We start from the raw sequence: 275,733 nt of genomic DNA on the forward strand, positions 1-275,733 counted from the left end.
TACCACATCTGGGAGGCTGGCAACCCATCTCCACAGAGTATTGCCCTTGGTTTGTTGAGCCAGTAGGCTAAAAGATTTACCCAAGGCAAATGCCAAAAGGCGGGATAAAATAAAGAAAGCACTTGCAAAAGGCATCACTGAGATGACACGAAAGAAAGAAATATGCAGAAATCAAAAACAAGACAAAAGTAGTGAGTTTGGGAGAGGAATACCAAAGCCAGCTCTCTTTGAGTTTCTGCCCAAACCTGGAAACCTTGAACTTTTAAAAGCTTTTTTTTTGGACTTCTGGCCAAGATGAAGGCATAGGTGGAAACACTGTGTCTCTTCGCACAACCAAGTTTAAAGACAACAAAGTTTTAGTAACAAAAACGCAACCAAAACACAGAAAACTGAACTGTACTTAAGTCCAACAACAACAAACCATTCATCCAGACCAGTAAGAGGGGCAGAGTCAGCGGCTGGTGGAGAGGGGTCATGCAGAAAAAAGCACCGGACCAGACTGACCCAGGCACGAAGGCAGCCATTGGCAGATCCCAGGTGTGGGGTGGCAATGGGCAGACCCAGTGAGGGTGCAAGGCAGCTGGCTGACTGTGGTCACACATTCGAGTGCAGATAAACCAGGTGAAGGAGTGAGCAGTGAGACAGACTGCGCAGGCTATGGCCCCAGCGATGGGAATTAAAGTCTAAAAGCACCAATTGGAAAAACTCTTGGAGTCAAGGTGCCGGAAGAAGCTCCCAGGCTCACATAGAGTTTGTTGGAGAGACCCCACAGGCTCCTGGAGGGTGCACAGGCCCACACACCGGGGAAGCAGCACCAGAAGGGTCCAATTTGCTTGTGGGAAGCAGCAGAGGGGATTTGAGAGACAGCAGAACAAACACCATTGCTCCTCTCTGGCCCCGCCCCCACATACAGCATCACAACCCAGCAACTGGGTCGACATGCCCTGGTGAACACCTAAGGCTCTGCAGCTCATATGGAACAGGCGCAAACAGTCCAAAACATTATGGCTCAAACACAAGAACAAATCAAAGGCCCAGAGCCAATACTTTTAAGCAACCAAGAGCTAACCAACCTATCAGATGTACAGTTCAAAATACTGGTGATCAGGATGCTCACAGAACTGGTTCATTTTAGTCACAAATTAGAGGAACAAATGAAAGCTAAACTAATTGAAATGAAGGGAAATGCACAGGAAACCAATAGTGATGGAAAGGAAACTGGGACTCAAATCAATGGAATAGACCAGAAGGAAGATAAAAATGACCAAACAGAAAAGAATGAAGAAACAAGAATTCAAAAAAATGAGGAGAGGCTTAGGAACCTCCAGGACATCTTTAAACGTTCCAAAATCCGAATTATAGGGGTACCAGAAGGAGAAGAGGAGCAGCAACAAGTGGAAAACTTATTTAAACAAATAATAGAGGAGCTCTTCCCCAATCTGGAAGGAAATAGACTTCCAGGAAATCCAGGAAGCTCAGAGAGTCCCAAAGAAGTTGGACCCAAGGAGGAACACACCAAGGAACATCATAATTACATTAGCCAAGATTAAAATGAAGGAGAGAATCCTAGAAGTAGTGAGAGATAAGGGGACAGTCACTTACAAAGGAGTCCCCATCAGACTGTCAGCTGATTTCTCAAAGAGACCTTGCAGGCAAGGAGGGACTGGAAAGAAGTATTCCAAGTCATGAAATCCAAAGAGCTACATCCAAGATTGCTCTATCCCACAAAGCTTTTATTTAGAATGGAAGGGCAGATAAAGTGCTTCTCAGATAAGGTCATGTTCAAGGAGTTCATCATCACCAAGCCCTTATTATATGAAATGCTAAAGGGACTTAATCTAAGAAAAAGAAGAGACAAAATACAAATAGTGAAAGGACAGCAAACACGCAGTTACTAACAACCACACCTAAAACAAAAGCAAACCAAGAGGACAGCTAGATCAGGAGTGGAACCATAGAAATGAAGATCACATGGAGGGTTAGCAACAGGGGAGTGGGAGGAGGAGAAGGGGAGAGAAGGTACAGAGAATAAGTAGCATAGATGGTAGGTAGAAAATAGATAGGGGGGAAGGCAAGAATAGTGGGGGAAATATAGAATCTAAAGAACTTGTGACACATGGACATAAACTAAAGCAGGGGGAATGGTGGGGGAAGGGGTGTGGAGGGAAATGGGGGGGGATGGGATAACTGTAATGGCATAATCAATAAAATATATTAAAAAGAAAAAAAATGAAAGCTTTTTTTTGGATAGTAGAGGACTGGGGATAAAACCTTGGGCCCACACAAAACTGGAAGTCTTACAGGAGACTCCCACATAGAGCTGGCCTCCCAAAGAACTTAACCTTCAATTAGGTGAGTAAAACAGGATGTTCTACGCCAGGAGACACCCCGGATTTGATCTTGATGCAGTGGTGGGAAATCTCACTGGAGAATTTGTAACACCAACCTGGCCCTCATATGGCTTTTTGCATGAATTTATATCACTTTTACCCCAAAACGTGAAAGAGGTGAATTTTCAATAAAGGGCCGCAAAATGTTTGTGTCATCAACTGGGATAAGCAAATGCAAATCTTTTCTGGAAAACGCAATCTCCACCCAGGTCTCAAAGAAAGAATTCGTATAAAGATGTAAAAGTTCCAAGGAACGTAAGTTCACATAAAAACGCACACTGGCACACTGTACTTCTGCACCCCTTCTCTCTCTCACACACAGAAATAAAGCTGAGTGAGAGCTGGCAAAAACAATAGGCAGTAAAATTGGATCTGTAAAGATAGTCAGACACAGAATAGAAAATAAGCATGCTTGGTACAATAAAGAAATAAGAGCTTGTGAGCAAGGAATGAGAAATTTTAAAAAATCAAGCAGGTTGAAGACAAGTTGAATGGAACTTTTAGAAATAAAAAACTGCTTTATGCAGAAGGAGTATGAGGTCAAGTGGAGGAAGATCTGAGATGCAAGAAGACATGGTGAGCAAAGAAACTGAAAAGTATGTTGGGTAAATCTAAATAAATGTTGACTACATATAACAATAATAATGATGTCTAATTTGTGAGAAGCAAGATACAAGTCAAATACTGGTCAGAATACAATATAAATTGGTATGGGGTGAAAATGGTAGTTAAAATGTTTTAAGCTTCTTGCACTGTTTGGGTGGAACATCAAGAAATTAAGCCAGCATGTGACAATGTCTAGGGTAACCTCTAAAAATAGGCATAGAGATCATTACTTCCAAAGGAGCAGAAATAAGGGGTGGGGAAGGAATAAGGGAAAGAAGAAAATAAAAAAAGAACATTAATCCAAAAGACGCCAAGAAAGTGGGGGAGGGGAGAGAAGTTAGAGACACAGAAGGCACAGAATAAGATGGTGGAAAGAAATCAAAGGAAGAGCGAGCACAGTCCTAGATCCTCTGTGCCCCCCAAACCAACAGGACTTTGTCCACAATCTAAAGGGACTGGTGTTGATTTCAGACTGATATTAAGAATGAAACACGAGCACAATGACCTTTGAGAATAAAAGGCTTTATTCCACAAAAACAACTTGAGCTTTTGAAGACCTATGTTTCACAAACGAACTTTCATAAGGCAATTTCTAGGAGCACCCTTAAGATGACTAAATTTAGAACATGTTTTTATTCTTGTAAGCTTTGGCCTCTGACTGGACCTGGAGAGCTGCATCATTTGTTATTTCTTCTTTCGCACCCGTCCTACCATTCCTTTCCTCCTTTGTCTGTATTTCGAAGGACCTGCTTTTTTAGGGCTACAGCTAGGACACCGTATTCTAGAAATAAATCAGAAAGCACAGGACCTAGAGACTTAATATAGAAAATGACACATTTTAGAAAAGGAATATGAGACCTGTAATGCTCTGCTTCTACAGGATGCCACACAGCTTCCTAAAACGTCCTTTTAAGATTCTGCAGTCGGTCCTTCACTTAGGCCTGTCCTGTTTGTTTTCTTCTCCTACGTGCTACTCTCCTTCCTTTGTTCTATAACGATTCCCCGTAGGTTCTCAGCGTTTTGCTGTTGTTCGTTATTTCCTTTTCCTTCATGGCTCATCCTCAAGTGAGGCTAGACCTTCATGTCAACTGACAGGACACAGGGATGCCTCTCAAGTTTGCTCTCGGATGAGGGTCATATCCCTTCTCAGAGAGAAAACTGGGGGGCAAGGTGATGTGCCTGGTCTTCAGTCCACTTCTCAGCTAACACTATTTGCCAATCCAGGCTTTGCCACTTATTAGCTGTGTGACATTGGGTGAGTTGCTTAGCCTCTCTGTTCCTCAGTTTTCTTATCTGTAAACCAAAAATAATAAATATATCAACTTCACAGTTTCTTGGGAGGACTAAATGAAATAAAGCCCTCGGCACCGTGCACTGCCTATCAAAAACACAAACGTCAACTATCATCATTGTTACTACTGCTCTGTGGCTGCTGTTACTGCTGCCAGTGCTATCAGTACCACCAATCCTGCAGTGCGATGGCACCCTTCGGACAGGGCACGCTGCTCTGCCGGCGCGGCCTGGGCACGGAAATGCACTCTGCTGTGCCCGAGAGAACTCCTCTTCCCAGAACACAACCCGCCACCACCCGGCTCTCCCTCCCCCCCACCATTCACACAGCTTCTTCTTCAGCCAATTTTTAAGGACCTGCCACATCAGAATGTTCCAGTAAAACGGGTCTCCTGTAGGGCAGCACCCAAGTTATACAGCACTGGGGGGGCCAGGTTATTATTGTGACTTTGCTCCCTGTGTGCTATGTGCATGTGACTCCTTTTCCACCACGGGGTTTTTAATGGGGCATTGGAAGGGCCTGCACCAAGGCCTGTTAGCTGGATGCCAAGCCATTTTGCACCAGAAATCTGGTTCCTTCTTTTAAACTGGGAGCGCCGAGTGAGGGAATAAGCCTGGTGCTTGTGAGGACCGCACACCCACCAGGCGAAGAGGACCTTTGCCATCCATGCCTTTTTGGTAATGAAGGGAAATCCCTCAGTCTGACATGCAGTGAGACCCTGAGCCTCCCGAGTTGGCTCGGGGAGTTCTGAAGTCCCATTTTCACACACATTTAGATAAGCCTGAAGGTCTGAGGCTAAATTATCCCCTTAGGAGTGCTAAGACCAAATCCAAAGATGGTCAAGGAAAACTGCTGAGACAATACCTTTATTACATTTCCAGGAAAATTCAGAACATTTCTGAGAAGAACCGTGTACTGAAACCCACAATATTACCTTTGGACTAAGGTTTGTGTTTAACCTTTAACGACTGAATGTCAATAGTGTGTAAATACCTGGTTTCTTCATTAACACTTTTTCAGCCTTTATACTAAGGCAGGCCAAAAGAGGCATAAATAATAAAAATAAATAAATGAATAGTTCATAAAGATTTTGTGGTTGAAGGTCACATGCCCTTGGATCCAGCGGTGCCCCTCCAAGTCCTGCGTTCCTCTAGGGTGGGGATGTTTGCAGGCACCAGGGGTGTCAGGGCCGTGAATAAGTCAGAGGGCGTCTGTGAAGTCAGCACTGGAAACATTTAGTTACATCGGTAACTAAAGGAAGAACAGTAACACAGACTCTGTGTTGCAGTCTCTGTGTACATGTGCTCCTGAAATGCATCCCGACCAATTTAAAGGACCAATTTAAAGTGTCAAATTAAAAATGGTTCGACCAACAATGGTTCAAGAGCTTTTAATGCATGAGCAAAACAAACTCTAATATCGGTTGTATGACTAGTACGTTGGCAGGGAGAGACAGCCTTAGCCAATGGAAAGAGGTACTTTCCATTTTTAATGGTATTATTCACAACTCAGGTATAGTCAGCAAAGTCATCATCTCATTTCACTTTAAAATGGGTAATGTCTTCTACCTCCTACTAATAAAAATTGAATAAGATCTCATGCACAGACCAATTATTTTTTACTGTATCTACTTCTTTTTCACTAAATGTAAAAAGAAACATTAAATATTGATTCATCTCATTAAGACATGCAAGTCAGTACAATTAAACTTTTATGCTGAATAATTATCAAATTTTATAATTTTGATATAAAATTGATATAAATTTCCATTTCTAACATGTATTTATGTTATAAATAGTAGTGTATTGATAATAACTGTAATGATAACTAAATCCAGAAGCACTTTATAAAGTTATATATGTTTTTATAGTAACGTAAAATAGTAAAAGGAAGAATTAAAAACAAAAAAGACTTGTAAACAGGATTTTGAACCATAGATAAATAAGAGGAGGGTAGCCCAGAAACAGGGATGTGTGTATGGGAAGACTATGAACAGGCTGGAAAAGACAACCCTGAAAGGGCTTGTTTTCCAGGCCATGGGGGCTAGATTTCCACCCTTTGTGAAGGGCAGTGAATGATATCCTGGTTAATTGAGAAGATGCTCTCAGTGTGCATTTCCCTTCTATTTGTCACATTACTATAATAAACAAACAAATAAAAGAGACCTATAAAGACTACAACCATATAAATATCTTAAAGTAACAGCTGTATTTTTAAATATCCATAATTTATAATATATTGGTTATCTTCACAACACCCTTTGCAACTATTTACTTTATGGTGAAATGTTTTAGATGTCAACCTAAAACACTGCAAGGAGTGCAGAAAGGTTTCTTTTCCGGGTCCATTGGCAAAAATATTGACTTACATGCTGGAGGAAGCAAGTGACTACGTCCTTACCTAATGACTTAGGAAATACGGCAGTGAATGCCTCCCCCACTCACCCCACTTGTTCTCACTAACCTCAGTTCCCTTCTGAGTGCTGTGTACCCGTGGGGAAAACAAAAAAGATTCTAGTTTTGAGATCCTATGAAATCCCAGCTTAAACCTCAACCATTTTAAAAGTCCAGTAACAGAAGTTCAGTAATAGAGAATAGAAACTCGGCTGCCCTGGCTTTTGAGAAATTCTGCTTTAAATGCACGAAAACAAGAAGTCACTTAAGTCTTGGCAGTAATCTTAATTCCTTATACATTTAAGGTTCCAGATAAAAATGTATGACTGTAAACTTTATTTACTCTAAGAAGATAGAAGTTACTTCTTTAGATTAATGCGTTAGGCCATGTCAAACTCACTTGGAAGAAAGGTGGGTATTATGGACAATGGTGCACAATGCAAAGCTAGATGTTCATATTTTTCAGAAAACAAATATATTTCCTGTGTTAAATCTTATGGCACCCTCTATTTCAAAATGTTTCAATATTCTAAATTATATCTCTGTCTAATTTGGGGATTTAAGTTATTATTTAATGAGAAAAATTCATAGTAATGACAGATAACCATACAAGCTAAATATCAGTAGTAAGTTAATAAAAGGTACTCAAAACATTTTTAGTGACAAACGAATCGATTCCTTTAATAATTTTCTGAATCCAAAAAGTTTAAAGAATGTGGCCACCCTGTGGTATCTATCATGAGATGAGCTGATTTAATGCTCATAGGCGAATAAGCATAATGCCTCATTGTGTTAAAGATTTGAAACTGAGAAGCTGAATCAAATTCTCATTCAATTGCTGTTGGTTCCACATTTAAAAAAAAATAAATCAATCTAGGTGTAATACTATAGTTTTATATAAGTAATTAAGAACTACTTTTAGGGGAACTAATGGTACTCTAATATTTCCTTTATAACTCTAATAAGTTATCTAATTTTCTAAGTTTCGTGGGACTCAGACAAATCAGCATGATCGAATTTTCTCTAGGGAGTCATTTACCCAAAGATATACCTTTATGAGATGAAAAGTTAAGATTATTCAATGAGGTGCTAATGATTGAAATGGATTTAAAAAATAACAAATCAATTCTTTGCAAGTTCAGAACCTTGGGTGGTAATATCAGATATTCATGAATATTAATTGAATATAGATTTCCTTGAATGCACTGGTTTCCTGGAGACCTGCAGATTCACAATCAACAGGTGAAGAGACAGAACCTGAGAGCATCAGAAGCGGAGGCACTAAGTGGGTCTATGTGAGGGGGCGGGGCTGGGCTCAGCACCACCGTCTCAGTTAGGCGTCAGCAAGGCTACTTCTGTTCAACACCAATGCATAGCTCTTACCGGTGAAACGTGCCAGGGCCAGTGGCACTACTGTGAGCAGTGATGCGCGTACTTTAATCTATAAGCAAATCACCCATGGATCTTATTAAAATCAGATTTTATTTACCAGGTTTGGGTGTGAGGCCTGATATTCTGCATTTCTAACAAGCTCCTAGGAGACACCGATCCTGCTGGACCACTCTGAGTAGCAAAAATTCAGAGCACTGATACTGTTGTTCTTCCAGTCTTGAAATGAGACACAAGACCAAGGGTTGGAAGCCCAGGCTCTCTCATCAAGTCTACTGTTAAGCAGCTATAAGAAGGGAAAATTACCCTCTAAGAGACCTATTATTGCTCGCAAAATTACAGGTGTTATGTTAGGTCCCTTCAGAACTATATAGGATTCCTTTTTTTTCAGTCTTAGGTGTTATCTTCTATATTTTCCCTCATAAACGGTTCACCAAAATCAGAAAGTTTTATTGCATTGTATTACTCCCAAAGGTCACACTTGTGTTTTGTGTTCTTTGAGCTAAGATCATAGCTATTTTTATGTCACTTTCCACATTCTTTCTCCATAATTTTTAAAACACTATTCAGATTTGTATTTTTGTTTGACTTTAAGGAGACTTCTTATGAATACTGAGTCTGTAGGATTAATTATTTGTTGCCTGAATGAAAACGTTGTTCTTCTTATTTTGCATTTTTCGGAGAAGCTGTAATATTCTTAAATAGAGGATGACCCTTAATTGGAGCCAATCTCAGACACTGCACCCTTGCAAAAGGCAATGGCTGGTAATGGTCTCGAACTGCATTCAACAAGGAACAAATTCTATCCTTTCTCTAAACAGAATTTGAGTCAGCTGCTTCCTGTTTATTCCCATTATCAACACTTTTATTCAGAATTTAATTAACTCTTCTCTGGACTACTGTTCAAATCTACCAACCGATGCTTCTACTCCAGCTTTCAACTCTATATTATTTCAGTACATTCCTGCCCAATCCGAACTTCAACAAAGTGCATGCCACTTCGGGCCAAAGCCTACACTGGGCCCTTATTCAACACCCTTATGCTATAGGGTCCTACCTTCTCCAGTTTCCTGCTCCTTCCCATAACCAAGTGTTTTCTACACTTTCCATATCCATGACTCCGTTTATACAGCTCCTCTCCCTGGTATACCTTCTTCTATGAAACCTTGCTCCACTTTTCAAGACCTATTATAAATTCCAATTCTTGCTTAAAGTGTTCCTTGACCCTTCCAGCAAGAAGATGAACCCATGTAACACCCTGCTTCTGATTCTCTTCTCTACTCAACACTGACTTCCCATATTATAATTTCTCCATATCCTTCTTCACTGCCATCTACTACACAATTCTTAGGCACCTGTAATATGTTTTAATTATCTCAGTAGCTCTCACAGCGCTTTTTAATTTTCCATGTCTGTTGAAGAAGTGAGTGAATGGATAGTGTAGCTTCAGTATGAGTCTACAGGTTAAATGTTTAGCAAGTACAGAAATTTAAAATTTATTTATCAGTCTTATCTAGTATTTATTTGGGGAAAAATACTTAATCTCTGTGATCTAGTATTCTTTCTATATACATGTATTTTAGGGGCAGTTAGAGAGATCTAGGAAAAATTCCTTTACTCACTGAATGAATAATGCACTGTGCTGTAGAGTGCTGGGAAAGAGAGAAATATTTTGACTTTCTGGATCATGTAAATATTGTCATAGAATAAGTATGTTTCAGATTCAACTACTGTGCTGTTAAGAAAATTTTATATGTGAGTTCAGAATATACGAACATGATATATTCATACCTAATATTCTAATGATTAAACACAATTACATTGGCTTTATGATTTATTACTATGCAGTGTTAATATTTCAAAAGGAAAAGTAGAATTTCTTCCTTAAGATAACATAGACGCCACTTGAGGAATTATCCTGTTATTGTCTCTTGTGATACGGGGACTACTAAAAGTGTCCTGTGCAAGGTACAGTGTATGATCACTATTTTCTTAAAACATGAAAGCAGAAAGGTTTTACAAATCCATAATCGTTAAGTCATTATAGGATCTGTGAACCTTGAGCACACACCGAACTGACTTCCTGTGCCCCACAGGACAGAGCAAGACGACTAGGAGCTCTCGGCTGCGGTGCATTAACCTCTTTATGAGGATACTAGGTTGTCTTACCGGGGCAATAGTGTGATAATCATAAGAACTTTAAAACTGAACCTTGAGAAAACTTGTGCCATAATCAAAGAAATTAGCTATAATTTAACTGTAATATTACAAGAACTTTTGGGACTAATGGAACATTAAAAGATCATCTTAGTCTGTGATGGTTGCCAGAGGGGAGGGGGTGGGGGGCTCAGTGAAAAAGGTAAAGGGATTAAAAAAGTAGAAACTGATGGTTATAAAATAGTCATGAGCATGTAAAGTACAGCATAGGGAATATAGCTGATAATATTGTAATTATTACTTATGGTGCCTGGTGAGTACTGGAAATTTTGGAGGGATCACTTTGTAAAGTATAGGATTGTCTAACCACTGTGTTGCACACTGGAAACTAATATAAAATAATATTGAAAGTAACCCTGTAACTGAAAAATAAAATTTAAGTCATGAAAAGCTACTTGCAAAGTGAAAAAATAAAAGAGTAGATAGTGGTGGGTATGGGAACCTATGAATCTGAATATGGTTTTACGTCTTCTGAGCAGCAAGCTAATCATTCACTGGCTTTGCCCCAAAGGTGTAAACTACTGGACTTTCTTTCCAATCTTGGCGTATCGTTTTATTTACTGCCCAAAGACTTCCGATTTCTTCCACCCACTGCTCTTCAGAGTGGCACTAGTGCTTGGTAATGACTGGAAAATAGAATTGCAGGACATACAGAGCCTTCACAACTCTGTCTTAGTAAACCACTTTAAATTGAACTGTGTAAAAAACAATGGAATTAACAAAAAAGACATTTCAGAGTATTGAAAAGTACAAAAACAATCTTAGTCTGACATAATTTTTAAGATTAATGTCTCTTCCAGTCAATTCCATTGCCTGAAAAAATAACTTTAAAGCAGTTCTAACTATAAATATAGTAAGTCTATGTTCAAGACCTTAAAAAATTGCTTGAGAAATCTATTAAATATAGGACTCTGCCATCTTTGTCCACCGATATTAGTTTAAGAAGAAAAACAAATAGAGTTATAATTTTCTAAGAATTCTCTAAGAAATATTTTCTATGACATTCTTTGCTTTTGAACTATAAATCCTCCCAGTGAAGCCACTGAAAACATGTGTCTATAGAGAAATTAAAACTACTAGACTTAATACCCATTATATGTATTCAAGAACTTTATTTTGCCATAATCACTACTTTCTTAACATTGCTGATACTGTTTCATGCCAGGAGTTTGTTTATCATGATGAGAAAATCAAGGAAAATTCAAATGTGTTCTTAACTCCCAGGTTACTTACTCTAACGCTCTTCCCTTTAAGTGTCTTTTTAAAAAAGATATACACACAGATTAGACTGTACCATTCAAATCGTCTAGGTTGAAATACAGGTAAATCTTGTCTCTCTGTTTATCTATAGAATTACGTCTCTGATATACTCGTGAAATACAACACAGTCTTACTGCAATCACGACTGTATTCTCTGAATGATTATTCACATAATTACTCATGGTGAAAGCAAGAGAGTAACAACAAACAAACCAAGGGTTCACACTGATACTTGTTACATCACTTTAGAAAAGCTTTTGTGGAACCTCCTTTACAAATTTAAATATGTTAAAAATTTAGGAAAAATGTATCCTTATGGTTCCCGAAAAGAGAGCTATGATTGCAAATTGGAAAATCCTGTATAATTGGATAACAAAGACTGTTGTCCCAAATATTCTCTTATGCCTTTGCTAAAGCTTTCACCAGCTTTTGTCTTCTCCCTCATGTGATGAAAAGTTATAATTTAAACATACAAACACCAGATCAGAAACACTGAGGTTTAGTGCAGTGGTCTCCAGAATTGGCATGATTACTGCTCACATTATACAAGGTAATTTTAAAGGTATATTAATATTTACTATTTTAATAGATACACATTTATTTTAAGCATATTAAGGAAAAATATAACTAGAAAATCAACCTCATTATTTTAAAGATATTCTTCCTTGGGTTTCTTTTTGATATAACTTTAAGTTAAAAATCTGAATGCAACTTCCAGTCAAGACGGAGGCATAGGTAGACTTGCTTTGCCTCTTCGTGCAACCACAGAGATAATTACAACTAAACCTCAAAACAAATGACACCCAGAGCTATCAGAAAATTGAACTGTATGGAAGTCCAGCAACCAAGGGTTTAAAGTAGCCATATTCATCCAGACAGGTAAGGGGGCAGAGATGCAAGACGGGTGAAGAGGCGAGGAGAGTAGGTGAGGCACAGCAGCAGCAGCAACGGTGGAATGGGTGGTCCCGCTTTCACGTGTGGTCGATAAAAACCAAGAGGGACACCTTGGGAGTGAGCGATCCCAGCCCCAGGCCAGACAGCACAGCACAGGTTTCCAGTACCAGGAAGATAAGTCCCCACAAATTCTGGCTGTAAAAACCAGTGGGGGATGGAGCAGTGGAAGAAACTGCCAGATTTTCTGGAGACTCCACTTAAAGGGCCCTCATGGTTTTAGAACATACACAAATCCATCCACTCTGGGAATCAGCCCCTGGGCAACAGCTGGAAGGGTGCCAGTTGCATACTGGGAGTTGGGTGAAGTGACTGGAAATGAGGGGAATGCTGGGCAAACCCCCAGAAGCCAGGCAGCAGCACTGTCCCCTCTCCGAGCCCTCCTGCCACAGAGAACCACAAAGTGGTGAAGTGGGTTGCCACACCCTGGCAATTACCTAAGGCTCCACCACAGTTTACAAGTGCTCTTTCTACATAGGCCACACTACTAAGACAGGGAGTCAAAGCAGCTCTACCTAAAACATGGAAACAAACACAGGGAGGCTGCTGAATTGAGGATACAAAGAAATATGGCCCAAATAAAGAAACATAACAAAACCCCAGAAAAAGAACTAAACAAAATGGAGACAACCAACCTATAAGATGCAGAGTTCGAGAACATTAATGCTCAGGATGCTCAAAGAACTCACTGAGAACATAAAAAATATAAAGGGAGAAAGTTATAATAAGTGAAATAAAGAAAAAAATCTACAGGGAACCAATAGTAAAGGAGAAGAAGCTGGGATTCAAATCAATAATTTGGAACATAAAGTAGAAACAAGCATTCAACCAGACCAACAAGAAAGAAATAAGAATTTTTTTAAAAAGTAGGATAGTATAAGAGGCCTTTGGGACATCTCCAAATGTACTAATATCCAAATCATAGGGGTGCCAGAAGGAGAAGAGGGAAAGCGAGAAACAGAAAACTTATTTGAAAAAATGATGAAACAAAACTTCCCTAATCTGGCAAAGGAAACAGACATACAAGTCCAGGAAGCACAGAGTGTCCCAAACAAGTTGAACCCAAAGAGCACCACACTGAGACATATCATAATTATATTACCCTAGATTAAAGATAGGAAGAGAATCTTAAAAGCAGCAAGAGAAAAGGACATAGTTATCTACAAAAGAGTTCCCAGGACACTATCAGCTGATTTCTCAAAAGAAACCTTGCAGGCAAGAAGGGGCTGGGAAGAAGTATTCCAAGTCATGAAAGGCAAGGACCTACATCCAAGATTGCTTTATCCAGCAAAGCTTTCATTTAGAATGGAAGGGCAGATAAAGTGCTTCCCACATAAGGTCAAGTTAAAGGATTTTGTCATCTCCAAGCCCTTATTATATGAAATGTTGGAGGGACTTATCTAAGAAAAGAATGTGATCAAAAACTGTGATCATTAAAGTAACCACAAACTCACAACTATCAACAACTGAACCTAAAAAACAAAAACAAAAACAAAAAAGAGCTAAGCAAACAACTAGAACAGGAAGGGAACCACAGAAATGGAGATCACACGAAGTGCCATCAGTAGGAAGGGGGAGGGAGGAGAATGGGGGAAAATGTACAGGAAGTAAGAAGCATAAACAGTAAGTACAAAATAGACAGGGGGAGGTTAGAAACAGTATGGGAAATGAAGAAGCCATAGAATTTATATGTATGAACCATGCACATGAACTAAGGTGGGAGAATGATGGTGGGAGGAGGAGTACAGGGCAGAAGGGAATAAAAGGGAGAAAAAAATAGGACAACTGTCCTATTAGCATAGGAAAAGAGCATAATCAATAAAATATATTTTAAAAAACTATGAACATTAAAATTATAATAAATTCACAACTCTCAATAACTGAATCTAAAAAAAAAACCAACAACAAAGCATACAACCAGAACAAGAAAAGACTTACAGATATGGAGATCATTTGGAGGGTTATCAGTGGAAAGGGGAAGGCAGTGAATGGGGGAAAAGATACAGGGAATAAGAAGCATAAATGGTAGGTACAAAAACAGACAGGGGTAGGTTAAGAATAGTATGGAAAATGGACAAGCCCCAGAAGTTATATGCATGACCCATGGACATGAACTAAGGTGGGGGGATTGCTGGAAGGAAGGTGGGTACTGGGTGGTGGAGGGGGAAGGGGGAAAACTTGGCTCAACTGTAATAGCATAATCAATAAAGTATATTTTAAAAATGAGAATGCATTTAAAGAAACTAGTAGGTAAATTTAGTGTAGGTGCTTCTGACAAAAGTCATGATGGAAGCTGGGGAAAGTGAGGTGGAAATATTCGGATCAAGTAACCGTGGTTCTAGCTCTGTCCCTGACAAGCAGACCTCTTTGGGATATTCCTGATTGTAAAGAGGTTGTTAAGGTGACCTCTAAGGTCTACCCCAGCACCATTATTCTATGATGTTATGTTCTCTTGTCAAATGCCATTATAAAGAACACCAATCTCTATAAAACAAAAATAAGCATTTTAAGCCTTAACATAATATGTGCTCACTTATACTAGTCAGGAAAAAGAGTGGATCTAATGTAGAATTTTTCTGAGGTTAAAATTAAAAAAATCTACTACTGGTCGATTTTTCTTAGTAACTTTAGATTTTTTGCCTAGGGGAGGGATTTCTAGTACATTTGGATTCTCTTCTCAATATGATCGCTCAGTAACAGAGAGTTTTACCTGCCATATTTCACATGTCTTATGTCATTCTAACTGGGGAGAAAGAAACCTAGATGTCCATGATGCAGTCAGATGAAGGGTTAAGTAAAGCCAGTCTTAGAAGAAAAATGCACTTCTCTTAGATGGAGAAAAAGATAGATGAACACTAGCTTAAGAGAAAGAGATATTTTTAGAAACAGGTAGAGCCTGAAACTTCACGATAACTCAAAATAGCTTGTCTGGTTTCTGGGTTTAATGTTTCACACTGGAATTAGGAAACATGTTAAGCCGTTGCCCATTTTCAGGCCTAACAAAGTTGGAACCCCAAATCAGGGCTATGTGTCTCTATTACACTCTTGAATTAGTTCCTTTCTCAATGGCTTGAGAATACAAGTTCAAGTCAAAACCTAACTCTGAGTGCCAACAAGATTCAACGTAGAAAGCCTCTATGGGGTAATATTTTCAGGGCCAGGTTTTCAGCTTTCTAACATAATCTCTACAGTTTGAAAAGTGAACTACCCATTCCCTGAATTGGAGTCGCTGGTCTCTGTTTGTTAGAAGAGGCCCAGGGAAGAGTGCCTTCCTGAAGGTCACCTACCATTCCTTCTGACCTCGCCTAAAAGGAGATTAGATTGACCAACTAGACTGTGAGGTGGAGAGGGGTGATGCTGCGGATGGTGGTGGTGGTGGTGACAAACTCTGTGAAAATTTGAACTAAGCCTGCTGGAAATTATCTAATTAAAGACTAATGTACTTTTATTGTCTATTTGGAATACTAATTACATCTCTTTAACCTATTCAGCTTAACAAACCAATGAAAAAACATCAACAAAACCATTATAATCTTTTTTTTGTGGAGATACCTCTGCTTGTTAAAAAATATAGAAAAGATGCCATGGGTGAAAAATTTTACCTATGATCTCTGAAGGGGTATATTTATAGAGCATATCTAAACACATAATCCATAAATACAGAAAGTGGAATCCCAATAATTCCATTATTTGTTGCAATTTGAAAGGCCTCTTGAAAATGCGGCTTCCCAATTTTCTAGCTTTTTGAACTCTTTTGTTAAGAATATCTGTAGACATCACATTCGTGATCTGTGATACTAATTTGATTTCTGTCATCCTCAGTTACAGCGAGTCTCCCGCACTCTGGGAACAACCAGGCATGCCATGTGGATATGCTCCAGACTTTGGACCAATCACTGATGATTCAGTTTCCACAGAAGGGCAGCCAGTCTTTGCCTGGTCTTACTTACTGAAGATGCCTGGCCCCTGGGAGGATGTGGCTGGAGGACAGTGGGCAAACCTGAGCTGTTGGCCCTCTTGGGCTGAGTTGATGGTGGAGAAAAGGTGGGTTTTGGCACTCCGTGCAGGCTGGGGATTCTGATTCCTTTTTCCGAGTTCAGTCTCGAAGTGCTTCTCTCTCCCTGATTACTGACTGTGGCAGCAGAGGAGGTTAGGCTGCCCTGGCTGGGGAAACACGGTGACAATGGTAAACTTCCACTGTGCTTCCTGAGCTCCAGGAGCTGTTCTCTGGCTTGACTCAAAGCCTCTGTCAATTCAAAGCGTTCTTCACACTCTCTGCGCACTGTTTCCTGAAGAAAAGTGTTCTGAAATGAGAAAAGGGGTGGGGGAAGCACCCCTCGCTTTAACAGTGGATAGTTCTTGGCAATGTAAATTGAGAACTGAACTGGAAATCAGACGTCTGTGTTCTTTGACTTTGTAGCTACTCTACCACACGGGACAGAAAAGTCTAAAAACACAAATGATTTGTAAAACTGGGGAGGACAAGAGAACATCTGATTCAACCTTTGCAGTTTGCAGACGAGGAACCAAGAGCTAAGGTCACTCAGATGGTAGTCATGGGGCTGGGGCTGGAACCCTGAATTCCTAACTCCCACTTCAGTGGGGTCTCAACTTCTCCGTGCCTTGTGTCTGACACTGTGTCCTAGACACTGTGTCCCACATATGTGATGTCTAAGAGTTAGTATCTATAGTGTGCCTGAATATCTTATTTTATAATGAGGGTAAGCTGCAATACATAAGACAAACAGGTAAAAGTGCTGAATTTTAAGACTGAAAGAATAAAATATATCAGCTATGGCATTTAAACAATAAAATCAGTTACTTTGTATGATACCTTCTCAGTAGAACTTAAATGTATTCATCATTTTTTATTCTGTAAGATATATATCAAAATAAAAAACAGCATTTCTTGCTTTTAACTCCATCCAGCGATCATTTATCAAGCTACTAGAAGCTATAGTAGGTGCAGTTCCTCTCCTCAAGAAGTTTGAAGCCTCCTAATTGAGGGCAGAGTTGTTTTTTATGTCTCCAAGAGAATTTGGAGCCGAGGATGGAAGCTGTGGGGTGCAAGTCAAGGAGGAACTTTTCAACAGCTTGAGCTCTCCAGACAATATTCTGAAAGGCTGCATAACACTTGACTGGGAAGTAACAGAGTAAGTCTAAATTTCAAATGTGTGACTGGACTAGAGATCATTAAGGCCCCTTCAAATTCTGAGACTACATTTCTAGCTGAAGAGTTACCCATCTTTCATCTAGGCAATTCATCAAAATTACCTCAAGGTCCATGGTAAGAATTAGGTCTTGGATCTGCCTAATGTCCTGAATAATGTTTGTGGATGGTCAAAAAAGAGTCTGAAAAGTAATAATTCAAAGTGGCATCTGAATAAGTAAACACAGTTAAAATGATGGGGCAGAAGTATCTTTGCATAAAAATGAACTTCCATCAGGTTAACCTGTTTGTACAAACACTAAGACACGCCCAGGTCTAACTCTCAAGTGGAAGGCATCCTACAAAGGGTTCACTGAGTAATCCTCTGTCACTGGGACGAAGAAACAAAGCAGCAGGGAAAGTAGCATCTTCCTGCATTTGAGTTTCTTGTGATTATGGTCAGAACTCCCTTCAATTCCAAATTTAGTAATCAATATTGAGGAATGTGGAGGAATTCCAGATTAACATTTGCACACTCCTTTTCTATAAAATCAGTGGCATGTCTGGGTCACACAAAGCCACATTGTTTACATATAATATTAATATACATAGATGATTCATATTCATGTATTTCTTTTAAAATCATGAGGGTTAATCACTTGCTTGTAGTTAATTTCTTTTTATTCTTTTTTTTTGAGAAACAAGAGAACAAGGATTGTGTTTGTGGCTTTATCATCTGGATCTCATGAACTTTAACTGAAATACTTGTTTAAAAAGCAAGGGAAGGAGCGTTAGAGAAGAAGATCAATAAGCTGCTACACTGGTTGTCATCTCGTTTCCTATTCCTAACAACTATATTTGATGAAGACAATAAAGCTCAGACTGGTTATGTAACTTGCCTCAAGTAACCCAGCTGTAAAGGTCCTGTCTGCTTCCAAGCTGCCTATGCCTAAATTAACTGTCAAATTAATTATATTAAGCATGTATGAGCCATTTTGATCCAGGACACTGAAGCAATAAAAAACAGTAAGACATTTAATTTGGTTTTGCCTAAGTTTTCTAAACTTAATATACAAACTTTCTTCTAAAAGGAAAAAATATTCATGCACTGTGTTTCCTGTCTACTAGGAGAGTAAGCTGCCCAAATGTGAAGTGATTAGATTTACAAGGGATTCAATAAATTAGTATAAGTTCGATTAAGAAAGCTACGAGAGACTTCCGGCCAAGATGGAGGCATAGGTAGATATACTTTGCTTCCTTGCATAACAAAGAGAAGGACAACAACAAATTAAAAACAAAAAAATAGAACTGCCAGAAAATTGAACTGTATGGAAGTCCAACAACCACGGAGTTAAAGAAGAAACACTCATCTAAACCAGTAGGCAGGGTGGAGACAGGCAGCGGGGCAGAAAGAACTCCAGGCAAGGAAGCAGCAGGAGGATAAGGGTGGGTGAGGCAGCAGCTGGCAGAGCAGATGGTCCCACATGTGCATGTGGATAAACCAGGAGGAACAACTAAGGAGAAAGATACACCACACAACACAGGGTTCCAGCATGGGGAAATAGAGTCTAAAAACTTCTGACTGAAAAAACATGTGGGGATTGAGGCAGTGGGAGAAACTCCCAGCCTCACTGGAGAGTTTCTTGGAGAGAACCACAGTGTCTTAGAATATACACAAACCCACCCACCTGGGAATCAGCACCAGAAGGGCCCAATTTGCTTGTGGGTAGCAAAGGAAGTGACCGAAAGCTAGCCAAGAGCTCAGCAAGTGGCATTGTTCCTTCTCTGACCCCTTCCCCACATACAGCACCACAATGCAGCAACATGTGGTTACCCTGCCCTGGAAAAAAGCTGAGGCCCCACCCCTTACTACGTAACAAGTGCACTGAGACAAAAAAATATATGGCCCAAATGAAAAAACAGATCAAAGCTCCAGAAAAGGTACAACTAAGCCATGAAGACATAGCCATCATATCAGATGCAGAGTTCAAAACACTGGTAATCAGGATGCTCACAGAAATGGTTGAGTATGGTTGTAAAATAGAGGAAAAAGTGAAATCTATGAAGAGTGAAATAAAAGAAAATGTACAGGGCACCAACAGTGACAGGAAGGAAGCAGGGTCTCAAATCAATGATTTGGAGCAGAAGGAAGAAATAAACATTCAACTAGAACAGAATGAAAAAACAAAAATTCAAAAAAATGAGGAGAGGTTTAGGAACCTCTAGAACAACTTTAAGTGCTCCAACATCCCAATCATAGGGTGCCAGAAGGAGAGGAAGAAGAGCAAGAAATAGAAAACTTATTTGAAAAGATAACGAAGGAGAGCTTCCCCAATGTGGCAAAGGAAATAAACTTCCAGGGAGCCCAGAAAGCTCACAGAGTCTCAAAGAATTTGGACCCAAGGAAGTACATACCAAGGCACATCATAATTACATTACCCTAGATTAAAGATAGGAAGAGAATATTAAAAGCATCAAGAGAAAAGAAGACTGTTACCTACAAAGAAGTTCCTAGGAGACTATCAGCTTATTTCTCAAAAGAAACTTTGCAGGCAAGAAGGGGCTGGGAAGAAGTATTCCAAGTCATGAAAGGCAAGGACCCACATCCAAGATTACTTTATCCAGCAAAGCTTTCATTTAGAATGGAAGGGCAGATAAAGTGCCTCCCACATAAGGTCAAGTTAAAGGATTTTGTCATCTCCAAGCCCTTATTATATGAAATGTTAAAGGGACTTATCTAAGAAAAAGAAGAAGATCAAAAACACAAGCTGTAAAATGATAACAAATTCACAACTATCAACAACTGAACCTAAAAAAACAAACCAAAAATGAGCTTAGAAACAACTAGAACAGGAATAGAATCACAGAAATGGAGATCATATGGAGGGTTATCAGTGGGGAGGGGAGGGGAAGGATGGGGGAAGAAGTACAGGGAATAAGAAGCATAAACAGTAAGTACAAAGGAGACAAGGGGAGGTTAAAAATAGTGTGGGAAATGGAGAAGCCATAGAATTTATATGTATGAATCATGGACATGAACTAAGGTGGGGAAATGATGGTGGGAGGAGGAGTACAGGGCAGAAGGGAATAAAAGGAAAAAAATAGGACAATTGTAATAGCATAATCAATAAAATATATTAAAAAATAAAGCTATGAGAAAGAGTTAACAAAGAACATGTATAAAGGACCCATGGATATGTATAGTCAAAGAACGTGTATAAAGGACCCATGGACACAGACAAAAGGATGGGGATTGACTGAGAGAATGGGGTTGGGTTGGGAAGGGCAGGGGAGAACAACAAGGGAAATATTAGGAAAACTGTAACTAAACAACAATTTTTTTAAAAAATGAAAAAATTGAGTTAAAGATGACAGCTAACTTGATTTTGCCCCCAACTTGGACACTTGGCTGATCATCTGAAAAATAAACTGAACATTCACCAGAATCTTAGCTGATTTGAAGTTTGGAAGCCAAGGAGTACAAAAGGTGCTTTGCAACAGGCAGTAAGAAGATTTTTTAGGTTGAAGGGGAAATACCCCATGCATGGTGCCTGCAGCCATGGAGAGCCTGGTCAGAGATCAAAGCTTTGTGGCTTCCTACCCTCACAGGGCAGGGAACTCTAGACCTGGGCTGGGAGTGACTTGGGTACACAAAGTTCGGTAGATCCAGGCTACACACACACAGCAAGCAGTGTACCCATAGCTGCAGCAGCAAATGCCAATCAGGAGAGTACCAGAGAGAGGGAGGGATTCTATCTGCACCCGCGCCAGACAGAGACAGGCCATGGCCAGCTATGACTGTCAGAGATTGCTGGCTTTTTGGAGAGGTGTTGTGCATGGAAAACTGGACAATAACTAAGTGCTACAGCAGGAGTGCCCAGAGGGACTTTTTTTAAAAGGGGAGCTGAGGCATGCTGGGCAGGAACCTCAGTTGCCCTGCCAGCAAGGGGAGAGGATGGAGGGTGCAGTTTGTTCCCACTCAGTGCAGCTGGCCAGAGAGATCAGAAAGGTGCACAACAAGGAGACTTCTTAGCACCCCGCTCCCGCCCCGGCCCTGGCACAGCTGGCAGGGCAGAAGGTGTGCAGAGTAGAAAGTTCAGGACTCTGTCTGCTTCAAGGGTAAAGGGCTGGGAACTAAAGGGTGGGAGTTAAGCACCTGAGGTTCTTTACAGCCAGACAGAACCCCCTACCCTGGTAGAGATTGAACCTCTGGGAAAGGAAGGTTGCACCCAGCCCCCACCTCCTGCAGGATCAAAAGCACCATCAACAGGGAAGATCGGCAAAACGGGCAGGTCAGGCTCAAGAACTCCGTGCAGGGTGCATGTCTACAAAAGAAAGACAGAAAGAAGAATGCCTAAAGAAGCCATTTTGAACTTCCCTCAGGGAGAAAAAATACACTGGTTCCTAGAGTCCTGTTTCACCTGGGCCAGCAAAGCAGGGAGATCGGAAATCAGTGCCGAAAGAGGGAATCAGAGCCCCACTCAGTCTCAGCTTACACACAGAGCTGACGTGAACACCAAGCAGGAAAGAGCTCTTACACAGATTGGCCCCTCCCTTGAAATGGCAGCTGATTCATCATAAGTTATATATTCTTGGAAATAAGCTGGGACAGACCGAGATGGGTGGTGTAGGGGCAGGGGGAACACAACCACAACTTTCCCAGAAGACTGAACAGTGCTTCCCAGGGGATACTCAGGGGTCCCACCCTCCCGATCACAACAGAAGCTCCCTCCAGAGGCAGGTGAAGGTGGTACAGGAGTTGCTACTGGAACATGGACGACCCAACCTTGGACGTTGAACTGATAAAAACCAGAGAAGAAGAGAAGGATCCAGAAGAGAAGTCAGAAGGCAAACACAAAACTACTGAGACAAATCACCTCATTCTTCTTCAGAATTTGCATTTTTTCTTCATTTCACATCACCTTTTAATAATTCTTCTTTTTAAAAATTTTTTATTATTTTTATTATTTTAAATTTATTTTCATTGTTGTTCAAGTATAGTTTTCAGTCTAATATTTCTTCTTTTGCTTCCATTGCGTTCCAACTAATTCACTATTCTTTGTCCTTTATTTATTATGCTTTTTATTAGATTTTATATTATTGTTATTTTAATATTTTATTTAATTTTTTTTTAGAGAGAGGAGAAGGGAGGGAGAAAGAGAGGGAGAGAAACATCAATGTGTGGTTGCCTCTCACCGTGGCCCCCACTGGGGACCTGGCCCGCAACCCAGGCATGTGCCCTGACTGGGAATCAAACCAGCGACCCCTTGCTTCACAGGCCAGGGCTCAGTCCACTGAGCTACACCATTCAGGGCTTATTTTTTATTTTATTGTTATTTCAAATCTCACATTGTACCCTTCTCCTGTCTTACTCCATTTTGCCTTCTTCTTGTCCTTTCTTATTTACATTGTAAATTTTATTTTCCCCCACACTACTCCTTGTTCCTATTCCTTACTTTTACTATTTCTCTTCCCACTATCTTCTTAAAAGCATTCTTCCTTCCTGTAGTCAGGTTATATTCTTTTGTCCCTTCTTATAATATTCTTATTTCCTTTCCACTTTTATAAATCGTGGCTTATTTCGTGTGGATATTACAGTTATTGCTGTTCTTCAATTATATTTGTATTTGTTCACTATTTTTTAAATTTCAAATCTCATAGGTTACTCTCTCCTGTTTTACTCCATTTCATCTTCTTCCTGCTATTACCTATTTGAGTTTGGAATTTTATTTTTTTCCCTTTCTGACCTGGATTCTATTCCTTACTTTTATTATTTTTTCTCCCCTTATACTCTTAAAATCATTTCTCTTTACTATAGACAGCTCATGTTTTCTTTTCCCTGTTGTATAATATCCTTATTCTCTTTCCACTTTTATTCCTCTCTGCTCAGCTGCCATTTTTACTGACCCTGTTGTGGTTTTGTTCCCTCTGGTTCACTACCTTTTTAATTTTATTTCAAACCATATGTTATATACGCTTCCCTTTTCTTACACCATTTTGCCATCACCCTTCCTTGTTTTACTTACGTTTTTAATATTATTTTATCCCTTTCTTTGCCTTGTTTTTATTCCTTACTCTTATTATTTCTCCTCCTTCCCCCTCAAAATCATTTTTATCTCCTTTAGTCATCTCATGTTCCCTTCTTCCAACCTGATAATATTCTTAATCTCTCTCTATCTTTATTAATCCTTGCTCCATTGCTGTTAATATTGCTGATTTCGCAGGGGGACATTTTTGCTGGCATGGGTTTGGTATTCTGGGTGGTACTGCTTTGTTAACCAGCACCTGTGCTGAAATTTACTAAAATTAAATTCACATCTCAAAGGAAAGAACTAGTGCTCTACAGAAAACATGCATAAAGCCGATCACTTAAAAGCTATTTCAGGCAAGTGACACTTCACAAAAGGAGGAAGTAAAAAGGTGATATGAACCAAAGATGTCCCCATAGCAGGTATAATGAAAGTAAAGTGTCCGCCAATTCCACATTGAACCTTGGAAGGGCTGCTGACCATCTTGGTCTGGGGCCACTGCTCTGGAACTCACCCTTCTCAAAGGCTATTAGCTTTCAGAAAAAAAAAGGATGAATTCTCTTTCTTAAATTATTTCCCAAAGTGGAAGGACCTTGGAACTGAAAGCAGGGTCCAACGTTAGGACTTTTATTTTTGTCTGATCTGCAAACACTATGAAAACTCAGGTTAATCCCATAACACCTGCATGTCCTTTAAAATTGAGATTATAATTCAGTTTTGTTCAAGAAGCAGTTCAAATATTATCATTTATCCAATTATGGAGTAAAAAAAAATGGAAACAGAACACATCAAGTGCAGGGGGTTGCTATTTCAGGAGTGGAGCGTGTGTGACAGGCATGACCAGGACACTCATGGGTATGGCCAGAATCAGTAAGACACATTAGTGGAAAATTCCATCATATGTGGAAAAGAATCATTCACTCGTGGCTAGACTGCATTCAGCAATTTAGACAAAATGTTTGTCTTTTTTAGTTGCCTTTTTGGAAGGTTGTATTGTCACAGAATTTTAATGTGTTTTTATTGAACAACATGGGAAAATGCGTAAAATGAAATATGCTCAGTAAGCTTGAAAATCATGGACAAGCATGAGAATAATCAGTGAAGCCATAGTGTTCTCAATGTTTTAATCAAAGTTATCACTGGGCATATTTTAGTGTGGTAAAATAGTATCACTGGATTGCAATGAAACTAAGTCAAGAAGAAAAGGGGGGCATGAGGAAGGTGAGCAAGGAGCATCAGGGTTTCCCAGGCAGAGAGGGCAGTGAGTGCAAACACCTGGCAGTGAGGGAGGGGGGCTCATCTTGAGACGACACGTGGCTTAGAATGGCTCAAGTGCAGAGTACACAGGGGAGGTGAGAACAGGACTGAGGCAGGGAGGGGTGAGCAGGGTCAGATCGAGGATGGCTTTGGTAACATGCTAATACTAGAGTTCTAACTTAATTCTGAGGGCCATATGGAGTCATCAAAAGGTTGATTTGAAGCAGAGGGCTGGCGTGGGCCAATTTAGATGCTTTTGCCAGCTCTGTGGGAAATGGCATTGACTGGGGCAAGATGGGAGGAAGGGAGGATGGTAAGAGGCCAAAATTCTTAGGGAGAAGGTTTCTATCCTGAGTGGCCCTTGGTTAGGCTGACCAAGGGGAGGGAGACTTAGTGTCCCTGTGTGCTTAAGCTATGTGGATTGGTGGAGAGCATTCTCGATACGTTTGTCTACATTTTCAGATGAAGGTTACTTTGAGTGGGCTTAAAAATACGGCTCAATTATACTCCCACTGGGTAAGTAAATGTCAAAATAAAAATATAAAGTGCCTCACCATCTGTTTGAAATTTTTAATATGGCCAATTTTCTCCACTCTTTAAAATGTAAGGGTGGTTTATTTTTATGTTTGTTTTCATTTTCATCCATAGAGACAGCTGGATTGCTTTCAACAGTGGAAGAAGCAAGAGAAAGCTTTGCTGGGTAACTTGACGATTCTAAAGGTGAGAATCTTGTTTGTGATTGAAATCAGCTATATTTGGCATAATTTTTTTGGGGGGGATATACTAGGAGAGCAAGTCCTCACGAAAGAATAAGCACAGATGGGTGCCTCTGTGCTGTATACCCAGAGAGGTCTCAACCAGTCAGATTACAGTTTCCTAAACAACCCAAACTAGACACATTCGAGGGCGACAGGATGGTCAGCCAGCTGGGTGGGGAGGTGCGGTGGAAGGAAACTGTGGACAAGGTGTGGACACCAGAAGGATGAGTCCAAACTTCCACTTAAGGCTTCTGCTCAACTAATCTGATCAGCCCAAAACACTGTAGAAAAATAGTGGAAATTGCCCTTGGAAGTCTGAATAGATTTCCGGGAAAGAAGTACAAAGGATGTCAGGCAACTTTTTCTTAAAACTGTATTTATATGCTCGTGAACACAAAGAACACTGTGAAATGACAGCAGACACACAGAGGTAGGGACCCGGAAACCATCCTCGGGCCGCGCTCTCTCAAAAGCAGAGTTTTGGAAGGGGGAGAGGAGGAGCCAGCCCATGAAGACATGGAGTTCGTGATTTACCTTCCCAAGTCAATAATCGAACTCTCATTAAGATTTAATTAGTACTAATGAAACAACGAAACCCATTTCTCCATGCTTTTTCTCCTTCTGACAATTTTCTGGCATCTGTGCTGTGTCAGGACAGACTGTCTCCAATATGTAAAAGACCGTCTTGCCTGGATCTCTCTCTCTGGCTGGAGACTCAGTCTGAGCCTCATACCCCAAGGCTAAGGTTCTCAGATCTGTCAGTTCAACCATCCTCCCTGCTAACCAACCCTAGAAATTGTTCCTGCCCCTAAAAGCTTCCCTGACATCCCCCTGCTCCCTGCAGAGCCAGAGACACGAGAATCTCCATTTGTCCCATACTCTATGGAGGAGGCTCAGATTCCAATTTTCTTTGGTCCCAAAGTTGAGAACCACTAATTTGTTAATTTACTAACTGCTGCTTTGGTTTCTCAGAAATGGAATTACCAGAGAAATACATGTCATTTTCTCCATATCAGTTAAGCATGCAAATGCAGTAAATGCATAGCCTAAAACTAAGCAAATCCCTCTTGCAAAAAAGCTATTTGTGTTTGCAACTGCCACGAATTCCTGAAATTTAATCTCAGCATTTACATAAGTTGATCTTTGCCAGGTTTGGAAACTTTCCTACAGAATTTTGTTTTCCTTCTTTTTCAAAAGAATATACTTTACATTTTGAAACTATTCAAAAACCCCAAGCAGTTTTAAAGTCATCCATGACCCCTAAATTTTGGAAAGTGTGTATGAAGTGAAACCTGACAGTGGTGCCCCCTGTGCGTAGTTGGGAAAACTCCTCTCTCACTTTTTCCTGTCACCTCCTCGTGTCTGTACCCCTACAGAGAAACACATGCACTCTATTTTCTTGATTTTTAAACAAGAACAGAGCCAAGAAGTCAAGAGATGGCCAGGTGAAACAACAAAACTAGCTGTTGGGAAGACAGCAAATGCACATCTATAATCCTTTAGCCACAATTTTGATATCCAAAAAGCTCTGCAAAGTAACATTCGTGTAACTCATATCATTTAGTGCCGTTGATAAAATCTGACTGGACTGATACTCTTTCTTTATTTCACTTAGTGAGGCCACTCCTACGCTTCACTCAGAAATCCTAATGCAGCTGCCTGGAGGGGGCTGCCCTCGATCTCTGGGGCTATGTGCTTTACTAACTTTCTAAAATTCAGTATGATTTGAATGGCAAAAGCCATCTGAAGCCAAAGTTTTTGTAGACAGGACTGTGGCCCTGTATAAGGCTCATGCTCCCTTTTAAAAATACTTTCTTTCTCTAGGGTCCTTGCTAGTATTCTCCTCCAATTTCCTCCTACCTCAACAGATGTTCCTTCTCTGTCACCATTGCTGACTTCTCCTTCTTCTTCCAGCCTCGAAAAGTCGGAATGCCTGTTCCCAACTCTTTTCTCTACTGTTTCATTCCCTGGGTGATCTCATTCAGTCCCAAGGCTTAAATATGAGCTACATATTTAAGCTCATGGATGTCTCCAAAATCAGCGTCTCCATTAAGCCTTTCCCTACCCATTCAACACCTAAGTTTGGATATGTAATAGGCATATTAACATTAACATGTTCCAAATCAAATTCTTGATATTCCCCCCACTTCTATTCCTTTACTAGTGTTTCCGGTTTCCGTAAATGGCAGTGTGACTCAGTTTCTGAGATTCCAAACTTTGGAGTTATCCTTGACTCTTCTTATGCTTTTCCCTCATCCAACCCATCAGCAATTTCCATCTCTTCCTTGGAAATGTATTCCAAATCTGGCCACTCTCTCCTGCTTCACCACTATGACCATCAGTGTTTTTCTAGACCTTTTCAAGAGTCTTGTAATAGGTCTCCGTATCTTCATTTTTGCCCTCCCTCAACCCATTTTCCACCCAGCAATCAGCTGTACTCTAAAAATAAGTTAAATCATGTCACTCCCTCGTTCAGAATTCCCAAGTGGCTTTTTATCACACTTAGAGAACAATACAAAATCTTTACCACAGCCTACAAAGGCTTTTGTGAACTAACCCCTCCAAGTTTGCTTTCTACGTCTGTCCTTGCTCACTAAGCTCCAGCAACACCTCCTAACTTTTGTATGATTTCTCCAAAGATCCCAGGATGTTCCTTGCCACGGGGCCTTTGCACTTCTTATTCCCTCTGCCAGGAATGTTCTTTCTCTCACTTCAGTTCTGCTTGAATATTACCCCCTTAAAGAGTCCTTTGGCCACACCATGTAATATAGCACCTCTCCTTCAGAAAGTATCCATTTACCCTGCTTTATTCACCCTGTGGGCATCTATTTTATTAAAAAAACTGTTTGCATGTTAAATGAATGTATATACACATGCAATGGGAGCACAGATATATAAGTAAGCTTGTGTCTGGGATTTTGTGGGTTCATGGAGAAATGATCCTTTTATTCGGACTTAAAGAATAAACAGAAGTATGCCAGGCACATGTTATTAAAGTTTAAGCTAGAATCTGCTTTGTCTTTATTCTTTTATTTCTCATAATCTTAAAAAGATCTCAAAGTTTGTAGTTTGTTGTTTTTACTTATAATTTCCAGGTTTTTCTTTTTTAACTTCGCTCTTTATCCTTTTCTTTGCCACCCTCCCTATTGGGTTTTCATTTTATAATTTACTCCTTTCCATTATTTTATTAAATATTTATTTATTTTTAGAAAGAGGGGAAAGGAAGGAGAAAGAGAGACAATGAACCATCAATGTGTGGTTGCCTCTTGCATGTCCCCTAACGAGGGACCTGGCCCACAACTCAGGCATGTGCCCTGACTGGGAATTGAACTGATGACCCTTTGGTTCACAGGCCTGCACTAAATCCACAGAGCTACATCAGCCAGGGCTCCTTTCCATTAATTTAAATTATCTCTTAAAATTAATGTACTATAGTAAACATAGTTAAAATTAAAACAATGCTACCAAATTATCATGAAAAAAGCACTCCTTCACACTTCCAATCCCGCCTCCCAGAAACAACCATTTTCAAGTTTTTAAGCAGTGTCTTCTAATATTTTTCTCTGAATTCCTAAATAATATCATGTCATAGCTATCTCATGATTTTTAATGTTGAAGTCATTACCTACTGACTTCATAGAACAGAAGATGAAGATTTAGCTTCCTATTGAAATTCCCAACAGACATTTCTCCTTCCTCATGAGATATTTTTCCTGCCTCATTATATTTCTATCACAATTTTGAGTTAAATACATGCGTATATTTTTCTTTCTATGATTATATGTACAAATATTATGTACACCTGGGCTATGTAGTGTACTGTGATTACATTTTCTGTCTTGCTCAGGTTCCTTCCAGAGTTAATCACTGTCTCACTATTTAGCTGCTTAGTTGTCTAGATACTGATTACTAATTTTTCGCCAATACCACTAACAGGAGCTTTGAATATGTGTTTAACATGTCCAGGCACTCCCTCTAATCTATCATCCTCTCTTTGTTCTTGGTGATATACTTCTTTTTAAAAAATACTTTATTGTTAATGCTATTACAGTTGTCCCCATTTTTCCTCCTCTGCAGCCCTCCATCCAGCCCAACTGCCACTCCCAGTCAAACCCCACTCTGTTGCCCATGATGGGTCACTCATACATGTTCTTTGACTAGTCCCTGCACCTTCTTTCAGCTAGTCCTCTCCTCCTTCCTCCTCTCATGCACATGTCAGTCTGTTCTTTGTTTCTGTGCCTCTGACTCCATTTTGCTCGTTAGTTTATTTTGTTAATTAAATTCAAGTTATAGGTGAGATCGCATGGTATTTGTCTTTCACTAACTGGCTTATTTCACTTAGCATAATAGTCTCCAGTTCCATCCACGCTGTTGCAAAAGGTAAGATTTCCTTCTTTTTCACTGCTGCTTAGTATTCCACTGGGTAAATGTACCACAGGTTTTTTTATCCACTCATCTACTGATGTACACTTAAGCTGTTTCCAAATCTTGGTTATTGAAGATAATTCTGCTATGAATGTAGGGTGCATATATTCTTTTGAATTTGTGTTTCAGGGATTCTTAGGTGAAATTCCCAGAAGTGGGATCACTGGATCAGAAGGCAGCTTCATTTTTAATTTTTTGAGGAAACTCCATACTGAATTCCACAGTGGTTGTACCAGTCTGCATTCTCACTAACAGTGCACTAAGGTTCCCTTTTCTCCACATTCTCACCAGCATTTGTTGTTTGTTGATTTATTAATGATGGCCATTTTGACAGATGTGAAGTGATCTCTCATTGTGGTTTTAATGTGCATCTCTCTCATGGCTAGTGACACTGAGCATCCTTTCATATGTCCACGGGCCATCTATATGTCCTCCTTGGAGAAGTATCTATTCAGGTCCTTTGCCCATTTTTTAATTGGATTGTTTTTCTTCCTGGTGTTGAGTCATATAAGTTCTCTATAAATTCTGGAAATTAAACTCTTATCTGATATATCATTGGCAAATATGTTCTCCCATACAGTGGGTTCCCTTTTCATTTTGATGATGGTTTCTTTAGCTGTGCAGAAGACTGAATTTGATGTAGTCCCATTTGTTTTTTCCTTTATTTCCCTTGCCCCAGGAGATACATCCACAAAAACAGTGTTATGCAAGATATCTGAAATTTTACTGCCTATGTTTTCCTCAAGGACTTTTATGATATTGGGACTTATATTTAAGTCATTTATCTGTTTTGAATTTATTCTGGTGTATATTGTAAATTGATGGTCTAGTTTAATTTTTTTGCACATACCAGTCCAGTTTTCCCAACACCATTTATTGAAGAGATTGTTTTTACTCCATTGACCACGAAAGTGTGGGTTTATTGTGGGTTCTCTATTCTTTTCCATTAATCTATGTGTCCGTTGTTATGCCAGTACCAGACTGTTTAGATTACAGTGGCCTTGTAGTATAGTTTGAAATCAGGTACTGTGATCCATCCAAATGTGTTCTTCTTTCTCAAGATTGCCAAAGCTATTCAGGGTCTTTTTCAGTTCCCTATAAATTTTTGGAATATTTGTGTTACATCTGTGAACTATGTCATTGGCATTTTAATAGAAATTGTGTTAAATCTAAAGATTGCTTTGGGTTGTATGGACATTTTAATGATGTTAATTCTTCCAATTCATGAACATGGTGTATACTTTCACTTGTTTGTATTTTCCTCTGTTTCTTTCTTCATCATCCTATACTTTTCTGAATACAGGTCCTTTACCCATTTGGTTAAATTTAATCCTAGGTACCTTATTTTTTGTTGTAATAGTAAATGGCATTGTTTTCTTAGTTTCTCTTTCCGATAGTTCATTTTTGGTGTATAAAAATTTCATTGATTTCTAAGTATTGATTTTGTATCCCACTACTCTGCTAAATTCATTAGGTCAGCAACTCTAGGTCTCGTCGTTTTTTTGGTGGAGTCTATAGGGCTTTCTCTGTACAATGTCATGTTGTCTGCAAATAATAAGTTTTACTTTCTCCTTTCCAATTTGGATGCCTTTATTTCTTCTTTTTGTCTGATTGCCATGGCTAGGACCTCCAGTACTATGTAGAATGAGAGTGGTGAAAGTGGATATCTCTGTCTTGTTCCTGATCAAAAGAGAAACACTTTTAGTTTTTGCCCATTAAGTATAATGTTGGCTGTAGAGTTTTTGTATATAGCCTTTATTATGTTGAGGCATGATCCCTCTATTCCCACTTTACTGAGAGTTTTTATCATAAATGGGTACTTGATTTTACCAAATGCTTTTTCTGCATCTATTAATATGATCGTGTGATTTTTATCTTTCATTTTGCTTATCTGATATATCATATTTATTGTTTTATAATATTGTACCAACCTTGATCCCCTTGGAGAAATCTCACTTGATCATGATGTATGATCTTTTTAATGTATTGCTGGTCCACAACTAGGGGCCTGGCCCACAACTTAGGTTACAATTAGCTAATAGTTTGTTGAGGATTTTAGCATCTATGTTCATCAGGGGTACTGGCCTATAATTTTCTTTCTTTGCTGTGTCTTTATCTGCTTTTGGAATTAGGATAATACTGGCCTCATAAAAAGAGCTTGGAAGTCTTCCCTTTTCTTGAATTTCTGGGACTATATTGAGAAGAATACACATTAGTTCTTCTTTGAATAATTGATAAGATTTGCTTATGAAGCCATCTGGTCCAGGACTTTGTTTGCTGGGAGTTTTTTGATTAGTGCTTCAATTTCACTGGTTGTTATTGGTCTACTCAGGTTTTCTGCTTCTTCCTGATTCAGTTTTGGAAGACTGTATGTTTCTAGAAATTTATCCATTTTGCCCAGGTTGTATAATATCTTGGCATATAGCTGTTCATAGCATTTCCTTATAATCCTTTGTATTGCTGTGGTATCAGTTGTTACTTCTCGTCTTTCACTTTTTATTTGATTTATTTGGGTCCTCTCTTTTTTTTTCTTGATGAGTTTGGTTAAAGTTTCATCAATTTTGTTTATCTTTTCAAAGAACCAGCTCCTGGATTCATTGATCTTTTGGATTTTTTTAGTCATTATGTCATTTATTTCTGCTCTGATCTTGATTTTTTCCTTCCTTCTACTCTGGGCTTTATTTGTTGTTTTCCTAATTCTTTTAGGTGCAGGGTTAGATTGTTTATTTGAGATTTTTCTGTCTCCCTGATGTAGACCTGTAATTCTCTGAACTTCCCTCTTGGGACTGTGTTTGCTGTGTCCTGTAGGTTTTGGGTTGTTGTGTGTTCGTTTTTCTTTTGTTTCCAGGTACTTTTTGCTTTCTTCCTTGATCCTGTTGATAACTCATTCACTATTTAACAACATGCTATTTAGCCTCCATGTACTTAAATGTTTTTGAGACTTTTATTGAGGCCAATTTCTAGTTTCACGACATTGTGATCTGCAAAAATGCTTGATATGATTTCAATTTTCTTGAATTTGTTAAAGCTTGTTTTTCTCCTAACATGTGGTCTATCTTTGGGAATGATGTATATGCACTTGAGAAGAATGTGTATTCTGCTGCTTCAGGATAAAATGTTCTTAAATATCAGTTAAATCTATTTGGTGTTGTGTGTTATTTATGGTTGCTGTTTCCTTGTTGGTTTTTGTCTGATCTTTCCATTGGTGACAGTGGGGTGTTAAAACCCCCTGCAACGACTATATTACTGTTGTTCTCTTCCTTAAAGTCCACCAAGATTTTCTTTATGTATTTAGGTGCTCCTATATTTGGTGCATATATGTTCATAAGAGTTATATCCTCTTTCTGGATAGATCCCTTTAGTATTCTGTAGTGACCTTCTTTGTCTCTTCTTATGATCTTCATTTTGCAGTTTATTTTGTCAGATGTAATTTTGCTACCCCAGCTTTTTTTTCCACTGGAAGCATACTTCTAAAAGCCCTCATTTTTCTGCTGAACCTCGCCCGGTTGTTCTCTAAATCTGTTGCACTGCTATAATCCTTGGACTTCTTCCTGCCATGGGCCTGGGGATTCCCTCCACCTCTCTCCTGTGTTGGAATTGTTTCCTGATTTCGATCTCTTCTCCTTTCTTAGTTCACCCTCATTGTGGTGTCATATATCCTCTACCAGCTCCTCAGTGAGCCTGCAAGGGAAGAGTCATTTCTGAGAACTCTAATGTCGGAAAATATCCTTACTTGACCCTTGCACTTGACCATTTGGCAGGACATGGAATTCTGGGTTGCAAATAATTTTCCTTCAGAATTTGGAAACCATTATCTTCTAGTTTCTCCTGCTGTTGTTAAGAATTCTGATGTCATTGATTACTATTCCTTTTCAGGTGACTTTTTTTGTTCGTTTCTGGAAGCTTTTAAATAATTACGTTTATCCTTAAGGTACTGACATTTCATGCTGAAGTGCTTTGATGTGTTTGTTTTGCCATCCATTATGCTGGGTAGGCCCTTTCAAAATAGAACTACATGTCCCTTCAGCAGTTGGAAATATTTTTGAATTAGAGCCTGGGTAGTGTCCTCCCTTCCATTATCTGTTCTCTCCTTCTGGAAGTCTGATTTAGTGGGATATTATATATCCTGGCTTGATCCTCTAATTTTCTTTTCTCCTCTTCATCTCTTTGCTTTTTCTTCTACATTCTGGGAGATGTTTTCAGCTTAATCTTCTACCCCAAATACTAATTTTTTTGCTTCAGCTCTTATATTTTAATACTCATGGTTGTTCTTTTTCATAGCCTCCTGTTCATGTCTCATCTATGCAATATCTTCTCTTTTCTCATAAAGATATTAATTGTGCTCTTTTTGAAGTTCATTTTTGCTTCCCACATTGTTTTGTATCTGTTTCTTCTAAGTTCTTTTTTTTTCTTTTTAAAGATTTTATTTATTTATTTTTAGAGAGGAGAGGGAAGGGAGAGAGGGGGGGAGAGAAATATCAAAGTGTGGTTGCCTCTTCAGCCCCCCTACTGGGGACCTGGCCTGCAACCCAGGCATGTGCTCTGACTGGGAATCAAACCTGCGACCCTTTGATTTGTAGGCCAGCATTCAATCCACTGAACCACACCAGCCAGGGCAAAGTTCTTTTGTTCTTATTTGTTCAATCCTGGCTTCTCTCTTTATATTAGAGGTGATTCTAATGTTTGGTGATTCTTGTCTTTTCAAAGCTCCCAAATGTTACTAGAAGTTCTGTGTGCATTTGTAAGGGTTTATTGACTAGTATACTTCTCAGTGGGTAGACTAGACAGGGATTTCATTGGGAGACCCCAATCATTACTATACAAAATTCTTTTTTTAAAATTTCCTGGATATTAATATATATGGTAAGCCTGGTTGTCTGTTCTGGGAAGTGACTGAGTGAAGTGGACTAGATGGTCTCCCCCTTTAATATACATACTTTCATTCTAGCCTTATCCCATACTCTGCTGATGTGTATCCTCAGGTCCAACACCGCTCACATTTTGTTCTTCTAGAGTATAAATCTTTGATATCCTGCCAGGATACTGGGTGGGGGCAGCTTGGGGTTTAAGGAGGGTATCTGAGCATCTATCTGATGCCTTTACAAACATTCAAACATCCCAGTTTTCAAACCCACTCCTCTCTCCCTCTTTCAGAGGTATCTGGTGTCTCTAGTTCCTGAGCCTTTCCAGTGTCAAGGCACATAACTGCGTCTGTTCCTTGTAGGGCTTCACCCCACTGCCCCATCCCCAGCGGCGCTAGGTTTCACCGTCCGATAGTCTGCCGATTGCCTCTCACCCCTACGTTGCTTTCCATTTTCCAACATGTAGTTGACGTCTCGTTCATCTAGTGACAATGCCTCTCGTTTTCTTTTCCTTACAAATTCATTCACTCTTTATTAATTGACTGTCATTATAGTGTTTTGGGATGAAGTAGAGATAAACTTATGTATTCAATTCTTCCTGTTTAACAAAAGTATTCCTTTCTATTTTTTAATATCTTTTATTTTTATTAGGTGGCCTATAGGAACTGGTAGAATTTAAAACTTCTGCCCCTTTGTTTTCTTTATCTATAGTCTTTGGACAACAAAAACATTGAGTTCTCTGTACTGGTTTTCCTTTGGTAGTTACACATGAATTGTTTTTGTGTATTCTTTTTTTAATTTGCTGCATTCTTTCTCTGAATGACAAGGAGGCCCACAGCGGCAGGGCCATGCTGTCCTGACAGGACTCACATGGAGCCAGTAGGGAGACAAAGGGGCTGCAAAAAGTATGCGATCTGTTTTAACCTGGTTTTCAATGATAATGTCCTATTCTCTAACACACTATGTTTCTTTTCTGACTTCCCTCTTTTTTTCCTAATGCTGTAATTTTTGTGTGTGTGTCTGCTCTGTCTGAGGAGTTTTCAGGGGGCCCCCTTTTCACATTTACATTTCCCATACAGTTTTATTTTCCATTTTCTCTCTTATTGACCTGTGCCTTTTGTTGCTTCACCTCTGACCCGCGTTTCTGTGGCTGCTCCCCAAGAACCCCCACTCCACACAGGCAGGCCCATTTTGCCCCTTAGAGGCCAGGACCTTCCTCCCGTCCTTGAGAACTTTCCTCACACAATAAAAAACAAAGTCCACCCATTCTCTGCTCTCTTGAACAAGAGCTGGACTTTCCTCTCCTTAATTAGCTTTCTTATTAATTTATCTTCATTCTAATGTGAATTTGTTCTCCACTTAAATGTGGCTTTTCTTCTCCAGAACCTGAGAAATTTCAAGTGTCTTGAATGCACAGTCAAAACAGTAGTGCTTTTCACTTTGAATGCTGCAAACTCTATTCTTTCTGACCTGTAACTCCTATGCTTTTATGGGCTCATTTCCTACTTTTATAAGAAATTCTGGACTTTGGCAAGCTTAACCAGAGAAGAAGCCTTAATTATTTACTCCTACCATTTAGTTATAATTATTTAACTTCTAATGGAAAATCTAGCCAACCCTCCCCTCTCTTCACCCCAGCAAAAGGCAATCTGCCCCCTGGCATATCCTTGGGTAACTTTCCCTGGGAGGTGATCCCTTCCTACTCCCCATTGAGGATCCATAATCATTCGTATACCATCTTGGTGTCCTGTATCTTTCAAAAGCCTACTTCAGAGAAGTAAAAATGTCATCTTTATGTGGCTTCCTTTTAGAACCAATGAGCAGGAAGAGCTCCAAATGAAGCTTCCTTTGCCTGAAAATGACATTCGCTCTTCACTTTGTCTGGTTTTGCTTGCCAAAATTACCTCCAGAGGCCCTGAGATTGACAGTCCTAAAATGGCTCTGTATCCCTACCCTCTTGCTATTCACACTCATGTGCAATCCCTCACTTTGACTGTGGGCTGGGCTTATTGACTCACTTACGACGAGTAGAATACAGCGGAAGCAATGGGATGTCACCTCCAAGATGAGATTGCAAAAAGACTGTGGCTTCTATTTTGGGCTCTCTTTTTCGCGCTCTCATTCTTGCTTATTTGCCTGCTCTGAGGGAAACCAGCTGCCATGTGGTGGGCTGTTCTGTGGAGAGGTCCACGCTGTAAGGAACCGAGGAAGGCTGCTGACCTCCAGCAAGGTGCTGAGGCTTTCTGAGCCCAAGAGCCCGTGAGGAAGTAAATCCTGCTAGCAACCACAGAGTGAGCCTGGAAGCCAATGCTCCCAGCTGAGCCTTTGGATAAGACCACAGCCCCTGACAACCTGACACCAACGTCATGAAAGGCCCTGAGCCAGAAGCACCCACCTAAGCCACATTCAGATCCTTGACCCACGGAAATGATGAGAAAATAAATGTTTGCTGTTTGAAGCCACTGAATTTGAGGACAATTTATTGTGCAACAATATAAAACGAATACAGGCCCTTAAGGCCAATTTTTTAGCTTCTGTCTATGCTTTACATATTACAGGTTTCTGTTTAGGTCATTCTTTCCTCTCCATGTCAATGTAATTACTCATAAAAAAACTTTCTTTAAATTCTTCTTTGAAAACAGCGAATGGCATTTGTCAGTTATAGTTATATCTAGTGCCCAGCACAGTGCCTGGTACCTGCATAGATGCTCAGCATACATTTTCAGAAGTTGACCCTTCTGTCTTTTTCTACATGTCCTAGTTTATAAGTTACTCCTCACTTCCCATATTGTCATTTCTCGGGGGATTTAAAAGTTAGAAAACCTGCTGGTCTCACTGCCTTGACCTTTCTCTCCTTTAACCTCTTGTCCCCCCTGTAGAACATCAATGCTGCTACCTCTCTCGAAGCAAAACTGCATCACCTCTGTCCTCAGGGCCTCTGCAGCGCAGGTGCGCTGTTCCCTCCCACTCTGTCCCGCACTGACCAGGCAGCTCCCTTACCAGGGACGCTGTGCTCCAGCAGGAGACACTCGGTCATCCGACCCCCTAACCATCTGGTTACTTATTGTTACTTTAAAGTAAAAAATAGATAAATAAATGAGGCCTAAGATAAACAGATGAGTGCTAAGCCTGGGGTCATTGTGAAACTTGGAGCCACTGTAACTCAGGTTTCCTGAAAGAGGAAACGTGGCTGTCATGGAGATGCAGCTTTGAGTCTCGGCCCCGCCTGCTGAGGGGCCTCCTGGAAGGTATTCAGCCTTCCAGAGTCAGTTCCTCGCCTGTAACATGGAAGTCATTTCTACTTTACAGGGTTGTTAAAGCATTGCTGTTGGTCCAGTATGCTGTCCGTTCCCACTTTAACTTAATTTATAACTCCTTTGCATTAATAGGTTCACCTCATAATTATAATGCCGGCATACACTTTTTATTCTGCTTGATAATTTAAATATGGCAAGAACAGGGTATATTTAATTATTAACAGCCAATGTTATGACTAGCACTTCCTTTTTATATCTTTATTAAAATGCCCATAAAATCAACAAAAGATAACTTGTCATTAACATTCAGAATCTTCCTCGATTTGCCTTTATTTGCTCTTCTCTCATGAATGAGATCAAATATTCCTATGTGACATAACTCAGGTGACCACAGAGCAGATTAATTGCTCTACTGTCTTAGTTCAAGTTGCTATAACAAAGTACTGTCGACTGGGTGGCTCAAACAACAAACCAAATTTATTTCTCCCAGACCCAGAGTCCAGGAAATCCATGGTCAAGTCACAAGCACATTGGATGTCTGATGCAGGCCTGCTTCCTGATGCAGGGACACCCTCCCTCTCTGTCCTGAGGTGGCAGAAAGGCTGAGGGGAGCTCTCGAGGACCCCTTTTATAAGGGCACTAAGCCCGTTCTTGAGGGCTCTGCCTTCAGGATTAAATACCTCCCAGAGTCCCCACCTGACTTAAATACCTGCCAAAGTCCCTACGTCTAAATGCCATCACACTGGGGATTCGGCTTCAGGATTTCTTAGAGGCCACACACTCAGCCTGTAGCACCCACCACTTCCACACTGCTTAGCAGTTTGGAGATAAGGCTTTGTTAGAAAGAAATTTTAAATCAAAATATGTCTACTCCAGTTCAAATAAAAACATTGCTAAAATAACCACAAGTATATAAGAAAGAAGACCAACACCTGTAAAGTACCTTATAAATTTAGGTTGACGGAAAGATAAATCCCTAAAGAAAAATGACATTTAAGATATATTGTCCAAATATTATTTGAACTAAAGCAGCAAGTCCTCTAAAAGTTTTTTGGCAAAGATGTCCAAAAAAGCAAGACATATGAAGACTACTAGTCTCAGAGGTTCCAAGAGGTCGTTTGCAACACAGCAGACCTGGGTGTTGAGAAAACCTTGGAGATTACGCAGCTCAGTGCATTCATCTCACAGAAAAGGAAGCCAGGCCCAGAAAGGTTAAGTGACCGGCTCGTTAAAGACAAAACCAGGATATGATCCCAGGCCCTTGACTAACAGCCCAGAGCTTTCTGCATGACACCAAGCTGCCTTTCGTGTTCTCACTCGCGTGTTTTCTGAAAGAGCATCTGCAGCGGTGCCACCTCTCACTGCAGCGGTGCCGCCAGGCCTCCTACCTCTTCCTGGGACTGCTCGAACTGCTGCCTCAGCTGGGTTTGCGCCAGCAGGACCCTTTCCAGTTCATCTGACTTCTGTTTCATTTCCTTCCTCAAGTCCTCTGAAACAAAATCACTATTGTCAATTTCCTTCTTCAAGCGAGATTCAAATTCTGCAACCAAATTTTTAAGGTTTTCAATTTCCTTCTCCTTTGACTCAGATTCTTCAGTATATTGGACATGGGATTCATGCAGTTTTGTTTCAAGAGTGGCTACTTCCAGCCTTAAATCTCTAGTAGCGCCTGCGATTAGGTCAGATATCTGTAAGATAAATCTTGTATTAGTTTTTAGGCAATGTCCCTAGGTAAGCACAGAGTTCTCATGGTTTTAAAAGGCTTATTCCAAATAATCAGTGTACTCTGCTGATCAGATGAAAACAAATCCTATGACATACGTAGGCCTCCAAATTTTTTTTTTAAAGTTAAGAACAAAATTTTTGTTTTCACCACCTTAAACGGAATTGCACTCATCACTTCAGTGTCCTTGGAAATATATAAATCTCGGCAACTGGGTTAAGTCACCAAGAATAGCTCGAGCTGTGATGTGGTGCCTGTCTGGACTCACTACAGGGTAGCTTTGTGAGTTAAAATGCCTGATGCTTGGGATGCACATAGAGGAACACAGCAATTATATTTTACTCATACCATAGCCATAAATTTTCCTTTGATAATTTTTCTTTCTTGTACATAATGACTGGAGGTACCTCAGGTACTATACCTTATAGAGCAGTGTGCCCGACAGAACTTTCTGGGATGATAGAAGTATTATTCTGGGATGCCCAGTACAGTATGGACACAATAGGCATCACATGTGGCTACTGACAGTGGTACGCTGGTGCGTGTTTCACAACTGACTCACACACTCACACACAAGCTAGGTCTGTGTCTGATCTCTGCAGCGTAAATACTCTCACCACAACCAATTCCAAGCTAGCGAGGTGACACCAGTGATCGCTGGGAAGGGACGTGCACAACAGGCCCTTGCTTGCCAGTACGGGCTAATGAGCATTTGAAACATGGCTAATGTGACTGAGGAACTGAATGTTTAATTTGATTTCATTTTAATTAATTGCAATTTAAGTAGCTACATGTGGCTACAACATTAGACAGTGCAGTTGTAGATGATAACAGAATTCTTTAAAATATACTGCTTTTCAAGGCGGTCCCTTTCAATAAAGAGTAGAGAGAATAACTTGGGGAAGCTTTTCCTCATAGTAATAAAAGTCTTTAGAAGGGAAAATGCTTTTTTCTCTCTTCTTAAAAAACAAAAAAAAGCAGGAAGAACAAAGCTGCTTCTGATAAAACATATCCTTATTATTTATGCTACAAATATTGTCATGTAACAAATGTTAGCATAGCAAGAAACCAACCCATGGAGAATGTGGAAAACATTCAGAGACCAAAGTTCTACGTATTTTGTGAACTATTACTTAAGAATTAAATATCCAAAATTTGTTCCAAATGTTAAATTTATATTAAGAATAACTTTTATAAGAAATCTATCTACTACACTTAGTAATTATACAAATTAAATTCAGATTCCATTATCTTCAATTAATCCAGGAAGGAAGAGGTCTGCACAGTAGTGCCCACCACCCTGGGGAGACGTGACGCTGAATAGAGCAGGTTATCCTCGGGAGAGGAGGCTCACACAGCCACGAGTATGTTTGGATTTTTAAAAAAGGGAGTCAACATTTAAAAATCAAGAGTTTACTTATGAAACCTAGACTTATGACTTCCCTTGAAAAGCTGTGACCCCTGGCAAGTTGGGGCTTGCCTTTTGGCAGTCCCCTGCAGATGGAGCCCTGAGACATCCAGGGCCCTGGGACAGCAGTTCTGAGGTGAGGGGTGGACAGGAGAACATGCCAAGAGGAGCCAGGGGTGGTATGGGGGGCGGGGTCAAGAGAGAACCTGCTCAGGATGGGCGGGGCCTGGGGTGAGTCCAGGTTCCTGGTTCCTCCATGTGTTCCATTGTCTCAACAGGATTTCACTTATATTATACAACAGGAATTGAAAGATAGAATTATTAAGAATTTCAAAACAGCATTTTCAGAGTATTAAGCTCAAAATATATAGCCCTTCTGAGTGCAGGGCCCTGTGATAACTGCATTTGCCACACGCTCATGTAGCTGGCCTGCCTCGTGCTCACAGCGAGCTGTTGGAAATGCTGGACCATGTCCCCGGTACACCAAAGCAGAGGCCAGTAAGTCCCATTTGATACTTAATTTACACAGACTGTTAATGATTTTATTCAAAAATAGGGGTTTCCCCATTGCACCTTGGTTAGTACACACACTACACATACACATACATATACAAACACATGCGTATTATCACACTCAGGCCTTATAAAAACAGGGGGACCTTAATAAAATCTTATGTTTCAGACCCAATTTTTCAGAAATTAGGGAGGCAGTTACATTTAAAAAATGTTTTTAAAGGCGGGGCAACTGTAATTGAACAATAATAAAAATAAATAACTACAATAGAAAAGAAGCAAAACTATTTAGAATTAAAAATATCTTTACAGAAGATAGGCTTTAGTTGTTGGAAAGTTTTTGATTATATAAAACACCTCATTATCTTTTGATGTTGCCTATTTTATGTGTTGGACTACCTAGTCATGCTAGTTATTAGTTACATAATTTATGTTGTTTTAAAAATGTTTATTTTTATTAAAAATTCTATACACAGCTGGGTTTCATGCTTGTATAGCTAATATCAGTTATTCACTCTGGAGAATATGCAAACCGTTCTTCCCATGAGGCTAAGCCCAAGGCACAGCAACCAGAGTTGTAAGTACTGTCGTGTTCTTAGGCGGAATAACCAACGGATGTAACTTCAAACCCATTACATGATATTGATAATTATAACGACAGACCTTCATTTGTAGCTCCTCTCGCTCTTTCTTATACTTTTGGATTATTTCTTGGTGTTTTTCCTTTTCAATATCAAGTTCCAGTTTAGCTTCTTCTTTACAGAGAAGAGCTTGCTCCTCAAATTCAAGTAAATGTTGGGCTCTTTCCTTGGTGAGCTCAGCTTCAATCTAGAAAATAGGATTTAACTGAAAATCAGTAAATTAAAGTTATTTTCAGATTCTAATATTTTAAAAAATTGTAATAGTAATTTAAAAATTAATCTAATTTTATATTTTTTAATTCTAATATAATTTTAAAATTCTAATATATTTATTTTTAATTTGACTGAGAACTTAGACCAGAAATATTGACCTTGGGTCAAATATTTCAAGATCTTCTAAGACCTTCTAAGACCTGAAAAATGAGTAGAGACTTTCGGATATTTTAACAGTTCTGAGAAATACTAAAAGCTTTGTCTTCTGTAAACTCAGTCCTTGCCAGCAACCCCCCCCCCCCAAAAAGACTTTGAGGTCCTTAGACTAAGTTCTGCTGAGAGCTCAAAGGGGATACAAAGATGGTCCTTTCTTGATGGATACCATAGGAAGTGTTGGAGCTACAGATGATCATTTTAATGTGATTGAGGCCAGAAAGTTGATCAAGGAAAAGTTGGTCAAAGGTATCATGTGGATGCCTATATCCATATTTTGACTCAGACAGAATCACAGTGCTGGCAGGGCCCTTAGAAATCCCTTAGCTCAATTTCTCAAGCTTCCATGAATTGTGGAAGGAATGAACAAAGACTTTGGATTTAGATGGAGTAGAATTTAAATCCTGGTTCTGACACTTTCTACTTGTGTGATGTTAAATTGTGATCATGACTTCTACTGCTGGGGTTATAACTAGTTCCCTTGGGGGTCCTTATGCCGGTTAAATGGGACGAAACATCCGTGTAAAGCTGTAGCATGAGCAGGGATTCAGTAGTCACCAGAGAGGACTTCTACACTCTGACCCTCAGTCTCCACCATGGATCTCCACCAAATGATTGTCTGCTCTGTGAGTCCATACCACCAGAAACCGTAACGCACCCCTTCCCCAGCAGGTGTTTCCATTTTCAGGCAGCACTAAGCACTAGGCAGTTTTTCCTTTAGCTGGGCCAACGTCTTTCTCCCTGTGGTTTTAAACCAGTGGTTTTGGCTCTGCCTACTGGAGCGAGAGAGAAAGTCCTGGAGTCCTTCAGACCTGAGAGTTCTTCTAGTGAGATTAGAGAAGGGGTTCCAGTGACAGGCTGGCTCTAGATTTACACTGTGCCATGACCGAAAATTCTAACAGGGAGGTAATGCCAGACAACTTGGGTGAAAAACTGTCAAACCTGACTTAGTGTGACTGTGGTTGATGTCACTATAAGAAGGGGGAAAACGTCAATCCAAATTTCTCAAGAAAACACTGAAACCAGGAAACAAGGAAACAGTCAGTTTGCTAAGAAGGTTTGTGGGAAGCCCTTCAAATTTAATAAAATGCAGACAGAAGACCAGCTCCAATGTGGAGTTACCGGGGTTAGTGGGTTTATCTGGAGCATTTGCCCAAAGGCAAAACAATTATATTTATACTCAACACAAGAAGTTGTTTTGCCTCTCTCAAAATAAATTTCTGGATTGTTTTGGGGAAAGGATGCCAATGATCAATTACAAACATGATAGAATTGTTCAGATGTGTCAGATGTGTTGGTATTGGACTTCTGAGGACAAGAAAAGCCTTAGAGACACTCAGAAAAAAGGACAGATATTCTTCTGAATTCCAGGTACTTACATCCACCTGCCTCCTGGTAGCAATACAGGAACTTCACAGGTTTCTCAAATAAAGGGCCTGAGCCAGAAACCATAATACAACCCTATTTCCCTCTGTTCCTCCTCACCTCAGGACACAGAACCACCAGCCATCTAGTTATGCAAGTCAGTAATTGGGGTGCCATCTCTTATTCCCCTCTCTTCTTACCCTCCACACCTTATCTAGCATCAAATCCTATTCATTTTTCCTCTAAAAGATGCCTTACATCTGGCCATTTCTCTGTATTTGCACTCCACTGCCCTAGTTCTGACCACCATCACTTCTTGACTGGCCTCCTTAATTCTATGCTGCCTGTCTCCAATCCATGATACACACAGCAGAGTGTTCTTTACAAAATATAAGCTGAATGCTCTCATTCCTGCTTAGTGGTTCCTCAGTGCATGAGTGTCAAGTCAATAGTCCTCTACATGATCTTCTATCTACAGGGCCACCACTAGCTCACATGAAACCTTTGTGTGAATCAACAAAGCACCCCTTCCTTAGACAAATTCAGCCCCATGCCAGGCACAGTACTTGGTGAGCAGAGCACAGGCTGGATTCCACTCCTGTTTTCTCCCTTGGCCTGTGCTACTGTGCAGGTCTGTGGCAGCTCTGGACTTCAACCTGACTTTCACCACGTGCCCCCTTTGATCACTGTGCTCCAGCCACACTGGGATAGGTAAGTCAACAACACAAGAAAGAAGGACATCAAATGCAAAACATTTAGACAGATTGCAAGGAATAATTTTAAAAAGTAAATGGCCCACAAGAAACCTTAAAAAAACTTCAACCAAATAACATTTTTAGAAGCTCAAAAAGATGTGTTCTGAGTTATTAAAATATTAATTGTTCAAACATTTTTTGTATGGTTAATTGATAGAGCCAAATACTTATCTTAGGACAAAAAGGCATCATCAAAATATGTACTAATTTCTCCAATTAAGAAGGCACACAAATTAGGTAGGCCAGGGCAAATTGTAAATTAAAGACAGAAGGATTTTAGAAGGACTTTTTAAAAAAGTTCTTTTAATTTATTACGGGGCAGAGGCCATTTTGAACATCCATAGAGCACCTTGATAAAGATGAAACAAAGAGGAAACATTCAGGGGAGGAAGGGGCACGGCTGACTGCTTGAATGGGTAGAATGTTCTGGTCGACTGGAATCGGGAAGCCAGGAGAACTTCTTACCCTTGAACTATTCCTTGAAATGAACTATTGTAGGTAGAGAAATAGGTGGAAGGCGGGAAAGTAAAAGCACTGTAAATAGAGGAGAGAAGAGTGATTTACTATTTACTGGTTTGCATTTTAATTCGTACAACCTGAGAAAGAGAAGCAAAATGATGAGCTTCAGGTGGCATTTCTAACACTTAGGGAAGCTGCAATGAGATGCCGAGAACCCCCTCTACGTGCTGACACTGCAGCAGAGAGAGAGGACCCTGCTGGTTCCTCCACGATCTGAATATCTTGAACAAAATGATGAACCCACAAACACAATGGTTTGCCCAAGCCAGTACATTATTTATCATGAGAAGATGGATTCATGCCAATGTCATGTTTATGTCTTTTTCACATGTTGACAGGAGCTGTTTATTTATTTAAAATATCTTAGATGGCAGGACTTCTGTTTATGTCAAATAAATGATGATGCATATAGAAAATATGAACTGCTTTATCCAATAACTAATGCTAATTCTGACAATCATGAGGAAATTCTGATTTTTAAATAAAGAATAACATAAGAGCTCAAGAGTTACACGAAGTAAAATTACTTATCTGTGTACACATTCTAGGTTTAATTCTTTTCACTCTTTATTCATCCATATTCTCCTCTAGCTTAAACTCCGTCTCCTTGGTGAATGCCTCCTGATGCTTCCAGAGCATTCTTAGAATGTTAATTTCTTTAAGTCCATTTTTATTTAAAGTTGAGCTGCATAATTAGTGTTTTATAATATGTGTCTAATTCTGATGTGCAAAGTAATGTCTTTTTATTAATTATTTTTCAGGTGAGATCTTTCTGGTTGATTTGAATATCACTTTCTAACTTTCCATGGAGTTAAATATTACATTATAACATAATCCCTGTCACTTGATGATCCCTTTAAAACCAAGAGCAATTTAGATGTCAAAGTAGAAATAAAAGCATTTGTTAAAATTTGATGTACACATATGATTTTAAAAATAAATTATGCTATTTTCCAAATAAAAACAAATACTGGTAGAAAACTAATATTTAGGATTATTTCTGAATTACTGAATAAATATATTATAAAAGTAGGTGATTATTTCAATACACAGAATTTCTAGTAAAAATAGCTAAGGAATCAAGAATATATATTGAAGTCCTCCCAAGAGCTGTGTAAACTTAGGACCAAAAGAGAGAAAGTTCACTGTGTACATCTGAGTATACAAGCTATGAAATATGGTGTGGGACATATTTCATTCATTAACTCACTTAATTCTTACAACCCTGGGGAAAAATACAATAATTATTATGCCCACTGTGTAGAAAGTAGTAGTCTTAGAGAGGTTAAGTACTTCCACCAAGATCGTAGAGTTAATATGAGGTGGAGAGGGTACACACACTCAGTGTTTCTGGTAGATCCATAACTCAGGGCGTTTAGTTTTTCCATGTAGCCTGTCTTCTCATACTTGCACATGGAATAGTGATTAAGGGCAAGGATTAGGTATTCACTTAGTTTCAAAATATTTGGAGCTTCTGGTCATGATTGTGGAGTAGATAAATGTAGTACTTACATCCTCCCACAACCACATCAAAATACCAACCAAACCACAGAACAACCATCACTCAGAACTGCCTGAAATCTAGCTGAACAGAGGTCCTACAACTAAGGATTTAAAGAAAAAGGCACACTGAGACTGGTAGGAGGAGTATGGATGTGAAATGGGCTTCTTCTACATTGATGTGGTGAATAAAAATTGAGAGGGATATCTCAGCTGCAGAGGTCCCCTCTGAGGAGCAAGGGGTCCCAGGCCCCTACCAGGCTCCCCATCTCAGGGTTCCAATGCCATGAAGAGAAGTCCCTATAACTTCTGGCTCAAAAAACCAGCAGGGATTGTGGATGAATGAAACAGAATGTGGTTGGAGTCACAGGCATTCCTCTTAAAGCACCCACTCTCAGACTTACTTGGACTCACTTGCTCTGAGCTCCAGCATTGGGGCATTAGCTCAAAAGGCACCAGGGACATATAGGGAGAGACTAAATTGTTTGGCATCAGGCTGAGAGCTGGAGGATGGCTTTCTCCCAGACAGAAGTGCTGGCAGAAGCTACTGTTCCTTTTCTGAGCCCTCCCTCCGACAAAGCTAGCAGGCAGGTGTCATATCTGAGTATCCACCAACCTAACACAGTTTGCCTCACCCTTATGATTTCCTGAGACCTTGCCCCACCAGGTCATGGGCTTACCCAAGCTGTTCTCTGTGGCTTTTTCATACAATGGCCTTTCTTGGCTTGTGCTTCACATTTTTCTAAAATCTCTCAAACATGAAGCCTCTGTCCTTGGTGTGCCTCATATCTCTTCTAAGTGGCCCTAGGCTTGGCACTAGTGACAGCCAAACTTGCTCACAACTTGGTCTCTCCTGGGTACCCCAAGCCCAGCACAAGTAGCAGCCATCTTCAGACTGCTTTGTAGCTCATGCTGGGTGAACTCAGGCAGACACAGGTGACAGCTTACCTTGGCCTGCACCTCCTTGGAGACCCCAGAGCCAGTACACCCAGTGGACAGCTTCAGAACATGTCAAAGTACCATTCAACAACCTCCACAGTGACACACTCAAGAGGTATACTCAGCAGCCACCAGAGACCTGCTTAAGTAAGTCATACTCTGTGGGGTGGCCCCTGCACAGCTGCTCCTCCACAGTAGACACAGCCAGTACTGACAGCAGATCAGCCTGGGTATCAGTTCCTCCCACTGTTGTGCCAACAGCAACCAAGGCTCAACTGCAACTGGAGAGTGTACACCATCCATAAGTGGGTGTGGGAAGCACACCAGGAGTGCCCAGCTTGGGTGATCAGGGAGGGAGGGTGTGCCATAGGACCCTACAGAACACCTACTATATAAGGCCACTTCTACCAAGCCCAAGAGACATAGTAACTCTAACTAACATAGGCAAACAAACACAAGGAGGCTGAAAAACGAGGAGGCAAAGAAACATGTCCTAAATGAAAGAACAGAACAAAACTCCAGAAAAAACTAAACAAAATCAAGACAGAGGCACAGGCGAACACAGCTTGCCTCCTCACATAACCACATCAAAATTACAATTAAACTGTAAGATCACTATCACTCAGAACTGTCAGAAATCAAGTTGAATGGAAATCTGGCAAAAATGGGATTAAAGAAACCACATCCATCCAGACTCATAGGAGGGGAAGACAGACATGTAGAATGGGCTGGTCCCATATCCACCGCAGGTGGATAAAAATCTGGGAGGGATGTCTTGGGAGCAAGGGGCCACAGCCCCACACCGGCCCCTCCAGCCCCATGTTCCAGTGCCAGGAAGGTAAGTCCCCACAACTTCTGGCTGTAAAAACCAGTGTGGACTGAGTTGGTGGAAGAAACTTCTAGAGTCCCAAGCAGTTCCTCTAAAAGGACCACACATGGACATAGAGTCAGTCCCTTTGAGCTCCAGCATTGGGGTAGCAGCTTGAAAGGTACCAGTGGCATACAGGGAGGAAACAGTGTCTGGCATCAAGGCAAGAGCTGGGAGACAGCTTTCTCCCAGACAGAAAGGTGGGTAGAGGCATTGTCCCTTTTCTGAACCCCCCACAAAGCCACAGAGCCAGCAGGCTGGTGCTGTATCTAAAAGCCCATCAGTCTGGATAACGCTATTTTTCCCATCCTTAAGATCCCCCGAGGCTCTATCCCACTCAACTCACAGGTCTAACCAAGCTGTTAATGGTGGCTTTTCAATATGAATGGCTGATCTTGGCTCATGCTTCCCAACTTCCTAAAGCTTCTCAAACAAGCAACAGCCAACCTAGTGAGCCCCCAGCCCCTGTACCTCTTGCTAAGTGGCCCCAGGCCTCGCACTAAAAGCAGCCAGCCTAGGTTCACAGCTTGGTTTCTCCTAGAAACCTCTAAGCCCAGCACAAGTAGCAGCCATCTGTGGATTTCTTTAGAGCTCATGCAGGGTGGCCCCAAGCAAACACAGGTGGTGGCTGACCAAGGCCTTCACCACCTGGGAAACCCCAGGGCCTACACACTCAGTAGACAAGTACAGACCATGTTGGAGCACCACCATTATGCCCCTACACAGCTGATCCTTCACGAAGGGTGGAGGTCAGTGGTCAGTGGTCAGAGATAGTTTTTGCAGCTTACTGGCCTGGGTAAATCCTTCACATTGATCTTCCAACAGCAACTGGGGCTCAACTATAAGAGGACAGTGTACTCAGCCCACACGGAGGGCATACCTTGAGTATGCAGCTTGGGTGACAGGGGAGGCTGTGCCATTGAAGCCTACAGGACACCTATTACATTAGGCCACACTACCAAGCCAGGGAGTCATAGCAGCTCTACACAATACATAGAAACAAATACAAGAAGGCTGCCAAAACAAGGAGACAAAAGAAACCTGGCCCAAATGAAAGAACAGACCAAAACTCCAGAAAAAGAACTAAACAAAACAGAGGTAAGCAATCTAACAGATACAGAGTTCAAAACAGTGGTTGTGAGGATGCTCAAGGAACTTAGTGAGGACTTCGACAGCATAAAAAAGATCCAGTCGGAAACTAAGGATACACTAATTGAAATAAAGAACAATTTACAGGGAAACAATGGTAGAGTGGATGAAGCTGATAATCAAATCAATGATTTGGAACAAAAAAAATCAAAACAAGCAAACATCCAATCAGAACAACAACAAGAAAAAAAGAATACAAAAAAAGGAGAACAGTATAAGCAGCCTCTGGAACAACTTCAAGAAGTCCAACATTTGTATCATAGGGGTGCCAGAAGGAGAAGAGAAAGAGCAAAAAATTGAAAATCTGTTTGAAAAAATAATGAAATAAAACTTTCCTAATGTGGTGAAGGAGATTGGCATGCAAGTCCAGGAAGCACAGAGAGTCCCAAACAAGATGGATATAAAGAAGCCCACTCCAGGACACATCATCATTAAAATGTCAAATGTTAAAGACAGAGAGAATCTTAAAAGCAGCAAGAGAAAAGAAGTTAATTACCTACAGGGGAGTTCCCATAAGACTGTCAGCTGATTTCTCAAAAGAAACTTTGCAGGCTAAAAGGGACTGGCAAGAAATATTAAAGACATGAAAAGTGGAGATCTACAGCCCAGATTGTTCTACCCAGCAAAGGTATCATTTAGAATTGAAGGGCAGATAAAGAACTTCCCAGACAAGAAAAAACTAAAGGAGTTTATCACCACCAAACCATTATCATATGAAATGTTAAAGGGATATATTAAAAAAAAAGAAGATCAAAGCTATGAACAATAAAATGGCAATAAATACATATCTCTCAACAATCGAATCTAAAATACAAACTAAGCAAACAAGAAGAACAGAGACAGAATCATGGATACAGAAAGCATTTTGATGGATGCCAGATGGGTGGAGGGTATAGAAGAATGGCCCAGGAGGTGAGGGGATTAAGTACAAATAGGTAGTTACAGAATAGCCATCGAGGCGTTAAGTATAGTACTGGAAAAAAAGAGTTGCCAAAGAACTTACATGCATGACCCATGGACATAATCAATGGTGTGAGGATTGCCTGAGGTGTGTGGGGGTGTTGGGTGGAGGAGCACAAAGGGGGAAAATTGGGACAACTGTAATAGCATAACAAATAAAATATAATTAAAAGTAGAAAACTAAACAAAATAAAAGTAATCCACATATAATTACATTTATAGTATGTATTGAAAAAATCTGCATATAAGTAGATTTATGTAATTCAAACTCATGTTCAAGGGTCAACTGTATTCTTATTTCTTTGCTATGAAATCTACTTTCTCTTGTAGTAATATAGTAACTCTGGCTTTCCTTTTATTTGTGTGAGCATCTCTTTTTCCATCTTTTACTTTTAACTTACCTGTTTAAACATTTCTTTATATGCAAGTGCATTTCTTATAGGCCACATAGAATCTCACAATGTCACCCAACATTACACTCTCTGTCTTTTAATGGGGATATTTAGATCAGGCTTGTCAAAATAAGGTCCACAGGCTAAATTCAGCCATGCCCATTCATGAGTCTATAGCTGCTTGTAAGCTACAGTGGCAGAGTTGAGTGCTTGTAACAGAGACCGTATGTTCCACAAACCAAAAATATTTACTAACTGAGCATCTACAGAAAATTTTGTTGGCCCTGGGTTTAGAACACTTACATTTAATTTGATTATGGATATGACTGGCTTTTAAGTCAGCTTACTACATGTTTTCTATTTGGCCCATCTCATCATTTTCCCATTTTTCTTTTTCTGTCTTCTTTTGGGTTGAGTATTTTCTAATTCAATCTCATTTCCTTTGCTGGTTTATTAACTATAACTTTTTCTTTAATTTTTGGATTTGCTTTAGTGTTTGTAAACCATATTATTAAATTAATGTAGTCTATCTTCTAGTAATACATTACTTCATGTATTGTATAAGACTCACAATAGTTTACTTTCATGTCTCCCTTCCCAGTGCTATTGCTGTCATATATTTGGTTTCTATGTCATAAATCTCATAATATTTTTGTTTCAATAGTTCATTATATTTTAAGATATATCAATTCTAAACAGCATGTATTTATCCACATTGCTACTTACCATGTCTGGTGTTCTATATTCCTTTGTATAGATCCATATTTTCATCTGCTATAATTTTCCTCCTGACTAAAGAACTTCTTTTAATATTTCTTACAATATATGTGTGTGCTGGAGATACACATTTCAGCTTTTAAAATTTCTGAACAAGTTTTCATTTCACTCTCACATTTGGAAGATATTTTCACTTTGTGCACAATACCAGACCAGCAGCTCACCCGCCACCCCAACATTCTTTCAGTATTCTCAGTCCCACTGTCTCTCTGGTGCATTGTTTCTGATGAAAATGTGCTGGCTCATTTATTTTTGTTCCTCTCTATATGCATTTTATTCTCTGCTTGCTTTAAAGATTTAATTCTCATCACTATTTCTGAATAATTGGATTATAATGCTTCTTGGTGGGTTTAAGGTTTGTTGAGATTTTTATATGTGTGGGTTTATAGTTTTCATTAAAATTTTTTCATTTATTATTTCTTCCAAAATGTTCCTGTCCCCTCTTCTCTCTCCTGTCCTTCCATGATTCCAATTACACATATACTAGTCTGTTTGAATTTGTCTCACAGCTCAGTGATGCTCTTTGTTTGTTTTGAGTTTTTTTACTATTTTGTCATTTGAATAGTTTCTATTGGTGTGTCTTCAAGTTCACCATCTTTTCCTTTGAAATGTCTAATCTGTTATTAATTTCACCCAGTGTACTTTTTCTCTCAGACATTATAGTTTTCATCTTTAGAATTTCAGATTAGATCTTTCTTTATCTTTCTTTATATCTTCTATATATCCATTTAACATTGTCATTTATTTTCTCTAGTTTTTAGACATACGGAATACAATTATCATAATTGTTTTAATGTTTTTGTCTGCTAATTCTAACATCTGTGCCATTCTGAGTCAATTTTTATTCACTGATTTTTTTCTTCTCATTATGAGTCCCATTTTCCTGTTTCTTTCCGTGCATGGCAATTTTTTATTGGATGCCAGATATTGTGATTTTTACCTTGTTGTATGTCAAATAATTCTGTATTCTCATGAATATTTTTGAACTCTGTTTTAGGATGCAGTTAGGTTTCTTGGAATCAGCTAGATACTTTTAGGTCTTCCTTTAAAAATCTGTTAAGCAGGACCAACTCAGCATTTAATCTGGAGCTAATTATTCCCCACTGCTGATGCACATGCATTCTGAGAACTCTACTCAGTTCCCTGTGAATTATAGGTTTTCACACTGGCTGGTGGGAACAGGTACCATTATTGACATTGTACAGCATTTGCTGCTCTTATTTCTAATCCTTCAGATGAGTCTTTCCCTGGCTTGGGGTAATTTCCTCACATATTTGCACTAATCATACCTGTATTTATTGGGAACCTTTGTAGATCTTTAGTGTTCTTTCTCTGTACAGGCGTCTTATGAGAAAACTATCCTATAAATTCTAGCCACCTTGATCTTTGCGGACTTGCAGCAAGGTCTTCTCAACTCAGATAATCTGCCAAAATCCTGGACACTCACTCCCTGCACCATGGCCTTACATTTCTCTTAAGGCACTAAGTTAGGGTTATCACAAAGCTCATCTTGTTTATCTCCATATCCCAGAACCACTGCCCTCCATTGCCTGATGCCCAATGCCTTACAATTCTTGTTTTCTTTTTTTATTTAGTTGTTTTAGGGGTGTAAATCTGTTCTATTGCTCCATCTGAGCCAAATGCAGAGGTCTGGATTTTGTATTTTGCTATCTCTCTTCTCTCTTTCTCTCAGGTTTGTATCAGTTCTCACTTCCTAGCTATACAACTTTGGCAATTACCCAACTGCTCTGAGCCTTACCTTTTCTGTGTGCAAGTGGGAATAATAATGTTACAATGATTAAAATTATAGTTATGGAAAGCATTCAAAGCAAGACCTGGATACAGTAAATATTCTAATAATATTTTATTATCTAGGCTATATTTTTATTATCTAGATTAAGGATTTAAATCAGAAGATCTTTGCAAGCTATTTCAGGTGTAAAATTTTGTGATTAATTCAGTTTTGAAAATCACACAACATAATTTAAAAAATTAAAGCATGTCATACATTTATGCATAAATAAAAATTAATATTTTATATATGACAACTTCATCCCTACCTAATATTTTATTACTCTTACTAATTTTATTCAGTTTTAAATTTTATTAATAGTACATTAAAATGCACTAGAACTGAATAGATCATTGTAAAAAAAAATTTGAGTGGTTTTTTTTTTTTTTTTTTGCCTTTCTTCCATGCTGGAATTGACTATTTCTTAAAGTAAAATTTCACCCCTGCATTTTCACTATCAATCCAATTGCTCAAGTCAGGAAGTAAGATTTTGTTTAACTATTAATTTTTAAAAGATCTATGTATTATTTAATATGAGGTCCGTAATGCCATTATAAAAAGTTCATAAATGTGATATCTTAGTGATAACCTAAGAAAATACTTGGTGGAACTTCTTTTATGGCATGACAAAGTGATAGTCAGTGAGTGACTCACCTATTGTAAGCCTTCTGGCTATAGGAGATTTTTTAATTACAGAATTTTTACTGAATAGTAACACCATTGTGCATTTGGAACCAATTTTAAATGTTCAGTGTGCACATTAATTTCCTTTCTTCACATCAAAGCAATGCTTCAAATAAACAAAAATTCATGACAATTAGTAAACATGCAGTTATTTAAAAATGTGCCATCCTTGTTGCATAGCAACTATTGATTTTATTATGTGCTTTTCACATACTCTAAAATAATTAGGCGTAGGCATAAATTGCTATCTACTTTCTTGAATGTTAAAAGCATTTAAGTTATGAAGTTTATTCTAATAAACTTCTAGTATGTGTACTATATATTTATAAAGAGAACATTTCATTCCTACACAAAGGCACGGTGACCCAGGAAAGAGATGACAATGTCATATTAGCTATTCTTCTTTCTCATGGGAGAACTTTTATGGAACTGTTTATTCATAGTTTCAATAGCTAATACAACCAAGACATAATTATCATATCTTGGCTTTACTGGTCTAGATGTTGATTTACAGCTAAACTAAGTGATAAGATTTATTAACAAGAAGTCATGCCTTCTCAACAAAATAAAATATCCATTTACATTCTAGAAAACTATACCTGCCAAAATACACCTGTGATATAGTTCTATTAGAAAGATAACATGGTCTTAGTAAGAACTTAAAAGAATCCTATGTAGGTTTATTTTCATCATCAAATTAATTTATCATAAAGCACGAACATAATGCTCTTGTATGATCAGATGCCCACACTAACTAGGTCTACTCACTGTGTCAGCACCTCAGGGACAGGGCGCAAGGAGCAGCAGTACTAGAGTGGGCTGTGAAAGCAGAGCGTTCTCCAGTAGCTTGTACCTGGAGTCCCTCATGGGGTGCGGCTGAGAAATGAGGAACTTCTACATAAGCAAAGGCAGGAAAGTTCACTCTGTCACTCTAGGGGGAGCTAAGAATTTTGAGGGAAGGGAAGTATCTGTAAATCTCTACTCACATTACTTTCATCAGTGAAATTTCTGAGCCAAAGATGGGACATTTATACTATCTCTTCAAATAAACTGCCAAACTGCTTTCTAAACGGTGGTAATTTCCTGTCCCTTAAAGGGTGAGTACGAAAGATGATCTCAGTAGGCCTCCCACACAGTGCAAAAACCACTCTACCAATTGGAAGTGTGAAAAACAATCTCTCATTGTTTTAATTTGCATTTTTTGGATTGTTAGTTCGACATCTTTTTGTATTTTTCAACATGGATTGGTAAAGATGGGGGAAGTGAGTAAGACAGATTAGCCAATCGCAAACACTGAGACTAATACAAATTTGAAAGAATTAAAGCAGTGTGAGCTTTGGAGAAGAAGGAGGACAAGAAAAAGACCATGTGGCAAAATAAGACAAAATAAGAATGAGACACTCAGAGCAACTTTGGTTCCTATTCTCCGATGTAACTGTTGCCCATATGAAACTGTTGTTGTAGTGATCATTTCTGCCACAGACTAGAAGTGCTCTCTCCGAGGGACAAGGGGAAAAGAGCTGATTTACAGTGGACGGGTACAAGTGAGTATGGCCACCTGTGTGAAGACTGGAAATGAAAGTGACACATTTACAATTGACCTGAGCCAGCAATAATACCTAAAAGATTTCAATCTGGTGGATGGCCGAGTGGGAGATTCCAGGAGATGTCGGTTTGCAAGTGCTGGTTGCTTGAGGTTACAGGTTGCCATCACCAGAGAGAACAAGCCGATAATAACCAAACCGCGGGTCAAGACTCCAGTCAAGCAATCTGAACTTCAGTAGCCAGCTCTAGTTTTGGATGCAAATTAAAATCACACTCAGAAAACCAAGGCAGAGGTTAGTGCTAGGAATAGGTGCCAGTCGGGTAAGAAAGAGGGTTCAGAAGGCTTCAGTGTGTCGTGTGGGACCAGGCCCTGGGACCAATCACGGAGCATCCGAAGTTTATGACAGGGAGATAACATTTTTAAAAATGTTACGTACTTGTGTTTTTTTAAATTAACAAAGTAATACACATTCATTGTTGAAACTCTTAAAAACAGAGCTCAAAGACAAAAATCAATGCAATTTTTAATACTCTAAGAACAAATATTTTCTTTGGAAATAGTGAGCTAAGTATTTATTTGGTTCACATTTCCCAAAGTTCATAATTTTGCCATCTTCCGTTCTCTTGTGCCACCTTCTTAAAAGCAGTGAAATTGTTAGAATGAAGTAATATTACCCTGCTTGTAAAGATGTAGTCAAATGCAAAGTCTGCCAATTATGGGGGGAAAAGTAAGCATTTAAAAGTAAAAATTATGGTTTTACATGAGAACTAAGGGCTATCTTAATCTTACAAGATTTCAAGTGGGATTCTTACCTTTTTATTCCCATTATGTTATCTAATAAATTGAAAAAGCCATATATCATAATTATTTTTGGTCTAGGAAATTCCAGAAGGAACCAAATGTGTGCATAGAGGCAAAGCAATCTATTTGTAATAGTCTTCTGGCAAACAGACAGAACTTTTAAGAAGCAAATAAGACACACGCTGATGAAAGCTACATTACCATTACCTTCTCTCTCCAGTTAGCATCATCCAGCAGCTTCTGTCTAAGGGTTTCCTGCAGCTGCTCAATGCTTTTCTGATGGGAAATCAGCATCAATTCCCTGAAAACCATAAACCCGACAAATGAGTCAAGACTCACCCCTAACACTCTTACCAAGATGCACACATTGGCTCAGAGAATATAATTTCACAACTTAGTCTGTTTATTCCCTTAAGCAATATATATACTGCTACTGGATATGATTTTAACTGTTAGCAGTAATTTACAAACACTTCATATAAGGTAAGTATTTTCTCAGGCTTAAGTTCTGTGTAATAAGTAGTGCCATTTTTGCATGAAATAGTAACAATATATATGGAATCACAAATACAATAAAATGCTATACATTGTGGTTCTAAAGTTTATGACTAAATTGTAACACTAGACAATATTTTGGTTTTTTTAAAAGGAAAATATATTGGGATATGCCATGAAATCAACATGTTTGTGGTTTCTGCCATATTTATTTGTCTTTTACTTTTCTCAAATACCAGTAGGAACAAACCAAAGGAGAGGGTAATGTCTGAGATGTGGTCTGGTATAATAAAAAAATATCAGAAAATTGAAAACACACAAACCACTTTAATATTTTAATGCGTACAAACAGATCTTAAAGCTTAGTTTGTGATCCTCCTGGTGGAGGCCATGTGGGTGATTCACGAGAACTTTTCATCGGGCACTGAAATTAAACCTGTAACTATCACAAGTGGTGGCAAAGGCAGGCTTGTTGGTCAGGGCTCCTTCCCTTGTCTGTAATCTCCGCAAGCCTTCTTGTGTGTGTAGGCGGGTTTTCTATACTGCTTATTCCTCTTCTATGCCCTTTGTTTTGTCACCAACCTCTTCATGTGCTCTGACCCCTTTTCTCAAATTCATGACTCTCATTTATAATCGCTGTTGGAAATCTCTAGTGATCCATCAACACCAAAGATTTCGCACTCAAAAAAATTATTGGAATTTTTCAAGATCAGCAAGATCTTGAAATTCTTGAATTTCAAGAAAAATTGAATTTCAAGATCTTGAATTTTTCAAATTCATCAAGATCACATTTTCTGTGATCTTGCCTTTCCTTCTGACTTCTGAAACCCTGTAACAGTCAGAATCTTAGCTTGAAATCTCGGAGTCATCTCCATCTCTTCCTCCTTGTTGTACTATAGCAAAACTTCTGGAATACAGCTGGAGCAGAATGGATAAATAAATAACAGTATACTTTAGAATAAAATATAGATGAAGAAATGAATGATTCTCAGCCACATGCATTATGGACAAATCTCAGAAACATATCCTGAGCACAAAGAAAAAAATCACTGAGTAATATACATGATTTTATTTCCATAAAGATAAGATATATAGAAATCTAACGTTTTTTAGGAATACAAACATATTTGGTAAAATCATTTAGTGAAGCAAAGAAATCACAGGCATAAGTTACTGTGGTTTGTGTAGATATTTTTTATTCCTAGTTTTCTGAGAACTACAAAATGCCCGTTGGTGGTTTCCTCTGGGGAAGAATGCAATGTGGTGGAACTGGGGAGAAGCACAAGGGGTTCAAAGCCAAAGGTAAGGTTCTTTTTCCTAAACTGAGTGATAAATACATAGGTGTTCATTGTATTGTACTTTTTTATCCTCTACACCTATGTAAATCTTCTATGTATGTACTCAGTATTTACAAAAACAACTACGGATAAAGCCTGAGTACACAGTAGAATGGGTATGCGGAGGAAAAGAGAACAGGGAGAGACCGAGGGCAGGGAATGAGCAGGTGAGGAGTATGGTGGGTTTACTGACCACCGTTCACACTATGAACAAGGCAGCAGCATCAGGCCTCGGAGGGACAGACGTGAATTAGGAAGGCAGGGTCCCTGCCCAAATGGTGCTCAAATCCAGCAATGGAAAAAGCAGCTTTATCTTTGAAAGTGTGAGGCAGACCTAGCAGGTCCTGATGCTTGCTCAGCAGTCCGTAGGCTGGAGAAAAGGAAGTGAAGCAGGGGGAACACAGAATGAGGGCAGCAAACGTGGGGTTACATAGAAAACCACACTTACGGCTTTCCTCCAAAGATGTGGCCACTGCTGTCTCCTTCGCAGACCTCTCTTCCTCTACTTGTCAATTAATGTTTGTGTTCTCAGCACTTTGTTCTGGACCTTTTTTCCTCTCTACTCTTTCTCTAGGTGATCTTATCTACTCCTATGGTTAAAATGCAATACAGATGCTGACAGCTCCCAAATGTTAACTCCAGCTCATATCTGTTCCCTGCGTAGCTGACTCACGTATCCAACTCTCCACCGACTGCTCCAATTTTATATTTCAGAGACATCCGGAATGTAACATGTCTGTAATCTCAAAGTCAGAGCACTAAGGTTTGTTTATGTTTTTTGCTCATTAGGTGTCATCTGCTGCTCTGTTCCCCATTTTGTTCCAGGAAGCAGCCCAAGGAGCAACTCTTACGTGAGAATCCTGATTTTGTAGCTCACTGAAAACAAAACTTGCCAAAACATAGGATCTATTAGAGCTTCTGCTTCGAATTGATGCATATCACTTCTCTCACGTCTCAGTGGCGAGAACAAGTCTAATGGTCAAGTCTGATGTCAACGAATGTGGGTAGCACAGTCCTTTCACTCGGAAGTAGACAGTAAGTCACCTGGACCTAGGTGGAGTCCACCGCCACGCCGAAATCCCACTATGAGGAAGCCACTCTGAGGCTTCCTAGCCTGGAGTTGGAGAACATTCTTTGCTTAGTCTGTGGTTCTCCCGCATGGAAGTGATTTCTCAGTCCAGTTTTCACCGCAGCTCCTGGTTTTCCTCTCTGATATGCACTTGTCTGTGCTGGTCTCATGAGAAGAGGGTACTAGTGATTTTGCCCTGTTGAGAAACAGCTTTCTCTAATCCCTTCTTTTCCAGAGATGATTTACCATATATAGCAAAAGGGACTTTGCAGACAGTATTAAGGGTCTTGGGATATGGAAATAAAGTGGCACTTTACCTGATTTTCAAAATTATCATAGAATGCCTATGGCTGGCCATGTGCTCATTAGAAATGGCCAGACCGCAGAGTTCTGGCAATTTCATCTACGTTATTTCTTAAGCCAAGTTTCCTATTTGAAAAGAGGTCTTTCTGATTAGAATATTCCAAGGAACATTTCAGACAGGTACCTGTGAGTACATTATGAATTACCTTTACTATAAAATGGATGATACTGAACATTTGAGATGCTCACATTTCAGTCTCCCTGGAGACAGTTACAATTTTGATTGACACCACCAGACGTAGAATCCACTCCATACATGTTCCTCCGATGAACCCAGTACAAAACACCACTGTTAAGTGTATCCCTTTAGAATAAAACTGTGCAAGTCCAGTACATTAGGGAAGCTAAAATATAAGTCATGTTTCAAACAATTTTAGTAAAGTATAATTATTCACTGAATTTCAAAGAATTATGAAGTTCCTTATGAATTTGTGCAAAGTATAAGGTATTTTGAGTACACTGTTATAAAAATTATGAACTTGTGTCTGTGATGATAAGTTTGCTTGCTACTTATGACAGAAATAAGGATTTTTATATATCTTATATTCCTGCTGAACTTCTGTTCCTGCCTCCAAAAACTCTTCACTGTGGGACAAGGAAGAAAGAAAAATTATATGTGATATTACAAACACTTAACTGTCCTTGAGCATGGGATATGCATTGAGTGAAGCATACAGAGATGATTATGTGTGTGAAAAAAGATAATCCTGATTTAAAAATAAAGACCACACCTATAAAGTACACTATGGAGGAGTTTGCACATGGTTTAGGGATGGTAGGAAACCGTTTTAAGAAGCTGATCAAGAAAAAACAACCCGTGTTGAAGGGACCTCTAAAGAATCAACTTTGACCCTGGTGAGTCTTTCTGTTAGAAATCTAGAGGCATGATAAGAAATGAAACATAATTATTGGAGGCATATTGCTATTTTTCACGTTATAAAAAGCTGAAAATGTACAGCTCTTTTTGAATGTCATGCAGATACTCAATTTCCTCTTTAGAACCAAAACAGTTCTACAGAAGTTGCAGCTTTAGATTTATAGGAAACTACACAACTTTAGGTCCTAAATTTGGATTTACTAAGAACCCAGTAAAAAAGATTTTCACTAGAATTCAGAATTGTGGTCCCAGCACTCTTGGCAAGTCAGAGACCCTCTGAGTCTGAGAGAAACGCTGGGAGCTCTGGTTCCACTGGGACTCAGTTCATTCCCGCCCGCACATCCACATGTTCAACAAATACTCATTGAGCGCCTACTAGGTCTCAGGTACTGTTTCAGTCTCTAGGAACATAGCAGTTTTTTTCTTGCCAGTCTTTGGAAACACAGTAATGCGATGCCCCGACCTTTAGAAGAAATCAAGGTTTTTCTGAAGTGGTGTGACTCACAAGTGGCAAAGCTGCTCCGGCTCACGCCAGCCCAGGACCCCCTGCGGCAGTTACCCTGCCCTTGCCTCTCCCACGAGAGAGGAGGGCAGCTGCCTGCAGCATTCTGGCCTGCAATTTCACCGGGTAGAGATTTCTTAAAGTAATGTTTTGGGGAGTTGGCACATTTGGAAAACTAGGATCAACTCACAATTAAGAGTGTTTATTTTTAAAACTTTAAGTTCTTAGACCAAAAAGAAAATGAGAATCTAAGTTCTTACACACATGCAAAAAAATCAAGACTTCCTTACTTGCAGTTAAAAATGTAACTGCAAACAAATGTCAAACCGTAAAGCTAAATGACAGCTTTCAATTGTCTTCACACTGTCAGTCAAACTGATTGGTGATTTGCCACAACTTCTGCCTTCACTAAAAGCAGTAAGCCTGTGATATCATAAGAAGTCAGCCTCTTGTTCTGGGAGCTGTTGATGGATAGGAAATCAGAGAAAGAAATGAGTCTTTTTTTTTTTTCAATTTTTTAATTTAATTATTTTTCAAGTACAGTTTTCTGTCTATTACTCCCATCCCGTCCCACCCCCCATCCTCCCCCCTCCCTCCCATTTCCACCCTTCTCAGTTGTTGTCCATGTATCCTTTATATAGGTTCCTCTAAATCCCTCCCTTATTTCCCCTGAAATTCCCTCCCCTCTCCCCTCTGGTCACTGTCAGTGACCAGAAATGAGTCTTGTGGGGAGGGAAGCCCAATGTGGTTTGTTACTCCAGAATGATGTTACTTAGGCCACTTCATTTCACAATCCTTTAAACTAACAGGATAGCATCCAAAGCAAAGCACTCCCTGGACTAATCTTTAAAACTCTAAGAGTAAGGCAGATAATCTTAAATTCAACACACTTTTACTGAATATCCACATCACCAGTACAGGGTATCAAAAGTAGTAAGGTATGATCTTCAAGGGATTAGCAGTGACAGGAAAGATGAGAGGGAGTGGATTAACACCTTCTGAGCGTCTACAATCTACCAGGCACAGTACTATTATAAATGTGTTGATCTTCACAATGAGATAGCTATTACTAATATGCCCATTTTACAGATAAGGAAAATGAACTATAAAGTAGTTAAGTTGGTCAAGTTGAAATTTAAACCTACGTTTGCCTAAACCTGAAGTCCGTTTTTAAAAATACTAAGCCATACCACCTCAAGGTAACGGACCCTTAAAGCATTGCTCCCAAATCCTTTTCTACATTGGATACTGCTTATTGCATCTAGCCTTCGTGAAAATAGCACAGGCCTCAATAAACACGAATCTTCTCTTCTGGAATGTCATGGGAAATGTTTGTATTCTATTTTCCTTCTGAAGAGATAGCTCTACTTCTGATTTTGCCAAGACATCTGAGAGAAGTCAAACGTCCCCTTTTATATTTACATTTCTAATGAATGGAAGAACCCTGAAAGAGTGGAGGGTAGAGGATGAAAGAGAGGGAACACGAAGGAGACACTCTGGGTCTTTCTGCTTTATGCAGGGTTGGGAGTCCCCCGAAGACAGTGTTACATCCTGGTTGAGAAAGAGAAGTCACAGGAACGGAAGCTGACCAAACGGAGCCTCTCAAGGCAGACGCTGAGGGAACTGTGCAAACTATAATAGAGAGAACATGAGTTGCAAAGGTTACACACGTGGAGCTTCATTTCTGTCTTTGTCAGCTGTGTGACCCTGAACAAGAAATGTCGCCTTACTTAAGCTATTTCCTCATGTGGAAAATGACACCTGCTTCACAGGTGAGGGCCACGGCTCTGCTAGCAGCGCTCGTCATTTGGAAACGACTTCCCCTCCAGGTTGGTGAACTAGAAAAAGTGTTCCTTGTGGAGCAGACCTAGGGACAGAGGGCTTAGGAAGAGGCGAAGGGGAGCGGCAAACTTGGGCAAGAAAAATGAGCCCAAGTGGGCTCATTTTCCTCTGTGGCAAGTGGCTGGGAGAGCAGAGTCCAGGCTGCTTCTCAGGCCCTTGCTCCCCACACTGAGCACCAGGCAAGGACACAGGCATCTGCCCCAGGGTGGTGTGAAGACAAGATCCTGTCCACACGAGCGCTGAGAGGGCTCTCCACACTGGGAAACTCATGCATTGTGTGTGAGAGGGCCTGAGAGGGAAATAGGAGAAGGGGCAGGGGAGAAGGAGAGAGGGAGGGAGGAGAGAAAACATGAGGACGCAGGCCCGTTAAATTATGGAGTCATGTCACACATAGGAAAACAAGAAACTCCCTGAACTTCTTGAAATAATTTGCTAGATGTGTATATTTTCTAAGGTGAGAATTTATAGTCCAATTAAACCAAACACACAACAAAAATAAAGAGAGGAGAGGACCAGGGAATTAAAAAAGAAGTTAATGTTATGTGTGTGGGGGAGGGAAAATAAAATCCTTCCCTAAAGCCTGAAAGATACATCTTTGCAGTAACAGGAAACAATGAAGACAGTTTCATTTAAGATAGAGAACTATCTAGATAGACAGAGAGATATAGCCATATGTTATTTATTTACAAAATAATTTAACATGGGCAACTTGCACCTAACTTCGGTTTCGACTAAGCTTTTCCTTCAAAAATGCTCTTCGCTAATCTTACCGTGTTATTGACAAGTAAGTCACAGCAAGTACTTATCTATGTTTTCCCTTGGAGATTGCCAAGATGGGGCTAGTAACAGTTCTTGGGAATGCACGGAGTATGAGAGCTGTTATAAACGGCTGTGTGGTCCGGCAGTACGGCTGTAGGCTACGTGTTAGTGCACACATGAGTTTCTCCAAGTGTTATATGCGGGCAGTCTCCAAGCCCAAACACATATGGCCTTATAAAATCCATTTGTAAGTTGGTTGTAGGGGATTCAGAACATATTTTATCACCACGATAATTTTCCGTAAAAATGGAATTAGGCCCACAGACCAGCCCACAGAACTCTATTTAATCCACAAAGTGGTATCATGAATTCAGGGTCTGAGCAGAGTTCTGGCTCTGGTCGGAGAGCCCTTGTAGCCCAGAAGAATGAGATCTGAGGACTCTCTCTGCACGGAATTTTAAAAACAGCCGTGCTTTTCTCTGGCACTGTCCTCTGTGTCTTGCTGCATTCCTCCTGCCCACCAAGCAGACCCCTTCCTCCAGACTCAACGTGTCTGTGACCACGCGGGCCACAGACCTTCTTTGCCCCCAGCATCCTCAGTTTCAAAGGACTGACTTCTCTTCCTCCCCCATGGAGCTCCTTCTAATCCTGCTTCCTCAGCTGAGTGTGAGGGAGAAAGCAATGCATCATTAATAGATCTGTACTAATATGTGGATTATTTCCCAGTCACAAACTCCTTTCTGGCTCCAAATTCAGAAGTTCTGCCAGTTTTTCCCCCTCCAGGATCAGTTCTGGCTTTTTACATCTTTTCCTCTACTTCTGAAACCACAGAGCTTCTGAGTTGTATGTTTTTTCATTATGGTCCCAGTGGAACTTCAGCAAAAGGGCTCTGCTATTGGGAGGGGCGGGAGAGGCGGGGCAGTGTGTAGAGAGGCTGCCTGCGTTCAGGGATGCACACGCTGTCTCTGTGAACGGGCTGGGCTCTGGCCTTTAGTGAGCATATCTGGCAGCCTGGCTGGTTGCGGCCCTTCCACAGCGATGGTTCGGGACCTGGCTGTGCAGCAGATTTCTGAGCGCTGCCCAGTCCCACCAAACAAGCACCTCTGTGTCTCTATTTTAAAAGATTTTCCTGAGTCCAGCTCCCCCTCTCAGAGGGACTTTCACACCTCCAACTGCTTAGGGCCACCTCGCTTTTTAAGGTCCCATTGGTGATTGCTCAGCTGACTGAAGGAAAGAAAGTGAAGAGGGAAAAGCCAATTTAATTAATGAACTGTAAGAAACGTCCACTGTCAGGGGCTCACAGTGGGGAGGGCTAAAGAGCCAAAACAGAGACAGGAAAGGCGCAGGATAACAGGTCACCCCTGCAGCCAAAGGAAGATCAAGTTTTGCAGCAGCAACATCAAGAGCAAAGCCTGTGTGACTTGACCCTTGCCTGCCTCACACTTGCTGGCCCTGCAGTCACCCTGCCATTTCTGAGAACTCACCACTCCGGTCCTCGGCTTGGAAAGCCCTTCCCTCTGGTTTGGAGCCTTGTACTTGTCTTCCTTTATGAATCATCTCAGAAGTCACTTTTATGAACACCCTTTCCACCCCTTCTAGCAGTGTCTATCTACAATACCTCTTTACTTATCTATTACCACAGCTATAATATTCTAGTTAGTTCTCTACTTTTTACTCTTTGTTTCTCCCATTAGAATGTAAGCTTCATGAGAGCAGGAAGCTTCAGATTCACCACTGTATTCCCAGAACATATACACCTGGCATATAGTAAATGCTCAACAAATAATTATTGACTGACGAAAGTACTGAAAGCCAAGTCCTTTGAGTGGAAACATTTGCCAAACTCTGAAGACACAACCGAGGACAAGGCAGACAAAATCTGAAAGTGGTAGCCTACGGCAAAGGAAAATGACAATCCTGCATCTAGGAATAATCCTATGATAATATGCTAAATTACTCTTCCATAAGTATATTTTAATTTTTTTTATGTGACAGATGTCATGCCAATAAACTTAGTGCCACCAAATGACTGAGTAATATCATGCCTGCTTTTAGGTAGACTAAGTACAGAAGGCAAAGAAAGAAAAAGGGCAAGGATGGGAGAGAAGAAAAGGGGGAAGAAGAGGAAAAAGAGGTAGTTCAGTGATGCCACTGTTCTCTGAAAACTTAAAGAAATTAGCCTTTTTGTTCCACACTTACAATAGAAGGTAAGATTACAATCATACTAATTTTTCTAAAAACATGGCAAAACATATACACATCTGGGTGAGTGTGCTATTTCAAAGCAACTCCTCCAGAAAGCTCTCAAAATTTATTCTAATTATGTTATTAACTCTCAGAAAACTCGTAAAACTGCCTTCTTCAAATTGCAGCCAGAGATAATTTATTAAGCATTAAAAAGAAACCATTTTATTTTATCATTGATCCTAAATGGTATTTCCCAGATTGGGTTCCCACTCCCCTCCCGTCTGCGATCTGTCAGTCTGTTCCGTGTATCCATGCCTCTGGTTTTGTTTTGTTCATCAGTTTATTTTGTTCACTAGATTCCTTGTATCAGTGAATCATATGGCACCTGTCCTTCTCTGACTGGCTTATTTCACTTAGCATAATACTCCCCAGGTCCATCCATGCAGTTGCAGAGGGTAAGGTTTCCTTCTTTTTAACTGCTGAGTGGCATTCCATAGTGTGAACGTACCATGGCCGCACTGTGTGGAAGGGGGGCTGGCTCTTTTCAAGTCTCTGCCCTTCCTACCACTCTCAACATAGATGCACTCTAAATCCTTCTGTTGCTGACTTTAATCTTTCTGATTCCAATCCTTCATCATTATGGCCATCATTTAGTACCTCATGTTACAAATACAGGGATGCCGAAGGTTACTGATGTTCCTACAAATGTAGGAACATTTGTCTCTACTGTATACTGGGCCAAATCACAATACTTTAAAATTTTTTGTTTGCAGTTTTAGTTTTTATCTCAATGTTTCAGCTGCCATTCCTTCATGTTATTAGTAAACCCAACTCCTGCAAATTTCCTGCTTCTAATATGCTTTGTGCTGAGCAACTACATAACTGCAAAATGGCAGAGAGAGGCCATGAGGTGGAAGGACGAGTCATGTAACTATAAGGTGTATCATCTTTGCAAAAAGCAGGTTATTGGTATGGCAGAAAAGGAAGAAACAGTGGGTAGTAATCAGCTCTGCAGTTGCTCATCTTATTTAATCAAACAGAAGTTAATGCCTATCATCCCAGGATGAACTGGAGACAAGGCCTGTTCCCCTGTGAACTAGACAGACTAGCCTGGACTACAGACAGATATGACCCAGGGCAAAGTGTTAGGAGAAAATTCTGAGACAACAAACCATATTCTAAGAATGAATTCATAGAAATGAATATAATAAAAAATAAGCTAAAAGATAAAAATGATAGGAAGACTGAAAAACCAATAGCCTAATAGTGCTTTCTGCGCACAGAGAATAATGTAAGGCTAAAATTCTTGCCCTTAAGGAAATTGTGTTCTTCCAGAATTTAATAATTATATCAATAAATGTAAATGGGATAGCATCTCCTATTAGAGATTACCAGATCTGATGAAAACCAATAAAACAAACCCCAAATTTGTGCTATATATCAAATAAGCATTTAAAGCAAAAGGACTTGGAAAGAATGAGCAAAGACAGGCCAGGCAAATGAAAACAGAAAGATAGAAAGTAGGGTTGAGATGCTGAGTTCAGAGACGGTTAATTTAATGACAAGTTTACGGCAAACATATCTAGGAAGATTGAGTAAATGTTCTTCTTAATATCCTTGGTACTGCCTCAATACCAGGGCTATCTGTGCTTATGGCAAATCCTCAGGAAGAAGTGCTTACAAACAACAAAGAAAAGAAAAGAGAAACCAAGTAAAAGTAAAACCAAGTAAAAGGGAAAAGTGATATAAAAATATTTTTTTTCTATTGGAAAACAACAGACCACCACTTACTGGCCCTGGCAAAATTCAATCAAGTACCACACATGGCCTTTTCGAGTCTTCAATAAAAATTGAACACCAGATGTAATGTGGGTTCCATCTCTACATTCATTAACTAACTGTATGACTTTAAGCAAGAAATGTAACCAATTTAAGCTTAGTTTGATGCCTATAAAATGAAGTGGTGGAATGTAATAATCTTTCGGGTAAAATACATCTTTGATCCTGGGACTTCATTGTTATTAAAACATGTAGGACCATGATGTGATGTCTCAGATACATATGGAATGCTGACATAAGCATAAAACATTTTGGGGAGAAATTATTCTTGACTGCACCTGTCACGTTTCAGTGTTACCACCTCCTCCTTCATCTGACTCAGAAGAGTTTTGGTTATCTCCAGTTCATTTTCTGCAAGGTTAAGTCTTCTTTTTACGTCTTCTTCTTGCCTTTCTTTTGCGGTCAGTTCTTCCTGTAAAGTTTTATGTATTTGTTGACAAGCCACTAGAGAGTCTTCTTTCTCTTTAAGCAACCTGGTGTGCCTAAGAAGGAATAGAAAAAAATTCCATCAATATGTATTAGATACTATATTTCATGTTTAGCAAAGGTATATGAAAATCCCATTTGAGACAATAGACTATAACTTATAAAAATTAAAAAGGCTATAAAATGAATAGTTCTGCAATATTAAAATTTTCCCATCTAGGCAGAGGCAAAAATCAATAAGTAGTTTCAACATATTATAAACTTGAATTAGTTAATGTATGTGTAAATAATACAATAAAAAACTAAACACGTTTTAAATAAAATGTTATTTAAAATATGGTTTCAAGTTCAATTATTAAAAACTATTCATTAGAAAGTTTGCAATGTATACCTTGACTCAGAAATAATGGATTCAAACTTCAGTTTTCTAAGTTTTCTCTGGCAGTCATCAGCTTCATTAGACTTATTCCTAAAATAATACAGAAGTGGTTCAAATATTTTATTTCAAAATAGTGAAAGTATAACTGGTTTCCCTTTTTTAAACATGTTTTTTCTTTATTACTTTTCTTCATATTCAATTTGTGGTTTTATATGCAGATTTCCTTGAAATTACAAATATATAGTCAAAGAATTTTTCTTTGCCAAAGGAAATCTAATCTGTTAGTCTGACTATAGGTGTTTTTCTTTATCATTACTTCATTTTAAAAAAATTCTTATCATATTCATCCACTTTTATAAAGGCCAAGTAAGCTCTTATCAGACTGATCTTCAATCAAATGTAAAGCCTAAACTTTGGGTAGCATTTTTGAAAAATAGAAAACCCCCTACGTGAAGGTATTGGAAAGTGACCAAAACAGGCAGATCCTGAGGGAAGTTCACACTTGGAGTGAGGTGACAGCATGATACTAGGTTTTTGTTTGTTTGCTGAATGGTTTTACACTTCTGGCAGGCCCCAGTCGGCACCACATAGGGAACGCTAAGGTTCTGGGAGGAAACTGGTTTCAAACTCACAGTCATTACGGCCTGGAGAACTGGAGCACAGTGTGTGGGGAAAACCCAGCTGCTGCCAAGTGAAGGGTGAACCCCGAAGAGGTGAGAGCCCGAGAGAGAGGCCTACATACTGCACATGAACTCGGCCCATGTGTCTGGCTGAGCTTAGAACTACAGGAGCACAGGGCAGATCCATGTCAGCCTCGTGATATTAGAGCTTCTGTCCTAGAGATACACTGCAGTTTGAGGCCAAACAAATTGATTGTCTGCTTAGAGCAATATTACCCCCATCATTATTTGGAGAAATGTAACAGAATCCAGAATCTCCGTTACATAAAATTCACAATGTCCAGAATAAGAATTATTCAACATAGGAAGAAACAGAAAAGCATAACCCATTCTCAAAAGAAAAAAAGTTAATAGAGACTGACTCTGAGATGAACTAAATATTGAAATTAGCAGCCAAGGATTGTTAAAGGAGCAATTATAATTCTGCTCATAGAATTTAATTAATGAAAAAATTTAAAAATCTTAGCAGAGAAATAGAAACTATTGAAAAGAACCAAATGGAAATTCTAAATCTGAAATAAACATTTGTCTTGATCTTATATAAGTGGATTTTGAAACAATGCTCAAAAGGTGAATGTATGAACACTAATAGTCCAATAAAATATGATAAAATTGTAAGATATAGAAAATTACATTAAAATACATAATATAATAAATTACCATCAGGAAAACACTCTTGTACCTACCATCCAGGTCAAAAAATAAATATTGTCTGTTACCCTAGCGGCTTCATGTTCATGCTCCCAGCACAGCAAAGTCCCTTCACCCTAAAAAAATTCTCTTGTATTTTATGGTAGTCATTTTGATTTTCTTTGGAGTTTTATGACCCAAGTTTTATCTCTGAACACTCTATTTTAGTCTTCCATTTTTTGAAGAAAAAATGCCTTTATAAAATGTTATTTCCTTTTTCTCATTTTTGTAAAATGGCTTTATTAAGGCATTGTGTTGACATACAATGAACTGCATACAATTTGATAGGTTGGAACAAAACCCAACCTAGTGAAACCATCACCGGAACCGAGTAGCAGAGGAGCATACTCAGAGCACTGATCCTGGTCTCTAATGCAGTTCCCCACTCGAGGGAAGGAGGACTACTCAGAGAGACGGCGCACCCCGAGGATGGGGCAGAGTAGTGTATCTGAAACATCCTATGCCAGAAAAAAAGAAAGTATTCATAAAAGATGATGGTATCATGTTCTGATGTCACATGAGCCAGATTGAAGGGACTCACTAGTTAAGTCTAGGACAACCTGTGTACCAAAATAATTAAGTACAGTAATAAATTATAAACCCTTGGAAAAATAGAAATTCATGAGTCCATATCAATAACACATTTTTTTAAATGGGAAGAAGGGAAGCTCTTGCTTAGACTAAATTGCTGAGGGCTGACTAATAAGCGGGGAGGGAGGGCTAGAGTTGGGAAATCATCACTCAGCAACCTCTATAGTAGAGATTGGAAAAGGCAAAAAGCATTAATGGCTGCTATAGCTAGGTATAAATTTTGATGAAAAGCAGAGTATTTGGAAAGTGTTTCCAAATAACATATTAGGAAAGAAGGAATCAGGAACAGATTGGCATGCCGTCAGTAAAGTAGGCAGAGGCTCTGCTCAGGCACATCACAAAGGAAAGAATACAAAGAGCCAAATACACAGGGATACAATTTTTAGCAATTCAACTAGTAACCTTTTTCTTTTTTAGTTGTAATACCCAGTATTGGCTAGGAGAGATGGGTATTTCCAATTGCCACTGAGTTTGAAAATCAATATAATCTTATTAGAGAACAATGAGTAATTATGCATTAAAAACCAAAAAAATATGCAAGCTTGGTTCTAGCAAAAATCCTAAGGATATAATTGTGTGTGAGTAGAAAGATTTGTCTCTATGAATTTCTTTTAGAACTTAGCTTCCCCTTTATTTCATTGTTTTCATGGCAGTAAATGATAATGACATAGTTTTCCAAAGCAAATGCACCCTCAATTTTAAAAGATTCATTTTATTTATTTTTATTTTTTATCTTTATTGTATTTTTCCATTACCATTTAGTTCCCTCATACCCCTCGACCCCCCAGCAATCAACACACTGTTGTTCATGTCCACAGTCCTTTTTCCTCAATTCCTCTACTCCTTAACCACCCTCCCCACTAGCTATAACGTATTTTACTCGTAAAAATAAAAAAATTGGAAATTATAAAGAAACAAAGGATTAGTAAATAAGTTATGGTTTATCCATAGATTGAAAGGCCATATAGCCATTACATAATAATCAATAAGTGTATCAGGTAATGACTGGGAAGTGATCACTGAGTAAAAATCACAGATCATAGATCACTGAGTCAAAATGCCTAAAAATTACATTATTTAGAAAAATGAACTATAAGGATATATCATAATGTAATAACTACAATGTCTTTTTAAATATATTCCTGTATTTTCCAAGTTTTATACATTTGCTTTGGAATCAGACAGGAATGTTACTCTAAAAAGTGCTCTGAGATTCAGCAGCCCCACCGCTACTTTCAGACCAAGTTCAGGCTCTTGTACACACTTTTCCAAATTTAGAGACAGGGACAGTAGAACTCCCTTTTGTGACTCCTTTAGTAACTATGTGGACAATTAATCTTGGCTGCATTTTTTAAAAAATCCTGCTCCCTAGTGAGTCTATGATCCCAAGAACTCCCCTAACCACGGCCAACTCCCGCCCCCACTCCAGTTAAGCCACTCTTTCTATGGTCTACCCTTCGCCACTCAATTGTGATCTTCACCTTCATTAGGATGGAAGAAATTGGAAGGAATAGAAAGAATGCCTATGTCTCTTTAAACACTGCATTCCTTCTTTTACTCCCAGCAAATAGTGCTAATCCTTTCTCTTCAACTGCTAAGCCTCCAGAAAGGCCCCTGGTGTTCCTGCCAATCAAAGCAAAAGAAATCAGATGAAATAATTGGATATTTTCCCCTAATTTGAAAGGCAAGGGTCAATACCATTCCACTCCTTTATATGAAATAGCCATTCTTAAACCGACTCCTTGATATTTCTACCTTGCTGACCAAAGGCATCTCAAATTTAACAGATCAAAAGCATTTTTATTTCCTTCACTCCCATATCCATTTCTCTTACAGATTTTCTCACTTCAGTAAAAGGCACCAAAACAGTAATGATACCTAAAAGGTAACACCTTATATATCTAAGCAAACCTCAAAGCAGCCCGTATTCCCTTTTAAACTCGAGAATACTGAGAGCAGAGAGATAAGTGACGTGCCCAAGGTGACATGACTACTACTAACAAGCAGCCCTGGGGTTTGAAACCCAGCAGCAGAGTCTGGAGCCTGGGCTCTTGGCCACTGCACTGCCTCCAGCTCTTGGTCCTGATGCTGTAAAATTCCCAGGGCCACCCTTGATTCTCCCCTTCCCTTTCCAGTTCCCTTCTCCCACTGTCACATCTACTCCATCAATCAGTCAACCTTGTTAGGTTGGCCTCTGACATCATATTTCTTTGTCTCCACACTGCAGCCTTTCACTGAACCGGTCACTCCCCACTTCTATGGATGCACAGCTTCCCACCCAGCCTCCCTGATTGCTTTTGTATTCCTACTGCATCCCATTCTGCATCCCATTCTGCATCCCATTCATTTTGATTTTCTTTGGAGTTTTATGACCCAAGTTTTATCTCTGAACACTCTATTTTAGTCTTCCATTTTTTGAAGAAAAAATGCCTTTATAAAATGTTATTTCCTTTTTCTCATTTTTGTAAAATGGCTTTATTAGGTATTATTAATGCAGGTAGCGGCCATGCTGACTGCTTAAAACAAATCCGATCAGTTGGCTCTCTCACTAAGATCCTCCGATAGCGTCCCACTGTCATCTAAACAAACCCAAACTACTCACTAGGCTCTGGACATACTGGCGCGTTGATTTCTTCCTGCTGCTGCAACAAATTACCGCAAGCTCAGTGGTTTGAAATGACACAAGGGTACTACCTTACAGTTCAGAGGTCAGAAGTCCTAAAATCAACATGTCACTGGGGATTCATTCCTTCTGCTGGTCCCAAGGGCAACCTCTGTTGCCTTGCCTTTCCAGCTTCTAGAGACCACCTATATTCCTCGGCTTGTGGGTCCTTCTCTCAACAAATCATATCACGCCAACCTCTGCTTCCATCCTCACATCTCCATTTGTGACTTTGACCCTCTTGCTTTCCTCTTATAAAAACCTTTTTTTAAAAAACTTTTAATCCTCATCCAAAGACATGCTAATTGATTTTAGAGAGAGAGGAAGGGAGGGAGAAAGAGAAACATCAATTGGTTGCTTTCATACTCACCCAGAACAGGGACCAAACCTGCAACCTAGACGTGTGCCCTGACAGAAAATCAAACCCACTGCCTCTTAGTCTGCAGGACACACCCAGTCGAGCCATACCAGCCAGGGTTATAAGGACCTTTTTGATTACACTGGGCCAGCCCAGCCAATTTAGGATAACCTCCCAATCTCAAAATCCTGAATTTAATCACATGTGCAAAGTCCTCTTTGCTGTAAGGTAACATGCTCACAGATCCAGGGATTAGGTGATTAGTGTGTCTTTGGAAGCTATTAGTGTGTCTGCCACAACTGGCCTTCTTCATGTCTCTTGAATTTGTAGAACTCACTCCAAGAATTTAGGGCCTTTGATCTCTCTGCTTCCAGATGCTAATGTTTCAGTATCCTGGCTCTTTTCTCTCCCTCAGATCTCAACTCAAAGAGGAGCTGAGTATCCCGTCTGCTCAGGGATACTCCTCTGTCAAAAGGATACCACTGCTCCCCACTACTCACATTCTATTATGCCTGTTTTACATTTTTTCAGCCCTTAACATTACCTGAAATTACCTAAACAACTCAGTTGGAGCTTGTCAATTTCGATAGTCCAATACCTAGTGCCTGTACACAACCATGATGGCACATAATCCCTCAGTGAGCATTTTGTACTGAATGAATGAGTGAAGTGAACCCAGACTGTTCAATCCAGGACCCTGTGAAAGGCAGGTCTATGCTCTGACACTGGAATGCCACCAGATCACCTACCTGCAAGGCAAAAATTCTCATGAATGACCAGAGAGGTAAAAGGAAAATTAGAACTTTATATCTCAGATGGCAGTAATAAGACAGCTCCAAGAACAGACTGGTCAACTGTGCCAGATGTTGCTGAGAAGTCAAACAACAGCTTTACCAATCAGTAATTTACGATGGCCATAAGCCAATCATTGCTCATATTACTGGTTAAATGAGAGGGGTGGGGCTGCAAATAAAGTTAACGGTAAGTAGATTAAAGAGGTCCCTAAATTAGAAAATATACTTTGTGTAACCACTCCAGACATATTCACTAGTAACTGATGTTACAAATCATTTTATGTGAATTTTGTTCTTTTTATCACATATATAAAAGTGAATGCCTTCACAATGTAAGCTACTTAAGCAATGTGTAAGTAAACAGTTAAGCAAAAGTCTCTCTACACTCCACTTGCCCTCACAGAGGGGACTGTTGTAATCCTACCACCATTTATTCAGTGCATTCAAATCCGTGTGTGTGTGTGTGCATTCACACACATTTTCAACATGAATGGAATTATTTTTCTAATCATATTTTTAATCTCTCACAACAAAGTATTCTTTTATGGTTACAAGCCTGGAATACATCGGAGGATATCTTAATTTTTCTAATTTATCTTAATATCTCTGTTTGCTCTTTAATAATTTTCTTTAATAAAGATGTACATCTTGGGTGTTACATCTTTCCTGTGTGAGTTCACAGCCATTGTGGTTTAGGGGGGCAGGTGGTGGGAGGGAGGTTTTTCCCCAACCTGTGGTTGGGTGTCCATCCTCAGCCTGAAGATCCTCTGTTTACTCGTCTGCTTTGCTGTTTGTCTTTGCCCCAGGTTGTTTTTCGATGTTGTGATGAAGGGTCAGGTTGTGGTGGGGGCACTAAAGGTTGGTCTCAGGATGTGGGGACCCAAGATTGTCCTGGGATTAGTAGCTGCCAGGCTTCCCAGCTCCAGTCCCCACACTCATTGCTGTATTCTGCATGCAGATGACTCACAAATGCTGCTTGGCACAGGGCCTGCTGATCAGACGGCAGTTGGTGAGGGGCCTGTGGCTTCAATGTTCCAGATATGATTCCTCAGAGTGGGCTTCATGGACCACCTGCATCAGAATCAAGTGCAGAGTGCATAAAAAATGCAGACCGCTCAGAGTCATCCCAGATCCAAACATAAAATCAGACTGTCTGTGGGAATGGAGTGCAGAAACTGACCCTGGGAGTGGTTCCGTGGGGAAGGTCACGGTCACACTGGAATGCACGGTTTCAGTACACTCCGCAGAACTCTTCCGCAGGCGGGAGTCTGAGAGACACTGCTCTGATGATTCTCCAGATCTTCCTCCCTGCTCTTCGTTTTCACTGATCCCAAGTGAGGTCCCAGCACACAACTGTTTTCCTCGGCTTCATTCCTCCACAAAGCTGACCTTTTCATAATCCTATGTATTCTCTTTCAGGAATTCCTAAAAATTTCTCACCATCTACAGTCGTCTTTCTTATTGGTCTTATTTATCTATGTTTATCCTGATATATATACACAAATATATATATATTTATATGTATATATACATAAATATATGTGTAAATATATAAATACATGGGTATTTGTTTATATTTTATATATTTATATATAAATATATTTATCTGTTTATCCTGATATGTACATATAAATATATATGTAAACACATATATTTATATATAAATATAAATTTCATAAATATAAGTGTCATAATATCTAGATTAGGGAAGACCTCTCTGAAGTAATGAAAAATATACATGCTCTAAAAACGCAACTTTATGACCTTTAGATATATATGTAAATAAGTATATGTATTTATATATAAATATGCAACTTTGTGACCTTTAAATACATATGAAAATGAGTATATATATTTATATATAAATATGCAACTTTATGACCTTTAAATATATATATGTAAATAAGTAAATTAAGTAAGTAAAATAAGTAAGTTATTTACTTATATAAGTATTTATGTCTTTATATATTTACATATATATTTAAAGGTCATTAAGTTGCATTTTTAGAGCATCTATATTTTTCATTACTTCAGGGAGGTCTTCCCTAATCTAGATACTCTGACACTTACAAATAAAATTTATAGAAAATTTCACCACCAACTTCTCAGAGCATCGCTAACATTCTGCCTCTTTGGCAAACACTACTGTTCACCTGCTGAGCGAGCAGCACAGCTTCTTTCCTAGACATTAGAGCCCTGTGAGCACCTGCTCTCAGGTGCTTGGTCCACCAGGGGTGTCCAACCTGCAACCCGCAGGCCACATGCAGCCCATGACAGCTGTGAATGTGGCCAAACACAAAATCATAGATTTACTTAAAATATAATGAGATATTTTGTGATTATGTGTCACAATGCACTGACTGTGGCCCAAGACAACTCTTCTTCTTCCGGTGTGGCGCAGGGATGCCGAGAGTTTGGACACACCTAGCTAAAGTAATTGTGGTCGTCACCTTTCCTTTGCCAGTGATTCATTTAGAAGAGGGTGTAAAACACAAATGCAAAGAGGGCCGTTTGGTAGCTTTTGGGAAAATGTTTTTCTCACTTCTAAGGAGACAGCATAAAAACAGGCCCTTCCTGCCTCCGGGTTGGTTACTGTTGGATGTGGTGCCTGGAACTGCAGGTGCTTCGTGGTCACAGGGGACGAGCCGGGAGGCGAAGCCAGTACCCAGGGCGGCAGGAGGAAGACAGGATCTGGGCAGTACTGCCGAGCTGCTGGACTGACTAACCTGAACCCCCCACCACTGCACCTTAGCCCACAGCACCCTGACCAATGAAACCTCTTTTCAAATACATAACAAGTTCTCATAAACCAGGAAGGTATTTTCTCATAAACCTTAGGAAAAAAAGAACCTCAAGTTCATCCATTTAAAAACTGCCTCTTTCCCTTAAGTAAAAATACAGAAAGCATATCAAAACATTGAAAATCTTTACACAACAAAAGAGCGATCTTAAATTGGATGTGTGAAACCCATTTCCACCCCCATCCTTCAAAAATGGTAAGAATTAAAAAATTTAAATACACCTGATTTCACACACCTTCCAATTTCTGGAAGTTCAAAAGGTGTGTGTGTGTGTGTGTGTGTGTGTGTGTGTGTGTGTGTGTGTAAAAGCTAACTTATTAACAAATTGTATGTCAAATTTTGAGTGAATTATTTTAACTTCCAACTGAATTTATCATAAAACAATGGCCAAGTCACACATTTGGTTTTAATTTACAAATAAAATAGTACATACCCATTACTGGGGACCTCCTGAGCTCTGGGTGGCCCGAGCAGTCCTGGCCTCCCATCCTAAATGCTCCCCCGCTGCACTGAATGCTAGCAGAGAAGAGGGCAGAGAGATGGCACAGAGATGGCAATGCAGCCAACAGCCAGCACAGAGAACCATCTCCAGCAGCTGGGGCCAGTTAAGTGGCTCTACCTTTGATAGCTCAAATTTTCTAAAGTGGGTACTCTGCCTGTTTCCTAATTTTAAGAAGTTCGTATGTAGGCAGGGAGCACCAGTTTTACAAGTGGAAACAACAGCATCAGCATTTGTGCAGTTGTATAGTTATTTCCTCCAGGTAACTCATTTGATGGACATTAGCGAGGTGGTATATTTCTCCCTTCAACTCTCATCTCCTCTGACTCTTACTATTCCACAGCACTCATATTATAAATTATGTTAGAAATACAATTCACAGAAAACACCACAAAGCACGTGTGCATGTAAGTGGGCAGGTTACTTGTGTATAGAAAGAATTCTGTGCACACTCACAAAATCAATTCATGTCACAACCTATGAGCTTTACTCCTTTTCCTCGGAATGCTTATTCCTGTACTTTGCTTCTCTGCTAACTCGCCAGGACTCTTCTCTATCCACTGAGCTTTGGTGTGCTCACAAATCCATTTTAGCTGGTAGGTACAATCAGCCCTACCTCCCTATTCCTACACTGTTCCCTCTTCACTTTTTGAGCTCCATGAAGCCAGAATCACCCAGTAGCCGTGGCCTGACTAGGATGCTTCCACACGAGGCATCTGCATGGCCAAAGCCCTTACCAATGTTGCTTTAGAGGGTGGGGAACAACGATTATGTTCCTGGCAATCACTATCTTGTTTCTCTTTCTTGTGTTTCTTCTCACACAGAAAACTACTTCCTAGGCCTAGTGAGTTAAGAGAACCTTCTGGTCCACTCGGTCCTTCAAACTGAGGCACCACACACAGAAACTGAACTACTGTACTTACTCCACTATTAACCACAAATTATAAAGCATGAATATTTGGTTTTTCTTATTTTTCAAAAACAGATTATTTGCTACAAATAATCCAAGTATACATTAATTTGACAGGGCATTTTTTGGAATTTGTTCTGCCTGTGTTGTTAAGAGTTTTACTGGATGGAACTGGAGAGCATTATGCTAAGTGAAATAAGCCAGTTGGTGAAAGACAAATACCATATGACCTCATCTCTAAGTGGAACCTAATCAACAGAACAAACATGTGAGCAAAATAGAAACAGAGACATGAAAATAAAGAACAAAAAGACAGTGACTAGAGGGGGGGGCAAAACAGGGGAAAGACGGGGAAGGCTCACGTCAAGGAAATGTATAGAGGACCCATGGACGAAGACAATGGTGGGGGGAGGATTGAATGTGGAAGGTGAGGGGTGGGTAGGGCAGGGAGAGTGATGGGGGAAATGGGTACAACTGTAACTCGTCAACAATAAAAAATGTTTAATTAAGAAATAAATGGTAAACGGCAGAGGAGCTGACATACGGTAATAAAAGGTAAATAGCAAAAAATGTACTAATGGGGATTCCATTAAATCTATATATTGCTTGGGGTAATATGAACATTTTAACTATGTTGATTCTTTCAACCCATGAACACGGAATATCTTTTCATTTTATTGTGTGTTTTTTAATCTCTTAATAATGCTTTGTAGTTCCTGTATTGAGTTTATCCCTAGGTATTTTATTCTTTTTGTTGCAATTGCAAAAGAAATTGGTGTTTTTTTAATCTATTTCTGACATTTCATTGTTAGTATATAGGAATGCAGTGGATTTTATACACTGATTTTTGTATCCTGCAACTTTCCTATATTTGTTTATTGTTTCTAACAGATTTTTGGTGGCATCTTTAGGGTTTTTTATATAGAGAATCATGCCATCTGCAAAAAGTAACACTTTTACTTCTTTATTCCCAATTTGGATGCATTTTACTTCTTTCTTTTGCCTGATTGCTCTGGCTAGGACTTCCAGACCTATGTTGAATAATAGTGATGAAAGTGGACATCCCTGTCTTGTTCCTGACCTTAAATGAAATGCTTTAAGTTTTTTACCATTGAGTATATTAGCTTTGAATTTGTCATATATGAAGTTTATTATGTTGAGGTACTTTCCTTCTAAACCCATTTTATTGAGTGTTTTAACACATTGTTCTTAGAAGTTGTCCATGGTCAACACAATATTTGGTTGCTAAGCATTTCAAATATTTATATTTCTTGTGAGATTCATCCTTTTAAAATATAGGAACTGAAAAGCAGATCTACCAGATTATATACCACAATGTAAAAAAATTTACTTACTTTTAAAAGACTATATAAATCTATTTTAAAGTTATATATAAATTTGCTATATTTATACTGTAAAGTCATTTTTGAAATCTCTGAAATTCATCTTTCTGAAGACTTTTTTACTTATTGAACTTATCAGGGTGCCATTGGTTAGTAAAATTATATAAGTTTCAGGTGAACAATCTATAATATATTATCTGTATATTGTACTGTGTGTTCACCACCTCAAGTCTCCTTCCATCACCATTTATCCACCCTTTACCTTCTTCTACCTCTTCCCACCCCCACTTCCCCTCTGGTAATTACCATACAATTTCTGAGTTTTTTTGTCTTTGTTTTTGTTTCCTTGCTTTATCATTTCTTATCATTTCCTTGCTTTATCATTTCTTATCATTTTTTTTTATCATTTCCTTGCTTTCATCTTTTTCACCAAGTTCCCCAACCCTCTCCCCCTTAACAACTGTCAGTCTGTTCTGTGTCTATGAGTCAGTTTCTATTTTGTTAATTTATTTTGTTCACTAGATTCTGCATATGTATGAAATCATATGGTATTTGTCTTTCTCTGAATGGCTTATTTCACTTTGCATAATGCTCTCCAAGTCCATTCGTGATGTTATAAAAGGTAAGATTTCCTTCAGTTTTACAGCTGCATAGTGTTCCATGGTGTAAAGGTACCACCACTTTTTACCCACTCGTCTACAGCTGGGCACGTCGATCTGCCTCCAAATCTTGGCTGTTGTAAGCAACACTGCCGTGAACGGAGGGTGCCTATATTCTTTCATTTTGAAAAGGAAGAGTGCTCTGCATGTTTTACAGGGAATTTTCTTATCCTTTGTTTCTCAGTATTTCATTTATTACTTACATACAACATCAGTACTCCAGCATTTCAAAACTTTTCAACTATCTTTTTCAACCTGAAATTGATAATTTTAAGAACCAGCGTCAATGTTGTCTACTCTGGGCAGACAATACAGAGACAATCATTAAGATAAAAAGTTCAGAGACTATTTCACATTAAATTACTAATTTGAACAGCCAGGGAAAGTTTTAATACATGGATAGGTAAATTTCTTACTGAGCAAAAGAAACATTTCATGCCTTTAAAAATATTTGCAGGTCCTTCAGCACACAGTCTAGGCCAGGAAAAAAGCAGCAGTGGACCGTGCCCACACAGCTGTGTCGCTCCCGGAGGAATCACTGAGAGCACGTCAGGGGTCTTTCTAAATTCCTACAGGTGGTTAATGTTCACCATCTTACTTGAGCTTTTCTTTACAGGTGTCCAGATGGGTCACTGCCTTCTGAAGTTTTAGCCCAAGTGCCTCTACTTGAGACTGTAAATCTGAAATGATACAATATATTCATCTGATTAGGAAATTTTAAGTGCCCAGATAGTTACAGAGTACAAACCACACTGTTTTGGAATTGCCACTGCTTAGCTCCTGAAGAATACTGCAGATGTTTATTCCTCTTTGCCTGGATGATCACACACAGCTTGTCCTACTATGAAACCCCATGGAACTAAGAGGTTTGGATGGATCCAACTTATTAGCTTCTTTTCGCCTGTAACATCATGCTAATTTTCAAACAGCTAATAGGCTAAGTTTTACTAATGTTTCCAGAGGAAGTTTAAGTAGCTAACGCACATATGATTATGTGGTTCACTTGTGAAACACTTGACTGCCTAAGCTATCTCTTGGGGCCTAGAACTGAAAAGCATTACTGAGGTCTCCTGGTAGAACAGAAATAGACAAACCATGTGCAAGGCTCCAGGTAAAGAATTTGTTAACTCTGGGTAGCACCTAGTAGACTTTCAAAGCCAAGAAAATGCAAGCAAGAAACTGGCTTCCATAGAGTCTTAACGGTGGGATTCAAACAGTGCTTAAGGAAGATTATTCAGACAGCCATGTCTACCATGTGTGGGTGCAGAACTGAAACCAACGCAGAAAGAACAAATGCTTGAACTGTCTGAGTCCTGCCATTAGCCTGTGGGTGGGACCTGCGGTCTGACCCCCGGCCCAGTGGCAGTGAGTTCTTGTCACTCTTCTGGGGAATAAGGTGAAAAGAAACCCTTAAACAGAGGGACTGGCTAACTGGTTTCTACAAAAAAAATTTTAAACACTAGAATTATACATTCCTGTTACATCTTTCAAATGCTTTAATGACATATTTTTAATAATAAACTTTAAAATCTTTATGCATGCATACATATACTATACACATATATAGGCTCTTCACTCTGTCTTCTTAACTTTGTTTTATGAAGAAGAGCCATCTTCTTAAATCAGAAAGTAAATTCATTCTAAACAAATATTTTAATTAGAATTTATCAGATAGTGTCATACATTTTATGTTTATCCAATACTTTCACAGACATTATTTAATTTTATCCCCGAAACTGCCTTGTAAGTGCTAACAGTCCCATTTTCCCAAGGAGGAAAACATAAGGTCCTCTCCAAGTCTCCTGCCTGGTATCTCATAATGAGTAACTGCATTATCCTGCAGGCAAAGAGATTTTAAACTCGCCTGAAGCAATAAATTTGAGAGGACAGCTCCTTGAAATAAGACAAGTAAATAGAAAAGCTGTGTTACATTTACACCATGGAATACTACGCAGTAGTTAAAAAAAAGGAACCTCTTACATTTTGCAACAGCATGGATGGACCTGGAGAAAATTATGCTAAGTGAATTAAGCAGTCAGTGATAAACAGATACCATATGATTCCACTTATATGTGGGATCTAATAAACACAATAAACTAATGGACAAAATAGTAACAGACACTTAGATATACAAAACAGACTGACAGATGGCAGAAAGGGTGAGGGGGAATGAGATGAAAGATGAAGGGATTAACCAATGAACATTTATGTACCAACCATGGTCAAGGACAACAATACGGGGAGTGGCTTGGGGAAGGGAGAGGGTAGGGCTGGGTAAAAGCAAGGAAAGGGAGAAAAAGCAGGACTGTAACAACATAAATAAAAAAATTAAATTAAAAAAGATTCAATACGGAACTACTTGGTAGACAGTTTTGTGGGCTACATTTTTTCCATTTATAAAGTGATAACATTTTATGAAAGGAAAGATAAAATAACATACACACAGAGAATTTATTTTTTAGTATAACACCAATTTAGAAACAAGGAGATCTCACAAACGTTGCATAATTGTGATTCTTTGTTATTAAGTTAGAAGATTTGGACCCGTCTTCCAGAGAATACGCAGGGAAGGGAGTGGACACTGGCTGGTGGCGTGCCATGTCCAGGCCCTGGGCAGGGTGCTGTCTCCTGCGTCCCTTCACTCACAGCCACAACTACCGTAAAGACAGTCACATGGATTATTCTCACCAGTGAAGACTCTAAGGATCAGAGTCATTAACTTATCAAAGGTCACACAGCTGGTCACAAGTGATCCCATGGTTCAAACTCAGTTGGCCTGATCTCACAGCCCTAATTTATCTCGCTCTCTTACACTGATGCATGAGAGCTGGGAGGGCATGTAATATTTGTCCATGAAGGTGTGGGCAGAGTGGGTACAGATTTACTTAGCACACCCCGGAAACTTTAGAGAGGTATATTTCAGACAAATGAAAAGTATTATTTTCTATAAGATACACAGTAAATCAGTCAGATTTCTAACTCCAAGAGGTGGTTTAGATTTTAATTTTTGAAAGTTTAAAAACTAACATATTACAACTAATGGAAGATATTAAAACCAGATGGTGTAAAAAAAGACAGGATGGTGTCACGATGACCAACTTTATGAGACAAACATCAGAAAGAACAATGATGACTTCCTATTAAATGTCCCTCGGTGCTTCCAGCAGGATTTAATCTCAAACAAATAAGTACAGGTCTGAGCCCAGGTGACCGATTTTCTGTGGTTACTTCTAAGTGCAGCTATTGTTAACAGGGAGAATTGATTATCTCAAAAATAAGTTCCAAAGAATTGATACTCGATATGTGAATTTTATGCAATTAATTCTCAATGACCCGATAATTAGAATATTAGACTGTAAAAATGGCAGCTAATCCAAAACCATTTTTATCACATTGGAGGTATCATTAGGTTCATGTTTGAATGCATTTGTATATCACAGTTCCAAAATTTCCTGATCTTAATGGAAAATACACTACACAATCATACCCAACTCAAAGAAGGAAAAAATAGTACTCACCAGAATTACTCTTTCTTCAAACCCACCTATATCTCCCTATTTCAAGATAAACACAGATAGCTTAGTCTTTAATTCACAATCCCCAATGAGTATAGAAGTCACTTCCTTCGGATTATTCACTGTTATTATAGCAACTCTGAGAAAAAATAAGGATAGCAAATACTGTAAATGTTTTACTTCAAAACTTCAGAAAACTCTGAAGGCTGTCATGTGAAGTAAATAGAAACAGGAAATACAAATAATGCCAACAAGTAAATCATTTTACATAAGCTGACAAGATATCACAGAGGGATGAAAAAAAGTTACTCATTGTGAATAATCCATAATGTCAACAATTCACCAGTACAGAATTAGGAGTTGGTGAATCTATTTTCGTAGCTGTTATTTCACTTTTGGTTATATTTTCTCTAATAAAGAAGGACTAAGAATTGTTTTTAAAACACCTAGGCCATATCTTAACTCTTCTGAATGAAGTGTAAAAATCCCATTGGTTTATAATCGGCTCTGGTAGGCTAGCAGGGTCCTTTTGTTCTTGGAAGCCAGTGCCCAGTGCCTGTCCTTAGTAAATAAAGGGACACAGTTAGGATAAGCAGTAGAGAGATTAAGCCACCTGCACTAGACAGCTCCCTCGGTTCCCGAGGCCAGGAGTTCTTAAATAAGTGTATTGTTCTGTGCAGTCCTTCTCCGTGGTTAGATAAATTCAACTTCAATTTTCTGTCATTCAGCATGACATTGGATTATGAGGCAAAAGGCCCTGCATGCTCACAAAAAGAGAGGAAGCATCGGCTTTAAACACCACGCAGATGTAAAGCGGAACCCCTGGAAACAATCCAAAATTTACAGCATCAAATTCGACTGTGATGGGACTGCATTCTTTGAAGATATTAAATAAGAAGCAAATGATTTTAAATGAACAAGACAAAAAGAGCTCTTAGCCTCTCTTCATACAAAGCCAGCTGCTTGCTGAAGAGCACTTCTCGGGCGTCAGATTTGGGGTAATTAGTCATTTAAGAGAATCCTGTCATTCTGAAAGGTTTCCAGAAACTACAAATACAAAAGGTATTTATCGTTATTTTATAGAGGAATATAAAACTTTACAGTTATTTGGAGGGTGTTTTAAGTTAGTATAAAGTTTTAAAAACAATAAATAAAATCATTACAGAGAAAAGCTATTTTGAGCTTAAAACTTTCTGGATATTAATATTTTTTAATCTGGCTCAAAATGCTATATGAAGGGAAATAATTCGGGTTCCAACAGCAGAATGGAAGAATAAGCAAGCAAAAGAAGTGGCAGCTGTAGGTCCAGATCCAGGGGAATATTTTCAATGAGTAATTGAAGGCTGTATAACTATACAGATATTAAATGGTGGAACTCCTTGAAGAAAAGGAAAACCAAAACTCACTACTCTTTAACACTCCTAAGACAGGATAACATAGAGCTGTCATCCACACACTTGAAAGCCAGAGTGCCTGACTTCAAATTCTGGCTCTGCTTCCTACTAGCTATGTGAATTTGGGCAGTTCAGATTACTGTGTGTAAACTGGTTGTTATACCAAAGGATTGTTCTGAGAATTAAGTGACTTGATATATGTAAAGAGGAGAACAGTATCAGGCACATACTGAGAACCAGTAAGTGCCAGCTATTGCCATTGCTGGTGGTAGTAACCACCCACCGCCAACTTCTGCTCTGAATCTCATCACTTGTCACCTTGAGGAATTTGTTGGGATCGGTGTTACCAGTGGGTATCTTTGTATGGGGAGGAGTAAGAAATGAAGGTTTGAACTGTGTATTTTTCTTTAAAAGTCTACAGAGTAAGTATGGCAAAATCTTAAAAATCTACTTAAATATGGATGATGTCACACACGACTGTTCTAGTATTCTCTGTATTTTCTGGGTTTGACATATTTTACATGATATGTTGTTTAGAGCAGGGTCTCGCCTGCACAACTCAAGGATGACAGAATGTTCTGAACTGAGTCTAATCAACTCAGTTCTGTGTGTCCAACGTAGAAAAGAAAACAAGGGATGGAGAACTGGGAGGGGGTGAGGAATGAGCTTGAATCTGTAATTAAAGGCAATTCACTGGATTCTGTGAATAGGGAGCAGAGAAATTCAATTGCAGCTGGAGGGGGACATGGTAACAAGGAGGGTCACTGATTCTGTTTTTGTTTTAAAATATTGGGAATAATCCATTCTAGAGGGCACCCATGTTTGTGATGCATGCCTTTTAATGTATGCCTTTAGTAAACAGTACTTTTTCCAGGTGTTAAAAAACTGCACAGAAAAACAAATCACATTTTAACTCTTACTTTTTTAACTACACATTGTTTTTTGAGACCCACCCATGTGGCCATATAATAGACATGATTTATTCCTTTCCGACTGCTATGTAACATTTCATCATGGGCATGCAGCACATTTTACTGATCTACACCTACAGTGATGAACCTAGGTTGCTTGCTACTTTGTATCATTGCAAATGATTCTGCAAAAAAAGCTTTTTAATCATAGGGTACAAAGTAGTGTCTCATTGTTGTCTTAATTTGAAGTTTTTCTGCTTAATATTGAAGCTGATCATCTCATTTTTTAAAAGATTTTATTTATTTATCTTTAGAGGGGAAGGGAAGGAGAGAGGGATAGAAATATCAATGTATGGTTGTCTCTCGTGAGTCCCTGCTGGGAACTGGCCTGCAACCCAGGCATGTGCCCTGACTGGGAATCGAACCACTATTGTGTGGTTCATAAGCCCACACTCAATCCACTGAGCTACACCAGCCAGGGAAATGATCATCTCATTTTATACTTCTAAGTCAATTGGTGTGGGTAGAAAAGAGACTGTGGAAAGGCAGAACAGAAACTGAATCACAGATTTGGAGAACAATGGGCGGGTGGTCAGTGGGGTGGGGGATGTGGAGGAATAGGGGAAAAAGTGAAGGGATCAAGAAGTACAAATTGGTAGTTACAGAATAGACAGGGGATGTTAACAGCAAGTGTAGGAAATGGAGTTGCCAAAGAACTTACAGGCGTGACCCATGGACATGAACAAAGCGGGGAAGATGCCAGAGGGAGAGGGGGTGCTGGGTGGTGCAAAGTGGGGGCAAAAAAATTTGAGAAAAAAATTGGGACAACTGTAATAGCATAATCAATAAAAAATAAAATTTAATTTAAAAAGGAATCAACCAATGAATGCATAAATAAGGGGAAAAATGATGTTTCTCTCTCTCCCCCTTTTTCTCTTTCTAAAAATCAATAAAAACATTGAGCATTAACATTGAGCATTAACATTAACACTTGCAAATGTAAGAGTATATACCAACAACAGAAGAAAGTTCTTTAACAAGTATTCAACCATATCAATTGCAAATTAACATATTATAATTTTAGCTAACATTTTACAAAGCTCAGATGGTGATGCAACCACTTGGAAAATTCATTTCATTTCAGGGTTTATATTTCAGAGGTTTAATTCACATCTATTTTGAAACAAGTATACTTGAAGCACATTAACATTTTCTGCATAATGCCAGAAGAGACTGAAATACCATTTGGTGATTTTTATAAATCAGATGCTAGAACAGGTGTGAATATATGTGCAGCTAAAAACTTGCAGTTCAGTCCAGATGTAGCTGTATGAAAACCGGAAAATTATTTAGCTGGGTGTGTGTAAGGAGGAAAGTGAATTGAGTCAAGCTAAGGAGATAATCATATATTTGCAATTTGGAAATAAATTATACCCTAAAATTAAGGATCAAGAATTTACTTCAGAATGCAAAAAAAAAATGCTTCTATACCTCCACTGTATTTTTATTCTGAATATTAAACCAACCAAATATAAAAAGAAGATAATTTATAGGGGCTTATAAAATATGATGTATTATAGATAAATAACATAGGAGGAGTCTGAAATTCCATTTGTTTTACCCTGGTTAAGTTACTGAATTACCCTTCCCAACAGAAAAAGTGAAGATAACATTTTTCTATCTCATAGGAAAAATCCTCATGGATTACAAACTTCTGAATACTTAAACAATTCTGACAAATTTGTACAAGTAAATTCACATAATCATATATTTCAGAATAGATTTCATAACAGAGTAAATGGGGTAGAGATTATAAAACTATATTATTCCATTATATATGTGTGTGTATATAATGGAATATAAAATGTATATATAAAAATATATATATACACATATATATTTTTCAAAAATGACAAATACTAGTAATGGATGTGGACAGTCTAGAATTAACTAAGTAGAAGTGACAGTGACTTAAAATGAACAGAATATTAGTTGAAAACATTTATGGGTAAAAAAGAAAAAGACAGAGTTAATAATAAGGTAAATGAATAAATGGAAGACGGAGGAGTTTACGTCTAACAATATTTCAGACATTTTCAAGGAGAGTCACACCTCTTTCATGAAGAAAGATGCACTTTACAACCAGATGCTTCCAGAGACCCTGCGTGCAGGACCACGTCTGTCACGGCTGTGAAGGGCACCCAGGCATCTCCAGCCACACACAATGCTCATCCTTTCTCCCTGTGCTTGGATGGCAGGAAAATAAGCAAAAGGCAAGAATTTCTTTGTAAGAGTGTTTTCATGCTTCAAAACTCCTTTGTGCTAACTGCATTTAAAAAAATTCTACCACACAACTCCAAGGTATAAAAGTAATAAGCGAAAAACCGAAAATATTTTATAATGTCAAGACTAAGGAGATCTGGAAGCTACACACAGAAATGAGAAAAGACTTAGCTGTCACGATTTTTTCCTGAGGCCACAGCTTTCTTTATTTGGCAAGAGAAACTTTTTCACCGTCCACAGGAGATGGGTGCACGCAAGCGCGCGCGCGCACGCGCACGCGCACACACACACACACACACACACACACACACACACACAACAGGCTGCCCAGACGCCCTGACTTCCCCACCCCCACCCCCACCCCCAGTGAGGAACCTCTCACTGCACAGGCTCCGCAGAGCTGGCCCTGCTGGGGCCCACCCCCAGTGAGGAACCTCTCACTGCACAGGCTCCGCAGAGCTGGCCCTGCTGGGGCCCTGGTGTGAGGGAGGATTTCCCACAGGTGGGTGGGGAACTGGCTTGTACCTGAGCTTCTCTGGAGGGGGCTTCTCTGCCTGAAACGTCTTAAACTGGCGGTCAGAGAGGTGAGCCTGTGCCACTGGCCGGGTGTAAATGCTACAAAAAGAGCCCAGGGATGCCTCCCTGCCTCGGGCCCCCAGAGAGAGCGGACGTGTGTGCGTGAGTGTACATGCGTGTGCCTGCGCTCTTTCCCCGTTCAAACACCATGGCGGCCACCTGTCCTAGGACTGCCCAGGTCCATATTTGAGGACGCCACACACTCTGAGGATGGTCCACAGGCCAGTCCAGTCTCCCTGCTGAACAGTCTTCCTGCTGAACAGTGCTGAGGGTTTGCCCTCTCAGGACCTCCCCCAACACAGGCGCAGGTGCTCTCGGGAGCGGCCCCACGCGCTTCCCCAGCACACAGGTCCAGGGACATGGGCCACACTAGCCTTGAAGATGTTTACCACAACATCATTTTAACAACAACAACAAAAGTGAAAACAACTGTCCAAAAACTGGGTATAACTAAATAAACCATAATTCATCTAAAGTCAGGATATTATGAATATTTTTGACGTGGAAAGATTTCATAATAGAGGACATGAAGGGGGGATATTATAAAATTCTATTATTCTATTTTTATAAAAAGACATTCGAAACAGAAACTCTTGGAGGATACAAATCAAAAGTTTATAACTCTTTGTGAGTATTGGACTGTCCTAATTAATGGCAAACACGGTTTATTTTGGTAACATGAAACAAAAGAATCATAATATAGTAGCCTAACACTGAACCACGTAACATATCCACACCCATCTTATAACTCATTTCAGAACCTGTGGCTGGTTTGTGAAACCTATCACCAGGGGCCGACTGTCCCCAGGACCTCGTCTGCCCTCCCCTGAGAGAAGCTGGAGTTTACTACCAGTACTGGAGGTGGCCCAGTACTCGGCTCTCCTTGAGGTATAAATTAATGATAACAGTGTATGCTTTGATGCTCACAGGCAATGGAATTCAGAGATTAAGAGCCCAAGTTCTGGCAGCACAGTTCTGGACTCGGGTTCGAATTCTGAAAATTAGTAGCTGTATGGCCTTGGGCAAATGACTTCATTCCTCTAAACCTTGTAATCCCATTTGTAAGCTGAGATAGTAAAAGTGCCCAACCTAGAAGGGAGGAAAGTGGTAAAAAGTGAGTGCCCTGTGGCTGTGCTATGCCAGGCCTGTGGCTGGCACTCTGTGAATGTTAGACTATGGTAGGACAGCTACCTGAACTTGTAAGAAAGATTTTTTAATGTTGTGTTAGTGGTCAGCTGGAGGGGAGATATGCTGGTCAGAGTGGAGAAACACTGGACACGGGTGAGGCAGGAGTTTAAGTGAGGGGGATGGATCATTTATTTCTCACTTAGACAGTGTCACTGTTTCCCATGTTATTATTAAAGACAGATGTGAATGGGCTCAAATGTCTGTGAGCAGCAGGTGCATTGTGTGCCTGGTCAAATCCGTGTCTGGAGGAGGGACTGGCTGAGAGGGTAGGCAGCAGTGTGACCATGCGGGTTAGGGACGGGACAGATGAAAGCTCCCTCTCCTCGCTGCCTGGCTGCAGATGCACCTAAGGAGGCAGCAGACTTAGTGCAGAAGACATGTATGACACAGAAGATGTGTTCCCGATCAAGACTAGACTTCACCAGATGACAGGTGCCTCATTAATACTGCTAAATAAACAAAATTGGTGACTGGTGCTTGAATGAGCAGAAGAAAACTTATGTTAAGAGGCAGGGAAGGGGAATGCAGTTACATTAGGCCACATGTACAGAACGAGAGAAAGAATGATAGGACACATAAGTCCACAAGATCTTTTAAGAAAAAGAAAAAAAACAGTGAAGCCTAATACTCATCCAAGGTCCTGAAGGGGATGGTGCAGTTAAACAAAAAGCAGAGGCAGTGGCAAGCCTTAGATTTAGCCTTAAAAAAGGAAAACCATGATGGAGAGGAAGAGAGAGTAAAGGTTATAGAAGCGCAAGTGAGAAATGACTAGGGAATAAACTAGAAGTACAGCTATCTCAAAGTAGGCAAAGGAGTCTCGGAGGTGAGACATCCATCCTAAATTGTGCATGCCTAAGATCACTGCAGAAAACTCCTGTAAGATTCAAACATTTGTAAAATGGAAGTAATACGTAAAATAGAAGCAACTTTATAGGAAAACTCAAAGTTGGGAGCAAATGAAAAAAGGAAAACAAGATAATCCTGTAAGACCCCACTGATCAATGACCAAGTCACTTCCACAGGAAGCCCTTTTAGCAGATTCCATATTTCAGTGGTGACAGGTGCTATTTAAAAAAAAACTCTCTGGGCTCCAGTTAAAACTATCTGTTGTGCAACTTGCCTATAGACCCTAGGAAAACCATGTATTTTTTTGTGTTCCCGTGATTTGGGTACAGAAGCAACCCGCAGCGTCCTGATATCAAACTGGTTTCTTTCAAGGGCTGCATGGATTTAGCAACTAAGAAGCCCTACAAATCTCTCTGGTTTTCTCTTTGTAAAATCAGCACTTCTCCCCTTTTCCTGGAAGCCAAAAGTTACATTATTCCTACTGGAGTCCCAGGGTTCATGGGAACCATAAAAACTGACCCCTGCAGTGAGCTCCGTCTGGCAGTCACAGCTTCCAGGAAAGGCCACGGTGGAGTTCCGTTCAGAGACGCCTTTACCCACCACACAATAGACGGCTCTTGAATCACTGCAGCCTCTTCTTTGACAACCAGTTCAAAGAGCCGGCAGGCTACTGACTGTCACAGCCAGCCAAGGCTGAAGGAAAGATACACTAGTGGAAACACATGGACCTTCGGACAGACAGGAATTAAAATTCATAGTTTTCCCTTGTTATGATAGCAGCATTAGAAAATTCTAATAATTTGATCCTAAATATAATAATTTGGTTTGCTCTTACACCAAGAAAACTACTTTGAAATGCAGTATAATATCTGTATAGTTCCTTACCGGGCCTTCATTCTACCCTGTTTATTCACTAATGCTCTAAGTAAGGAAGGCTGTTATACTTCCATTTTACCAATGAAGTAACTGAGTCAAAAAATTAATAACTTGTCCAAAGGGGCAGTCATAAAAGGCATAAACAGGGCCAGGAAGCAGAAGTATTTGACTCCTAGATCAGTATTTTTTTCTACTGAATAGTCGTTTTGATTTTTTTCACTTTAATAAAGAAGCTACTAATTAAGGAATGTAGTACTCATACATGCTACAACACAGATGAAACATAGAAACAGTACACTAGGTCAAAGAAGCCAGACATGGAAGGTGATGTTTTGTATGGTTCTATTTACAGGAAATGTTCAGAATAGGCAAATCTATAAAGACAGAAAGAAGATTAATGTCTAGTGTGTGTATGTGGGAGGGGGAAGGTGAGTAAGCAGAGTTACTGATAATGACCAAGAATTTTGTTCTTAGGTGACAGAAATGCTCTAAAATTAGATCGTGGTAAAATCTCAGACATAACTAGCAATATTTTACCAGATATATTTTCCCAGGCTAGGGAAACAAAAGAAAAAGTAACAAATGGGACTACATCAAACTACAAAGGTTTTGTGCAGCAAAGTGAAACATAAATAAAATAAAGAGACAAGCCACAGGATGGGACAATATATTTGCCAATACAACTGATAAGGGGTTAATATCCAAAGTTTATAAAGAATTTACAAAACTCAACACCGAAAAAACAAACAACACAATTAAAAAATGGGCAAAGGACCTGAATAGACACTTCTCCAAAGAGGACATACATATGGCCAATAGACATATGAAAAGATGCTCAAAGTCACTAATCAGTAGAGAAATGCAAATTAAAACCACAATGAGATATCATCTCACACCTGTGAGAATGGCTGTCATCAATAAATCAACAAACAAGTGCTGGTGAGGACACAGAGAAAAGGGAAGCCTGGTGCACTGTCGGTGGAAACTAGACTGGTGCAGCCACTGTGGAAAGTAGTATAAAGTTACCTCAAAAAAATCAAAATAGATCTGTGCTTTTGACCCAGCAATCCCACCTCTGGGAATTTATCCAAAGGAACCCGAAACATAATTCAAAAGAACATAAGCACCCCGATGTTAATTGCAGCAATATTTACCATTGCCAAGATATGGACACAGCCCAAGGGTCTATCAGTAGTTGAGTGGATAAAACAACTATGGGACATTGTTGATGGACCTGGAGAATATTATGCTAAGTGAAATAAGCCAGTCAGAAAAAGACAAATATACGATTTTACTAATATGTAGAATCTAACAAACAAACTGAACTAACAAGCAAAACAGAGACAGACTCATAGAGAGCAGATGACAGCTGAGGGGAGGGGAGAGGGACTGAGCAAAAAGGGAAAAGGACTCATGGACCTGGACAACAGTGAGGGAGTATAAAGGGACTAAATGGTAATGAAAAAAACCCAATAAAAAATAAAAGGAATAAAATTAGATTGTGGTAATGGTTTTATAACTCTAAGTATACTAATATCATTGACAGACACTTAAAATGGGTGAATTATATGATATTTAAATTATTTCTCATTAAGGCTTTTAAGAAATTCAATAAAGGTGTTAAAATGTTACTATATATGTAAAATAATTTTATTAAAATATTTGCATATTACTTATTATACCAAAGAGCACACTAAAAAAAAAACACTGAAGCTTTTTCACTTGGAATAAATTTGAAAGTAATTTATCTGAATTCTGCCTTCCAATATTTGAGACTACCGACAAAACTAAAGGACACTTTATTCTACAAGGTGGAAGGAAAATCATTTAAGTGGACTGAATTGTGGGTCACAGTGACCTCTGAGAGGAATATTGTCGATTGAGGTAAATTGTGCAGTTTGCAGGTTATATTGTTGGGAACTAAACATAAAACTCAAAACTTATATAAATAAACCTTTTAAAAGGAACTAAGAATTTAGTCTTTAAATTTTATTTTATATGTTTATTTTCCTATGAAAAATTAAATTCTGGCATTAAGGGTTGGACTGCTAGTGACAGCCCATTATTTACTCTCAAACTGGTATTGAACTATGTGCACCAGAGTTATCACTTGTATTTGTATTTTTTATTGCCTACATACCAAAGAATAAATACAAGGAAAATGGGGAGAGACAAAGTTAAATTTTTATGTAGAAAAGTAATGATCATAAAGATTATGTACTTGAATCAAGTCGAAATTATTCAAGGTTGACTTAGAATAAAAAAATCAAAATGTAAAAATATGAACATTTATTTAGCTTTAGAAAGACGTCAAATGCATCAGAATTAGAATCAGAATTACAATGTATTTCAGTCCTCAGGGGTCTCTTAGGACTATCCACTGCCTAGGTGTGAACATATTACTAATGCCACTCAGGGCTGAGTGGCATGTCAGAGTCACCTGGCTAATGCAGGTAGGACCATCATTGTGATCTAGAATGCTTTCAACTAATACCACACTACTGGGGGCAGAGGCTGGAAGACACAACAGAGATGTAGTTATGTAACTTAAAGTTTATGGAGAAAGTTTATGGAGAAACTTTTCTCTATAGAGAAAGTTTATTCTAAAAGTGAATTGTAATAGTAACAGATATGGGAATATAAAATATTAGAACAACTTTAAAATGTATTTATCAGAAAACACAATAATGATATTGTGTTTGATATTCAGCATGGGTTTAAAATTTCAAGGTATAAAGAAATGCATTTTTCCAAACTCATTTTACTAAGCTACCATTACCCTGATACCAACCAGATAAGGACACTACAAGAAAAGAAATTAATGGGCCAGTATCCCTGATAAACACAGATGCAAAAGTCCTTAATAAAATACTAGCAAACCTAGGGATTTGTTCTAGGAATGCAAGGATGGTTCAACATATGAAGATTAATCAATGCAATATACCACATCAACAAAATGAAGGATAAAAATCATATGATCAACTCAATAAATGTAGAAAAAGCAATTGACACAACACACCATCCATTTGTGATTAAAATTCTCACCAAAGTGCTTACAGAGAGAATGCATCTCAACATAATAAGTGACACATGTGACAAGCCCACAACTAACATCATACTCAATGGTAAAAAGCTGAAAGCCTTCCTCTAAGAACAGGAACAACAGAAGAATGCTCACTATTGCCACTTTCATTTGACACAGTATTGAAAGTCCTAGTAAGAACAATTAAACAAAAAAACCAAAATATCCAAATAGGAAAGGAAGAAGTAAAACTATCAGTATATGCAGATGACATAATATTATATATAGAAAACCCTAAAGACTCCACCAAAAACTGTTAGAACTAATAAATTTATTAAAGTTGCAGGATTCAAAATCAACATACAAAAATCTGTGTGCTTCCCTCTCTCCACACACACACACACACACACACACACAGACGCACACATATATACATATATGTGTATATATATATATTTCTATTTTTTATTGAGAAAAAATATATACATATAACATCCCATTTTAAATTGCATCAAAAATAATAAAATACCTAGGAATAAATTTAACCAATCAGGTAAAGGACCTATACACTCAAAACTATAAGACATAGGGGAAGAAATAGAAGATGATGCAAATAAATAGAAAGATATTCTGTGTTCATGACTGGAAAAATTAATACTGTTAAAATGTCCATACTACCCAAAAGAATCTATAGATTGAATGTAATCTCTATCAAAAGTCAATGATATTTTTCAAAGAAATAGGAAAATCTTAAAATTTGTAAGGAACCACATAAATTCCAAAGAGCCAAAGCAATCTTAAGAGAACAAAGCTGGAGGCATTACATTCCCTGATTTTAAACTATACTACAAAGCTATAGTAATCAAAACAATATGGTATTGGCATTAAAAAACAGACACACTAAATCAATACAACAGAATTGGTCAATTAATTTAGGTAAAAGGAGCCAAGTATACACAATGGTGAAAGGGCAGTCTCTTCAATAAATGGTGCTGGGAAAACTGGGCAGCCACACATGCAAAAGGAAACAACTGGACTTCTATCTTAAACCATACATCAAAACAAACCCAAAATGGATTAAAGGCTTGAGTGTAATATCTGAAACCACAAATTCCTAGAACAAACATAGGCAGCAAGCTCCTTGTCATGAATCTCTAAGATTTTTTTGGATTTGACACCAAAAGCAAAGACAACAAAAGGAAAAGTAAACAAGTGGATTTACATCAAACTAAAAAAATTTCTGCACAGCAAAGAAAACCATCAACAAATTGAAAAGGCAATCTATGAAACTAGAGAAAATATTCACAAATCATACATCTGATAAAGGATTATTATTTAAAATGTACAAAGAACACAACAGCAAAAAAGAAATCTAATTAAAAATTGGGCAGAAGATCTGAATAGACATTTTCCAAAGAAGACATACAGATGGCCAACAAGTATAAGAAAAGGTGCTTGACATCACTTATCATCAAGAAAGTGCAATTCAAAACCACAATGAGATATCCTATTACACATGTTAGAATGACTAGAGTCAAAAAGACAAAAAATAAGTGGTGGAGACAAAGTGGAATAAAGCGAACCCTGTGTACTGTTAATGGGAATGTAAATTGGTGTGGCTACTACGGAAAATAGTATGGGGGCTTCTCAAAAATTAAAAAAAAGAACTACTAAATGATCTATCAATACCATTTCTAAGTATTATACAAATGAAAACAGCAACTCAAGAAGACATATGCGCTTCCATGTTCATTGCAGCATTGTTTACAATGGCCAAGATATGCAAGCAACCTAAGTGCCCAGTGATGGGCAAATGAATAAAGAAAATATATTCAATAGAATATTATTCAGCCATCAAAAATAATAAAATCTTACCATTTGGGATGGCATAGATAAACCTTGAGAGCATTATGCTAAGTGAAATAAGTCAGAGAGAGAAAGACAAATACAGTATGATATAACTTATATGTGGAATCTAATATACACTTATTTTAACTAATATTACATAATCAATATTACATTTATTATTTATTATGCTATTATAATATATTATGTATATACAGAGTATATATGCTTGTTTTGTGTTAGTCAAAAATGACCTAAGAGAATAAGGAACAACTAAAAGCATGGATAATAACAGACTATAGTAGAGAAATTCCAGTTAAGTGAACTAAAAGACTGCAGGACACAGGAGAAATAGTGTTTGAATGCTCTGACGGGGGAAAAAAAGTAAGCATAGAATCAGGCAAGCGAAACAGAAGGAAAATGTTCAGCTGCTACTAGAAAGGGAGCCTTGCCATGATGCTTATCACTTAACGCTTATTCTGCAACTGTGGAGACACCAGTAAAATGGCTGGCAGGAAGGAGTATAAACCACGAAACTGCTTAGAATTAGATTGATTATTAAACATAATAAGCCATTTACAAAGCTCATATCAAAAAGTGAATTTAAATAACTTATATTGTATTCTTCAAAAAATAATGTTTCTTAAAGACATAGAAAGAATTAAGAGATGAGTGGTATATCAGTCTGCCCTTATTTTAATTTGCCCAAAGGAAATCTAAAATGCTATGCCCATTATTAATCCAGTGATTTATCTGGGTGAGGGGAGTTATTCACTGTGATGTCCTGGTTTTACCTCTTTTTAAATGGTTGACATGATTTTTGAAAGATATTAATAAGCTGGTAAAGCTATAGGTGATGATTATCAAGATGATATCTTAAGGATCTCAACTGGTCAGTAAAAAATTAATCATCATTTAAAAGAATGCAGAATAAGAAGATTGAAGTTCATGAAAATGATGAAAGTAAATGACATGAGATACTAGAGAAAGTAAAACTAAAAAAATAAGTTCAATGACAAAACTGGCGCTAGAAAAATTTGGAGACTATTCTTAATATAGAGGAAAACAAAAATATGTCAAAAATGGCTAAAGTTAAGAGTACTGACACATGCAACCAACCAGTGTGGAGCTAGGTCAGAAGTCCCATGAAAACTGGCGAAGACCTGGAGAACACCTGCACACCAGAAGTCAAAGAGAAGACGAGACCAGTTGGCTGGCACGCGATAGATGTCCAATAAGTACTTGCTGAAAAAATTAAGGTATTCCCAAGTCATGGTCAGCCCAGAGGCAACAGATGGGAACACAGATGCTATAGCCTGAGGCTGGTGAATAGGCTAATGGGTAATGGGCAGAGGTGAATCAGATTTTAACAAGCGGAACATAGGTAGTGAGAAGAAAGCAGAGGAGTGGGCTTGGACCCTCCCAGGGAGAAGACCGTGTACCGAGTCTGGGAATCAGCACTGCCAAGACCTAAAGTTGAAACTTTGCTGTCTTCCCCATACCTGTACTTAAACCACTGTAACCACTTTTGTAAAATAAATTGTTAAGAAACAATATGCTGATGCAATCTGTTCACCAGAAGGGTATTTGTGGATAAAGCAAGAGGTACAGCTATTAACATTTTTCTAGATGAACTGACAGTTTTGAAGACCCTAACACAGGAATAAGACTGTTGTAGGGTGAACAACAGAACAAAACCTAGTGGTCCTCACAGACAGGTTCAGAGGAAGTGGTACAACAGTCCCCCTCACCTGTGCGAAATACATCCAGAGACACCAAGTGGATGCCTGAAACCATGGCTAGTTTTTTCCTATATAGGCATACCTCTATCGGGGGAACACTTTTTAAAGCATATAACTGTCTGACCACTATGCTATACACCTGAAATTAATACAAAATAATATTAAATGGAAACTGTAATTGAAAAACATTAGTATTTTAGGATTTCAGTTCACTGCAGTGAACTGGAACCACAGAAAGTAAAACCATGAATAAGCGGGGACTCCTGGACTTGCCATCACCCGTTGACAGTAGATTAGTTTTACTGATCTTTCCACTCTGATCTACCCATTTTAAAATGGTTTCTACCAAGAGAGATACAATGGATACCCTTTAAAAATGGTTTCTTCGTCTGTTAACACAGGTCTAGTGTTAGCCACAGAGCGAACCTACCCCACACCAGCCGCAAACGTGAGACTAATTAAGTTTGAAGTGATGCGCCACTTGGCTCAGCGCTCACACTGTCCTTCGGGGGACGTGGAGGAGTCCTGCCACATCCAGAACTGCCTGCCCTCGACGTGAAGCACATACCGCACTTCCCCGAGGTGAGGCTTTGAGGATAAGCCTGTGGCTAATTAGTACTACACTGTTTGGGTGAGGCTTTTGCTTGTTTGTTTTTCGTAGAAGGTAAAATGTGAGCTAAATTTCCAAAGATGTGTACAGATTTTTAAAAAGGTTTATTAATTGTTAAAAATAACATCAGAAAAACATTTAAAAGAGGAAAACACACTCGTATTTCCATCACCCAAAAATGTATTTTCATATCTTCATGTTCCTTCTAGTTTCTATTCACAAATATACCTATTTTGACTTATTTCTAATTATGAGGTATACACAATTTTGTGGATATTTTTACTATGTAATATAATTACAGCATTTTTCCATATGGGCATTCATTTACAAAGTCTGAATAATGTTCCAAATGCTGGTATTTGATAATTTATTACTCATTTATTATGTTGAGGATAAAGTATTTCTAACCACTGTTTAAAATGTGATCTTTGGATATAAATAATTTTATTCTGTAGTTTCCTAAGTGTAAATTCTCAAGAAGATAACTTGATCACAAACATTTCTATGGATTAGAAAAATATGATAATTTTTTTCACCAAATAAAGGGAAACTTTATTATTAAAGTTGAACTAATTTAAAAGGAGGTAAATTATTTGCTTTTGTTTACTAAGTTATTAATAATTGAATATTTTGTGCTTGTTTATTATATTTCCTGTGTTTATTGTCTGTTTTTGTTTTCAACCATTTGCCTGCTTGAGGTCTTGGAGTTTTCTTTGAGCAACATAGTTGCACAAATTCTACTATACGGCATGTGAGTTAGCCCTTTGTATGTATGACACAAAAATACTCTGTCCATCTTCTATTGTTAGACTATTTGGCAGTTTTTGAAGTCAGGATTTTACATTTTTTTTTTAGAGGCAAAATCTGTCAATCTTACCTTTTGCAGTTTTTGAAGTGCTGCTTTACCCCTCCATGATTAGGTGAAGTTCTGTATCTTTCTTGGCGCTAGTTTTTCTTCTTTTTCTTACTTAATTAGAGGCTTATTTTGGTGTGTTTGGTTTATTTTCTTTAGTTATCCCTATACCACTTAGAACATAATTTTGCTGTTTCCATTAGTTAATGGAAATACATTAAAATTTGATTGGAAATATATTAAACCGTGATTCTGTTTCAGGATTTACTATTCTGTTCCAGAACTACATGTTGCCATTGTTACAGCTACAACATACTCCTATAGTGACATATCCTAAATACCTAGGGCTAGGTTCCTACTTTCCAGGCTAGTTTTTAAAATATTTCCCCCAAGATCTAACCAGAAAACAATTGACACCAAGCTGCAGAAGCAGAGATGAACAAGTGCTCAGGACCAGAGTGGGGGGATCAGGTAGGATGTCCAGTATTTTAGCCACACAGCAGCTGTACCCTCACCAGATGGTTCTTAGGGCACGATTTTGGCTGTGACCCTGGCCTCACTGGGTTCCTAAGCATTTTTTGAACGTGGTTCTTCCAGCTTCTCAGAGATTCTGAATATCTAAATAATATCCTTTCAATAAATTCCTTTGTTGATTACAGTCAGTTTCTTCTACTTGCAACTAAGAAACCTCACTATTGCACTGTTTTCTAAAAATTAAGCCATTTCTGATTTTTTACTATGCCACAATGAAAACATTCTTTTTCCTAATCATTATTTTACACTAATGAATTTGCCTCACCATAGGAACCACCTGGCACACTTATTAAAAGCAGAGTCTTGGAGATACTCAATATGCCTGGACTGACGTGCAAAAATGTGCATTTTTAATAGGTCCCTTTATTACACCCCCCCACCCCCCACCCCCCACACACACACACGTATATCTATAGTCCCAAATGTTCTTGTGGTCAGGCAATTTTGGAAAACTCTGCCCTAGCTTAAATTCCTAGAAGACTTCCTAGGAAGTCTATTTTTGTCACAAGAGGAAAAATCACTCACTTTCGAGCGCTCTCTCTCTCTCTGTCTCTAAGGAAAAGAGCTAATGTTTTCGTGTGCCTTTCTGGAATTGACTGAGATAATAAGCTAACAAAAACGCTGGCCTACCAAAGACCTACATTTGAATCTCAGTGGTGTGATCACACCTACTTCTCTGTGTTTGATAAAGGTAAAAAAAAAAAGTTTCCACATTAGGATACTGTGAGGGTTAGATGAGGGAAAACTAATCAAATGCTTACTGCCAGTCAGTAGACTCATACAGAGAGTGTTCCCAGTTAGTGAACATGTTCTTTCTCCTCTGCTTGTGTTTCCTCCCATAAATCACTTCTTTTCCCAAATATGGAATGGTTATTACTTAAGCCTTAACTGTCTGTTATATACAATAGAAGATACCATGCTCTCTAATGTTTTACTGTTCTAAGAAACTAAAATATTCAAGAAAACCACTTATCTTATAAGTCAGACTAAAAGGATAAAATAAGAGACAATAATAATCATCTCTGATTTGGGGAAAATTATTTTTTACTGTGAAATGCATATTTTAGCAAATGTCCTAAATTTGTTTTCCTCTAATTAAGCCTAAAATAAATAGCATGGTATATTCAGAGTTTTATTTTATGTATAATTTTACTTAATTTTATACATAGGTAAGGTCACTGCAGTATTATTTACATGGCCAAGGTTTAGAAGCAGCCCAAGTGTCCATCAGTAGATGAGTGGATAAAACAACTATGGGATATTTATACAGTAGAGAACTAATCAGCTGTAAAAAAGAAAATTGTACCCTTTGTAACAGTATGGATGAACCTGGAGAACATTATGCTAAGTGAAATAAGCCACTTAGAGAAAGACAAACATCGTATGATTTCAGTCACATGCGGAATCTAATGAACAAACTGAACTAACAAGCAAAACAGAGACAGACTCATAGATTCAGAACAGGATGACAGCTAAGGGGCAGGGGTTGGTTAGGGGGTGGAGGGATTGAGTGAAAAGGAAAAAGAACCATGGACACAGACAACAGAGTGGCGATTGCAAAAGGGAAGCAGGTATAAGGGGACTAAAGGGTAATGGGAAAAATACAATAAAAAATTAAAAAATACTTTAAAAAATGTATAGTTGAAAATTTACATTAATTTACATAGTTGAAAATTATTATATTAATATTCATAATATAAATAGGTCCATAGTATTTCTTTCCTTTAATACTTTGGTTTTTGTAACAGGGTTATCTTGGCATTGTAGAATAATTTGGGAAATGTTTCTCAAATTTCTGCTGTTTTGAAAATGCTTTATAAAGTTAGGATTCTCTGTACCTTGAATGTTAGTTGAACTTGCTTACAAAACCATCTGGCCTTTTCTTTGTAAGGGGGCATTGCTTCAATTTCTTTATAGTTATAAGACCATTTAATTTTCTTGAGTAAGTCTTGATAGATATATTTTCCTAATAATATGTCCACTTCAAATTTATTGGCATAAGGTTGTTAACAAGACCCACTTCTTTTTACTCTTTATTTGTTGTCACTACTATTTTTTCATATATTTTCATTTGTGTCTTCTCTCTTTTCTTGATCAAACTTGCTAGAGCTTTGTCTATTTTGTCGGTTTAAAAACATCAATTTTTGTTGCTATTTATTATATCTTTGTTTTCTATGTCACTGAGGTTCTTATTTTTATTATATATTTTCTACGTTCTTTAAGTTTATTCTTTCCTTCTTAAAAGCATGTAAGGCTATATATATTCCTCAAAGAATCACTTTGGCCGCATCCAACAAATTTTGTTATATGCAATTTTTAGTATCAGTCAATTCTAGATATTTTACATTCATTATAATTTCTGCTTCAACCCAAAAGTTAAAGTGTGCTTTTTGTAAAATTGTAAATTTTACAAAGATGCAACTGTCATGATTCTACTCAACATTATATATAGGTATAAAGTCATAGTCCACACATACATGCCATAAACCAAGCACTATGAGTGATCCAACTGAATGTTCTTGAGGTCCAATAAAAATAGACAAAATAAAGCAAAACAAGAAATAGACAAGTCTAACAAGCTTCCAGGTAAAAGAAAAAGTTACCTTTAAAATAAAAAGAAATCAGATCCCCAGTAGACTGCTTATTCACAACACTAAAAGCTAGAAATCAAAGCATCGGCATCTACAGTCCACTGAGGGGAAAACACAACCCGAAGAATCCTACTCCCAGCTAAAACGCCATTACATCCATTAAGTTGAGAATTATATTTTATTTTGTATTTCTAAGAAATACTTACAAAACTTGTTACGTATTCAACATTAAAAAAGTTGACAGATTCAAACAAATATTATGTCACATTATTTAATCAGAGTAACCCAAAGTTAGCCCTGGCTGGTATGACTCAGTGGATTGAGCACCAGCCTGTGAACCAAAAGGTTGCTGGCTCGATTCCCAGTCAGGGCACATGCCTGGGTTGCAGGCTGGGTCCCCAGTGGAGGACACATGAGAGGCAACCACACATTGATGTTTGCCTCCCTCCCTTCCTCCCTCGCTTTCCCTCTTTCTAAAAATGAATAAATAAATAATTAAAAAATAACCCAAAGTTAAATAAATAATAAAAATAACTTCCTGCCAAAGCAATGAACTATCTTGAAATTAAGACATATACCTCTAGATAATCCTTTGATGAAAGAAAAATTTTAAAAATAAATTATAGAGTATTTAGACAATACTGAAAAAGACAATACTTTATATCAAAAGATATAAGATATAGAGATACTTGTACTCATAGGAAAATGTATACCCTTAAATGCCTCTATAATTAAAATTTAAAAGATGGGAAATAAAAGAACTAATTATTCCTTTCATAAATCTAAAATATATAAGCCCCAAAATATCCAGAAAGAGGAAACTAATAAACATAGAAGTGAAAAGTAATGTTATGGAAAATAAAAGTAGCAGAAATCATAAAATATACAAAGGCTAGTTTTTTGAAAAGACCAAGAAATAAAGGCCTTGAAATTCTGGTAGAAAATAAAAGATAAAAACAAAATTAGACAAGACTAAAATTCAGAAATCATGTATAACTACAGCCAGAGGAGCTACCGTATTTTGCCATGTATTAGTGCACCCACGTTTTAAAGTGCTGTCAATATATAATGAATATTCTTAGAGCTACCCATGTATAATGCACATTCTTTTCTTTCTCTAAAAAATGTGGACAAAAAGTGCACATTAACAATAAGAGTATTATATGACATATTATAAGTACATATTTGAAATCTTTGAAAAAATGATTTTTGTCAAAATATAAATAATTTAACATGATCCAAGAAGAATTAAAATTTTAAGTGGTCAAATTTCTGCAAAATATTCAAAAATATTAAGTAACCTCATTGAAAGAGGCACTAGAATCAGATGACTTGATAACTGAATTTTACCTAATGAAACTGGGTTCAGTCACATTTTCTAACTTTTAAAAACAGATAATCCAATGTCATGAAACCTATTTATTAGTGAAGTTCACTTAGTTTTAACATAAAACTCTGATAAAATTAGTGCCTGTGATAAAGAAAAATCTTTAGACCAACCTCACTTATGAATATATGCACTAAACTTAAAACACAATCATGTAGAAAACAACATATTAAAAAGTAAATGATGGCCTGGTTGGTGTAGCTCAGTGGATTGAGCGCGGGCCTGCGAACCACAGGATCGCGGTTCGATTCCCAGTCAGGCCACATGCCTGGGTTGCCGGCCAGTTCCCAGCAGGGGACTCACAAGAAGCAACCATACATTGATATTTCTCTCCTTCTCTCCTTCCCTTCCTCTCTAAAGACAAATAAATAAAATCTTAAAAAAAAAATCTTAGCCCTGGTATAGCTCAGTGGATTAAGTGCGGGCCTTGATTCCCAGTAAGGGCACATGTGTTGTGGTTCAATTCCCAGTAAGGGCGCATGCCTGGGTTGCAGGCCAGTTCCCGGCAGGGTCCAGTTTCCAGCAGGGGATGCATGAGAAGCAACCATACATTGATGTTTCTCTTCCTCAGTCCTTCCCTTCCCCTCTAAAGATAAATAAATAAAATATTTAAAAAAATAAAAATAAAAAGTAAATGATGTAGGGTTTATCCCATGAAAGCAAAGATGCTTTATTATTAGGAATTTTAGTAATGCTAATCCATTTTACCAGTTGGTTAAAGACAAACAAAACATGCTAATATATCAATAGATGCTGAAAAGGCATTTAGCAAAACTCAAAGCCATTTCTAATAAAACATCCAAGTAAAATTGGGATTGAAGGAAAATATTTAATTAAAAATAATGATTATTTACTAAAATCCAAACATTGGATATAATTCCAAGTGGAAAAACATCAAATTATTTTAACTAAAATCAGGAAGTAAATGTGGAGGCCCATTGGCACAATTATTGTCTAACACAGTCTCAGAGATTCCAATGAACTTAATTAAGATTTGAACAAGACAAGAAAAATAACAGATGTAACACTGGGAAAGATGGATAAACACTTTTTTGAAGGGAATTGGGGCTGGTGATACAACTAGAATTAATATGAGAATTTTGTAAACTTTATGTGTATAAGACAAATATACAAAAATCAATAGCCCTTTTCTATCCTAATAACAAATATCAAGAAAACAAAAAAGAATCCTTTCACAGTAGCTAAAAAATGATAGTCATAAATTTAACAAGACTGATAGACATGTAAGTAAAACTGTAAAATACATTAAAGAACATAAAGCACATTTTTAAAAAGTGAAAACATTCTTCAATGAAAAGACTTTTATAATATAAAGAAGACTTAATGTCACTAAAAATATCAATTCTCCAAAAGTTAGTATATAAATACAATGCAAGTCCAATTAGAATCCCTATTGGAAATAAATAAAATTCTCTTAAAGTTTATGCAGAAAAATAACTGCCTGTAAATACGTAAAAACAGTGTGAAGACTGGAGGAGAAAAACTTTACTAGGTATACATCAGAGCCTTCAGACTGGAGGTAAATAAATAACCATAACGTTCAAGTAGAAGATATCTCCAAATATATATTTTCAAAATCAGAAAACCAGAGAGAGAAAAGATTTAATTAGCCAGGAGAATACATCATTAAGTCATTATATTCAAATGAATGATATTTATTACTTCAATAAATTAGTGGAAAGAAGAGAGAACATGGTAATAGACAGTATTATTTATAAAATTTTAACAAATGACAGGTAGTTGTTCTATTTAGTGGGAAAAGCATAAGTATTTAATACATAATACTTATACAACTCTGGCTGTCCATATTAAGAAATTAAAACTGAACCCCCATATCTCATACTATCTAAAAAATAAATTCCATATGTATTAAAGAGTCATAGGAAAGAAAATCCAGAAGACTATAATCTAGGCATGAGAGGGACTGTTTTAACTAAAACGAGCCAGAAACAATATAAGATAGTAACTTGATCATACCAAAATTAAAATCTTTGATATGGTGAAATTTACCATAAAAATCAATGACAACTTATATATATTAGGAAAAAGTTAATATAGATGATAAATACTCTACTGTACAAATTGCTCTCAAAAATTATCAAGGAAAATTCCAATAATACAACTGAAAATTGGCAAAATATGAAAAGCTAATTCAAAGAAGAAAAAATTTTAAAATACGTGATTTTAAAATATATACCTGGTTTCATACTGCTTCCAGACTCATGTGATGACTCCTTATCTTCTCTTCTACACTAGTTTCTCTCTAGATTTCCCTAGTCTGTGGTATGTCCCTATCATTAAAGACTTCCAAGCAGAGGGTCGCAGCCCCCTGTGACTTCCTTCTCTCCCTTCCACTCAGCAAGGTGTTCTCCTCCCTGGTCCTGGGTAATCCTCTCAACCCTGATTCTATCTTAACTGTCCACTGTGGCTGGAGAGAGTCAAGGAGATGAGCACGATCCTCGGTTTGCATCCACTCCCTGCCATTTACCAGCTGTGTGGGAAGAGGCATGTTACCTCTCTAGGCCTTGATTCTCGTAAGATGGGAGACTTACACTTGCTTCCCATGGTCACAGTGAGAACTGACAGAAATAACTTACATACATTTCTAGCATGATGTCCAATACACATCAGGTCCTTAAAACTGTTAGTTCCCCTCCCTACTTTGGTATCTTACAGTTAGTCTAGGGGCTGGGTTACCAGTGAAGATATTTTCATAGTATCTGGCTCCAGACACTGATGTTTGGAGCACCTCCATTCATTGCTAACAACTTAATTTTGCTAAAACATTGTTTTTATTGTATCATTTTCATGATTATCAATTTTCAGTGATTCCATACTGCCTTCAGGAACACATGCATACTCCATAGCCTTACTGCCAAGATATTTATTCTCTGAGGTAGAGAGAAACAGAGTACCTAAAACACAGTTTTAATCTTTTCATTTGGGAAAATGAAAGAGTGCATAAAAATTGGGATTCACTTTCCTAAGAGCATATGCTGTATTTTCCTTTACTGAACCACCGATCCACTGGGATAATGATACACTAAAGCAAACTTCAGTTTGTCTTCCTCAAACCTTATTTTGTACTTAACATGTCTTTAATACCTCTACTAGTCTTACCACTCTAAATGGCAGACTAGGAAGGGATAATAGTGAATTGATGACAGTTACTGACAGTTACTAACAATTAGGCATATTTGCAACACAAGGGAACCAAAAGACTGTTGTGATTTTAAAAGATAAAAATTTACACACTTATTATGGGTAGTTGCTAACAATCATAAAAGAAAAAATCTTTTACCTAGTACTTCTTTTTGCAAACCATGGCATCTGATTTGCAAGTTTTCTTCCTGTTGTTTAGATGTCTGAATCTGCTGAGATCTCAGTACAGCTGCGTCTGACAACAACTTCAGATTTTTCATTTCCTCTTCAAGGCATACCTTATTTCTCCGGGACACTGCCAAACTTTTATTTAGTATCTCTATCTCTGTAAAGAAAACTCAAAGTTTACAAATAGACAACATCTAACCATAAAACAATTTTCAAAAACAGATTCTTTTCTTTTAGAAAATTAATACTTGAAAGCCAAGATGAATTTTCTGAGAGTGTGGTGACACCAAACCAAAAGGTTAAATTTAAATTTAGTGGTTATTCTGCAAAAGAAATGAGAAAAAGAATTGTATTGCTAAACTGTACATGATACCTTTTAGAGGTTTTTTTTTGTTTTCATTTTTGCCTTTAAATTATATTAAATGACAATCAGGCCTGTTTTTTGAATACTCACATAAATGAGTAACACATGTCTATAATGTTCTGGATTGTATTAAAATTAAATTGTTTTCTTGGTAACATAATTTTGAAAGAGTAAATATAAATATAAATATATGAATTTATAAATTCATACATAAGTTATGAAAAATGTAGTAGGGGTAGAGAGGAATAAAAGGAGGCAGTGTCTAATGAATTTATAGACATAAATTCATTAGTTAATATATCTTAATGTTTTTAACAATATTCTGTCCCCTCAAAACGAGACCAGAATTTCATCTTAGCAGTTGTTAGTCATTATTCTCTCTACTTAGATTAAGTTTAATTTTTAAAAATGCCTTCACAGCATTATGTAGGTTTACATGTATTAATTTTATACAATTTCATGAAAAATGCATGGAGCATGTTATCCTTCAGAATGACAATTATCAAGCTCTCCCTTCCTCAGCCTTTTGGGCACTGCTGCCTCAAACCACAGTATTGAAATATATAATTGCACACAATAATAATAAAATACTACAAAATTTGTACAACCACAATTACTTGAAACAATGAGTACACGAAAATCTGGACAGCCTGCTTGTCCAGAGCGTTAACTTTGCATTCCTTTCCTCGCCCAGGTCACTTTGAGCCACGTGAAGGGCACAGCATACGATTAGATGTTAAAGGAGGTTGGCTTGGTTTATTGGCCTTAGAGCCACTACAGCAAAAATAGCAGCCACACGGGCCAGTGAAGACCAGAAACAGAGATTAGGAGGACAGACATGGCAGGAAATATGGCCAGTAAACGAAGGAGAAGCAGAGCCGTATGCTGGGACGGGGGCATGTCTTAGAGGGTGGGTGTGAACAGCACCAAGAACAGGGTCCAAGGAGAGAAAGGCAGAATGTCTTTCTTTGGGGAAAAATGTTTGTCTGGAAGAAAAAGTGGCATATGAGACAGACCTAGGTCATGAGCACAAAGGACCCAGCACCTTCTTTACTTTTAATTCCTGCCCAAATTAGAAAATCTCGTGAACTAAATTGATGGGAACCAAATTAAATCATGTCTACCAGATTCCAACAATTACACAGAAATTTTTCCTAAGAATAGCTATATGCTTCTACAGACTTACGGATATACACTCATTTGTGTGAGGAAAACTAACACTAGTTCAAAAAGCTTTAAACAGAAAGACAGTGTAGTTTCTCTTTAGACCTAACAAGTCTTCCTGGATATTTTTATGGCCATAAAGGTAGCGTCCTGTGACTGGACAAGACGTGCTGCGCTCTCGCCGTACCTATCCACTTGTAAGTCAGAATGACACAGCAGAGGTGTGCATGCTGTCGCCTGTTTACCATTTGCCAGAATGATACGGCTTTGGTGAGCACGCTGACTCTGCTAGTGTGCACTGCTGACTGTCTCTAAAATAAACTGTTCGTGTCAACATGACTTTCCATCTGACATTAAAAGAATAAGAATCTGCAACACAGACTCATTTGTGAAATATATTCAAACACAGAGAAAAGTATAGCAAGATTTCAAAACTAACAGGAGCTTCAATGTTCCTAAGTCGACATTAAGAGAGTTTACTCAAGGGAGGTAAATTAAGTCACCCATGGCAAACTACATACGCCTGTGGCAATCCTGGTGTCAAATACTCAACCCTATCTTCACCATTAACACCGTTTCAGGCTTGTCAGTCATGTGTCCCAATTTAGGGTTCAGAAAGTATGATCTCCATGAGACCAACCTATTCTGGTCACTGATCCCACCTTGTATTTTCTCTATTTCAGCATGACCCTTTGTTTCAGAAGAAAGGTCTCCTAACCGCAAACTCTAGGATGACCACAGCTCACATGCTACCTGCCTGGAAACCTTTTCTAATGGATTCGGAAGTGGCCTTGATCTTCCTGGAACTCACACCAATTTATGCTGTTTCTATCATATGCAAACATGTGCTCTCCTATTGGACTCTGTTATTTGAAGTCAGAGGCTATCTTATTCATTTTTTATGAACTCTGGTGGCTTAACCAACAGAAATTTATTTTCTTACAGTTCTGAAGGCTACAAGTCTGAGATCACAGTGTCAGCTGGGCTGGTTTTTTTGAGGGCCATAGGGATGGATCTGTTCCAAGCCTATCTATCTAGCTTATAGATAGCCATACTCTCCCTCTCTTCACCATCTCCCCTCTGTATGTGTCTGTCTCCAAACTTCCTCTTCTTACAAGGACACCAGTCATACTGGATGAAAGCCCACTCATTTAAATTTAGTAACTACTTTAAGGACCCTAACTCCAGTAAAGTTGTATTGTGAGGGACTAGAAGTTAGGACTTCAGCATAAGAATTTGAGGGGCACAATTCAGCCAATAACAATAATTTCAGAATACGCATTGAAATTTACATTGTAATTAAAATACATAAAAATAAATGAACATGTGGAGGACTAGAAGATCAAATGGAAACATAAAAACAATTGTGTGAGGTAAAGGAATTTGTAGTGTATTTTACTTCTTATAAAAATGTTTCAAGTTTTGTTTTACATCAACTTTTCCACCAAAGCATTATGCCACACAGTGTCAACTCACAACATAAGGACATAATCCACATAGATCAAAACAAAAGCTGGTATTTTTAAAGGAAGTATTTGTTATTTAAAAATTTTGTAATATTGGCAAAATTTATTGCCAGGCTAGTGGTGTTTTTAGTTTTTTTAATGTTTTATATAATTTGCTAGCCAATGCAAATACAATTATTAATATTAACCTCAAATAATCAATTTCCTTGCCTGGATAAGATATTTTTGTTGTTGTTAGTCCTATTAGCTTACTCAAATGAACTTAAAGTTATTTTAGGTGATTATGTTTTTAGGAAACCTCTGTAGCCTTATTGCCAAGGCATACTGATGTTATGAAGAGTGAGTGACTGTAAATTCACACGACTTTATAGAGTTTTATTACACTAATATTAAAAAAGACTATGAGACTAAATTTAATTAATAAAAAGGGATCATAAAACACTATGTATATGTAGATTTTTTGAAACATTTGTATTCTGAAATACTTATACAGATTCATAAGAAGTTGCAAAGAATCGTGTGGGGCAGTCCCGTGACACTCTCACCCCACCATCACCGTGCAGACATTCTGTGTGACTACAGTGCACCCACAAAGCCAGGGAGCCGATGTTGGCACAATTCAGAGCTGATTCACGTTTCACCAGTTATACACACCCTCATGTGTGTGTGCCTTTGTGATTTTATCACATACGTTAGCTTCCTGCAACGATTAATACAACCAAAACACAGGATTTCCCTACCACCACAAAGCTGCCTCCTGCTACCCTTTCAGAGCCATACCTACTCCTACCCATACCATCCCGAATCCTTGGACACCACTAATTTGTTCTCTATCTCTATAATGTTATTTCAAGAATGCTATATAAATAGACTTGTACACTACATAGTTTTCTTGAGACTGTTTTTTTCCACCGAGCATAATTCCCTTGAGCATGTATTAATATGTTTCTCTTTTTATTGTTGAATAGTATTCCATGGTATAGGTATAGCACAATACCTATTTCATCCACTGAAGGAAATTTGGGTTGTTTCCAATTCAGGCCATTTTGAATGAAGCTGCCATGAACATTTATGTACAGGTTTTTGCATGAACACAGGTTTTCATATTTCTGGGATAACTGCCCAAGATACAATTAACTGGTCATGTGCTAAGTGCATAATCAGTGTTAAGAGAAATCACAAAATCATTTTCTAGAATGGCTACACTATTTTACATTCTTACTAGCAATGTTAAGTGATCCAGTTTCTCCAGCCCTTGCTAATACTTGGTATGGTCAATCAAAATTTTAGACATTCTAATAAATATGTAGTAGTATTCCATTATGGTTGTCATTTGCATTTCCCTAACTAGCTAATTATGTTAAACACTTTTGCGTGCTTAATTGCCATCTGTATATCTCTTCAGTTCATCATAAGTCCCACCACATAAAATGAAATATCATTACTTTATCACTTATGATGTACTATTTACAAAGAAAATAGATGATTGTGTTCCATGTGCATGTAACAAACCTGTCAAGGCTGTTTCACTTATGGATTTAATTTGAAGACAAACTTCTTCTTTCAGTGAAGTCCAGTTTTGCAAATGATCATAAACTTCATTTTTGATGCTGGTTATCTCCCTTTTAGTAAAATTAAGTAATGAAAGAGTCTTATTCCAGAAATATTTGTATTCCATCAATCTTTGACTGTAAGGTAGTAAAAAAATATAGGATTTTTAAAAAGTAGCAAGCATCATAACAAATATATCTTTGAGAGAAAAGGCTTTCTTTGAAAAATGGTTTTAGAGTGACCGTGTAATCTATCTTGTAAATGAAGACAATTTGGAAAGTGAAGGTGCTATTTCTACTTTGTTGAGGCGACAGATGTAAACTGGAAGTATTGTAGAAAGACTAAGGTATATGTTATCCTAACTAATTTCCATTCTTTTATCATTTTAACTCTAAAGAAATATAGCTATTTTACACATATTTTGCTATTAATTTTCAAAAAGTAACTTAACAGCAAAGATTTAGTGAAGACAATTAGGTCAAAAGTGGCTTAGTCACAGAGCCTAATGAGAATCTCAGACTCTTAGACCACATTCTTCCTGCATACCTTAATTCCACAGGCAGTTTAAGACTTGGGGTAATAATAAATAAATCCTTTAAAAGTTACTGATCCAGTGCTCTGGCTCATGAAATGCCACAGCTCAAAGTGATTGCAGTGATTTTTTTTTTTTTACTTTTAGGTAGATGTTCTGGCTATAATTTACTTAGTGATCAAACAAGATGCAGACACAAACCTGTGAGTTATCACCAAAAAGATGATGAATGAAGCCAAGGGATTGTAATTATTTGGTTGATATTTATCTCCCTGAATAGACTAAGATCTATGATGCAGACGCTACATATGTCTTGTTCATCACAATTTCCCTAGCACCTAACACAGCACCTATCACACAGGGGTGTCCAACGCACAGCCTGAGGGCTGCATGTGGCCCAGGATGGCTGTGAATTCAGCCCAACACAAAATCGTAAATTTACTTAAAATCTATTTTTTGCTCATCAGCTTTCATTAGTGTTTGCGTATTTAATGAGTGGCCCAAGACAACTCTTCTTCCAGGGTTGCCCAGAGACACCAAAAGTTTAGACACCCCCGATAGTATGTGTTCAATAAATATTGACAAATGAATAAACAAAAAAATAGATCACTCAGTTGGAGGAATGAAGAAGTGAGAAATGCTAAGGATAAAACACTGAACAACACTAACATTTCTGGGACTAAAACAGAAAAGAATCTCTCAAAGGAGACTAGAGAGCCACAACCAGTGAGTTGGAAGAAAAACCAGAATACAATAATACTCTCTGAAAAGCCAAAGGATAAGAGAATTTAAAGAAGTATTTAAAGCCAGTGTTTAAGGCCCCAGATAAAGGCTGAACAGAGTGCACTGTCTGTTATTAAGGGAGCATTTGGTGATCTCAGAGAGAGGCACTAGGTAGGAAAGACTGAACAGCAAAGCAGAAGTGAGTAAACAGGGGCTATGCAGTACCAACATTCAAGAACACTGACTGAGGTGACAAGAAGAGAAAGAGGAAGATATAGAGTAGAATAGTTTGTAAGGATGGGAGACACCCAAATGTGTGCACAGCTGGACACAGTATGAATGCAGTCACAGAGGCTAAAAGCACAGACAAGAGATGTGCTCATTTCTTGTGCAAAGTCCTAGAAAGAATGGATGTAGGCTGAAAGATTAGCCTCTGCCAGAAAGAAGTGTGGTGTCATTCTGGGTGGTAATTAAGGCCCACCTGAGTGATCAGAAGCCACAGGGAATGCCTGAGGCAGTCTCCTAGGGAGCTAGCTAGGAGAGATGTTGATCTCAAAAAGCAGAGAAAGAATCCAAAGAGATCACTAACTGAAGAAGGCCAAAGGTGAGGACGGAAAGTCTGAATGTGGAGCCAGAAATTGGCAATACAGAGAGACAAGAGCTATGAGCCAGGTCAAGGTTAAGGGGCTAATGGGCCGGGTGTTAGGCAGCTGCTGGAAACAAGCCAGGGGCTAAAGTGATATTCAACAGCACAAACTGGATGAGGATGCAGTGCCTCTGTAGGGAGAACGGCAGGAAAGAGAAAATACAAGCTTGTTAGCTAAGAGCAGATCCATTTTTGTAAGGCCTATAACTTACATGATTAGTGGTGGGTGGGAGAAAAGCTTTCTTGAAAAAAGAATACAAAAATGATAACTTAAAAATTATGTTTAAAAGTGCACAATTATTTGCCCTGGCTGGTGTGGCTCAATGGATTGAGCGCCAGCCTGCAAATTGAAAGGTCACTGGTTCAATTCCAGGTCAGGGCACTTGCCTGGGTTGCAGGCCAGGTCCCCAGTTGGGGGCGTGGGAGAGACAACAGATTGATTTCTCTCACACATCAGTGTTTCTCTCCCTCTTTTTCTTCCTCCCTTCCCCCTCTCTAAAATAAATACAAATAAAATCTTTGTTAAAAAATGTGCAATTATTTACAGAATGAGAAAAATTATTAAGTTTAAAAATAAAAAAATTTAAGTTGATATTCCATAAATATCACAAAATAAGGAATACACTGTAACTTTTTAATAAGTAATAGCTGTACAACACTTTTGCCTACAGTTTTTGGCTACATGCTCTACATTCACTTCTTCATGTGAGAACCATTTTATAATAATTTTATATGAAGAAAATATAAAAATTAGTACAGCTTTTCATCTAGATGGCCATTGATTTTTTATTATTCATAGTTTAGAAAAATTCTTTCAGCATCATAGCTTACTATTTATTCATAATGTCACATAAACACTAAGTAGTGTCAAATTTAGAAAAATACTTATTGAATGTTTTTCATATATGATTATAAATTTTTTGGCCTTTCAAGGTTCTTTGGAAAATGACTAGTCTTAAATTATCTTTGAACTAATGAATCTCATGAACTAGTTTATCTTCGATGTCCTTGAAGTAGTATAATACAACTTTTATGTTATATTCAGTGATGTTGGTAGTTTTTGTCAAATCTGCAAGAAACTCAAATATTTCTCCAATGTATTCAAATAATTAACTCCTCTTCAGTGAATGGTTTATGAAATAACCTAGGAGCTCTTATTGAAAATATGTCTCTCTTAATTTATTTGATGTAATATGAAACAACATTGAAATTTGTATATGCCAGAATAATTTCTATTGCTTAAAATGCTCATCTTTCTTGCTTTTATTCTATTAATTTTTTAAAAAAATTCATACAAACCCAAATAATTAGTCTTTAATTCCTTAATTGTGTTGTTGAAGCCTTCTAAAATGTCAGTTATAATGTCAGCCTTCTAAATGGCAGTTATAATGGTGTATTCCCGACTCATCTTCCCCTTATTCAGGGCCCCCCACCCACTGGAGCAGCTTGTGACTGCTCAAATGGCATACTGACATCAGAAGTGTAAGTGAGAAGAAATCAGAGTAGAAAAAGACAGAATTTTTAAATAAATTACTATTAAACTATCTTACTTTTGCCAGGGGCCCTCCAAGAACCTTAGAAAGGGGTCCTGAGTGAGGGCTTCTGAAACTTAAACATTATTTAATCCATAGTAAATCTGCCTGTGTTTACATCCTTAACTTTTTCTGTGAAATGTGAGGCAAGACACACAGCTGTCCAGAGACCAGTAGCACAGGGAAGTCTAAACAGAACAAGAGGATTTAGAATAGTACTGGAGGAACTGAGGGCCTGGTGTTCAGCAACCTGTGCCCAGGAACGATGACTGAGGGTTTTAAGGGTAATTACAACTAAATGAGTAGAGGGAAGGAGTTCGAGTATTGGTAAACATCCTCTATGTAGAAGAATCCTCTGTATAGAAACATCCTATGCACACACACACAGAAACACACAAATGCTAGAACTAATAAGTGGGTTTATCAAGGTCACATGCATACATAATCCATATGCAAAAATCAATTTTACATCTGCATAACAGCAATGGCCAATCCTCAAAACAGCATTTAAAAATCCCTCTTGTAATAACATAGAAGAGAATAAAATACTTAGAAATAAATTTAGTAAAAGGAGTGCAGACCAGTATACTAAAAACATTTCTCACAGAGCTAAAGATCTCGATGGAAAGACATACCATGTTCACAAGTTGAAAGATTCAATATTGTCAAGATGGCAATTGTCCCCAAATTACAGATTCAACACTATGCCTGTCAAAATCCTGACATGCTGTTTTGCAGGAATTAACAAACTGATCCTAAAATGCATATGGAAATGCAAGAGAGCCAGAATAACCAAAACCATCTTGAAAATTTAAAAAAAAATTAGAGGCTTTATATTTCTTAATTTCAAAGTTTACTAAAAACGACAGTATTCAAGAGAGAGTGGTGCTGACATAAGAATAGACATACGGATTAACAGAATGGAAGAGAGCCCAGAAATAATTCTCTGCATTCATGGTGCACTGGTTTTAGGTAAAGACACCAAGGCAATTCAATAGGAAAGAACAGTCCTTCTAACAAACGATGCAGGAACAACTGAACATCCTCACAAAAGGCAAATTTAGATCCTCACCACACATCACTCACAAAAGTTAATTCCAAGTAGATCACAGACACTACAATTCTTAGATACATTATCAAAAGCAGAATCCACTGAAGAAAACATTGATAAATTTTATTTCACTAAAAATAACAACTTTTGCTCACCAAAAGAGATTGTTATAAAAATGAAAACATAACCCACAGACTGGGAAAAATATTTGCAAATCATGTTTAAAATAAAGGACTTTACCCAAAACACAGAAGAACTCTTATAATTCTATAACAATAATAAAAAACAATAAAAACTAGGCAAAATATTTTAATGGATATCTCATCAAATAACCATGCAAATGGTTAATCACCACTTGAAAAGGTGCTCAGCATCACTGGCTATTTGGGAAACACAAACGACATGACACACCATGTCACACCTACTAGAATGGCTCTAACAAAAAACAGACAATAAGAAGTGCTGTCAAGAATTCAGAGAACCTATAACCCTCATTCCTTGAAGCAGTATGAAATGGCGCAGCCACACATAAAATAGTCTGGCAGTTTCTTAGAACCTGAAATTAAATTTACCATATGATTCGGTAATGCCACACTTAGGGATTTACTCAAAAGAAATGAAACATGCATTCACACAAAGACATGCAAGTGGATGTTTAGAGTAGCATTACTCATAAGTGTGAAGTGAAAACAATCCAAAAGTCCATCAATTGGTAAATGAATGAGTAAAAGGTGGTGCATCCGCACAATGGAAACTATTAAGCAATGAGAAGAAACAAAGCACTGATGTGTGATGCGACAGGAAGGAACCTCAAAAACACAGTGGTAGAAGCCTGATGTAAAAGACCACATATCATTGATTCTGCATATCTGAAATGTCCAGAAAAATGCAAATTTATAATACAGAAAGAAGGTTGCCCAGGACTGGTGCTAAGTGGAGAGAGTAAATGCAAACGGCATGAAGATCTCTGGATGGCACAAATGTCCTCACGCTGGATGTGGTGTTAAAGGCGGCACCATTCAGTAAGTTCACTAAAAATCATTGCATTGCCACTTAAAATGGATGGATTTCATAGCATGTAATAATGTCTCAATAATGCTGGGGGTTTTTTTAATAGCAGGCAATTTAACTACGGAATCCAGGCTAGAAAACAAAGTAAAGCCTGAAACTGGTTGGGGAAAATCAGAGAACATTTTGGAAGCTTTAATGACTCTGAAAAGTTGAAGTGAAAGTGAGAGCTAAGGAGGAGAAATTTTGAGGAGTTGGCATGGAAAATTTCAGAGATGACAGAGTATAGATAGATTTATAAATAAGACAAATTAAAGGATAAGCTCTTTATACTTTAAACAATTTGTGCATGATTCACAATAGGAAACTTCTGAAAGTGAATAGACTACTTAGCAGACTCGGGACACAGCCATTAGAGGAGCTACCCTTGCATGCAGATCATTGAGACTAAAAAGAAGGTTCGCCTGGGTGGTATCCTGCTGGTTCGATACCAGCTTTCTAAGAAACAGCAGATATTTCTGAAGACAAAGATGATCATCTGTTCTGGGAGTAGGCTCATTCATTTATTCAAAGATTATTTATTGCCCTGGCTGGTGTGGCTCAGTGTGAGCACCAGCCTGCAAACCTAAAGGTCGCCAGTTCAATTCCCGGTCAGGGCACATGATTGGGTTGTAGGCCCCAGTTAGGGGTGCATAAGAGGCAACCAATCCATATATCTCTCGTACACTGATATTTTTCTCCGTTTCCCCTTCCCTTCCCCCGCCTCTCAAAAAAAGATTATTTATTGAGGAAGGCATTTATGAAAGGTAAATGACCAGCAGGTTATATCACCAGATAGTGTACAAAAAATTATTAGCACAGATAATTTTTTTCATAGAACACTGTTTCTGGCAATAAGTAGTAAACTGAAAAAAAAGAAAAAAAAAAGAACCTAATGTTTAAAATATTCATCCAGCATATATATTTTAGTCACCCTGAACCTGTGTCTATTCGTAATGTTCGTTTGACTTATTTCCTTTTTCTAAGAATTAAAAGTTATTTTTCAATTCAAAAATTCATTTTTTCTTATATTCCCTATTCATTCCCTTTTTAAAGATTTTATTTATTTATTTTGAGAAAGAGGGGAAGGGAAGGAGAAAGAGAGGGAGAGAAACATCAATGTGTGGTTGCCTCTCACATGCCCCCACACCCCACTGGGGACCTGGCCCACCCAACCCAGGCATGTGACCTGACTGGGAATCCAACCAGTGACCCTTTGGTTTGCAAGCCTGCGATAAATCCACTGAGCCACACCAGTCAGGGCTCAATTCCCTTTTTAGATTAAAAAAAAAATGCACTTTCTAATTTCTCTAGAACACTGGGTTTTACCTTTAGGTATAATAAACTCTCCAAAGATTATATAAAACCAGAATTAACACCATATATGCTGGAGACTTCTAAATTTAGCAGTTTTATTACTATATTTAGGAAGTTTCCCTATTCTATTATTTTTTTGTGCCGGGGATCCAAGTACACCAAGAAATACTGGTCAAGAGGAAAATGTATTAGTCACTGTGTTTTCAATCTAAATGTCACTACAGAATAAGAACAACATGTTTGCCTGATTTAAATTTTATTGGCAAAACTATTCAGTTGTGATAATGGTTTTAAAAAGTGCAGTTATTTCCACATTTTTCAACCACACCAAATATAGAAACTCTACAACATTGTGTTTGAATATTTATAAAGCTACTATTGAATGTATCTTTTCAATCTTTATCATTTCCAATTATTTAAAGATAATCTTACCTGCAGACTTGTGATTGTCTCTGTTTAATTTTTAACTGCTGTTGTAAATGACTCAATTCTTTCTGTACTCTTTGAAATTCGTTTTGCTGACTTTTTAAATGCATGCTTTCAGCTTGAATTCTAAAAATATAAACAAATAACATCCATTACAAGCCTAAATATTCTCTCGCGAGTACACTCTTAAATTAATATTTAAATACACTTAATAAAACGTAAATAAGAGATGAAAACTATGCACCTCTACACCTGCTAAATGAGCATATCGAAAAAGTATGGAGAGACACATGCCAAACGCCCCCTCCCTTGGGGAGGACAGCAGGACTGATGGGCAGGGAAGAGGCAAAGACCTGATGGGAGGCAAGGCTTTTACTTTCTATCTTTTGTACTGTTTGAATTTTTACAGTGAACACATATTTTTACTTGAAATACTAATTTAAATGTAACTAAAGAAATATCCATTTCTTTTTATTAGAGTAAGATATGTACATAATTTTAAATGTCAAATATTATTGGATTAAAAGAATAACAAGAAAAAATACTTAATCATTTGCCTTTACCCCAATTTCCACTGCCCAAATCTACTGTACTTTCAATTATTTTGTTCATAGTATTTACCTCTCTAGTACTAAATAACATGCTCATACTATTATTAATATTTCATTTGAGATATTATCTAGTGAGTTACAAGTCAGTTGAGATATATAACTGAGACCCGAATACAACGGCTTAAGAGAGGAGGGTACATTGCATAAAACAAATGTACTTGTAGCCAGTCTAATGTTGATATGATAGTTTTAAAGTGTCATCAGGGCCTCAGGATTCCTCCAAGTCTCTGTTCTCCATTTTTGGTGTGTATTTTATCTTCATAGACCATGATAATGGCAGAAACACCATGGATTACTCTTCCATTCCAGACTAGCAGCAGGAAGAGAGTAATGGCTCACTCTGTACCTTTTAAGATTTCCTGGAAGTGTAACTGAATGATTGTGCTAAACTTAGACACAGGTCAATGCCTAGTTGCAAGAGAAGCTGGAAAATATAGTATTTTAACTGGAAAGATTAGTCCCCAGAAATGCCCGTATTTTCACATTTCTATTACTAAGGAGGGAGGGAGAATGAATGTTAGGGTAGGCAGCAGTCTCCACCACAGTCCTGAAAAAGGCTGACATTCCTACACATATCCACACACCTATACACACACGCAGCACTCTCCCCTCATCCTCCCAATATAAAGTGATCTTTTAATTCAGTAATTACATTATTGTTCACTAATGGGCCACACGTTCATTATACCGTAATCACACTTCTGTTCTTGTACAACTATTTTTGTTGTCCCTGGATTTAAAGCCAACTCCTTTCTTCTTTCTTAGTTTCCTGTGTACCCATCACTGATACTTCTGAATCCCACAGGTGTAGTGTTCCTCTCTCAGTACCTTCTGACACAGCAGATGATCCTTCCTTACCATTCTTCTCCAGGAGACAGCTTTCCTTGAGTGCTCCATTCCCCTGCTCCAGTCTAGGTTATGCTCTGGTGTGACTATGCAACTGTCATCCCAGAACTTCCCTTCCTTACCATTTCAGGTACTGCCCTTGGCTCTTCCATGTGAGACCTGTATTCTGGTTCTAAAGCCTTTCTTGGTTCACTCGTTTGAGTGGAAGAAGTCCTCCAGGATCTTATTGTGCATGGGAAGTAAATCTGAGACCTTGGATATCTGAAATTGTCTTATTTCATCTCAGACTGGACCCTTTGGCTGGATTTACAATCACAAGTGAGAAAAGTATTCTTCAATAGAAAATCAGGGCACTGTTCTACTGTTTTCCTAACCTCCAGTGGTGCTTCTGAGAAGTCCAACCTCATTTTAATTCCTGCTTCTGTGTATGATACGTGGTAGGCCCTCACTACACCACAGCCCACCTAATTTAGAAGCTTTAAAAATTTTTATATTTCACTTTGTATCATAAATTTGATCACAATACATCATCACGTTAGTCTTTTGTCATTTTCTGTGCTGGGCACATGACATTCATTTGAAAACTGATGCTGTTTAGTTTCAAGAATGTTCCCCTAGGGGGAATAGTAATTCCCTCAGCTTCCACTTTCTCTGCTTTCTTTTTGGAACACTTTTCTACTGTTTTGGGTGTGACTGCCTGGAGATATCTTCTGATTTTCTTAAACTTTCTTGGGCATCTTATTAATTTTAACATTTTCCCACTTTCATTATCTTCCATCCTGCCTAAAATTTTTAATTTCAGCTATCATATTTTAATTAGAATTCTTTGTAATTAAAGGTAAAATTTTTACTACTCCTGTTTCTTGTTTCATGAATACAATTTCTTATCTTTTTGAGGATATCAAATATAGTGTATTTTTAAAGTTTCCTTCAGCTCACTGAATTTTTTCCTTTGTTTTTCTTTCTGTCTTTCATATTTGAGGCCTCCCTTAAAAATCTGAAGGTCCTTATTTAAATGTAAGACTCAAAACCATAAAACGCCTAGATGAAAACATAGGCAGTAAGCTCTCTGACATTCCTCTTAGCAATATGTTTTCTGATATATCAAAAACAAAATAAAAACAACAAATAGAACTATATCAAACTAAAAAGTTTTTACCCAGCAAAGGAAACCATAAACAAAATGAAAAGACAACCTAGTAAATGGGAGAAGATATTTACAGATGATATATCTGATAAGAGGTTAGTAGCCAAAATTTATAAAGAATTCATGTAACAACACACACAAAAAACAATCTAATATAAACATGGACAGAGGACCTGAATGGGTACCTCTCCAAAGAGGTCATACAGATGGCCAAAAGACATATGAAAAGATGGTAAATGTCACTAATCATCAGAGAAATGCAAATTAAAATCACATATCACCTCACATCTGTCAAAATGGCTATCATCAATATATCAACAAACAATTGTAGAGGATGTAGAGAAAAAATGGCATTGTTGTGAGGATGTAGAGAAAAATGGCATTGTTGTGCATTGTTGTGCATTGTTGGTGGGAACACAGATTAGTGTAGCCACTGTGGCAAACATTTTGTAGTTTTCTAAAAACATTTAAAATGGAACTGCCTTACAACGCAGTAATTCCACTTCTGGGTATATATCCACGTAGGAGACCATTCTGTGTGTCCTGGGACGCTCCCAATGGAAAGCAAGGTTCAGTGCACAGGATCCATGCCCACAGATAGGTTCTCCTGTGGGGAATCAGGCCTGCAATGTACCTAGACTGCTATGAGACTTGCTTTTGCTAAAACCCCCTAACCCTGAATTGAGGCAGAAAACATTTACTGCAAAGTAACTTCCCCAAATCCATGCTAAACCTTCCAAGGATGAGTGTAACCGGTTCAACCACTTTTGCCTTTTCATTTGCAAATATCCCTCTTCTGTGATGTGATTAGCAGCATCAGCTCCTTTGTTTTCTGTAAAAGGAAACCACCTAAAGCAACCTGTGCATAGTAAATGAGAACCATCGTGTAATGTGCCAGAAAAAAGAAATAAAGGCCTGTCATGGCAGAGGTCATGGCTTTTTCTCCCCTGAGAGAAAATCCATGCTCTCCCTTTTCCTCCACAGCACTCAGTAGTCCATGTGAATTTCTCGTATCTCATCCACAATGTGGTGGACCCCATGAGCTGGGGTCCGCATCATATCCAAAGAAAAAACATATACACCCCTATGTTCATTGCAATGTAATCTATAATAGCCAATGTATGGGAGTAACCCAAGTGCCCACCAATAGACGAGTGGATAAAAAAGGAGTGGTACATGTATGCAATGAATATTACTCAGCCATAAAAAAGAATAAAATCTTACTATTTGCAACAACATGGATGTACCTAAAGGATATTATGCCAAGTGAAATTAGTCAGACATAGAGAGAAAAATACCACATAATTTCACTTATATCCAGAATCTAAAGAACAAAATAAACTAACTAAATAGAAACAAACTCATAGATATAAGAGAACAAACTGATGATTGCCAGAGGGGAGGTTACTGGTGGGCAGGGTAAAAGAAATGTGAAGAGATTAAGTTGAAATTGGTAGTTACAAGAGTCCCAGGGATATAAAGTACAGCACAAGAATATAGTCAATATAATATTGCAATAACCATGGATCGTGCCAGGTGGGCACTTGAACTATTGAATGATCACTTTGTAAATTATATGGCTCCCTAACCACTATGCTGTACACCTGAAACTAAAATATAACATAATATTTTATGGCAACTGTAATTGAAAAAGAAAATTTAAAAAATTAAAATAGAATAAAATTATAGCCATGAAAAAGTCTAAAGATTCTTTGTTGTTTATTCATATTCATGAATGAGGCATTTAAAGGACAACTGGTCCAGTTTCTATAAGTTAATGATTACAAAGGGAGAAAGGGTGTTGGTTCCATATAAAAGAGAAGAAAAGTGACAATCAAATGTGACATGTGGACCTTGTATAAGGTCAAACAAGTAAACTGATTCAAACAAGTAAACTGTAAAAATAAAATGGAAGAATTGAGAGCTTTGGCGAATATGGCTCAGTTGGTTGGAGCATCATCCATTAGAAGGGTTGCAGGTCCAATTCCTGGTCAGGCACATGCCTAGGTCGTGGGTTCAGTTCCCAGTAGGAGCGCATATAGGAGCCAGCTAATCCATGTTTCTCTCTCACACTGATGTTTCTCTCCTTCCCTTGCCCTCTCTCTAAAAATCAGTAAGCATGTCCTCGGATGAGAATTTAAAAAATTGAGAATAATTTATTACAAACTGGGAATCAGATGAAAACCTGGGACTATTGTTAATTTGGGCACAATAATAATATTATTATATAAAAAATGGCACATCACACTGAAATAAATAGGGATGAAAAGAGCACACAGTCTTAGACTTGCCTTAAATTACTTCAGTGAACAAAAAAGAAAAGAACATGTGACAAAAGCTTGGCCATTTTTGAGTTTGTGTTAATGGGTATTTATTATATTATTTTCTCTTAATAAAAAAACCTAATGAATGAGGCACTGAAATGCTATCTGTAAGTTTCTTGGTGTGTGTAGGAATTAATAAATGATGGGCTTCACTGTGGAATAATCAGCTGGGGAACCAGGTGTGGTGTGATAGTACCTAAGCCACCTGCCAGAGTCGGAAGGTAATTATGAGTCTTTTGGGAGGCAGCATAGAGAGCGATCCCAGAAGCCTAAACATACCTATAATATATTTTTAATGAATACTCCTATTTCCAGCCCTACTTTGTAACTTGACAAGTACTTGTCTTAGCATACTAAGAAAAAAAATCAGTCAAATATTATTTTCAAGAGTCACATTTAAAAAAAGAACTTAATAGAGAAATGTATAAATTAAAAGGTTAGTAAAATATATATAAGATAGATGCTTTAAAATGATAAAATATGTATTAATAACTAGCAAAACATTAAATGGATCGACAACCCTTTCATTCTGATAAAAATTCCAACCCACCAAGAAAAATGATAATGATGAACTTTTGTATACCCAAAACATACTTAAAAACATGTAAAAAAAAATCTGTTCAAAATCCAATGTGAACAACTTAATAATGATAGTGTAAGGTAGTAACACACTTCTGACAGAAATGGAATGGCCAAGATCACATGAAAAATAGGTGAAGAAATTCAGTATCTGAATAACAATTAACCAGCTTGATGCTTGTATAGAATTAGAATTAGATTTAATAATCATTTTTCCAAACACATGATATAATCATAAAAATTTATATTAATCAGCCACAGTTGGAATTTTAATATAGTCTCAAAAACAGAAAAAAGCCCACATTCACTGTCCACAATAAAATTACATGAAAAATTTAAAACATAAAGGCAGTCAAAAATCTATACACATTGAAACTTATATAATTATTTAATAAACCTTAAGCTAAAGAGGAAATAAAAACTGAAAATAGAAGCTATTTAGAAATGAATGATAACAAAAATATTATATATGAAAGTATTCAGAGGGAAACTTATAGCCTTCGATGCATTTATTTAAAAAAAAAATGAATGGATATTCTGAGAAAGGTACAAATGGCAAAAACAATAAATACTCAGAAGCAAGGCCACCCCAGTAGCTATCAGCACATTCAGTGCCTATCTTGGTTTCTAAATACCACCCTTCAATAAAAGAAAGCAAGCCAGATTCTTATCATTATGGTGTTGGGGCAGGGGAAATTTAAGATGAGCCTAGAACACTGTGTGGGGCCAGAAGGTAAAGACGACCTCAAGGGAAGCCAAGGGTCTTTCACCCGTGTTGAAAGACCACGGGTGCTACCCCAGAGAGCTGCGAACAACCAAAACTCAAAGAACTGAGCAGCAAAATAACTGGCTATCGTATTGGATCATAGACCACAAAATCAAAGTGAATGAGTCCATCCAGATATTAATAAATATCTGAGTAGATAAGTAAATGGGAGAGAATGAACTGCTCTTCCTCACAGAGAAATTCCAATTAATAAATGTAGGAGAAATAAGGAAAAAAGAAAACCATGACTGTGTTAGAAGAACACAGTAATAATTATTAAGGGCAAAATCTGGTCACTTTAAAAGTGGGTGAAAGTTTTGAGGAGAAATAAAATATTTGAATATTCTCAAAGTATCCCTAAGATATGTATTAACTGAAAAGAGAAAATAATAACTGGACTGTGGAAGAACCTGGCAAACACTACCTTAGACAAGTGGTCAAGGTTAACATCACCTGTAATAAGACATGCTGGTGCCACCGTCACACACACTCTGACACGGTACGCAGAGGTATTCTTGCCCAAAATGAATCATCTCAATATGATTACGAGTAAGTAACAGGCAAACCCAAATCGAGGGGTATTCTACAAAATAACTGACCAGTGCTCTTCAAAAACCCCAGGTCAAGCAAGACAAAAACAGAGTGAGGAACTGTCACAGATCAAAGACGACTAAGAAGATCAGGGCTCTTAATGAAATGTGTGACTCCAGGTTGCATCTCGGACTAGAAAAAAGGATGTTAGTGGCAAAACTGATAAAATCAAATAAAGTGTGTGTGTCAGTTAATAGTATTCTACCAGTGTTACTGTTTTGGTGTTTATAATTATACCACACTTATGTAAGGTGTTACCATTTGGGGAAGTTGAGTACATGGAAACTGCTATTTTTGTAACTTTCTATATGTCTAAAATTATTTTAAAGAAAAAGTTAAACAAAGAATCACTTGTACACTTACAATGAGTGATATATATACATCAAATGTATCCATCGTATAAATTCTGATTTTATAAGGCGGGTGCATTTTTTATTTTGGAAGTTATGCAAGATTTTAATAGCAAAAATAAAAGGAAATACCCATCATTATACTGCAATGACATTTAAAAATTCCCAATCTTTTTGACAAGCTATTATATGCTCTTCATTTCACCATTCAAAGATAATAAGGAAAGGTAATATAGTAGTATTTATTCAAAATTCAACTTATTGCTGGCCATAGTCCCAGAAAATGAAGTTATCACATATTTCAACTACAAGTTACTATATCATATAAAAATATAATCATCAGAATATTGTTACAGTTAAGAAACCTACTTCACTTTTGACCAGTTTTTCTGCTATCAGTATTTTACTAAATATTTTATAACTCAAATTCTGCACTGCCATTAGGAAATGTAGTGTGACTTTATTTAGATCATCAAATAATGGTACCATGGCCTCAAATACATTTTAAGCATATGATGCTTACGAGGTTTATAAACAGACACCTCAGTTTCAGGGTTGGCTGGGAACAGCTCTACACCAGTTCCTTTGTAAAGCACCCAGTGACAGGGAGAACCCGAGTGGAGCTGGTGTGAAGACTTCCCTGGGTTCTGCTGTGTGCGGTCTCACAGTCGCCTAATTCAGAAGTTGCGAGCCGGTCCCTGAACTTGTTTTATTTCATTTGCAGCCTGGTTTGGTTTTTCTTGTAAACAAGCAGCAACATTTACAATCTGAGAGGTCCTACATAAAGATCCGGATTCCCGGCTTTACTTTAAAAATTGCGAAATTCAAAAACAATAGGTCCACATTTCCCCCAAAAAATAATCTCTGGAGCAGCTGCTTCCATTAATGAGCATGCATTTTCAGTTCACAGCAGCCAGTCTCACTCATGATTCCAGGTACATGCCTCACCCCACAGGCATTTGAGTTTGCCATCCCATTAATTCTAAAATTTGATAGCTGGACTTCAGATTTTTTTATAAGCTATTTAAAACCCATCTGAATGAATCTGACTACCTCAAGTATTTTTTTCTCTGAAATTTATAAAGGGTGGCTGTCTGTCATTCACTTGAAAAATTCTTTAGAATAAATGAATTCTACTTTTATTTTGCATTATAAATTTAAAGTCTAGAATATGTTTTTTTGGCCTAGCACCAAATATGCAAAAGGCATAGTGTAACATGCTTTTCAGATGTTTTCTCATTTCACCTGTTTTGAGAATCCTACCTCCAGCATCTCAAGTTCCTTTTGGTTCCAATCAAGGGATTTTTGTCTGGTTTTTAGCAGTTTCTTCACCAAATCAAATGTTAATCCTTACCTACAATAAGCCCCACCCCACACTCCCCCAAATCGTTTCATAGTAAACCAAGATCGGAAGTAACAGGTTTCTTTACAATTAAAACTTCTCAGAGCTTTTACTGTGCTAATGTGTAGAGTGAATCACAGAGAGATGATGAATGTGGAATATTTCCCAAACTCAAAATTTGACCACAGAATACTTTCTCAATGACATTTCTTAAGACATCCTGGAAATGTACTTTGAGGAGCAATGTTCTATTTTTAGTATTAATTTAATAATTGTCCCATATGACTACTTTTATTTAAAGTGGTGTTCATTTAAATAGGGTATCAGAAAGTATCAGCAAAAGGAAAGCTGAGCAGTAGCAGGCACTCCCAACAAGAACAGATTCCTCTTTCTAGTGAGTTCCTCAGAGCCTTATTTGGCCACATGAGCTGTCCCCTTCAGAGGGACTCCTGCCCAGGAGAGAGTCTGCTCCATCAAAGTTCCCCCCACCTCTACACACTGTTTCAGGCTTGCCTCAGCCTCCACCCCACAAACTTTCTTGATCATGAAACTGGTTTCCAGCTGCTGACCTCTGAGTTCACACTTGGCCCTCTGCACCAGATTTGAAAGAATCCTTAGCCAGACCAATGTGCTCCATTCTATTCCCAACTCAAACTGAGAGGTTGGGGTATATTCAGTACCCCAAACCAATTTCTACCCTAGATTTAGAAAGCCTATGAAGGAACATTGACATTTCCACATCTAAAGATGCTATTCCTATTGTTCTGGTGAAGTTGAATGCTAATATTTTTCTTGTTAAACATCAGTAAGGCCAAGCCAAAAGACACATGAAGAGAGCTGCTAAACAATGTGTTCTCATAGCAACAACTCGGCACATTGTCAAATCCACAGAGTCTGATCTATCTCATCTTCAGATATCTGTCAAGCAGCCCCCACCATGGCCTTCAAAAGCCATGGATAAAAATTAAAACTAGGGAAGGTCTTCCTAATGCCATTCCTCCACCAGGGTCTTGTAGACAGAAACTACATGATTTCTTTGAGATTTCTCCACTCTCCAAAATATAGAACCTGAAACCTGACAGCAAAGGCATGACTAGGAATCCAGAGCCCCTGAATAACAGAGATTCTCCTGTGCATCCTGACCTTATGAGGCTCCAGTTTCCCCCAAAGGGCTCCATTGAGAAACAGAAGCCAGCTAAGGAAAATGACTTGGAAGTTTGGGGATAGCTCCTTCACTGCAAACAGGAAGCTATCATTACGAGGCCTGAGGCTCTTCAAACAAGCTGACCATCAAACCAGGCTAAATCTTAACCATAATTCTCTCCACTCAGAGTCTCATCTGAGTCATGCATTTATTCATTCATTGAAGAACTTCAGTTAATACTAGAAACTGGTCAGTTGGTCACCTGGCATACCCAGAATTTTATGAGAGCACAGAGGAGGACTTCCTTAGTCAGGGGAGATGAATGGTAAAGGATGGCACAGGGTCAGTGGGAAGCAAAAGAGAGCATAACAAGGAATTCTAGAAGGGCATTAGCCAAAGCACAGAAGCTTGAGAGAAGACGGCATTTTTCTGGTTAATTCTTAATGGTTCATACAAAAGGACAAGAACTGAAGGCAAAGGAGATCATGTGAGCCATGCTGTGTAATTTGCAGGGTTTTTTTTCTCGGTGCTATGGAGCCCCTCGAGGATTTGAAGCAGGAATCAGATCTGTATTTTACAAAGATAGCTCTACCGGAAATTACCTAAGAAACTTCCACCAGGACTTGGGCCCAGGAGCATTTGTGCTCCTGCAACCTCCCTTTCCCACCAGTCTGTCCTCCCGCTGACTCCCCTCCTTCAGAACACCCAACTTAGGGATGCTGTCATTGATTGAGAGCATCAGTGGTCCCCCTTCAGTAATGCAGTGCTTATTCCACCCCACAGCCATGGCCATACGATTTCCCCACTCAGAGACTCTGCCTCCTGCCTTCACATCTTCGTCCTTCTCCCCTCTTACTGCTTGTTAGGACCAATTCTGACTTCAGGCCTGAGTTCAATAACCCCTGTGCAACTCCCTGCAACTTCATTCTTGTTGATTGTTTCGTCCTCCTTCAATAAAATAGGCTTACGTCTTGGTTTCTTGTAATCTTGTACCCTATTGGTAACCCCACCTTAATAGAGAATATTAAGGGTCTGAGACTAGACCCTTAATATTCTCTTTCCAGACTAGCATCACAGCCTTGCAATTCAGCATCTCTAATTGTCATCAGTGATAAGACTTGGATTTCCCAACATGAGCTCTACTCTCTGTTGGGGATAATTATTAATATTTTGCCTTGAACTTCTCCTGTTAAAAACTTTCCCCAGACATAACAACCCTCTTGAAAATTCAAAGGGTGTGTGCATGGTGCAGAGGGGGGGGGGGACGGTGCAGGGCAGAGGAGATAGTAAAAGACTATACCTATGCAGGACATAAGGTTGAGGCTGTTTTCTCTGGCATCTGTTCTAGTCAACGGATGGGTATAACTTCAGGTCCCAGCCCCTCTAGTAAGTTATGTACTTGTCCTAAGAAACCAAGCCATTTTCAGCTGAGTTCGGGGAGGTGATGAGTACAATTTATTCTAACTATTGCCTGATGATAACCTGGTCCCTCGATTTGACCCTCACTGACACCTAATCCTACGTCGAATGCCATAAAACAATCACCTTTTGCTTATCTCTTAAAATTATCTTTAAGAATTTCCTTCCTTTATTCAGATTTAAAAGATTCATGAACCTTTGATTTTTCTTTTAGAAACAAATCAGTGTTGAGTCTGTCTTGTAGTGTTAATAATCATTAAGTATGGTATTGTGTAATCCCAAAAGGTAAATGTATATACCTTTTGCTTACACTTAGGTAATCTTGGGTTGTATTTCCCAAAATGAAAATTTTCCTGAGTGAACAGTGTAAACAAATGCAAAGATGCTTATCTATCTTCCCATAAATACTTCAGTCCTCTTTGTTGAAAAGAAACATGGCTTTTAGAAAATAATTGCCCGTATCTAAGGTTGCTGCTGCCTCTTTTCTCATCCACCCTTCTGTCAAGGTAATGTTGGAACGGCAAGACTTGGGAGGAGGCTGGTCATGCTGATCTCAACAGCACAGAGCAGCCCTAGAGTTGCTTGGGAAACAGAATGCTACTTTATAATTTGACTGATTCCGAATTTCTTATACGGCTACAGGTTGACCTAAAGTTTGTCTACATTATTTATGACAGCAATATTAATATAGTACCTGTTTACAAACTTCAGAAAAAATACTTAAGTATGCATTATTTGTATTTAAAAATATTTAAAAATTATAATATTAGCTTTAGGAGTTTATTAAAGCAAATTCATCAAGTATAAAACCACACAATACTTTCCTGTCCTGGTGTATTAATTATATATACTTAAATGAATTAAAACTGAGCATTTATAAAATATTCTATCATTTAGATATCTACTAATTTAGATTGCTTTTGGCAAACAATCCTGAATTGTTAAGTCATACTGTATATATTGGATCAATTATAACTTCTCAGATTTTAGCATTTAAATATGTGAATTCATTTGGCTTTTAAATAAGTGAATTAGGTCATCATGCTACATATTGACATTTTATTGATCTTACAATGTTAATTTTTTAAGATCATATTGGGTTGGCCAAAAAGTCTGTTTAGTTTTTTCTATAAAATAAAAGTCATATTTTTCATTTTCACCAATAACTTTATTGATTTGGATATTTTGAGCATGTTGGCAATCTCCCACGTGGAACATTGATTGTTCTCAATTAATGTTTCGATTTGATCACTATCAACTTCAACTGGTCCACCTGACTGTGCAACATCGAGAAGTGCCCATCGAGAAATCTCCAGCACAAAACTTCACAAACCACTTCTGACACTTCAGTCCATCACAACACCTTTTCCATACATTGCACAAATCTTTTTTGTGTGTTTCAGTTATGTTTTTCTCTTTTTTGAAATAATAAAACATAATATGCCAAAAATGTTTGTATTTTCTTCCATCTTCAAATTTTAAAATGGCTACACAAAAATTCACCAATTTTGATTTTTTTAATTGCATGCTGATATGACAGCTGCCGCAATACAATCTAAAAAATTATTTCAAACAAAGTTCAAGACAACTAAGCACTACTAGAGTCACCTGATGGAAAAAAACAAATGAGACTTTTGGCCACCCTAATATTTCCCTTTAGCTAAGAAGACTTTCATACAATGATATCAGTAACAACAAAATAATGAACTCTGCTGTGTATTTACCAAATGCCAGACACTGTTTAATACTTTACGTGACTTGTAATATTTAAACATCACAATATTCCTATGACATAGATCAACTGTCAGCCCCAGTTGACAGATGAAGGAATAGAGAAGCAGAGAGCAAAACAAGGTGAATGAGGCTATGCAACCAGCAAGTGGCAGAGCTGGGATTTGAACCCAGGCAGCCTAACTGTTATTCTGCTACTAATGTATAATTGACTGTACTTTGCTCTGATTTTGTACTTTTTTGTGTGTGTGTGTTTAATTTTCTTTATTCAAGAATATTTTATTTTATTTTATTTTTTTTAATATAATTTTTATTTAATTCTTGTTCAAGTACAGGTTTCTGTCTTATAATCCCAACCCTTTGATTTTTTCTTTACACATTTTATTTTTTTAATTTTTATTTTTTTATTTAATTCTTATTCAAGTACAGTTTTCTTTTTTTTTTTTAGTTGTACAACTTTTTATTTATTTATTTATTTATTTATCTTTAGAGGGGAAGGAGAGGGAGAGAAACATCAATGTATGGTTGCCTTTCGTGCATCCCCTGCTGGGAGTTGGCCTGCAGGGAACTGGCCTGCAACCCAGGCATGTGCCCTGACTGGGAATCAAACCGCGATCCTCTGGTTCGCAGGCCCGCGCTCAATCCACTGAGCTATGCCAGCCGGGGCTCAAGTACAGTTTTCTGTTTTATATTCCCTGCCGTGCCCCCACCCAGTGCTCTCCATCTCCCTCCCATTTCTGCCCCCCATCTTATCTTTGCACATAATTTTAGAAGATGGATTTTTATTTGCATTTTGTAGTTTGGATTCTGCCTTGATTACATTGATATTTAACAGGGTTGGACAGGAAGTAAGAGTGTGTAATGTCATTACCACGAAAGGGAATTGAGCAGCAGTTAAAAACCACAAAAGTTACACGCTGAAGAAACGGTAAGCAGAAGATTAACCTTACTCATATTTCCAGGTATTTTTTTAATCCCCCCATAAAACTCAGCAGTTCACAGAGGGAAAGAGTTCAGTGGTAATTTTCACAAACCTTTGTTTTCACGAGCTTAAAATGTTTTCAGAATCAACCCCAGTTACTCTCTGTCTTTCAGCGTGGTAAGAATTTGGCATGCTGCTACTTTCCTCCTGAGAGAGAAATCCAAATGCTTGCCAGAGCACTTAATATTCTAGCTTCCACAGCAAATTGCTTTCATCTCCTTCTAACTGCCTCCAAACTGACTACAGATTTGGGCAAAAGAGAGAAAGGCACCGAAGGAAAGAAGCACAGGGGTGAATGTTGGTGCTTTTTTTTTTTTTCACTGAGACAAACAAAACATGCTTATAATTATGTGACACATATTTTTTTAGTATAATTCTTGCTATCAACCCTAGAAAGCTCCCTCTTGTCTTCCCTCCCACAGTAGCACAAAATACCAGGCCGACATTATAGTGTAAATGAGGTACTAAATGACTGGCTTTATTTAACTCATTGACAATTTTGAGTTTTATTTCAATAGCCAACTTTTTTTTTTCTTTAAAAGATGATGGGAAATGGAGAAAATTGTAACATAATCTTTTAGATAAAAAGATATGATTGAATAAAATATCTGGCCAAAAAATAGCAAGATTAATAAAGTCTATAATTTTGCATTTGTAAGAAAATAAATTTTTCAGAAATTAAGAACTATAAGATGGGTTATGCTAACAGGAATTTTTCAAAGACATAAATGAAATAGGTTGCGTTTCTTCACTCATCTTAATTACTTTTCATTACACGAAAAACATTTTTAGAAAAGAAGGAAAGACAGGCTTGTGTTTGGAGTGTGATGCCGATGAGAAAGACCTAGAACACTGGAAGAAAAATAGTGACAAATAATCCCTGCTTTTAACAGATGCAACTTAAAAAAATAAAGCCAGGCTAAAAGAAAAGGTTAGAAGAGAAATAAAAAAACTTAAGCAAAAGAAAAGGAGTAGAGCACAGCACATTTAATTAGACACCTCGTCCCTCAGATTAGCAGCCCCCCAAACGTGCTGGACACCCACAGTAACCATTTCAATTCTCTTATTTTCGTTTCTTTCTGTGTGCCTCTCCAAAATACTCTGGCTTAATATCAGAGAAAGCCATTAGCTTAATTTTACAAAGTTACATATTTTGCAAAAACAAAATTATTAACAAAAGAATAAGGAAAACTTAAGTCACCAATGCAGGTATGGCTCAGTGAGAGAGTATTGTGGACTTGGAACTAGTTCTTTGACTTGACAATGTTCTGCTTCCAGTCTAAGCTTCAGTCTGAAATATTCTGCTGTTAAAATTGGCCGTAAATACTAGCGACTCTCCCAATGCACATTTGCATTTTAACAAAAGTGTTGACCAACTGCTTTGTTTTACTCTTTTCCCCTTCCTTATGCCAGTCCTCTTTCTACTCCTAACCCTCCTAACTCGTTCAACCATCTCTTCGGCAATCCCATTTGACTGGACAGTTTCATGAACTGCGACCACATGCTAGACAAAATTACACGTTGAAACACATAGACATTCTTTCCTTTCCCTAACTATATCATTATGTTCACTGTTACCATTATTTTATTTGCCTGTTCAATGACAGAAAATGGACTGAACAACTCTGTTGAGTCTGTCAAAATAATAACAGAATGATATAAAATATATATAAATGAATATTCAAATGTCTTTCTCAAAATACACAAAGTTAGAAAATATCACTCATGAATAAATGAATGAATGAATGAGTTAACTTAAATCTTAACCTAGGGAAAATTTTCAAATGACAGTGGGAGAATTAGGGAGAAGCATTACTCTGATCCCAGCACCTTAATATAATAATTATGTCCCCATCTTTCTGTGCCTAGAGCAGCCATGGCATCCAAAGCATTGGATTCTGTATAAACTGACCAGTGTGTCTGCTCCTTGGCCATCCAACTTCCAGTCCCTACAAACTCAGGGAATGTCTCCCTGGCATCATTTTCCTAACGAGCAGACTGAAGCATACCCCAACAGGAGGTGAGGTAAAAAAGATCTGCGTGCAGCAGTTTTACTAAGCTTGATGGCAAGGTCCAAACTGATAAAATCTACCCTGCTAGTTTTATGGATGTCACCAGTGTTGACAAGACCAGAGAGAATCCTGTCTGATCTATGACACCAATGGTCGCCTGGCTGTTCACCTTATTACACCTGATGAGGCCGAGTACAAGTCATGCAAAGTGAGAAAAATCTTTGTGGGCACAAAAGGAATCCCTCATCTGGTCACCTATGATGCTCACACCATCTGCTACCCTGATCCCCTCATAAAGGTGAGTGACACCATTCAAGACTGATTTGGAACTGGAAAAATGACTGATTTGACACATGTAACATGTTATGGTGACCAGAGGTGCTAACCTGGGAAGAACTGGCATGATAACCAACAGTGACACCCTGGTTCTTTGGACATGGTTCATATGAAAGATGCCAATCTCACAGCTTTGCCACCTAGCTCTCCAACATTTTTGGTATTGGCAAAGGCAAAAAACAGAGATTCCCCTTCCCTGTGGAAAGGGGTCTGCCTCACCACTGTTGAAGAGGGAGACAAGAGGCTGCCTGCCAAACAGAGCAGGGGGCGAAATGAGCTCTCGGTGACATGACCGGAAGAGTCTTTGTACTCAGTTAAAGATAATAGAGCCTGATCAATTGCCTCTTTGGTATATGGGTGGGGGAAGTTTGTTTTAATTTACAGTTTCCTGCCATTCTACTTTACAACATGTAAAACAGATTGAGTTTTTCAGGCAATAATAACAATAACAACCACCATCACAAATTGTGTTGTTTTTTATTTTTTTAAATTTCTTATAGATAAAAATGACTCTATATTAGATCAACAACAGGATTAAAACTCATATGATTTCATGAGTTATTGTTTCACTGTTTTCCCCTGAGCAATTACCAGGGGACGTTCACCAGTACACCAATAAAGCAGAATATATAAATTAATCATTCAAATATTTTTCAAAAGAGAATTCAGAATTCAAAGCTACCATCCTGATGGCCACTCAAAATATCTAAAAAAAAATCCATAATATTTACCAATAGATGTTACTAAATATGAACTCTTGTTCCTTGTTTTTATCAAAAGCAATCTATTATTTACTAACATAACATTTGTGAAAAAAATGTTCTCTATGAAAATAAGTGTGGTTTTCCTTTACCTTTAACTCATGTATGGTATGTGTCCTTTGAACATAAAGGGTCCTGAAGGGGAAAAAAAACTTTTTAAAAATGTTTGTTAAACTCATCTACATAATTGACACACAAAATGTATAATTATTCAAAGTAAAATTTGTTCTTTTTCCTCTGAGACTTGATTATCTAAAAGCTAACATCACATTTAGAATGCATCTCCTCCTTCCCAGCCTCATTGCCACACTGCCCCTCCAACTAGGGCAAGGAAAAGGTTACAAACCATTTTTCATTTCCCTTCTCTCTCTCTCCGCTTCCCTGAGGCACAGCATCCTCAGGCACACTGCCTGCTGGCTGCCACTATGAGACACATCCTGCCCCTTCTGAGAGCACATGGTTACAAAACCCAGGGGTAAGCATACACGGTGACAAAAGTCAATATAAAAATTAATGTCCATTAATGGAAAAATGGAATATAAATCCTAAAAAATTATTATGATTCAATGTTTTAAATTATACTTGAATGGTACACTTTCCGATGTGTCTTTGATATTCATCTGAAACCATGTAGAAGCAAACCATCTTTCACAGCTCTCTAAGCATTTATCTGCATACAAATATTAGAAGATTCAGCATGAGTGAGGTTGCCTGCTGAGAAGAAAAACTGAAATGCCAGGAGGCATATTAAAAACCAGCGTAAATGATGCAATTCATGGCAGACAGCCATCTCTAGGCCTACACACATTTATTGTTAATAGAAAACAGAGGCAGCAGCAAGAGATACGCCGTTCCACTTCTCCATTCCTGACATAGATATCATTTATAACACGGAACGATACATAAGTCTGAGTACCTTCCAGGAGGTATGTGAACATCCCTCTGTTATGGACAGCGGTAAAATCAAAATGGAATGCCATATGAAAACTTTGGCTTCAAAATTCATTTCATACATTTCAAACACTCAGTGTATTAGCAAACACCTGCCACGTACCCATCCCTGTGTGAGGTCCTATGGGTAATACAGGGAAAATAAAGGCAGTTACTGGCAAGACTTAAGCAGACCAACAAAACACAAAATAAGACAGTATATACTCAACTGTTAAATGGTTTGTATAAAATATAAATGTTATATGATATCAAAAGGAGATACTATGGACTAGAGTAACGAGATGACATCATAAAAAAGAAGGATCTTAAAGAATCAAGACAATCTAACCATAAAGGAAGAAATAAAATGGGTAGTTCAGTTTGGCTAATGGGAACAAACAACATACAACCACAGTGAAGTGAGAATGGCCCCAGAGAGTTTCCTACTAACTCAAATCTGTATCAAAATTATCTGGGGTGATGAACACACAATACAATATATAGATGATATATTATAGAACTGTACACCTGAAACCTACATAATTTTATTAACCAGTATCACCCCAGTAAATTCAATTAAAAAAGTAAAAAATAAATAAAGTCAAAGAAAAAATTGTTGCTGGGATGAATAAGTAAGATAATAAAAAACAAAGCCCACAGAACTACAGCAACGGAAGAAAAGTTAAGTATGACCAACAAATTTTTTAACCATTAAATATTCTTGCAATTTATTGCTAAAAGGAAAGAATACAATAATTTGAAGTAACGCTTTAAATGTAATTTATCTGTCTATGCTGACATTGTATAGAGAAAAGAATACTCTCAGAAGAGAACGGAAGGTTTTACAACATGGGGAGGGGCACTAAAGACGCACTGCAGCCGACCGAGGAGGAGGACGAGGNAAAGCCCACAGAACTACAGCAACGGAAGAAAAGTTAAGTATGACCAACAAATTTTTTAACCATTAAATATTCTTGCAATTTATTGCTAAAAGGAAAGAATACAATAATTTGAAGTAACGCTTTAAATGTAATTTATCTGTCTATGCTGACATTGTATAGAGAAAAGAATACTCTCAGAAGAGAACGGAAGGTTTTACATGGGGAGGGGCACTAAAGACGCACTGCAGCCGACAGAGGAGGAGGACGAGGACAGCCCCTGCAGGAAGCGCCCAGAAGGAGACAGGAACTCAAGGATTGTTCAAACAATGTTTTAGGTTACTGAAAACCAGTACAGGCCTTTATAATCCTTTTGTCAGCCCATGAAAGCAGGAATTTCTCAATTACAAATTGCTAAAAAAAAGAGGCACTCCCACACAAAACAATGCAATAAAAAAAACTTAGTTAAAAATTAGATACTTTTTTTTACATGTGTAAGTTATTTTCTTGAATAACAAATTAGTCATAAGCTCTAAGATAGTTCCAGTTTACTTTTTTTGTTCAAGAATAATTATCAGCGGTAGAAAAACATGAACTGTAGTTTACCAATTGCTGGAGGCACACATGGACAACTTTGAGAGCCAAAATCTTCAGGGAAGCCAGTCGTAGCATGGCCTCAACAATATTGGGAGATTTGCCTCCAGGAACTTGACTGAGTTCCCACAGTAAATATCAAAGAAGAATCTCCTGGAGATTGTAGCAGAGGAGGGGGGAAAGGAATATACCAGAGCCTTTGCTCTTTTTTTTTTTCGATATTCTGGGTACCAGATGTAATGGTGCCTTTGTTGGATGTACAGAAATATTTTTGCTTTAAAATGAGTCAACAGAAGTAACTAATATTCCAATACATGTCTAATTTGATAGAGCTTTTATGCAAAGTCTTAACTATGAGCAAGGCTGAGAAAGTGTCTGGCCTTTTGAGCATCTACAGGCAAAGTTTAGTTCTGCTGCTTACAAGAATCACAGTAGAGCATTTCTCTAACATAGGAAACCACCATATACTTTTCATATCTACGCATGTATTAATCAATTTCAACAAACATTTTGGAGCATTACCATGTGCCAGAAACTGTTACATGCTGGGGATAGATAAAGCAAAGAATCTGACTGGATTCCATAGCTCTTACATTATAGCCACAGATGCAAACATTAAACAAATAATTCTAAGTATGAAGAGCACTAAAAAATGGAAAACAAAGAATGTAATGGAAGCCTTTCAAGGGTCAGGAAATACCTTCCGGGGACCTGACATTAAAGCTAAGACCTGGAAAGGGAAGTAGAGAAAAGATGGGGGAAGGGCCTTCAGTATAAGGTACTGAAAAGGGTCAGGGTTGAGAGTTTAGTTCCTTTTAGGAAGTGAAAAAAAGCCTAAGATGACTAGCACAGAGACAGTGAGGATAACCAAGAGCCAGATATCATGCAGAATCTCAAATCATAGAGAGGATTTTGGAGTATTCCAAGGACAATGCACACCTGTGGCAGGTAAAGTGAAGGAATGGAATGATCATATATGTATTTTGACACAGTCACCTGAGCTGTCTAGTAAAGAATGGAAGAGTGTGGAAGGAGGGTGACCAGTTCACCTGGGGGCATTACTGAAGCCTGTGATGCAGCCAGGTGGAGATACTGATTAGCCTGGAGGTCAGTGGATAAATTAGAAGGGGAAGTGGGAATTCACAAGCCTACAACACTAAGAGGGTAACTGAAGCCCTGGGATTGGGTAAGATGGACTGGAAACTGAAGAATGTAGAATGAAAATAAACAGAGAGCTATGAACAGTGCCCTGAGAGGCTCCAACATGTACAGAGCAGGAAGGCATGGGGAGACCAGGAAGGGATAATGAGAAGGAATAGGCACCATGGGGGCCCACAAAAACCCAAAAGAATATGATACCACAGAAGTAAAAGATGAGTATTTGGGGTAGAAAATACTGTGTCAATACAGTAAGAAGTCAAGAAAAATAAAGAACAAGCATATTTTTTAGATTTAGTAACATGGAAGTAACTGGTCACCTGAATTGGAACATTTTCTTTGAAATGATGCTGTGGGAGCAGATTACGATGAGCCCCAATGTATGTGGAAGTGAGAAAATGAAGACAGTAAGTCCAGATAACTTATTTGGTAAGACTAGCGTGAAGGGAGAGCTAAGGCAATAGCCGGAAGAAACCTTAGATTAGGTGAAGGTTTCATTTGCTTGTTTGGAGAGTCTTGAGGAAATGCTGTTGCAAAGGAAGGAGTGTGTAGAGGACGAGAAAGTAGAAATACTATGAAAGGGGGATGACGGCATCAGGTTCCCGGGAACTACAGCACCAGTGCGAAGAGCGTGGTTAGTTGGAGTCAGGCATAACAGGGGTTTTCCAGGCTGATATGATGGACGGGGCATCATATGATGGATAATGAGACAAGGGACTTTAAGATACTGTCAAAGGAATGGTTGAATCACGGACCATGGGAACTAAGTTGGACTTAAAAAGAAAGTGATAACAGAGAGAGAAGGCAGAAGCACCAACAGATTTCAGGCCTCACTGAAACTGATCTGGTTGGAAGGCGAGGAGTGGATGAACAGAGAAGGGACATCCAAATGAGCAGTTTCTGGTATGGAGTCACTTGACAAATGGGAAAATTTTTTCATTCTCACCACTTCCTTAGATTACTTTAAAACCAGGCTAGTAATACATGAAGAAGATTTCTTGTTGAGTTCTTTGCATTGTTTCCAACTGTTCGCTAACAGTTCTGTGAACTCAACCAACCTGTCTCTTACAACTACTGGGTGGTTTGTTTGTACGATTGGGTTTCTTCAGCCCAAGAAGACAAGAGCCAAGATCAGGTGTGCCCTGTCCTTTCCAACACAGGTCTCCAATGACAGTGTCTTCATGTCATCACTTGCCATATCCACATTCGTTTGGTTTCTTCAACTAATCCAAATAGTGACATTACAGGAAAGATAAAAATTAAAAAAATTTAAGGCCTTGGCAAGGTAGCCCAGTAGGTTAGAGTGTCGTCCTGATACACCAGGGTTGCGGGTTCAATCCCAGTTAGGGCATATATAAGAATCAACCAATGAATAAATAAATAAGTGGAACAACAAATCTCTCACTCGTGTGAGCACTGCTGTTTAATTCTTTTTTGTTTGTTTAGCATCTATAAAATGGATATAAGAGGAGTTGCTGATCACACCTCACCCAATAAGTTAATTCATTTCACCACAATTTGAAACTGTTCCCATTTAGAAATATATAAGTAACATGCAAAGAATTTGAGAAGAAAACAAATTGCACACTTTTTTTTAAGATGTAGTAATTCAAGCCTGCAACAAATTAAAATCTTCCTATTCCTGAGCTAAAATAAAATGACCTGACTTGTTTATTCAAGCCTGCAGGTAAATGAAGCAGAAAGGAGGTGGATGGAGAGAAGAGGATGGGGAGAAAGCGAATAGAGAGGCAAGCTGGGTCTATGTTCTCTACAACAGCTTTGCTGCCTTCTCAATGAACAGCAGCATAGAGCCCAGCATTAAAGAGGCAGCCATCTACTGCCTATTAACATTCACTTCAGATACACAGATAGTACAGGTTCTCACTAATGTCTGACTGCCCTCCGAATTCTCTCTTGTAGATCTCTTGTAGATTTCTAGAGCTAAATCAGCCTGGCTTAAACAAATATATAAACAAATTAAATTAATAAAACCCACTTTCCCAACCCCCACTCTTTTCCTACTCCTATAAAAAGGCCCAGAGCACAGAAATGCCTGTAGCTCAGGTAAAAGGAGTCGCAGGAAAGCTGCACTTATGTGTTGGCCCTGAGGGCTGACATATTTAGTTTCCGGAGTGTTTTCTCCCAACACTCCTTCTCCCTTTTTTCCCCACGTTGTTAATTTTATGATGTTCCTTTAAAACATCTCATGTCCTTTTGGGGAAGGGGGTCATAATAAATAAACAGTAATAAGTTCTGCCCTGGCTGGCGTAGCTCAGTGGATTGACCGTGGGCCTGCGAACCAAAGGATCATGGTTCAATTTCCAGTCAGGGCACATGCCTGGGTTGCAGGCCAGTTCCCAGCAGGGGACACAGGAGAAGCAACCATACATTGATATTTCTCTCCCTCTCTCCTTCCCCTCCCCTCTAAAGATAAATAAATAAAATCTTTTAAAAAAGTAACAAGTCCTAAATTCATGCTCTCTATAAAACCTCTATTCCACTGAGCAGAAAAACAGGGTGTGGACCTAATCAAAGTTGGGCTAGGCATTGTAAAACTCCAATTAAATTGCAAATAATTATTGTAGTAGCACTAACATCAGGACATTTCTTAGACCCAAGAATTTCCCTTGTGATGTTAGGCAATATTTAGAGATACCAAGATAAGATGGCAATATTTATAGATCAAAGTAGGTGAAAATGTGATGATATCTAGGGAGGGAAAATACCATATTAGCCTTAGTTAACAAGCATGGAAAGAACAAAAAGTGAGCATAACTGAATTCCTGCCGAGCACAGAGTAGTGTGAATATCATTCTTGTAACTGCTTCTTTGACCATTTTATAGATGAAGTAACAAAAGTACCAAAAGATTTTGAGACAAGGTCATGGGGTAGGTAACAGCAGAGCCTGCAGTGTTTATACCATATCATACACCACTTCCTTCTTTCATTCTTGTAATCCCCACTAGGGTTTAGTCCAATAAAAATTGTATTTTATGTTATAATAATAGATAACTAATTATAAGTAAGGAAAATTCAAGGGTAAAAGATAAATAGAAAGACTACTGAATGTCTGGGACTGAAACTCTACCGTGCTGATTTAAAACCTTGGGGGGGAAAGACCTCCTTTAAAAAGACAAAGCAGAAAAAAAATGTACCTTATTTTGGTAACCATGTTGCTATAGCAACAACATGATGATACATACACAGAGGGGCTTTCAAAGTTATACTGGTAATAAAAGATATACATGTGTACATAGGTCTATCAATGTTGTTGAATAAATATCAATCACCACAACCTTGCCAGGTCTTGTAACAAGGAAAATCATGTAAACATTATTTATTTCAATAGTAAAAACACCTGTCAACTTCTATGGTACTGTTTGCATTTGTCTACAGAGAGAAGGAATAAAGGAAAACAGTGTGCTTTATACCTAAGAACTCTGGTCTGGAATGTAATCTACTGGTGGTATGAGGGAAAAATGCAAAGATGATAGATAAAAGGATTTACTGGTCTTAGAACTATACAGTGTGAATAAAACTTGCTTAGGTTTCTAAAAGTTTAAGTAGTGCATAATGCAAACATCAATATTTATATATATTTAGACTGAGTAAAACACAATATGAACTTCTAGATTTAATGTATTTGTTAACAACCCTGTGCCCACTGGAAGCATTTTTCAGTGGTCTGAGGAAGAACGAATGCTTTTCCAAATGGCAGTCAACATTTTCTCCTGCCTTCCCCATGTGCCCAATCACACTCGCATGAATAGCAGCTCTTATTTCACTGAGAGATTCTCACTCTTCCACAAACAGGACAAATCACAATTTTAGAATAGAGATAAGGGTCCAAAAAGTCCCCAGAGTTGACACGATCCCCTACGAAGTAAGCCCCTACCCCATAACTACACTTCTACATCAATCCTTTGTTCTTTAAAACCCCGAATATCCAAAATTCACTTGTCCCAAACATTTTTATCATGTACGCCCCTCACACTGCTTCCATGCCACCCAGAGCACTGCAAAAGCAGAAAAAGCACAGCCTGGACAAAGACATGCACAGAGGGCAAGGTCTTCTACAAATGAGTCCATGATGTATTTCTCTCCTGAGATACTACTTTCCTCTTCTGAAGGAGTTACAGTAAGCACGTGCATGCTGTCTTCTGGAGGAAAATGTGATGGTCAAGGGAGGCGGGTCCTGCCGGTGTCCTCTTCCTGACAACCGAACCTGACGCCACTTCAGGAAGCAGTGAGCCAACGCCCTGCAGTCTGTCGCCCAGGCCCTCCAGCAGTTGTGGGGAACGCTTTGGATTTCCTCCTACAGGCGTTTCCCCTGACTGCTTCTCCCTTCCCTTCCTGCCTTCCGGTAGTGCATAAGCCCCCTTGGGATCTTGAGAAAAACCAGCATGAGGCTGAAGGTGCACTCCCTGAGAAACGTGGTGAGAGATGAAAAGAGGCTGGATCCCTGGTGACTCGGCTCAGCTGCCTATACCCCTTCTTCTTTCAAGAAACAAACCCTTGTCCATTTAAGCCTCTTTCTGCAGGCCGCATTCCTAACTGATACAACTGCTCTACAGGGGAAGTAAGTTTGCAGGTGAAGATAATGATTAACACAATTTACCTCGTTTGCCCCACCACCCTCTGCACCAGCCAGGTATGGCTATTCCCCAACTCTTCATTTATAAATGCAGAGAAAATTAAACTTTGTGTTAATTTTACCCTAAATTGTGTAGTCAACATCACTCTCCGAATCCTTAGTACCTACCTACGCCCCTCCCAAGGGCTGACTGCTCTTCACTTGAGTTACATACGGCTCACCTGATTCATGAGAACAGCTAACTATGACCAACAGAACTCGTAAGCCTGGCTCCTCGTGGACAGGTCTATCCTACTGCTGCTCAGATCTCGATGCACAGTCCCAGTTGGGTGTGAGCAGAAGAGAAGTCAAAGAGGAAATGTTTAGCAGGCACGTAGAGATGCACTGTATATAACTGCTGACTTTTGTGAGCTACCTACTGACATCTGTCAAAATTTAATCAATTATTTTTTAAATGTTCTTATTTGAAGCAATATTTAATTTTCCAAAATTTAACCCAAGGTCACAACCAAAACAGAGCAGCCCCATTACTCCCAGGTCCTCACTCTTACAACTAAAAAATCCTGATCAAAATACAATACAAGCAAAAGAAGACTGAAGGATGGAAAGAAAGCAGATGGCCTCATGATCCTGGCACCTGAAAAACATCACAGCAATGAGATCCCCGAGTTTCCTTATTGTCTTCCGTATGTCTCAGATGGGGTGCTTCAGAAGTCTCCAACCTAGAACCACAATGCCATATTTTTAAAAGGTCTCCAGAAAAAGTCTGATCTACATTGCTGATCACAGAAAAGGTGACTAAACAACAAAAAAAGTTCTTGGTTGGCAATACCCTCTCCAGCCAAATATCAACTGTAAAAAAGTACCTTCCCATCCCACAGCTTCCTCAGGGCTTCTGCTGAGCCAAGAGTCTATCTTCCACACCATACCACCCCTGTGCCACAGAAACAGGTGGTACACTCCAGTTCACCTGGCTGATGTGTCAGTGGGGTGAGCTGGGAGTGATTTTCCATTCTCCTGTTGCAGAAGCAAGATACACTCCAACCTCCAACCAGGATAGGGTCAGCGAGGTGTCCACTATCTAATGGGGAGTGAAGCCTCCATCCAAGCCCGAACCAGTGAGTCTAAACAAAGCAGTACAAGTTTGTAGAAGTAAGTACATTCCTTGTACTCCTGTCAGTGAGGCCCACTGGGGAACTAAACCTCCACACCCACTGGCAGCTAAAAGGTCAAATGAAGCAGTGAATGGACTAGCAGCATTCTGACTACTGCTCCCTGACAATATCCTGTGTGAGAGGGTCTCAGTAGAGAGCTTCCAGCCCCATCCTGCATCAGTGAGGTAGAGTAAGGTGCTGTTAGATAAAGGAGTCAACATTCTGCTTCCCTATCCCGGGTACCAGAGGGACGGGCAGAGAGCTGAGCCTCAAGTCACAGCTGGCATCAACAAGGCAGAATCAAGTGGTGGGAGGCAGTGCTGGCTGGCACTCTCCCTCCCATCCCTAGGTGTTAGCCGGCCACAGACAGAGGCCAAGCTTCTGCTCCCACGCTGCTGCAACAAAGCAGTGTGAGTCAGTCCTCTGATTCCCCACTTCCCTGGTGAAGGTGAGTTCAGTAGCAGGGAGCTGATCTTCCATGCCCACGCAGAGACACAGAGCAGTGTAAGTTGGTGACACACTTTTGCTGGAAAGGTGTGAATGGGGAGATAAATGAACTTCACCCCACCAGTCTGATACAAGGCAGCATGAGTTAAACTCCCACTTCGGCTGGAGCAGTGTCAGTAGGACTGTGGGTTGCTGAACAAACACACCCATCTAGCTTTCTTGCTGTTATCTCAACAGAGGGAGTACCTGCTGAAAAGATGTTAAGTAGGATCCAAAGTCTCACAGTATAACTGTCACAATAAACAGGATTCAATGGAAAAATCACTCGCCAAGGCAGAACCAAGAAAATCATGACATTAATGAGAGAAGATAATCAACAGGCCCCACACTGAGATGAATCAGATGTTGGAATTATTCGAAAATAATTTTAAGGCAGCTGTCACAAACATTCTTTTAAAAGCAATTTAAATTTTTCTTGAAACAAAAGGAAATCTCAAAAACAGAAAATTTACAAAAAAAGAAACTATATATCTGAAAAACACAGTAACTGATAAAAACAAAAAATAACCCCACCCCACCCCCCACCACTGGATGGGCTCAATAGCAGAGTACAATGAGAGAATAGGAGAGAATCACTGAACTTTAGGATAGATCAACAGAATTCACCGAATCTGAACAGCAGGGAGAAAACAAACAGAAAAAAAATAATGAACAGAGTCTCAGAGACCTGTGGGACAACAACAAAAGAGCTAACATTTATATGTCTGGAATCAGAGAGAGAGAGAAAAAGTAGGTCTAAATAACATTCAAAGAGAAAGTAGCTGAAAACTCCCTAAATATGGCAAGAGATATAAACCTACAGCTTCGACAAGCTGTAGAAAATATCTTATTCTATCCAAAAAGAATAAACCCAAAGAAACCCGTGCCGAGACACATCATAATTAAACTGTGATGTTATATACCTGTATTGCAATAGCTACAGCAACCACTAATTAACATACATGCAAAGTGATATACTTAAAATCACTGTCAAGAAATCAGTGATTTTAAGATATAATCCTAAAAATGTTCAAGAAACCAACATAAAGGTAAAAGAGAGAGAGAGAAACAGAAGATGAGAACCAGAGGAAACAAACTAAACCCAAACTATAAAACAGCCTACTTAAACCCTAATGTATCAATAATTACCTTAAAAGTGAATGGTCTAAATACACCACTTAAAAAAGACTGGCTAAGTGGATTGTAAAAATCTATGATTCAATAATATGCTATCTACAAGACTCACCTCAAATTTAATGACATAGGTAAGTTGAGAGTAAAAGAATAGAAAAATATACCATGTAAGCAGTTTTTTAAAGCAGTAGTGGCTTTATTAATATCTGACAGACTTCGGAGCAAAGAAAAATAGTAGAGACAAAGAAGGACATTATACAATGATAAAAGGATCAATCCACCAGAAAGGCGTAAAATCCTAAATGTGTTCACACCAAAAACAGAGCTACAAAATTTGTGAAGCAAAAAATATAGAACTCAAAGAGAAATAAAAAAATCCACAATGAGAGTTGGAGACTTCTGATACTCTACTCTTAGCAACTGACAGAACCATTAGACAGAAAATCAGTAAGGACCTATTTCAATTCAACAGCATCATCATCAATCAACTAATATAACTGACATCTATGGACTTCTTCATCCAACAACAGCAGAATATACATTCTCTTGAAGCTCACATGGAACAGTCACCAAGATGGACCACATTCTGGGCCATAAGACACATCTTAACAAATTTTTAAAAATTAAAATTATACAATGTCTGTGCTCAGACCACAAAAAATTAAACTAGAAATCAAACAGAAAGCTGAAAAATTCCAAAATACTTAGAGATTAAACAACATACTTTTGAATAACAAAAGTGTCAAAGAAGAAATGGCAAGAGAAATTTTTAAGACTTTGAACTAAATGAAAATGAATTGAAATTTTCAACTTACTAGAACTTGTAGGATGCAGTAAAAGCAATGCTTAGAGGGAAATGTATAGCATTGAATATCAGAAAAAAGATATAAAATCAATAATCAATAACCTTCCACCACAGCAAACTAGAAAATGAAGAGCAAATTAAATCAAAGCAAACAAAGGAAAAGAAATAATAGTAATTAGAACAGAAATCAATGAAATTAATGAAATGAAATTAAATGAAATTAAATTGAATTTAATGAAATTAAAACAGCAAATCAATAGACAACAGTCTGGTGATTTCTTAAAAAACTGTACATACCACAAGATCCAAGAATCGTATCCTTTAGGATTTACCCAAAGGAGCTGAAAATGCATTATGAACACAAATGGTTGCACATGAATATTTATAACAGCTTTATTCATAATGGCCAAAATTTAGAAGCAACCAAGACACGGTTCAGTAGGTGACTGAATAAACTGTGGTACATTCAGACAATAAAATATTATTCAATTTCAAAAAGAAATGAGCCATCATGCTATGAAAAGACATGGAGGAAACTCAAATGTACTCCCCCCTGGAGGGCAGGGCAAGTGAAGGTGTACAGTCGTGAGTATACAAAACAGAGTTTATTCCTGTATGATTGTTTATTATGATATTTTCCATACAAACAACTATAAATCTACGTTTGCTCCACCTTATATGTTGTTTTTTCAACTTGCCTGAATCTAGCTCTAGGTGAGTGTTAGCCAGAGTAAGTTTCTATTGTTTGTAACCAAAAAAAAAAAACAACTTGATATAGAACTCTGACCAGAATTTGGTAAAGGATATTAAAAATCAATACAGAAAAAATTTAAAAGATAAGTAACCCTAAGACAATATTACAACATATATAAATAAATTATAATGTTCATACTATATTAAAAACTCACATAAGTAAACAAAAATGAATAACCCAATAGGAATTTGAACACCATATATGAACAGGTAATTAATTAGTAGAGGTAGAAATGTAAATGTCTACGCAACATGAAAAATGTTCAATTTCATTAATAATAAAACACAAATTAAATAATGAGGTAATATTTTTCCACTTAAAAGTGAAAATTTGAAAAATATCTAAGAAGATACCAATATTAACAAGATATAAGAAAATAACCACTTTATAAACTATTGGCCAAAAAAAGGTAACATTATGTTCTCAAAGAATGATATAGTATAATGTCCATCAACTATTTAAATTGGCATTTTCTCTCTTCAGCAATTTAATTTCTAGAAACTTATCCTATGGAAAACATGTATACACAAATACACATTTAAAAACTACATCTAATAATAAATATTGAAAATAATCTAAATGTTGAAAAGAGAAATGGTTAAGTAGTTTTGGAGTACTCTTTGTAAGGAAATTATTGAAGCAATTAAGAACAAGGTAGACTTATATGCATTAACATGGAACAATTTCCAAAATACACAGTTAAGTGGCAAAAGTCATAAAATAATAAATTTTATACATCAGTAATATGTTAAAAACTAGTCTGTTAAAAGATAAACATTTTAAAACTATATGATTATATATAATACACTGCATATATTCAAGAAATATAACTATAATAAAAGTAAAAATACAACGAAGAATATACACCAAACCATTAAAAGTGGTTTTATCTCCAGTAAGAAGAAAACAATCTGTACTTGAACAAAAATTAAATTAAAAAAAAAAGAAAACAATCTACAGAATAAAAAGGGACTTTCTTGCCTTTTCTTCTATATACTTCTTTTACTTCATGTGTTTATGTACTTACATAATATAATATATTATTAAAGAAAATAAAGTGCAAATAACACCAAACAAAAAGAATCTCTGACAAGCAAAAACCTTCCAGATTTAAAATTTTAAACTGAATACTTCAAATTTTTCCTTTTTCCACTCAAATAGGGTGAAATACTTTATTATTTAGATTTGAAATTTTTAAAACTATAACAATATCTTCTTGGTAAAGAACTAAGAAATGTTAGACTCAATTGACATTTAATATAATTATTAAAATTTATAATAAAATTTAGTATAAGTACTTAATAGTAGGAGATTTAAGAAAATTTCTGATCTGGTAAGGACACGGTGATATTCGCTGCACTCATTAATTTGAATTCTACTAACATCAACTGTTGGTATTTTAAATGGAAAAATATTCATTCATGGGTAAGGCCATAACACTTCAGCAAAAAAACCTTCTGTAGAAGTGTTTGTATAAGCTCACTGAAGTGTCTTTAAGAAGACTAAACTGTTGGTTAGATTCGCTAGCATTACAAACCCATTATTTAACTTTATTCCAATTTCAGTGACTTAGAATTTAAATGTTTGGGCATCCTTTCCAAACATGAGAACCTTATCTTATAAATCTAAATATTCAACTTAATATTTAGATTTAAATCTAAATCTTAGATTTTTAGACTTACATTAGATTTATAAGATATAAGAAAATCTTATAAATAAACCTAAATGTTAGAGTTATAAGATATAAGAAAATCTTACCTTATAAATCTAAATATTCAACTTAAATGTTAGGCATCAAAAACTACCAAAGTTCACCTGATTTTTGACAGACAAATCTTCCTAATGATAAAATTAAGATATCTGGGGGAAAACAAAACTTCACCTTTTTCAAATTTAAGTTACTGAATTAACTGGTTTCTAATTATTCTGAGAGTAAATATATGTCTCAAAGAATGCTCAATCACTAACAACTATACTTAGTAATTATTAATAAACTCAAATGTATTCAAGTATAAATTGTTAGAGAGATTACCTGATACAGAGAGATTCTAAAAAAGCACTGAAAGTCTATTTATTTTCTGTACTTGTCTTTCAAACTAAATAAATAACAGAAAAAAATAACATACTCTAACCTTTCTGTTTTGGAGTCACTGTCAATTCTGTACTGTTCAAAATCTTGGCTAAGAGCATGTAGCTTTTCTTGAAGTCTCTTTTCACGTTCTATACTTCCTTGATAAAATTTCATCTCTTTTTCCATCGCTTTCACTTTTTCTTCCATAGCTTTAAACTCATGGAGAATTAGATAGCTGACTCCACAGTACTTACAAACTTTTTCTTCAGGGGACATCTAGAAAATAGAATATACATTTACTGAGATGATATTTTTTTCTGATGAAAAAAAATGAAAGTTAAACTGAAGTTGTTAAGTTCAAGATGTTATTGCAACCGTGCTGGTCCAATGAAGTAAGTGTATATCATACTATGTCATGGAGTTATAATTATGACATTGCTTATATCGGCATAAAATTGTTTGAACTGGTGTGATCTTGACTCTGGCACAAAATCTTGAAATTAGAAAAGGATCTTTCAGAGCAGTTATTTCTATGTGGTATCTCTGTGAAAGATATACTCTTGAAACACTTTCCATAAAATCAAACTAAAAATGATGAAAACATCTTTACAATTTTTGTTTTCAGATGAGTTTTCCATGAAGCGGGAAGAAGCACTGGCCTTTCACTCAGCTGCACGGGGACCCTGCAGACCCCTCTCGGCATTTCCAGACCTTAGTTTCCTCATTTATAAAACCAGGACATTGAGCCAAACGAACTCTAATTTCTGTTCAGTTTTAACATTCTATGATTTTTACAGAATTTAACATTCTATCATAAAACCACAAATAGCAAGGACTCTTTGAACCTAATCTCTTCTTCCTAAATTAGTTCTTTTCCCCTCAGGCAGTTATGGTTATACTCATTTTATAGATAAGGAAGAGGAAACTACAGAAGTTAAATAACCAGCCAGTAGGTAGAGAAGTTACGATTAAACCCAGGTCTATTTAAAACCAACACCCAAGCCTGTAACCATTTGTATCGTATTTATCTACAATGTGTATGTCAGCTAAATTCTCTCACTTTCTTCAGAAATAACGTTCACATATCTCTGGAAAACATTGTAGCAGTAAAAAATAAAATTTTATCAAAGTCAAGAGAGAGGTAATTATTTTTTCTGTGTCAAGTACACAAATATTCCTCAAGTAGCCTCTATGTGTCTTACTGTTCACACAGGAAGAGAGGCAGCTTCATTAACTATTTGCCCCAGGGCACTAAAGTGAAAACAACACGTGGTTTATTAGAGAAGCACTTACTCTTAATTTAACCTCCCTTAATCTTGCAGAAACGGCTCCTATAACTAAGAGCGAGACCACCACACTGCCTACCAATGCTATTACACAAGAGTGGTTAAAATCAACTAAGAGTAAATTTTTATACAGTAAAACTTTGCCCACTCAAACTTCAATAATAAAAATTTCAAATGTTAGAATGGCTATCGTCAAGAAGACAAGTAATAACGAGTGTGGGAGCGGTTGTGCAGCGAAAGCAATCCTCATTCACTGCTGGTAGGAAAGCAAAGAGGCAGAACCACTATGGAGAACAGTATGAAGACTTCTCAAAAAATTAAGAATACAGTTACCATATGACCCAGCAACCCCTCTTTTGGGTATCTACCAGAAAAATTTGGAAACAATTTATTTGAAACAATTTGGTCAGACTGTATTACAATAGCTGTCATATCAGCATGCACTAAAAAAGAAACATCAAAACTGGTGAATTTTTGAATAGCCATTTTAGTATTTTAAATGGATGAAAACATACAACATTTTTGGCATCTTATGCTTTATTACTTCAAGAAAGGTAAAAACACACTGAAATGCAAGAAAAGATCTGTGCAGTGTATGGAGAAGGTACTGTGACTGATCATGTCAAAAGCGGTTCACAAAGTTTTCTGCTCTGTGGTCAGGCACACCAGCTGAAGCTGACAGTGATCAAATTAAGACATTAATTGAGAACAGTGAACACTATACCATGCAGGACAGAGCCAACATACTTGAAATATCCAAATCAATAAAGTTATTGGTGAAATGAAAAAATGTGTCTTTTATTTTACAGAAAAAACTAAACAGACTTTTTGGCCAACCCCCTATATATTACTCGGCCAGCAGAACCAGGGCTATGGAAAGATGGAACAGGCTAACAGCAACCTGAGGGAGTAGGGAGGGGGAGAATGGTGGAAAGAAGGGGACAGGACTAGTCAAAGAACATGTATGAATGGCCCATGAACATGGGCAATGGGATGAGGATGGATTGTGGGAGTGGGGTGTGGGTGGGCAGAGTAGGGCAAAGAGGAAAAAACTGGGGCACTGCAATAGAATAACAGTTTAAAAAGAAAGGATGAAATACTGCCATTTGCAGCAACATACATGGATCTTCAGAACATCATGCTAAGCAAAGTCAGAAAAAGTTAAAAACCACATGATTTCACTCTATGTGGTATATAAAATCAAAAGCAACAAATGGAAAACAAGAAAAACAAACAAATAAAAACTCCCAGACACAGACAACAGTATGGAAGTTACCAGAGAGAAGGGAGCTGGGGAGTAATAGTGGTTAAGGGGGTTCAAATTCAGGGTCCAGCAGAAGGGTTCTGCTTCAGTGTGGTTGGTAGGGTAATAACAGGGGTGTAACGATGTATAGTTTTAATTGAACATTTCACCTAAAATGTCATATGGTATGCTTGAATATGATATTGTTATATTACAGAATTACATGGTTATGATTCTGTAATGAAAGACTTCATAATAAAAAAGCAGGGGCATTATTTGTGCCAGACGCCTGCATATGGTGATGAAGATGATTTGACTTTGCATGGTGGGCAATGCAACACGGTGGGCAATTGCATGGTGGGCAATTGCAACAATGCAATATACAGATGATGGACCATAGAATTTACACTTGAAACCCATATAATTTTATTAACTAATGTCACCCCAATAAATTTAACTTTAAAAAATTTCAAATGCAGAACCAAGATATAATACTGTGGGAACTAATTAATGACTACACCAATCATCTAACTGCCACTGATATCAAAACTATAGATTTATAAAACAAGAATTTTGAAAGATATCATAAAGGTAACCTAGCTGAGCTTTGGATAGGTTCATTAAGTCTATTCCAACCTTGATAAGTTGTTATCCAAACTCCATTTGAATACCCCCAATGATGGAAAGCTGCTTTGTAAAACAATCTGTGGCATCCTCGGATGCCTGGTTTTGTAAGGGAACTTTTTCCCACACTGACCCCAAATCTTCCTGCCTGGAACACCCACTGATCCTAGACCTCCTAGTAACCATATCTTCTCATCTCCAAGTCAACACTTTCAACTCCTTCTGCTGTTTCTGATATGACATGATTTTGAATTTCTTCCTCATTTTACACAATTTTCTCTGAACTTGTTTCTAGTTTCTACATGTATTTCAAAGTATGGGTGGTGCCCAGAATTGAATACCTCAGTGTGTCTCGTCTTACTAAAAAGAATAAGAGAGTACTCAAACTCACCTCATGCTATTATCTCATTAGTATTTAGTATCATTAGTACTATCTTCTAATGCAAATATTGTAATAATCTCATATTTTTAGAAATTATGCTGCTATTATCTTGTTAAATAAATCCCCTATTTAAAAGTATTGCACTGCAAAACCCTGTCTTACTATACTGAATATACCAATCCATTCCTTTCCTTATTTTTCTATTTAATCTTTATTGTATTTTTTCCATTACCCTTCAGTCCCCTTATAACCCCCTCCTTCCAGTAATCACCTCACTGTTGTCCATGTCCATGAGTCCATTTTCCTTTTTGCTCAATCCCTCCACCCCTTAACTTCCTCCTCCCTTAGTTGTCATCCTGCTCTCCATCTATGAGTCTGTCCCCATTTTCCTTGTTAGTTCAATTTCTTTATTAGATTCCATATATGAGTGAAATCATATGGTATTTGTCTTTCTCTGACTGGCTTATTTCACTTAGCATAATGTTCTTCGGGTCCATCCATCCACAAAGGGTAAAATTTTCTTCTTTTTTATGGCCAAGTAGTATTCTATTGTGTAAATGTCCCATAGTTGTTTTATCTACTCATCTACTGATAGACACTTGGGCTGCTTCCATATCTTGGCAATTTTAAGTATTGCTGCAATGAACATACAGATGCTTATGATCTTTCAGATTTGTGTTTTGGGTTCCTTAGGATAAATTCCTAGAAGTGGGATCACTGGGTCAAAGCACAGATGCTTTTTTTTTCATTTTTCATTTTTTAAGTTATGTCCATACTGCCTTCCACAGTGGCTGCACCAGTCTGCATTTGCAGCAGTACTACAAATGGGTTTCCCTTTCTCCACACCCTTGCCAGCACTTGTTTGTTCATTTATTGATGGTAGCCATTCTGACCTGCGAAAGATAATATCTCATTGTGGTTTTAATTTGCATTTCTCTGATGATTAGTGATGTTAAACATCTTTTCATATGTCTATTTGCCATCTGTATGTCCTCTTTGGAGAACTGCCTATTCAGGTCATTTGCCCATCTTTTACTCGTGTTTGGGGTTTTTTGGTGGTAAGTTTTGTAAGTTTTTTATAAATTTTGGATATTAACCCCTTGTCAGATGTACTGGTGAATATATTCTCCCATTCCATGGGTTGTCTTTTTATTTTTTTGATGGTTTCCTTTGCTGTGCAAAAACTTTGAAGTTGTCTCATTCATTTCTTTTTTTCTTTTGTTTTCCTTGCACGGGGAGATAAAATATTGCTATGAGCAATGTCCAAGAGTTTGCCAGCTATGTTTCCTTCTACAGTTTTTATGATTTTGAGTCTAACATTTAAGTCTCTGATCTATTTTGAATTTACTCTTGTGTGTGGTATAAGAAGGTGGTCTAATCTCAATTTTTTGCATGTATCTGTCCAATCTTCCCCACACCATTTGTTAAATAAACTATCTTTAGCCCACTTTATGTGCTTACTTCCTCTGTGGAATATTAATTGACTATATAAGTATGGGTTTATTTCTGAGCTCTCTATTCTATTCCATGGATCCATATCTGTTTTATGCCAGTACCAGGCTGTTTTGATTATGATGACCTTGTACTGTAGTTTGATATATTGCTTACTCCAACTTCGTTCTTCTTTCTCAGCATTTCTGTTGCTATGCAGGACCTTTGGCAGTCCCATATAAATTTTTGAAATATTTTCTCTAGTTATGTGAAATACATCATTAGAATCGTGGAAACTGCACTGAATCTATAGATTGCTTTGGGTAGTATGGACATTTTAATGATGTTAATTTTTCCTATCCATGAATATAATATGTGCTTCCACTTATTTGTATCTTTTTCTATTTCTTTCCTCAGTGTTTTATAATTTTCTCAGTATAGGTCTTTTATATCCTTAGGTTAGGTTTATTCCTAGATATTTTATTCCTTTTGAGTCACTTTTGAATGGGATTCTTTACTTAATTTCGCTTTCATTATTGGCATATAAAAATGCAATTTATTTCTGGATATTAATTTTGTATCCTGCTACTTTGCTGATTTTGTTTATCAGTTCTAATAGTTTCTTGGTGGACTCTTTGGAGTTTTCTGTGTATTACATTATCTGCAGATAATGATGGTTTTACTTTTTCCTTTCCAATTTGAGTGTCTTTTATTTTTTTCTTCTTGTCTGTTGTGGCTAGGACCAAAAATATGGAACGCTTCACAAATCTGCATGTCATCCTTGCGCAAGGGCCATGCTAATCTTCTCTGTGTCATCCCAATTTTAGTAAATGTGCTACTGAAGCAGGCACCTTTCCACCTTTTGTAGAGATCTACCTTTCACAGTCTTTCACAGTCAGACTCTTGTACAGGGTAGGGTGACGAAAACCCCCTCCACCCCCCCACCCTACCCATCGCTGACTGGTGGAAAAGCACTAGACATGGCACCCAAGAGAATCAAGCCCTAATCTAGAAATGATCCAACTAGGCATGTAAGTGTTGAAGGCCCAGGCATTTAGGAAACCTTTCGGGCTAACTACCCAATGATCTTTGTAATCAACCTATATATGTACATGTTATCTTCAGAAATATTATGAACAAAATTTGTCAAATGCCTTCATAAAGTCCATGTATTCTATGGAGACTACAGTTCCTAAATCTAGTAACTCTAGAATTCATGGGTAAAAAATGTTGAACACGACAAATTTGAGGATAGAATTCCACAGCACGTTACATCTCCTTGGTTGATGCTGACCCATTACTTAGCACACTTCAGGTATAATTCTTCACCTTGTTATTAAATTACCCAATTACCTTTGTAACCAGCCTATATTTACTCATATTGTCTTCAGGAATATGATGTCAAAACCTGTCAAGTGCCTTCACGAGGTCCATATATCCAGTGCTTACTATCACTCCTGGATCTAGTAACTCTACATAAAACGGAGTACCAAGGGCGACCTTCCTGCTGGTTCTCTTAATCAACACAAAATTGGTCCAATTTTACTAGTTCTCTTAATATATCCTCACAAATCACCCTTTCTAATACATTTTGGAATCTTGCCTGGGATTGAAATTGAGTTTATGGTCATTTCTATACATGGGATGGCATCCGTATGTGTCCTGCAGTCCCATTCAAAGGTACTGTCAGTCCCCAGGAATATAATTCATCCACATCAAGAGACCTAAACTAATTCAGAGCAGATGGGTATTTTTCTTACCACCCCTTTACCCACCATCAGTTTGGGTTCCTTCTCATCAATTTGAAAATTATATCGCTTATTCCAAGGCACTTTCATCCTTAACCTTTTGCCTATTAATCATAGTTCTTGCCCCATTCCTGGCAGAGCACACCATCCTTAGTCTAAAGAAAACTCGCTGAGTGAGTTTTCTTTGTAGCCCGATGTACAAAAGACAAATAGCATAAACTTCACAGTTGTGAAAGCTATTCCACCCTAGCAATTATGGGGGAGGGAGCTAAAATAAGCGAAGTAAAACATTTTATAGAACAGGTCTTCTGGAAGTTCAGCAAAGAAAGCCAAAACATGGTTACCATTATGATGTAGGAGACAAGACAATCAAATTATAAAATAATAAGTCCATGTAAGTAGTCTGCAGACTTCAGCTAGTACAACCTGAATCACTGGGTAATGTACAATAAGTAAGTGTATTGAACAAACATTTTCAATGCTATTAAATTGTAAATAACTTTCTGTAAGTAAAATTGCAACAGAAAAACATAATAACACTTTCAAATTCTTAGTGTCGATACAGGCTAATTACTTAAGACACTTCTGTGAAACTTGAAAAGACACGGAATACTGTAATTATGTTCCCAAATGAGGTAACTAAAAGTTATCTGGATTTTTTGTGAAATATAATTTATGCTTCATCCTTAAAACTTGGTGTTATATCATCTCCTTGTTTTGTAAGTAAAATAATGACATGCTGTCATTCTTGACAAAATGACTATTATTAGCAAGATGTCTTTGCTTTCTGGAAGATGTACTTTGGAGGAGGCATTAACAAATGCAGTATATTAAACAAATGCAGAACCATTTAAAAGTAAATTATAAAATAAACTTATCAACTGCAGCATTTGTACTTCTTAAATTATAGTTATTTAACATAAAAAAATGATGTAAAATTTTTTTAAATCTTAAATTAAGCTTTGGATCCTTTTCAAAGTTCCTGTCTGTGCTCCAAACAGAAAGGTTAGCCCTTTCTATTAGTAACCCCGCTGCCCAGTCTAGGCCGGCTCTGCTCCAGAAATTGTTCCTCCTTTCTGGCCCCACCAGTCCCATACTTATTGTGCTTGGTTAGGGAAAAAAGAAACAGATCCACTCTTCCACAAAAGTAAAAGTAACGGCAGTAGAAACTGTTAACCCTTCCAAAAGGATCTGCATTAAAAAGATGAATGTCTTGCAAAAACAGTGAGTGTCTAGCTAGATAATTTCACTGAGACTGGGAGAAACATTTTGAGACAGCATAGTGGAATTTCTGAGCCACACCGACCACCCTATCATCTCAGGACCCTTCCTCACCAGTGAGTTAACCTGCTGTATCACCAATTTAAAAATCAATTTGGTAAAGAAGCATCTACAAGAAAACCCCACACCTTCATTATACTTAATGGTGAAAAAGTGAGTGATTTTTTTCCCTTAAGAAACAAGGGAAGGATGTTCATTCTCTCTGCTCTTATGTAACATAATGCTGGGAATTCTAGACAGAGCGTTAAGGCAAGAAGAAGAAATAAAGGGCATACATCACCAGGAAGGAAAATACAAACTGTTCCTATTAGAGATGACATGATGTCTACACAGAAAAATCCCAAGGAATCCACACTAAAACTTCTAGAACTATTAAGTTCAGCAAAGTTGATGATTCGAGAGTAAATACAAAAAACAACTGCATTTCTATACAGTGCCACAGAACACAATGAAATTAAAATTATAATACCAATTACAATTGCTCAAAAAATTAAATACTTAGGTATAAATCCAACAAAATCTGTACGTGACTTGTATGTAGAAAACTATAAAACATAGATATAAGAAATCAAAAATCTAAACAAATGAAGAGACATACTGTATTTAAGGTTGGAAAACTCAAAATATTAAATATATCAATTCTCTCCAAATTTATATATAGATTTAATGTAAGTCTTATCAAAATTCCAGACAGATGTTTTTTACATATAGAAAGGACTGTTCTCAAATTTATATGGAAAGGCAAAAAAACTACGAGAACTAAAACCACCTTGAAAAATAACAAAGTGGGAGGAATCATTTTATAAGATTTCAAGACACACTGTAATGCTACCGTGATCAAGACTACATGGTACTGGCAGAAGGACAGACATGCAGAACAACAGAATGGACTGGAGAAAGTGTATCTACTTCCAATCTACCCAGAAATCAATCTACATAAATATGCCAAACTGATTTTTTTGCCAAAGCAATTTCATGGAGAAATGAAAGTCTCTTCAATAAACGATGCTGGTACAACTGGATATCTGTAAGTTTTTTAAAAAAACAACCTCAACCTAAACCTTACATCCTATACAAAAATTAACTGAAACTGAACCATGAACTTAAGTGTAAAACATAAAAATATGATTTTAGTAGATAAAATATCTAGGATAAAATCTTCAGGAACTAACCTAGGTAGAATTTTATACTTGATACCAAAAGCATGAACCCAAATGGGGGGAAAAACTGACAACCTGAATTTCATCAAAATTTAACACTTTTTCTCTACAAAAACCCAGAGAAGAGAATGAAAGCATAAACTACAGACCAGAAAAAAAATATCTGCAAACCACATATCTAACAAAGGATTAGTATCTAGACATATAAAGAACTCTCAAACTCAACAACATAAAAAAATTCTAATTATAAAATAGTCAAAAAACATGAAGAAACATTTCACCTAAGAGGATATACAGATGCCAAATAAGCACATGAAAACATACTCATCATCACTAGTCATTCAGAAATGCAAATTAAAACCACAATGAGATATAACTGCATGCCTATCAGAAAGGCTAAAAGAAAAACTAATGAGACAACATCAAACGCTGGTTAAAATGCAGAGAAACTGGATTATTCGCATACTACTGGCGAAAGTATAAATGGGACAACCTCTGGAAAAGTTTGGCAGTCTCTTAAAGAACTAAACACGCAACTACCGTACAGCCTAGCAATTGTACTCTTGGGCATTTATTCCAGGACAATGAAAATATATGTTCTCATAAAAACTTATATGTGAATATTTATAGTAGTTTTATAAGTAATAGCCAAAAAACTGGGAAAAAGCCAGCTGTTCTTCAACACGTTAAACAAACCATAGTACATTCATACCATTTAATAATATTCAGCAACAAAAAGAAATAAACGATTGATACATGCATCAACCTGAATAAAACTCTAGAGAATTACACTGAGTAATAAAACTAATCCCCACAGGTTACCTATTGCATGATTTCATTTATACATTCTTGAAATGACAGATTCATTGGAGATCAGATCAGTGGTTGCCAGGGGTCACGGTTAGGGGTCAGGGAGTGGTGGAGGTGTATGAAGGGGGAGGGGGAGGTGAATGTGGCTGTAAAAGGTCTACAGGAAGGATCTGTTGTAACAGAACTGTTTTATGTCTTGACTGTATCAATGTCGGTATCCCGGCTGTGATACTGTACTACAGTTTTGTCTGATGTTACCACTGGGAGCAGTTGGGGTAAGAGCATATGAATCTATAATCTCAAAATAAGAAGTTTAATAAGAAAATACTTTTTAAAAATAAATCAATCTGGGACTAAAATACCAAAGATTAATCCATAAACAAATTTTACTGAGCAACTTCAAGAAATGTTGGTTTCATGCACAAATTTTATATGACATACCTATGTTTATCTATATATGCTCCCAAAGTATATTTCCTCTAATACCTACCTTACCCCCAGGAAACCTCACCTTAGTAAACTCTCTGACCCTCTATGGCCAACCAGAAAAGTATTTCGGACTAAAAATCCACAAATGTAGCTTTTTTCAAGATTCATAGTAACATTTCTTTTAAAACTGTTTTTCCTAACAAACTATCTTACATCGCAATAGTAAGTGATTAGTCTCTCAGAGAACTGCACAGTTTACTACTTCCTCTGTCACTAGGTTTTAAAACTGCAACTGTTTAAAAACACAACATACCACCCCCCCACACATACACATGCACATACCATCACTTTTCCAGGATAACAATATTAACATTTCTATTACCCTTTTCTCATTCTTTTTTCTCTACTTTAACTCAACACAAAATCTGACCCTAGCCACAGTGGCCCAAAATGACCTGGAAAATTAAGTTTATTTTCTCTGGCAATAGCAATCTGTGCTTGGAAATATAAAACTGTTATTCTGAACAAATTTCAAAGTTCCAAAGTACTAAAATTACTGTGCTGAAACAGGACAAAATGAGCTGTTACTGCTAGAGAAAGGGATTGTTATCCCAGAAGGAACAGTGTGCTCTCCAGTCCTCGCACCACCACTTGTGTTTTATAAAATAAACAACTCTGATCTCTTTATTTCACTTCTTGTCCGCTGGTCATAAATATCTTTCCTGAAGCTAAAATTCTATTACAAGTGCTGGTTTTGTCACCATTTAAAAAAGAGAGAGATCAGCCCTGGCTGGTGCAGCTCAGTGGATTGAGCGCGGGCCTGTGAACCACACGATCACAGTTCGATTCCCAGTCAAGGCACATGCCTGGGTTGCAGGCCAGTTCCTGGCAGGGGACAAAACCAGAGGCAACCACACATTGATATTTCTCTCCCTCTCTCCCTCGCTTCCCCTCTAAAGATAGATTAATTAATTAATTAAATTTTTAAAAGCTTAAAAAAAGAGAGAGAGATCAGCTTTACTTTTGCAAAATAGCTGATTTCTTTCACTAATTTGTTGTAGTTGTTCTGATTTCTGTATATGTTTCCAAGCAGGAACAACAAAACTGAAGTTGTTCATTGCTTTTTTTCCTGAAAAGAGGAAGTCCGTATGTCTCTAAAATGGGTTGACATTCTGGAGCGGAAGAAATACAGAATTATTACTTTGCTGATCTGTGTTTTAATTTTAAATTGTGGCAATAAAATCCTAAACACAGAACTGTACTACCATTACAAGTGTATTCTGCTTTCAGAATGCTGGATGAAAATCCTAGCAAAGCTTCTGGCTATGGGAGGTGAGAGACAGGTATGAGTCAGCTCAGTCTAGAGAGAGAACAGATTTTAAAATACGTTCTAAGTGTGCATGGAAGTAAACTGTAGAGTCTAGCAGCAAAGGGGGTGAGTGTGGTCTTGTTGTCCAGCCCATGGACCTGTTTCACATTTTGTGCCACTTTGGGAGATGGAAGTCTGAGATGTATTTTATGCTCAGTCAGAAACTGTGATAAAAAGCAGAAAGACATAGGAATGGAAGTCAAATAATTATCCTTTTCTTGTTTGCCTAAGAGTCCCTTAAAAGGTGAGACCAAGGGGTAGCTGATTTAACAATCTTAACCTACCAGTCAGGGAATGGATTCATTCTCTAATTATTGCTTAGTATCATCAGCATTCTTCCCCATACTTTCTCATTTCATGGCCATCCCCCCACCACCTCTACTTTTTCTGGCAACTTTTCTACTACTACCTATTTTGTTATTGATAACACAGTGTAGTACAGTCATTTTCATGTTTTTATCAAGTACCTTTCATGTAAGTTATCAACCATCCCATTTCCATATCACATAGCAAAAGCATGGATAGAAATAAAGAGGAAGGGCTCCCCTCACCTTCTCCTCTGATTTCTGCACTAACTCTCCTTGCCTACACAGAAGGAGGGAGGGAGGGAGGGAGGGAGGGAGGGAGGACGGACAAGGGCTTCTCTAGAAAGAAGAATCAGCATAAAAACTAACACAAAACAGTTAACAGAAGAACAGGGGTGGGGTGGGGAGAGACACTGATCCACCCACCTCATGTCCTTTTTTCCCCAATAAAGAAATGGAGGCAATTTCCCAGCCATTATAAAATTATTCTTTCCATTTAATAATAAGGCATTATTAAATAATTCTAATCTGAAGTATTCCTATTACCATTATAAGCTATACAGGGTGGGGCAAAAGTAGGTTTAAAGTTCTGAGTATGCAAAACATTTTTTCTTGCATTATTTATTAACTATTGTGTTATTTTCCCTAAGAACTGTAAACCTACTTTTACCCGCCCTGTATCTGTCTGACATGATTCTGTATAGAATGATGTATACAAGCTGACTAGGTAGATATACTTCCTGATCACTAGGCAATTTAACATTATGGACAAACCAGATGAATCAAACACAAGTAAGAAGTTTCCACAAGAAGTTATGAAAAATAAATAACTGCCTTATTTTTAGACTGCGCTTTAATAGGCTGTGGGGTGCATGTACACGTTTTGGTTGCTTTATAATCAAGTGCCCAGGACAATGTCTGGCACATAACAGGCTCTGGATAAATATTTGTTGTAGAAATGGATCAAACTTAGGACTGAAGGAGGGCAAAGCTGTACTTCAAATTCCAAACATTCAACTGGACAAAGGGCGCCATCAGAATACTTGTCCGGGGCCTCAGGCAGCGGCACTTCTCCTGGAGCCGCCACTTCCTGCAATGTATGGACAGCTGCTTCCCATTCCTGCTTTGAGAACATTACTGTAGATTTACGAAATGTTTGGCTTTAGCATTTTTTACATAATTTGCTTATAGAGAACCTTAAACATGAGAAAAAGCATTCTGCAACTCTCATAAAACCTTGTCAAAATAAATACATACTTTTTCATATAGTCAAAACATTTACATTACTGAACACTCTCTAAGTTGGCCAGCTTTTTCCCACCAGTAAGCCTCTATTCCCGCGGCCTGGCACACCCTATTGCCAGGAGTCTACAGAAACACTCCGCCTTTAGGGGCCAGTCCTAATTCTACCTTCTGCATAAAGCTCCTCCCCTGGCCCTCCCAAAACTTGGGGATTCCTCTCCCTGCCTTCTCCTTTCTCAGAAAAGATACAATCTTGTATGACATTTAAATTAGACACTGTCTTTTAGAATTATTTTTTTCATGTGATTATATACCCTCTTCCTGACAAATGATTAGAATCTGAAGTATGGGTATTTATTGTTTCTTGCAGGTGGTTTGGTTTTGTTTCCTTTGATCTCTACGTCACAGGGTAGGGATGGAAGGAATTCAGTTGAGGGAAAAAGGAAAGACATTCCACGTCTGCAAAGTAATAAAAGCAGCATTTCCCAGGTAAGCACTGCATACATGGCTGAGCTCTCTCTGGGCTTACCATCTAGTACACCTAACTTAACAGGTGAAGCTAATTAAATGCTATGCCTGAAAAGGTCTTTTCTGGTAATTGGCTTTCCCTTCCAGTTCCTGTTAGATTGCAGTTTACATAAATCTGAGGAACATGCAGTAACAGTAAGTATCAAGTTAAATCAATGGCATGGTTAATGCTAACAGGAAGCCCAAAGTAACATGAACAAAGGATAAAAGCATATCTGAGAGCTGACTTTAATTTCTTTAATTAAAAAGTAACAGACTGGTGGTTAAGAGTTGACTGAAAAACCTGAATGATTAATGATAGCTATGGTCTGAAGTTATAATTCTCAATTTGTTGATCAGTTTCAAAGAGATATTTTTTAAATTATACTGTTAACAATGTATGCATTGCCAAACTAAATATGGGAGAAATGTGTTTGCCCGGGTACAGATATGAACTAACAGGGAGGAGATTAGCATGGAACTGTGAAGAAGAATTGTTAAGTAGATTAAATGAGTTTATATATGTGAAAGGGCTTTTAAAAGTGTCTGGTGCAAGAACTAGGTTGAAACTGAAATAGACCGAGAGAGAGAGAGAGAGAGGGAGAGGGAGGGATTGATTTAAACGTTTAGCATCATGAAAAGCTACAAACTAATTTTAATTTCTGTGGTTTAATTTCTATTAATTGCTTGTTTTGCAAATACAGAATAAGAATCACTTAAAATTTTAAACAGACCCATTTATGCCAGTTTCTTTTAAACTATTTTTTTCACGTAAAGCCTCTAGAAAAAGTATCTAAATATAGTATTGAGACATTCCTGGGGCCCTCTTTTCCCAAGGGCTCCACAAACACCTGGTCAAATACTGTACTGGAATTGTATCTCTGTCTTCTTTTACAAGTCAAACACTTGGCACCGAATTGAATTCCACAGTTCAGATTATTCCCTTCCCCACTCCATCAATTCATTACAGATGCCCTGGCAAAAATAAATACAAAACCTCTGAATTCACTCCCCCAGGTTTTAGAATTACCTACCTGTTAAAATGTTACTAATGCTCTGCTGTAATAACATGATATAATATCATACCTTTTGGATTTCTTCTGGTAATGCATGCATGGGAACGTGACGATCCATAATTTCCCAAAATATACTGAAGGAACTCTGAAGCAAAATAATCTAAAAATATTGATGGCAATAATCAGAATCAAAATAATGTGAAAAATTTTCAAATTAAAAGATATAAATTCTTGGGAGTATTTTTAGAAGAACAGTGATAACTGCTTCAACAGATGTTTATTTCATTAACTCAGTGTTAAATGTACAAGTCGGGTTTTCTCAGTTATTAAGCTAATAAAACAGAAAAGACCTACAGAGAGAGACTACTGGTAATAGCTGCAAATATTTTCTTTCTTTAGAAATTAAAAGTCCACTTGTAATTTCAGTGGTGGTTTACTACTAATTATTTGCTTTGCAAATACAGAATAAGGGTCACAACATTTTAAACAGAACCATTTATTTCAGATTTTTTTTGAAAAGCTACTAGAAAATGCAGAAATATTGCAAATATTGTTCAGCAGACAAGAAAAGCAATTGGGACACGAATGCTGGTTTAAAGGACGATGTACAGAGGAAATACTGTTATCAGACTAAATATGATATGCAGGCCCCGAACAGAAGAGTCATCAAAGCATGAGAAGCCAACAGCCAATTTTACCTATAAATGAACATTTTTATAATTTTTATGCAGATATTTTACTTTTATAGACTTTCATCTTATGATAAAACAATACAATACAAAATTCTATCACTACTTTCATAAAATGGAGAATGAATGGAGGAGCCCTTTGACTTTGGATTTCTTTTTTTAAATCTTCCCCCAATACAGAGAAAGCATAGCACGGTCCAGACCTTGACTGCACAGCTCAGTTGGTTAGAGAATCATCCCAATCCACAGGTGGTGGATCTGAGCACACACGAGAATTACCCAATGAGTGCACAATACATGGCACAACAACTCGATGTTGTTTTTCTCTCTCTCTCTTAAATCAAGAAATAAAAAAAAATTTAAAAAGAATACACAGTCCAATTTCATCAGCGAGAGATGTCTATAACCCAAGGAGTAAGGGACAGGAGTAGGCAGCAGAGCAAGACGATCTAGGCCCAGTTCCATAGTAGGGGAGAAGACCCAAGGGTCAAAAGTTGCAGACAATGAAAAACCCAGCAGCCGAGGGAAAAAGGGCATCTTGGAGGAGAGCATTGGTGAAGGATTCCTGAGGCTTTTTGCTTTTGATCAGGGTAGGGTTTCGGCAGAGACAGGAGAGGCCAAGTACTCTACCCGAGACTGCAACCGCAGCCTCACCGAGGTAGCGAGGACATTGTAGGTAACAACAATTCTTGTAGTAGTGGTATTTTTTAAAGTATGCAACTATTGGTAGAAGAGAGAATTCCCTCCCTAACCCATTAGCACAAAACCCCTTGTTTTAATGAGTTGCTGTTTACAGCAAATAATTAACGAGCTGTCTTCTCATATAAATGTAATGTGTGTGTGTGTGTGTGTGTGTTTGGTAAAGTTAAGTGGAACTAACTATGAGGGTAAAGTTAACTGCGAGTTAACACGGGCCCACATGGCCAAGTACACAATAATCTGATGTTTGGCAGACTGTCACCGTGCTGTGGCAAGAGCTCATTATTCACAGAAGGCTCATTATTCTCATTTCTCCCATTTTACAAGGGACTCACCAACAGGAACATAAGATGGCATCAGCTTAATTAAACTCTATTGGGAGAATTTCTCCTAAATTACCAACTAAATCTCCTTTTAAAATTCCACCCACAAAATTATTTGAGAGCATGGACCTAGTGACAGTATAAACAAGGTACCAGTGGGCCCGTTTTTATTTAGAACCTTCATTGTCTGTAAATCTATCCCAACTTGGTACTCTACCAAGGGGTAAGAACTGGCAGTAATTTTTGATGAAAAATTAAAAGTAAAATATCTGTCAACCCAGAAAATCTCCCCATGGCAGAAAGATAGCTATGCTATTATTGAATATGCATTTAAGTAGACAGTGAGGCACATCACCATCAACCTGCTAATGAGATTCCAAAGACATAAAGAAATCCCACTGTTTTATACAGTCAGGCAGATACAGTTCATTACATACATGTTCTCCAGATACATGGTAACTTAGCCTCAATACAGCTTTCCATACACTTTCATAGGTTGTTTTAAATTCACCTGGTAATTGAAGTAGCCATCTATGCTAGCTGATTGCGTTTGTTCTAAGGAACGCAGGTCTCTATATGATAAAGTAGTTGGTTACTAGGTGCCGTCTAGACTAAAACTCCCATTGAGATTTGGAAACCCGAGCTACCTTCCTTGATATTTACCTTTTAAAGAAATGGCTCTCAGGTCCTCAAGAAAAACATTCTGGGCCTTTGCATACACATTAAAGAAACGGGGGGGGGGGGGCGGGATTCACAAATAAGAGGTTTCTCAAGAAAGGGAGGTGAAGGGTCTCTTTCCCTTTTGGCAACAGGAAAATTTTTTAATAATTTTAATTTACCCTTACATTACTTTGCATGTTTTATCAAATGACTCCCTTTTATTCTTTCACACTACACACATTACCCACGTGAAGACTACCTTTCAGCAAAGGTAGTCTTTGTGGTGATAACTGGCAGCAGCTTCGTGGGTATTTCTGAACCTGCCCTAACAGGGTCACAAAGTAGATGTCAAAAACACAAAAATGTACTCGATTGTTTGCTTCTTATTCCCTTCCTCACACCAGTGTCACCCTGGGCCATTAACTCACGATCCGTTTTCAGGCCCTTCCATAAAAGAACTACTCCCCTGGTGTGAATCACCCACAAACGAGCAGGTCAGGGTTGGGTGAGGCGGGTGTTATATCCTAAGACTTTCCTGAAGAGGTGGGATTTTCCAAATAGGAATCAACTACAAGGCCAGCAAAACTTCTGGAAGGGTTTTGAAATCCTTTCTAACCCCCATTCCCTCGGGACCTGCCCTGGCAGGAAGAAGAGGACAGTGCGACAGTGAGGCCCAGCTGCGCCCTGCAGGGCAGGAGGGGGTGCCGGGCCGCCAGCTCTCGGGCCGGGCCAGCGGACGCAGCAGGGGGCGGAGGCGAGGCGCGGGGCGCTGCGGCTCTCTTTCCGGCAGGCGGCTCGCCTCCGCTCCGGAACTGCGTCCTGGTCCCGCCATCCCGCGGCTCACGGAAGCTGTTCGTTTTCTCTCACCTAGACCTGGATTCCGCGGGGAAAGAAACGGCTTTCCCAGTCTCCCTGGAGACCGTGCTGCACGTCGTCTGACGTCAGGGCGCGATGGCGTCACGGCCCACGCCTGTCCCGAAGACGCAAGAGCGGGACCCCTGCCTGCCCTGGCTGGGGCCCCAGCGCCGAGCGGAAGCGGGGAAGCTCGTGGTGGGGTCAAAGGAAGGGGCCCGTCCTACGTGAAGTGCCCAGCGGAGTGCCCAGGGAGGCAGGGAAGGGGGAGGCCAGGGAGCGGTGGTTGGGGGGCGGTAGTGCGGGCTGGAGTGACGTCTGGACGGAGGAGGCCCACGTTCATCTGCTTCTTACCCCCAGTCCTAGGGAACGTGTGGAGGACGCAGTGGGCAGTTACTGTAGTTGGGCGGAAAGAGGAGAGATGCCAGTAGAGGTCATGGGTGTCAAGGGGAAGCTCTGGTCTCAGTGGAGGCAGGGGAGGCAAGTTAATCAGGAAAGTGTTGGTAAAATTTTCATCCTAATCCAGGAGTAGTCAAGATGAAGGGCTTAGTTCAAAACGTATCTTGAGACCCCCTAGTCCACAATTTACTTATCCATGAAAGACTGTACATGTGACTGACTTCCCTTCATTCATAAAGCAGGTATTTATTGATAGCCCACTGTGTGACAAGCACTGCGTACCAGGAGGGTGAAGCTCAGTGACTAACCCAGACAGAGGCAGCCTTTGGTATGATTTGCAGATGACTCATTCACAATCCAGATCTCTCCTTTTTGAAGATTATATGAGATCCAAAATGCAGCTCTTCCAAGAAACAAAATATTCACTGGTCACTAACAGGGAAAGACAGTAGTATTGAATAAAATAAGGTTGAATAAATACCAAGAAAGTTAATTAAAACGTGTAGACTTAGTGAATCCAAAGATGTAGAACATGCTAGAAACAGTAGTCACACTATATAGCTATTATTAATGAAAATGATAGCATGAAGTACTGAACGCTTCTAAAAGCGCTGTTCCTCAAAGCACTAAAAGTCTTGAAAATAGATGTACTGTGCACACTTTAACCTGACTGATATTTTTGCCCCAATGCCTACCAGCAACTTTGTGTTTATACCCCTTCAAAGAAAGCACCTTTCTTCATCTGGGGAAGAAAAGCATAGTTAGAGGACGGAACAAAGGATTAAGAAAGACAAAGGACAGCCAATGAAGTGGTCCAGTACGGGGTGCTCATTAATTCCATGATTTCAGTTCATCTGTCTCATTCATCTCTACATTAGCCTTGAGACCAACTTTCCTCCCACGGTAAATGTCCCTTAGACTTGCACTGTCCAATAAGATCACCAGCCTTAGTTAAAATGAAGTACAATACAAACTTACATTCCGCCCTGGCTGGCGTGGCTCAGTGGATTGAGTGCGGGCCTGTGAACCACAGGATCACGGTTTGATTCCCAGTCAGGGCACATGCCTGGGTTGCAGGCCAGTTCCCAGCAGGGGACTCACAAGAGGCAACCATACATTGATATTTCTCCCCTTCTCTCCTTCCCTTCCCCTCTAAAGATAAATAAACAAAATCTTTAAAAAAAAAACTTACATTCCTTTTTCGCACTTAGCCACATTTCAAACACTCAGTAATTACAAGTTGCTACCACGTGACTTCACATATATTTAAACGTTTTCATCATCAAAGAAAGTTCCTTTGAACAGTGGTAAGCACTCCAAGAATGTCAAGGATAAAGAGAGTTGGTAAATGGTGAAGAACAGCCTTTGTTAAGGAGTAGCAGTGAAAAGTGTTATTCCCGAAGACCACAGCACAGACAAAGAGTTGTGACAGGCTGTTTTGTTTAAAAAAAAAAATAGGTTGATTTTTTTTTTTTAAGTAGTTCAATAAGCCTTTCCCACATGTTGGTGTGTGTTTTTCTTGGTTCTCCATTTGTATCAATCTCTCCCTCTGTCCAGGTTTCCTTCCTCGTCCTTTTTCTTTTTCCATTTCTTTTTCTCACTTTATTAGCCATACTAACTGAAGTAGAATTTAAAATATTCCCATCATTGGACATATTGAATCAAGTTTTATCCTGTTCTTAAGTTTTAAATCAGCAAAGTTTCACTTTTTACTATGACCTTTCAAAGTAATCCAGTGATAACCAAATTAAGTTTCTCTTAACCTCCTCTGTGACCCTTTATTATTCTTTTCCTCCAGTGGGTCGATGACCCCTGAGAAAAAATGCCCCTTAGTTTTGGGAAGAGTCTCTGTAAAGTGACTAAACTAGGCCTTTCCACGTGGCCTGCAGACCTTTGTGTTGTAGTAGTTATTTAAAAAGGGGAAAGAAAGGTTACAGATGTTACATATAGGATGCCATATAGGAACAAATCTAAGATTCCATGAGCAAAATGCGTTGTTTGCTTGGGTATCCCTGGAATTCAAACGTTTGTAGATTTGCAGATAAATCAGGTTTGGAGGACAAAACAAGAATATTAACACCCAGACAGTTTAATACAAAAACCACTCCAATCAACTGAAGGCTCGCAAGATTCCTCATTAGCTTATTTTCTATTTATTTAAACTTTGATTTATTGATCTATACTCTTATTTCCCTATTATTATTACCCATAGGCTTATGATGCCTGATTACACACACTCACACACACGCGCAATGTATTACACAAGTAACACACCATTACTGAAGAGGGGGATGCTCCTGTGTTAGGAGGCCTACTGCACACTACAAAATACACATGTTCACCTCTCAGTTTATGTAGAAAAAGACAGCAAGATTGACTGTTTAATTGTAAAGTACTTTCCCAGCTACCCCTGATTCTGAAGGATGTAGGAATGTTTGTCTGAACAGAACCGTCCCTCTTCTTTGGATTCTGCCCGTGTTTCCAGATATGTAATTAGAAAGGGAGGTCATCCTTTGCGGCCTTGCATTCCTGGTCCCTGCAATTGATCGGGAGGCCTGGACCTGACTCCTTCTGACTTCAGGAATTTGGTCACGGGGTTGATGTATAACCCAAGATATGCCAGTCACTTCCTGACATTCTTCTAACTGTGGGTTAGGAACAAAACTTCCTCTCTTCCTTTTGGTGGCAAAATGAAACTGTCAGCCACCACTGACCTGCCATGCGCAGAAACTGAAAAAGTATAGAATCAACTTCCCTTAAGTGGTCGATCCAAAGGGCTGAGACTGTGATTTTGAGAGTTCCAGAATTCATGTGTGAAGCTCTCAAAGCAGTCCCGCTTCCTGCTTTCATGAATCTTGGTTATTCAACATTTTTGTTGATTCTGTGAGGTACACTGGGATCCTAACAAAATATATGCTGATAGAAACCATGAACAAAAAGGTATATGGTATTTAGAATGCTATTTGGAGTACATGTAAAAATTATAATGCTATTTTTTAAATTGCTTTCTTTCACAGAAAAGTCTATTTAGGCCATTTACCACCAAAGGACTTATCTTTTCTCAAAACCACTCAGTCTTGTTGTTTGGTAAGTCAATTTGACATTTTGCTGTTTCTATTTCTTAAATTTTATAAACCAGACTGTGATGAACCCTAAATATATGTGCTGATTAGAACTTTCTCAGAAGCTTCCAGCAACCTTCTCTTGAAGCAGGTTTAGTAAGGATTGGGTCATAGGCCCGTTCCATTTAATTCACCAGTAAAGGGCAAGGGGCTGGCAGAACTGACTTAATCTGAGCTCATTCTTGGAGCTGGGCGGATTTACCTGTGCTTGGGTGGTAGGGAGAGGGGAGGGTAAAGAGGTCTGGATTCCTGAAAACAAGGAAGGAGGATCAGGTGCCTCCTGATTTGAAGGAGATTTGAACATTCAAACACCCACTCCAGTAGATTTGAACATTTCAGAGTTTTAGAACATATAATAAATGTATTTTTTTTCCTCTAATAGCACTGTTAAAGCGTGTTAGTTGGTCTACACCCTTTCAAACCAGAGCTACTGTAATTAATTTTTCACCATTTGTTAGAGCCGATAATGTTTGATATTTTTCAGTAGTTTGTAAGAAAATATAATTCACAACTCCTTATTTAATTGCATTAAACATTTTATTAATAGAGATATAATGAAATGGCAGGACATTTGCTATACTTTGATTCCTATAAACTTGATAGCTACTGAAAATTGTAAGTACTGAGCATGAACTTCATCTCTATCAAGGTGCAATGGAATCACTTCTAATTATTTACTGAAACAAATGTGAGTTAGAGTCTTAAATACTTCATTGGAATCCTACAGAAATCTCAGGAATAAGCAATAATTTCATTAAACTAGCAAATTCTACAAAAGTGTTTTTTTTCAATGCATAAGGGAATTATCAATTTTCAGTCTTTGACTTCATTAACATTTATTAAGGCTAGGTATCCAATGCTAAGAATAAACATTTAAAGTTTTAGACTCCTTCGTAAAGCTACTTTGTACATTTTGAAAACTAAAGCTCTCATAAGGAATTTGATGCTTAAAAATATGTAAGCATCAGTACCATATTTTTAAGCATCAAATTCCTTATGAGAGCTTTAAGTCAGTGCCATTAGAGTTTTATTCTTTTTGTTTTTAAATATATTCATGAAAATAAATAAATCCTGGGGATGTGAGCTACAGCACAATAGTTAATAATAGTACAGTATAGTAATAGTATAGTTAATAATACTGCACTGTATATTTGAAAGTGTCTAAGAGAGTATATCTTAAAAGCTCTCACCACAGGAAAAAAATAATTTGTAATTGTGTGGTGAAGGATGTTAACTAGACCTACTGTTGTAATTATTTCATAATATATACAAATATTGAATCATTATATTATACATCTGGAACTAATATGTATCAATAAAAAATACAATATATTCATGTAACAAATATTCAACTATATTTGGCACATAGTACATATTTAGGTAAAGTTCTTATCAGTAGTGAACAGGCCACAAGAGAATACATCTATAATCATAAAAGTCTTCACTGTAGTACTTGACTTATGTTTAATATCTGATAGATGTTTATGATTTAAAGGCCTGACTTGTGTCAGTGGAAATTTACTTCAGTAATCATATTCTCGGGGCTAAAAAGAATTCAGTATACAAGTTATTCCTGCACAGATGACAAAACATTTGAACTCCTAGAGAGAAATGCTATTTAAACATCATGACCTTCACTTTACTAGGTACTCAAGTTTACACTGACCACATGATGGATTCAAAAATGTAGAGTATAATTCTCCAACTAGTATTTTGTGGCCCAAGCCCATCAAGACCACCTTTTTAGTTTTCAAAATGTACAAAGTAGCTTTACAAAGGAGTCTAAAATTTTAAATGTTTATTTTCGGGTTAAAAAAAAGTGTTAAAACAGAAAATCCGACCTACATCTTGGTGGGAATAAAATGTGTTGGGGTGAGTACCGCAAAGCACGTAATCACTTATAGCTGACCAAATCTTTTTTGAAAATGGGAAGCTGTGCCCGAAAAGTTATGAAGAAAGTAAGCTCAAGTCAAAGTTAAGCTTCCCGAATTAAATATACTTTGGGCATTTACATATGTTCCTAATCTACATTTCACTAATGCCCCCTGGGTACTGGTTAGCTGAGAGAGTCCACTAATACAATACATGAGGCGCAGGTGCTTCTGCCTACACTCGCATTCAGTCTAAGTACCGTCTGTGCTCAGGGGTTGGGCCATGCCCTCCGCCACTTCCACCTCTTGGGTGAAAGTAAACCGGCAGTAGAAGCTGACTGAGTTGTGTTTGGCAGTATTCCCAATAAATAAGACATGTATGAAGTACCTGGCAAATAGAGCCTAGTAAATGTCAGCTATTAAAAAATTCTGTACTCGCAGAACGGATGGACCCCAAAAAGAACAATGAAAGCTGTCGTTGCCATCCTGGGAGGTCTATCTGCAGCTACTTTATTCAAACTTTTGAGGGAATACAGGGTAACATGGTACTGTGTTCTGGTTCACGGGATAAAAAATAAAAGTTGGGCTAACTGTAGTTTCCCTATGTTCACTTTGTACAATTCTGAGCTCATTTTGAAATTAGCGATGTTGGGTAGACTTCTTAATATTTTTATCGGACTTGAAGATGAAGTATTTCTTCTCCCACGTGCTCTTCATAGGGGTAAAGGGGAGAGGAGGGGAGGGGGCATACTACTCATGAAAATGAATGGGATGTATGACAATGCCCTGCGGGATAAATCTCTTAGGTAAATTCATAACAGAAACAAAAGTACATACATTGTGTTCTCATAAACATTAGTAACAGCCATGGGGCTGTGCGTGCTGTCATTCCTCCCAGAAGCGTACTTTTCCAGGGGCTGGTTGGTTGGTTGGTTGGTTGGTTTTGAGAGGAAGGGAGAGACGCATCTGACCAGGGATGGAACTGGCAGCCTTGGCTTGTCTGTACACGCTCTAACCAGCTGAGGTACCTGGGAGGACCAGTGTGTTTTATTTTAAAATCAGAAGTGCCTCATTTCCCTAGCACACTAACTGGAGAGACCTCTCTTATATGGCAACTCAAGAGTCCCAAGGGCATTAATCTTTGTGCAGAGGGGACACGACTTGAGTTCCTCAAGGCCAGCAGTCTTTGCTCTGGTTCCTTTCTGTGTAAGCACGTCAGTCACACCAACTGCACCTGTGCGCCATGCCTTAGTTTAAAGCTTGCCTTGGAAAGTTTCCCTGGCGTGATTGCTTATTGATAGACCAGCTCGGTTCCTAGTACGTTTCATACATCCTGTCTGAGCGAGTTTTATTACTGAATGTTACCTCCGTGCTGATAACAAGGAGACGTTGTGTCCTCCACTGTGAACTCACGCCCTGTTCCAGAAATATAGCGTGACTCCCCTCCCCGCTCGGGTTGTAAAGGTGGAAACCCGACCGCCCTCCAGCACCTGCACCTCCAACCCCCCCGGCGGTGCATGCAGCCCAGGCTGGGGAGAGCCTCCTAGGACACGAAGTGCGTGCCACTGCAGGGCCGGCAGGTCACGCAACCCAGGGCGACCCCGCCCCCGCCGCCGGCTCTCCGGGCCAGCGTGCTCGTTCAAGCTTCCTGGCGGCCCGGAACCAGCCTCGCGTGCCGACTGGGCCGCCTAATCGGCCAGGAATCCCTGATTCCGGCCCCCCCCCCCGCCCCCCAGGCGCTGCGTCCTCCACCAACTATAGCCGCAGCTGACGCTGCTCTCAACGCAGAAAGTTTCCACCTCTGCTGCTGTAAAGCAAACAGCTCCGGCTGCGGAAGGAGGAAGGGGGCGCAGGCGAGGAGGCAGCCTCGCCCCCGAGGACCCCACTCAGCTCCCTGGGCGGCCTTGGCTCCTGATCCCTCCGTCGGGGGTCCCGGGCGGCCACAATAGCTTGGCCGCCTAACGCCCAGCCCTTCTGCGCAGCGGCGGCTCCGGCGGGCCAGGGTAGGGACGCCGGGGCAGGGACCTCCCACGGCGCAGCGCCGCAGCCCCTGAGGCTGGGAACCCGGCGCAGGGCAGCGGGGCTGGGTTGCCAGGCGACTGACCCCAGTGACCCGGCGTCGTCTCCGGAACTCGGCGTGGGTCGGCAGCTGTGCGTCCCGGGCAGTGAGGGGCAGGGTCCACTGAGGCTCCACAGAGGGAGGCCAGTGCTCGGACATGTTATTGACGTCCAGGGGCCAGCCTTTCCACGACTGAAGGCGGCGTTACCACCAGCAGAACGTGCGCTCTGCCTCGCGTGCCTCCACTGCTGGGCGGCCGCGATTGCTCGCTGGTTGGGGGCGGGCCGCCCGGCGCCTCTCACGCTACGCCGCGTGCGGGGAGGAAGCCGTGTCGTGACGACCGGCGATGAGATCAGTTTGAATTACCACAGCGTCGGCCTGGGAAGTGCCGCCTGTCACGCAGCCGCTGCCTGGCCCCGGGCGCTGGGCTGCCCGTAGCGGGGCCAAGGCGCTCAGTGCTCCCGCTCCAGCTAATCAGCCCCATGCAGGCAGTCCGCGTGGGGAGCCTCGGAATGATTCCAGGGGGGGCGGCGAGGGCTGGGGAGCCGGAGGAGAAGAGTGGAAAATGTAACTTGCTCAGTTAGGCATCAGGCTTCTATGACCAAACCGGTTTGCGAGGCGCACACTGCAAATTACCTCTGAGAATCCGTCTTGCACTGTGCCCAGCAGTAGGTAACTGCCTAAAAACCACGGCAACGTGGAATCAAAGGTCTTTAACATGTGCCTTTAGCTTGTTCATAGTACATCATTTAACAGACAGTGCACACGGCTTGTATATGCATGCATGAAATTGAATTTATACAGTCAAGTCTGGAGCACAGTTTGTAAAGAGGAATAATTGTGAATTCAGTGAGAGTCGGGGTACAAACAGTAAGGTTACTGATAAGGACAAATGTACTGAAAAAAATTCAGACCATGACACGAGGAAGCCATTACACTCATCTCTTCATGGTCTTGAATGTCTTGTACAAACTCGGCTAAAATACACGGCAGAAACTTCTCATTAAACACGGAAAACACAAGTATTTTGCTGTACCAGGCAAATGCTGAAAAAATAAATGTATAGACACAAACATTGAAAAAATAAGCCTATGTTATAGACACATAATTAACATCCATAACACATAAGAGAGAAATATGTCTTCAAATTTTTGTACTTCAGTCATTTGCTTAATGTACATGTGACCCACTGGTAGGTGTGTGATTATGAAACAATTAGGATTAATTAATATATGCAGAAAATTTTCTGATCTGAATTTTAAGTATTTTATGAGAATTTTTACAGATTGCAATTTTCTTATGATGTGAGTTTTGTAAGGAACTAGAAACTGAGCCTAAGTGCCTTGCAAACTGCATCAAATGAAATTTTTTTACTCACCAGAGGGCATTTTTTATGGCTTTTTTTAGAGACAGAGTGAGAGAAACATCGATGTGAGAGAGATGTATCAATCCATTGCCTCTGCACACCCCCCAACTGGGGATGGAACCCACCACAACTTAGGTAAGTTCCATGACTGGGAACTGAACCTTCAGCCTTTCGGAGTATAGGATGCCACTCCAACCAACGGAACCACACTAGCCAGGGATCAAATGAATACTTGGAATGGATTAAGGTATAGGCAGTGTTCTCTGATGGATTAGGGCTGTGAACTAAAGTGTCACGAGTGAGTAATGCCAGCCCTACCCCTGACTCATGCGTGATTCTGGTATAATGGAAATAATGCTTAAAGTGTATCTACTTCGCCAGAGGTATAGGAAGGGCTGTTCCTTACTCACCAGAGGTACTTTGAGACCTTTGGAGGAAGATGATATAGTCACCTATTATAAATAATACACTGCTGGTAAGACAACCGTATATAAAAATCACAAAAGTATAAAATAATATTGAAATACAACTGTACCACCAAATGTTTTCGTTTGTCATCTATTAAGTACTGAAATACAGTGTGGGAGGGTGCATCCTTCCATAAAATCCTTGGCTTATAGACCTTCCATTGTTGGTGAACAAGTATTTCATGATGTGCAATGGAAGTTTGTAAAAATTAGTGTCTGAGTAGTGTTTGTGGTGATGGTATTTCATAAAAGAGCTGAGACCTCTGGCCTATGAAGTGCCAAGGAAAGATTAATTTTTGATAAATTCTTAATTTGATTTGTGGAATCTTGGAGGTGAGAACCCTTCTTAGTGTAATTTCCTGCTGCTCAATGTTTGAAAGTCTAGGATTAGAGATTTACTCAATCAGCGTTTAAGGGACCTACCATGTGTAGGGCATCATTCTGTGTTTAGGATAGAGTAGTAAACAGACAAAACTGACTTAATGTTTAAATGCTTTTGACCTCTATTTAAATACATACCACTTTGGGAATAGTGATGCATTACATAAAGCTTTGGTTCCTGGTCTTTCAAAGAGATGGAAAAGGAGGGAAAGAAAAAGTCACGGATTCCATGATAAAAGGTTTTAACTTGATAAATGGTTTTAACTTGAACCAGAAGGCAGAGATACCATTCTTACTCAGTCTCTTCTATTTAGAAAGCCACAAGAAAACCATACAATATTGTCTGGTTTTCATCATTCTTTCTATCAAAGTTGCCCTCATCTTTCTTCATGCCCTCTGCCATCACTTTCATGCTATGCATGCTCTTTTTTGCCAAGGCTCCGTACACCTGTGCAGTTAGTTAATTGTCCTGGCAGAAGAGTTGGGCAGGCATTGAACTCTAGCCCCTAGTTTCACCTGCTAAGTCACATGTTTTAAATGTAGCTGAGGAAGGGGTGTCTTTGTCTAGTTTGAACAAAACACCATAGGGCTTCAGTGGCTCTCTTTGTTCTTCAGAGTTCTCAGGCAACTAGCTCCCACTGTCCCTTGAGGTATATTTTCCTGTTGTATTTAATAGCTTTGTTTTCTTACGAGTAGTAAGACAGGGAGCACTGAGGGATGAAGAGAAGCCAAAGCTGAAGAAGTGAACCAACCCCTATCAGCTTCCAAGATATCCAATTAATATGTAGATAAATGAAGACTAGCCAAGGCATGATACCATGTGAACTGTTCTGCAGCAAAAAGAAAGCGGTGACCAAACAGCAACCTGCCTTTTCGGTTGTAGCAAACTTGGAAGAACTGTCAACTCACAACAGGTTGCCTCAGCATTGCATTGCAACTAGGGAACATGATAAGTCTGACAGTATGTTCGAGCTCATTTGTAGGATTTGATATCAGATGATTTGATATAGGATATAGGTCCTGCTGAGCCCTGGGGATGGCCTTGGGTATTAAAGCATTTTCCCCTTCCTGTTGCTAACTTCCCTGTGGTCTGTTGACATTCTGTCATGTTGCAATGAATGATAGAGATCACGATGTCAAGATGTAGTGACCTGGTTAGTCCAAACTCCTGCAGGGGAAGATGTGCAACTAGCTGAGCCCCAACAGGACCTGAAGAACCATGTGGTTTTGAAATCCTGGGTGGATGGGCCACTCCCTATATACACCTTCAATCTCCTGGTGCTTTGAAGGTATAATTATTGCTCAACAACTCCCAAGGTGAAGTTAATTAGATCTTTGTATGATTTGATTTTAATAAAATGAGTTTAACTTTAACATTAAACTGTGCAAATGCGTGCATATATAAATATAATTTTAAAACTTGGAATTAATATCATATAAGAACATAAAAATTATCCAGCTGTATTAACACCATTTAAAATATAGTCTCTTTCTAACAACAGTTAAGTAGTTTTGTAGCTTAATATATAGACAAAGTACATGAAACATGTAAAGGAATATGATTACTGCACACTATACAATTTATCATTTCACTTATCAAGTAAAGATTACTATGGTATTTCTTAACTGTGAATTTTATGTAGTTCCAAGGTGGGGAAACAAAGAGATTAAGTAAAATATTCCATAAACCCTATACCTACCAAAGATAAGAATTAAAGCAGTTGTGGAACTTTAGACATAGAAGACACTTGGTAAGTGTAGTTTATTACTATAAGCTGATTAATATAACTCCCTACCTCGAGACAATAAATGGTACAATAGCTGTTTTCCTGTTTGAGGACAGAGACTGCTGCTTGCTGCCATTTGCATTGCTATTACTACCCAGTATGTGATGATTGTTGAATAAATGAACTAATGAATGACTATGGGAAAACCCATAAGCACTAACCTCCAAGTGCTGCACTCTATTCCACAGGCCCTCCTGGTTTCTCTCTCTCTTGCTAAATGCCTTCCTAGATTATTGATGCTTTGCGTGAGCAATCAGGAAAAAGGAAGCAATCCAGATGGGAGGCTGGCTGGCTGTGGTGAGATGCCTCTGAAATGAAAAAAGTATTTGCAGATGTTTCAACAAGTGGAAGGGTCGGGCTGAGTCTAGGCCACAGGAAACAACTTCCACACCTTGGGGCTACTACAATAAAGGTATCATCACTCACCAGCACAGTATTCTGTTGGAAACTTGAAAAGGCATTCAGCGTCGGAATGCTGTATGGATCCAGACTTGCCCCAGGAATGCCACAAGTGATCAGAACTAAGTATAGAAATTAATGTGATTTGTAAAAATAGCAATAAAGATCATGGTTATCTGAGAATCAAATTCTTTAATCACCTTAGACAGAACTAATGAAACTAGAAGAAACCATCATTGATTTTGAGAGTCTCCTTCTAAATTAGTTGGCCTTTGGCTTTTGGAGAGCAAAGTTCAAATTCCAGTTCCTGTCTGACAGGAAAATAAGTCAGACACAAAGTAGACAGACAGTCTTTTAGACTCCAGACTGAAACAGCAGGTCATAAAGGAGACCTGAGTCTTGAAGGACCTTTGTTTTTAGAGTTGCTGGAATCATTCGGCTAATGTGGCATTTTTCACTGTGCCTTTTGAGGCTGTTCACTTTAGATTTTGAATATCTGCCTTTGTTAGCAAGTCTATTCAAATGTAAATAAGAAATGTTATATTTTCAAATGAAAAAGTTCTGAATTCTGTATTTTGTGCATGTCCTCTTCTGGAGCACAAAAACTTTCTGCATCGTGGTAGGTGATGATACACCTGGGTACAAGTACCAGGATAAGATAATAAGATACAAAGGCACGTTGACAGTGTGTAGAATCTAGCTCAGCTGCTTACTAGCTTCGTCTCCTGGTAATATTAGTACCTGAACCTAATTTCTCATTCTAAGGTGGTAACAGTTGAAGAGTGGTCTTGTTTTTGGCTTAGTGGGCAAGGAACAGATTATTTTCTAAAACAATAATCTGATTGATTGGTGGCATTGGTTTTGTTCTGTAAAATTCTAAACGTTTAAAGTGAGAAGACCTTATAGTAACATAGGTATGGACAGTGGACTAATAGGGATCAGCTTGCAATCACCTCCAAATGGAAATTTTTTAAAAACTATAAAGAATGGAAGAAAATGCTGGCATTATTACTAAAATTGACCAGGATATTTGGGGAGTAGAAAAGAATTAATTAACCCTAACATTATTAGAGAATTATTGCTATGTTACTATTCTAAATGAATGGCCCTTTCTGAATATTGGCTTTCCTTATACAAAGACTAAATGCTGATGCCTGCAGCAAATCCATTTGCCTTTTTGGGAAATCAAAAACACAGAGGTGTGTCAGACTCCCTGAGTCTCCCTAACAAGCGTGTCCAACCTTTGGCATCTCTGGGCCACAAATTAAATGCATTGCCACACGTAATCACACAAAAAAAATCTCATAATGTTTTAAGTAAATCTATGATTTTGTGTTGGGCTGTATTCACAGCCATCCTGGGCTGCACACAGCTTGCAGGCTGCAGTTTGGACACCCTCCTGAACCATTATAGAAGAGATCATTAGAATGAAGAAGGAAGTTAAATGTCATCAACATCGAATTCCTCATTTTGTGGATGAGGAAACAAGTTCAGAGGATAAGTAATTTATTAGAAATCACCATTGCCCTGTCCGATGTGGCTCAGTCGGTTGGAGCATCATCCTGTGAACTGAAAGGTCATGGGTGTGACTCCTGGTCAGGACACATGCTTAGACTGTGGGTTGGGTCCCCAGGTGGGGAGCAGGAGGCAACCGATCAATGTTTCTCTCCCTCTCTCCCCACCTTCCTGCATCTCAAAAAGCATTGAACAAATGTCCTCGGGTGAGGATTAAAAATGAAAAAACTCACTGTTGTTGTTGCTATTATAATTACAGGTGCTATACAAGGCGCCAGTCTTGGTTCTGGGGATTCAGCAGTCGCTGATGTGATCTCTTGCCCCGAATCACACAGTGAATGGCGGAGCTGAGACCAGAAATTAGTCTATGGATTTCCAATGAAAAGACCTTCAAGTACCAACTCTAGACCAGGCCCTAAGTGTTTCACCTATGTTAAGTCATGTCGTCTTCACAGCCTTGGATTTCTTTATACATGGGACATGTCTTTCCATACCTGACGTTTCCTTCCCTGTGGAGGGAATTCCATTAATGTAATGATTTGGCTCCTCTGGCAGTTTTATTCGCTTTGCCCAAGAGGAGATAAAGCGACATCTGAGTTTGAAAGAGAAACTGTACCTGAGTGGCCCAACCCCTTCCCTTCTCTTTCCTCAAGGCTGAGCTGCCTGACAAGAATGTTTGTGCCTTGCTCTTCCAGGCCCAGAGACGAGCAGAGTAGAAGGAGACTGTTCAGGCCCTGTGAGCAGGGAGACAAGTCTTCGTACTGGGGTTTTAAATTAGGAAGCCCACTTTCCCACCGCAATAAAATTTCAGTGTGCATGTATGCAAAATAGAAGCATTTCATAAAAAATAAAAGAGTGAATTAGCAAGTCTGTACTGTCATCTGTACCGTGCACAAACAGCCACAGGATGCTGTGCCTCACAGTCTGACCCCACCTGCCACAGCATCCAGGAAATAGTGTCTTGAAATAGCATGAACATCACCTTCTGAGATCATATGCCCAAGCAGCAGAGCAGCTTGTACAGCAGCCTGGACCTGTTGCAGATGGCATGTAACATAACCACCACACCTTCTAAACGGGTTCGGCCCAATTTCCCCAAATTCTGAAATTGTGAAGGTTTGCTGCTGGGCTCCCTGGAAGACAACATGGTGAAATGAAAAGAACATGAGATTTACAGATTTAGAAGACCTGGACGGATATCCACCCTTAGTGAATCTCTGACCCTGACCTCTGTTTTACCTCTAAATAACAGCACAGATTACCTTGCCGAGCTCACCCTGTGCTTTGAGTCCAAAGAGAAATGGATGTGCGTGCAAGTGCTTTGTAAACTGTAAAGAACTATTAACAGGGAGGGCTGGGATGGGGTAAAAGGCAGAAAACTGCACTTGAACAACAATTAAGATTTTAAAAAATTTTAAAAGAACTATCCACAATATTAGTTGTTTTATAGGTGTAAAGGGCAATTCTTTAGATAATAGTTCTCATTTTTACTCTGGTTTCTCAGTTTGACTTGACACAAAGGTGATTGAATGGTTGACAGTGGCCTAGACGGTTTAGAGGCTGCAAACCATGCCCCCAGCTAGCATTGCTTACTTAATATAATTAAAAAGTAAACTCCTCTCTTCCATTGTTGTCTGCATTTTTGCCGTTAGCCTTTCCCACTGGGCACTGCCTCACTCGATGACCTCCTTTGAACTTTGAGCAGGTTTGTACATTACTTTCCCATTAGGAAGCAGCCCCAGTGCAGGTAAGAACTGGAGTAGAGGTGCGGAAGGGCAAAAGAAAGGCCCAAGGCAGGTAAAAGGCACAGAATCGCCTGGCTCTTAAGTTTCAACCAAAAGTGCTTGATAAGAAAACTGAGGAGGGAGCAGACAGAAGCCAGGAGCAAGGGAACATTGTTTCAAAGTGGCATATCTTCCTCAAATTGTTTTAAGGCTTGTTCCCTCTGATCAGTTTGCCATATCTTAACCTCAAAGTCGGAAGAAATGGGTTCCAACCCTGTCTCCGTGACTATCCATGACTATCCAGCTGTGTGACCTTGGATAAGTAACTTTGCCTCCCTGGGTCTCATTTTCCTTATCTATAAAATGAAAGCTTTAGATAAGGATTCTCTAAAGCCATTTCCATGAGGAATATTCTATAATCCTAGCAAGACCCCAAGATTTCCCTCCTCTTTTAATATATAAGTCTTATCTTCACCCAGGGGAAAAATTATCTTAGAAACGTGCTAAGAAATTGGTGGGGGCAGGGGGGAGGGTGTATGTAGACACCATTGGTGGTAGTATATCAGAACAGCATAGGCCAGACAGAAGCATTTCATAAAAAAAGTTAAAAACAAAGAGTGATAAAGCAGTTGTACACTGTCATATTTGAACCATTTCTTTTATAAACAAACAAACTCCCCAAGAAGTCATTCCAGTTATAGTTGTATTCAGACATGTTCACAGTTCCATTAAAAAACTGTCAAGCTTTACAAATCATACTTGAAATACGGAAGAATACGTACCAGCTTTTAGAGTAGGCCTCCAGCCTAAAAGCAACAGGCTTCTTGACCATTGCTGTAAGTCACTAAGAGAACAAATGAATAAAATATGTGCAATAGTTGTTAAGTCCTCTAAACAATACATTTTTCTCCTGAGTGTGGAAGATGAACTCTCCATGTTTGTCTGCATGGTGATAATTCTGGTCACTGCATAAGTAGGTTTAAGCAAAAGGAATAACAGAAATAGGTCAGCTACATGACCTTCAGCATTAAAAACAAAACTATTTGGTGGGGGAGGACTCACTGGTTCAGTATTTATCATTATGAGAATCTGGTGGAATCAAAAGCATTCCTGTGTCTTACATGTATTTGAATAAGCTGTTACTAAGTTCGGCATGTATTAAATAAAATTCCGCTCTCAGAACCGGCAGAGTAACGCTGTTGTCATCTCTCATGTTTACATAGATGACCTGTCCCAATCACTCCTTTCTACTAAACACGACTGGGGCTTCCAGAACAAAGACTGCATGCACGGCTAAGTGGCTAGAGACGGGAGACAGAGAAAACTAATGAAGTTGGCAATGGAAAAGAGTGCACAGGAAAAACCCTGGTCTTTGAACCGAGACTTGCGCTCAGGTCCAGGTTCCTCTAAGTCTAGGCACTTAGCCTCTCTGGCTTTGATTTTCTGATCTATAAAATGGGATTAATATGTACCTTGCAGTTATGAGAAATCGTACTACTACCTGTGAAGCACCTAACAGGTGCTCATTACGCAGTGGATGTTGTTATTCTTTTGTCTCAGTGGAGTAAATAACTCTCTCCTCCCTATTTTAAATTTGAAATCATGTTCCTTCCAGGTCTTAATGCCTCTGAAACTATTATTTTCATAATATTATATAATTATGAAAATTATATAATATTCTTAAGGTTACCTGGAAAAGTAATGATGGTTTTTAGAATAGAATCTATCTTCTGACATTTAAAAAGAAAAAGAAGGGGGGCATGGAGAGAGAAGGAAAGGAGGAGAGAATTAAAGGGAAACCATAAGAAATCAAAAGAAGAAAATGAGCAGGAATAAAAAGAAGAAATACAAAAGAATACACACCCATGGGAAAGAAGGGGAGGGGTCGTCAGGGAGGGTGTATAAAGGACCCACAGACAAAGCCAAAGGGGAATAGGATCAAGGGTGGGGTGGGAATGGGTGGGGAGAGTGGAGTGGTGGGGAGAAAATGGAGACAACTGTACTTGAACAACAATAAAAATAAATAAAAATAAAAAGAATACACACACAGGTCTTCGACTGTCATTTAGCCACATTCAAGCATCACATAAGTTCCCTGATCAGGGTTTCATGAGAAATCCCAAGGCTTCTCCTGCTTGACTCACCCAACTGTCATTGCTTTTTGAGTTGAAATGCCTTTTTCTTAGACTTTTTCCAGACCCTCAAATTTCTAATCACTCTTCAAGACTCTCACTGAATCTCACCAGGGAACCAACATATGTAAAGCACTCACTGTGTGCCCAACTCTGTTTGAGTTACCTCATTTAAATAGACACTAGTCCTAAATGGTGGGTAATATCAACTATTTAGACAAGGAGGCAAGGAAGAGTTAAGTCACTTAGCCAGTAAAAGAGTCAAGCCAGGGATGGATCCAGAGCTTTAAGATCCAAAAGTCTTCATTTTGTTCTTCTCCATCAGAAGAAGAGGCCCTTCCACCGCTCCTGTTCAGCACTTGGCTCACCCCTTTATCATAACAATAATTTCACCCCATTTGGGTTTTAGCTTAGTCTTTTTATTCTTTCTGCCAGTTCTATACCATTTATCAAATGTTTGTCCAGCATCATCTAGGGTAAAATACTGGATTATATCCAGGCTCTAAGTAAACTGTAAAAAAAAAAATATATATATATATATATTTTAATATTTGTTTCATTCTTTTTATTATTACTTTGTTTTTTTAATTTGGTAAGAAAACATAACAAGACATTTACTATCTTAATCATTTTTAAGTGTCCAGTTTAATACTGCTCAGTATATTCACATTTTTGTGCAACTTTGAATTACTTTTATTTGTTGGTAATCTTCATAGTGCCTAGCACAGGTTTGCTGAATGAGTCGGGACTTGACCAGCCAATCCCCAAACTGCCAGTCCCCATATCTCAATGTTGCTGGATCCATCATGCCCAGAGGGACCCTAGGCAGCCCTGTTGGCGAAGTTAAAATTAATATTTCTAAGGCAAATTTTTTTTAAATGCATTTTCTACATAAACCTGTCACATATCCTAGATCTTTAATTTTATTTACTACTTTTCAAAATAGGTCGAAAATTCATATGTTTCAAAATTTAACAAGTATAACAGTATACAGTGAAAATTCTCCAGGTCACACCCCAGCCATCCAATTCCTCTCTCTGGAAGCAATCCTTATTGTCCTTATTGGTTTGTGCATATACAAACAACACACGCATTTTCTCTGCCCCACCTTTTATACAGATTTCAGTGTACTGTTTACACTCTTTGGTACCTTGCTTTTTTCACTTAACATATCTTAAAGGTCATTCCATGTAGTACATTTATTTTTTTACACTTCACAGACACATGCTTATTAATAACATAACATAATAACTTCCCTATGGATCAACATTTAAGGTGGGGGAGGGTTGGCCATTCTTGTGTTAGGAAAACATCACTGCAATGAATAGCCTCTACATGTATCATTTTGCAAGTGTACACGTATGTCTGTGGGATAAATTTCTGTACTTGAAATCACTTGGTCAAGGGTATGTACATTCGTGGTTTTAGCAGACATTGCTGGAGATTTTTCTACTGCAGCTTCCCCTCCCCACTCCCTAACAGCTGAAAATTGTTGCAGCGTAATGACAGATGTTGCTGTCAGAGGTAGTGTGTGTCCCACATGTTAACAATGTGGAGAAAAAAAATGGAATCATTACCCACCCTGGCTTCTTTTGGTCACTATTTCCAGCTCATGAAAGAGAGAATCTGCTTGATCAGGCTAATCACGTCCAGCCAAGTCTGATCAAGATCTCCCAGAGTCACTAGCCCAGGGTTGCTCCCCAGCCTTGGATCACATGCTCAGCTACTCTGCAGTCTAGGGGCTCAGGGTCATCCTGATGAGCAGGGGCTGCCTCTCCAGCAGAGGCAGGGGCAGGGGCCAGAGCAGTATGCCTTTGGAAGGAGCCCCAGGCAGGCAAAGACTGGGATCAGGATACCTATATAATCCCAGTTTTCCCGACACAGTCCCAGGTTATGTCCACTGCACGGCATAGTTACCAATCCTGCTCCCTTTCATGCTCGAAAGTGTCCCACTTCGGACTATAATTTGCTAACATTGCATAAGATAGGGCGATGCTGTCCGCACTGTGTTGTAAGGAGCCCTGGGGGTTGGTGAAGGTAGTTGTGGGGAGATTTTCAGAGGGAAAGGAAGAGGCCAAGCAGGTGGGATCCAGGTTCCATTGCCACTGTCAAATGTGATTACAAGTTTAAGCTTATAATAAATGAACACATTTCTTCGTAAGAGGAGTTGCATGGTTCCCAAAACTTAAATCAGATGCACTTGTCCTTTCTGTCTACTGACACATAGGGACTTTGGGGCATTTTCTCCACCCAAATAGACCATTGAAAAACTCTTGAGGCAGTAATCCCCTGACTTCAGGAAATAAAATATCTGTACTTACTACTTATGTGACAGTGCAGATGGGGCCAGGCCTGGAACTAATGGACCACATGTGGCTTTTAACAAGTGCTTCCTGGGTGGCATTTTCACCCCATGCAGTAGGAACACAGAGTCTGGCCTAGGTGAGAGACTGGGGAAGAATGACATTGTGAGTCCAGTTCAAAGAAGCTGCACTTTGATTCATTTCCAGAGCAGCATATTTCTGAGCAAAGGATAGACATGAAGTAAGGCAGATGCAGCTTGCCATTGCCTCCTTGGTTTTTCATAGAGACACCATAAATTTGATGGTCTTGGCAGCCTGAAGAGAGCGAGATGTCTGGGAGGTCAGGGGAGCCCAGAAGTGTGGGCTCACTATCTTTCATACCTCCAACCACATTAGCAACCAGAAACAATTTATGCTACCATATAAGGCAAAAATGTAGTTACATAGCGAGCTACTTCATTCAGGCTAATGTCCAGATACTAGACCTTGAAATATTTGCTGTGCCAAGCCTGGGGCCATCTCTCCTTATCTACACCTGGGCGGCAGGGTGTAGGAGTTTTCCACTTATTTTGCAAGCAGGCCTGGCCTTGGTCTACAACAAACATATTTAGCCTTTAAGTTCTCAAGCGAATTCCTGGCCTTCCCCTGAATTAGCACAGGCTAAAGGACATCTGTGTTGATTCTGATCGTCTGACTCGTGCGCCAGGTTTTCCATTTTGTTAATCACTTCGCCTCATCTCTTGCTGATTACTCTTGATTGCAAAGCCCAGCTCTTCAATTGCTGCCTGATTCTTTTTGTCCTTCAGAGCTGTGCCTTCTGTGGAACAATTCCTCCCTTACACACATGCAACTCTCATCATTTTCTCCTCATCTAAAACGTTGACTCTCCACACTTTCGTTTCCATCATAGCCATATGTGTCTCGTACTCGCTCTTCCAACTGGCTCACAGCCTTTGTACTTTCTGAACACAAAGGAGTCAAGAATGTTGATAGAGTAACCCCACGTCTATGCGTGACCACAACAAACACAACCAGGGGCGGGAAGTGGCCACGGACAACTGGCACTGTCATTCGCCAGGGCCAAGGAGGGCAGACAATCTTTTCCTCGGGCGTAGAGGTTGGTGAAGGTACCAATCTATATGTTAGTTTGGAAAGACGTTAGTTTAAAGTTCTGAAATCAAGTAGCTTCTTTTCCTCTTTTTCCTTGTTTCACTTCTTTCTTCCTTTTATCAATCTCGCAGCAAAAGATAGTTTAAAATCATTTGCAGAATCCGAAGAAGCTGATTAAGGCTTGAATGACACAAAGAAAATTAAGTACAATGGGAAGTGAAAACAGGGAGGCTACAAAAGGAACAGATCACTGCTACCTTGGATTTCCTAGACGCCTAAAGTTAGAATTCAATTAGTATCCGTTTGCCAAAACAAACACAAGTCCAGTGCCTCCCTACCAGCCCTTCCCAATGGGAAGGACTATATTGGAGGAGGGATTATACTAAGAGAAGGTTGTACTTCCCATACACCAGTAATATTAGGTTTGGCTTTCTGACCCCCTTTGACTAATGAAATGTGATTGAAGAGGCATCTGACATTTCTAACAGAAGCTTTAAAAGCCATTGCATGCTTCTGCCATTGCTCTTCTCTCTGCTGTGAGGTGGCCAATGTGTCATAGGTAGAGGTTGCTTCTTCAGTCTAAGTCCCAAAATAAAGATGACATGGAACAGACCTGATGCTGACCTGCTGTTTACATGAATGGGAAATCAAAATAAATCAGAAAGCAGCTTTGGTTGTAAACCACAAGAATATCAGGGCGGTTTGTTATTGCAGCATAATTTGACCTGGCTAATAAAGCCAGGAATTCCAGAAAGCAGAGAGAGCAGCGGAGGGCTGTGTGCGAGGGCAAAGTCAAAGAGATTGTGGCACAATGAGAAAGGAGATTTAGGTGCCAGTCAGACATCAGGAAAACCTCTGAGGACAACACTACAGGCTCTGATGGCAAGATCTAGGTTCAGAAGAACCAAAGGAATCAAACCTGAACAATGACTTTCCTCCAGGAAATAGGGAGAAAAAGGACACTATTCAGAGTGCGTTCAAGAACAAAAGCACCTTGTTCTTGTTGTCTACAGAGTAGAAATGAAAGAGGCTTATAGGGCTGGGACTAAGAAAACTCCAAGGCTTCTCTTTCCTCTTGGCCAACTCTGACTGCCTGCAGTATGACCAAAAGCCCCAGCTGGAATTCTTAAGGTATTCCACACAGATCTCCCAAGGAAGGGTACCCTTTCAGAGAGAGCATGAAAGTTGCGGTAGTCAGGGTCCAGCCAGCAGCCCGGGTCCAGTTTCTACAGTTGCATCCAATCTAATGAGGATGCAGGGATCCCTGCTGGGGAGGCCAGGCCCTGGATTGGTGTATAGCTTAGGGGGAGGTGCTTTGTAAGGCTCTTTCCTGCTTGTCATTTCTTCTGTGATTCAAATTCCAATTGAGGTTGAAAGCCAGGGCTGTAAGTGTCCCTCTGCAGCTGAGAGAAGTGTGTTTAGAGGCAGCTTCCCCTGGCCCCCAGGTTGAGGGCGTTGTATTCACTGTTAACGTTGTTACTGACATCGATGACAAGGTACAGAATATGGTGTCCCAGTCACACATACTGCCTAAGTCCCTGGGGGGCAGGAGGGCAGGGGTTCGCTTTGAGCGTGGTCCTTGGAGCATCTGCAGCACCTGGAAACTTGATAAAATACAAATTCTGGGGCTTCATCCAACACCTACTGAATTTAAAATTCTGGGAGTGGGGCCCAGTCATCTACACTTTAAGAAGCCCTCCAGGGGATTTCAACGCACACAAATTTGAGAACCACTGCAGTAGGGACATCAGTCTTTCTCAAGGCAAGTCTCACTAGCCCCAGGCAAAGACTCACTCCACACCCTTCTCTGAGCGTGTGAAATGATCATTGCCAGCCAGGCCTCACTATCTTCGTAGCACATCTCAGAGTGGAGGAGGCAATGGGGAGGCCCGAACCTTCCCTGCAGTGCTGTGCTGAGCACCTTGGCCAGGGCCTTTTAGGCCAGACCAACTCGTGTCTAGGCCAGCTCTGGGAGCCAGAGACAAATGTAACCATTACTTCTCTCATGTCTCCTTTAACATAATGTCCACATAAGCCAACAGTGGCTGCTGCTGAAATCATCCTTGCAAGGTTGATATTATCTCCATTTTATACACAAGAAAACACTGATGGTAGTAAGTTAGTAAGTGAGAGAGTTGGGATTTAGAGCCAGTCCATCTAAGTTTCCACTAGAATATTGTTTGGAACAGTCTGGGATGCACACTTGGAGAATCCTGCTCTGAAAAATACTATCTATGCCGATCTGACAGCAAATGTCAAACGTGTCCTCTCATACCAACCTGCTGTCACCAGGCATTTGCTTTCCAAAATGAAGCAGCTGATCCAAACAGGAATTAATGAAGATATGATTCTAATTTCGAAATAGATGGGTTGTTATTTCTCTTAAACGGTTTGCTCTTTAAACTTTTCTCCAAACCTAGAGGTGAAAGATGCCCGTTTCCCCTGAACTCCAAGCTCTACATCTCTCCCATGAACATCCACCAGGCCTGTCACACAGAACATGTGCAAACAGAACTCTGAATCCCTCGTCCCCCACCTGCTCCTCCTCTGCCCTTCCCTGTCTCCATAAACACATCACAGTGCTCAAGCCGAAATCTGTAGAGCCTTTTTTAATCCCTCCTTCCCCCTTTCTCTATATCCATCTACTTCATCAGCAAGTCCTGGTGGCTCTACTTCCAAAAGGTATTCTAAATCTATACATTTTGGACTACTACCTAGTCCAAGCCATTATCATCTCTCACCTGGACTAAATACTATATCTACCTCCCAACTAGATATCCTGTATTTACCCTCCCACCTCCTAAAATCTATTTTTCACAAACTTTAAGTGAGTTTTTAAAAATATACCGGCTTACATCACTCTTCTATGTCCCCCAGGCACACCTCCAGCAGGGTCCCCATTCCATTTGGAATAAAATCCAGGTCCTTTCTTTGGCCCCTGACTATTCCCTGATGTCCCTTTCTCTCCGTTCACTCTTGATCACCTCCCACTGACCCTCTGACCTCCTTTGTTCTTCAGCAAGACAAGTTCATTGCTGCCAAGTTCATTGCCAGGGTAGCAATGCTGTTCCTTCTGCCTGGGATCTTGACCACCCAAAATAGGACTTTTCAGTTCTCAAAGCTAATATTGTTTCCTAAGAAAAACCTTCCCTAATCACCTATTGAGAGTAGTGCATCCCTACTCCACCATAGTACAAATTTGTGGCTTACATAGTGTGGGGTTCGGAACATGTGCCCCCAAATATGCTGCTCGGGCATACTGATTTTGAGCTGAAGGTGACCAAAAAACCACAGAGGCAGGAGGAGCTCTCTGTCCTTCCCCCTTTCTGCCTAAAAGCAGGACACAAACTTCCTGTGAGAAAGAAGCCTTCCTCGGACCAGGAAAAACAGAATATTTTTATTACAGGAGGTAGAGAGTTGACACCAAGATGAGTCTGCACAAACAAATCTTATTAAAAATAACTGTTCCCTTCTTTATTTTCCTCCTTATATTTCCTAGTCACTTTCTCCCATTGTAACACCCCAGAACCCCAAACCCCTTTTCTTTGTCTAGTTACTTCTCTACAACCTATCTTTTATCAAGATGCTGAATAAGCCCCAAGGCTAACTGCTTCTTTGGGAGTTTAACTTCTTTCCTATGAAGCCCCCACCCCCACCCCATGCCATGTAAAAATATTAACATGAGATAAAATGTGCATGCTTTCTCTCCTGTTTATTTATCATTTGTTGGCTTAACTGGCAGGCCCCAGCTACACAATGTGAGAGTAGAGGAAAAGCTTTTTCTTTATAATAGCACTTACCTGTCAAACTTTATATTGCTTATTCCTTTCCTTACTCTTTTGTTTAATGTCCTCCCTACTCAAACACAGGCCAAGGTACCACCTTAACCGAGCATTTGCTAAATGCAGTTGAAGGCAATTGGATCTTCTAGTGTAAAGAGAAAGGAAGGTAACTCTGGAGATTTGATGGATGACAAAATGAACCTCCAGAAAAGAGCACTGTGAAAAGCACACAGCAAAGGCTAAGAGTTAAACAAATAGCAAAGACTAAACACCTGATTTTAAAGAGCAGTTTTAGCACAGAAATCTAGGGAGAGAAAAGGGATGGAAGTGGGCCAGTGAGTGACAGCAAGACACCCAGAGAGGACAGAGAGTGACGGAGACCGTCAGAGAGAGCAGACAGAGAAATTAGGTAGCAGGCCCTGTTCTGTTCAACAGTGAATTCAGACTAACTCTTTCCACCAACCAGCATATACACAACATATAATCAGTGGGGAGAAGAGTAGTCAAAAGAATATTTTACTACATACAAGGAGAAGGAAAACAGGGTTGAAGCAGGGGCATCTGCCAACCTGGGCATCTGTCAGAGGGCCCACAGCCCTCTGACAACAGAGGGTCTGCACAGTTAAATCACCACCTCTGATGGCTTCTTCACTTCAGACTTCATGCACCGCATGACCCTTCCCGTGAAAAGCCTGCTGAGGTTGATCTGACGTGCTGTGAGTACAGCGGTACTTCTTCCCCTGCCATCAATGGTTTATTAGCCCAGGGGCACCTGTAACGTGTTTGTGTGGTGAAGTGCCAAAGCAGAAAACCAAATGACTTTCTGAAACATAAAGACATTTTTAATGGCATCATCTTTTTTGAAAGATGTCACTTTATGAGCAATGCAGCGGTTGAGACACATTAGAATCAAACAGCGCTGTATTCAAATTCCAGCTCTAGCATTGCCTGGCTGGGTGAGTCACTTAATCTCTCTGAGCCAAGCTTGTCCCATCTGTAAAAAAGGGGAGATGGGACTGTTCTAAGGACAAAATAAGACAATTTATGGAAGACGTCTGTCACAAAGTAATGTGCAGTGCACAGTCCTGGTAATTATTATTAATTACATTCAGTTAATAAGTATTTACGATGTCCTTTGGTGTGGTGAGCATTGTCCTAGATGCTAGGGTTAGGCATCCAGATTGGGGATTATACAGAGTATGCACAAAGCAGACCCTGAAGACCCTAGTGAAAGGCATAATATTTAGTATTATGACTTTAGGCTTTATAAAAGCCCTATCATTCAATATTAAGATAACCAGTAAACCAATAAATACTACTTAAGCATTTACCAAATGTTCAATGTTATGCTAGGTGGATCAGACGATGTAGGAGCAGAAGGTTTGCCTTATTTCTGCAATCAAGCAGTTTTAAAATTCAGTTGAGAAGTCAAGACACCTAAAATGGGAACAAAATATACTTAAGTTCTAATTTGCACAATATAATTAAATACAGGCAGACCTCACTTTGCATGGGTGCTGGACAGTAAAAATGATTATGCAAGCTGAATCCTTGCAAAGTAATTTTAATAATCAACAGAAAAAATATGATTATTTCACAAGTTTTAGAAAATTTTGTGAAAACAAAAGCTCTGTAAGACCAGTTATAAATATACAGGAAAATGAAAAAATAGTGAAAACTAACCTTGAGTAAACTAAAATTCAAAACACTAGAGATATTTTAGGTTAAAGTATTTTTATTTTCTTGTAAAATAGTATCAAAAGTTGTCTCAACAGTACTTGCCTTCTTCTCATTATATAACTTACTATACCTCTTTTCTACACCTCGGCAAAACCGTATATTCCTTTCTAAATCTGGATCAGCTTCCAACATTTTATCCTTTGCATGTTCAATGTCATGAAATGTCTCCAGGAGTTTCTTTACTGTGACGTATTTCTCTGGGGTCCCTTTCCTTCCGTTCATGATCATTCCCTTCATCACAACCACTTTCCTCGTTAATGTCACCAAGTTCACCTTCACTAACTGACCTTGGCTGCTTATCTAGAGGGGTTCACACTGCCGCTGTGTCAACATTCCACAGTCACCTGTTTCTTCTGCAACTGCATTTATACTGGATTCCAGTTTCACTTATCCAGTGTTATCTCTTTTTGTTACTTTGGTGCACTTTCATCTCGGTTGGACACGTCACTCTTTTGATTAACCGTCTCTGTGAAAGGTCACAGAGGTTCATCACCAGGAGACAGGGAGGCAGTGCAACTGCACGCTTTGCTCTCTGTGGGGGAACTGAATCACAGGTGTGAGGTGACCACACAGGCTTAGAAGGAAGTGGTGTGATTGGTCGGAGATCCTGGTGTACATCTGTTATTTCCTTAGTGATTAGTGTACTGAAGAGCTAGGAACAAATATACCATGTATAGCATGGCAACTAAAATTGGAGCTATGTTGTCGGGAACTGGTGTGATGTCATTAAAACGTGCTGAGATTTATGTGCATCAGAGCCATGCAGAAGAATTATCTTTGTTAGTTTTTACATAAATCAGTGGAAAACATGTCCTCAGGATAGAAAGCAATCTCCGAAGTTATAAGTAAATTGGATTAAACATGGGAGGTTAACAAGGGTAATATATCAAAATGAAGTGTACCTCAACACCACGTTTTAAAAAGCTAATGAACTCCGAAGTCACAAGGATCAGTGCACCTGCTCTACAACAGCACGGCGCTAGAGGAAGAAGTCCAGCAGCTTCTGGTCTCTTCCGACACTCATTCTGCCTTTCCTCCCACCTTTTCTTGCTGCCTTTTCTTCTACTGAAATTCAGATACGATTACATGTAACATATTTTATTGAAAATAGCACCACAGAGACCAACTTTTATAGCAGTATTCTTCCTCTTCCTCCTCCTTCTCTACCCTCCTATTTGATCAGTATAGTATTCTGTATATGTATATAAGCATCTAGGACATGGTTTTCTAATCTTAACAATGAGAATATCATTATAAAGTGGTGGAGAGCAAGATGATGTCTTTCCCGTTCACATTGTACTGTGTGCATTGTTTCAGTTCCTCCGGACATGCATTGATGAACATGTTTAATATTTATAAAAGCAGTGGTGATATTCTTCATAATCGAACCAAAAAAGGGAAACATTTTTAATAATTGAAAGAAATCCTTTCAAGTTTTCCTAAACGACCTGATTTTCTCAGAATTTCCTCAAGAAAAGCACAATTTGGCATTTTGAAGAGCAAAGTTGGTCCTTGATCTTTTTTTTTTTCTCCATGTATTTGATGAGCTCGAGTCTACTTTTTCAGAGGAATTCACAATGGCGAAGCCTGGTGCTACTCAAAAATCAACTGCTTCTTCTGGGCTTTGGAAAAGTGGTTACTCCTCTGCTGTGGAAGAGCCAATCAAATTTCATTTTTGTGAATGAGACAGGGAGCCCCATGAGAGCAGGGCCCTCTTCATTCTTGCACACATGCACTCAATGGGTATTTCTGGGTGGGAAAACAATATTTTAAAATTTGTGTTAAAAGATAAAATTAATGCAATGCTAGATTAGGAGTAAATGCTGGTTTAAAACCCTGCCTAAACTTTTGTTTTGCTCAGTTTTCAAACTCAGAACTTTCATGGTTAGGACACTCAGCCTCCCTAGACTGTACAGAGGGGCTAAAGACCACAGGAGGACACTCAGATTCACACTCAAACATTAAGTAATCATCAATAAGAAATATACAAACCAGCCCTGGCTGGTGTAGCTCAGTGGATTGAGCAAGGGCCTGCGAACCAGACGATCGGGGTTCAATTCCCAGTCAGGGCACATGCCTGAGTTGCAGGCCAGTTTCCAGCAGGCGCCAGTTCCCTGCAGGGGATGCACGAGAAGCAACCATACATTGATGTTTCCTTCCTCTCTCCTTCCTTTCCCCTCTGAAGATAAATAAATAATAAAATAAAAAATTAAAAAAAAGAAATATACAAACCAGACAGAAGCCATCCAACTGAGTCTGTGTTTGTTTGTTTGGATTCTGCTTCAAATATCACTTACTTGGAGTAAAACATATTAGTGTTTGTCACATTGATATAGAATGGCTGCTTGTTTGGAATACACTGTTGTTTTTTTCCTCCAATCCCAAGCTGACAAAGGGGCTTTGTGACTTCTTCCCTTGATTGAACAGACCAGTTTGAGAAACGAAGCACAACAGACACGCAGTCCCACCTACTCTCCACCTCGCTGCAGATAGGCTCGGGGTTTACTCCTCTTCCTCACATCACCTCTGGCAGTTTTGCGTTTCTGTTAATACAAAAAGAAGTTCCAGACCTCTCTCCTGCCCTCTCCAGTCACTCCCAAAGCCTCTCCAATTTCGTTTTTCTAATTCCTTGTGGTATGTGTCTTACAGTCTCCCAAAAGTTAACATTTCGGTTGAATTCTCGCCATCTCAGTCACCGAGGTGGCTTCCAAAACAGCCTCCAAACTCACAACTTGACGGTTCCTCACACATTTCCTCTTCTGGCAGTGCTGACTTGCATCAGTTCATCCCGTTAGTGTGCATGATACTTGCTTTCTCCCCTCCATTTCCACCGCCACCGACTTCTGTTCTTATACCTGGACTTGCCCCCCAGCCTACACCCAGAACTCAGCGGGCACAGTAGACACCCACCCAGCATGTGCATCCTTGTTCTTCTGCCCACTGTCATCTACAGCGTCTCCTCTCAATCGACTGTATTTCATCAGCTTCTAGTCAAGAACTTCCATTATCTACCTCCTTTTCTTATCAAATCTATTTTCTTGTTGGCAACTGTCCACTTGTAATCAAATTAGCGCTTCTCTGAGGGAAACTGCATCTCGCCCCAGGTTCCGTACCAAGGCCTAGGAAGTATCTGCCCGTAGTTCAGACCTCACTTCCTACCCCGCTCGCCACAGCTCACTCTACCATGGCTCACTGCGGTCTTTCTGTGCCTTCCCGCCAAGGCCCTTTGCAGTAGCTGTTCTTTCTGCCTCGAAAGCTCTTTGCCCAGGTCATCGCATGACGGGCTTCTTCTCATCACTGGGGACTCCGTGCAAATGCCCTCTCCTCTGAGAGGGCCTCCCCGGCCACCCTGTCTACCACATATTCACAGCTGCTACCATCACATCTCGTAGTGTTATTATATTCGTAGTACTTTGTCTTATTTTTCACTTGTTTATCACCTGTTTGTGCCACTGGAGCAAAAAACAAAAACGGTAACAGTCCACAAGAACCCAGACCTTTGCTTTCTTGTCCATGGCGGTTGCCCTTGGGTCTATAACAGTGCCTGGTCACCAGTTAGAGCTGAAGAAATATTGTTCAGTGAATCACAGTGACATAATGTTTATCCCCTACCAAGCCATCCTCTACACTGTTTTACATGTCCATTCCCATGTTCTTAGTCACCGGTTTCCTTCATTCCTTCCTCTCTACTGCGTTCCCTTTACTGTTACTTTTTGTCAATTTGTATCAGTCACTTCCTTTCGGGTATAGCTCAACTGCCACTTGTAAAAGCCTTTTCTCATCCTTCCTCCCCTGAGCAATCCATTGCTTCTCCTTGCCACGGACTTTACCCCCATAATTTTCATATTTTCTTGTGCTTAAATTTGTTTATCATGTTGCTTTATAACTGTATATTTTTTTCTTTTTTAAGTCATCTAATTGTTTTCTTATTGGAAAAAAGGTGCAGTTAAGTGATGAAAACCTTGGACGGAGAATCCTGCAGAAGAATGCCAGATTCGGGACAGGCCATTTCCCGCATCTGTGACATGAAAGAATTAGTCTAGACCAGAGATTGAAAAATGGCAGCCCACAGGTTGAATAAGCCCCACAGATATGTTTCCTTTGGCATTAGTAAAACTCTAATTAGTTAGCGATTTTTGAAAATTGGGAAATTTTTCGAGAACTTGGAATTCTACCCTCTCAGAAAAACATAAATCAACAGATCAGACAACAAGAGAACTACACTCCTGCATGGCAGCCAATCCGCTCAGAAGGGGTAGGGGTTCTGGCGCGACCTGGTGCCCAGCTGGCCTGGGTACCTCACTTGTTTACATTAACTCTCTGATGGAGTTTGAATATACAGCCCCAAGACTGTGCTATCTCTGAAGTCCCTTCCAACCCTACGCATCTATGATTCTGGATAAATATATCTTATTTCTCCACCCAGACAAAGTGCTCAAAGAACAGTGCCTAATGCTTTTCTTTTGCTTGTGAAGATGGTGCTGGGCATCAAGCAGACACTTAAAAGTTATTTGTTGAACATTAACTTTAGTTATATGCACAAGTATGCAGTAAAAACCAGATATCACATAATAAAAAAATTATTACAAATGTTTGGTTGGCTTTTACAAAGAAACATATCCTATCAAAATGGAACTAAAATACTGATAGAGAGTTTAGGTGATAGGGAAATTTTAACCCTGGACAGATATCAACCAGATGAAAAGAAAATCTAGTCCCTCAGTCGCCTTTCTTTACGTGTAATTCCCACTGTGGTTCGTTGTAGTCCTGCAGACAAGTCAAGAGCAGAATGTACTTTAGAGATGGAACAATATTGCTATTTGTCCTCCCAAGTAACCATCATGTGCTCAACAGCTGGGATCTGCTGAGACCCTCACTTGTTACAATACCAATAATTACCTTTGCAATATTGCCACAAAACCACAAAATATTTGGCATGGTTCAGAACCACCCTATTTAATAAATCTCATTACTCTTTTTGCAATAATTTATTAGCTTTTAAGGGGAATGCATCATACTGAAATATTTTCCATGGGTTAACAGCAATAGCTCACAGATTCCATACCTGGTTGGGCCACGTGTGGCCCACCAAAGTGAGTAGAAGTCTCCAGTCCTCAGCCAAGGGCAGATTGGATGCCGGTGTCACCAAAGACTGCAGTCTCAACACACCTCCACTTTTCTGTTTTACACTACAAAGAATGCTAATAAATGACACAAGTATTTCATTTGAGAAAAGATTACATTGCTCAAAAACTGTCTACAGTAGCAAAGGCCATCGCTGATACTATACCATGCATATTAAAACCAGACTAAAACCATTCTTTTAAAATGAAGTTTGGCTAACTGCAGCATGTGAAAACATTTTAGAAACTTACATTTATTCAGAACATTGTGTATCCTAAAGAATCAGCAGACAAATAAGTTAAGCTGATTAAAAATTTTAACATTTCATTTGAACATTTTTTTAAATCCTCACCCAAGAGAATGCCCGGTGTGAACATTTTTAATCTCTAACTTTTTAAAATCATGTATGCAGGGACTGAGCTGAGGTGTACTTTTGTACAATTTATTTTAAAAAATGGCTTAGTAAGTTAGTGAAGAGTATAAATAATATTTGAAAGGAAGCATTTACTTATCAAAGGAAATAATGTGTTTTCAACACGAGATTTCTTTTATTTATAAAACACTTTATTCATGGTGTAGGCAAGACAAGAACTTCTTAGATATGCTAATCATATTTATCTCTTTACTAAACTGGCCCTGAACTGCTAGTGCCTCTTAGTCATTTTCTGGTTACTGTATGAACTCAAAAATTATAAAACTGCATTTCCTTTGAAATGGGCCAATTGGTTCAGATTAGTGAGTTTTTCTATATGTATTTATATTTTGTGTTTGGGTAATTTTCATTCTCCATTGATGTCTAAACCATCGCAAATTACAGTTTACACATTCAAGAAATCTACTTGCACTCCAAAGTGCAAAGTATAGTAGAACGAAATCTTTTGCAAGCAGTGGGATCTTAATCTTTCTGAGCCTTAGTTTACTCATTTGTAAAATGGAGGTCACAATAGTACCTCTTTCCTAGGGAGTTTAAAAAGAGTAATAGAGATAAGGCAAGCATTCTTTTAGTAAACGAGGTTCACAATATCATCATTGCTAACATGTGTTAAAGAACCTTTGTAACAAATTATACATTTTAAAATTTATCCTGCACTATCCCCATTTTGCAGATGAAGCCACCAAGGCTCAGAGAATTAAGACATTTCCTTGAGATCCGTGAGCTGAAGAACCATTATTCTAACTGCTTCTGCTCATAAACTCGCTGGGAGCAGGGCACCACTCTGCTGCCGACACAGCCTTCGAAATTAACCAGCACAACAGTCACCCACAAGTAGTAACTGGTTCTGAGGCTGGTTCATACACACTTGGTAGGATCAGCCTCCCTATTTTGAGACTGTTTCCCTTGTGCGGGGGAAACATGACTCATCACCTACCCATCCGCTCCTCCACGCTCTGCCACTCTCCATTATAAATAAGTGCTAAGAGTTTCTATCTCATTACTCCCCAAGGATTTTCAACCACAATCATTTCTGGCATATTTTCACTCTCCTGGTTAATTGCTTTCTTAGACTGTTCTATTGGGCTAGCTGATGTCTACCTCAGCAAATAACTTGGCATCATTATTGGGCTGTGGATTGGTTTATAAAGGCTGCACTTTCCAATTTATATCACTCCATAGGTCTGTTAACTGGGAGAGGCCATGGCCCTGAAGCACAGAGGGAACTCCCCACAGAACTGTGTTTCCTTAGGTCCTTTGCCCAACGACCTGAATGGTAGTGGAGGAAAAGGCATGGTGGAGGTGGTGGTGGTGGTGATGATAATGGGGGTCACAGCCGTGGTGACAGCAATGACTGCAGATTTTGTTGAGCCTCATTGTTACCTCATCCAGCAAATATTTATGAGTGTAGGGTTTCATTCTACTCTGACAATTTGAACTTATCTTGTCAATGTTTCATAATTTATCGGGAGCTTATAAGGTTAAAATTGAGAGTTGCCAAATAAACAATACCTCTATTTTTCCTCAAGTGGTATAGGTGTTTGTGTGTGGTGCTGTATTGTTTTTCTTTAAAATTTAAAACATCTCCTACCATCTGCTTAAAGCACGTGCTTTTTCTTTCCGGCCAGGGATGAAACGAAGCCGTGTCATATCAACTAAGACGACTTCTCAGCTCTTGGGAATTCTAGGTGTGACACCTGAGCTGGCCCCACTGCAAAGCCCTCAAACAGTTTAGAAGTACTTTATGGAGAAGACAATAGTACGCTCGTCATGTTGAGCCACTGAAAAATTTAGAAAAAAAATGTAATTCTGAAAGACAGTTTACCTCAAAATATTTCTAGCCCCCAAAGCTGTCTTGCCTGGTAGCGGAGGGGTTCTGTTTCTCCTCCACCTTAAATTTTTCTTTAAATACAATTGGCCTGTGATATTATAATAGTTTCAAATGTACAGCATAAGTGGTTAGACATTTATCTAACTTACCAAGTGGTCCCCCCAATCAGTCTAGTACCCCCAGCACCATACAGAGTTATCACAATATTATTGACTCTGTTCCCCATGCTGTGTTTTACATCCCCATGACTATTTTGTAACTGCCAAGTTGTACTTCTGAATCCCTTCACCTTTTACCTTCAGCCCACCAACCCCCTCCCACTGGACAGCCATCAATTTTTTCGCTGTATCTATGAATTTATTTCTGTTTACTTGCTCATTTATTCTGTTTTTTAAATTCCACACAGAGTGAACTCAGATGGTATTTGCCTTTTTCTGTCTGACTAATTTCACTTAGCATAATACCCTCTAGGCCCATCCATGTTGTCAAAAATGGTAAGATTTCATTCTTTTTTACATCCTAGTAATATTCCGTTGTACATATGTACCACATCTTCTTTACCCAATCGTCTATCGATGGCCCCTTATGTTGCTTCCATGTCTTGTCTATTGTGAGTCATGCTGCAATGAACATAGGGGTTCATATACCTTTTCAAATTCGTGTTTTGGATTTCCTTAGATAAATACCAAGACGTGGAATTGCTGGGTCATAAGGTAGTTCTATTTTTAATTTTTTGAGGAAACCTGGTAATGTTTTTTGTAATGTCTCTCATAGTGGCTGCACCGATTTGCAGTCCCACCAACAGTGCATCTGGGCTTCCCTTTCCCCACATCCTGGCCAACACTCACCGTTTGTCGATTTATTGATGACAGCCACCCTGACAGGTGTGAGGAAATATCTTGTGGTTTGAATTTGCATTTCTCTGATGACTGGAGACGTTGACTATCTTTTCACGTGTCTGTTGGCCACCTGTACGTCCTCTTTGGAGAAGTATCTGTTCAGGTCCTTTGCCCATTTTTAATCAGGTTTTCTGTCTTTTTGGTGTTAAGTTGTGTGAGCTCCTTATGTATTTTGGATATTAACCCCTTGTCGGATGTATCATTGGTGACTATCTTCTCCCATTTGGTAGGTTGTCTTTTATTTTGCTGATGGTTTCCTTTGCTGTGCAGACACTTTTTAGTTCCATGTGAGGGTTTCAAGTGCACCCAAGCTCAGGCCTTAAGAGAGACAGGCCAGGAGGTGAACAGGACCACGCCCTGCGGAAAAGCCTTAAAACAGCCTCAGAAAGCACATAAAGACTGTGAATGAAGTCTGAGCAGAGCGCAGAGCAGCATTTCTGGGCTCCTTTATGGCTTTGTCTGCTCTTGCAGACTGCGACCTCAGGATCTCTGTGGCCGCCTTCCTGCATCCAGAAAGTGGAGGAATGCAACGCAGGGACCTCTGCTCTGCCCTTCTCCCCAAGGGGCTGGAGACAGCCTCAGCTACGCATCATAAAACATGCACATCCTCTGCTTTAGGTGTGGTTACAGGAACAAAATTATTATAATTATTGAGCATAACTTTAGTCACTCTGCGTCACATCTTTCCCTAAATGTGAGCCCTGGACCTGCATGTCTGTTACCAAGAAAAGGAGTGACTAGGTGAATAGGAAAAGACTGTGGCTGAAATGCTGCATTTTACACCGTTTTCTACAGCCCTGTCTTAATAGTCACCTGCACATCTACAAATTTTGGCAATATGAGCTGGCAGCCTAACCTCACATTACTGTACCTTGGATTATGGAAGTGTCTCCCCACATGCCCAAACCTGCTGCATGCTCTTTCTCCTTCCTCCACGCTGCACTCAGCCACCTGAGTCTCCCCGAGCACGGTGCTGTCCAGCAGCCAGGAGCCAGCACAACCACTGAGCATGAGAAACGAAGCCAGTCTGGAGTGTGTGCAAAATACACCCTGGATTACCAAGACTTGGTATGAAAAGAATGTAAAACATCTCATTAATAATTTTTAATATTGCCTGCAGGTTGAAATGATAACATTCTGAATATATTGAGTTAAATAAAATATATGCTTCAAATTAGTTTTACCTGATTCTTTTTCTTATTTTTGAATGTGGCTGCTAGACAGTTTCAAATTACAACTGTGGCTTGCATTTGTAGCTCACATAATGTTTCCAATTCTGTGGTGGTCTAGGCTGGTCCTTCCCATTAGGATGGTCTGTTTAAGAAAAAAACTTCCCTTTAGACAAGAGCACCTAAAAATGTTTAATCTTTATATATATATCGAGTAGTTTCAAGTGGATTCTCAACTAAATTTTGCAAAACGAAGTCAGTTGTTCAGTGGTACTGGAAATGCAAAGCTGTTAAGCCATAGGACACATAATGAGACAGCTGTAGCAATGCCGAGGCGTGTAACAAAAGCAGAGGAACTGATCCTTTTTTGTGTCATAGGCCCATGATGTTTATGACTCTCATTGCTCATCTTGCCTTGTAGAAGAAAGAGGCTCAGAAGGGCAAGTTAGAGTCTGGGTACTTTATTTCTGAATATTCCTTCCTCTGTCAAGTTCTTCAATTACATAGTAGCCCTACAGGTTAGTTGTTGAAACAAAAATGAGAGTTTGGTTCTCCAGTCAAGCCATGACCTGTCAAACAGGATGTCCAAAAGCAGAGTGTGACTCGTCAGGGGCGACAGGACTGCAGAACCGAGAACACATCTGCCCACACTGTGACAGATGCTAAGCGGTATGTACATATGTTTTCCTGTGGTTTGCAAACAAATTGGTCTGCACGTCTTACAGATGGGTTTCTGTTTGGAGAGGAGGTGGTATGGTTTTTTGGGTTTTTATTTTTTGCTTGTTTTGTTGTTGTTGTTGTTGTTTTTTAGAAAATTGTCCTCGTATTTTTAAAAGAGCAATCATTTATACATACTTCTTATAGGCAATATGAAGGCAACCTCCAGCTGGCACAAGCCAACTTTGGGATTAAAGTAGCCTGAAGTGAATAAGAATTTGAGCTAAGAAGCCAAATTCCTTGCTACTCCTACTACACTGCTTGTCCTTCTAATGCCACACTTGGGAACGGTCCATCCTGCAAATCATCAAACTGAAGGTAGAGTGACTCACCAACCACCAGGAGGTGAAGAAAAACCAGCCTTGTCACAATCTTTCAGACCCCTCTTCCGCTCATGAAAACAAGCTGCGTGTGTCATTTATGTACATCTGTGTTGCTGGGCATTTTCCAAATGCCTCTTGGAGAACATTAAACAGGAAATTAGTGCCACAGGGCAAACATTCATTCTTCCCATCCCCTCTCACAAAAACAAGTACAGATTTGCTGTGGCTAGACTGACTTCCTGCAGTGTGCTGTTGCTTATTCCATTTTACACTAGAAGGGGGAAAAATACATTATCTGTTTCAATTTAGAGCATGTTGAAAATAGCTAAAATGCATAAACAGAAAAGCATCTTCATGAGAGCACTGAAGTATGGAATTCAATGCTTTATAAAATCACAAAATCTAAAGGGTAATGATTGTTTTTCATGCCTATTGATGAAAGTCAATTTGTATCACATTAGAGGCATCAAATTTGGTTCACACAGCGTGTGCTCTAGGTCTCAAATGAAAAAAACCTTTGAGCATTTGGCCACTGCAGCTTGTCATACAAGGAAAGCATCTCTTTCTAACCTATTGTCCTCATCTTTGGTTAGTGGTCTCCTCAGCTTCCACTGCTTCCTGTTCTCTCCTTATCAGCCCACTGCGTGCAGATCCTGGAGGTTCGGGAAAAGCTGAATCTACTTCCTGCCCTAGGACTTAAGGATATGGCTTAGGTTAAACTAGTTGATGCATTCTCTCCCCAGGCCATAGAGATTTGTTCAAAAGGGCGTGTGACCTAAGCTCATCCAACCAAAGTGAATCTTGAGGCTTTTGCTGGGAAAGAGTCATACTCTTTTTCCAGATGAACAAGAACACTGAAGCAGTGGGTGATTATCTTAGGATATTGATGCAGACTATCCTTAAAATAAAGCCAATACCATGGAGAGCAGAATAGAGAAAGTGAAGTAAGCCAGGTCCCAAATGTCATCATTTTACAACTAGATCAAGCTTTGCCTGAAGCTGTATGGATCTCTGGATCATTTAGTAATATAAACCATTAAATCACCTACCCTGTTTAAATTAACTTGATGCAGGTTTTCTGTGATTTGCAACCAAAGCTTCATGACTACCATATCTATCTCTTGGAAAAGAACTGGAAAAGAAAGAGAATAAGACAAAAAGAGAATTAATGGGCTACTTTAAAGATCAATTTCATAACTAAATAGAGAAGATCAAGACCAATAAGCAATCAAAGAATGGTTGTTACTGAGAATAGACTGAGGAAAAAATGTCTCAAAGTGATGAGCAACCACCATAGCGGTGTGCAGCTAGAGAAAGGTCAACGCTTGTGCTTCACCTGGCCCCAGGCAGAGCTGGGTGGGAGGGAGGGAGAACAAATGGCCCACCTGTCCTTCTCTTCCAAATTACCACTAAATATACAGTGACCTGTCATACTCTTCTAGCTAGTCTAGTATGACTTTCTGATGTTGGTTGAGAAAAGATGTTTGTTAAAATAAGTGGAGAAAGAAACATCTCAGGTGGACTCCTTGGGGTCCCAGGGACCTGCAGGGGGCTGCACCTATGGCCCACAGGGCACTCATGGGGGAGGGGTTGCTGTTTGGGGAACTTAACCTAAAATACATGCTCAGAACTAGACAGTGATCAAGAGACTGAAATAGACTCTCTTGGAGCCTTTGAACGGAGTTACAGAAAGGGAGCTCCAGGCAGGAGAGAGCAGCGGAGATCGGAGGCATGGATTTCAAAGGCTCAGAGCAGAAGCAATGAGGTGGCAGAAGCCATGAGGTGGGGACAAGTTAATCAGAAAAGAAAGGAAAACAAATAAAGATAAATAGTAGCTGAATCACACTAATATTGTACTCACTAGAGCAAGGATAAATAAATGAGCGTGAGGCAAAGACCACGTGATCAGAACCCTTATTGTATCCCGAAGGCATCAGAAGCCAAAGCTGCTGCTGCACGCTGCGCCCTGCTCTCCTGCTCTGTGAGACTGGAGCAGCCGAAAGCTGCTTCTCCTGCTCCGCAGTTTCCCATCTACATTCCAGTAATTTCCAGTTTCTGAAGGACCCTGAGTAGGTCCCTGCCCCTTGCCACTTGAAAGAACTTAAATAACATAGCGTTTTTGTCGAATCCACATCCCATGCTGTCCAAGTGCCTGTGTGTTGTGTAGTGCTGGAACACAGTAAGCTCTCGGTAACGTTTGTTGAGTGATGCTGTCAAATGTCTGGAATTACTTTGGGAATGATCGAGTCCACGTTAGGCTGGTGAAAGCAGTTCTGTACTAGGGTCAAGGTGCATCCAAAGTTCTATAACTTGTGGGCTGGTCCAGAGTGAAGCCTTGTGGGTGGATGGAGGAAGAAGTGAGTTACTTAGAAAGATTACCAAGAAAGGCCCCTACCCCAAGTATTTTTGCCTCCAATTTGCCACACTGCCTGAGTACAGATTGGAGATTAACTCCTTCAGTGGGAGGCAATATCTGTCCAAGTTCCCACTTACAAAGTATCTCTGTTCAGAGATGGGATTAATGCTGAAAGCTGTTACATTTTAGCATGCATTTTTCAGCAAACCCATTTCCGAACTGTTTGTTGTCTCCAAGGAGTGAGGCGATGGGAGTTTTGATGGTGTCAGGTCATGGTGGGGGAGGGGATACTTTTCAGAGTGTGGAGTTGAAGGAAGTCACTGTGACCGTGCGCACATCAACTCTGAATGTTCTTGGGGAAGGGAGGAGTGAAGGAAATAACTGGGATGAAGCCAGATGTCATACACTTCCAGGCCCCATTCTAGAAGACCCCAATTACCAAATGCAAAACCAAAAGGACAAACTTCAAGGATGATGTATATTGTATGACAAAGGTTATAGGCTTTGGAACAAGAAGATATGAGCAATGAGTTTGTTCTTTATTGCTTGTTTATTATATGGATAACTTGGGGTCCCTGTGCCTCAGTTTCTCCATCTGTAAAATGGAACATAATGATGATAATGATTATGATGATAACAATATAATTTATAACTTTTCATAGGTAGCAAGAACCAACTAAGAGGATGGGGGTTAGATGATGCTGACAGTTACAAACTGCCTATTGCGACGTAGTTCACTCGAGGGTGCTAAGCACTGAAAATGGTGAGTGAAAAATGAGGTAGCAGAATTGGCTAGGCAACTAAAAACATGATCTCATTTAATCTCCTAAAAGGAGTGTTGTATGTTCTAAATGCACCTTAAAGACAAGACAATGGGGGCTCACAATGGTAGTTTAGAGAAACATGAAATATGAGAGCTTGCAAGCACCTAGCAAGCCATTTGTCCAAACTCTCATTTCATAATTGAAAAAAGCCCAAAGAAATTGGTTGACCAGTTATTTAACTCTCACAGTGATTAGTGGAGCCCTACCTCCTGAGTGATGGCCAGTTAACCCCAGTCTATATTTCTGAGCTAGTTTAGAATTTCCTTTCTAAAGATGAGATAGATCATATTCAGTACGCAAAGGATGCTACCAGTTGTCCCAGAGAATGTGGATAAGGGCAAATAACAAGGTTAGAACATAGTAACTTAAAGTATCCACACAAGATAAAGTCTGTGTTTTCTATAGTGATATAAGATGAAGTGAGATTCAGAAGGAAAAATAAAAAAAGTAAGTGTTTAAGATTCAAGTCTCATTCCTGCTACCCACCAGCTGTGTATGCCTGAGCTGCTCCCTGTCTAAGGAAAAATTAGGCCAAAGGGCCACTCAGAACCCATGTACCCACGACCTCTAACTGCGAAGGACAGTACCTACCTTTTGGGGCTAAGCCCAGTGGACCAGGAGTACCAAACTAACTGACTGACAGTTCACTAAATTAAGAATTTAATAGGATGCTCTCAAACTGTCCAAAGGTAAGCAGACTAAGAAATGGATTTGGCCTTTCACGGAATCTCAGCTTAGATTTGTTGTTATCTCCAAAAATGTCCAGAAAGGCATTTAAAATCATAACATTTCACATAAGAAAAAAAAGATCTCTGTAGTGTAGTATATATGGGGACATTTAAACATTTAAGCTTTTTTTTTTCTGTCTGGTGAAATGAAAATGAAAGAGACATGACAGTTATCCAGCACGCAGAGTGGCATTTTAATACATTCTCTTAGCATAAATCTCATGGATGGAAAACTAAAAATGGACTAGACAGAGAGAAGGGCGTCCCATTTGGAAGTCATACTGTGAGATAGGCAATAAATCTTTAGGCCCCTGGCAGGACCACTGCAGACAGTTACGCCCGAAACAACTCCAAGAGGCACCATTCACACTGAGCCCGTGTAAGTGGCACCTGGGGAGTTGTGCCCTGCACACAGGTTGCAAAATGGAATATCAATGTTATCTTTCAGGAATACTGTGTGTGCTAAATGATACTTCAACTGTCTGCCTGTGTTACTAGCTCTTCTCATGATATTTCAGAACAAGCAACTATTCAAAATAACAAGCACATGGCAAAATTATTTCAATTGGACAAAGATCATATTTTCATTTACTTAACCAGCTTTTGATCACTATCACATCCAATTTCAGCAAACATCCAGTAGCAAGAACTGCCTGGGTTTTAATCTTGATTTTGGCATCTATTACTAACTGTGTGAGCTTTGGGACCGTTACTTCACTTCTCCGTGTATCAGTTTCCTCATATATGAAATGGAGGTAATAAGAGTACCTACGTCATAGGGCTTTATAAGAATTCCATTAAATGTGTTCATATATTAAAGTACCCAGAACAGTGCTGGGCCTATAGTAGTACTAGGTATGGACTTGTTAAATAAATAAGTTAAAAAAAACAAGTACATATTTATTATCTTTTACTAACTCTTCCAGCACATTCTCTTTGTTAGACAGAATATGTATTAGCCATTGTACATTTTCAATTATACATCCAACTAAAATATTACTAAGATAATAACTGAAGCTGAAATAAAAATAATACATTGAGACTTGATTAAACCTTTCCTTCTCCAAAATATAGGGTCCAGCACGAATAACACCCCTCTTCTATGAACTGGTAATCCATACCAAATCTTTTATTACAAAATCGTAAGCATGTAATTCTGTAATACAACAATATCACACTCAAGCACACCACATGACATTTTAGGTGAAATGTTCAAATTTCACCTCACGGAAGATATTCACGTATCCGACCAATCACACTCAATGGCATTACTCCTGCCGGACCCTGGAGATCAGACATGAAAAATATGAGTTAACTGCATTCTTAGCAATAAAGTATTATTTAAGATTGTCAAACAAAGGTGTAAGTTTGCTGCAGTATTTGGGGCATAAATTAGATTGTCAGACAAAGGGACAAAGAATACCCAGGTGAGCACTTTCTTACAGGTTTCATTTCTTCTTCCAAAATCATAAGGATAAACTGTTTTCATAAACTCCCTATAGCTTATTTCATTATGAGCGTATGTGAACACAAAGTTAATTTTCTCTACTAATTTGAATTTATTACACAAATAGCACAATAATAGAAAGAAGGAAATACCATTAATATTTAAATACTAACACCTCAGTATTTCCATTTTTCTTTAATCTTTTCTATACCAAGTCCACTTGCCTGTTCATTTTTCCATGTGGTGGAAAAAACAGTAAGATGCTCTATAAGGCTCAGTCATCTGTCCTCTTTCCCTAGCACACTGCACACTCCTCTGGGAAAAGCTTACATCCATTCAGTAAATATTTATTGAACAAGCCTTCTGTGCCAAGCACTATTTCAGGTGCTGGGGATGTGATGAAGAACAAGATAGACAAGGTCCTAGTCCTCAAAGAATTTAATTCTAGTATGGAATAAATATGTAAACCAATAAATAAACAAAGTAAGTTCAGTGTTTGGGGGTCAGGAAAGGCCCCTTTGAGGATATTTGAGCTGATAGAAAACTGATGAGGAGGTAAAAGCCATGAAAAGAGCTGAAGGCATCAGAAACAACACATGCAGAGGCCCTGACATGGGGAAGAGCTCAGCATATTTAAGAAAGCAAAGGGAGGCCAATGGGAATGGAATTGGGAGCAGGGATACAAGGTGTAAGCAACAGTCAGCTTTGTAGGTCTTTGTGGACCATGGTAAGTGGTTTGGATTTTATTTTAAGTGTAATAAGAAGGCTTTGGAAGCGGTTAAGCTGAGGTAGTACATGTTCTGTTCTAACTCTTTGATTACTCTGATTGCTTAGTGGAGAGTGAATTATGGTTAGACAAGAACAAGAGGAGAGAGACTCATTAATAGGCTATTGCAGTAGTCAAAGCAAGAGAGGACGGGGGCCTAGCCTGCAACCTAGACTGCAAGGGCGCAGATGGAGCCAAGTAGGTGGGTGCCAGACAGACTTGAGAGGCAGCACCTACAGACTTGCTGATGAATTAGATGCAGAGGATAAGGAAAGGGGAAGAAAATTTTGTGACAGAGTAGAGAAGAATACCTAATATAAAACACACAAAATTCTAACTATTAAAGACTGATAAATTTTACTACATTAAAATTAAGAACATCTGTTTCTCAAAAGACACCATTAAGAAAGCAAAAACTCAAGCCACAAGCTAGAATAAATGTTAGTAAGAACTATGACTAATAAAGGATTAGAGTCCAGAATATCTAGAGATATCCCACCATTTAATATTGAAAGACAAATGACTTATTAGAAAAGGCATAGAACATACAAAAGAACTACACAGAAGAGAAGTCCTTAATGGCAAATAGGCCCATGAAAAGATGTTCAATCTTTTTAATAACTATGAAAATTAAAATTAAGATAATAATGGGATAATATTTTTTACTCACTAGACTGACAAAGTTAAGAAGTCAGATAATACTGGGTGGTAGAAAGAATACAGTCAATAGAAACTCTTAAAAATGCTGCTCAGAATTCAAAGTGGTATAATCAGCTTGGAAAATAGCATTATCTTAGAACAACCATATAGCCGATAGCCCAGCAATTACATCCTAATGAAATGCATGTCATGTTCATGGCCATACTACTCATAAGAATAAAGATGAGAAACAACACAAATAACCATTGACCAAAAAATAGAGTAATATATTATAAAAAATTCTCACAATGCACTACATTTAACTGTAAATGAATGAACTGCAGCTCCATGAAATCATGTTACCAACTCATGCTCTCTATAAACAGTATGTCGTTTTTGTAAAGCTCAATAACAAGAAAACCACTTATATTGTTTGGGGATATACCACCTCCAGGCAAATCTTGTTACAATTGTGGCCTCATACCAATACCGGCTTCTCTCAGAAGCAGGCAGTTTGAACAGGCTGCAGCTGGGGAATTGAGGAATCAACTTTTTGTACTGAAACTTCTGGCTAAATGTCGCAGGAAGTTCATAGACACACATACACTTCCCACCCCTGCCCAGGTCTGACCCAGAGGTGGGGGTGAGGAAGGAACATAGAACACTCGAATCTGACATTGGTCCCCTCTCAGCCACTAAAGGAACTGTCCTGTGGAACAAGACTTGCCTTATATCCTATCCTGTGTATTCTTATGTTATGGCTCCTTAGAATAAACTGCAGTTTCTTGGCTCTTGATAAACCTAGTTTTTTTAAGATTAAAAATTTTTTTTTTCTTAAATTGATTTAAGAGAGAGAGAGGAAAGGAGAGAGCTTTTGGAGTTTTGAGTCAATTTTTTTCCATCTGGAAACATCAGACTTCTGCAAATCTAAAGGACTTGCCCTCCAGCTATTTTGTTTCCCTAGGGAGTTAAAAACAATTTTGAAATTCAAAAACCTAGGCAATAACCTCTTTGTTCCATGTTGTATCAAATACTCCCCTTCCCTAGGACAGTGAGCCTCAGACTCAAGGTCTATTCTGAATGACTATGAAAATGAAAAAGGAAAACAAAAACCTGAAATACAGAAAGAGAAAAACACAACTAGAACTGTTTAAAAATATTATCCTGCTTTGCTCTTTAGCGTGAGCGTCCCTGCCCTGCATGCCACGTGACGCCCTTCTACCGGGCCCAGTGCACGGCTCAATACTTCCCCAACGCATTTTGCATTCCAGCTACAACTGGGTTCAGAGTTCGTCATCCCAAGAGAACCAAGCACTGTGGTGATATCATGCCTTTGCATGTAGTTTCCTTCTGACTGAAATGCCATCCTTTTAAGTCAGCCTTCTCCCTTTATAAGATTTAAACTTTTAAAAAATATTTTATTTTTATTTATTTTTTAGACAGAGGGGAAGGGAGGGAGAAAGAGAGGGAGAGAAACATCATGTGTGGCTGCTTCTTATGAGCCCCACACTGAGGACCTGGCCCGCAACCCAGGAATGTGCCTCGACTGGGAATCTAACTAGCAACCCTTTGGTTCTCAGGCCAGCGCTCAATCCACTGAGCCACACCAGCCAGGGCAGAATTAAACTTGTAAGCAGTAGATGAAGCTACTTTCCGTCAGTTCCAAACCCACCTTTTTCCTCTTTAATGACCTTGGGGTTGGAATGTGGCAAACCACGTTTTTCTTTTGTCTGCAGAAATCCTTTTGGTTTCTGCCTATAGGGGCACTAAAGGGAGACTGGAAGATACGAGGAAGTTGGAGGGACTTGTTCCCTCCAATGTGCTGGCTTTTCCTGTAATGTCACCCAGCAATGACTCTTCATCCTGGTAACAGGAGTTGTTTCTGGTCTCCAGTTTCTTTTGGCACTCCTAGAACGAGTTTCATTCCACCTTCCTCAAAAACACCAGCACGGGCCAGCTGATGGGTCTGAGTCACGTCTCTGCGAGGTGCCTTTCCAAGCTCCTAAATGCTGAAAACCCAAATCTCTTTCCTTTGTTTGTTCAGACCTAGGAGGCAGGAGTTGCTTCCTAAAGTTACTAGCTGTATGAAACCCGTGTTCCCTTTTTGCATTTTCAGTTCTCCAAGACTTGGTTAATCAATTCCCTACATTAAATGTTCTCTGTTGAAATTCTTAATGTTTGTTTTTCTGACTGATGTTTGTCTTCTGTTCAGTGAAGGGTCACAGAATATATCACCCCAAAGTATGCCATTTTGACATAAGGATTATTTTGAGCTGAAGGCAATTAAGAGGAAACAGATATAAGGAAAGTTCTCTGTCCTCCCCGTATTTGCCTAAAAGCGAGATATGGATTTATTAAGGTGTCCTGTCCCCTCACTACCTGGAAGGACAGAAGTTAATGACCCCAGATAAATCAACATAACAAATGTTGCTAACTAGTCCTTACCTTCCATTAGTTCCCCCATATATTTAACTTCTACAACTTGTTGCCCTAGAAACTCATTCCTTTTTCTTTGTCCTGTCACTTCCTTCAAAAACTTACTGTGCTTTTGTTAAGACTTCTGTGAAGTCTAGGTTCTAGTCACCCCTTTGAATTACTCACTGAGTACTCCCTACGTGCTTGTATATGTGCAGTGCACACACTCAGAAATTTCTGCTTGTTTTTCTCACATTAATCTGTCTTTTGTCTGTCTAATTTGCAGAGACTCAGCTAATAAACCTGAGATAGGTGGAGGGGAAGCGTTTTCCTCTCCTACCTAGGACTCTCTGAACTATATTGTCTATTACCTCCCCTGTTTGTTTTTGTGTTTCCATGGCACCTTACAGATGGCTCCTTTGAAGTGCTTATCACAGTGCCTTACACTGATTTTCTTATATGACAGTGCCCCACCACTGGGTGGTTAACCTCTCAGAAGTAGAGATCTTTTTTTATTCACCTTTATTCGTACCTGTGCCTAACACAACGAACACACATTCTATAAGTGATCCTTGACAATCAAATGAATGAATGAAAACATGACTACAATAGTCATGTATTTTATCTTGCTAAAACTTACAATGACATCTCTTTATCTACACAGTAAATTCCAAGGCCCCTCAATTGGACCCCTGCCTGTCTCTCCAGCTCTACCCCCCTCCCATCCCTGTCTTCTCAACACTACTAAATGGCTTACAACTCTCAGGACATACCTCTAGGCCTCTATCCTCACCATCCTTTCTTCCTGAAATGCTTATTCATGTCTGAAAATTCCCAAAGTTCTCTCTAACTCTGAATTTCCATGGCCTTCTACATTTTAGTACTGACATTATTACCAAACAGCGGTTTGTTGATCAATGCCCATAAAAGCCAAAACTCTGACACTGGTGTTTGAGAAAGGTAAGAGCTACTTATTTAAATCTGAATGGACTAGCAGGAGATAGGAAGCACTGCTCAAATCTGTCTCCCTGACTTGGGGTCTGGATAAATTTTAAGGGTTGAGTAGAACAGAGTGGCATGAGGTAACGCTGGCAGGGTGAATTCGGAGGGCTTGGGAACTTGGCCAATCATAGTACAGGGTCAAGGGGCAAGAGAAAGCACAAAGGAATCCAATCAGTCAGTGTTTGTTCAGTTCTAAATGTGTCCATATTTGGACTAGGCACCAGATCGTCCCTATTGAAGGACCTCTCACTTCGTACAAGGTGTGGCCGCATTTCCATGACTTGACTTCAGTAGACTGAAGATTCTTGGTTCTGGGGTCATCACGTGGCACATGTGCAGGGCTATGGCTGTAAAACAACTCAAAAATTGCATTAATCACCAATCTGCCTCGAGGGAGCAGCTTTGAGCTGATCAGTGTGCTTCGTGTGCTGTTTCAATGTGTGCAGACATCACAGCTAAACGCAAATTAACTTGGCTTCCTTGAGTCTTAAGGACAAATGGAATGGTCTAACTCCCTTGCAGGTGTAAGTCATCTTGTATCCCCCTTTCCATATTAAAAAAAAAAAGAGCCCAAAGAATTTAACTGCTGGGACTCCTCAGGAAATCTTTCTCTATTACATTCATTATGATTTGTATGTTCGTCCTCCTTCCAATCTATGCAAATCTGACCTGAACTCATTTTGCACTCTGTGTTGATACAGAATGCTGAAATAAATCACTTACAACCTACAAAGGACAACTTTATTCAGCTTCCCTGATCCACAGAATCTAACCAGGAGACAGCTAATGGAAGTAAATGTGCCCCCACCCCCGCCACCTTCAACCTATCAAGACTGTTTTTAATTTTACATTGTTGTTTAACCTAGAGTGAAAGAATATCCACTTCAATTTGAAGAGGTTGCCCTGGGCTATACCACATGCCCTGGGCTCCGTCTGTAGATAATAAAAGGACCCCTGTATCCTCTGTCCCTTCAGGTTTACCCACAATTTATCAGAAGAAGAGGCATTCATACGCTCTACCTTCTTTTTTTTTTTTTCAGCCAGCCAGTTCCTCCAATGTCCTCTCCAAAAGAGCACGCAGCTGTTTATAGAATGCCTCTATTTAGAAGCACTCTTTGGGAGGCAAAGGGAAACCTCAGGCTTCTCGTGTGTTTCAGCATTCGGCATCTTTGCTTTCAGATGTTTTGTGAGTGATGATGAGAATAAATAATATATAACTGTTTCAAAAGGGGAAAAGAAGGAGCAAAACCAGCCCCACCGTGCCTACCCAGAGGCTCAGAGTCCTCCCTCCGGAGTGCTGCTTAGGAAAGTGGTGTTCAAAGGCAATCAACCTTCCTTACTGCCGGCCCGCTGGCTGGGAGCCAGGACTGCCACGGTCCAGATTAACTAACTGGGAGGGCCTGTTTTCAAGGGGAGGTGGAGGTCAGTAATCAGACCAGCCCTTATTCGGCTCTCTCAGCATTTTGAAGCTAGGTTAGATGTCCAAAGTGTTGAAAATTAAACAGCCATGTTCAGCAAGGGCAGCTGGTCACTGTTAGAAAAGCAGGTCTCCCCACCCTATTCTTCTTGGGATGAATTCACATGGTGAAGGTTTTGCAGTGTCCAACGAACGTGATAAATGATCTAGAAAGTCGTGACACAATGCAATGTATACTTAAATACAGCCAGAGTTTGTCATTTAATTAGAATGCTGCTTAAAATGAGTACAATGCCTTTTTATCATAATTAGAGCCTGGGGTTAGGATAGAGAAACATTTTGCTCCTTTGTAATCATGGTCAAATAGTTGTGCATTTAATAGCCAATGCACTTTTATGGAACACCTACGATGTGCAGGTCTGATTCTGATTTAGAATCCTGGTTCTGGCCCCATTCACTGCATTTTTTAAATGCAAAAATGAAAACTAAAATGTTATATTTTTAGGTGATTTCCTGAGTTAGTGATCTATTGTTCTATAGGCTGGGCAGAAAGACAATTGCCCAGACAATTTCTGCTACTATTTTATTAAGAGAATCTTAGCCCTGGAGATACAATCCCGAACAGGAGAGAAAAGATGTTGCTCATGTGAAGCTGTTATTCTACCGGGGGAAGCAGAAAACAAGCAGTAAATAATTAGAAATTAATTTTAGATACTTTTAAGTGCTAAAAGAACTAAAACAGGATGTTGTGATAGGGATTGACTGGCAAAATAAGGGATAACTGCTTTAAGGGGTTCATGGAAGATGTGACCTTAGACCAGAATAATGAGAAACCCTGCAGCCATGGAAAATCTGGGGGAAGAATGCGTAACATTCAGCAAAGCCCAAAAAATAAGTTTAATATGTTCAAGGAATGGGAAGAACAACATGACCGCAGGGCTGGGAATTAAACAAGATGTAGATGAAGTCATTGAGGTGGGTAGGGGCTGGATAATGTACCTCCTATAGACCTGTACTGGACATCTGACTAAAGATATGAGGGCTGAAGAAATAAAAGTAGGTGCTGCTGGTGTGTAAAAGATTTGTAAAGCCTCTCCCAGTCCCAGGCACTTTGGGAGCCTTGAGCTTCGGTGCAGGTATGGCCAAGTCTGAGAACCATGCCACGCACAACCAGTCCTGAAAATGGCACAGAAAAGGCACCAAGAAACCCCGGTCACAAAGATATGAATCTGTTAAGGGGATAGACCCCAAGTTCCTGAGGAACACGTGCTTTGCCAAGAAGCACAACAAGAAGAAGATGCAGGCCAACAACGCCAAGGCTGTGAGTGCACGTGCTGAGGCTCTCACGGTCCTCGTAAAGCCCAAGGAGAGCAAGCCCAAGATCACAAAGGGCAGCAGCCCCAAGCTCAGTCTACTTGTCTAGGTCACTCACCCCAAGCTTAGGAAATGTGCTTGTGCCCTCATTGCCAAGAGTCTCAGGCTCTGCCAGCCAAAGTCCAAGGCCAAGTTTCAAACCAAGCCTCAGGCTGTTGCTTAGGCTCAAGTTCAGCTTCCCAAATGTGCTGAAGGCCCGATAAAGGCTCCACAATAGAGGTCTCTGGCTGCCGATGTGAGGATGGAAGGACTGGTGTGACCCCTGGGCTGCTGTCTGCATGGAGTTGGTGTCCTCCTGAGTTATTTGCACAAATAAATCAGAAGCAGAACCTGTCAGTGTCTGTGATCAGCCTGTGTCTGTGTTCCCAGGGCTAGTAACCAGGGCTCAGGTGGGGTTGGTACCTCCATTTTCAGTCTTCTCTGGCAGATGGGGTGTGTGTGGTTAGGCATCAGGGAGAGTAGTTCCCTGGAATAAAAGAAAGGAGCCTAGTGCACAAGGAATGGTTGGGGACAGGCTGGTGAGGGAACAGAAAAATCCCAACACCCCTGCCAGGTCCTGACATTTACACAGAAGAAAGGGAAGGGATCCTGCTGAAAAGTTCTGCACTCTGGCCTGAAGGGCCCCAGACTTGGGCTATCCCTGGTGTCCCTGGCCAGCAGCCACTGCCCTGGGTTCCCCAAGTGCTGGGCCCTGGGTGTGGAGGAGAGACTTCCATGATATTATTGCTGCCAGATCTCACAGAGACTGGACCATTCTGTCCTGCAAGGGAGGCCTGGGCAAGTGGGGCCCTTGAAGTCCATAGAAGTCTAGCAAATTTTTAGAGATCTGGGCATGTACTGGGCAGTCTATGCGCCCATGTTTGAGGGACCTGACCAAGCCACTTTTACAGTAGGAATGAAAGCAAAGAGTTTGCACAGGGCCCCTAGTACAGAGTGCCAGACATTTATCTTCATGCTAGGCCCCAGAGTGGGACAAGACACTTGCAGATCTGGGGGAAACTGACTGGTCTCCATGTCTGAGCTGTGGGGAAGGTTGGAACTCAGAGGCAACTTAGAGGGGAAATTGAATGCAGTGGGAAAGAAAGGGCCTGGGAGGCTACCCCCAAAACTGCCTCTGACAGTGTCTGTGGTCAGCCTGGTGCTCAGACAAAAGATCAATCCTCAACCTAGTGCAGTATTAGGATAATAGAAGGCTTTGAGGCCAGAACAGCAGTTTTGTTCCATACCCTCAGCTACCCCAGTGGACACTGTCAGAGCAGAAGAAACCATCTGGGGTTTCATCCTATGTGACTGGGTGCCTCCCCCCTTCCCAAGTATAGGATGAAGGCCAAGACTGTCCTTAGGTGAGGGCCATAGGGGGCGATCAGGGCCCTCTGATGGAACTCACCATTACTTGGTCCCCCAGAGATAAAGAGTCATGGTTTGACCAACACTGGTGCTGTGAACATCTGCTCCTGCTACAGAAAACCTTGCCAGCTTCACCGGAGCACCTATATGATGGACAGTGAATCCGCAGAAAATGCAAGGTCCGGGCACTGCAGTATAAGTTTTGGCAAGTCAAATGGTTGAGTAGGACCTGTGTTGTCTCCAAGGTTGTCATAAAAAAGTACGAATGTACCCCATACCAAAAAAAATGTAAAAGAGGTACAGGCTTCTGTGGGAATTCCGGGGTATTGGTGAACTTTAATACCCTGTTTGGCACAATGCCTTCGCCCATTATATCATTTAGTAAAGAAGGGCCATATGGGACTGGGGAGTGAAACAACAGACTGCCTTTGAGAGCAAAAATACTGGTCAAACAGATGAAAGCTCTTGGGATTTCACAGGCATTTTTTGCCATTTGAATTAGTTATCTCAGTAACCTGAGAAGGCACGGGTGGGAAAATATGGCAGAAACAGCAAAAGAAGTGAGTGCCCCTGGGATTTTGGTCCCAACTATGGAAGAGGGCAGAGATCAGATATCCTGGGTGGAGTAGCCAGACTAAGACCTTGCCATCAAGGGGTAGATGGACCTCATGTTCCCCTGGCTGGCCTCTGTGGCAGCTCAGGCTCCTAGGCTGACTAAATGTCATGCCTGCCTACAGCAGAGGAGCGCTCTGTGTCCACAGATGTAGCAGCTATGAGGCCCCGTGAATACAGACAACCTCCAAATGCTCCCGCCCCTGTCCTGTGTTGGGCTCTGTAATCTGCAAAGAAGCAGCCGGAAGGATGGAGGCTGCTATATGATGGCTTAGGCCGGGGTTACCCATCCACCTGGATGGCAGTTGGCATTCAACCATCCACTGAACTTTCTGGGTGAAAACAGGAACAAATCAAAGTAGCCAATGGGCCGAACTAAGATCAGTCTGCTTGGTAATCACACATGAACCTTGGCCTGACCCTGTGTACTGACAGCTGGGCCATTCTGAAAGGATTGATTCTGTGGCTTGACCATGATAGTGAGGGCACCACACCCTATTGTCCCTGGAACTGGGGCCATTTACTGTGATTTGCAGTGGGACACTCTGCCAGTTGGGGCACTAACTTCACCCCTCTAGGTGGGGAGGAGCTGCCCAGTTCCCAGTGGGACCCATGGAGACACATTATATGTGGACTGGGGCATGCACCATTGAGAGAGGGAAGGAGGCAGGGGTCCCAGTCTGGCATATCTGCCTTCCTATTCACCTCCTTGCAACAGAAAACATCCCCTCTCCTGGTAACACATATGGTTTACACAGCCTGGCCAGAGTCCCAAGGCTGTGGCTACGATCACGTCCGAAGACCGGGCTACCATCTCCCAGTTCAAGTCCCTATAAATATTTGTCTTTCCGACCTCAGGCTTCCGCTATTCATGTGGCATCCAGTTACAGGTAGGCACCTTTGGCATCATCCAAACTGAATGTTGTATTGTTTTATATCAGATGAATCTACTAATATCTTTCCTTTGGTCACATGTATGAAATCTCAAGTAAATGCCCCATGTGATCCAATGCCAAGCCCTGGCCACCTATTACCACCTATTAGCACACTGGTTCAGGTCCTAGGGAACATGGTGGAAAAAACTGTTACCAATAAAAAGAAAGATATGCAAATCTGTGGGAGGACAGAAAATAGGAAGCTGAGGACCAGGTCATGAAACTCGCTAACTTTAGATCTCCAGGACTAAAGTCAAGGAAAGAGGCACCACCCCTAACACAGTGTGACAGAAGCCAAGGCACCGGGCATACCACACAGTAGAGAAGGGATGGAAGGCGACACAGAAATGCTGAGAGCTGCTGCACTCCTGTATGTCAGCTTTCTGCTGTGGGGGAAATAAAGACAAAAACCATCTGAGTTAGCAAATATCATGGAAAAGTAAATGAAGAGCTTTATTCCATGAGGGTATTTATAACAAGCAACTGTCTCCGCGGTGTCACTGACACCCTGGTAAACAGTTCTGGGGAAACTGTGATTTGTCCGAGCATGAGGGTGTTCTACATCCTGGGCAAGTGTGAGATAACATACAGTACACCTGTATTTATTCAAGATTTGGAGAGTCCTGTTTCGTAATACTGAGTCATTTCCCCAGAGTTTCTAGAAGTTTGAAATGGGGCGGAGATCTTCCGTGTGCATGTAAAATCTCTGCATTGGTTCTACAGACAGGATGGTCCAAGCTAGTCAGTTCTTAGTAACTAAGCCCTTAGGAATCTTCTACAGGGACTGCTTTCATGTATTAACACGAGAGCCATGCCCACGCCCACCAGGAGAGAGTCCATGGGCCCAAGAGGTGACCAGGGGCTTTGGAGCAAGGCTTGTTATCTGTGTTCAAATCCCAGCTCTGCCACTTTCTGGCTTCGTGTCCTGAGACAAGTTACCCAAGTCTCGTAAGTCCCAGTCTCCTTGTTTACAAAATGAAGACGATACCACATGAGCTTGTCGTGAGACTTAACGAGGTGCCATGTGCTCAGTGACCATAATCCAGGGCTTCAGTGAGTAGCCAGGGGGTGCTCCGTAGCCTTGGTCTCCCCGCTCTCTTTTCAACCTGGTGGACTGTAGAAACACACTCTAGCCCTCTGAAACCCCAGGTAATCTTGATTCTGGCCCCATTTGCTGCATTACTTTTGGAATGTAAAAATTAAAACCAAAATGAGATATTTTTAGGTCACTTCTGAGTCAGTTGATCCTTTGTGTGAACTGGTGGAGAGAAAATTGCCTGGGCAACTCCTACTGCTGTTTCCAAATGAGATTCTCAGTCAGTGAGCTGTGCTCGGTCTCAATCTGGTCAATTCTCCCAACATGGTGCCATGGTGCTGGTAATGTCTCGTCCAAATTCCAGAATTTTAGCCTAGTATGTAGATTCAGTAAGAACAGAGAAACCTCTAATCAACCGCTTGCCAAATTTTCCCATTGTGCACAGTAGAGTTATTTGTCACAGAATCATTGCCATTTTTAAACTTCATTTACTAATTCAGCCACTATATCCTGAGGCCCTACGTGTTGGACATGGTGTGGACCCTGGAATGACCATGATGAGTAAGAAGGACACGGTTGCTGCACTCGCTCCTGCACAGGCCAAGGTTAACCAACCTTGCACTGGCACAGAAGTGGCTTTCCTTCCCTGCTACTGTCCCAGGAGGCCTTTTACTTAGACAAAAAATGAAACTCATTTAAAATTCCTGAAATTGCTTAAAAAATATGAACTAAGGGGTGTTGCTATCATTTCCCAGATAGCTATCTCTTTAATTAAAGAATAGGGTCTGTTTCCTTTGTGTGTGTGTTTTGAATCACAAAAATGACACACTCTTGCTATAAGATGTGTTAGTCTGCCCTAAAACGGGAAACTCCTCCTCCTCGTAAAGGAAAAGCTATTAACTGTGAGAATTTGGTGCCTACACTTCCAGACTTCTTTCTGGGTAGATACAAACACGTATCTGTGCATACCCACCCCCATGCCTCATGTACTCACAGTGTTTTGCTTGTTTGGTTTTTGCAAAGAGAATATATTTACATATTGTTCTGTAACTTTTTTTCTCATGTAGCAATGTCACGAATATGTTATCATTTTTTAATTTTTCCACCTATGTTTTTAGTGGGCTACACAAAAACAATAAAACAAAGAAATCACAGTTGTTTTTCTAGCCATTCTTCTAATGATAGAACTTAGTTATTTCCAATTCACTGCTATTAGACATAAATATTTAGTATATTTTCTCACATATATATTTTTATATTTGTGTGAGCTTATCTATAGAATACAATCCTGGAAGTGGAAGTTCATTTTTAAACTTTCATGACATAAAATTGCCTTCAAGAAAGATGACACCCAATTTAGGTTCCTGCCAGCACGATACGAAAATGCTCACTTCCTCTCTTTTTCTCGAATGCTGACTACTACTATTCTTAAACTTGCCAATCTGATAGGCAGAAAATGAGATGTTATTTTAGTTTACAGGCTTGGTTTTCACTCTGACATATGAAAAGCTTGAAAGTCACCATTCTCATCTTTGCAAGAAAAAGTTGGAAAAGCGGAAAATCAATGGCTTTTCTTGAATTCATCAGAGAATTGAAGCTTTAAGATAAACCACACCCTGAAGCCCAGAGAGATGGGTGCGTCCAGAGATATACAATAGAAGCTACTGGAGCCATAAGGGTGGAACCACTTAAATTCACTAGTAATTGTAACGATTTGCTGGAGGCTGGGTGTGGGCCAGCCACTGTGAGAGTGAGAAACACCTGGGACCTGAATCATAGGGGCCCCCACAATTTTGAGGTCCTCCTTCCCCCACACCTCCAGGTTTTCGTGGTGATGATCTAAGAAAAAAAATCTCTTGGCCCTGGCCAGGGATGGGAAGGGTAGCAATGGTATGTAACCCTACTGGACTCTTCTCCATAATGAAGGTCTATTCTCCAGGGTCAATACTGAAACTTTATCCCACCTGGAGGGGAGGGTTCCCAATCTATTCCAACCCCTAGCCCTCCCGTATCACTAAAATAAACCACGAAAACAGAGTTAATAGAGCACTGGAAATGGAGTTTGGAGGGTCCTATATTCAGGGCAGAGAAACAGAAACACTGTGAAGGCCACACTTCCAAGACACAGGCCCATCAGAAGACTGAGACTTAATCAGATTAAAGGCCGGTCTTGTCCACACGTGTTACCACCATACCTATCAGTCTGTAGAGGGAACTGAAACCGGAGGGAACTGAAAGACCCTGCCTGTAAGTGGCAATACCAAGGGAAGTGCCAAAACCAATAGAGGAAACAGAAGTAAGGATGCTTGCAGAATTTGAGACCTCCAGAACTTTATACCTACCACAAACACTAAACATAGCCCAACTCCAAGCGGGATTAACATAAATCCTCACGCTAAAGGGCTATTCACTACAGTACTGATTACTGATACGACATATCTGGCTTTCAACTGAAAATTACAAGGCATAAACACACTCTGAAGGGACAAAGCATCAGAACCAGATTCAGATATGACACAGATGTTGGAACTATCGGACAAGAAATTGAAAGTAACAATAGTTAATGTATTAGAAGCTGTAATAGAAAAAGAGCACGTAAGGCCAAACGAGTAATGCCGGCAAGAGAGATGGAAACTGTAAGAATAAAAAGAAATACTAGAAATAGAGAACTGTAATGGAAATAAAGAATGTCTCCAGTGGCTCATCTACTAGACATTGAAAAGAGAATTAGTGAATTAAAAGATAGTTCACTAGAAACATCTAGAATTCAAATTCAAAGTAAAAAAAAAAAACTAGAACACTCAAGAATGATGAAACAATATCAAAAAGGCTATTATGTGTGACTGGAACACCAGAAGGAGAAGAGAACAAGGTGGAAGAAATATTTGAAATAATAATGTCTGAAAATTATCCAAAATTAGTTATAGCTACCAACTCCCCACAAATCTGGGAGACTCAGAGAACAACCAACAAGACAAATACCGAAGTGGGGAGAAACCAACCACACCTAGGCATTTTACTTTGCATCTCTTTCATTTACAGTGAAGATTGGAAACCAGGCAATTTGTATTTTTTCTCTAAATTATTTGTTTATATTCCATGATTTACAGGAATTTTTCATATATTATGTACAGTAATTTTTCTTATGCATGTGACAGATATTTTCTTTAACAACTCATTATGATGTCTTTAGCCATACTAAAATATTAAAAATGTTTGTGATTGATTTTATCAATCTTTTCAATTGATTTCTAGTTTTTACATGCACATATTGTTCAACTTCCCCAAATTATAAAAACATTTTTTTACCTTGATACTTTTTATAATTGTTTCGATGTTTAACGTATATGGAATTCATTACTGTGTATGAAGTAGATAAATTTATTTTTTTGTGATGAGCAACACTTTTCTAATTCCAATTAGCAAATAGTCAACTTTTTTCTTCATAAAATGCCACCTTTATTATTAAATTGTATTTTTTGAAAAACCTATTGTTTTTCTATTTTCTTATGGCAAACTATTTTGGGACTTTCTGCTCCATTTTAATGAACTATTGACTTATTTCTGTGCTACAATTACTTTTTGTAATTACTATAACTTTATATTATGTTAGAATGCTCTGTTTGGTGAGGTAAGTTATCTTTTCTTATTCTTCTTTCTCTAACTATCCTTCTAACTCTAACTATCCTTTCTCATTTGCCCTACCAGATTTTTTTAAAGTGAGCAAGTCAGTGTCACTTAAAGATACAAATGGAGTTTTAATCAGAGTTGATTAGATTTAGATATAAATTTAGGAAAACAATCACCAGTTTCATAATCTTGAATCTCTTTGTCCAATAAAATGGGTATATCTGCCATTACTCAGATCTTTTTTATGTTCTCTTCAGTTTTATAATTTCCATAAGTTTTCTTTAGATGGGCCTCACATAGCTCATGCTATGTTTATTCTTTTCTACAGTGGATAATCTACAGTTTCTGTTGCTATTGTAATTGTAATTCTTATTTTTATTATATTTTTAATTGGCCCCCCCTTTCTCATTCCTAATATTAGTTACTTGTGCTTTCTAATTTTCATTTTATTTAAATTACTCAAAGGTACATCTTGCATTTTACTTTACAAGGAACCAGCTTTGTGTTCTATTGAATTTTCACGTTAGCTTAGTTTTTACTTGATTTTTCTTTTAATGAATTTCTGCTTTTATTTTATATAAGCTTTTCTTTTTTACTTTTTCAAAATATTTATTTTGTAATTTTTCTTTTCTGAAATTCTTTAAATAATATTATTTTTCAATTTTTTAAAAAACATCTAAGTCTACCCCCATATATTTTTAATTTTTAAGAACTAATTCTTTTTCATAATAATCTATTTTCGTTAAATGAATGCATTACCTTTTATCTTTTGACCTTCTCTGAGAGTCTTAATTAAGCTTATCTTAAAATTATTACCTATTTCTCAAAAAACTCTGCTTTTTTGATGGTTAGTTCCTCAACTGATGTTCCTGTAACAGGGTAAAGGCAAATTCTGATTACAAGGGTAATGGCCGAGAAGGAGGTTGGTGTGGGACCAGGTGAACTTTCATTTAAGATCTATGAGTAAGTTACCACTGAAAGGCTCATTTCATGGATGTTAGCTCTAGACTATCAAGTGCCTGCCTCTACTTCCCTGGTCCTAGGGCTCTCTCTGACATGAGGGCTGCCACTTTTATCTAGAAAGTGCTATTCATGGCTTGATTCTGGTAACTAACAGCAGGGGACTTCACGAAGACTGAGGTGTGGGAACAGCTATTTTGTAATATGTAAGTAGTCACCTGATCGAGGTCTGCTCTTTTTCTGAGCACCTATTATTTCTGATATTGGCTTATACTGGAGTTTGGATTTAAAAAAGACTCACCTTTAGAACATGTCTTCTTTTCATTTACCCAGGCTTTCATTTCAGTTTCCTTTGTTTTGGGAATTATCTACCAATTTTACCTTGTATAACTTAAAAGAATTTCTTACTGTTCTGAGCCTGCTAATGGGACCCTTTTTGGCTTCTGAGCTCTGCTGTGATTTGTTCTTACTTTTATATACTTCTTGTGTCATTTCAACAAGACTTTGGGTAGAGTAGTATTTAGTCAGACATCGTGAAAGCCCTTCCATCTTTTTCTATGCTCTCACACAGATCAAATAATAGAGGAATTATCTGTATCTTGAAGGCTTGCTAGAACTTGCCAGTAAACCACCTGGGCCTGGACCACCTCTTCATCTATGATTTTCAAGTCTTTCATTTGCTGCTTCCTGAACTCTTAACAGTCCACCATTCTTCTGGCCTTGGGATTCTAATTCTACTTCAGATATTCTCTCCCGAAAGGACCCACCTTCGTTTTCACACATGCTACCCCTGGGGAAGAGTTTTGTCTCATTCCCCACTTTAGCAATCCCAGACACAGCATCCTGTGTGTCTGGGATAGGGAACGCCAATCAACTATTCTCAAACTTGTGTTTCTTCTTGGTTCCACACAGTGCATTTTTAATCAATATAAACAAAACACGAAGGTCCAACGTCTTCAGGGACCATATTTCTCAAACAGAAAATTGGTACGTGAAAACCGACAATGGAGCATAATTTTAAAGAAAAAATACATCAAATATTTGAAATTAATATTGTTGTAGTAGAGTATACCACGAGCCATATGAGCTGCATACTCAGTCAGTGGTGGCTTTAAAATAGGAGCTTGGTTAGTCTACCTAGAAGTGATGTGTGTTCTCTTCACATCTGCTTGAATATCTGATCGTTGAGTCCCTCATTCCCTTAGTAGGAGTCTCCTGGAAGATTTTCTCCAGTGAAAAAGTTAAAGGAGTAATTCAGTCCAATGTTGCATAATATTTTAAGGGCATGAGAGGTTGAAAATAAAAAATACAGAAAACAGCAACCATATAAGAATAAAGCTACCTCCAGAAGGCAGGCAAACAGTACAGAATACAGTATTTTTACTATAAGATTGATTTTATGATGCAAATTCCTACACATTATCATTAAACAGTCATATATTTACCACAGGAAAAAAAAAAAGACTGAAGAGAATGATGACAGTTTCATCTGAAGTGGGATGAGTCTTGAAAAAAAAAGAGTGAAAAAAATTCAGAAGAGTCTCCCTCACCGACAGCTGAACCTTGCATAAAGTTTAACTTTCACACTTGAGCGGTTTGTACAATCGCTATGATTACCACCAGGGCTTCTTGCAAATCTTCTGATTTTCCTAAATGAGAATGTCCAGCAGTATCTCGCCAGCCACGTGCTGCTCCATGACTTATCTAGCCTGAAGGACTGTGAGCCCTTTAGCATCTGTCCCCGAGTCCAGAATGGCGTCATAGAGCAAAGCCTTCTGGTCAAAGAGCAGCATCTTCCAAAATAAACTGATTAAGCCTCATTCCAAGCACACCTTTTCCTTGTTACTAAATTGAGATCTATTCCTTATTCCCACCTTATCTGGGAAGATGCCACTCAGTGGGGTCTTTCCAAATAACACCCGATAGAGTTACATCTCCAATGGCAATTTTACTGACTGAGCATTAAGAGCCAGAGTCGAAATGGCACCCAAGAGTTCCTGAAATGTGCTGTGTGTGCCTGCTTAGGGAACAGGCGGGGGACGCTCCTTCTTACGTAGCTAGGCATGCCATTCATCCAGAATATGAAGCAGGCCCTAAAATGTTCACAGCATGTTGTAGCTGGATTGTTCTCTCTCTTCTTCAAAAGATAAACTGGAGTAATTTTGATCTGTTTCCTCTGAATTTAAAAAATCCATACAACAAAACATGATGGTGAGGGGAAGACGAGGCCTCCATCAGTCCAGAGAAGCAGAGACTTCTTGCCCTCCCCTTTTTTTAATCCTCACCTGAGGACGTGCTTATTAATTTTAGAGAGAGGGGAAGGGAGGGAGAGAGAGAAACATCGATCTGCTGCCTCTTATACCCACCCCGACCAAGGACCAAACCTGCAACCTAGGTATGTGCCCTACTGGGAATCGAACACAACTTTTGGTGTATAGAACAATGCTTTGACCTCCTTTAGAAAGAAAAAGGAAATCTCTAAAGTTTTGTTTTTTTACCAAACCATGGAGGACCACAACCTATCTGAAATGAATCACAGGAAACCTAGAATTCTAAGCATGTATTTTAAAATAACACATGTAGTCATATTATGGAGAGCCATAAATAGCATATGTCAATCTAAAAATCCAGGCATTAAAAAAATATGTCATCTTCTGTCCTTAATTCCAAGGAAATGTTGAGGGCTTTTTATTTTTGAAGATCAGCATTATTTGGGCGGCAGCCTTTGAAGCGTTCCCCGCACTGGCGACGCAGTGATTCATCTTGCCCTGACTAAGGCAGACCGAGGGCAGACAGGCTGCTTTTCTCAGAGGCAGAGTCAGGGACACTTGTTACAAACACTATTCCTTGTCAGAGGCTAATTAGTTTGATGCATGGTTTTAATCAAATGCCTTCTAAAGAAACTGTAATGTCTTTCCTGAAATGTTCCTTGCCAAAATCTATTTCTAAGAGCACATCTGATCCTAGGTGGTATTCTCTTACTTGGGTGAGGACCGATGTCCCTGGGAATCACCCTGCTGTTGATTTCCACAGCCATGCCTGCCCCTCCGTGAGGGGCCCAGGAGCCGAGGTTCTGACGTGACCCCTGGTAGTGAGAGCAGGGACACACACATGTGGCACAGAGCTTCCCAGCTCCGAAACATGTGTGAGCACACGGAACTCTCTTTACTTTTCAGTCTCAGCATCAGTGGATTTATTGGGATGGTGCTGACATAAAAAATGAAATGAAACATCTGAGTCTAACAGCTGCACAAAATTTGGACTCGTGTAAACTGGTCTGACATCACAGGTTCTGCATGTGAGTTCCATGAGCACTCTCCATCTGGTGCTGACACAATGACACGCCGACGAAGTCCCTGTGGTTTGTGGCGTGATGAGCTCCAGAGCTGAGGAAATGAAGCCAGAGAGCCTATGCCGTTTGCGGAATGGAGCTGGTTTGGAGTAATGTCTCATCCTCATAGAGGTACTCAGGCTCATCAGAGATAAAAAGCTATCTTGGACATGGTAGCAGCAATAAGCTTTATGTTGGGGATTTTGCTCTCATCTCCCCTAAGGAGGTAGGAGAGAGGTCTCCTGATGTTATTTGCCTCATTCCATTAGAAAAATAGATGTGGGAATGTAACAGAGTTCCTGGAGCGGGGCTGCTCCCTCCTGACATATAAAAAGGCAGGTGGAAAGGAAAAAAGAGGACACATATCACAACTCAATGCTACATCCTGGTGAGATACAACTGTCATTTGCTGGGACGCTGGAGGTGTGCCCAGGGCAACTGGTGACATCGATCGGATCAATAACACTCCACACTGACCCATAGCTATAAACAAAAGACGCATGTGTTCTCCTCCTTCTGCTGAAGTCAAGGGCTAAGGCATTTGGCAAAGAGTTCTGTATTGCTCTAGGGGCTGTATATATGGCCTAGAAAAAACTCTGTTTCTATTTAATTTTTTTAAAAAGACTCAAAATCACTTGCTTATCTGTCGGCTGATTAATCACACAAAGGAAGCCTTTTGGAAACTATTTAGCAGCATCTTGGCTGTGCCTCTTTGCTCAACATAATGCTGGGTTGCTTACCACATCATCAGTTACTAGGATCAGAGAATAAGCATTACAAGTGTAACATTATAAGCAAATTCACCCAGTAAATTTTTTCAAGGTCAATGAATTTGTTGAAAGCAACACCTATGTTTATGAGCAAATCAGTACGTCAATGAGGTTTGAGCCCCTCATTTTTAAATGACACTTATTGGCTGTAAGTGAAAGTGCATTCTAGCTCTGCTAGACACTATAAATACTGGGGGGGTGGGGGTGGGGGGAAAGTACCAGAGCTGAATTTCAAGAGTTGCAAATGCAGAGGCAGAGTATCTTCAGGCACCAGGGAGGATTTCCAAGGCCTGAGCAAGAGAAGCAAGAAAAAAGAATGTAGGGATCAGAGAAATCTCAGATCAGGAGAGGCATGAACATTCTCAAAGTGCTACAGAGCATTTCAAAATACAAACATACCAATACAGTGTAGCTACTTTTTTCTCCAATAAAATACATCTTTACTTTTCTTAAAGTAAGTCCTCAGCAGAACAGAATTACATTAATAGAATATTACTGCACAAACAATTTTACTAAAATTTACTCACTCTGTAAAATTGAAAACACCTGTAATTTTAATTGACATTTAAGCAATATATAAATAAAAGGCAAGCTGAATAATAAAATGGTTGTATAGTGCAATGGAAAGCCAGTTTTAAAATCCTCCTTTATTTTGACCATCTACCTTCCTGTTCTCCTCCATCTTGATGAGCAATGGAGAGATGATTGTCAAAGAAAAGCAAATAGCGTTATAAGGAACTCCAGTCCAGTCTCCTAGGACTCAAGGTGGTAGCTTAGATCAAACCCACTGCTGCTGAAGTCAGAGTCTGTTTGGGAGCTCTATCCAAGTTTTAGAGCCTTCTCTCAGTGCCCCAACCGGCATTAAACGGACTATACAGCGTTAATGAACTGTGTGGCTGCATCTGCCTCCGCCAAGCAGGCTGCAGCCCCGTTGCACGCTGTTAGGTTACCACACGCTAATTATCTTTCAGGTTTTCTGCACATTCTTTTCCAAACAAGGCAAGCTGGCCGGCTTGTCAACAGGCTACTAGACTCTAAAAATGAAGTGACTTTCTTTTTGTCTGAGAATGCCCACGGTGACTTTCGTAGGGACCTAGGAATAGAAGCAAGATTGTACATTTCACTGCCTCTTTTATTTAAAGGAAACAAACAAATAAACAAAATCTCTGTAAGTTAATATTGGAGCTTCATTGGTGATTATAGTACCATAAGCTTCTCTGATTTAAATCAGAGAACAAGAAATGTCACCGTTCTCAGCTGGTAGGGAAGGAAAAAACATGCAGGTGGATGGTGTGAAATTTAAGCAGACTTGGGAAAGAACTAAACGTTTGGAATTCTCCACTGGAGATGTGTTTTGACAATTCCCTGGCCATTTCCTGTTTTAGTTTGCCCACTTCATGTTAATGCATGAGGCAGCATGCAACAGCTGTAACAGATGGGTCTTGAGGTCAAGTGCCCCGGTCCTGTCACTTTCAGCGAGGCTAGTTACTCACTTCTCTGAACTTCGGATTCTACATCTGGTTATTGGGGTAACAGTGCCTACCTCAATGCGCTGCTGGGAGAGGGAAAGTGGTAATGAATATAGAAGAGCTTTGTATTGCTGCCTGCTACTGCTCGTTGTGTGACCTTGTGCAAGTTACTTAATCTCCGCTTCTTTAGCTGTACAGTGGGGATAATAGGATGACCCCTCTCTTTTGAGTTGTGGTGAGGATTGCATACGTTAATACCTATAACATGCTTGGAATGGTGCCTGGAGTACAGTCTGCTCTACATACTTGGCGCTACATGTTTTCTGTTGTTTCTACTTATCTGATGATATGCATATGTTACCTATTTTTTCCAGTGTATTTCACTTTATATTAGTTTAAATACAGCAGAATTTATATTTATAATTTACCTATTCCAAGTATTTTGTGCAAAGACTAAGGTGCTGTATGCAAATATAAACTGGAGTAGGTGGATATTCGTTTTGCAAAAGAGAATAGCATGGTCATGCTCTAATTCAATAATGCCCTTTGATATCACCCAGGATTATTTTCAACACAATGTAAGATACAAAAATAGGTAATACACCCTTCCAAGAGTGTTTAATTTATTTATTTTTAAGGATTTTGTTTATTTCCTCTTAGAGAGAAGGGAAGGAAGGGAGAAAACGGGAAAGAAATTTGATGTATGAGAGAGACGACAGTTGGCTGCCTCTCACACATGTCCAAATAGGGACCTGGCCCTCAACCCATGCTTGTGCCCTGACTGGGAATCAAACCTGTGACCTTCCGGTCCACAGGCCAGCACTCAATCCATTAGACCATATCAGTCAGGGCTCAAGAAGTTTTTTAAAAATATTTTTATTATTCTGATATTAATGCAGTCATTGTAGAAAATTTTAGAAAATACTGATAAGAGATAATAGTAACAACATAAACTGAAACTACCTATATTGCCACCATCAAGCAATAGCTCTAAGTCTCACATTTTGATACAAATTATTTTGGTTGTGTGTGTGTATAAATGCACACAAAATTAGAATTATACTGCTTTTTAAGATTTAAGATAGGTTACAAACATCTTCCCATTTACTAAATATTCTTCTCTCCTTTATTATTGTTATTTACAACAATTTTCTGAAGTAGTTTTAGACTTAAAGAACAGTTGCAGAAAACAGTACAGAGATACTTGGAGACTATGCAAATATCCTGTTTCTATGTCAACATTTGCCAATCTATTTAGTACACACCGGTGGATGTGGACTACAGCAACGATTACTATGGTGTTTTACTGGTGATTTTCCATTTCTCTCATGCCTTCCGTATTCATTAGTTACTATCCTACTCTGAGGAAGAGCTGTCCCTTCTCTTCCATGTATTTATTTAATCATTTATTTACAGCCATGTCGACTCAGGGACATTTATTTTATTATTATCTAATATTGCAATGCTGCATTTTATATTGTTGCTCAACTTGCTTCTCCTTTGATTATTGGGCGCTCTTTCTGGTTCAAGTACATTTCCCCTCCCCCCAAAAAAACCTTTCCTTATACTCAAACACCACAAAATTCTCCAGACTCATGTTTTTTCTACTGCCCTGTTCTTGGAATACGAGAGTTTTCCAAACATCCCTGATTCCTTCTATTGGAGGATGGCATTTAAAAACCACTAATGGGACTTGCGGTCAAGAGGGCGGTGTAGGCAGACACAGGTCACCTCTTCGCATAACCCCATCAAAATTACAACTAAAGTATAGAACAAATATCACTCAGAATTGTAAGAAATTGAGTTGAGTGGAAGTCTCACAACTACAGAATTTAAAAAACCACATTCATCCAGATTGGTAGGAGGAGCACAGACACAGAGTGGGCTAGTTCCACACCCATATGTGGAGGATAAAAATTTGGGAGGGATATCTCAGCAGCAAGGAATCCCAGCGCCATACCAGGATCCCCGGCCCAGGGTTCCAGTGTCAGGGAGATCCTCAGAGACTCTGCCCAACCCGAGCTGCATTTCCATATGAGTGTCTGGTCTTGGCTCAGGCTTCACAACTTCTTACATCCTCTCAAACAAGCAACAGCTGACCTCATGAGCCCCAGGACCAACACCAGCAGCAGCCAGCCTAGATTCACGGCTTGGCCTCACCTGGGAATCTCCAAGCCCAGAACAAGTAGTAGCCATCTCAGATTGCTTTATAGCTGAGGCAGAATGGCCCTGACAAAACACAGGTGGGGGCTGAACTTGGCATGTACCACCCCGGAAACCCCAGGGCCAGCACACCCAGTGGACAGCTAGAGACCACATCAGAGCACCACCACCCTGACCCTGAACAGCTGATCCTCCATGAAGGGTGGAGGTGGTGGTCAGTGGTCACAGTCAATCATTGCAGTTGACTGCCCTGGGTATCTCCCTCTCATTGATCTGCCAACAGCAACAAAGACTCATTTATAAGAGGAGGGTATACTCAGCCCACATGAAGGGCGCAGCTCAAGTACCCAGTTTGGGTGGTAAGGGAGGCTGTACCATTAGACCCTACAGGACACTTACTACATTAGGCTTTTACCGAGACATGGAGTCAAAGCAGTTCTACCTAATACATAGGAACAAACACAGGGAGGCTGCCAAAATGAGAAGACAAAAACACATGGCCTAAATGAAAGAACTAATCAAAACTCTAAAGAAAGAGCTAAATTAAACAGATAAGCAATTATCTATCAGATGCAGAGTTCGAAATACTGGTTATAACAATGCTTAAGGAACATAGGGAGGAGCTCAGCAACATAAAAAAGATCCAGTCAGAATTGAAGGATATACTAATTAAAATAAAGAAAAATTTACAGGGAAACAACAGTAGAGTGGAGTCTGAGAAGTAAATCAATGATTTGGAACATAAAGAAGCAAAAAACAACCAATCAGAACAACGAGAAGAAAAAAGAATCTAAAAAATTGAGGATAATAGAGGAAGCCTCTGGGACAACTTCAAGAGCCAATACATTTGCATCATAAAGGTACCAGAGGAGAAGAGAAAGAACAAGAAATTGGAAAGCTATTTGAAAAAATAATGAAAGAAAACTTCCTTGATTTGGTAAAGGAAATAGACATGTAAGTCCAGGAAGCACAGAGTCCCAAAACAAGACGGATGCAAAGAGACCCACTCCAAGACACATCGTCATTAAAATGCCAAAGGTTAAAAATTAAGAGACAATCATAAAAGCAGGAAGGGAAAAGAAGTTACCTACAGGGGAGTTCCCATTAGACTGTCTGCTGATTTCTCAAAAGAAACTTTGCCAGGGAGAAGGAACTGGCAAGAAATATTCAAAGTCATGAAGAGCAGGGGCATCCAAAATTGCTCTACCCAGCAAAGATATTGTTTAGAATTGAAAGGCAGATAAAGAGCTTCCCTGATAAGAAAAAACTAAAGGAGTTCATCATCACCAGACCATTAGTATACGAAATGTTAAAGGGACTTATTTCAGGAAAAGAAGATCAAAACTATGAACAATAAAGTGGCAAAAATACATATCTCTCAACAATTGAATCTAAAAAACAAACTAAGCAAACAAGAAGAATAATGGATACAATGAGCACTTTGATGTTTGCCAGATTGGTGGGGGTTGTAGGGGAATGGGTGAAGAGGTGAGGGGATTAAGAAGTACAAGTAGGTAGTCACAGAATAGCCATGGGGATGTAAAGTATAGTACAGGAACTGGAGTAGCCAAAGAACTTATATGGGTGACCCATGGACATGAACAGTGATAGGGGCATTGCTTGAGGGAGTGGGGGCTGCTGAGTGGAGGGGGCCAAGGGAGAAAAATCAGGATAACTGTAATAGCATAATCAATAAAATATAATTAAAAAAGAAACCAATACCATTGGTAGTTAAGGGTTCTTCTTGTCACCGTTTCTAACACCTCTCAGTAGACAGAGCCAGGATATGTAGATGTATGTGTATGTGTACCTTAACTCATGCATATACACATATCTATTTCTGTATCAATTTAGCTATGTATTTAATTTTTTTATTTACCATGTAAAGCCTGAGTCCATATTGACACATTTGAACAAAACTAAGCACCAGAGATGTCATTCTAGTCTTTCCTGGGTTTTTTTCACGTGTAACTTCTTTCTCCAACAGTGAGAAACCTCTCATTTTCTGCAATAGTTTTAGATTTCTGTTTAACCCCAGTGCATAAAATAAGTACTGTCAGAATTCCTAGCCCATCTCCCTGCAGGTAACAACTGACATGCAGTGTTTGTGTTCCGTACTTTAGCCTTATACCAAATCAAAACACTGTCTTTCACAGGTACTTTGGTCAGCTCTTTTCTTCCCCACACCTTTCAGTGTGCTAATGTGATTAATTTGTAATAAGTTAAATGCCTTTGTCACAATCTGCATTCTACCTTTTCTTTCATATCCCAAAGACTTTTTTACGTGTAGTAAAATTCACTTTTGTGGTGCACGGCTCTATTAATTTCAGCAAATGCATAAAGTGGTATTATGAACCACATAGTTCTATACGCAGTAATCCCATCACCTCAAAGTTCTCCCTGCTGCTTCTTTATAGACATCCCACCCCCACCCGCTGATCTCTCAACTCCTCATCTGCTTTCTTCCCTCGGATTTTGCCCTTTCCAGAGTGTCATGTGAAGAGGATCAAACAATTCTGGATCTAGATTCTTTCACTTTGCAAAATACAGGTAAGATTCACTCACGTTGTTTTGCAAAATCAGTAGTTCATTCTTTTTTATTGCTGGTAGGTTTCTATAATACAGATCCATTCCTAGGAGTAAGATAACTGGGTCGGTGGCATGGTAGGTATATGAGGTCTGTCCAAAAGGTATTCAGCCATGTAATCTAAAAAATGTAGACATTTATTAAAGCAGATACAAGATATAAGAAACCTTGTACATAGGACAATGATGCCTCAGTCCCCTTCCAAGTAGGTACCTTGGGACCTCACACAGTTCTCACAATCTCCATCAGCTGCTCTATCGTATTTTCCTGAATCTCATGGATGGTCTGAACTCTCCCCCCTTTCAAAGGTGATTTTAATTTTGGGAAAAGTCAGAAGTCTCAGGGCACCAAATCTGGGCTCTAGTGGGAGGTGAGTTACTGGGGTGATTTGATGTTTGGCCAAAAAAAATGCACAGGATGTGATGCATGAGTGGGTACCTTGTCATGATAAGCTGCCAATCGCCAGCTGCACATAGCTATGGCCGTATGAATCATCCAAATAGTTTCCTTGGAAAAATGATCAAGCTTAATGCAGAAGCTAATGCAGATTCATTGCTCTACATTTAGTCATTTTGAATGCAATGGCCACACAGTACACACACTCACTCAACAGCATCTACCATCCCCACTGACTGGTACAGTGCAGTCATCACTGTTCATGCATGCGCATTCCAGTCCACTCTCCTTGGCTGCCGTCAATTTGCACAAACCGTTCTCATTACACTAATAATGGCTGGACTTTTTCCAGACAGACCTCGTATGTTTACCTTTATAAGGAACAGCCAAACTATTTCCCAAAGTGGCTGCACCATTCTGCATTTTCGTTATTTTGCATTTCCACTAACAAACAATGTGTCAGTTCCTGTTGTTCCACATCCTCACCAGCACTTGGTGTTGCCAGGTTTTTACATTTTAAATATTCAAATAGGCACGTTGTAGTATCTTACTGTGGTTTTCATTTATATTTCACTTGTAATTAATGATACCGAACACTTTTCTTTCACTTATTGCCTCTGAGTATATTCTTTGGTAAAGTATCTGTTCAGATCTTTCGCCCATTTTTAAAAAATAGGTTGTCTTCTGGTTTTTGAGTTTTATGACTTCGTATTCTGGATTCCAGTTTTTTGTCAGATGTGATATTAATATATTTCTCTCAGTCTGTGGCTTGTCTTTTCAGTCTTTTAAATCAAAAAACAAGTTTTTACAAATCAAAATTTTTTATTTTAATACAGTCCAATTTATCATTTTTTTCTGTGTGCATTGTGATTTTGTGGGCATGTCCAAAAACTCAAGGTTGGAGGGTGGCACCATCGACATTTTAGACTGCATGACCTTTGTCATAGGGGGCGCCTTTCCAATGCCTCCCCATGACAAAGATGACTTTTTGCTATTGCAAACAAGGCTGAACGACTCTTAAAGGTAAATCTATCTTTGATTGCTTACTTTCTAGTTATTGACAACCTAATGAGCAAGAACTAGCAGGCATATCAGGAACAGTGAAAAGTCTAAGGTAAACTAAAATGAATGTCCAAACTAGCGCTCTAGGATGCAATAATGACAAGGAGTTTTAATAGACTTATAATGGTACCTCACACTTGTGTAGAAGTTGATCTTAATAATTTCCCATTTTTCCCTATTAAGAAAATGAGAACCAGAGCACTTGGGGGGTTGACCAAGGGCCACAGAGCTACCAAGTGACAGAGCTGGGGCCTGATTCACTCTCTTAGGGAAAGTCTTCATCGAGGAAGGTGAGCCTGAGCTGAACCTTGAAGACTGACTAGCTTTATGTTAGGCAAAAACAGGAGAAAGCACTTCCTGATGAGAGGCCATATATACTGAAATACACCCATATAGAGTATATAGACATCTACGTAACTTAGAGAAGCACACGCTGAGAACGAAAGAAGCTTAAACTAATGAATTCCATCATGGATGTTCTTCTTGTCTTGTTTGAGAATAAGTAGCACCCACGTCAGATTATGGATTATGGATTAGCACAAGGGTTTAATTTGGAAGGAAGTCGCCTAGAGCTTGGCTGTTCCCTGAAGCCCACTGATTGGACCCAGGTGCTCCACCGGCCCAGGAAGGGAACTAGCCTCTCCTTCACCCAAGTAAGTCGTTGTTGGGCCCAGGGACACAATCTCCTTACCCCCGTAGTACTTCTGGCTGGTCAAATAATTCTAACAACACACAGCAGATTAGCAGCAGAAAAATCTAAATTTCATACCTATGGGGAATTCACGTAAGCACCCAGATTCCAAAGACAGTGAGGCAAAATGAGGTATATATGTCATTTTGGACAAAGGAGAAAAAGGGAGATGAGGTCTGGGATTCCAGAGAGGAAATAAGCAATTCACAACTCAGAGGGGAATCTAGAGAACAGATTTTTGCCTGGATCCTCCTTGTCTGCCACACTTCACATGTGCTAAGTGAATATGCTAAGGTCCTTTTCCTAAAGCAGGTTTGTATATCTGAATCTCTTTAGGCAGGAAGCGGGGGAGGTAAAACAAAACAAAACAAAACAAAACAAAAAACTCTTCCTGAGTTTGTTAGGTTTTAACTGTTTTTAACTAAAAATAATCTATCTGTATGCGAGGGTGGCACAGCCTGAGAGGCTCAGCTCCCCACCCCCATATGGTGTTCAGAGTTTGGGTGGAAAGGAAGATGAATTCCAGCTGTCCTTAAAAACAAAGAAAAGCAGAAGATGGGGTTTTCCTCCTTCTTCAGTGAAATAAACCTGACCTCCTGGTAAGAGAGTCTGTGTCGAATCAGAAATGGTTTAACCAAATCACAACAGAAAACAGCTCCCATTACAGCCCCGCTTGCTCCTCGTCCTAATAGGTGAACAGAGCATCCCATGCCTACTTCCTGCACTTCTGGCTGTAGCAGGTAGTCCTTCTAACGGACCCTAGGCAAAGGGTGCTGGATTTAGCTTGTGGGATTTCTGCTCTCTGAACGGCCTAAGGAGAAGGACCATTAGCCAAAGGAAGAAGCAATAATCCAATAATCGGGAACCTTGAGTCTAAATGTAGTTAATTTCCATTTAATTGGCTAGTAACTACATTTAAAATAAATACCAGTTGGTAATCCAAAACAGGAGGATAAAGGATGAGCAGTTGTGAAAGCAGGATAGAATTACTAGGTCAAAACAAAGTGGGAGGAAAGTGAGAGACATTCTGTTTCAGAGAAACAGGGTTCAGAAAGAAGGGATTGTCAACAAGCCACTGTGGGCCTTCTCTCAGAGCTCATAAAGATTTATATCAGCTTTTACTTGTATTTGTTAGCCATCAATAAACTGATTTTAATCACCAGTCTTTAATTACACAGCATTTATTCCTTTATTAAATAAAAATTAAAATTGTCAAATGCAGTAAGAGTCTGGCACATCCTGGAACATCCTGGGTGACAGGTACAGGCAGCTTGGACGGGCTTCCAGAAAGCCTTTCAGCCAACTCCCAGGGCACTTGCTGACTCCTGGCTGCAGGCAACCCAAATTCCCAGGGCAGGAAGGGCACGGCAGGGGGCGGGGTGGCGTGTGCAATCCAGACCTGGACAAGGCGCATCCTGCTGCCAACCCATTTGCGATCCCTGCCTTTTTGCACAGCCCAAGATATACTAATGGGTCTTGCAAAGGCTTATCCTTTACCTGCGCTATTCCTCAGAGAGAGGGGCCAGGGGGCCAGTGCAGAAGGAAAGGGGAATGGAAGAGAAGAGCTTGAATCAGAGGCCCTAGACTGTGAGCAAGCTTCAAATGGGTATTCCTTTTAGGCAAACATTTTCTAATTAAACTTTAAACCCAAATCTCTGTCCTCTCTCCCAAATATAGGATAAGTGTTTCATTTCTACATGAAATGATTTCTCTTTTTACTTCATTAGAAACTGGAATTGATTTTTTTAAGATAAAATTTACATCCCTGTCCCATTTTTATGTGATTCATTCGGAACTGGTGCATTTCACCTCTAAAGCACCCTGTGAGACCCAGTTCAGAAGGACGGCGCACGAAGGTCATAGCAAGCGGCACTTCTCATCAGACCTGCTGCCTGGAGATGGTAAAGTGCTTTTTAAAATGGGAACTAATAAGGCCACTCAGCATTTACTGTTTTCTAAGAGCCTGAGCTAAATCAATCATGGCACACAACTCGTATGGTAAAATAACGATTCCTGGTATTTTGAAAGCAGTTGCTCATCCACAAAGAGGGAGGAAATGTACCGCCAAACCAAGATTAAGACTCTACTCCTTTCTTGTCATCAAAGGCCCGCTTGTTTGCATCCAAGTGGGACCTTGGGAGAGCCAGGCATTCGGTCAGAGTGGCACAGCCACAGGAATGGGAGGCCACTGCATAACTGAGGCTGTGGGAAGGCAGGGTCGGAGGTGGGGGGCTGTTGAGATTTTGTTTACTAATTACATATTCTCCCTGTACATGGTCAGGCAGCAGCTGGGCCTCCTTCTCAGGGACACAAACCCTGCTGAGGCCTGCCCAGGCGGGGCTAGCTGTGCCCCAGGCCACCCACACACCGGCAGGTCTGCGCACATGGAGGGCAGTTCCCTTTTCCACGTTAGCTAGAGCACGGGTTCCTAGTCACATCTGCACAGCCAGCATGAAAGCCTGTAATTTCCATAGAATCCAGTTCTTTGGGTCAGAACTCCAGATAAAAGTTTGTTTTATTTTTCTTTTCAAGGTGATTTCCCATTATTTGGTTGTGGGAAAAGCCTGAGCTATGGGGGCGGGGGTTGGAGGGGTGGGGGGAAGAGGCTGGGTGAATTATTTGAAAAGTATGCAGCAAAGACGTGCAAATCGCTGTGGAAGACTGATAGCATGCAGCTTTCTCATCTGCGGACCTCGCCAGGGAAAAGCAGAGGAGACCTCCGAAAGCTTCCGGGAAGATAGTTTAATTATGAAAATAAAGCAGCACTTCACCTCTGTGTGTTGGATCCCTACCCACACCCACAGTAAAACAGGGAGTTGTGAAAAATGTAAAAAAAAGTCAATAAGGTCAACGGTAGTCAGCCCAAAGCCAGGTGTGCATTCCCAGGGTCCCGCTGGGCTATGACATTTGCATTTTCACCTCCATTGTCTCCTGCAGGAAGGGCTTGTTCCTTCCCATTGAAAATGGCTGAGTATTTTATTGACTAAAAGCTGGGGGATGGAGCTGAGTGGTCAACAAGTTTGGAGTGCTATATTTCAGTTGTGTTTATGTTTTATACATGGAATAATTTAGAATATTTCTTTAATTCGAAACACTCCAGCAACTCTGCAACTCGAGGGGACAAAAACTACAGAAGTTTCATAGCCACATTTGGACACTTGAAAGATTATTTCAGGCACTTTAATGGTGATAAATGAGAAGAGACAACTTTCACCAACTACAACATTTTAGCAGCTGGGTACAGAGATCAAAACCAAGAGCAGGCATTTCAAATTCATATTGTGAACCGCCTACAAAAACATTCTTCCTGTCAGCTTTCACAATGCGGGGAGTTCATCTTTTCATCTTATCATGTAAAAATAGGCCCAAATTCCCGAATAGGTATTCAGTTAGGAAGAGGGGGTTGGGGAGGATGTGTTCTCTTTCAGCAAACACGCTGAACACTTATCTAGTCAAAGATCCCTGTGGTCTAGGGCTAGTGAGAGAAAGGGGTGCCCTCTGCCCAGCTCAGCTTCGCAGGCATCAGCTTTCACAGATGCAGGCAGGAGAACAAAGGGCAGGCTGTATGGGCCCGCACCCCGAAGGCCCCTGTGCTGGGTGCGCTCCATTCCAAAGCCCATCACATGGTCTCTGTGGCATAAAAAGCCTTTTAATAATTCTGATTTTGAATATCAAATTGAAATGAAAAGTGCATTTCAGAAGGTTGGGCTCTATCGGCACTAAAGAGCGTGTCCTATGCAAACGGGCCGGGCAGGCCTTGTTCTTGCGTCTTCAGACCTGCGGTTCTCAACTTGGCTGCACAATGCATCACCTGCATTAAAACATACCGATGCCTCTCCCCGGCCCCCAGACCCCCTCCCAAAAGAGTATGATGTAACTGACCTAGGGTGTGGTGGAGGGGATTACAAAAAATAACTTTCCTCCCACTGTCTAAATTCTTCTAGCTGGGCTGTAATCAAATTAACGTGAGGCAAAGTAACAGGAGAAAATGTCAAAAAGTGAAATTCGACTGAATAAATTTGAAGATATAATTGGCTTTATTAAGCAATCCATGAATTGGGCAGCATCCCGTCTGGCAACCAGAGGGTGCTTCAAACATTGGGAATTATCCTACTTACAGTTACGATAATAATCTTCCTGACATTATATTCTCTCAAAAGCTTTAAATGCATGATCACAGCTGCTAACGCCAATGAAATGATCTCCCTAAAACTGGAATGTCAAAGAGGGAACAAAGAGAATGAACAATTCACAAACTGTAAACCTGGAGCCTGGAACTGTGACCTGTGACTGTCACAGAGATTCAGCAGAAACGTAATGCCACACCAAGGATCAACAGAGCAACAAAACGGTAGCTGAGCAACACTAATGCCTTAATTTCTGTCATGTCTCTCAGCTAAACTAAGAGTATGATCAAAAGGAGGGGAACTGTACAAGAAAAAAAATGATAGGCCCAAAATGGTGCTTCTCAGGCTAAAAGTCCATGATACTGTCACCAAAATTATTTTTAGACTCTATTAAAAAATAAGACTCTATTTGAGCAAAAGAGCTGTAGCCCAGGAGACAGAGATGCAGGTAGCAACCTAAATTACGCTTCACAGAGCCAGAGGGGAGGCTGCCTTTTATACCAAAAGTTCCTGCCCAAGTTCTCAATGAGGCCCATTTATGTAAATAACATATCCAAATTGTGCAGTTCTGATTGGACAGGGCAACAACTCTCATATCATTGGTAGAAAGACAAAACCAGGGTTTCCTTGTAGTAGTTGACTCAGACAGTTTATTTAAACAAGTGGGACATAGTACAGGAAGCCAAGAGTATAGTCTGCTATACTATAGCAGGTTCTTCACAGTATACAGAGTATGTGAGGAACCCCTGTGAGCAAATAGCTGCTAGATTCCTATTATTCATAAAGTCTGGACCCTTGGTTGACCCAGAGGAGTCCACCCCAGCAAATAAATTACTTCTCACTATACACATCAAATGAATCTTTCTTCTCTGGGTGCACATTACCAAGCCTAGATTTAATACCTGGTCTAATTGCAGCTTCAATCCCCTTCAGAAATACAATCCTAATTAACCAGTCTGGATTTTCTGGTCAAGCACCTGCAAGGTCATCTGTCTCCTACACTCTCCCCGTAGAAAGAGAAGGCAATCTACATGATAAAAAAAAAACTTTCTCTTCTCTTCCCCCAAAGAAAAGATGTCTGGCCCCCAAAATAATCTTTCTTTTTCTTTCACTAATAGCTCACTTGCCCCACCCTGCTTTCTATGAAAACCTTCCATTTTGTACCAGCCCTTGGATCCCCTTCTAATTGCTAGGTGGATGCTGCCCAATTCATGAATGGTTAATAAAGCCAATTAAATCTTCACATTTAGTTGGTTGAATTTTGTTTTTTAGCATGTCCAAAATTTATTGCGAATATACATTCTAGGGTGTCATAAGACATGAGACCCACAGATACATTTGGCCTTTAAGATGTATCTGCCATTTTGGACAAAGGAGAAGCACGGGGAGGGATCTGAGGTTTCAAAGGGAAAGCAGGTAATTCAAAGGAGGACAACCCAGAAACAGTGGAACACAGAGGAGAAACTAGCAAACAGATTTTTACGTGAATCCTCCCTGTCTGCAGTAATTCACACAGACTAGGGTGAATACAGTAAAGGCAGTACGGTAAAGCGAATATGCTAAGATTCCCTTCCTGAAATAGGTTCTTCTATCTGAATCCCTTTTGGCAGGAAAGGGGAGAGGTTCAAGGTTCTTTCTGACTCTTGTTTCTTAATAACCAGCTTAAAATCAATATCCCAAAAGGCACATTTCAGGTCCGCCAAACTTCGGTCCCCTTCAGTGGCCTGGGCTTCAGGATTTTACAAAGCTCTTGGAGTTACTCTAATGTGCAAACTTGAGAACAATGTAGTGATTCAATAAAGCATTCAAGGACTCTCATAATCCAGCCCCAGCAAACTTTCTGACCTTTTCTTCCTCCACCACCATCTCAGCATGTACATAAGTCAGAGACCTTCTCACTGTGCCCTCAATGTACTTTGCTCATTTGCTTTTCCAGGCTTTCATGCACACATTGTCTCACTCTGGGCACCAAAGGCCCAGCTCAAATGTCCTCTGTGTAACTGTTCCTGACAGTCACCCCATCTTCACCTTGCCCTTTGATCACAGAACACTGTGTTTAGCTTTATTAGAGTATTTCTCACATTACATGAAAGATATTTTCTTATAGGTATACCTGCTGCCCCTCCCCAAAAGAATGTGCCCTGTAGTTTCAGCAAAAAGCAGGGTGCAGGTTTCTGTGAATGCCTATTGAATGAATGAATGAATGAATGAATGAATGAATGCCAGTCTTGTGTGTTGTTGATGTTCCACCACATTGAACCCAGTTCTCAAACCAGGATCTGGTTTACAGACTCTGAATCTGTAATTTGGGGGTGGGAAACTGATATCTTTGCTACTCTAAGTGGGGGTCATAGACCAGCAGTGGCTACATTGTCTGAAAACAAGTTCAAGTGCAGAGTTTGCATTTTAAGAAGATCATGGGTTAATTCCTATGCAGTTTGAGCTATATTTCTAAATAAGCTGCCAGGTGATTCCTTTCTAGCCAGTCTGGCATGCAGCATTTGGGACCCACTGTTCAAGACTTTCATTTACTAAATGTAGTGGACCCTGTGTGATTGCCTGCTCCTTCCTTCTATTCTCCCTTTTCCATTTCTAACAAAGTCCTAGTTTCGTTTTATCAGCCTTTCATCGCCCGGGCTTGTGCCCCAGGGCAGCCTGATTCCACTCCAATCCCAGAAGTGGGCCCGATTAATCAAATGGACATCTCATGCCCCTGGCCAGGGATTGGCTCAGGAATGGACATGTGGCCAAATTTAGGCCAATGAAATATGAGGGTAAGTATACTAGAAGCAATCTAGAAAAGATTTCCTCTTTTCTAAGACAAAGCCACGAATGAGAAAAAAATCTCCCTTTTCTTCAGGACATTGAATGCTTAGACATGGTGCCTTGTAACTAATGCTGCCTCCTCGACAGCTTCCTAAAAGGGAAAACCACACTAAGGGCCCAGAACAGGAAGACTATAAGGACCCAATAAAACACTGTTGGGCTCTTCTGTCTCTGAAATTCCTGTTATGGAAGGTAAGCTGTTGTTTGTTTCTTCGTTTGTTTGTTTGTTTGTTTTTTAACCATTTAGGCCATTTCTGATCCTTTCAACCCAAAGCATTCATTGGTATATTGAACCTCTTACTATATTTATTCAATCCATAAATATTTGAGTTATGAGGTACTACGCTAAGTTTCTTATAAGTATTACCCTTAACCCTCAAGCAATTTATAAGTTGAGTGTGACTATTTTCATTTATAGATAAGGAAACTGAACTTAGAGCAATTAAGTAAACTATTAAGTAAAATAGTAAATGGCAAAATCAGAATTTGAACCCAGGCCTGCCTGACTGCAAAGCACATATTTTTTCCCACTCTACTGTACTTCCTAGTTTGGGTAGCACCACTACATGAGCTTTTAGTCAATTAACAGTTTTCAAATTTTTAGGCTCAGGCCTCTTCTACATGCTTAAAACTTATTGAGGATTGAAAAGAGTTTTTATTTATAATATTGAATGTAAACTGTAATTGAAAAATTAAAAATGAAAAAAGAAATGCATTTTGCATTTTAAAACAGAACAAGATTTTTATTTATTTAGGTTATATCTATTGATATTTAACATATTAAAATTAAAACTAAGAAATTTAAGATGTTTATTTAACTAATTAAAAATAGCATTGATTAGCCCGTGTAATGCTCAGGAAAGTAAACATTTTCATGAATGATAACTGTATTTTCCAAAGCAAAATAAAATAGTGAGAAGAGTGACATTGTTTTTCATTTTTGCAAATCTTTTTAACATCTGGCTTGATCAAAGACAGCTGGATTCTATCTGCTTCTGCATTCAATCTGCTCTGATGTATTGTTTTAATTGAAGTATACAAAGAAAATCTGACTTCACACAGATATGTCACTGGAAAAGACAGAAGTATTTTACAAGTCTTTTCAGATAACTGCATATATGATTTGATACTATACCCAAACTGCACAAGCGATAGTTTCTTAAAGGTTAGCTGCCCTGTGGAACCTGAGACCAAATGAATGAATTTTTCATCCCTATTGCATTAAATATTTTGATCTATCTTGTACTTTGAAGTAAGTGATCATTCACCTATCAGGCATTGGTCTTTTGGAAAATGTTGACTCACTGAGTTACGCAGATCTTCCAAATGTTGACACATTATATCATATGATATCAAAAAATCACATTTATCAATTATTGCCATTGATGTCATCAGTAAAGTCTCTAAATATTGGAAAGCTGCGAAGCTCATGCATGGTAGCTGATCCAAGTTTTCCAAAACTCTAGTTTTTGCTTGAATGCTCAATTTCTACCATCGGCAACAAATACTGTCAGTTATGTTCTTTGAAGTGACAGTCTTCCGTATTTATTTTTGAGTAAATGTCTGCCAAATACCCAAGTCTGAATAACTGTAATTTGTCTCTCAGCCATTCTTTCAAGTAAAAGTAGTGTTTCCTGATCAAAGCAATTAGTGTAGCTTGTGACTCAACAATGGCCCGGGGACTCTGCCTTGGGGGTGAACTTGGTACTTCATGCGGCACTCTTTATGCATATTTCCCTTTTCATCCCATAAATATGAAAAAGACATGTACTCAAAGGCTGGGATTTAATAAAATGAGTCATTTTAATGGCTTCATCAAGAACTTTCTTGAATGAGACTGGCAGGGTTTTCTGAGTCTGTGAGTCTAGGGCGGTAAAAACGCAATGACTATCAGTCCAGTGAGGAAGCACCGCCTCAATTTGCACTAAGGCATGTGTGGTTTTCTTGACCATTGCTTCTGCTTCATCAGTGGAATGATCAATACAGTGAGAGAGGTTAACGTCATCTTGATATTGACATGCAAACAGGTTTAACCTCACAGGGCTCCCCAAGGGTCCACAGGCCACACTTGGAGAACTGCTTTATTTGGCAGGGAAACCGCTTAAGAGAAGTTATGAATCCAAATAACTATTGCAAGGGCCTGGAAGAGACTGAGTTCTATGTCAGATCATGGTCTGGTCCCTCCATTCGAGTCAATGTCACTGTTGCCTTGGTGGCTGCCGATGCAGGGAGTTGTTAACAGAAGAGTTATGGGGGAGGTCCAGGTGCTGAGATGCTTGTGAGACCACGGGCTGGAGGGCGCGGGAAATTGGCTCACCCAGCCCGTGTGCTGCCAGTTACAGGCACACTCACAACTGACCTCTTTGTCTCTCTGTTCAGCTTGTGAAGCAATTTAATTGTACTGGGCCTAGAAATGCGCTATTTCACATGATCTAATTTCTGTTTATAATTCCTAAAATGCTCCTATTAGTAAAGTTGTCTAAGGCTTTTTCTTAGGATAAGATTTCTCAAATGCTGAATGACTACCCAATAATGAAGGTTTTGTGTCATTCTGTGGGGCATCAAAACGCCCCCTCTCAAGCGGCCTCTTTTCCCCCACGGCTCGCCAGAGGCTGGCATCTTGTCAACACAAAGCATAACTCTGGGGGCATCTCACTGAGCCAGTCCCTGTTTCCCAGAAAGAAAACCCATGTCCTTGAGCCAGAACTAAGAGGGCTAGGGTTTTCCTTTTCCTGCTAGAGAGGGAAGACTGACAATGCTTTGCTTGAAACCCTCCAGTGGGAAAAGCTATCCAGAAATCCCAGCCTGCCAGACATCTCCACGCCAGAGATACCGTCCCTGGACCCATGAATACCCAGGAATTTGCTTTGGCACCATCTGAAGGGTTAAAAAAGTATCCTGTTCCTTATTAGCAGTGATGTTTGGGGCTGACTCAGACTGGGAAAAAGGCCAGGCGTGCTGCTGACCTGCTACAGTCACTGAATGAATTTCTTACAGCGCAGAAGCAAGACGGACAACCCAAAAGACTGACCTGAATTGTTCTGCAGATTGGTAGCTGTTGCCTTACTGCACTGTTGTGAAAACAATACGGCTGGGAAGGAAGATCCTAGGTCATCAGAGGAATGGCTCCGGGTTTTAGCAAGTTTTTCCTCATATTTGACCTATAATGTTCTCTCCTTCAGGGCCTCCTGGTGCTTTTTCCCCCCTTAGCCACAAAAAACAACGGCATCATCCATTCCTCTCTTCTCATAGGTGTGGGGAACACAAGAGCTATAATGATCTCCTTGGCTCTGGGTCTTTGAATCTTCCCTGCAAATCCACCTCATGGCCAGGCATCAGGACCAGCCCGAAGCCTTGAAAGGAGGGAGGAAGCAGGGGCTATAAACATACTTGGGCAATCATTTCCCAGCCCTGGATCAAGCTATTCTGATCTGTGTGGCATGCCTGGCTTCCGCATGCTCTGGAGTTTGCAAACAAACAGTATCCAAGTGACGCCCCTTGTACTTCCCCATCTCCGCTGCCCCTTTACTGTGAAAAGTGTGCCTTTTGGAATATTAATTTTAAGCCGGTTGTTATGAAACAAAAGACTCAGAAAGTGCCTTTAGCCTTCCCCCTTTTCTGCCTAATAGTTTAAGATGGAAAGGCCTGCTTCAGGAGGGGAGTCTCAGCATATCTACCTCAGCATTAGACAGAAAGGATCCAAGCAGGGGCCTGTTAGCCAGATTCCCCAGTGTCCCTAGCAGAAACTTATTTACTACCTGTTCGGCTCTGTCTCGACTACTGTAAATTGCCTATTTCCCCTTCAGAATCCCACACCCCTTGCCAGATTTTTTTCATTTGACTGTAATGGCACGTAAGTCTCAACTGCTCAGTGCATTTGGGTCTCAGATGTGCATTCATATGATAAACTTTGAACATTTTCTCCTGCTAACCTGCCTCTATTAATTTATTATCTCAGCTAGAAGAACTTAGAAGTTGGGAGAAAAAATTATTATTACTTTTTTAGCACCCATAACTGTTATAGTGAACCTTTGCCTGATATTTTAGCTCTTATTATTATGTTGGCAGCATGCTTCCCTACCCCCCACCCCGCACCCCCAGCACAGTTCTGGTACATTATTTCTGCTTTGTACCAGAAGGAGAAATGGACCAATAAGTTGGGGAAATGTACGTTCCAACATCTATGACTAAATGGCCATAGATGTTAGAAAAGTCCCTTTTCTGTTCTGAGCTTTACCTGGAAACTGGGGGTGGGTAGAGGGCTAAATTTCCAGTGGCTCATAAACCTGGAGACTGGAAAAACTTTTTTCTTTTTTTGCAAAGCCCTCCTTTCAGTACCTCCTTCTATTGGTCATTTGAAGGAAGCATTGTCTTGTCTGTGCTGAGACAAGTTTTGGGAGCAACTTGACTTGATGGATTCTAGATTCTTGTCAACATTTTTTTTTCCCTCTCTCTCCAAATGCCAAGTCTCTCCTCCCACCCCCTTCCCGACCAGCTTGCACACAACTTGCCAGAGCATCTGTGCCTTCCAGGTGGTCCACATGGTTTCAGGCCACTCCCTACCTCTCCACACTGTAGTCTGGACTTTCCGCAGCCTAAAAGAGATGGCAATTTGATGATTTCTAAATTATCTCTGTAATTTAGAAGAGGGAAATGCAGGCTTATAGGAGTCAGGGGGTGGCAAGCCCTCCCAGGTTCAGCCAAAGGACAGCAAATAGGCGAGGAGAAAGTCCAAAGAGGCTTCTGGAAGAAGAGATTCCTGCCAGTTTCCAGAGGAGCAGATGGCTTAGCAGGGCTGTTCAGAGCTGCACACAGGCACCGAGGACACACTGAGCTTCCTACTCCTGTGACCAAAAATGGCAAGTTCCCACCTGCACTGCAGGCAGGAAGCACAAACATCCACTCGCTGGAGGTACAGTGTTGGTGCTGCTGCGACCGAGGGCAAAAACGAGGTTTCCTAAATCCCCTGGTCCTGTTGTTATGGCACACGCTACAGGCTGAAGAACAAGAAAAGCAGAAATAAATAATAATAATAAACAACCAAGACAGAGAGAGAGACTGCATGCGCCAGCTGACTATGCATCTGGAGAAAAAAGGGAAAAGGGACAATCTGGATGGTTTTAGGAGAAACAAAGATAAATAGAAAAGAACTCAAGAACATACAGAAGCAGCGTTAATCATTACACAAAAATACAACATAAAAGAAGATCCATTCATAAAAAGGGAAGCATGAAGAAAGGCATTCTGTGTGATGAGTAACTAAAAATGATTATTCCCTCATATGTTTATTCCAGGAGGCTAGTAAATTCTCTCATTAAAACAAAAACATTAGATGTACCAGTAAGATAAATATTGAAATAATATTTAAACAATTGAGACAAAATGCTGACCACGTTTTACTTATATAGTTCCTTAAGCCACTATTTTTAAAAAATCAAGGCACTCCCAGTTAATGTACTTATTAATGTAAACCTACCACAAGGGAAGTTAAAATAAAATGATCACATTAGTCAAATAATTGGCATCAAGAACTGAAGGGAAATAGAATGTCAGCATAACTGTTCAGATGCTTGGGACAGCACAATGACGTGGAATCATTACGTGACCTGGAAGAAATTTTCCTAAATTTCCATGCCTCGGGGCTCCTGTAAATAAAATGGGACACCACTGTGGCTCTGTCGTGAGAATCTAAAATGCCACCCCCATCATTCTAATTAAAATGTAACCTTGGATACAGTGAGTGAAACCTTCTCATCTTGAAGAGCCAGGAGAATATATTTTTAGAAAAAAAGAAAGTTTTTCCTAAGTTAGCCAACCACAAGGAAGATCAATTCAGTTGACAGAGAAAAACGTGTTTACCTACATCGTCTTTTTAATAAAGAGACAAGGCAATCACGTTTTGTATCTTTTACTAAGAAGTTGTTTGGGATGTTTTCCCTGTCCATTACATGTAAGTTTCAGAATCCAGTGAGTTTAGAGAAACCACATTTCCTTTTCGGGTATGTTGCTTATAGAAATTGTTTCTGTAACCTGTCACAGGGACGTTTGGCCTATTTAAAGGTCGCAGGTGTGTGAGAACAGATGGTGTTGAGGACAGGGACGTATTCAGGCCGCACAAAGGCTGCCAAAAGCCGGCTTGAAGGTAATGCTGTAAGAGCGGTGGTGTTTTTTCATTTCTCTTACTCAAGTGTGCATGGCGAGCAGGTTCTCTGTCGGAGCCATTTCCTGGGGATTTAATTTGTATTTTTTTTCTTTAATGAGAGAAGTGCTGGATACCTCCAAATATAGGCTAGTTCAGAAACCCGTCTTGGAATCAATGCAGCGAGCCTCGCTGAGACAAGTAGGCATGGAATCCCTACCCCCCCCCCCCCCCCCGCCCCGTGGGTAACAAAGAAAGAAAGGAAAGAGAGAAATGGAAGGAAAGGCAGACACGCCGTTTTCTCTTGACTAGGGTGGGGGCAGTGCTCAGATCGGGGATGGGATGGGTATTCGGGCTGAGGGGAGGCAAACTGGCACTGGCACCAGTCTTGGGTCATCGGACCCACAGGTGTCTGTGTGCAGGTCACTAAGAATGGCCACAGCTTTGTGGTCAGCCTGATAATGTGGGTGGATTGCCAGGAGACTGACTGTGGTACTGAAGCACTGTCTACACCCCCCAAAACATCGGGACCTGACCAGCTCCAGCCTCCGATCTGCGCCCACCCCCAGATCTGCCCTTCAGGGTTTGCTTCACCAGAGAGATTCAACTGCCACGAGGCCCTGAGCCACTCTGTGCCCCGGAAGTGGCATTTTGATCCAAAAGGACTCTATCACTGAGCTGGATCCCCCTCCACTGTGCACCTGTGAGTCAATAGAGACCATCAGGGCTTAACCCTCCAGCCTGGATCACTGTGCTGGGGGCCCTGTGGCCTGGGCTTGCTGGAGGCGGGCAGCCCCTCCCCACTGTGAGGATAGCAGAACAGGGCTGACATTACCTGAAAAGCCAGGGAGCTACTCCTGGTGCTGGGGTCTCTGTCCGTTTCTGAGGGTCAGACATAACCCCCCAAGGCCACCTTCTGTCTCAGCCCTTCCACCAGCGGTTCACCCAAGGCCACCAAGTAGCTCACTGGGATCCATGGGGATCTACACTTCCTGCTCAGGGCAACCTAAACCAACAAAACACAGACAGAAAGGGTGGAATGAAAGTTTTCCTGTTATTCTAGAACTGGCATTTAGAGTCCTAGCGGAAAAGAAGAGGTGCTAAATGCCTCACATTCGAAAGAATTATTAGAAACCAGAAGCAACTTCCTACCTTCTAAAAGGCAACAGATTAGGCTTCCCCAGTTCACAGCCATCACCACCTCACTGCTCCTTTTCTGTAGGGAGGAGCTGGAAGAAGCTTTCTAGGTCCACAGCCTTGAGCAAGGGTCACAGCAGCAAATGACTCCCTCCCTCCCTCTGCCCCACTGTGCACCACTGCCCTGAGGCTGAAGATGAAGACACGGGGGAAGGGCTGCAAGAAAAAGGTATAGCCTTTCACTTACTCCCCAGGTGAACATCTGCTTAGGCTGTGGACTTTCAGATCTACCCCTTTGCCTACCTGAGCAGGAGATGGTGGCAGGGAGTCAGTACCCAAGAAATAGCTAATCTTGAGCCTTGTGGCCAAGATCCACCCCCAAGGGCTGCCCACTGGCAAAGGAACCCAGCAGTGAGAAGCTGCGTGGTAAGCCACCAGGGCAGAGCTGAGGGGTGGCAGAAGAGGCCTCGTGGAGCAAGATCTCCCACATCAGGGAACACTGCATTCCCTGCTTCCCTCCCCTTGCCACCTGCACAATCTTAATAATACCAAGTGAGAAGGATGCTGGCATGAATCCCGAATCAGGTATGAGAATGCGGTTTTTAATTGGACTGAAGGTGGCAAGAGAGTAATGGAATCTGCCCAAGATGTGCTATAGGAAAAGCTTTACAGTTTTTATCCATTCGCTTGTTTCATTTGCTTAGGAACAAATCAAATTTGAAGGTAGTGATTGGAAAAATTAAAGCCATTCTATGGTAATACCCCACTGAGCTGGAATTGCTCAGTAAACAGTTATGTAATCATAAGCAGTGAGGGGTCTGTGGAAGCCTGGACTAGACAAGCCTCTCCTTTCCCAGCCTGAGATGCCAGATTTGATTGTAGCAGGCTATCCGTTTGAAACAGGGCCATACCCGCCGCTGGGATTCAGTTGTGTGTGGACACGTCTGAAGGAGGTGGGATTAGTCAGTCCTGGGCTCCAGTCCTGGGCTTCCCTGAGGGGAATGTGGGAGGAGGTGCTGAGCGTAAAACCTGACAGCCACTTCCGTTAACATTGGGCAAGACATTGGAATCCAAGCATTGCTCTAAAGTCATATTTATCTTAGTTCACCCTCTGTGCTCAAGATTAAAAGTTTTTCTGCTTGGCAACCACTGTATCTATAGCTATACTCTCCAATACCAAAGCCACTAGTCATATGTGACTATTTAAATAAAATGAAACATTCAGTTCTGACATCACATTAGTCACATGTCAAGTACTCGGTGTTCACATGCCTTTAGTGGCTACTAAATAGTGAAGATACAGAACATTTCCATCTTTGAAAAAAAATCTGCTAGGCTGCTCTGCTTCGAAGAAAAAGCTATCTGTTTCAATGATAGAAGAGAAAGTGGCCAAACTGGGCTTCTGGGCTATCATACGGCCTGTACAAAATCACACATTTCAGACTTCACAAGCAAGTCAAAGATGAAAGTGAGAGAGGACAAGAAGCAGCCCCGTTTCTGCAGAGGACACCGTGTGCACTGAGCTCACACCAGTCCACAAGGCCTGACTTCTGCTTTGGGAACCCAAGGGCTGCTGGGAAGGAGTCCTCAGGACCAGGGACAGCCCAGCCACTTGGCAGGGGCACTGCCCCACCCCCTGCCCCCGCCCAGGGAAGTGATGGTGGTACTGAGGAAAAGGGAGGGTACACGCTGGGAGGGATTCCACTTTGACAATCACTCCCCTTCTGGGAACTCTCGGAAACTGAGTGAGACTTTGAGGGACAAGAGCCTGGGATGAACACCTGACAGTATCCTATTTTTCGTACCAGGGCAGAAGGCAAGAAGTAGCAGAAGAGATCTATTTGTTTCTAATGCTGTGTAACCACTCCAAAACCTAGTGGCCCGGCACAACAACAGTTATTTATTATCTCTCAGTTTCCCACCGTGGGTCAGAAATTTGGGATCTAATTGGTAGGGTGGTTCTAACTCAGGATCTCCCAGGAGGCTGCAGTCAAGATGGCAGCTGGAGGCTGCCATTATCTGAAGGCTTGACTGGGGCTGGAGCACCCATGTTCAGGGTGGCTCACTCACATGTCCAGCCAGTCGGTGCTGGATCTTAGCAGAAGGCCTTTGTACTCTCAATGTGGACTTCTTCACATGGGCCCCCTGAGTGTTCTTACAACAAACACTGTGGCCGGCTCGCCCCAGACGGAGAAGTTCAAGGGGGCCAAGGCAGAAGCTGCAATGCCTTTTTTTGCCCAGCCTTTGAAGTCACACACTATAACATCTCCTGTGTTCTACAGTCACACAGACCTGCTCTAATTCGGTGTAGGAGTGGGGTACTACTCAAGGATGTAAATACCAAGAGGCAAAGTTCATTAGGGGCCATCTTACAGACTGGGCATCATGATGTCACACAGAACCAGAACTGCATATTATAAAAAATTGGACAGTTGCAAGTAACCAAAATCCAACTCAAATTTTCTCAAGAAAAAAGTTAAATAAAGAAAGATTCATCTACTAGCACATAAAACTGAAAAGTCTTGATATGGTGCTTCCATGATATCCCCAGGGTCTGTCTCATTCTTGGATCTTTCCTCTTGTGGTAGCAAGGTGGCTACTAGTAGCCCCAGGCTCACATATTCAGTTTAAAAGAAAGAGACTGCTTCCTTCCTGTTAACATCAACAAAAACCCCAGTGGGGCTTCCGTTGGCCAGAACATTTATCTCTGAACCAATCACTGTCATCCCTTTCAGACAGGTACTCTGATTGGCCAGGCTTAAGTTGCCTGGCCGTCCCTGGACTGGAGTGCTATTAAAGAAAGAATGAATGGTGCTGGGCTGGCAAAATCCACCACAGTTGACTACAAAGGCGCATCTGTCTCTGTCTGTTTTCATAATAGAAAATTACATCATATCACACCCCCCTTTCTTAGGATGAGGGCTGACAATGCCAAACTTCCAACTCAGAAACACATCATTGTTTTCCATGACCCTTCTTACAGAGCCAGAGGTAGACACTCCTCTGCGAGATTTGCTTTGCACAGCCAAGACTAGAGATTTCTCCTGGGCTGCATGCATCTGATGTTTCTAAATCTTGATGGTCCTCCAAGGAGCCATGGTTTTAGTTTATACTGATCACAATACATCACTTCCAGTGTTCTTTAGTGTGTTTCTCCCCGGAGGTGGAAAGAGTAACTTCCCAGCAAGACCTTAAAGATGTGTGGTTAAAACTTCTTTATTAAAGAGAAATATGACCTAGTATATGTAGGGAATAATAAATCCAGTAACAGCTCACTCATCTAGACACTGGAAGGCTGATTCATAATATATTCAAACCTTCACAACACAGACTATTACTGGGAGGGAAAAGTTCCTGCAGGTCCGATAGAGCGTTCACACAGTTGTACATTTCAACATTCGCTCGGTGGTTTATTGATTCTAATTGAGTGTATAAACACACATTGGGTTGGCCAAAAGTCTGTTTAGTTTTTTTCCATAAAACAGAAGACATTTTTCATTTTCACAAATAACTACGGATTTGGATAATTGGGGTAGGTCGGCTATCTTCCACATGGTATAATGTTGATTATCCTCAACTAATGTCTCCATTGGATTGCTATCACTTTCAACTGGTCTGCCCCACCGTGGAGCATCATCCAGCCAGAAATCTCTAGCACAAAACTTTGCAAACAACTTTTGACACATTCGATTAGTCACAGCACCTTCTCCACACGATGCACAAATCCTTTTTTGCGTCTCAGTTGCATTTTCACTGTTCTTGAACTAATAAAGCATAATATGCTGAACATGTTGCCTATTTTCCTCCATCTTTAATATTAAAGTGGCTACATAAAAATTCACCGATTTTGGTAAGTTTTTTTCTAATGCACACCGATACGACAGTTGCCACAGCACAATCTAACAAAGTTGTTTTGAATAAGGTTGAAGACAACTTCTAGAGCCATCTTACAGCAAAAACCAAATGAACTTTTTGGCCAAAACAAAAGTTCTAGACGTGTTTGATTTTCCTAGCTCCGCAGCCCACAATAGATAATAAACAACAAAATGAATGGGGGTATGGCAAGGGGCTGTTGGAGACAGTTACTGTGCTGTCAGCAAAGATGCTTGATGGTTTGAGCTGAGACTGTGCTCTCACTGTTATTCACTTAACATTGACAGGCACTGGGCTAAGCACCTAACATGTTGTCTCTCATTAAACCCTGACAACCGTATAAAGTTGGGGCTATTTACCCCATTTGATAGATGGGAAAACTGAAGCTTAAGGGTGATGTCAAGTTATTGAGAAAGGAGAGTGTGTTCGTGAGCACCTGTTTAATTAAACAGGTGGATAGATAACATCTTTTAGAAATGCTTCCCTCAAAAGTGGTTTATGAGAGCCTTCTCAGGGCTTAAAGGGGTAAGCGGAAAGTTCACTCACAAGATATAGCTTATCCCATGACCAGGCACAGAGAGGTAGTTCTGGAGTGCTTTCTAGGCCTGAGATGCTTGGGGGCCTGGGCCTCTAAGATCATAGAACTTTAGAAATGGTTCTGGGGAGGTTGTCTATTGCAACTGTCAATGTCCCTGTTGCACACCTTCAAATCTCCTGCGTCAGGGCCCAGGCTGGGAAGTCTGGGCTGGTGGCTGACCGTGCAATCTCTCCTCAGACTGACTGCTAATGATGGACCCTGGTATCTCCAGGTGTATCTGATTCCCACAGCTGCATTTCTCTGGCCCACCTGGCTCCTGGCTGGAAGAATACAGATCCACTCCTACTTTGGGATGCCCACAGCCCTCAGCTGTTCTCATCCCGTCTCAAGATTATACAGATACATTCTGCCTTGGCTGGCGTGACTCAGTGGACTGAGCACCTGCCTTCGAACAGAATGGTCGCTGGTTTGATTCCCAGGCAGGGCACATGCCTGACTTGCAAGCCAGGTCCCCAGTTGGGGGCTTGCAAGAGACAACCGATCAATGTATCTCTCGCACACTGATATTTCTCTACCTTTCTTCCCTTCCCCTCTCTATAAAAGTAAATAAGTAAAATCTTTTAAAAAGGTTATACAGACACATTCAAAGAACTCTTCTTTGGACTTCAGGTCAGATGCAGGACTTTCTGAAGCTTCTACTTTCATTCCGTCCCCTCCCCTTGGTTCAGCTGGTTGAGAAAAGAAGCTATGGACTTGAATGTTTTCTTAGCCCTGGCAAGCAAACAAACAAGGGGTTGGGGGTGGGAGGCATCTAATGTGTGTTTTCTTCTTTCATGGGCATATTAGGAGGTGCTTCTGGATCCTCCTCAGTGGGGATGGATATGCTATTGGGAAGGAGTCACAGACATTATGTGGTTCTCATAGATAGGGTATATGTGTATATGCGTTTGTTTGTTTGTTTTGTTTGTTTGTTCTTGCAGATTTTCACAGCCTAATGCAGTCCCCAGAGGCCTCAAATGAAGTTCAAATCATCCATGCCTCTCCGAATGCCAGTATCTCCCAAGAGTTCAGGAATTACACAGTTTCCTGGAACTCAAACCTATGTTGTGAAATGACTCAGTTACTGACTGTTGACAGTTCTAATGTGCCCATTGTTCTTTCTGGCCTGGAACTGGCCCTTGCATCCATTCAGCAAACACTTATTGAAGTGGACAAGGAAGAGGCATCGAGGAAGAAAATCCAGATATCAGAACTGGTCTTTGAGAAATGGGACTGATTACTAGATTCAAATCTTCTGCAGGAACTGAGGGTAAGATGTTCTCTTCCAAAAGTGTTTTCAGACTTTACAATGAGTAAGACCCAATAACCCCTCCAGGGTGTGGTACTGGTTTGTGCTAGATGAAATTGCGAAGGAAAGGATGCTGATTTCCCCACCTTCCTTTTTTGCAACATTTTACCACCTCTTAATGATTCCCGGGCCCCAGATTTCTCTGTTCTTAGGACATCCCAACAAGGAAGAAACAAAGCTGTATAATAAATTAATTCAAAGGGAAAGGATCAGGAATATGTTGTGACATTTTATGTCAACCCAGAAACAATACGTTTTGAAAGACAACCTCAAAAGAGGGGGGATCTTTGTAGGAACAAGTTTGTTTTGAGAGGAGAGAATCCAAGAGACATCAAATTAAGGAGAACTGAATTTCCTAATTTCTCCTCCCCTTGAAAATTTCCTAGGGGTAAAACCCAGCCCCCCCCCCCAAGCCTCACTCCTGATGTGGGGGCTGTAGGAGAGGGGCCTGTGTGGGTCCCGCCTCACTCTTGTGCTCCGCTGAGCGAGGGAACCCCTGCACTCTCTACCCACACAAAGGTGAAGGTTGGGTGGAGTTGTGGAAAGTCGTGCTTCTTAAGGAAAGAGAGATTTGTGTTTGATTCTTGACTCTGTTACTTGACAGGTGGCTTGAGCTAATCATTGCTGTGAGGCTTAGAAATTGTGCATGTAAAAGCCTGGCACACAGATCCTCAGGTTCAAGGCTAATTGCTCAGTGATTGACAGTTCTTACTGGTAGTAACCGCATTTTGCCATGTATAATGCACGAGTTTTTGCCCAATTTTTTTAGGAAAATATAAGGATGCACATTATTCATGGGTAGTACTAATTCTGTATCTATATTTAATTCTGTATCTGTTTTTAATTCTGTTATTTATGCTTATGTGTTAAAAGTATAACTCTAGAAAGTAATAACAATATCCATATGCAAAATAATGCCTTGGAATATAATAATATAATTATTATTATAATAATATAATATTATAATAATATATAATTATTTACTTGTTTCTAAATACAAGTAAATAAATAATTGAGTTAAAAAATTAAAAGGAAAGATGTTTTTCCTGAAAGTTTGGCCAAAAACACATTCTACACGGCAAAATACAGTAAGAATTGCACATGTGAAATGTCTTTGTGTCATTTCAAATGGGAGTTCAGTCTTAAAAAATTTTTTTTATTTAAATGCTTTCACAATATTTTAAACAGTATAATAATGCTTCCTGTATCTATTTAACTACTTTGAACACATTGCTCTGCTCTCTTGTAACTCTGCTCAATTTTTAACTGATAAGAAATGTAATGTTCCCTATGCTTGAAATTTTTTAAATCTCCTGAGAGTTGATGCTACCTTTTTTGAGAAAGAGAATGAAAGTACACCGAAAAACCAAGTGTAAGCCAGCACCCTGGTGACAGGAAAAGCAACAGACAACATGCTGACCTTATGAACTTTACCATCCCCCCTCTGTCCCCTGGGCTCACCAGGTAAGTTCCACAGCCGACCTGCCCCACAGTCAGTGCTGCTGGAGGCACCGTAGATTAACTCTAGCTAAGACACAGTGTTTTCAAAAAGCACACAGAGACTTGCCGGACTGAGCGCAGGAAGGGGGTGATACTGGAAAAACCATAAAGTGGACTCATGTCCAGACCATTCCTCCAGCCAGACGGCATGTTTTGTGCAGAAAACTTTGTACTAGGGCCGCTTCTCCTCTGGGTGAAGAGAGCCCCAGTGAGGCTGCAATCCTGGGCCTCGTACACGGTGAAAGGTCTGCTATTCAAGAGTGAAAAGAACATTCATGACTTCTTCCTTCCCCGACCTGTGGGTGTTAGCAAGTTTACAAGGTGACCTGTGGTCCTTATCATTAGCATCTAAGGCTCATCTTGAATCATCCGTCTGATGTACCAACCCTCCCTCCCCCCAGTGAGAACCCACAGCTCCTGATGGTTTCTATTCATAAAGTAATCATTGAGTGGAGAGCAGATCAGCCTGTTAAAAAATGACCCTAGCCCAAACAAACAATATAAATAGGGAGGAAAAAACAAACCCAGCATACTTTACAACTTAGCTCTGCTGACTGGTCAGAGGAGAAATCAGAATTTGGCATCATCTAGCTCTTATCCTTACATGTCCAGGATGGAAGGCAGCTCCTCGGCTCGGGCTGCCATGCAGATGTGGCTTAGAGGTGCCCTCTGAACTCGCCAAGTCTGGGACCCAGGAAGAGAAAACACACCATGCTTGGCTTTGTAGTTTTGTTCTTGCTCTGCTCACCTAAGGAATTCGCTGGGAAACCTCTGAGGAAATTTCCCACATGCAACTGGACACCTTGTCCCAGGAAGGCTGCAAAGCCCCCTCTCCCACTGCTGAGGCCGCAGGTCCCCCCTGGCTTTCCCAGGGTGGAAGCGTGCCTTACCGAGAGCTTAACCCAGAGCACCGCCTGTCACACACTAGCATTCCTCCTGGATCACGGCCCGCCTGCCGGGTGTCCGTCCTGGACATCGATAACTCCGAAACAATGTACTGTGACTGCAAAGTGCTGAGACCCATCTCCCAGAGCCAGACGCAGAGCTCCGACTTGTTACTTTTCAGTCACACTGGGCGTGTGACGCACTTGGAGCACCTCGGAGGAGAGGTCGATTGACTGGGCTGTTAATCATGGTTAAGAGCAGGGAGGGGGAGGAGGGGAGAAAAGAAGGGTGGGCACTCGGCCGCCATTCACGAATTACTGAGAGGTCCAGCTCCCAATTTATATAGTTTAAAGGAAAAACATCTCCACTAGGACAGCTTACCTTCCTTGGGATAAGCTTTTCATTCAGTCTGAGATAAAGAAAGGTAACAATTTGGCTAAAAAAGAGTTTTCCTTTAAAAAGTGGGGAATGTCTTGGGGACAGAATCCCTTAGCAATGCTACATCTTGTCCTGACAATCTTCAAAGTTCTTTGTGTCTTAAATACATACTCTGTCTACCTTTGCATTTTTTGGTTACCAAAATGACAAAATTGCTTTCTCTTATGCCTTCTACTTTACATGCTTTAGTCATTATAAATCATCTTATCATGATATCCATTATTTCCCTAAGGGAAGGAAAACAGTGACAAAACGAGGGGTGGGCTAGACATTGAATCATTTGATTCCACCATTCCGCCAACTCTGTGGGCAGCCACGGACCACACTGCACCCTCCACGCCCTACTTAGCACAACAGACATCGCCACGTCAAAGAATTTGCTGGGGGTCATTCAGGTAATGGCAGGTTCCACCTGAAGTATGTGGCCAAGTGCCCACAGCCGTGGGCTGCCCATGGCTTCTCAGCAAATAAATGCCTCCAGGTGTAACTTTTTGTTCCATTCTGTGTAAATGAAACTCATCAGTCCTAGAAACTTTGCCAGCAATCGGGTAAGCCAACTCCCTTTTTGAAGGGATTTGAATAAGGAACCAGAGAAAAGGGCTCCTTCTCGCCCAAAGCCCACCCAAGTGTCTCTCTCCGTGGCCACCTGGCTCCCTTAGCCTCTGCCAGCTGATGTTGACATCAGGCGATTACACGCAGTTCACCAGAAAAGCCAGCAGCGAGTTATCTGGGTGGAGGAGGCAAGTTGCAAAACCCACTTCATTTGCTTGTCCTCACGTATAAATAGACTTTCCAAGTACTGACTGGTGGGTGATTCACACGGTCCCTAGGAGACAGGCAAATACCATCATCCCGCTTTGTCAATGAAGAAATAGGCACAAGGAGGAAGCTGGCAGGCAGTTCAAGGCCACACAGCAGCATGTGGACGGCACAGCCTGGAAGTCCATGGGGGGCAAGGCTCTTGGTCCCTGGGTCCCACCCTGGGCAGCTCCACTTCCACTGAACAGCATGTACTGTTGGGGTATCTTAAAATTTAAAAAGATAAAGCACTAAACAAGGCACTTTAAAAACTGCAGGACAGATTGAACACTCATAACTAAGCTTTTCAAGGCCCCTAACTTTGGCCATTGTTTTGGTGCAATATGTAAATGAAGCTTCATAAGGGCAGGGGGAGTTGATGTTTTCTTGGCTGTTGTATCCCCAGTGTCTAGACCTATGCCTGGCTCATAGCAGGGACTCAATATATACTGGATGAACAGTGAATGAATCTCAACTGCATTCTGGGGGCCTTCTATGCCAACAGCTAGTGCCTTTGTGAGCCCAGCACCCTTACCCAACTCAGTGATAAAAGTCATTTAAATAGGCCTCAGGGCTGTGGTACATTTATACAATCCAATTCTATAATTCTTACAATTCTACTGTAAGCAGGAAGGAACTCTTACCCTCTGCGACAGCATGGATAGACCTGGAGAACATCATGCTAAGTGAAATGAGCCAGTCAGAGAAAGACAAGTACCATATGATTTCACTCATGTGTGGAATCTAATGAACAAAATAAACTGATGGACAAAATAAAACCAGAGGCATGGGTACAGAGAACAGACTGAGAGATCTCAGAGGGACCTCAGAGGGTTGGGGGGGTGGGGGGGTGGGGACTGGAAGAGATTAGTCAAAGAACATACGTGCATAAATGCAAAACCTATGGACACAGACGACAATGTGGTAAAGGCCAGGGTCGGGGCTGGGTGGAGGGGGACAAAGCGGGGAAAACGGGGATAAATGGGGGTCATCTGTAATAGTGCCAACGATGAAAAAAAATTTTTTAAATAGGCTTTTTAGTTGAGCTTTCCTGAAGAAATCACAGAGGATCAATCTAGAATGGCCTCTAGATTACAGATGAGGAAGCACAAATATTTTGAGGTAAAGTGATTTAAGCTCCCTCAGATGGGACAAAATCTCAATTACCTGCTATGAACAGAGCTGTGTCCCCTCACCCGTCTGTTTAAGCCGTGATCTGTGGTGTCATGTTATTTGGAATGGGGCCTTTGGGTGGGGCCCTCGTGTTCTCCATCTGCCTCATTCTGACATGGTGAGAACATGGCCATCTGCAGATGAAGAAGAGGGCCATGCTGGCACCCTGATCTTGAACTTCCAGCCTCCAGAACTGTGAGAAAAAAAATTCTGTTGTTTAAGCCACTCGGTCTACGGTAGTTTGTTATGAGAGCCCAAGCTAAGACAATACCCCACATCGGCTTTTTTAATACAACTTTGTCTCAGGGTTAGGCTACAGTCATAGCAACACTCGTCACCCTGTGCACAGGTCCTAGACAGAACAGTCATGGAGAGGATTTAGTAACTACAGAGAAAGCCACGTCCTCACTATTGTTTCCTTAGCTCTGGAAAACTGAGTTGATACACAGGTTCTTGTAAGGTATTCTGCTGAAGGACAGACCTTGTTACGTCTCTGAGCCAGGCTTGGCAAAATGAGCCTTTCTAAAAGCTCCCTTAATTAAAGGGCGTTTTGTTTCAGGAACAATCTCAGTGGATCATTTGAAAGGGAATTATGACGTCATTCCTCATTCCACATGCTAGGAAGTATTTGTTTCTCCACCTTTTCCCCCTAGACAACTTAAGTTACTTGTGGGAAAATTCCTACTTCCTGGACAAGATCTAAGGGAGGCAAGTAAGTGTTTCATAACCAGTAAGGAAAAATAGATACTGGAGAATCTTAAGTGGGGAGAACTCTGGCATTACTTCTTTTCAAAATCTTGTGCATTTTTTAAACACAAATATGTAGTTCATTTTTCCTTGAGGGTATTTTACAGAAGGTCCTAGAAATTACATGCTGTGAAAACAAAAGAGCGTCTTGAACCTTCAGATCAATTTTGGTTTTTACATCTTAGAAATCACGTAACTCAAACAAACTTTGAATGCTCTAGTCACCTCCAATTCAGCAGTGTACTTTCTTCCTACCTGTGGAGGGGACGCCTACTTGAATGCCCCAGTCTCAGAAGGGCCAGGGCTTTGCACAGCCCTTACAGTAAGGTTCCTCCTGCTAGAGTTACATCTGGAAGTTTCCACTTGTAGAGCTGGGGCCTGAGAAGAAACTGCTGGGCAGACTCAGAGAAGCCCTCACGTACCTGGTGCCACTGGCACCATCCTGCACAGAATAACCCAGTCGCATCAGGTCCTTCCACAGTCAGAAGTTCACATAGGTACCTGGGCTTGCTGAGAGCAGAGCAGGGAACTCTGTGAAAAGCATCTAAGAATGACTTCCCTGGGGGCGGTGTATCTGCCAGGGAAGAAGCCGAGAGCTGATAGACAGCCCTGCAGCGCTGCCTGCTCCAGGGTCTTCAGAGTTGGAGGGCCCCACCAAGGGCTGACTTGAGAATTGCTCCACGGAGTGCTCAGGAACATCAGTCCTGCTGGAATTGAGGACAGCTAGAATACCTGTCTCTGAAGTCGCACTTTGGCATCACTTTGAGCTTGAGAAAACAGTCACTGTCCACCTAAGAACTGAGGAAGGTGACCTACAGGGATGAAGGGGGTCTGAATCCCAAAGGAACCCCTTCGTATGGTACTTATGCATGAAAGGCTAGATGCAATTTCTGTATAAGAAACGGAGTAGCAGACTTCCCTAAGCAGGCTGAGAAACGCATATCCTTTGGCAATTAAGATGAACCTACTTCATGTATTTAAGTAATCAAGACTAAGAAATATTTTCCAGTAGGAAAACACACTGGGTATCCCCTGTATCTCCCAGAGTATACAGAGTGGGGGAAAATGTAGGTTTATAGCATGGAAAATAAAACCATAATTCATAAATAATGCTGCAGGAATAAACTCTGTTTTGTGTACTCACAAATGTAAGCTCGCTTTTGTTACACCCTGCATAACATCTAAAAAGCTCAAATGACATTTTTGCTGTCTTCCTGGTGCCAAGCCAGTGACTGGGTGGCAAGAATTCGTTATACCAACAGTCCTTATTAAAGTTTCCCACATGGCTGAATCTAATTAATTAGTCCTAGCTGAACTTGCCAGCCACACCCAGGACCCAGCCGAATAACCCTCAGAGTATTTGGAAACAGCTTGTTTATTGTACTACCTGTGTTCACTGAGTCACTTCAACAGAACACAGCATCTGAAAGGGCTTCCTCAAAACAGGGTGCTTTATAAACTAAAAGTCAAAGGCCTCTGCTTTATTTTTCATTAAAAAATATCTTTATTCTCTTACTAATCACAGCCATGGTGCTGGACAACTCTTCCAACCACTTTACAAATATTAATTTCTATTCCGCAGTTTGCCTAGACCAAGGATTATGTGATTTATTTTTTTTTCAGGCCCAAATCAAAGGACTGGATATTTTCTATCAGCCCTGTTTATTTATTTTCCTTGAAACTGGTACAAGCCTTGTTTTCTCTCCAAAAGCCTATAAAATAGTCCCAGAATGAGTTAGAAACTGCTCTGAGCCCTCCACCCTCCTGCCTTTCGTGGAGGGCTCTGGAAAATTATTCCAGAGCAAATTCACATCCACAGAAGCCGAAAGTATGTCTGGAGCTGGAGTTTTACTCAGCACACATGTGTTGAGTGTTGATTCCTTGGCAGGTGCTTTTCTAGGTACTAGGTGAACAACACAGGCCTTCACACTTCCCGTTCTCCCAAGGCTTACCTCCTAGTGAGAGCATCACCCTTACAGGGTGGTGGCAGACAATAAACAACTAAAGAAGCAAAGTCATTTCTAATAGCGATGGATTACAGTAAGGCAACAGAAGGGATAATGGGCTAGGGAGAGACTGGGGATGTGTGTGCTGGGTGGCCAAAGGAACTTTGTTGAGGGGATAACATTTGAGTTGAGATGAGACCTGAATGATGACATTATGGTAATTGTATCTTGTTCTGTTAGATACATTTCTCTGTTCTTAAAGCAATCCTACAAAGACAGAAACTTAAATAGAGCAAAGAGATTGATTAGGAGAGCATCGTCCTCTCATACTTTTTTTCCCCAGTGGGGGTAAGTATGCAAGAATAGCTGGCAAAATTGGTTCAGTCTCTAAGGAGGTCAACCTTGCAATATCTGTCAAACTGAAAACACGCTATCCTCAGATCCAACAATCCCACTTCTAGTGACTTCATCTGTAGCAATAATGGCACATATGCACGAAGATGTACATATTAGGACGTTTGCCACAGCATAGCATGTAATAGCAAAGCTGAGAACAACGCAAACATTCACTAAGGGATTGGCCAAGTAAATTAAGGAGCATCCGTAAGAGAGAACACTTGGCACTCATTAAAAAGAATGAGGTTAAGCTCCAAGATAAATTAAGTGAGAATAAGCAAAGTACAGCAACTGTGTTCAATACGCTATCATCTTTGAAACAAAAAAATACACACACACATTATATTTGAGAAGGTGTATAAGAAACAGATAACAGTTTTTCCTAAGCAGGGGCTGGAGGAAAATTAAGGAAACTCTATGTATTCTTTTGTAATGTTTTCACTTTTTAGCTTTCGCATGTCTTAGCTAATTAATAAACATGTTTTGAAAAATAAAGCATCACAGTATAAAGCATTATATATGTAATTTTCATATGAAGTTATTTTCATGTGTACTTCTACATCGTAGCTCCAGCTGGGATAAATTTTAAATATTAAAAGTGGAAAATTTCCTAGAATCAGCCACCTTCTTAGCCAGCTGAGCAAATGGACATTTCTCAGCTGGGGCTTAGACCCAGTCTCTGTACAATCAGCTTAGGAAATGTTTCAGAAAAGGCATTTTCTCATAGGATGAACATTCTTTTTGAAGAACAATGCACTCATTTCTAATCAGTTTAGAGATTTGAACAACTAACCTGACCAACGTTCAGATAAAGAATTGAAAAAAAGGTGACAAATACTTACCTTGAAAAATACTTTCCAATGCATATACGATATTATAATGTTCTTCCCGGCAAGTTAGAACAGCCCCTGGGAAGCCGAGGGCATTCTTCCAGTCAACATGGCAGCACAGGTAAACACAATGAGCATCCTTGAAGAACCACATCAAGATTACAACTAAAATATAGAACAACTATCACTCAGAACCATCAGAAATCGAGTTGAATGGAAGTCTGACAACTGCAGAATTAAAGAAACCACATCCATAAAGTCTGGAGGAGGGACACAGATGCGGAACAGATGGGCCCCACACCCACGTGTGGTGGATAAAAATTGAGGACGGATATCTCGGGAGCATGGCATCCCAGCCCCACGCCAGGCCCCCAGCCCAGCGTTCCAGTGCCGAGAAGATAAGTCTCCACAACTTCTGGCTGCAAGTGGCAGTGGGAATTGAGTAGGTGGAAGAAACTTCTGGAGTTGCAAGCAATTCCTCTTTCATTTTTTAAAAGATTTTATTTATTTATTTTTAGAGAGAAGAGAAGGGAAGGATAAAGAGAAGGAAAGAAACATCAGTGTGTGAGAGAAACATCAATTGGTTGCCTCTCCCATACTCCCAACCAGAAACCTGGCCCAAAACCCAACTATGTGCTGTGCCTGGGAACTGAACCAGTGACTTTTCGTTTCACAGGCCAGTGCTCAATCCACTGAGCAACACCAGCAGCCAGGGCCCAAACAGTGCCTCTTAAAGAACTCACACACAAACTTACTCAGATCACTCCCTCTGAGCTCCAGCACCAGATTAGCAGTTTGAAAGGACTGGTGGCACACTGGGAGAAACTGAAGTGTCTGGAATCAAGGCAGTAGCTGGGGGACAGCTTTCTCCCAGAAAGAAAGGCAAGCAGAGGCCATTGTGTCTTTTCTGAACCTTCTGCCAACAACGCTACAGAGCTAGCAGGCCGGCCATATCTGAGACTCCATCCATATGACTAACACTGTTTGTCCCACCCTGGAGATCCCCAGAGACTCTATGCCATCCAACTTATGGGCCCACCCAAGCTGCTTTTCCACATGAATGGCTGGTCTTGGCTCATGCTTCGAAACTTCCTAACTCCTCTCAAATAGGCAACAGACAGCCTTAGCGAGCCTCCAGCATCTGTACCTCTTGCTAAGTGGCCACAGGCCTAGCACTAGCAGCAACCAGCTTAGATTTACAACTTGGCTTCTGAGAGCCTCCATGCCAGCACAAGTAGCAGCCATCTCAGATTGCTTTGTTGCTCAGGCCAGGTGGCCCCAGGCCACAGGTGGGAGCTGACCTTAGCCTGCACCACTTGGGAAACCCCAGAGTTGTTCACCCAGTAGACAGCTACAGACCACATCAGAGCACCACCAGCCTGCCCCTGCACAAATGATCCTCTACAGAGGGCAGAGATTGGTGGTGAGTGGTAACAGCCTGTCCTCGCAGCTGACTGGCCTGGGTAAATCCCTCCCATTGACCTGTCAACAGCAATCAAGAGGAGATTGTACTCAGCCCGTATGAAGGGTGCACTTCAAGTACCCAACTTGGGTGAGAGGGGACACCTATCACCTGCAGGACACCTACTCCATTAGGCCACACAACCAAGTCACAGAGTCAAAGCAGCTCTACCTATTACATGGAAACAAACACAGGGAAGCTGCCAAAATGAGCAAAGAAACATGGCCCCAATGAAAGAACAGCTCAAAACTCCAGAAAAAGACCTCAATGAAATGGACATAGGCAATCTATCAGATGCAGAGTTCAAAACACTAGTTATAATGATGCTCAAGGAACTCAGGGAGACCTCAGCAGCATAAAAAAAGATCATTCAGAAACAAAGGATACACAAATGAAAATAAAGAACCATTTACAGGGAAACAACAGTAGAGTGGATGAAGCTGAGAATCAAATCAATGATTTGAAACATAAGGAAGCAAAACACAACCAGTCAGAAAAACAAGATGAAAAAAAGAATTCATACAAATGAGGATAGTGTAAGCAGTCTCTGGGACAGCAGGCAGTCCAACATTCTCATCATGGGGGTGGCAGAGGTGAAGAGAAAGAGCCAGAAATTGGAAATCTATTTGAAAAAAAAATGAGAGAAAATTTCCCTAATATGGTGAAGGAAATAGACATGCAAGTCCAGGACGCACAGAGAGTCCCAAACAAGATGGATGCAAAGAGGCCCACTCCAAGACACATCATCATTAAAATGCCAAAGGTTAAAAATTAAGAGAGAGGCTTACAAGCAGCAAGAGAAAAGAGGTTAGTTACCTACAGGGGAGTTCCCATAAGACTGTCAAAAGATTTCTCAAAAGAAATTTGCAAGCTAGAAGGGACTGGCAAAAAATATTCAAAGTCATGAAAAGCAGGGGCCAACAGCCAAGATTGTGCTCCCAGCAAAGAAATGCACTTTGTGCATCTAAATGATCTAAATGGTAATTTAGAATCAAAGGGCTGAGAAAGAGCTTCCCAGATAAGAAAAATGAAAAGGAGTTATCAACACCAAACCATTATTATATGAAATGTTAAAGGGACTTATTTCAGAAAAAGAAGTTCAAAACTATGAACAATAAAATGGCAAAAATACGTATCTATCAACAATTGAATCTAAAAAAACAAACTAAGCAAACCAGAAGATTGAGACAGAATCATGGATATTCAGAGCGTTTTCACGGTTGCCAGATGGGAGGCGGGTGTGGGGAATGGGTGAGGAGGTGAGGGTATTAAATACACATACATACTTACCAGATAGCCCTGGGATGTAAAGTATAGTGTAGGAAAGGAAGCAGCCAGAGAACCTATGTGAATGACCCATGGACATGAACAATGGTGCTGGGATTGCCTGAGGGGTGGGGGGCATGCTGGGTGAAGGGAGAAAAGGGGGGAAGGTGGATTTGGGACAACTGTAATAGCACAATTGATAAAATCTAATTTTAAAAAAAGAACAGGTCTTAGTTTCTAAGAACAGCCATGTTCCAGCAAGGGTGTTCTGTCTCAGCTCTCACTGCTATTTCATGTTCTGGTCCATTTATGATTATGGACTGATAAGAGTCTTCAGCTACCAGTAAAATTTTAAGAAATACAATGGAAATCAAATGTTTTTCAGATGTCTGTTATTCCAAGCCAAATCTCTGTGGTTTCCTACAATGCTGTGCCAAGGAAGAGCAGCAAATAATACTCACTAATCCTCCTGGGAATAAAATCTGCCTCAATGTTAAATAAATCATTTTGCATATAAAAGTTTTATTTAAAAGAAGATTTGCTGTCAATAATCTGAAATAGCTGTGGAAACGACTTTCAGTATCTATTTTAAAAATGCATTAAATATGCATCTGGTAGAGTCATGAGGAATTAATTTGCTTGCAGGCAAACTTTCCATCAGCTTCAAGGTGGATGTGAGAATCGTGCAGGGGCAGAGCCTGGGGAAGTGGCCTGCGGTCTGAGTGCCAGTGGGGCTGCAGGAAGGAGAAATGGCTGGTTAGAAAGGAACCTTGGTAACACCCCAGGGAACAGCTGCGCGTGAAGCTGAGTCAGAGAGCACAACCTGACCGAGGAGGAGCAACGAGGACAGAAAAGGCTCACCCTCAGCGCACGGATAGCTGCTTGGAACGCTCCATTCACAAGTGGATGTCATCAGTTCTCGGCAGAGTCAGCCCCACGGTGAAGCGGGGCGCAGAGGAAAGGTGTCTGGGAGCGCTCGCTGGCTGGCTGCCAGGCTCGCACTGCGGCAGGAGCCCCAGGGGAGAGAGCCAGAGTCAATATCCCAGAAGCCTTTCCAGGCGGCAGGCCTGGCGTTGTCTGTGCGGGCAGAACCTGACTGATCGCACGGGAGGAAGTTATTAAAAAGTGGGTCACTGCAGAGGGCTGGGCTGACTGCGGTCAGGGTCCCTGTCCTCAAGATCAGGTTTCAGGGAAGGCTTTTGTGACCCTTGAGAACACACACCCTCTGGTATTCTTGGTGAAGGGAGGAAAAGGGTTGTGGTGTGGGCACTGGCTAGTGGAAGTGGAAAGAGAGAAACCGGAAAGAGAGTAAGAACCGTAGAAATCACAGCTGGAAGTAGCTCTGTGCCAGGGAGGGGCTGCGTTCGGACAGGCAGCAGATACCTCTGAGAGTCCTATGGAGATCAGTGCGACAAGTGTAAAGAACCTTGGATTTGTATTTTCTACCTTCTGTTTTTGAGATCTGCCTCTGTAGTTACTCAACCTAGAATCGGATGACTTTATGAAGCACACTCTGTCTCTAAGGTCAAGATCTTTAGTACTAATGGTTCAAGCTAAAGGTGTATCATTTCATAGTTTATCTTCATATTTGTCTTCAACCCATTCATATTACAGATGCAGAAACTGAGGTTAAATAACTTGGATAAAGCTATCAGAAAAGCTAGGGCTAGAATTTAAGGTGGTTTTTTTTTTCCTTCAAGCAGAGCAGTTTGCTACTTGAAAAGTAACATTTCCTACTTTTGCAGTCTACTCATACCTCTCTTTATTCACTCTGTTTCAAACTGCGTGGTTCATTTCCCTGTCCCAGAGAGAAGTGAATATGTTGGTTCAGCAGGAATTTTCAGAGAGCTGAGCTGAGAAGGGGAGAGGGAGATAGAGGAGGAGAAAGAAACAAGGACGGAAAGGGAGGGGGAGAGAGCAAGAGCAAGGTTGCACACCCACACATAAAAGCCTTCGAAGCTTAACAGGACCAAAGGAATCTTAATTGGCAAACACTATCCAGATTTAACAACACTTGAGACATTATAAACTGACACCAAGACAAGAAAGACAGAAGATAGGATTAACCCTTGTCTTCAGGGGAAGCCATGCCTATGTAAGGACAATCCACTGGCAGCTGGACGATATTTTAACATGGCCCGAGATTCTGCACTTAAAACTTAACCATGGCAGGTAATATTCCTGAGGTGCCAAGTGAAAAGGGATTTGGCGTTTTCCAGTTCAATAAGGTCAAACAAACCACATAATTGGGCATTAAGTAGATTGTGTTTTACCAGAATTTCCCAGTCCTGCAGTCAGTGTTGATCAAATCAATTAAATTGTTGCCACTCTGGCTATCTGTGGAAAATCACAATGAAAAATCCCGAGGCCTCACCTGCCTTCTCCTTGTGTAACACATGGGACGGTGGTGCAATATCCCATTCTGCTGATGGCGGTGAGTACCCCTCTTGGCTGAGAACCAAGATTCCTCAGTGGAGAGAGGCATCTGCACGGTTTCCCCCTGCAAAACATTAGAACATACTGCAGTTTATCTGCGCTTGGTTGAGTGGGTTTGGGACCTATGTCACCCTGAATCTAGGACTGGTAAACTACAGCCAAGTCCAAACCTGCCTGATGGCTATGAAGTCTTTTTTTTTTTTTTAAGATTTTATTTATTTTTCTTTAGAGGGGAAGGGAAGGAGAGAAGTATCAATGTATGGTTGCCTCTCATGAGTCCCCTGCCGGGAACTGGCCTGCAACCCAGGCATGTGCCCTGACTGGGAATCGAACCACGATTGTGTGGTTCGCAGGCCCGTGCTCAATCCACTGAGCTACACCAGCCAGGGCGCTATGAAGTCTTAATTACAGCACCGTGCTGGTTGGTTTACGTATTGTCTACGGCTGCTTGCAGACAGCAGTGGCAGGGATGAGAAGTGGCGTGGTCAGAATTCAGTCTCCCTGGGATGTGCCATCCTGGCTTGCAGATTATTTTGAGCTGAAAACAATTAAAACCCAACAAACTCAGGGAGAATTTTTGACCCTCCCCCCTTTCCTGCCTAAAGAGATTCAGGTGGAAGAAGCTGCTTCAGGAAGGGAACCTTAGCAGAAGCACCTTACTGTAGTCACCTTAGCACATATGGATTAAGTGTGAGGGACAGGGAGGATCCAACCAAAACTGTTTGCTACTGTCCCCTAAGTGTCCATTGGGTTTGTGTCCCTGAGAGGATTTGTTCACCAAATGTTTGCTCTTTCTCACCTGCCTGTGAACCGCCTACTTTCCCCTCCCTTAGTCCAAAATGACACATAGACCTCATTTTGCCTCACTGACTTTGGAATTTTCGTCCTTATGTAAACTCTGTGTGTGCACTGGATTAAAATGTGATTTTCTCCTGTTGGTAGGCTGTGTGCCATTGGAACTATTCAACTAACCAGAAGAGCTAATGGGGTAAAGGACAGCAGTTGCAACCGAGGCTGTGGGGTCTGAAAAGCATGAAACATTTAGTATCAAATCCTTTACAAAAATCATTGACCAAGGCCAACCGTAAATAGTTCAGTTTTTGAAAAATTTTATAACATGGGGAAAGAGGATAGTGGCCATGGAAATTTTCCTATCACACCTAGGCTTGTGGGTAAGCTCATGACAAAATTCTTAAAAGAAAGGTAGAATTAGAGATGAATTATGCATTTTTATTTTATGAAAACCCTAATGTTTTGAAGTCGCTGGCCTTATTTTTTTGATGACAAGTAGCTGATTCTAGTGAG

At 39.7% G+C, this 275,733-nt stretch overlaps 1 protein-coding gene, 1 long non-coding RNA gene, 1 other non-coding gene and 1 pseudogene across 3 annotated transcripts; 2 read left to right on the plus strand and 2 right to left on the minus strand.

Moving 5' to 3' along the window:
* Positions 1 to 15,814: 15,814 nt before the first annotated feature.
* On the minus strand, positions 15,815 to 170,042 carry LEKR1 (leucine, glutamate and lysine rich 1). Its single transcript, XM_037046671.1, has 13 exons — positions 169,969 to 170,042; positions 166,801 to 166,890; positions 151,959 to 152,173; positions 120,404 to 120,523; positions 113,085 to 113,260; positions 108,550 to 108,735; positions 81,653 to 81,734; positions 69,080 to 69,157; positions 68,541 to 68,744; positions 57,200 to 57,293; positions 42,542 to 42,706; positions 39,623 to 39,922; positions 15,815 to 16,801 (listed from the first exon to the last, which is right to left on the minus strand). The coding sequence occupies exons 2-13, from the start codon at positions 166,846 to 166,848 to the stop codon at positions 16,391 to 16,393; spliced, it is 2,079 nt and encodes a 692-aa protein (XP_036902566.1). The 5' UTR covers positions 166,849 to 166,890; positions 169,969 to 170,042; the 3' UTR covers positions 15,815 to 16,390.
* Positions 124,937 to 136,869, plus strand: LOC118987490 (40S ribosomal protein S4-like; annotated as a pseudogene).
* Positions 157,608 to 157,714, minus strand: LOC118987528 (U6 spliceosomal RNA). The gene has a single exon (XR_005066583.1). It is a non-coding gene; the product is annotated as a U6 spliceosomal RNA (small nuclear RNA).
* Positions 170,043 to 181,185: 11,143 nt separating the features above from the next.
* Positions 181,186 to 184,881, plus strand: LOC118987474 (uncharacterized). Its single transcript, XR_005066577.1, has 2 exons — positions 181,186 to 181,817; positions 183,579 to 184,881. It is a non-coding gene; the product is annotated as an uncharacterized LOC118987474 (long non-coding RNA).
* The last annotated feature ends 90,852 nt before the right edge of the window (positions 184,882 to 275,733 follow it).

This window comes from Sturnira hondurensis, unplaced genomic scaffold (assembly GCF_014824575.4).
Source record: "Sturnira hondurensis isolate 20B ecotype Veracruz unplaced genomic scaffold, ASM1482457v3 Scaffold0005279, whole genome shotgun sequence".
NCBI lineage: Eukaryota > Metazoa > Chordata > Mammalia > Chiroptera > Phyllostomidae > Sturnira > Sturnira hondurensis.

Coding starts and splice junctions, on each gene's coding strand:
- LEKR1 (XM_037046671.1), bottom strand. CDS start 166,848: ATGGATCGTCACGTTCCCATGCATGCATTACCAGAAGAAATCCAAAAG. Junction 57,294..68,540: donor GTAACACTGAAACGTGACAG/GTGCAGTCAAGA, acceptor TATGGTTTTCAG/GGAATTGATGCTGATTTCCC. Junction 16,802..39,622: donor TCGAGCAGTCCCAGGAAGAG/GTAGGAGGCCTG, acceptor TTCTCATTTCAG/AACACTTTTCTTCAGGAAAC.